Source organism: Lineus longissimus, chromosome 2, assembly GCF_910592395.1.
Source record: "Lineus longissimus chromosome 2, tnLinLong1.2, whole genome shotgun sequence".
In the NCBI taxonomy this organism is placed as follows: Eukaryota; Metazoa; Nemertea; class Pilidiophora; order Heteronemertea; family Lineidae; genus Lineus; species Lineus longissimus.
Genome location: NC_088309.1, coordinates 26,553,323 through 26,797,141, shown reverse-complemented (window position 1 = coordinate 26,797,141; position 243,819 = coordinate 26,553,323). Strand labels below are relative to the sequence as shown.

The 243,819-nt window shown below is 40.0% G+C and overlaps 6 protein-coding genes across 13 annotated transcripts; 3 read left to right on the top strand and 3 right to left on the bottom strand.

Moving 5' to 3' along the window:
• Positions 1–541: 541 nt before the first annotated feature.
• Positions 542–14,995, bottom strand: LOC135483288 (uncharacterized). Of its 2 annotated transcripts, XM_064764037.1 has the most exons (16): positions 14,848–14,995; positions 14,146–14,361; positions 13,689–13,802; positions 13,182–13,304; positions 12,699–12,731; positions 12,264–12,430; positions 11,049–11,957; positions 9,255–10,721; positions 7,453–8,743; positions 6,898–7,079; positions 6,521–6,686; positions 4,807–6,128; positions 2,824–4,329; positions 1,625–2,633; positions 1,281–1,349; positions 542–1,007 (listed from the first exon to the last, which is right to left on the bottom strand). In XM_064764037.1, the coding sequence occupies exons 2-16, from the start codon at positions 14,351–14,353 to the stop codon at positions 1,000–1,002; spliced, it is 8,574 nt and encodes a 2,857-aa protein (XP_064620107.1). In that variant the 5' UTR covers positions 14,354–14,361; positions 14,848–14,995; the 3' UTR covers positions 542–999. The 2 variants fall into 2 exon arrangements, with proteins under 2 accessions (XP_064620107.1, XP_064620108.1); XM_064764038.1 differs by lacking the exon at positions 12,699–12,731.
• Positions 14,996–16,064: 1,069 nt separating this feature from the next.
• LOC135483286 (medium-chain acyl-CoA ligase ACSF2, mitochondrial-like) lies at positions 16,065–20,347 on the top strand. The gene is made up of 2 exons (XM_064764034.1): positions 16,065–16,162; positions 16,410–20,347. Exon 2 carries the CDS (start codon positions 16,433–16,435, stop codon positions 18,146–18,148), a length of 1,716 nt encoding a protein of 571 aa, XP_064620104.1. The 5' UTR covers positions 16,065–16,162; positions 16,410–16,432; the 3' UTR covers positions 18,149–20,347.
• LOC135483287 (b(0,+)-type amino acid transporter 1-like) lies at positions 18,940–23,980 on the bottom strand. Of its 2 annotated transcripts, none has more exons than XM_064764036.1 (11): positions 23,930–23,980; positions 23,222–23,323; positions 22,635–22,895; positions 22,181–22,306; positions 21,681–21,780; positions 21,315–21,359; positions 20,980–21,103; positions 20,398–20,598; positions 20,031–20,183; positions 19,413–19,581; positions 18,940–19,078 (listed from the first exon to the last, which is right to left on the bottom strand). In XM_064764036.1, the coding sequence occupies exons 2-11, from the start codon at positions 23,244–23,246 to the stop codon at positions 19,023–19,025; spliced, it is 1,260 nt and encodes a 419-aa protein (XP_064620106.1). In that variant the 5' UTR covers positions 23,247–23,323; positions 23,930–23,980; the 3' UTR covers positions 18,940–19,022. The 2 variants fall into 2 exon arrangements, with proteins under 2 accessions (XP_064620106.1, XP_064620105.1); XM_064764035.1 differs by lacking the exon at positions 23,930–23,980 and adding an exon at positions 23,506–23,699.
• Positions 23,981–24,747: 767 nt separating this feature from the next.
• Positions 24,748–32,641, top strand: LOC135483872 (neuroligin-4, Y-linked-like). Of its 2 annotated transcripts, XM_064764923.1 has the most exons (10): positions 24,748–25,177; positions 28,408–28,523; positions 28,880–28,956; positions 29,146–29,256; positions 29,549–29,699; positions 30,041–30,417; positions 30,549–30,759; positions 31,171–31,340; positions 31,505–31,809; positions 32,263–32,641. In XM_064764923.1, exons 1-10 carry the CDS (start codon positions 25,161–25,163, stop codon positions 32,636–32,638), a joined length of 1,911 nt encoding a protein of 636 aa, XP_064620993.1. In that variant the 5' UTR covers positions 24,748–25,160; the 3' UTR covers positions 32,639–32,641. The 2 variants fall into 2 exon arrangements, with proteins under 2 accessions (XP_064620993.1, XP_064620994.1); XM_064764924.1 differs by lacking the exon at positions 28,408–28,523 and having other exon boundaries at positions 24,749–25,177.
• Positions 32,642–33,121: 480 nt separating this feature from the next.
• On the bottom strand, positions 33,122–36,302 carry LOC135483873 (uncharacterized). The gene is made up of 4 exons (XM_064764926.1): positions 36,155–36,302; positions 35,267–35,568; positions 34,479–34,646; positions 33,122–33,917 (listed from the first exon to the last, which is right to left on the bottom strand). Exons 1-4 carry the CDS (start codon positions 36,171–36,173, stop codon positions 33,753–33,755), a joined length of 654 nt encoding a protein of 217 aa, XP_064620996.1. The 5' UTR covers positions 36,174–36,302; the 3' UTR covers positions 33,122–33,752.
• A 1,460-nt stretch (positions 36,303–37,762) lies between these two features.
• On the top strand, positions 37,763–215,134 carry LOC135483285 (protein CEPU-1-like). 5 transcript variants are annotated; one of them, XM_064764033.1, is made up of 10 exons: positions 37,763–38,094; positions 184,163–184,269; positions 185,901–186,105; positions 198,087–198,239; positions 200,701–200,811; positions 204,586–204,714; positions 205,207–205,497; positions 207,470–207,631; positions 208,016–208,110; positions 209,095–215,134. In XM_064764033.1, the coding sequence occupies exons 1-10, from the start codon at positions 38,046–38,048 to the stop codon at positions 209,134–209,136; spliced, it is 1,344 nt and encodes a 447-aa protein (XP_064620103.1). In that variant the 5' UTR covers positions 37,763–38,045; the 3' UTR covers positions 209,137–215,134. The 5 variants fall into 5 exon arrangements, with proteins under 5 accessions (XP_064620103.1, XP_064620098.1, XP_064620102.1 ...); XM_064764028.1 differs by lacking the exon at positions 37,763–38,094 and adding an exon at positions 136,882–137,926; XM_064764032.1 differs by lacking the exons at positions 37,763–38,094; positions 200,701–200,811 and adding an exon at positions 136,882–137,926.
• Positions 215,135–243,819: the final 28,685 nt, after the last annotated feature.

Genomic DNA, 243,819 nt, shown 5'->3' with positions numbered 1-243,819 from the left:
AAGACCAAGGACCTTTCAATCTTGGGTCCTCTTCCTTAAACAAATGTCACCATTCTCCTGATCGAGACATTCAAGACCCAGGTCCTCTTAGATCATCGGTATCCTCTCCCTTCTACACACTACACCAGTCTCCCGAGACAAACCAGATCCAGCAAACCATTCTCCCAAGACAATGGATATTCAGGAAATAAATAATGGGAGTCAGTTGATAATATTCGACTTGACCTTGGGTACAGTCTCCATCAACAGACACATCGGAGCAAATCAGTCTTGAGGCAACTTTGAACATTGTGTCTCGAGCCTTCTCCTTTCATGACTGAATGTGTTGGGGTGTGTCTGAGGTCTTATCATTTCCTGACCGGATAGAACAGGGTTATAGGTATATCTTGAGCATTCTTGACCGGATGTACCTGGATGTGCCTGGAGTATTTCCCATCACGACCTGATATCCCAGAGTATGTCAGTGGCATTCGTCTTTATTACAGGTGATACCAAGACGTGTCTGGAGCATTCTTGTTAATCACAATGAAGAAGTCGTGTATTCGGTAAAAATATTTATTTCTATTATATGAAAGCTACAAAATATCTTTACAATATGACACTGTTTTTTCACTGACACTGTTTATGCCATATATACAAAATACACGTTGAACAAATACTCTAAAGAATAAATTAAAAATCTCACTAAGAATCTAATTAAAATCACTATAGATTGCTGGACGGAGTTTGAAGGGAAATAAAAAATGATTATTCATACACTAACAAGTCAATTCAACGTTGGTCTATTAACTGCTGAGATGATTGAAAAACCTTATTTTTTCTACTATCCCTTAGAAGTCTTTCAGAAAAAAGGCTAGAGGTTTTTAAGAATCTCGGAAAACTGGGAGAAAGGGGGAAGCCAAAAGACCCCTTAGTATACCATCGGTTCTACCAGTTGGAGGGAGACTGTATCGATACTAAGCGTGTAAAGCTGGACAAGGTATACTGCCGAATGCCACATTATGCATCTGAAACACAATAAAACGACCTTGAGTACAATAAGAAGTAGAAGAACCGCAGAATCGGAAGCAAGGCAACGCATACTGTACTGATCTGGCCTTTGGCTGTTTTCCCTAAAGGACACTATGATATGAGAAAACTGGTAGAGCTCGAAAGGTGTCTACGACCAGACGAGTAACTACGACTGGAATATGATTCACCATTAATAATCAACCAAGTCTCCCAATGACTTCAAATCGGACAGATAACCAGTTTATGAGCTTTCGGTGTATGTAACTTACGATATTTCGATCCCCTTTCACTTGCTGGTCGCGGCACAGATTCATATACATTACCATACAGGTCATCATCTGAAAAACGAAAAATATTAGAGTTTGAGACAAGTCTAAATGCTGATCATGAAGTTGAATGAAACACTTCGCAGTGCAGCCAATCGACTTTTGACAGCAATTTACTCAGCTGGAATTGATAAGAAATAGGCCTCTTCTTTATTGGTAATGAGAGGTATATTTTCTATGTAGCCATAGTTTGTTTATTTGTCACTCTGTTGAGGAGGCGACTAACAGCTAAAAGTGTATTTCACCGCTAACTGTTTAATATGTGGATGACCCTCTGATCATCTTACCTGGGTATTCCTTCATTTCCCTCTCCTCTTTCTTCTGCTGCTTTTTCTCCTTCTGGTACTTATTAAAGAAGTGTATCTTCCTGGCGTAGATGCAGATCAACATGAGCGAGGCGCAGATGATGTTGCCCACAACCACCGCTCCATCTCGGTACTTAAACTGTGTCTTGGTTGATACGATCGTCCATATTAACCAGCAGGCAGCACAGAAGAAACTGGCGACCAAGATCCATCGAGATTCCTTGCAGTTGTCCTCCGAGCGCCATGTCAGTGCTGAGAAGAAGAGAGTCATGGCTATCAGAAACATCGGATAGACCAAACTGAGAAGGAGCTCCTCATTGTAGAAATCACTTGGTGCGCAGCGCGGGTACGACTGGCCCAAGTAGGATACGTATTCCATATCTGGTGGACGAAGGATCAGCCACTCTGTCGCAATGATGATCTGTACGAAAGCTATGCCAGTTGCAATGCTGAATAATCCGAGGGGATGTGTGAAACGTTTATAAGGTGCTTGGAACCTGTCATCATATGTGTCTACCCTGACTGTATTCAGTGCCTTGGTTAGGAGAGCGGCAAAGCAGAACGAATAGGATATCCCAAGGGAAAATTTCCGTATGGCGCAGACTTGAGGGCAGGCGTGGAACAAGAAGGCGAAGTTGGTCGCGTAGACCAAGACACAGCCAAACAGCAGGAGGTAGCCGAGGACGGATGTGCCTCCACGCACTGGGTAGAAGAATAAGAAGTAGAAGAACATGATAAGAGCTATGGAAATGCCAAGACCACTCAGAGTTGCAGCAGCGACACCCCATGCTTTATGGTAGTTCTCGTTCTTTGCTGGTGGAGGGTACAATCTCTCTACGATGGTCGAGGTTCCAGTCCCACCTGTTAAACAGGCACATTTCACATCGCGAGGGCAGGTCGAAATAGGTATGGCGGTGTATGCTCCCCCTGTCTCTGAGTAACCTTGGTAGCTGGTCTTGGGCATCTCAAGTTCCTCCATCCAGAAGCCGACCTGAAAGGGACAATTTTTGTTACATTTGTTAGCCCCTTTTAAAGGAATGTACCAGCAATGTTTAAACTTGGTCATATTCCGTGATAAGGGAACATCACCAACCTATTTTTACACAGCTTTAATTACTGCAAATACAAAACGTACTTCAAACAGCACTCGGGCCTGTAGTGTAGAATATTGTGTAAAGTACCTTTTTGTAGATGTAGTCTGTCTTGGATCCTGGACGCCGGACGTAGTTGTAGATACTGTAGCCAAGGTCACCATAGCCTTGCTCTGTGAACTTGAATTGGAAGGAGTCATTCTTCAATTGTTCTGGTAGGACCCTCAACTGTGCTGCACGCAGTGATTCATAGATGATCCTATTACGCTCAGATCTCTTCACTCTCCATAAGCAGTCATCAATAGCTTCTCCCTTACACTCCTTGTTCCTGGCGCTGGACAGTCCCCATGCGACAACATAGGCTGATATGATGGTGTGTAAAATTGCGGGGTCCGGTTCTATCATGAAGTCTAATATACGTTCATTGTCTGTACACATTCGAGCATATTGAGTCTGCACCACAATACTGCTCTCGATCCTGCATTTGAACATGTGTTGAAGGTACTCTTGTAACCAGTCAATGGGGATGTTCTTTGTGTTCTTGATCGTGATCTCTTTCATCCACTTCACAAAGCCGGGCACCGGCTCTGATCGGATCTCCAACGTTATGGCTCCTCGGGCTACGTCCTCCAAGCCACGTGGAATGTTTGCATCAGTTGCCCAGGACTCGCTCCCCAACCATATGAACCGACCAATGAGGTTCAGGTCCTTGGTAGCTTGAAGGATCTTGCGTGTGTCTTTTACGTTTGTGAACAGAATGACAACCCGACCAAATCGCTTTCTGTCCAAGTCCCTGACGATCTCTTTCACCTGTTCCATGGAGGCACCTTTTGGGATAGTGTGTCTAGCACCAACACAGTAGGACTTGTTACCCCTATTGGATACTAGGTTAACCAAGGCTTCCATAGCACCGCGGCCATATTCGTCATCAGTGTTTACACCCATGAAATAGTTCCATCCAAACAGATTGAGGATTTCGTCCATAGCTCTTGCTTGTAAGGTATCTGGTGGTACTGTCCTCAGAAAGAAAGGATGCAAGTTCTTGTCACTCAAATCAACAGCAGTAGCAATGGGGCTAATGGCGGTTAGTCCAAGTGGGGTAAAAAACTCGTCTCCTATGATAGAATAGGCGGCACCGGTGGTCATGTAGGCAACACTTGTCCAAGGATACAGCATTTCGGTGTAGTTAGCGTAGTTACAAAGGCCATCACCATTCAAGTAGGTGAATAAGTCCTGTCGCAGCTGGGCGGGATTTTCACAGAAGTCAATGGCTAAACCACTGAGTTTCATTGTTGAATCTAACTCGTTTAAAGTGTTGTTGTTGATGAGTTCTATTGCGTAGAAGAAAGCTAACATTCTCTGGAAGCCGTAGACTATGTTCATCTTGCCACAGCCAAGGTAGTTGCTGCCGGAGTGATGCACATTATAGAAGGCGACGAGGTTAAGGTCACGATAGCTCCTTCGCTGCATGAATCTCGAGAGCTTCGGGACCAGATTAGGGCAGGCTTTGCATCTATTGTCAGAGCAGTTGGAAAACCAGTTGGGGTTGTAGGTGATGTCCAATTTAAGGAGGTTGGTGTCATTATAACTCCCAATCTGCAAAGAAATGAAAGATGACTTTAATAATACATGTATATCCTATGAAGATCGTGTAACCTGGTGCGAATACTGAAATAACGCCAGGCCTGGTGCGAATACTGAAATAACGCCAGGCTTAAGGAGAAAAGAAAAACATCTATACTTCACGTGTGACCTTAAAACGTTGCCATCAAACATGGCTGTTCGGAATCACTTTGTTGGAATAGTGGTAGTGCATTGATAAGACGATGAAATGGCACTAAGAAAGTGTTTATGAAATATATACACATAAATTTCAGGCTTTCAAATGAGCTTGGCATGATTTGCTTGTGGCTGTTATAGAGCATCCCCGTCCTAGCCCTCTTTCCTGAACCAGTTGAACGAATATTTAGAACGGCGAAATCGGGATGCTTCGGGAGGGTGTACTGCAGCTGTTAGGGCATCTGGTAAGTCTCAAATAGACTGACATACATAGATGTACATGTATTTACTTACATTTTTGTAGGTAAGATTGCCACCCACAGCCTCTTTCTCCAGGCGATATATGTGGTAACCCCGGACGCTCTCTCCATTGAGGACAAACTTGAATGGCTGCCCGGTCGCATCAATGAAGTTGACCAATTTCATAGCGTGCCTGATCCGCTGTCGCTTCTCTCCGGCCACGACATAATCCGGGCATGCGCCAACGTAATTCTCGCCACAGATCTCAGTCAGAGCATGGTGGATGCCAATGGCTGCCGAATAAACAGCATTCTCCATATAAAGAGCGAATGGATCCTGGGTGTAATTCCATAGCCGAGGTATTCCGAGTTGTGTGTTGGAACAAGTGCGGGCATAACTGGCGATGTTGTTAGGAATAGTACAGTCAAAGGCTGCCTCATACATCTCATTGAACCAGGGGTTGCGAAAATAGTTGTTTGGGTTTTTAGCATCTAGGTACGTGTCAAACTCGGGGATGTCTGCAGTCTCAACATTGAAGGTTACAGCGTTGAGGAGGATTGTCTCACTCACTCCTGTCGTCTGCCTAAGGAGATCACCCCAGGTGTCTGTTCCAATGAGGAAAAACTTGCGCTGCCTGCCGGTGCCCCTGTCGAGCGCTCTCAGGAAGCCATTGACATAATCATCGCGAAGGAGGACAAGTACAACGGAAGCCTCAGGATTCTTGAGAAGTGTCTGCACTACCTCATCCGCCAAGCTTTCAGTGAAGGTGCCATTCCCTTGAAACACAATATCGTTTGTAATGCAGATACCATTGACCTTGGCAAGGCGGATGAACTCCCTGGACATGTAGTTACCATAGGGATCGGGGCTGGATACAAGCTGGACATTCACAAGGTTCCATGTCTTGACGAAGCTGATCAAACCGCGGGCCTGCTTGTCATCTGCGGGGACCGTTCGTAGAAAGTTTGGGTACTTGTCTCTGTCACTCAAAGCATACCCAGTCGCTCCATAACTGATCTGCGGTATCCCAAGGATCTTAAGAACCTCAGCCATCTCAATGGACTCGGGAGTTGTCTGGCCACCAATCCACAGTTGCACTCGATCCGGTTCGACGACCTGGCCACCAGCGTCCTGTAATGTGATCACACCACTGTGAAAGTCCGCCACCAAGTTACCTGCCCTGACTGCACTCTTACAAGAATCCACTGTGATACCACCCAAGCTGACCCCAGGTAAGACATTTGCGAATATTCCCTGTTTCTTGTTGACTTGCTCAATGGCGAAGTTGAAGACCTCGACCAGTGGGGCGCCAAATTCCATATTGATTTGACCGCAGGAGAATGCCTCCTTGCCGGCCACGTGAACATCAACTACGTCTGAAAATGACAAAGGTATGCATTAAAAACATAGATATGATATCATATCCATGATCAGGTTCAGTCACGTAAATGTTTAGATATCATTGTCCAATGATGACTAGAAACAAAATAAAAAATGAAAAATGAAATTCATATTAATCACCGATTTTGCCTATTTCAATATAATTGGAAAATCCAAATCAAATTCAAATTTCAAAGAATAAACATGGCCTTGAAGACCCAGACATAACCACTTACTCATCAAAGCTTTAAAGCTGCCATTAAATTGTCGCTGATTTTGTACATGGCATACTAAAAACTTTGCCAACCTCTCAAACTTAGTAAACCTACAGTATAGTTCAGTCATGCGATAGAACATACCAATATATCAAGAATTTCGGACAACTTACTTGCAATCAGAATATCTCCATTTAGATAAGCAAACTTTTCCTTGTCGCGAGCCTGTTGGCCATAGGGGCATTCGATACAAGGGGCACATCTCGATGGCACACTGGTGTAGCTGGTGGATAGAGTTGGGTCACTTACAGTAAGAGCGTTGTTGCCCCACTTACCCACCTGAAACAGTTGAACAGTGTATTTCGGGATATGATATAGAAATAATGAAGTACAGTACTTATAATTCGTTCCTGTTAATGCCTTCTCCATATACGAGCCCTTCCTGTTGTTCATTAGAAAAACCGCTGGTACACAGCATACAGTCATTTTCACTAAAAGAGCGGGGCTGGTAGCAGTGACCTTATGTAACACGGGCATAGGATTTACGTACCTCTTTGTACGGGTTAGCACTATTAGTAGCGTCAACTTTCGCAACATCATAACCTGTGGTCCTGGCTCGGTTTGCGTTGAAGGTGAAGGTCCCACCGCCTGGAGACGTGAAGGAGACTCCTTGGAGGTTACGGAAGATCTTCAGGTTGATGTCATCATCTTGCACGAAAGTAGAACAAACACCTGGAAATAGGAAGTCCTATTGAAGTTAACACCTGCTTTTACATCTTCATTTTGTTTCTGATTCTGTTGCTTTGGGTAGTCATTCCGAAAGCTTAATAAAATCACAATATGATATCTAAATTACAAAGACTGAGGATCACGCGTGAATCTATCTCTTACTACATATTCAATGAAAAATTATAAATAAATGGATTACAATCGAAGGTGCAATTATTTCAAGCTGCTAATATTGGTCTTGTGTAGCATACAAACTGCTTATGGAATAAATACATGCAGAGTAGGGAGGTTGAAATTTTTAAAAATAGGCTTTCCAACTACATGTACTTGAAGTTGTTCCAACAGACAGAGACTTAATGTGGACAGCACGTCTTACCTGAATAGTTATTTCCACAGACCTGTTGTAAAGTTGTATGCAGTGCTGCAGTGAAGGCATAAACGCCGTCCATAGTGCTGACAACCCAGTTCTCTTGCTCATACTTGGCTGATGTCGTGAGGGATTGAGATGTGCTGGCACATTTAGTACTGTACAAGGACTTGTCCGTTAGGTAGCAGTCGAATATCATCTGGTAGTACTCATTAAACCACGGGTTTCTATTAGGCCTACTACCAGTGGTCACCCTAAGTGTCTGGACATATGTATCGAATCCAGGGACTTTAGGCGCTTGAACTTTCATAGTCATGGTGTTAGGAACGACTGATTCATAGCCTCTTACTACAGCTTTTAATTGCCCCCATGATTCGCTGGCAATGAAAGTGAGGTCGACTGTCTTGTTGAGCTTGGCCTGTCGAAGAGCTTCGAGAAGGTTCCGCACATAGGTATCCGCTTGGGCAAATACCACCACAGCTTTCGTAGATGAGTCGGCAAGCTTCTGTATGATCTGGTCATAGGTGCCGTCAGTGAAAAGTTCATAACAGGCAGAAACGCATATCTTTTCTGCCTTAGCAGCCGCTTTGAATGCTAAGATGGCGTCTTTAGCGTAAATGGTGGGAGAATGGACTGTCTGTACACATGACCACTTAACAGTTTTCACCAATCTTGCAATCGCCCTGACCTGTGTGTCGTCCATCGGGACTGTCCTGTAGAACATAGGGTAGAGAAGCGGGTCGTTGAGTCGGGTACTGGTGGAGCTCGGACTGATTTGCGCCATGCGAAGTCCCCGAACAATTTCTTGAACTTTTATTGACATCCCAGAACCATAGGTCAACAAGCCTCGAATCTTCTGACGATCTACCGTAATGCCATTCTTGCTGAGCAGCAGAGTACCAGAGTGTATGCTGGAGACAAGACTTGAGGCAAGGTACTCGCTGGAGCAGTCGTCAAGGCCGACGGCGCCGAGTGTAACATTCTGCAATTTGACCGGAGCCAACCCATTGTTGACTTGATCTACGGCAAAGGCCATAGTCTCGAGGTACTGGAATCCATTAAAAGGCTTCATCCCACCACAGCTATAGATGTTACTCCCGGAGTTGTGAATTGGGAAGAGGCCAGCTAGTAACACGTCACCAGGTATGTGTAGGAACTTTGTCTGGAACTTGGAGAGGCATGACTGGCAAGCGAGTCCGCTGCTGCACTCGGAAATTATGGGATTGTTGTTGTAGTAGTGGATCTTTGATTTGTCTGGCTTCTGCCCCCAGTCATTCTGTGCGACGACATACGAGGCAACCTGTAGAAAGTACAAAGAGCTGCTATGAATCAACTAAAAAATCCTATCGTTACCTGTGTCAATAACGATCTGAGAAGATATTGTTTCAAAGAAAAAGATCAAGAAGCATACATGTTGTATAGATGCTATGAACCAACTCAAAGCATTTGTCATACAAATGCAGAAATTTTACCAAATGACCAATACAACACAGACCAAAGCCGTTCACTCTCATCACCAATCCGTACAAGTTCCCTTCTAGTTGCTCTTCTAAAAGCAGCTGATAATCGGAATTAATACTGTAGTTAAAAAATGCGTACCATGAATGTTTTCTGATAGTCAATGATCAGGCCTTTGACTTGAATGCAGACCGTAGAACTGATCATTGATTTTAAAGCTTATTCGTCTCGTGAAGAACTTTCTAGATAAACACGTAGTTCGCACATAAACCACGGCCACATATCACAACTATATAAAACCATTGTCAGCGTGTAAAATAGCGCGCTGGGGACGAGGCAAATCTTCAACCTACCTTCTGATAACCTTTGCCAGTACCGTTTCCCCAGTAGCTGTGGACCTCGTATTCAGCGTTCCCTTCGCCGTCAATGAACTTGAAAGTCTTCTTATCAATATCTAGGAAATCAGCAGCTTTAATCTTGTCGAATAATAGCTGTTTCTTGTTGGCAGCATTCACGAACTCTTTACAAATACTGGTGTACGTCGACCCGCAGTAGAATTTCAAGGCCTCGTCCAGCCCCATCGCAATGGCGTACACAGCATTTATGGTGTAGTATGCAAACTGGGACTGGTAAAACATTGGTGAGTCTGGGATCGTCAAGGTCGTGTTACATGGCTTGGGGTAAACTGTTGTACTTTGGACATCGATATAGCAGTTAAAGGTGGCCTGGTACCACTCTCGGTAGAATGGATTCCTGCTGTTTGCATTAACCTTCAGTCCCCGGAGATACTTGTCAAACTCTGCGATAAAAGGACTCCTTAGTTTCATAGTGAGGGATCCGACTGCAACATTTTCAGCATCGACAATGGGAAGAGGTGATGTTCCCCAAAGTTCCCCTCCAAACAACAGGAATTCACCCCCAGCGTTCTGCACTTTAACAGCCTTCAGGAATCCGTTGATATCTGCAGTATCAGCAAAAACGATGACGACTTTGGCTTGTGGACGTTGTCGCAGACGCTCTAAGATTGCTAAGTAACTCCCGTGCGATGTGAACTCGTGACTGGCGGTTACACAGATCCCTGCAGGCTTCGCTTGTTTCAGAAACTCAGCGACAGCATTTTTTCCGTAGCTGGTTGGAGCTTGTATCGTCTGGACGTATTTCCATGACATTTCTTTTAGAAGCCTGATCATCGCCGTGACTTGTTTGTCATCAGAAGGAACAGTGCGTAGGAAATAAGGGTAAACACCTTTGTTGGAGAGTTCTGTTGACGTGGCAGCATATCCAACTTGCGTTATTCTGAGTGGTGTCAGTATCTCGGCAATAGATATCGTGGTGTCACTGGCACTGGAGGCAACGTATCCCTCGACCGAATTTGGGTGGATCTTCTGACTCGTCGCGGGGTTCCTGAGGTCCAATTGGTTGTTATGAAAGTTCGCCACCACACCCTTGGCTCTGGATACACTCGAGCAGTCATCAAAGCCAACCGCTCCAAGCGTTACTTTGTTCAGCCATTTGGGGTTGTCGATTTTCACTCTGTCGATTGCAAAGGCGAAAGCTTCCATGAGCTGGGCGTACTCTAAACGGACTTTTCCACAGTTGGAGTTGGTGGCATCTGTGTGAATGGAGAAGATGCCAGTGATATGTATGTTTCCTGGGATGTACAAGAACTGCGTGGCTCCCTTGATAGTGAGGCAGGTACCGCAGTCAGAAGAACACTTTGATGGAGGGATGGACTTCAGCTCGTTTTCTCTAATTACATCGTACATCTTGATGTACTTCTGATCCCACTTGGTAAACTTGCCTCCCTCGTATACGCCGACCTGAAACGGATTGTTGAGAAGGTATGAAATATTGTGAACTAATCGACAATACAAACCAGCAGAAGAGTTAGAACATGAATAGTTTGATAATGATTTTAAAGAAATATCGATAAACCAGCAGCTGAAAGAAGTCAATCGGTCAGTCTGATTTAATGCTTTAAACTGGACCAAAAGAGCAATGATACAAAATCTACTTTGTTGCTAAATTATTATTTTTAATTGGCTGCTATTTGAATGTTACTCCTTCATCCAGCTTTATTCGAATCGATTTCCCCTCTTATTACATACTTGCCGTACTGTGTTTGAAATGTAATGTGAAATACTTACCCTCTGCGAGGAGAATAAACCTGAGGGTCTCTTGTTGAAGTTCCACACGTCATAGCTGGGTAGCCCAATTTCTCCAGTGGTGGTAAAGAAGGTCTTCTTTGGTGCATAGTAGGGCTCCTCGAGATACGATGCCCAGGCATACAGGCGTTCCTCCGTGGCGTAGGTGATGTTGACCTTGAGGAGGTAATCCTTGAAGAATGTCTCACCACTCATGTCTAGAAGCGCTTGGCAGGCGCCACTCTTTGTGGTACACTTGTCTGCCCGCGCCATCCTCAGGGCCCTGGCATAGGTGTAAACAGCATCCAGGGCAGAAAGGACGTATTGGTTCTGGACGTATGACTTCCTTTTGTCGTCTTGGCTCATGAGGCGGCAGGCTGGGTAAGACCTATAAGGCTCATACGTGACTCCTGTCAATTTACACTTGTTCATACTCATATACCAGTCCTTGAAGAATGGATTATATGAAAGTGGGTTGTTCTCATCTATTCGCATCCAGTGATCTTGGAACTCTGGGGTACGTCTTGAAGATGGAGTGAGCCCGATGTAGCCTCTAGTGTAGTTGTTGAGAGAGCCGAAACCCCGGCTGTTACCAACTGTGTCTGAGAAAATCCACTGCAGCTTCCCCGCATCCATCACGGTCGGCGCCACTTTCATTAAATCAAATGCGACATGAGGAAGCCCAACGTAGATCACTCCGGTTACATTAACGCCAAGTAAAGTGCTGAACACTGCAGCCAGCTTTACTGGATCTTTCTCATCTTTACTGACAGAAACTGCAGCACGAATGCAGATGCCATTTTGACTAGCATGTCTCACCAGCTCTGCTTGGACTGATTTTCCATATGTCTCGTCAGTGTAAACTATGCCAATGTATGACCACTTAAGCTTTTTCAGCACCTCGATGAAGACCTGGAAAAGATTACCGGCACACTCATCAATTGGTTCCAATTACAAGAAATCCTGTATTATAGAGGATACTTTAGGCACACAGTTCACAGAACGTTCTTGTGAATGTTGTCGCGTGTTTTTTAAGATACTATTTTTTTAGCGGAGAACAAAATGACTGATTAAATAATCACTGTGTTTCGAAGATCATCAATTAATGCGTTTCTTTCTGCTTTCAGCGCCATATGTTTAGAAATAATTGTTCATCAGAGTTTAAGGACACAGATATTTAAGCCGATCTAAAAATATTGTATCCGCATGCAGGCGTACCTGGGTCTGCATCCTGTCCGGTGGAATGGTCCGCATAAAGTAAGGGTATTGGGTTTTGTCGCCAAGGTCAAGGAAACTGGAAGCGTAGGACACCATGGGCATCTTGTAAGCTGTCAGCCAATCAGCTACTGATCTACTGACGTAACTGTAGGACGACCCTAACACACCTGAAAGAGGACGAAATTACATTGATTAAATTGTGTATTGTAGCCCAGCTTCATTGTCACTGTCCTGTTAACACGGCAATGATTGTATTGTGTTGCACTGTCAACTCAGTAATAATTGTATTGTGTTAGCATTAACTGTATTGTTTTTTACTCTTAGCAAGGTACATTTATCGTGACTAGCTTTTGCATCAGAAAAGCATTATGTTTACTGTATTCCAATCGTGGATTGTATTGATCATTGCACTTATTATTGTGTGTACTGACGTACTAACGTGACTGAAGATCGACCCGGCCAACACCCCTGAAAGAGGAAACAGTTATTGGTGTTATAATCTGCATTACACTTACAATAAAGTAGGCTACTGTTAATTGTGTCCCTCACTTGTTACAAAGCATTGATTATGGTGCGGTTTGATTACTTGAAACAAAGCAAGCATTGTTTTTATTGTGGTTACAATGGACCTAAAGCATACATGAAGTTGTGGTTATATATAAATAAAGCATTCATATAACTGTGGTTAAAAAGCACTGTTTGTATTGTGCATTGCATCTGCAGGGCTGTATTTAATTACTTGGCCCAAGGAAGGGGACAATAGACTCTAGCGGTTCAAAACACTTTTTGTCACAAATATGTATGAAAACCCGTTTTTTTTAGAATTTAGCCCCGTTCAATACAGCCCTGCGAAGCATTGATTATATCGTGCGTTGTATCTTCCAGTGATCCAAAATGAATAAAACCAGAGTTAATTACCAAGGAGCATTTTGTCCTTGCTCTGGGTACAGAATCTGGCGTTGGAGTAGAAGTTTGGGAAGGAGTCCATGACACTTCGAGTTGCAACTTCAGTTCGACTGCAGGTGTCGTAGGCTCGCATACCTGTGATGAAACATGAGTATATTGTTTTATACCGTTAGTCAAAAGTGAAAATGTTCTTGTTCAGGCACACACTCGAAAAAGCAGGTACAGACAACCCGAAAAGCAAATAAAGAAACCATAAATGTAGATGTAACTCGTAGATTTTTTTACAATCTCTGTCACTTTGTCACTGACTTGCCAGTTGGTTACCGAGTGTTCTATCCTTTCAGATAGACTATGCGATGCACATTTGGCACTTTATGGCAAAAAGTATTGATACATGGGTTGTTCTTTTGCTGTTGGTATTTGATTGTCGATATATAAATCACAGGAAATACAGGTGCACATGTTTACATAGAGTGAAAGGTCTTGTCCTCTGTCGAGAAGATGCCCTATATCACCCACCTATCTGTATTCCCGGCACGTAGCTGTCAGTGATGGGGTTACTGTTCAATGAGCCATTATTCTGATTGAGTCGAGTCAAGGCCCACATTACCGCCTCATACGAAGGTAAGATAGCTGGAAAAAGGATTATTGAATTTTTGATTGACAATAAACGAAGAAAGCTTGGAACAGGTATCAAGCAAATTAACGTTAAGGATCACAACATGGGAGGGTTACAAAAGCGACAAACTCAACAGTTCTGAAAGTGAAGAAAAACACCATTATTTTCAATCGTGAAAGAATGACCTTGTAGGATTGTAACATCAACCTTTTGATGGCCAATGAGAAACATCCCACTTTTACTGGGCCTGAACTTCATCGAAGGCTCCGAGATCCCCGAATATATACAAATGTATATAGGTTATATACTAGTATCATTGCCGAAATTGTACTATAAGTAAGAATGTTGCACACTTACTTGGTGTAGGTTCCCCACAAGCTTCTCCATTCCGTCCTGGCTGACTCAGGTCGAAGATTCCCACCAGCATAGCCTGAGCATTAGGGAAGAGAGTGATACTGTTTCTCGTAGAAGGGCATGTATCCTCGGCAAGGGTGTCAGCGTAGCTCGTTGGCAAGGCTAGGAGCAGGGCAAGGGCCACGGCCATAACATACGGGATGCCCAACATATTTTGCTCTGTCGGGGAGATTACAAGATTAATTAGTTTGGTAAGAATCTGACGGAAAATGCTGTAAAAGATACAAGATTAAGATCTAAACAACTAATTAAATGTTAGCTTGGTCTGATACTGCCGTGAAAGGTTGGGATACTGATTATATTTAGGCTCAGGTACACGCATCCATTGGAGCAGTATCTTTTTTAATTAGACTTTCTTGATTGAAATCTTTCTTTCTGCAAATTTCACATCTCAAAGCTGCCATGGTAGCAAAGGGACATTACCCCATTTTCACCGACAGTTCTTTCCAGTGAAGAAACAGCTTTCTCACACTTGAAGTGTAAACCCAAAACTTGCAAAGAGAAACATGTTGACACGCACAATGCAGTAGATGTACTAAACACAGTGCAGAAGCTAGAAATGACATACTAAGTTTGTCAAAAGTAAAGTTTTTGGAAAAAGTTGTTGTCTGAAGGATTCGTTTTACAATAACATGAATGTCTTACCTCTTATTGTATGTCTGGAGAAGTGATGAACGCCTCCTTTCGAAAATATTCCCCAAATATCAAAAATAATTCATAAACTTCTTCATCCTGATTAAAGATTCTACTATGGCCAAGCCCGTACTGTTACTGGTAGGCCAAGAAATGCTTTGCCTTCACCATACATAATGTGTGCACCAAAGGCTTCTTATTATTGATATTTGTGTGTATGAAATATGTACAATTCAAAAGGCCGGTCATCCACACAAACTCATTCAAAACGAACTCGAAGGAAACCTGTTCTTCGGGTTTCGCTATATGACCCAGCGGGGAAGGCAGGGTGCCACACGTGGGCACAGACCGTGTCCATTGACCTCGTTCGTGAGTTTGGACGAAGGGCGGTTCGCAAGTTAGTTGTGACTGCTTTATATACTCAAAACCTAATAATATCAATGCACATGATTCTTGAGATAAGTCCTTGTTTTGAAATACCACGAATGACGGCAAAATCACGCCCCAATGAATCATGAATTGTTATAGTTCCAAGGCGCAAATGCGATGGTTCGAACTGGAGAAGGAACAAAGCTGGTGTGAGGTTGGTTCAGAGACGCAGGGTGATTCGCGGTTCGATCACGCCAATACATTAAGGCCCCCACAGACATACATGTACACTCTGATGATTAGCTCCGAATCGGAAGACTAAAGCATCTGCAAATCATGAGTTTTGACTCATAATATATAGTGCTTATCAATTTAGTTCTTTGGAAAATGCAATTATATGTTTCTTTGAATTTTTGAGTCCGAAACCTAAAACCTAATATAAAATGAAGAATATTGGTTGATAATTTGTTTCTCACGTATCTATTTATTTGGGGTCAGTAAACGATGTTGAATAAATGAACCTTAAACAGTCTTTGAGTTTTCACTTATCTAGTTCCTGATTATGAGACACAACGGATTTTCTGGTGCAAGGAATACGTCAAATTACTTGGTTTCCTCTGCCGAATGTGTAAAAATGCGTGAAAAAGGGTCATAGAAAGGGCAGGCTACGGACATGTAAAAAAAGTATGCCGATGATAAACAAAAAAAGATAAGAAAATAGATAGAGAATAAGATAAGTAGGCCTGTCATTTCTGACAAACTAATGTTATCAGACATGTGACATAGTAAATGTGTTATCTAATGATTTTCGACAGAGTTGTTCGAGTACATGTAATTACAATTAGGTGTATAGGCCACCTGAATATCGAGGACGGCGAACCTCCATACACGTACAGGCCTTCTTACTGACTTTATTTTTGAAGCATTTATAAAATCAGTCCGAAGTGTTAAATCAAAGGTAGGGAAATGTAAAAATGTTCATGCACCATTGGCCGATACCATTGCATTCAAATTATTTGTTCTTGGTGGGCCAATTTCTTGCTCAAGGAAGAAGTGGCGAAGTGCTTGTTATCCAACTTAACTGTACTGTCACGTGCAAGATTTGGACGCCAAGAACTGGGTTGATTTCTCAAATCTCAGTACAACTCTGCATGTCGTATATTGTCCCTACATTATCAAAACGTCACTGATGTCCATATTTTCAGATTTAAGACAAACAAGAGCTATTATGATGGCAGCTCAAAAGTTGAGAAGTTACCACTGCAGCAACTCTGGTGTCCCACCCCTGCAACACAGCTTACCGGAACTACTCGACATCCGTGGCGATGCCAATCCTGACAAAGAAGCCTACGTTGTCAGGGACATTGGTGTACCACGTCAGGCCATCACTTTCGGAGAGATGAAGTTAAGAACACAGCAGCTAGCAGCTGCTTTTATTGCGCACGGTCTAAAGAAGGGCGAGAGAGTGTCGTTGATGTGCCCAACTTCTATTGATTACGTTGTCTGTGAGTATGCCATTGCTCGCACCGGGGGAATTCTCGTCAGGTTGCAGAGTTCCTTCAAAACTGAGCAAGATTTGAAATATCTTCTCGGAAAGAGTGGTGCCAAGTGGATAATAGCACAACCTGGTCACAATGGGAAAAACTATGAATTGTTCACAACCATCTGCCCAGGGCTTCGCGATCACGATCCAAAGATGAAACTAGGAGTGGAAGGATTGCCCGACCTTGAAAAAATTTTCATATTGGGGGAAGAGCCATATGAAGGAACCATTCTGTTGAAGTCGATTACCAGTAGTCAAAAGTTCGACCTGAAGGAACTTTACCAAAGACAAACACTGTTAACAAATGATGATATACAGGGTCTGAACATGACAAGTGGAAGTACTGGATACCCTAAACTTGTAGCACAACCTTACGCTTATGGCATCAATGGCTGGAGGAATGCATCGATGATGAATGGCATTACTGACCGCGATATATACATCACAGATAGGCCTATGCCTTATTCCGGAGGCATGACTGGTCCAGCCTTTGGGATTGGGTACACCATGGTCTATGTTGTTACAAAGGCTTCAGTTGGCGCGGGATCAGAGGGATCAGAGTTCATGCTCCAGTGTGCAGAGGAAGAAAAGTGCACCGTCTTGCTGACGTTTCCGTACCTATTAACAGACTTAGTCCAATTGGCCCAAAAAGGCAAGTTCAACGCTGGAAAGGTTCGTGTTGGGATTTTCGGGGGGCAGAGTGTGAACAGTGCTCTGTTCACCCAGTGTCTCAATGTAATTCCGAACTTACTAAATATGTACGGAAGCTCAGAATCAAATATCCCGGTTGGAGCTCTTCTACAAGATTCAGTTGAGAAGAGGGCGTCGACAACAGGGATTGCAGTAGATGGAGAGGCGAAGATAGTCGACGAGGCCGGAGATATAGTCCCAGTCAACACAGATGGCGAACTGTGTGTCAGACTCAAAAGTCTGTTCGTGAAATATTGGGGTGATGATGAGCTTACTAAACAAGTCAAGACGGCTGATGGGTGGTTCCTGACAGCCGATAGAGCTGTAATGGACCATGAAGGTTACATCACCATCAAGGGCAGGAAGCAGGAAATCATTTCCAGGGCAACCGTGAAGATATACCCTCTGACCTTGGAGAATGTCATAATCAAGCATCCAAAAATCACTCTCGTCATCGTTGTTGGCGTGCCAGATGCGAGACTGTATGAAGAAATCTGCGCATGCGTAGTTCCCCATAAAGATAAGAAAATGACGGAAGCTGAATTGCGGGAGTATTGCGATGGAATATTTGGCGAATGCGAGGATGGGTTGAGTCTCGGTCCAAAGTATTTTGTTTTGCTCGACAGTCTACCATATGGTCCAACTGGGAAAGTAGACCGGAGAAAAGTGAGAAAAATTGCAATCGAGCAGTTGGGAATGGACACTATGTAAGCATGTCACAAAGTTTTGAGGAATATCATGACCAGCAGCCGGTCGGTCGTCTCTGCTGCTGCTGTACCGTTCCATGTGTTATTGTGTATGCATTCAAACAGCACTCTGTGTACATTCAGCCGTAGGGAACATTCCATTTATCACGATCATAACAGGTTCCTTTTCATTTTGGCAAATTTAGGTCATCGAGGTCAGGCCAAAATTCGGCAGATTGTTCTCGGTCATTACGTTGACGCCATCTTTTGCTTATAATAGATAATATAAGGTGTTCATAGAATAAACAGTCATGCCAGTGTTTCAAACAACCACGCCATCTCACGAATCCAGAAGCCTTCAAGAATAACGCTCGAGTAAGAGTCCAATGGATCTGCATATTTTATTCATCTTGATATTTTTCGGTACATACCACGATCGTCGGCTGAATAACGTACAGTTCATCAGATGACTAATGTAATTCTTTCCCATAAAAATCTTTTTGAAGCCCCTATATTTAACAGATTGTGAAAGGAGGTTGCCAAATATTTCCATCAGACGCTAGAGGTACGTTATGCAGCAGCAGGCTCTGTGATTATTATAATGCTACCGATCAACCGCGCCGGGAATTCGCCACGCCTCCGCCCTCATTACAGGGAGTCTTTGCCAAATGAAATGTCTTCCTAGAACGCCGCAACATTGGCCAAATATGTGCTACGCTCTTTCCCAGCACGGGCAAAGCAGTCGCTCCCCGAGCTTGGGCAAAGTGTTGAGTTCCAGTCTTTCAACGAAATTACTCTGTGTTGTTTCAAACGATCACGCCATCTCACGAATACATTTAAAAAATATCAGCGCTTCGTCTCAGAAAGTTCTCAAATCAGCATGTCTCCGTTTTCGGACATCACTCCATTGTCGGCACCACTAGGAATAGCTTTTGGATGAATCTAGTCAGCTTGTCTGAAAAAGTAAGATAACAGTGAATTTGGTGACTACCGACCAAGTAAAGTATCTTCTCATAACTGGACCAAGTCTAGGTGGGCCTTCTGCGTATTGACCTGTTATGTGAAAGAGGAGATGAGAACCGTGCAGAAGCAGCACTCTGGAATGACCTTCATAGAGTTAAAAATGCAAAAACCAATTCATGGACTGAACTCATGCCATGATAGAATATTGTACTTGAAATACTGAGGGAGTTCTACAGTATGGTTCATAGATGAATTAAACAATGAAATGCTCTATCAATTTTGGTGATACGAATAACCCTCAGGTACAAAGATTCCAAAAGTCTTACCTACGAATGGTAGCTTGATTTTGTAATAGACAAACGGAACATAGAAGACTATTCCCACGAGTACCATAAGTACGGCGTAAAGGGTCTCTATCCTCGGCTTGTCCACAACTGGGGCCACTATTAGGAAGAAGCACAACAAAATACTGGTGCCGAGAATAGGAGCCGGAGTCTGGAAAAAAACAACAAAATCACTATATTTTCCACAGGTTTTTGGCCGCGATCTCTTTATCATTAATGATTATATAGTTTATCGGGATGGATGCTGTGTCTCTCGAGCTTAATGACGAAAAAAATAAAGCAACATCGTTTTTATTGAAGGCTGTTTAGTGATAGCACTTGCTGTGCCTTTATCGTGTATCAATTTATGAAGGTACGTACTTGGTTGGTCCCTTTGATGAGTTATCAGGACTCATTTAAGCACTCGGTATTGAAGTACATTAATGAAACGAGTTGAAAGTACATTACATTGGAAGTATTTTTTAAATTTTTGTATGTAAGGAATAACATTATAATTATGTCGCCGAATATTTTACTGCAAGACATCTATAAAATATTGCTATAGGCGACAGTGAATAGGTGAATGCATATGGCACATACATTAAATCTGGATCAACTCACCTTAAAAACGTTATTTCTGTTATCATTAGCTGTCCTCCTCAAGATCACCAAACAACATATTGTCATGGCTCGAAAGACAATCTCACAAAATATCCTGTACCTCATAAGACTGTAGATGTCGGACACGCAGGTATAGATAAAACCAAGGGTCGCCTGAAATATATGCAACATAGGTGACTTAATGCATTTTTAAACAATGACACTCTTCACAGACAATCGTCAACTGAATTGAAGTAACGAAATTTCGATCACAGCTTTTTATTGGTTAAACTCGTGTTTTACTTTCGACAAATCGACTGACGAGTACGAGATTGTGAAGTTCATCTGGGCTGAGGTGATTCCCGATAAAAAAGCTAATAAATCTTACCTGAAAACACAATACCGGCATGGGTGTTGCCTTGGTCACATGCACCATTGACAGGGCCGACATCAGCTGACCTTCCCTGGCTCCGGCGAAGAAGATCCTGGAGTCAGTGAGGATTAGGCTTGTGAGCATCCCGAATACCGAGCAGGCTACCAGGACTGGGATTACATAGGAGGCGGGACCGATAACATGTTCTGCCCACGACTGGAAAGAAGAGTTTGACTTTGGTATGATTATCCTTCCTTCTAGAAGCTCAGCGATCAACCTTGTCCTCGAGCAACCTCACACTACGATGGTATCAGCTTCGCTCATCTGATAACTCTGTTGTCAGCAAGACTTTTGGCGACAAAACATGTACTTATATTACTCCCAAGGCCAGGCTGATAGAGGAATCACCGTTATCGGCCAAACGGAGCTAGGCAGATCGTTTGATTTATTTATGACACGCCATGTTTTATAATTTTTTTTCTTTTAATACCTGGTGCCAGTGTTTCTTCGCTGATCATGAATGTACAACCAAAATTCGTTAAAATCTTTCTTAAAAAACGTCATAACAAATGATTGATAGATATGTTGATAACCCACCATGACTACTGCTCCAGACTGCTGCATTGTATAAGGAGACATCACGGTGAAGTATGAACAGTTGGCCAGAATATATACCACAATGACTATACTTATCCCTGAAAATAAGCACAGGGGCACGTTCCTGAAACATACAAGGTAACATTGGTAGAAATCATAACGAGCGGATAATGTTGGTACCTTAATAGATGTGAGACTTAAACACATCTGGTTTAACTAGCCCAAAGCGCTTCACATCATGACCTTACCATGATTTTGTCATTTTAAAGGTAATTGTTAAATTGAGACCAATTTTCAAGACGGTTAAGCAATTGACTTTACTTCAAGATTCTTACCGTTTCGGATTGACCATTTCTTCCACAACTGTACACAAGTTATCCCTGAAAAAAAACGAACTTCAATTAATTTCACCATTCAACTACAGGGCAACAGAAAGCAGCTAATTTTCAGGAAAAGGCCACATGCTAGTTTTCAAATTACCAGATTTAACACAATGATCGACTTCACAGTTTACAGGCCAGTAACATGTTTTCAGCTCAAGCAGCCTGCTCGTGCAAGGCATCAACTATTCTATGTTGTTTGGCGAGATGGATCAGATGTTGTTTATGTCACTGACATTGCACAGAGTCTTCCAAGTCATCCGCTGAAATGCGAGTTTCCACTTGGAATTTTCAATACGGTCCGATCAAAAGTTATCTTACCATCCCTCGAAGCCGAAGAGGCCCATGTAACACGCGACAGCATAGCTACCAGGTGATGTGGCGCTGCCGTCAAAGCCAGTGCTCAGATGATGGGTGTGACCTTGAAGAAACCAAGAAATTCACTCAGGCATAGAAATTCAGTTTGAGTCGAAAAACAATCATATTTTCATAAACCTTTGATAAAATTTATAACGAAATTAATTTGCGCCTACTTTTTTAATTGACTATCCGTTGTCAGAATAAGGGAGTCACCATGCATGGCTGATCTCTCTGGGATGGAATTCCTGACTGACTTATCGTGGTCACGGTACTCAAATAAGAATACAGTTAGAGAAAGATACCCTAGCTACATCGACCAACAAACTGATTTGGTGATTACTATAATCAGCAGTGTCATACACTGCTGCTGTAATGAGGCCAAGGACGTGGAGTAAGCGTAGCAGCTGATATGAACCACCGAAACATCGGCCTAAACTATGATTCTCTCATGTTTTCAATACCTTGTGTCATCCGTACGATCCCGGCGATTACAATCATACCTATGGTAGCCATCTTTACGGTAGTAAATAGCACCAACACTCGTGATACAAGAGTGACACTGCTCATGTTGATCAATACAACTGAAACTGTACCGGAACTCAATTATTAGCAGGGGAGAATCACCTAATTGCACTCAAGATAAGAATGTAACTCTTCCTTCCAGTAGGCCTAGTTTAATGCAATCATTCTTTCTATTGGCGTAAAGCAACCGTTCTTTCCATTGGAAACCTACTGTCAGAAAGAGCCGCCCACTCTATCACATTATACATGCTTCCCCTGGGTGCCGAACACAAGCCGCCTGGGAAGACAGGCGCCGATTTTAACTTTGAAAATGGGCAAATCAATGCGTCTCTCTGAGTGCCAAGGTATCTATAATCCGCTAAAGATTGCTGAGAATAATATTGTGATACTTACGAATGCAGAATGCAGCAACTATTCGAATCACATAAAGAGGCGTGTCGCAATCCGGAAAAAATGGAAAAACGATATAACGCGCAAATGATAGGGCGGCTATGGCAACAGTTGCTGGGCCAGTCACCAACTTCATCCACAGGAACAAGAACGCTGGCAGCGGACCAAAGAACTTGTGGAAACCCTTAAGCCCCTGCAGTATGTAGGTGTAATCCCCACCCTGGCGCCTGATCAGGGTTCCAAGTTCGGCGTACGCAAATGACACTGAAATTGAGAATAGTGTGCAAAGTGAGGTTAAGAACAGAATGGTTAAAACCTCGCCATACAAACAGCAGACATTCAGTCAGTTATCACTGATGCACAGTTTCCCTTGAATCAAGTTCCTAACCAATAATCAGCCACTGTTAAAGGATTTATGGCTAGAGAGATATATACCTTATGTTACGATCGTTGTTAAAGGCCATTGAACTCACTTTCAATGATTCACGTACATTAGGCCGCACATACATGCACTTCTTTGGTAATTCCCAATTTATATTCGCAATTGTATCGTTCCGAAAAGGAGCAAACTTCAGCCACCAGACACTTACAAAATATTGATATGATGCCGCACATGAACCATACGAGGAGTGTTGCTCCCACTGATCCAACCTCCGCGGCTATTCCGCTAGGAGTGATGAAGATACCGGAACCTGAAAGCCGGAGGCAAAGTTGTGACATGTTCTTATAGATATAGATTTTTTACATTCACTCATGGTAGAGAAACGGTCAAAATATTGAAACTTTGACAGATATTGAAATGATGATGAAGTGCGCTACTTTTTAAACCACCATGCATATGAAAGTGGAAGAACGAATCACGCCTTTAACTCACCTATGATGGAGCCAATGACAAGCGACAAGCCAGTTGGTAACCCGAATTTCTTCTTCAACCGAACTTTATCCTTGCCATCGGTAGACACATCTGGCATGATTGCTTCGATTCCGATTTCTGCTAGCGTTTGAAGGCTGTAAAATTGCCTACCAAGCTATATTACGCGCGAATCACCAGTACATAAAAAAACTATATGATAATCGTATATTCTGATAGAAAATAATCCGCGATTTCCCAGACTTAAAAGGCCTACGATTCATAGTCCTGTCTCAAACAACTCTCTGTGACGAAAACAAGGTAACCAAATTGCATAGCTCTGAAATGATCACATCTTCGTCAGCGTAACTAGCAATAGTTGTTATGATCTAACTTTTAAGTCGAACGTTTTGGTTTCCTAAATTCATATCACAAAAGAAAATCGTACCTCAAAACCAATTCACTTATCAACCGGAAGCAATAAAAGCACGTATTGTTGTCTCTCTGTCCAGCTGCATAATGAGTGGCAGAAATGAGATAAACAATAACAACGGACCATGACCAACCGATATTAGACAGATGTAAGTGACATTCGAATGACAATAATTGCAAATAGCCAAGCATATCAGCAACCATGTTCATCTAAACAGGTTCTAACCATCTGTTAAAGTCTGAGAGCGCCGCGCAAACGAGCTATTTAAATCGCTACCTGCCAATATTATCGCTGCCATGTGCGACAAAAAGATATTCAATCTGCGGGCAAAACCGGTAATCGCTGGGTTTAATATTGACTTGCCGGTCGCTGCGACCTGCGATAACCACTGAAAACGAGTGATTACCGTAGCATGTGATTTCAAGCGCAGGTAGCAGCGATTTTAAGCTCTCGTTTTCGGGGCGTTATAGGACATCAGTTCTTTGTTTTCTGGCGAAAAATAATGTGGTGTTCATGCTTAGGATCTACTAGCAGTAGATTAGGTAAAACGATATTGAAAATCAAAAATCTTAAATATGAATGGATAAACACCTGCATTCCAGTTATCTGGCTTTAGCCCAAACAGCATTTCTAAAGGTCAATTCGTGACTTGGCATAGACCAACATGACTTTCTATCAGACTGTAAGGACAGGACCTTTCCTTGGGAGGGGTTAAACGCGGAATGTTCTAAATATGGTAATTAGGTCTAAACGTGCCACGCTGCTATTGTATAAATACTGCCTTACAATAGTATCTCTGAGATAAAACTCCCCAAAAATAAACTATTAGTATTTGTTTACAAATACAAACACGTCCATCTTAATCAAAAACTGCAGAGTTTAAATTTCAAGGATGTACTACGTCACAACTCAAACTTATCAATTCAAAAGCAATATATCGTGGAACGAGCAAGTTGCGCTGTTTTGTGTTCGTAATGGCCTCGTGTGAAACACTGTAAGAACTGTGCAAGATTCAAGTGTGACATTCACAAAACACCTCATAATTTGTATTGTCAATGTGACTGGATATCTATAAGAGCTTCAGGAAATCCATGCGATACTGGCTCATTGGGTTCGATCTCCTCTTTATTCTCGAAGCCAGCGTGTTAGAAACACCATAGGACGTACTCAATCCGTATATTGATTGATATGTGCTAATTGACGGTGATCAGGTCTCGAATTGGTGGATGAAAAGAAGGTTTGCAGGATGAATATATTGATAAGGTTGGTGATTTTTGTCTTTTCCTGAAACATACTATTTACTGCAGACGTTTGGATTGGGGATCCACAATTTTTATTTTTGATTGCGATGGACCTACGGCGGACATGCGATGAAGTTGCAATTGTTATTGTGGTTGGTTGACGAGTATATTTCGATGGCCGCTTGATGATTACCAGAAACATGACCAACAACACCTTATCATTGAAAACTAATCGCGATCGTTAGTTTCTCTGCTATGTGCATTGTATGTCATCGCCTGTAGAAGCTGTCCCATCCGACTTGCTGTCAATCAGGATTCAGCAAAACTGACCGTATATGATGCTTACTATAATAGCACGATATTGATAGTGCTATGTATCATCGGCCATCCATTCATCCCTGCCATTACGCGGTATCAGTGAGGGATAATGAGAAAGGGTCCAAATTACCCAAGGGAGGAGTATCGCCTTACTTGCCATCAAACGTATCCTATTTTGTACAGTCCAATTATATTCTTTGCAAACCTGATATCAACTACAGTAATGTGAGTTGAATATGCACTGAACATGCATTAACTCTAATCACCTGGTCATTGTCTTGTAATGCATTGGGATGGTGGACGAGCGCGTCCCAAGCATTCATTGCTATGAAGATAGAAGAACAGTCCAAGGCCAATCTTATTTAGGGTGGAAAGTGCACACTTCCAAGCCAACGGTGTAGCCGATACAAAAACGTACCAGAGTGGTATGACACACCCAGCATGGCAAAAGAATATGCTCAATGGACATTTCTTCCGGCATATCAATTGTTCAGGTTGCTTGGATGAGCAAATAACACGGGTGTATTGATGCCTTTTAGCTTCTCAAATCTGAACTCTAAACTTGATGACAGTGTGAAGCTTAGGCCTATCATTTGGTGTAATGAATGACGCCATGGCGTCAGTTTGTAAATGTGAATTAAAAACTTGGTCACATATTTCATCTGAAATCAACTTGTATAGTATACAATGCGTCATGTTATAATGTATACACATCCCCCAAGCAATATTAGAGTGAAACCGATTGCTAATCGATTTGACATGGCATTAGTCCTCGGTCACATGATAGTCTCAGTTAATTGACCTTGGAATTGAATTACTACTGATTGAGGTAAAAACATAATGGAATTATCAGAACTCTTTCAAACCATAAAATGTCCTGCAATTTAATACAGTGTGTCATTTAACTGACGGGTTAGAAAACTTTCGAAATCTTGGTTAGGAATCAACAAACTAACTGCAGAAGAAATGCAACCGAAAAAATTCACTGAGTAATCGCCATCGCTATACACGCACAATGCCCGGGAAGAAACTATTCATTTAACTGGTTGCAACGAATTACTCGGTTTAGATTAAGAGCTGATGAAAGCTTGATACTTATTTTTATAATACGTAACGTTTTGTACTACATATACGTCAAGTTTTTTTCGTCTCCCATCATAAAAGGATCAGCCAGATTTGGCATAAGATATACTCTTTACTACTAAACTCCTATCTCTATGAGAAGGCAGTTTGTACTCTGCATTAAAACTAGCTGGCGGCTAACCGACTGGCCCAATTCGGAAAATGGCACCAACGGCCCGAACCTTCGACGAGGCGGACCCTAAACCACTAGGCCATCGGGATCGGGATGTTTATTATTTCCGATCATTTTTGGCATTCTGTCACCAAAACATTCAAATCGTATTGTGCTTGAAATAGATCGGTATGCCAATTCACTTTCAACATCAAATATAAGATATGTAAAGAGGTGTTCCTGGTGCTCGACTTGATCCACAATCCCTTGAAGAGAGATACAGGCACAGAATAAACAAGGTGAAAGGCTGTGTCAAACGGGTTGTGGGAGTGTTAACTCAGGCCTCCACTTGTAGGGCAACATCAGTGATAGTATTTTCGGACCTCGACTCGTCACAATATTTGAAGCAGGAAGGACTTTACATCACCATCTAGTCCTGCAATAGATAAACTTTCGAGATTTACATATTTGATACTTGATCTAGAAAATATTCAGGGGATACAATATTAAGTTAGCGGACAATAGAGTTGTAGTGTCCTTAGTTCAAATCGAAGGGTTCTTAGTAGATATGTCCTCATTCCAAGACTTAGCGCAGTAATACTAACGTACTTTTATAATGGGCCTTTCGAAAGCAATTTAGAACTTGTTTCGTTGCAAAACGTGACACAAACGATATTTTTTTGATCAGCCGATACAATACTTCTCGGTTCCTGATGATACGATGACCTGGCTTCAGAATACGGTCCAGCTGATTTATTTTGAACTGAAAACAAGTATCATCACATATCGAGGTAAAAGGGGTCATAGCAAACGCAAATGAAAGAATTATCAAAAATGGCAAAGGATGTGTGCAATTTCGATCCGTCTCAAATCATTGACGTCATCAATAATATGCTGTCTCCTTAATCTTTTGATGAAGAATACCATAATGTTGTTCACCGGGCCAACATTGCAAATATCAACGTTTGGTCGTACAGCCAATAAAATTAACACAAATCTCAAATGAACCAATTCTATACTCTGAAGAATCAAGCACTGCCCGAGGGGTATGCTGTCTTGTTATGAACTCGTTTCTAACGGTGTCGTGCCAACACTGCTTTGTCAAGAGGAGCTTATCGAGTGGGCGGGCGATATATTAGTCTGTTCTTTAAAAAAAACCACAGCCCAAGACCATATTTCACTGATCCATTAAATCATCTTCGCACTAGTTCGCTGTTGGCATTTTATTTTCAACACATAAACAATTGAAAGGTTAAACATCGAATGCTATTACTGTGATATTTCAGTTTGAACACGAGTACCGTAATTGCAGCCAAACACTTTAAAGTGTTTGGTTTTTATCATGATGCTTAGCTTTGTGGGAACTAGCATAGTTGGAAATCGCCGTCGCATTCATTTAGATGACCACTGATCTAAATGTTGACTTGTGCGATATAATTATTCCATTCCAGGCATACATTGTAGTAGTATATGTACACCTCTGGATTTCACTTTTCTGTACTTCCATCAGTGACAATTTATGTACCAACTCTTGCTATAACTTAGTAAAAGAGAGCGGTCTTGTAATACATTGCGTACATTCGAGCACTGTAGTTCTCTGGAAGCGTACTTGGTGACTGAAAAAAAACCGATATACATGACGTACCCTACCGTTACCACCTGAAGCGCAAGCAGCAAAAACAAAATCCTTGTCTTTCCAGGGTATGCTACTTGCTTGCAGGCTTTTTCACCACCACCGCCTTGAAGGAAAGCATCACAGTTGCCACTGATCTTGGGGACGTACTCGGATGGCGCAAGACAATGGATTTTAACATTGGTAATTACATCTTCCACACAAAAGTGTTTTTTCACGGGGCCGTATTTGGGGGGGGGGGGGGGGGGGGGTCAGTAAGGGGGCAACTGCCCCAGACATCGCCGAAAATGTGTTTTTTTTGAAAATTCGGGCTCCCTTGGGACGAAAGTTGTGTGGACAGGTGTACCGGGATGTACAGACTCGAAGAAGAGTCCGTTGATCATATTCTTCGCCATGCAGGTTTGGATTATTCTCCCTGTCTGTGGAGCAGGGTATACTTGTGACGAGCTTGTCCACAGTCTCATTGAAAGGCAATTGACATGTCGGTAATCAAGTCAGCTAACCTGAACAATACTTTTCTATTTCTGACGCGATTTCAGACGTGCATACAACCACCGTCGACACATTCCTTGGAGTACCGTTTGCCCAACCGCCCACAGGAGAACGAAGATTCATGGTAAGAATAAGACGCATGCATTGGCGTGAAAATGACCTGTGGATCCTCTGGACATAATTTGAGATTGAAATATTGATTAAGTTTTGTTGGTCAATTTCAAGGCAACTAAATTTAGCATTATGGGATCTCTCTCAAGAAGTTCCTGAACAGCCTTCCTGACATTATATTCTAGTTACTTGTATATTTCAGGATCCGGACGAGGTTGAACCATGGGGCGGGACGCTAAATGCTACAAAATTTGGATCTACATGCAGGGCGTCGGAAGATTGCCTTTTCCTTAATATCTACACGCCATACAAGGTGAGAAAAAAATCAAATGAAGCTGGGTATGATAATCCTAAGGTAGGTATTCGTGGACCTTACAACGCTAATCTCGAGAGCCCTGGCAACATCTTCACTTAGATAGCCCCCCCCCCCCAGACTGGCCTCATTCGGTTTAGTCAACAGGGTAGACATGAAACATGAACTGGGTACGTCAGTTTCTTTGGCCCTGGTCCTTTTTCTCTTCCATTTATTCCAATGTTTCCTCATTTATTCTCAATCCTTGAAGAGCTCAATTAATTTTCTTCAAATATGAATTCCTTTTTCACAGAACACAGATCCAGAAGAACGAAGATACCCGGTAATGGTCTACATCCACGGTGGTTCATACTCGTTTGGATCGGGCAACTCCTACAATGGTTTCACATTGGCTCAGTTTGGAGTGGTCTTCGTGACTATAGCCTACAGGCTATATATACCTGGTACGGCCACCTGATTGAGTGAATTAACCGCTGATAGTCCACACCTTTATCATTATAGGAACCTCCGAGTGTCGTTAATTGCAGATAAGCAAATGATATCAAGTTCATGGAAGAATATGAATGTTATCATCCAATTTCTAATTGTTGTCAATCAGTCAGACTAATAGTTTGAGTTCGAACGATTCGGCAGTTCGAGCTGACCTACGAACAGAGCAAACAAAGTCTGATAAAATTTATCCTCGCATCCCCTGTAAAAATGCTATTCTTTCCTACACAGATACTAATTATTCTGTCGAAACTGAACAAAATCTCGAAGATTCATAGTTGTATCCTAATTTCAGGTTTCCTGTCATCGGGTACAGATGACCTCCCCGGCAACTACGGCATCTTAGACCAGATACAGGCGCTCAAATGGATAAAAAAGCGGATACAATTCTTCCGCGGGGACCCAGAGAACGTGTTGATATTTGGTAACAGCGCTGGTGGTGGAAGTGTTGGCGTCCACCTTCTATCTCCACTCTCAAAAGGACTTTTCCACCGCGCGGTTATACAAAGTGGTCCCGTCAACGCTCATTGGGGAATGTACGGCAAAAACGAAAGCCCAAAGAAATACTTCAGGGGCGTGACAGAGGCCATCGGGTGTAACTATGGAACAACCAAGGACATGGTGAACTGTCTCCGAGAACTGCCATACGACGTTCTAATGGGTCGTCAAATGGTAAGACATTTTAATATACCAATTCCTGTTATGCGTGAGGGAATATGTATGTGAAAAGGGTTCATGATACAAGGAAGTCTCCTCTATATAAACATGTTCATCTCTCTCACCACAATAACGCTTATTTTTAGAATATTGTGTTTAAATCGTTCGCAATGGCCGAGTCCGACAACAAACCTACAGTAGATGGCCGAGTGATTCCAAAACACTACGAAGATCTGATAAAGGAAGGGGCGGTCAATAGAGTGCCTGTAATGCTGGGGGTGACAAGTGAAGAAGGGGCAAAGATATTCTGGTATTTCCACAATAGAAGGTTTACCGAAGACTTCTACCCACAGGCAGGTAGGTGAACATAAAAGAGTAATTTATAAACGATAATCTGTAAGTCTGTAGGTCTGTTTGACCACCCAACAAAATCGATGACACCGTCCACGCCCACCTATTGCAGCTACATGTATGTAATAACAGTGAGATCTTACTTTTGGAAAACTATTTAAGTAAGCACGAGTTGTGATGGCAGAAGATAGATTCTAAAGTGTTCGCCACTTGACTGAAATGTGTTAAATTTTAAGCCCGCGAATAACTTGAAACGCATTTCTGAAGAGCACGTAGATAACTGTCGCTGGGGTTTTTGGACCCCCTTTAGGAATTTTACTGTATTTGAAAATGGGTGTAGGACACACTTAAAACGTTGTAATAAAGTATCATTTTTGAAGCAAAAATCTAAACTAAGTGTTCTAATAACCTTCCTAGATTTGGAGCTTGATGACGGTATCGACCGAAAATCCTTCCTGAAGATGATTGAACACGCCGTTTGGAAGCTGCTCGGCTTCCCGCGGGAGGCAGTCCCTATCGTGCAGTTTGAGTACACCAACTGGTCAGCGCCGAATGATCCATTCACGACGAGGTCACAAGTATTTAAGGCATGTATACTTTTTTGAAAAAGCATAGAAGAATGATACAGTCGTATACATCTAAATGATCACAGAAATAACGTTCACCCAAAATAACAATTTTAGTTATAATCGTATTGATATTTTGTCAGATCCTTTAGTGTCATGGTCAATTTCTGATATTAACCTTTCAGTTTTGCACCGACACGGATATGCTGGTCCCTACTCAGGTTCTGGCCACAGATCTGGCGGGACTGAACCTGGATGTCTACCAGTACGTCTTCGACCATAAGATCAAGAACATCAACATTACACTGGGGTATGTGGGACAGTGGATAAAGGACTACAGCTATCACGAGATAGAACTAGACCTTCTACTCGGTATTCCGTTTTCCCACTTACGGTATAGCTATTTCTATACGGACCCACACTTTACGGCAACCGACAAGAAGATTAGTTATCAGATTATGAAATATTGGACGAATTTTGCCAAATACGGGTAAGTTCCATCAGAAGACACCCTCACTTAAGTACCACACAAACGAACGATTTCAGCGATGTAATAGCCATCGCCCCGACCTAGGATTGATATGGAATTCAGCAAATCCAGTTTTTACAGGAAACGAGTGATATTTATATCGCACATAGCAGAAAAGATAATCGCATGGCGCGGCGAAAAAAACCGTTCGCTTGCGCGGGGCTTCAAAAATAGTGGCGTGCAACTTTGCCAGTTTGTTGTAGAGATGGGTGAGCTGGCTGTAGTGCTTAGCCCCGTACTTCATTGTTACAATGTTTGGATCCCAGAATTTCATTGTGCCGACATTAGGCCATTCAGAGGTGGAGAATCTAAAAGCTACTGAATTGGCTTTACTGCATAGTAAATTTTGACATCTCTCTATGACTACAAAACTCGGTCATAAGATTTTGTTTACCTATACATGTGTTGTTTCAGCAATCCGAACGAGAGAACCAACACAGCGAACGATGTAAAATGGGGGAAATTTACTTCGTCCAACGAAGGCTACCTCTACATAGGAAGCTCAGGAATAGAGAACCGATATCATTTAGAAGCAAGTAAAGTGGCATTGTGGAGAGAACTTCTTCCTACCTTCAAACAAAACCCCGAGGAGACGAAACAGAACTATAAGACCCTTTTCTTTGTGTTTGTTTCAACAACTGTAGCGTTTGTCGTACTTGTGGTGTTACTAGTGTTATACATGGTGCGGCCAAAGCTGGGAGCTTCAAAGCTTTCGCAATGTGGTAAGAAAGACAAGAAAGTTAAACAAGAAAATAACGCCAACAATGAATACCATCCTGTGCAAACGTGATGTGTGACGTAATTCGTACCTTGACTGACAAAACGTCACAGGTGGCATTCGCATTTTTTTCCCATTTTCAAACGTACATCTTTCCCACATTCATTCAAAATACCATATTCCCATCAGATGGTGTCCTGTTTTTAGAAATAATAAGTTGCAACAGAAAAATCATACTTCTCTAATCATTTGTAAGGACTATTTGAATGGTCTTTCGAATTCTGAATGTCATTTACGACCTTTTGCTCCTCAAGGGACAAATTTAACGAATATTCATTTCGGGCACTTCTTTAATGTTTTGTGTTCCTGTGCAAGGGTGGAGTCGAACCAGATACAGTTGGCGCAAACTCGCTACAGCATCTTAGCAAGTGAGAAGAGAACAAAGTCCCGGTTTGAGTTGAATCTGAACTTTATAAACTCACCAACAAATTTAAATGGAGTGCTTAATTATAACAATGTAGTAGCACATTATAAATAATTAAAAAGCAATACTAAAAAAACATTGATTAACACTGGATGGGAATGAGTTGGTACTCGAAATGTACAAATGCGTAGCTTTCTGAACACAAACTCAAGTACACAGACACTACTGAGAAAACGACTGTAATACGACAATGTGACAGTATCAAGAGAGTAAAAGAAGACAAAATACTATAACATCACAATAGAAAAAAATGACGTAGGTCGTCGGATAAGAGTTAGGCCTAATATTTGTAATCAATCCTTTAAGAAAGACCAGAAAATGGCAAACCTGTTGCTGCGGCATGGCGACAATATGTTCAATATATTGGAAATAACTTGGCAAAAACCCAGCAGCCGGGTTGGCATGCAGAAGTGCCGACCAGTGCCACCAAAAGGTCTAAAGGCAAGATGCATCATCATAATCTTGAATCAGGCCTTAACTCAGGTGCACCGAATGATATGTAAGCAACTAGAACTGTTGAATAAACCATTCTTATACATCCATAAAATGTTATTTTAAAAGTTCTTGAGTAAACAACCCCGTCTCTATCTTCTTCACTGACTGTCGTGTAGCCGAATTGCTCGCAACACAATAAGCTGCAGCCAGGTTGGCATGCAGATGCTACAGCCAACTTTCAACTTAAATTTAGAAGTGGACTATGGGCTAGTTATTTCGCAGATATAAACTTGCGATACAAATGCCGCAGTGCCTAGTCCAAGTCACACTAGGTAATTGGTGCATTAAATCGCACTGGTATGTGAGGTACTGATCACTGTGTAGCCAGGTTTCAGCAGTGCGTCTTGTGTAGGGGTAGTTTTTGATTGTTGTCTGCAAAGAAATAGTGTTAAATATTCATTACCTGTGTACGCCATCATGATACACTCCATCATGACGAAAATGTATCATCTTTAATTTTATCACAAGTAACGGCCACGACTTGAAGAATTTTCACCTTTGTTACTTTCTCTTCCCTTAGATATATTCACAACTTGGAAGCCATACGATGGCTGAACCTTGAGCTTCATATATGGCAAGGCAAAGCAACCCCCAAATGTTCAACTACTTACTAAGAAAAGTGTCGACATACACGACAGGCAAAAAGCGAAGCACAATGGTTGATATCGAGGCGGCAAATTATATTTTTTCTATATATTGGTACCGAGGGACACTGAAGTTCCATAGTGACACACAAGGATATGTTTGGTACAAGACTAATGAAGTTGACAGCAGTCGATTTCCAAAAAAGGTGTGTGAAGAAAATAGTTTCATATTATTTTCTTATGCTTCAAGCCATTCTTGTAGGGATGTGCCCATCTAAATGAGAATTAGCATGAATGGGAAAGAAAAAGAATGAAGTGATCACTTCATCGTCAGGTCCATTAACCTCACCTTATCTTTGTCAATAGAGAAACCGGTGTCCCGCAAATCTATAATGACCCTAGCCTTTGCCGTGGTCGAATTGGGGTTGCATCCAAAGCCATATCCATAGTTTATTTTCACATCTGTTGGAGAACTAGTTGTGGCATATGTCTTGTCAGTGTGATCAATCTTCAAAGTCTGAAAGAAAATACGTCATTTTAACTGGACGGCGCGCTAGATATATGTAGGCTCGTATCACTCTCCAAAGCAAGGGTCATATAGACCTAATTGTCACTATCATTGTCGCCATGTAATGAATGACGTCCGGGTCTAAAGTATATACATGTATCCGATTTTCGCAGTATTTGCAGGCTTGATTATCAGCCCCTTCCCTTAATCCGCGCAAGAATAGTCGCAGTATGCCGCTCACCCACAGGCCTACCTGTGGTACCGTGTCGTTGCGTTTCGTCTTAATTTCAAGCTTAGCTGAGTTCCAGGTACATGTATAAATCCGCCAGAATGATCAAAAACCGCCTTTGAGATTGTAGTCCTTGTGATCAATAGGGCCGAAAACATGGGACCTAACCAGATCTGATCACATTGCTCACCCGATCACGAATGACCAAGTCTCAGAAATAAGTAAAACGCCCTATGCAGCATGGTCCATATCCGGGCCTTGGCGCGTTTGTTGAGGTAAGGGACCAGACGAATTTTTTTATTATCCGCGCCGTCTGATGGACACTCAAGGATGGGTTATTCATGATAAAAATGATTCAGGAGATGGTGCATTGAATTTCAAGTTATTGCTTGATACTTACAATTGGACTGACCCTTATCTTCGAGAATGTAGTTACGCCGTGATTTTTCCGAAATTTTTCCAGTTGCTGCGGGGCATCCTTGGAGTCATACGCGAATGTATTTATTTTTGTCAAGTTTACGTAATCTCTGTAATATCCAGGCGTTTCGTCCTTATAACGGTGGCAGAAAAAATTGGCAGGCTTAACGGTTTGACGTGGAGTGCCAGGGTAGAGGTTATACTCCCCATCTGGCATGTCTGGCAGAGGAGCGTATCCGGTTGAGTTTCTCTGGTAAGCTTGTTCAGTGCAACATTGGGACTTTCCTGGAAGAAGAAACAAATATCTGAATACACACCGGTAAGAGTGGATCAGCCTCAGTCCTTCCCCTTATATGACTATATTGTCTTTACCTCGGGAGTCTAGTTAGGAAGAATTTGAGGAACTTTCTGAGAGAATAACTTGATTTCACTATCGATTTTTATCAGCCTTGTCCTCAAGGTTTTAGGCTCTGGAGCATAAAGTTCTACTTGGATTTATTTAAAGTTGTTGCTCGTTTTATTGAGCAGAGCTAACGAAATATAATTTTATGGTCCATTATCGTCGGTACAGAAAATTCTGTTTGATCCGGAAGCCGATTTCAATAAAAAAAGCAAACTTTATCCGAAATATAGTTAGCGCACTAGAGCCCAAGACGTTAAGGACATGACTGTCAATGACATGCCATAGTGAATCATGGTCTGCATTTTCAAAACAGGCCAGTTCTGAACATCATACAAATAATACCATCTCTAAACAGCAACGGCAGTGTCGACAATCTGCGGCACATATTCACAAGATCGTAGCATAGCCTTGCAATGGATGTGCAAGATAGTATTTGGTAGATTAGATAATAAAGAAATTTGCTGCTACCTTTATTAAGAACAAGCATGGTGAAATGTTCCCATCCTCGTGTCCTCTGCAAATATGTTTTCTTGAAAAGGCTAGACGATGCAATGCATGGGTCGAACACTGAGGCACTGAGTTCGCATTTCCCATCCTCGGCGAAGTGATTGAAGGATTTGCATTCCTTGTCCACCATGCATTCTACGCCGCACTGGAACAATCGAAGATAGAGCTTAGTCTTTTCATTTGGTAGATAAGGTCCAGGAATTCTTTCCTCCGAATGGAATGAAAGATGAAACTTTTGCGTTTTGAGGCCCGGCATGTTGTCAAAGGAGTTTACAGAAAGTAGAAAAAACATGGCAAGAAAATATAGACTAATTCTGCATTTTCCTGAAGTGGTTTCCATTTTTGGTGATAAAACACTCAGATTACAAACACTTAAACCCGATACGTTTTGATTTTGGAAATCCGTTATTAGTGATCATGTAATCGTTATTTGCCTGTTGAGACGGTGAAATATTGAAATGTATGACTAACTAAATTGTCTGACTTCAGATATGACGCCCTCGGTAGGAGAGTAGGTTTGCGTATGTCGTAACTGTCGAATTCCCGAATTGAAGGTAATTGTCGACTAACATACTAACAGTCGGTCAGTGAATAATTCATTAGCACGTTTGACATATGAGCCAATTGAAGATGCACAAGTATCGTTGAAATCTTGAGTGTATTTGTAACGTAACTTGAGTTGTGCGTCAGTGTGTGATTCTCCTTCAATGTACACTATGAATACGGCTTTTCAAGGCTAACACTGAAAGGACACCGAGGCAAATGTCAACGGGATCGTGTCGCATATACCTTAAAGGGTGCCATGGCATTACTGTCATCACCACTTGATGTAGTTACAAAGAACAGTGATGTCGAAAGCGTTGTCATTTGCTTCTTTGGTAATGGTCATTGTCAATCACCAAAGATTATGAACCTGTTGTCCTCAATTGTGGTGGGAGTGCAGCATTAACGAGCAAACGCGTTGCCATAGACTCTCAGACCCAACACGAGTCGAGGTATTGAAAAAGTCACTCATGCAACTGTAGAGTATACGAGTGCTTGAACAAGTACGCAGGCATGCAGGCGGAAGAAAGAATGCATTTGAAATCCTTAGACAAGATAGACTTTATCAAAGTGTAACGTTTTAGGTTGTTATTTCAGTGTTTCCATCCGAAAGACATCTGGAGAGACCATGATCTTTCAATAGGGGGACATAAAACGTGTCACTCTGCCTTTTAGCGTTCCCAAACCTTGAAGGGAAACACTCCGAAACACTGCACCGATACACTAGAAATCATTTCCCAATACTTAATTACCTTTCTGACTCCGCGCCTTGTAAGAGCAAAGATCAGGACTACACCTCCTGAAAGCCCTATCTCCCAACGCAGATTCTATGCAGGCACTTAAATGTCGAACTGAGAGAGAGAGCGGTGACCGCCTCCACTCCATCTGCCGCTACAGGATCAGGAATCGATCCATCTTTCGTGCTCTCAAACGTTGGCATATAACACCAGAGTACCAAGGCTGAACCGAACTCATCAGCACGAGGAAGGGCTCCGCCTATCGTTGTACAGTTTGAACTGAAGTTTCAATGAATTCGGCTCGCTGGTGATCAGTTGGTGATAACGTAGAGCGAAACCTGTGAATTATTAACGAGTTGCTGTGAGTTTTGCTTGGACTCACCACGTGCTCATAATGTTGTTGCACTCCTACAATATTTCTTTCAAGGATAGACTGTAACTTTCGTGATAAATTGAACGTCAGCGTGATATCAAAGGATAAGCATAGCAGTGATTTTCTGGGACCGTCATAATACCGGATAATTTAACTTTCTCAATTTGCTAGTATTTGTGCTGGACCAGTAGCGGACAACATGGCTTTATTATTTCTTGTGATTCTTTCCATCTTGGTCTTCCCTTCAGGTAAGTCATTTTCATTCACTTTAAATTAAGAAATGAAAAAAGATGCCAATGATGTCTGCTAAAGGAGGTCCCCAAACCAAAAACTATGGTCGCTGGGCAGGACAATCCGGTGAGATCGTCACGATTGTCCATCTCCAAAAGGCTACTACATTGTTTTGTTATTGTTATGGGATCAACGAAATTAGAAATCGTTTTATTTCAGTTTTTGAAGTATATGTATATTATTTATGATACATGTATGATGTTTTTTTATAATACTTAGTAATCGCCTTTAAGGCCTATGTGCTCATGAGCGTAGGATCAACTATAAAAAGAAGTCAACCTGAATTCTATAAAACAGCATGGTAACATTAAAAAGTGATGCATTTGTATAACGTCCAATGTTGCAACCTTGATGTCCCACACCGAAAATCGCTGGTAGGCAACAATGATTCGAAATTTTACCCCCAACAAACTTATCAGTATGAATATGAATTAAGGTGGTGAACCATTTTGATTCTTATGAGAAATATCAGGTTCCAGCTGTCTCATGCCAGCCAATGCAAAAATGAAGCATAATACAAAGGGAAAATTGTCTGTAAATAACGCATTATTATCTTATTACAATACACAGTATGTACATAAATCACACATGTCCTATGCATCTGGAAACAGGATGCAATCAAATGATTTAGAACCAGATGATGCTGAAATGGTAGCAATTTAGTAAAATTATTTCGGGTCGGGTGAAGGGTTCAGCATAATGTGATGGTATGCCGCTGGCTGGATGATCACGAGCACACTTTGGCCACAAGTAAAAGAGTTCTCTGCCCCGAGTATCTTGAGGGCGTGGTCATCATCGGCAAGGGGAAGTCAGCGTGGTGCAGAGGTAGAACTAGCTTGAGCTGGGCCATCCATCACCCCATCAAGAACGCTGACTATCTCGGTAAAATATTTGGCTTTTTCATCATTTCGTTTATCTTACAATGCTATTGTCCAATACCTTTTTTCTCTGTTACAACACGCCTTAAATCGTAACGTTTTAACTTTTCTTAAATGTTGGCATAGTTATAAGAATCATTGACCAATAAAACGGATGAATGTATTCGAAAAATAGGTAACCAGTTGTGTCTATGAGTTTGGCACAGCTGAAATATATTTATGCATACTAAAATGATGCTACAATGTACTCGACAAGTACATTTTCTATTCTTCCCTGAGCCCAAATTAAACATTCAAAGAGTTACATTAGTACCAGACCTTGTATTGCTTCCTTTGCAACAGGAGCACTATTATTGATGACGTAACAGTACTTGTAATACAACTATGGCGCCTAACCACCGAGTTCGTTTACCCATACGGAAACATTGACAAATGGTATTGTTCAACCTCCCGGCTACATTTGTCCGGCTATTTCGATTAGAATGGTTTAGGTAAACAATACCGTATCGCGGACGCAAACATTAGTATTTGGTCGATTTTTTCACGCATTTGTGTTATACGGATCTCCAATAACTGCATCGATATAAAGGCGGGCGGAGAACATGCAGTGTTGTTTTATACTGAAATCTCACCCCTTTTCACATGTAGTTGTGCTTGTGCAATGTCAATAGATTGAACGCCGACCGACGCTTGTAGATGTAACCGCCGGACAATAAATCAGTGAGGAGTGGGCGGGGGTAGGTGAGGTTCCCTTGGGCAGTTGTAAGATTAGGTCACATTTTCATCTGATGGTGAACTACCTATCTTAGCTAATCCCGTCGCCACTGTTGCAAACATGTTATGAAAGTTCGACAAGTCATGTTCACTGTCTGCCACGCAAATCAATTTCATAGTTCGTAACGGAGCAATCTATTTCCTTCGAAGGAGAATTTCAGCAACCCGATCAGGTGTCAGACCTTCCCCTTCTTTCAACAGGCTTAAAATGTCATAGCACTGAAATCACTGACGTATGATTGTTTTCATGAATCCCTATCACTAGTTTTTGCAAAATTCTTCCCGAAATACAATGTCAATGTTCATCAAAAATGTATTTCTCAAACATAACGATAACTTGCGTTTTCCAGTGATCTGTCATAAGATCATGTCCTAATGCTATCTGATCTGCTCGACACTACAAACGTACGTGTTACGTTGCAGCTAACTGAATAATGCATTGAAAGCCGTCACGAAGATGGATGATAGGTGGGCCTCGGCTCCCCAAGAGTAAATATTGTTTAAGTGATGGTCACAAGCCCGTGAAATAGAAGATAGCACATGCATCGGTCTGTACACGAAATGTTGCTTTAGTATTGAAGCCAATCGTTCGTAAAATATTCAAATAATCGACACGTAAAGTAAAGAATATTTTGTGTCTCGCTGATAGAAAAAAATGAAATATGAAATAAATGTTTCTAAGCTTTTGAAAAACCTTTAAATGTTTTCTGTCAACACCAATATGATGCACCTCGTAACATTCCTTCAACATATTTCATGTCCATTTATGTTAACTTATATCAGCCTCAAACGTAACTAATTTTCAATAGATAACGATTTCGCTAGATATGCAGTAAAGCGACGTTCTACTTATTTCGAAACTCGCACGTTCGTATGCTTTCTTTGAACGAAACCCAACTGCCTTTGAAATAAAATCATGATACAAAACACACAATATATAACCCTTCCGCGTATCTCTCTTTGAATCACAAACGATATGCTTTAATGATGACGATCACTAGCCATTTTGATCAAACCCTTATCGTGTTCGCCATCTTCATAAGGAAATAACAGTCTCTTTATTAGGCCAATCTTGTCCATACATTTTCTGAACTCTAAGGAAGCGAACGGATAACCATCAGGCTCATCAAAAGGCAGGAACACAGACTGCAGTTTCAGGAAGACTGTTAAAGATGAACTTATACACATCATTTGCATGTCTTAGTATGTTATTAAATGTATTTCTGGAATGTCTCCTTTCAACCCAGTATTGATAGCCAGAGGTAATGAAGGAAGTTCGATGTCAGGTGAGACGGAGACTAATTAGCAAAGCTAAGGTGAAGGGTTTACGAGGCTTGCATGCACGGTCGTCGAAGGCAAACCCATAAAGTGTTCTCCGTCACAGCCCCAGCGGTATGATAAAATACTCCAACAACCAACTCATCCCTTCAATCGTGCGAGATAGGTCACGCGTCTGATGGATCAACACTCAATGTCGACTTTTTAAGTTAAACAAGAGGCCACTTACTTAAGGGTCGGTAAGGGGTCGAAACATTGCCCATGAAGGTTTAATGGAGAAAAGGAGAACGAATCCACAGCGGTCCCGTATCTATCTCCCTCTTTTACCAATGGTCTTTTACAGTGCCGATGTCTTAACCCTTACTGGTTCTTGATTCAGTGGCCCGAAGTTAAACTATGTATAATGCATATCTACTGAGTGATACGGCCGTCAGTTAACTCGTATAATTTCCCTAAAGTTTGGTTTTTATTATGATTTAACGGATCATAGTCGACCAAAGATAATCACTCTTCATCGTAATGGATGACAAACGAAATGACTGACTCAGTAATTAGATTCATATCGTGGTATCAACAACAGAGATCATGAAACATTATCTTCGCTATGAATAGACAGACTACCATCGTGGCCACTATTCTTCAATATACACATATTGCGATATTCAGTGGGTGAATGCTTTAGGGAAGTTCTCCGTTCTGCCCCAGTCACTCGTAAGACTCACAGATGTACTGGTACTTTCTCAGAACCGTGTCATGCATCGTAATGCCGTGCATTCAATTTAATGAGCTTTTGAATATTCCTTTCATTCTTTCTTTGACATTTGATTCAAGCAGCTAAGAGAGAGCAAAAAGATATCAATCACTTTTTGAACCGATATTATCTTAACGCGATCCCTTTGAAAGTGAAAGCACACTATATGCCTCTTTTTAGTATTGCGTGCATTTGAATGCAAATGTACAATGCAGTATACATAACATGACACGCAACACACGATATTTGCATCTGGAGTCTGTGGTGTAAGGAAGGGAGCCCAAACGTGAGGGTCAAGATGCTTACAGAATAGAAAACAACCAAGAAAGGATTTTGCAACTCGAGAGCGATGACCGCGAGCGATGTACTTGATATGACTGGCCACTACAAGAAGCCCTCAGACAAGCCAAATTGTGTCGTCCAATAAGTGGACGCGAAGAAGACGAAACAGGATACCCTTTCCTTTGGTCGGATACTGCTCAGACACAATCGGTGAAACAAGTCGAAGATCAATTCTACTAACACCGGGGCACACAATCTTAGCGATAGCATGTAAAGTGCTGAACCTTATTGATTCCTTCCCCTTTCGACAACTGAGGTCCCTTTTTATTGATTTCGATTGTGGGGTAATCAAAATGTTGACTGTAACTATAATGCTTGCTTGGTGAAAACAAGGGGTGTATGGTTGACATTGCTGAGTGCTTTCTACTCGAGTTTTAATAATTAATACAAATGGATGTTTGGTCCAAAAGAAAATAATAATGACACAGTGATTTTTTAGATCATTTTTACAAAGAATGGCGCAGCTTCAGTATCATGGTGGAAAGTCAACGAACGATGCATGGCTGGGGCGTCGAAACATCTCCTACTAACCTCAGTCAGATTCAGATATAAGTATGGGCGCGGTACAGTCGCCTACCAAATTACTACCTCATGAAATCGTCGATATCATCTGGCCTGTAGTGATTGAACGTCTTTAGGCTGTTGCTGCTACTGCTACTGCACAGGGTCATTTTACGTATTTCTTCTACAACATCATCGATAATCGTCGATATCATCTGGCCTGTAGTGAATGAACGTCTTTAGGCTGTTACTGCTACTGCTACTGCACATGGTCATTTTACGTATTTCTTCTACAACATCATCTTGACCTCTAAATTTCAGATCCACTCCACCGACGGTATTCTGTTACACCAATGAGGGGAGGTAACGGACGGCATACGTCTGGTTGTTGAGATTGCTGCAACATAACCATAGTGCAGTATGACTGTGCGCCACTAACCATGTTTCATTAACTTAACGCAACAGACTTGACTATTAAACATCACCAAATGGAGTATACTATTTGACTTTCCTCTTGCTGATTGCTTGATCTTCCGTTACAGCCACATAACCGCCGTGTTCACGGATTGTTAAAAAAACTATGTGTTACATCGAAATATAGACCATTCCATGCCGTCTGCAAGCAAACCAAAACAGTTATGAATTAATTGTGTTGAATATGATGAATAATATTAGATTGGATGCATTATATAACGCTCGAATGAGTTATGTTGCAGCGATTTTTTTCCAGATTCCGGTTCATCAAATTGATGGTAGCAAAACAGGAAAGTGACAATGGCCGACGGAATCATTCCTTTTAAGCGTTCATTGTACTTGTCAGAAAGGCTATTTTGGGTCTGATTTCTCTTGCAGTCGTTCAGTTCTAAGACGCCGTCAAAATATAAACCGCTCCTCAACAATACAACAATGACAGTGTGGGAGAATCGAAATGTTTTATTCGGTGAGAAAAAGCGACCAAACATTCAATGTAACTACTTAAGCGATTCGAGTTGTATTTTTGTTTTCATACTGTTAAGTACCATATGCACTATCGAGGCCAGTTATCATGGTTGTTGTAACATTCGCGCATGTTAGTGGTAATGATAGAATCACTAAATTAGACCTCTATCTACGATGTTATGTTATCTGGCTCTCCAAATTGGCAGTAATTTCCCACATAGCTGGGGTAGGATTAATTTTAGAAGTGACAGGATCGACTTCAATAGTAATTTACGATGAAAAATAGTCGGGTGTATAATAGAAAAATTCTATCATCTTGTACCAGATCTGAACTCGGATGCTGGTCGGATATTCAATACCGTCAAGATTCACACGTTATCAGTGAAATCGTTCTGTAAAAATGTTTTTGTATACTCTCGTTTACAATTTTGATATGAGTTCGATACCATTTGATTCCCCTAATCAAATTCACCAACAAATGTCTGACATTGCAGGAAATGGCGAGAGATCCCATGGTTTTATTTCCATCGCCGCTGTATTCGGTCCCCGGCAACGGACGGACCAAGGTCCGTGCCCTGCCTACACCAATAATGGTGTGCATTCTCTCCTTGGTAATCTCTGTAGTTATTCCGCTAAAATATGTAACCAATTGGTGGACTTCCGTTGCCAGAATGCGTCATCTGTCATAATACGTACTTGTATGCCACGGCATCCATTTATGAGTGCCAACGTTGGCTCGAGCACCACTCTAACAAACAACGAGCAGAAAATAAGGCAAGAGGTAACATCGCGAGAAGAGTTCATGTGCCCACAATGATAAACCCTGGACAATAACGCAAGGGCCGTGCAGGTTCAACGGTTAGAATGCTGGACGTTCGACTCCCCGAGTTTCAACTACATTTTCCTCTCTTTTCTCTTCATTTTCTTGTTATTCATTAATTAATTTATAGTATTAGTATTATTATTATTAATATTATTATAATTATAATCATTATCATTATTATCTTGAAGGAAACCCCTGAACCAGAACAAACTCTATTATCATGATGAACAGGCGGTAAAATTGCGTCCACATCATTCCAACTTCGATTTCCTGCATTGTCCGGACAATGATATCAGTATCAACAGCATAGCCACTGTCAGATATTACACACAAATCGGATCTATGATTCACGCAGTCAAGTGTGACCTGTCCCGAATACCAATGAGTTAACACATGGTTAAGGTTGTCACGTAGCTAGACAAGCGAAGAGATAAATATGAATAGGAGATGGAACCCCGTCACCTACTTTGGCACACCGTGTGGGTTTAGGATGACCATGTATTTGGGTAGTATCAATCTGACAGAGTTTCGCACCAGCGATTTCATCATTACTCCACTGAGAATTCATTCGATCTCCGGGACGTGCCTGCACTGGGCATGCCTGGATGGTAGAAACTGGCTCAGTCAGACTTTTCTTTTGCTCACCAGTTGGTCCACAGGTAGGACAGTCATCATGTTTTCTCGTCTTTTGAGGTCTTCTGGAGTGCGTCAGCATTTCAGTGCTTTATACCCGCACGATGCTCAATCTGAAAATCGAACTCGGCAATCCTCTCGAGCCACCTTGCGACCAAGCCAGATGGTTCTTTGAACTTGAGCAGCCAAGTAAGGGCTGTGTTGTCAGTTCGGATTAGGAACTTCTTCCCAAGCAGGTAATATGAATTTCTCGCTGAAGACAACTAGAGCCAACAACTCGCGCCTAGTCACACAATAGTTCTTCTCACCATTTTGCAGGGTCTTGCTTCCATAAGCTATTGGGCGCTCTGTCCCTTCCGCTTGTTTCTGGGATAAGACTCCACCAAGCCCATAGTCACTGGCGTCTTTATCAAGCACAAACATGCCTGCTCCATCGGAGAAATCTGGATGAGCCAAGATGGGCGAACTCACTAACAAATGCTTCAGTTTGTTGAGTGCCATCTCTGAATCTTCGGTCCACTTGAAGATAGAATTCGTCTTCGTTAAGGCATGTAATGGAGCTGCAATTACTGAGAGGTTTGGGACGAATGACGATAGTAACAGGCCAATCCCAAGAATGACCATACTTCAGCAACAGATGTTGGCCGTGGCCACTCCTCCACCTTCCTGACCTTTTCTGGGTCTGTTGAAATTCATTCGTCGGAGACGACATGTCCCAAAAACTTCACGCTTTTCTGGAACAACTTGCACTTTGTTGGCTTTAACTTCAAGTTGGCCTTTTGAAGATGCTTGAACACCTCCTCCAACTGATCAATATGTTGCTGGAAAGTGGGAGTATGCATGATTATGTCGTCGTGATAGATCAAACAGTACTCAAGCCCACAATGTTCATTAACTTAGTGAATGTCGCTGGAGCGTCCGTGAGTCCAAACGGCATGGCTAGCCACTCATACTGTTTTATTCCGGTGACAAATGCGGTCTTAGGTCTATCCTTCTCCTCTACACCGACCTGCCAATAACCACTCGCACAATCATGTGCACTAAAACAATGCGACCCAGTCATCTTGGGGTGTATGGGGAATGGAGTATGGGGTGCTTCCCTTCGTTTTCGCGCGCCGCAACTTCGACAATTCCCAATCACCACTTAAAGCGGCAGTCACCTCCGACTTCTACGTGGCATGCGGTCACCACAAAAGTTTATGCCGGTTTCTATAAAGACTCTTGTCTTTTTTTGTAAAATGTATGTTCTCACTTCGAGTGTAAAAATGAGTATGTGATCAATATACAATGTAATCAACACCATACTCAGACAAAGCCAGTTTTATTACGGCCTCCAGCAAAGTACTTCTTTTGTTTCAAGAAGAAATGTTGGTTAAGTGCTAATGAAACCACAATCACATCATCGTACGTAGACAAGATTAGATTGCTTTAGATTGCAGCAAACTTACAGCAAACTCAGTCTATGAAGAAATGTCAGTAGTGCTAGGCAAATGATAACAAGGAGTGGTCTGGTGTTTTGAAGCATTTGCAACTACTTGTCAACATGTCGTCAAAACTCGAACACAATTGTCGGGCATGTCTTTGTCACAATAATTTGGTGAAAATCAGCCCCACGAAGCGGTGGCCGTCGTTTTACTAGTGGCCCGCCGTCGTCATAATCTGCTCTCACCACAACCCAAATCTGTTCACTGTTATGATGGCACTTGGGAAGTACATGTATCATTGCACAATCCATCGCTCATAACCATGTAGATTCTGATAGTGAGGAGGCTTATACTATGCTTAGTGTTCTTTTGTACATTTTTCAGTCTTCATAATTCTGTCAAGCACAGAGCATTTGCAAACGATAGCTTGATTGAAACTGCGACCTGTCGGGTATGGTGGGCGTAATATTCTTGCCTTGGTAAGGATCGTTACAGTCATGAAAAATATCACAGACACCATAGTAGAGCAGTCTTAGACAAGCGTAAAATCCAGAAAACAATTATGAATAGTTGAGATAAACAGACTCAATGAGACGCCGCGAGCAAGGTGCATAAACGTGCGAATTCCGAAAACATGACTTTCAGTAGAAGAATAAGCAAGATCGTTTCCGAAGCTTACGCCTCTCAAAAATGTTGTTCCTTCAAATACGGGGACAAGAGAACATGCCTCATGGTACATTGAACCCGATGGAGTGCTAGGCGAGGCACTCACTCGTTTTTTCCCCCTGTCACCTCTGCATGTGAGAACGATCATTGGAAAGGAAACCAGCAGTATATGAGTTCATGCAATAACAACAGCACTCTTTCACGCATTTCCTGACGACTTCCAGGTCACTTTTTTTATCAAGACCAATATTGATTTGACTTGTCATGTGCACTAAACTACGGGCATTCGAAGGTGTTCTTCACCATTCTTTATGCCCTCGTTAGTTGCTTAACGTTTCCTTTGCTGTAAACAAGCGACGGTTATGGCTCATGGAGACTTTTTAATGTGGAGGAGATGGTTTGAGTTGACACCAAGGGTGTCGTCAAAGGATTTTGTCAAGAGTACGCCATTAGTTTGTTATGCCCGAGACATTTGCAGGTCTTGGCGGCTTGGCCAAGCAGTCCAAATCTCTTGCTGTAGTCCGGAAGGGCGTGGGTCGAATTCCACAGTTGTTTCATGTTTCGTTTTATCTCACTTTTATCACCAGAAACCGCCGGGTCGGGTGCGTGACAGATATTGCATGATGGCTTTATAGTTGACCAAAGGAACCGTTTTTACTAGGTTTAGCAAATTGAATTCTTTCACAAACCTTACATTTGATTGCAAAGTTGCCAATATCGAAGTGAGTTAATCACATATTTAACAAGTTGCACAGGAAATTAAAAAATAAAGTAGCTGAATGAAACTTCGACGTACATTGAGAATTTTTATAATGATAATAGCGTATCAAATAAACTGGGCCTGCTTTAGAAATATCACGACTTAAATTACAACCAAGCCGCGCGTGTTTGCAGAGGGAACAGCTTTTTTTGCACCCAGTCAGAGATGTTGTTATCATTAAGAACAAATGGCGACTTTTTATATGGACCTCGTTATCACCACCCTCAATAAGCAACAGCCTGTATAAAATGCGACTGGGGTGGAACGACCGCTAGCTTGAAAGGAGATTGGTTTATTTACTACAGGCCTATTCATATCGTTGTGGCATGCTCTAGAAAACTTGAGGCACTTGTTAATTATCTCCTTGACAACTTAACATTTACCCTACCAAAATGACATTCAGATCAACGTCATACATAGAGAACATCAATGGCTGAGAAAAGCACCTGCAACCGATTTGTCAACGCAGAGATGTCCTTTATTGGTCAAGGGATAACTCACGTTGTGGTGTCTGAGGAGATATATTTTGCCATTTGGCAATTTACTGTGGCACTCAATTCCAACCCTCACTGTTCAGACTTTGCTACGCCCTCGGACTCCTAATCATCAGCAAATGCCGATACGGCGCAACAAATAGATCTTGAAGTTCAGAGTGCGGTACTCAGGACTTCCACCCAAGTCACTTGACAAATAACCCGACAATATCAACAAAGACAGAATATTAAAAGGGAACTATAGATAGGAGCTAGGGGGTCTTATTGGCTGTCTCCATGTGACAAATAAGCACAGTTAGGAAAATGGCTGTGAAGTACCTTTGTGTTTGGTATTCTTCATTCAACCAAAAATAGTACCCATGCGATAGTAGAGACAACTATAGTAACTTCGTGTAACGCAATTTGGCCCACCTATTTCCTGTTTATCATATTTTTAACGTATCACTTGCCATTTCATTCTAAACAAAACGAGTTGTTCGGATCAATTGAACATGGACTGACCTGCCTGTACCGGCATATAACAAACCTCTACTAGAGAACAAGTCCCAGGAATCAATTGCATAGATCCCAAAGGCAAACGTAATTGAAAACATGTCAAACTACTCGGTAGAACTATCGCACCAATGAGGAGCCGTCCCGTGGGTCCATGGCATCGATCTAATTACAAATTTGATTCGTCCAATATGGTGCAGATAGAAAAATCCACACGGTTGATTAAGTCAACCCTGGTAACGGTTTTCTTTCATCTCATTTGTAAACTGTAATCGCACGCACGCCGCCGTTTTGAAACAGTGACGCGCTGCTTTTTTATAATCATCATGTATGTTCTGCTTTTGGAAAGTCAATACTGGGAGTATTTTTGTTACCGGGAACGTTTGCTTATCCTTTGAACCCCGACCTGCGGAACGAATGTAAAGAGACGAGTTTGTCCAGGCTGGCACAAAGCCATTGTGCATCTACGATATCCCTTTTTGAAAAAAAGAGTTGCCTCTATATAGAGACTATGCAACAGCTCTGCCCCGCTACGTTCAATATCAGGACGGGCTTTCTGGAAAGTCCGCATGTTGTTTTCTTTAGAAATGAGTATGAGGACGTTTCTTACAAACATGATCATGATCATGGTCAATATCTCGAAAGGTTGACGACCTCGAGGAGGGGTTAAACACCAACCAAACCTCTGCATGTGATGTGTGTCTTTTGGTAGCTACAAGTAGCGAGCTGTCTTCGGGTAGTTGCCTTGGAGTGGACAGCGAATGAAATAACAAGTCATAAAACCAAGACCAATTGCGGTTTTTGTCCTTTGTAAAGAGACCGAACTGCTACCCTTATTGCCATCTGCTGCAACCTTATCGTGCTAACTGAACGTCGAAACCTTGTATGCCAATCAGGGGGCCATGTTTAGTTGCCGCCGGTTCAATCTCCAATGATGCGCAACATAGAGGAAGCAATGCCAATATTAAGCCGCCATTGGCTTGGAGAGTCAAAATCTTCAACGATGAAGGTCGTCAACAAGATTGCACAGTGAAATGCACAGTGGTGTTTATATACTTGTTGTTGGAGAATGACCGGGTCGATGAGTTCGAGTATCGGTGAGGTCTAATTATCGTCAGCGGAAATCACCCTTCCTTAATTCAGATGGTGCACGGAGACCAACAAAATGGTTGCTCAGGAAGAGGAACACACGACCTAAGTGTTGGGGAGGGAGTTTGACATGGGCCTGTCATCAGATGCAAGCATCTGGGTATTGTTACGGTGTGGTCATCAGCCTGGTCAATATTGCCAAGTCGAATGAGAAAAGAATAGTCGACTCAAATGTATGTCGTAAGTGTTCGCAATCTGTGAACAGTTCAACGAAGTCGAATGGTGCTTGCAGGCCACCTTTCAGAGCATCGTTCACCTTAGCCATATCAGTACAGCTGAACTTACAATGGAATCAAATCCAGAAGGACTCGGACCCTGGAATTTTTACCGTACTTGGCTCTTCGATGCATTGACAAACCTAAACAACGTACTGCAAACACCTTCACACAGTAACGATGCACGTGAACTAGTTCAGTGGACCTGCTTCTCATCTCTGGGGTGTTTCATGAGAGAGTGCGTGTCTGGGGAATTAAGTTCGTGCACTATCAGAAATTCGATTGTCATATTGTTTATCTTGTAAATATTCCATAATTGTTATTTGGTTTTGTTTAAACCTCCCGATACAGGTTGGTCACATTTAACCTACAGCTAATTGAAAAACGTGGTATTAGCTAGACAAGTTAGGTAGTGAGTTAGGCAAGAGCGACCAGTGACAGGAATGTAATAATGAGATGGATTTTGTCCTGCTGAGAGAACAGCGACAGAAATGGTGGTCAACTTAAAAGGGTTTGAGTACGGTATGGAACCCCCATGTACGTTCAGGTGTGTTTCGTGTCATATTGGTTTGGTTAAGGCAGACCCATTAACGAGAACCGCTAAACCGGTAGAAACAAAAAATTATGAGCCAATGACTTACTTGGGGGAAAACATCATACAGATGTTGGTTTCCAAAGTACATTTACATGCAGTTCAGTGCATGATTTGAACACTGCAGCGCGTCATAATCTTATATGAAAACAGCATCACCGAGGTCCCGACACTGTCACTCTACACGTGGCAATGTACACATAGCAATACATTATGACATAAACAAGCCATTCACACAGTTTATGTTTAAATTACATTTCCATCTTTGATCTTTAGCGGGAATGACAGCGTCTTTATGATTCTATTTGACAAATAAAGCGAAGTCGACGATAACCGGATTGAATGGCCTCTTTGATCTGTCCACGACTTTTTCTTCTTTGAATCCCGTTTAGATACGAACACTATATTCAAGTGATTTAAATATTTAAACTTGACAGGTAAAAAGCATTCTCGGCATTAGTCAATGTTTTTTTTGTGTGTATCAAGTTTATTTGTGTAATTCATCAAATAGATATATAGATTCCTATAAACCCCTTATACTCGACAAAACGACATTAGCAGGACGGATGATATCCGTCAAGAAATAGTGAGTGTATGACATGGACCGACATCAAACTTGTGCGACACCACCGCATACCACTTGAAAGTTGACAGCTACAAGGTCTTGATAACACGCAACCCTTCATTGATTATCGTATCTAGAATATGTGTGCATGTTTCTTAGCATTATTCCATCCCAACGATATTAGCACGGGTGGCCCCTGAAATTAGTGTCTTATTGCCAAAAATCAGCAAGTCAGCCGACCCGGTGTTAGGCGATCTTAGGCCGTGAGATGAATGTCTGGGTAGGAGTTACAGCAGGAAGGCGATGGCCCCATGATATCTTGTTATCTTCGTGAATATTGAAATATAAAATGTGAACGTAATTGACAAGTATCTACGACGGCGTTATAGATAACGCGGTGAGAGGTTCATTACACCCTCAGATACGTCCATGTTAAAATACGATCTAATTTTGTTGGTGGCTTTTACAGTGATAGATATAGAACGAATTCCGATTTATTATGAAATAGTTGGCCATACGCAAGGAGAAATCGATGGCTCAATGATTTGTGTCAGAAGATGATAACTCTTAAAGTAGTCGTTGTTGGAATTCATTTGAAAATAAATATGACAAGTCAATAGTTTAGTGATGAAAAATGGAAAATTATAGACAGTGTGTAGGGAGGATCACTCTGATTGTATCCAATACTACCATTTTAAGGGGTCGCAGACGCTTTTTATCCGAGTCCCAGACGTTACCAAGAGTAATCCGATCCTACAAGAAAAACACTTTGTAAAGAAAGTGCTCATATGCAATTAGCGTCTGCACGTGGCGTCTTGGTGACTTTGATCATTGACACTTGGCTCCGACGCCAGCGTGCCTTGAGTAAAAAAGACGGAGACTAAGGATAGAGGTATGTGTAGGTGATTGAAGATCAAGGCAACCCTGTTGTTTTTCCAGTTGAAGAGCAAAATTGGGGTCATAAAGTACCATTTTTCCATTTTGAGAAAATGAGCTAAAGGCAAATATCGCAAACGGAACATGCACTTGTACAACCAATGCTTTACACTGGCTTACTGGCCGTGTCAATGATGTCGTATTCACATCAGACCCGAAGGCTCCGTAAACACTGATCATTTAGAATTTTGCTAAATTTTCACAAAATGGCTCATGATTTCGTACCTTCTTGCACCAGCATCGTTTATGAATTTGGTAATATCTTTGGTTCCAAAACCAGGACACCATTAACGTATAAAACACATGTTATGCATTGTCACCCAGTTACCTGAAATGCATCCTTACATTGATTGGTCACCATGGTCACAAAAACACTGTCACATGAAAAATGAGTAAATTTCGATAACGGCGGAGTAACCTCGTATCTATATATAGCTGAAATTCGTATGTGTCAGTCACCCTGGGCGACAGACAAGATCTGCTGTATTTGAAGACTCCTTCACTGTGTCACATAACACTAGGAATACGGCAATATCCACCTGAGGGCTGAAAAGCGACTTTCTTCGTTTAATCAGAGGGCAGCGAAAGATTTGCCTGGTGTCCAATGGGAGAAGGAAGACCCCAGCAAACGCTCCCCAGAGGAGTTAATCTTCATTAACTTTCCAAACACTTGCCAAAGTTTTCTTAAGATTAAAACCGTGTTGAAAAACACTGCAGGATTGGATTCAAACATTTGATATTGAATCAGAACTATTGATCAGTTCATTGAACGTGTTTAGCATGCACGTCTCGACCTCGCTAACGGAGTCACGGTTAAATTGAAATCTACGGCAGTATTCGCCGCTTGTTGCGGCGCAAGTGGCTTTATGGCATCAACTCAATACAGGCAGATTACGTTACCAAGCATATTAAGTAGTTGAAGGATCAAGCATTTAAATGGTTCCGTGAGTGCAGCCATGGGTCTCACTAAGTGTTGGTGGGTTACTTAAGCTGACAACGTTGAAGGCTTATTGTTCTTCGATCAATGCAAACTTCTTAGAATAAAAGTTGGAATTTAAATTGATTTGACAGAATCGATATTTCGCATCTTTGCGGAATGCGCAAGTAAAACTTTGTGAAAAATTACCAGAATAAGATTTTTTTGCTCCTCCTCTACCGCGTGCACTCCCCGGATGACACATGAGCTTTGCGCAATAGCTGTCATGGTGAGCGCCCAGCATTTCATGAATCCTTTTCATCATGTCGGCGCCCGGCTGATGTCAAAATGTTTCAAAAGGATGCCAACGGCCTGAGAATTAAACATATGCCTTGCTCCGTGGCTGCTCATCATGTGAAGAACCGGGTCGGGTAATGAATCATTTTTTAATGAAATGAAGCATCTAGCTATACCCAGGGCTAGAGCACAGACGTTACAATCATGTTATTTTCATAAATGCTACACCAGAATGTTAGTTTACCGAGTTGGAAAAAATATCCAAGAATCCTTGTTTTTGCCGGAAATGAAACTTCAGCTGTGCTTCATTTATCACTTAAGAACAATGGACAGACAGAGTACTGGGTTTTGTAAGTCAATATCGAACTGACTCAATCGATTCAATTATTCAAAGACGATGATGCATCCGTGTATTTCCATCAACAGTTATCTTCATACAAACCATGCTAGACGGTATTAGGTAACACGTCCATTTCCTTCCACATAAAATCAAACATACCTCTGAATACAAAAAGCCCACTGTAATATGTATAAAATTACGTCGTTGCGTGCGAGTAAAGTATCAAAATTGAAAATTTTTGCTTAACGTGAAGTAGCGCCGTCTTGCTAAATTGGTTATTATTTGGCTATTACGGCTACAATCAGGGCGTAATCCATCTCAGGAGTGTTTAGAAGTCTCGCGTCAGGGAAGGAATGTGAGACTTGTTGCGCTATTATCAATGATAATGTTATCGTGATTGGAGTTGCACCTGGTCCCCCTCGTTACAGAAGTGTTGATGATTACGTTTATTGTCTACGAATTAGGACGTCGAATTACATTTTTCAATTACTTTTCGATCAGTTTTCCAAAATTTACTTATATTGCAATGGCATTTTTCAATATTTGTTTTTTTAGTTTTGAACTGAACGCTTTATAACATTTCTTGATAGTGAAAAGGGCATGTCACAGTCATTTTTTTTCAATCGCAGGGACTTTCAACCTGCTTTCTTTCACTCCCAATTTCGCTCAACACAGATGTGTTTGACATGAGATGAATGTGTACTTCAGGACAAGATCTGTTTTGAAATTTTATTTCCCTCACGAACGACAAAGGTCTTTGAGGTATTCCAGGGTGAAATAATCTAAGCGACACTTGCAAAGCTACTTTCATACCAAGTAGAAGAAGAATCGGAGATATAAATCGTTCAAACTGAACGTCGATAATGTATAATTCATTTTCCACCTTCACAATACTTCAAAATATAAGTTTAATCCTTTGAACATGTTGAATATTAAAGTGTGAGTGAAAGTTTGAGAAACTCCACTGACGCCGCAAGTCATGCTCCACCATGTAGGCGTTCGCTTAGCTAAGATGGAGAGTTTAAACTTCCCGATAAAAGCTGAATTCGGTTACAAAAGTAACTAAATGCCGCCCCAGGCTTATATCATCCCTCTTACACTGTCACAGTGCTATTATTTTATCAGGTATCTACTGCACACAATGCGATTACTCCCAAGATTCGAACAAACATGCGCGATATTTACCAACTTTCTTATGTACCCAAAGATGAAAAACACATTCAAAACTCTAGCAACCACTTTCCCGACTTCGTTACCATTAATTGTTGTGGGATCTAGATTTAATTTAACCAATCCACTTAGCAATGAACATAAAATCAATTAGCTTAAAGTTCGTCTGAAGAAAACTGGTCAGATGGCTAAATTGAACAGTTACAGTTTATTAACGCTAACCGAGTAGTTATGAGTGCAGTCTTTGACAAAGAATATTCACATATCAGTTTTCACATTACTCACACGAATTCCCGCACCTGATTAGACATACAATCACCACCTTGTCCCCAGTCCATAAAAATGAAATTTTTCTGGTCCTTGAAATGTGACATCACCCTTGGTCTCTGACCTCTGGCGATAACACTTTCCTCGGGCCAAAAAATTCCACATTGCCCGAGAATGCTATATTTGATAAATATCTATCCCTGACATGGAACGACAACATTGACGGAAATCTCAATAACCCCCAGAGCATTGTGCAGGTCTGGAAATCAGAAAATCTTCGAAGAAAACAGCATGAAATTCCGTTAGCTTATCGCCTATTGGGTGTTTATAATGCTCTGACCAAGTACTTAGACAGCACTGTTCAATATTACGGCGGCCACAGCTGGTTAGTTTCTGGCTGATGACTTATTGATGAGTCAGACAGGAGATCACCTTTCACGTCCGGTATCATGTCCTACCTTCGCAACCTGGACTCGTTTGAACCTCTATCGGCGTGGAATTTGCAAACCCTTTAACTCTAAACTTCTGCCATATCCTAAAGCTTATACTGGTTACTCTAAGTGACAATGTTTCGGAGTAGAATCCAAAGCAATTTGTATGGACGGTTAAACTTGAGGTGCTATACTTCATTAACACTTGTCCATTGTCCCACAACATGTGTTCTTCTCTTCTCTTTCGCCATGTGAGTGGTACAGTATACATTGAATGACATCTGTACAACTGCAGTAAAAACTTAATGATTTGTGTGTGAACATCTTTGTACTTTCCAGCTCCTCCTCTTCGACCTCTAATCGATAATAACTCGCTCTCGATGATGCAGCCCAAACCTTAAGTTTTAATCACTTCTTCGCTAATATCATTGGCTTCGTCATATTTGGCAAATCATTGTGTCTATGGAATGAAGACTTTATTCATATCAGCGAAGTCTTTATTCATATCAGCAATACAACGACCATTAACTGTTCACCGAGTCCACGTCTGCAACCAAAGCACGGGAGATCGCCACCTGATCTTTTCACTTCCGTCAGCCTTTTTGAAGGGAGCAACACCGGATCTCAAAGAGTGACAAATTGTTGATGATATACGCTTGATTAATCTGACCAGCAGACAACCTTTCTTCCAAGCCAACCGTTCAGATCACTAATGACCTCATAGGAGGTTATCAAATTAAAATTGTGGATCAATTTCTCGATCACCATATGCCCAGACGACCCGGGTCAAGCTGATCGACGCTTTCTTTTAGCATAAGCGACACGTCATGCGCCATTTTGCCAGTCTTAAAGCCAGCGTCGAGATACCCAATATTAATTAAGCTCCAAATATCATATCGTCCATAGATCCACTTCCGAATTACCATAAGTTAGCTGCAAAGGATAATTAAAGACGATGTATCCTACCATATGGGTTATTGGATACCAGAATTCCGCAAATTTCCAAATATGGCATTGGTCAAGATTCATCCGTGCTGTAACTTAATTTTGACGTATATACTAATATGGAATTATAATTAGGTCAATGCCCACCGCGTTTGGCACGAACTTCCTCAGAAAGACCGTCGTTGCTCTTGAACTTGAACTTAATTGTACGGTTGCTGTAACTGAATAAATCTATAAGGGGTTCCTTATTTTCCAATTCGGTGTCCAACAAGTTCCCTCGTTATTCATCTGAACGTTTATTAAAGGCCGTCTTGGGAATGAAGCAAGTGCCCGTAATCGCCAGGTGATCTAATTAGAGAGAAGAGATAACTACTTCGGGACATTTAACTGCCAAAGGGATGATGAACTGAGTAATATTTGTACCATTTCTACCTCTGAACGTAGAGCCAAACCTAATGACCGTTTCTGCTTGGCAAAACATCGAGCACAGTGGTGTGTTATTTGGTGATATCTTAATTTGTGCATTGGACGAGCAGAAGTATCAACACTTTTGGTATGGTGCACTCTTCAATATTCCTGCTTAATTGTGTTTACCTTCCTTCTTAATAGTGGTACACAAGGTTCTTTTGCGCTCATTAACCCGACTCAACTGCCAGCTCCACGACACTTCCTATCCAGCTCCTTGTTGCTGATTGATTCTAGATATCACTGCATGATTATCTCTTCCAAGACTTTGTCACTCTTTTATCTTATACCTGTTTGATCAACACTTCGATTTCTGTATTCAGGCAAAATCACTATTTCTGAGACAAGGTTTGGATCATTAGCCAGATACTGTATGCTACGAGGCACTTTGTTTTGACGCCGGGAGGTTCTCCAGTCCGTAAACCCTGCTATGAATTGACATTTACACCTAACGAATGCACTCTAGATTCTTGTCAGCAATGACCGTCTTTATACCCCCAATTGTTTTGAAATGTAAACTGAGATTCATGTTCTTATAGTACTTTATATAGTAGTAGGATCAAATCACTTTACATTAGTTCACTGCCCAGTCTAATCCAGGAACTTGCTGTATAAATCAAGGAGCGCAAGTACTGTGCTACACTTGGCCATTCCAGGCCTGTTGAAAGAATCCTGTGGCACATATCAAGCCTCGAACTCACGACATTCTGATTACAGGTCGGACGTTTTCCACGGTGTCAGCCCACTTCCTATACCCATCGTTTACGCTATCTCCTTCGGTCACATCATGAGGTTATTGTGGTGATCAGCATCAGATCAGTGGTCTACAAGTTGTCTTTCAAGACCATGGTATTTCAAGGTAAATCCTATGTCACTTAGTCATGCCTGACTGTATAGGGCTGACTGTATAGCTGTATCAACAGCCCAAGTGTGGCTAAGGGTCATAGCTGCCTCGTTATACTGTCAAGGGTTGAGTGAGTTGCGAGAATCATGCCAAAATCATGTGCTGGTTATGACTTTCCTGGTCTCCCACGTACTCTTCACCCTCTTAAGGTAGGAGGGATCAGACTGGACGACAACTCAAACACGAGGACCACATAAAACATTGGCTGGTCAGACAACTCTTGAGCAAGGATAGTTCAGGGTAAAACATGTTAGATTTAGCGAACACTCGTAGTATAGGATGCAAGCCAATGAGCGTGGGCGTATTTGCTATTCATTGATAGTTCTAAAACCATATGATCGCGGTCTTGAGAGCCAAAAACGATGCGGACAAAACATTTACGGATGAACTTTAAACCATCAGGCAAATGTGAACTCTCCACAGTGTGAAGATGACGCGCTACCAGTTTCCATGGCATCATCTCCGCACCCATGATTAGTAAAATTTCGAAGTAAAACGACATTACCACAATCAGCTGATCCTGTGTGCAACCTTGTCATCAATATCCTTACACTCAGATTAGAAAAAAAATTGTCGTGGATTACAACCGATGCCTCAAAGCTTTTTTAAGGCTTTGAGGTCTACGGCTTTGAGGTCTCGGTAATCATCAATCTCCTATGCAAGTTAAAACCAACACAGGCAGATCGATGCAAGGTTTGGATACAACAGTTTAATGTTTCTGCACTGGAGGTATGCAGTAATAGAGGCTTCTTTCGTCTCAATTCGAAGATCCTTTGCTCAACCCTGTCATCAGCACCCTTACACAGCGAGCGAGTAAAAGAATGTGCCAGAAATTATCGCCAATACCACAAAAGCTTTAACAAGATTGCTGCAACTTCCAATGCAGAATAAAATGTCTCTACATCGAAGGTATCAGTGATAGGACTTTCTTTCTGAAGAACATCCGGCGTGTAACTGTCTCTAATGGATTCCTTAGGTAAATAGGTTGCGGTCTAATGGCTGGTTAAGCCTATTCTTTTGTTCATCACTTCAAGCAGATTGGTGATGAAGTGCTTGTAGAAGAAAAACAACTGAATTTATGGAAGTGTTAGAGGAGTTTCTCTTTAATTTGAGTGGGCTGCAACGTATTTCGCTGGAAACATTGGAAGTATTTACGCAGTTTGGTATAAGTTACAGTGGTTCAATATGATTTGCGAGGGCAACATTATTGTGCCTTATTCATACCGAAGCAAATGTGCGATAAAGTTATATATCTTCGTCAGTCTGTAAAAGGATTTTCAATACGATGTGATGAAATCTCGAGTGAGGTTTATGATAAATTTCACGGGAAATATCCTGTTACCAACCTTAAACGCTGACAAACTCGACAGACACATTTCGTTGTCTGTGTTTTTTTCATGGCACGGATTACCAGGTAGGCAAGTCAGGCTCGTACACACCTCTGTAATGTTCAGAATCTTCTAGCCAGACCCAAACAATCAACTGTTACACCATAAACCATTCATGAACGTTCCTCTCAATGGATCAAATCATCACAGCTGTACGCGTGAGTGTTGAGGAGATGAAGAAGCCACAATGGAATTGGAACTTCATACAAAACAGAAACTAATGCTTAAAATTATCAAGATATTTTCTGTAGGTTTTCCATCTTTTTCAGGCAACTGTGATTTGCCGTCAATCTAAACTTATAAAGACCTGTTTCCAGGCATTTGTTATAGATTCCTCTTTCGGATCCTGCAAAGAGCTATTCCCTTATCAAGTCACCGACTTGACAGGTTCGTTTACTTTATTTCTCGCAAATTGACAGCATTCAAGTTTTGGTGTGTGAAGCTTCGATTAGTCTTTGACCTTAGACTGAGGTAGAGGCATTTTTGTTGAATTTACTGAAAACTCGAACTCTCGGAGGAATTGACAGGAGATTGCAATTCGATGACGCCAACACTTACATGTCTCCTGGTGAAATATACATTCTCAGACATGTCTGATGTGGCATGTATACCAGGAAGCTGTACTACCCTATAGAGGGTATAGGGCACAACCGAAAGATCCTTCAGTTCAATGAAATTCCTCTACTACTCTCACTTCCAAGCCGTCGTACTATCACACCCATAACACTTTAATCAGCAAGTTTCTCTCGATTGGGGCCATGACAAATTTAGTGCACTCTGTGACCCGATCAACATACGTGCTTCATCTGTCCAACTCGCCTACTAATCCGTTTCAAATAAATCAAAAACGATATGCGAATGGTCTCACCATCACCCGGTCAAGTGCAATCCAGACATCTTTTATTTGATACAAACTGCATAAATGCGCACATCAAACGTTCGCTTATTGTCATATGAGATAATTATTTGATACTCGTTCAGGATTATGATTTGCGAGAACTAATTTCTATTGGTTTATTTGATGCACATTTCTTTCCAATACGATAATTCTGATCTTCCATGGAGCAAATAATGTGCAGTTATGACCTTAAAGAATATGAGTATGATATGATATGACTAAATTAGACAAATGCGTGAACAAGTGCGTTGCAAGAAGAGTACAAAATCGTGTGAAATATCAAAATACCAAAAGACAGTTAAGGAGAAATATTACGTAGGCGTTATAATGGACTGATGGCTAGAAGTCTTGTGTTCTGTTTCTTCAACAAATGTACAACTCTCTTGAAAACTAGTATTCGTCTATGATAAAGTGTTATTCCTACATGACAACGTGCTATTTCAAGCGTATTGTTCTGCTTATGGCTGTGTGCGAATGCTGTTTCCTCTTAAAAGTATATTAAAGATATTCGTAGAAAAGAACAATTTATTTCAGAAAATTCTTGCACCTCCTTTGCTTCCAGCGCCAACACCACTAATGGTTTGAGAGAAAAAGATTCCCGATGCACAGCAAAGTAAATATCATTGCGTTACTGAACATGTTGTGCAGCTACCGAGTCATGCGAACGGCAAAGTCGGACAGGTAAACACTGACACTATAACCACACTACAAACAAAAGTCCCTTCTGATATTTCATCTTATAGGACCTAAGGCAGCATTCGGTGACTTTATTTTTTAAGATATACTAAAGGAGAAAAAGGCCTGAGTAAGAAAAGTTGCAAGCGGTTTGTTTGACATAATGTTGACTCTGTTGGTACTATTCTTGTAGATCTTATGAAGGTATTCCATAAATATTCGGAGGTGAGAGGTTTGAGGCAATACGACTGCATTAAAGATGACATCTTTTTATAACCAAACCCACGACGGGTACCTAATGTTTAGAAACATTTGCAGTGGGAAGGCAGCTTAGAACTGACAGAGGCAAAGTCATCATTTTAAAGTAAGGCGGACGCCTGATTTCATTGGCTACGTAAAGAGCGCTCTTCCGAAACGAAATACTTTGCAATATGAAAAAACCCAACAATCGGTAACTACGCGCCGTACTTTACATAATTTAAAATGTCAACATTCCTTAGTTTAAACGAATCTTGCAATAATTTGCTTGACAACCAAGAACTGTTGACAAAGTTCTTCATTTACCAATAAAACATGCTTGAAAGGTTAATCGTAGTGACTGTTCCCGTTTTAAAGAGTTTGCATCCTAAAGAATTACAATTGATTCACAGTGAAGTGCCACATAAATGCACACGCGGTAATCAGTGATGGCCACTTTTTGAATTTTACAACGTAAGATTAACGAGGGTGGAAAAATTAAATGAAATGGCCAGGGCCATTGTGCTCACCTCATGTGGAGGAAAGATGGATAAAGAGCATGGTATTGTGTCATGTAGTGTTAGGTTTGATGTAGGTCCAAGCAATTACAATTTCCCCAAAATGGCCAATTTACAATACATTCGACCTCTGTGACCTTGAAAAGTAGGTCAAATCAAAGAAGACCCGGGTGACACATTGAATGGTTGTTAGAATTAGATGTACCTATGATATAAAATTGGTGCCAATCGGGCAAGTCATTACTAGGAATAATGGCATTTTGAAGAATTTAGGATTTGGCCCCCTCCCTGGAGGCCAAACGGCAAATCAGATCGCACCAAACTTCGGTACCTGAGATCACCTGACCAAGGGGTACATGTGTACTTAATTTGTGATCAATAGTCATTGCAGTTAAGAAACGTGCCATAGTTACGGCCTGACGGCGAATTTACGCCATTTGACCTCTGTGACCTTGACAAGAAGGTCAAATTAAAAACTTGTGTGACATATACTGTATGGTGGTTAGATGTACCCATGATATCAAATTGGTGGCAATCGGGCAAGAAGTTAAGGAATAATCACATTTTTAAGGTTTTTGGATTTTGCCCCCTGGTGGTCAAGTGGTGAATCATATTGGACCAAACTTCGGTCCCTAAGATCACCTGACTAAGGGGTAAATGTGTACCAAATTTGGTATCAATAGCCATTGCAGTTTAGAAACGTGCCATCGTTACATCCTAACGGCCAATTTACACCATTTGACCTCTGTGACCTTGAAAAGGAGGTAAAATCGAAAACCCGGAGGATATATGATGCACCTTTGCTAGAAGTACCTACCATATTTTTTTCAAAATTTCCCGACTACTATTAAGGGAGATATTGCATATTTTCATTTTAACGTTTGGCCCCCTGGTGGCCAAACCATGAAACGAATCGGACCGAAACTTGGTCTCCAAGGTGTCATTACATAAGGGTACATGTGTACCAAGTTTCAACTCAATAGCTCTAACAGTTACGAAACGTGCCCTGCTAACGGACGACGGACGACGACGACGACGACGACGACGACGACGACGACGACGGACGACGGACGCCACGGTATGGGATAAGCTCACCTCTGCTAAGAGGTGAGCTAAAAAGAGTGAGCTGAACAGCATTTGGTTAATGACAACAGTGCGTTACAAGCTTATTAGAAGGAAACTGTCTTAGAAACTGAAATTTGCTATCATCACATTCTCATACCCAAGTGCCAACGTCTCTCCACATCTATCTGTAAAACGGCAACGCATTCTTCTCACGAATGACTATCTTTCATTGAATACACTTTCTAAAAGTTACATACACGTCGCCTCGATCCTAGATGGAGTGAGTATTCTTATCATCCGTCTGCTGTCCTCCCTCTGGTAAGGACGTGACGGCACAACCCGCAGTTGAGACAATAGCTACGTTTGATGGTAGCTTATTAGCAGCCCCGACACATCTGATCGAGAGAGAGATATCGGCCATTAATGCTGAGCAGCTCTAAGTGTTCTTCACTCAATTAGCTGTTTGGTTGTCTACTCTCCCAATTGAAATCGCTTATTATGGTCTTATCTTAGACTCAACAGACTGTTGAGAGTTAGAGGAGTCTTCAGGGGTTACTTCTTACCCAACTCACGTTTTATTGTGAATTACAACATTTTCAACCTATCGTGCAGTCTTTGCTGCTGATAATTTTATTCTCCAGGATTATGTCTATTCTTCTTCTAGAATACTGTAGTAGTATGAAAACTTTAATGATAATGCAAGTCCTCCCTGGAGTCATTTCATTCACATACCTCAATGTAAAAAGAGGCAGCTTAAGCCTCTCTCGCGCTTACTGTTTCATTCACCTGGGACCCTCTGACAGTTGAAACTGCCCTGTCGAATTTGAATTAGGTCTATCGTGTAATTCTTACATGACTGACCTTGAACATCATAGACGAATGAGAAACAGCTCTCTCCTCTTTTTCCTCTTGCGTCTATTTGGTACGTCATTCATGCCACTCATCGGTACCCGCTCGTCTGTGGGAACCTTGTTGAATTCCCTATCATAAAGCTTATGACATGTGTGAAGAATGCGTAAGCATTGGACACCTCGTTCTTAGTAGAACCAGACTCATTGGTAGAACCGACATCGTGCTGCATTGTGAAAGTACACACCTTTCAATCCGTAAGACTCACTGAAGGGTTGCGAGGGGAGCTTTGTCACGTCGATAATCTGTATGATAGTCTCTATGCTTCAGCATTGAATAAACTCAGTTGATAAACATCGCTTTCTTAGTCAAACAGATTAGTATCCTATCGTCCAAAAACCAAGTATCCGATGTTATTCCATATCTATCGTTGCTAACCATTACCTGAGGTGACACCAGAAGCGAGATGTCTAACTATGTTACAACTCTGGAACAAGGAACCATAAAATACATGCCTCAAACAAGAACTAAGGGGAGTATTGACGAAAAGCCCCCAAATGAGGCATAACAGTATCATATCGGTTTAGTTCGGACTTCCATTGGTCACTTGCAGGTGTGATAGAGATATTAGACTAATGGAGAAAACGCCTGAAGAAAAAACCTACTGCCAGATTGTGATCACATGCCCTCAAGACTCCTAGCATCCTAGCTAGATATCCTAAACCGCGACTGATAGACTCTCACTTTTAATATTACAATCTATTACACTGGCATGATGTGGACAAATTCGAATTCACAAGCTTACTGCTGTAGTTGCAATTTTCTGAAATCTTCTCAAAAAGAGGGGACTACCGTCGACTGTGTACGCCAGATCATGATTTGCAGAACAACAGTTCTAATCTCATTTGAGGGGAAATAAAACTAATAGGTTTCTGCCTGGGACATTATGTTTTAGACTCGTTTGAGAGGAAATAGCTCTGAGAGACAGTTCAGAGAGTCTACACCTCTGGGGAGACGTGGTTTTATAATGAACATGTTCTATTGTTATCAGCTGGGGAATAATTACACACAATGGAACAGAATGCAATGGATGGACCATCATTAAAAGAGACAATCATAGAAAAAAGCAGTTAGTGTTTCAAATTGCTCGTCGATTTTAATGGCCTGCATTGTTTTCACGACGGCTTAACCTTGTTTATATACGTTGTATATATTTTTAAATTTGTAAGCAAACAACATGAAGATTGAAATACTGGAACTATTGAAATTTCATATCTTAAACCTTTTTTTCCAAGTTAGCGAACTGTTATTTGAATATGAAGAATAAAGTCATCTGACGTTTCAAAAATGCTGATATCTCATTATCCATTATCCTCTATTGACTGGTTATTGCAAAACTGCATGATATTCCATCGCATCCTATGTTATCAACATTACAGCCTCGTCATTAAAGTTGTCCCTAAATCACTACGGAATGCTTTCAATATTCATTCTTCAAGTAGTAAATCAATTGTATTGACAGGCTGAGCCAAGATATGATGAAGGGAATTGTCGTTAGTTCACATTCTGATAGAGAAACCATGTCAATCATTTGACATGCAACGTAATGTGTGCATACTGTAATCTACATTTGTGCCAGTGCACTTAGTAAGTAGTAGGAGAGCTGCATTTCTTGAGACGATGGTGGCCAGCGTTTCCTAGGTATCAAAGATCCACCAAGCAGTAAACAAAACACATCACTTCAAATCATAAAAGGTATGTCGCTTACTGCAAAGCCACAAGGACAATACAGACTCTCAAGAGAGAACACAAAGACGGATGAAGAAAAACCCACATAACAAAAATCCTCGAATTAGTTTTAACAAAACTCCTAAAATAATCCATCTTCCCCGGCCTTCTTTTCACTTCTTCCGTTAAAAACTAATTGGTAACACAAGACCTGCTGTTGTCATCTCATCAGTCCACCAATGTGTCAATTACTGCAATGTTGCTTTTCATTGATTGATCGCCAGGCTTCAGTTACAATCAGGCAGGGAGAGCTATATCAAACTGGCACTAACTGGTCTGCCTGCAAGGCAGAGCATCATTTTTGGTATCAAGTATGTGTCTCACTCAACAGGACGTAGGACGGTGATCGAACCTCTTACAAGGCGGCAAACAGCGGCCACCGTAGAGAACCTCTAGAATGCAAAACCAAACCAAGAAATAGCCAGAAACAATTCTGCAAGACAACGCCTAATGACTCCCAATAGAATAGTAGAGTGTCAGACTATCTGATGGGCACAGGTTAAAGATCAATGTTGTAAATGCCCCAGGAATCTACCTCGGGTTTGTCTACCTAGATACATTTTACATGAAGGGTATATGATTCTGTGAATAAGCAACACATGTTTGACTTGTATTGTTCCCACAATCTTTCAGACCTTTATTGGACCATGTGCAATTCTAAGATCTTTTGTTTTAAAACGACATTGGATTCAGAAGTAAAGCAACATGATATGTACTATGTTCGAAATTAGAAATAACTGAGGATGTATTCCAGTTAAGTTATGTTTGTCAATTGTGTCGTTGGTGTAGGCCTTGGCCTTCTGAACAGCCATGAAAAAACGATATTCAGAGCAAAAGGAGGAATAATCCAACACGGTTATTGGAATTCATGAAGAAAGACAGGTGGTGAAGGCTGATCCGAGCCCTTTGGCCACACACCCTAGAAACCAAGGTTAGAGGCATTGTCAGACAATCGCGCACTAATACTTCATAACGGTTTCTGTAAAGTTGAGAGGAGGATTTGATGTAGCCACAACATGAACATTCACCACGCCCACTGAGTTTCATCAGGTTTTGAAACGGAGGAGTACAACTATACACTAAAGTGCCTGTCCCGAAATATTACAGCACACTGACTTCCCTGAAGCAAAGCTATAAAAATGGGGTCGAGGGTTTATAGTTTCGATTTCGAGCTGCATTGCTGTCATTCACATAGGATGACAGAGAAGAATAGAAGATATTCTGATCAAAGGTTACAAAAATCAATTGAACCTGCAATCACGCTTTATTGACAACACGGAGATGCGACTGGTCGCTATCGATTGATAAAATATTACAAAGGACTGCTGACAGGTCTTGATGGTAAGGATGAAAAAATGACAAAGAAGGTACGACAGCTGCCATATGCTAACAAATGTACAGTGACACACAGGTCAAAGGGAGAATGGATTTGGAGACGGGGTGACAGCATCTCTTAGATTTTCAAACACCAATCGTGCTCACTGGCAATCTTATCAGGTCAAATAAAGACAAAAATTGTTTCGGTGTTTTCTACTGACAGTTGGAGTTGCAGGCCTCACAGCTTTTGCAATACAGCTGAGAAATCAACGGATTTTTAAACTGATGCATGCAAGTATAATGAAATAATAAGCGACGATATCGAGAATAGTTGCGGCATTTTAATGAACGTGGTCACTAACGTACAAATAGAGAACATGTGGTACGCTCTCGTCGAATCGACAAAACTATTCCGACAAACTTTCAACGACGCTCTGTTTTTTAACCTGCCGATAAGTATGAACACCGCTCTCAAATAGTTGAAATCATGTAGCCTGGTGTGAAACAAGCCACCAGGCGCTGTAACAGTATAAGAATGAGGCTTTGTAGTGAAAACAAGGCAATACACAACATGCCAAATTTGACAATGTTTTTTTTCGTCAGATTTCATTCAATGCATCAGTAGCCAACTTTGATCCCAACTCCTTCTCGGCATTACACTTCACCTACTCCCAAAGGAATAAACTAAAAAACCCAAAACAACTGTCTCAGTTTCCTCCCAACGCAAATGTAAAAGATGTATTGGTGTAACTGAAGCATGGTAAAGAGCTGATTTAGGCGAAAACATCAATTTGGCAAAAAAAAGGACTTGGGCATTCATTTTATGAGGGTGATGCTAGTTGGAACCATTAATGGTCACTCAACTGCTGCAGTGCATGAAAGAGTAAATTGGTTCATTATCGAAAGGGGTTAGGTTTATTTTATCAATGTGATATCGATGAATAGAGCTTTGGAAGGATGTCGAAATGGTGTAAATATGTAAATTTCTGTTCAAAATGAAATTATTTTTAGTTGCCGTTTTTCTATGGCTAACTGGACATATCGATGAATTTTGATGGTTTAAAAGGGAGAATCAATGTGTTGACATGCAAACAAGACACCTCTTATCCAATGCTTATGATGAGAATGAACCAGCAAGAACATGTGACGGATCATCAACCGCTTACCAGAGAAACTGTATGATCAGAGTAAAGAGAAAGGAATTCATCAGCAGAATAATCCAGCAAGAATCTACTACAAATTGCTTAGTCCAACTGGCCTGAGTAAAGAGCAGCGTATTCATCACCGGGCCGGCGGATGTTGTCCACTTCCCCTATCCCTAGTGGAATTGGTTCCTTGAAGGGATAATTACATTAAAGCCTGCTGTAGAGGAGCTAATACAATCTAGCTGTAAATCATTTTATTGTTCATGTGGTGATGCCAGCCTGCAGGCTCGGTAGGGTTAGTTGAGATATGTTACACCCTGATTGGGTAGCAGCAGAAAGGTTAGGGAGAATTGTTTCGTTTCTCTACTAGAAAGTTTGAATACTGTTGAGACTGAAGTAAAGCCACCACATACAGCAAATATCGTGTTTGTGAATAAAAGTTGTGACTGAGTGGTGTAACATTAGGCGAAATAAAAAAAGTCTAGTAAATGCTCTTACTGGTAACTTTATGCATATTCACACCAGGCGATTCTGTACAAAACCGAAATAAAAACATTTCCTTGTTTTATTTACATCACTCACTGATGCAAAGGATTTTTATGAATAGATATGAATATGGAAAATACAACCTTTGGTAACAAAACCATATGTATTACGATGAAACATATGTCATGTGGTATTGTACTGTGAGCAACAACTGCCTTGCACATTCAAAAAAGAAAAACAACGTGGGAACGGCAAACAAGACAACGATAGCAAAAACATCTATATGTCAAGTTGATGTTTCCCACTGGTCTATTAGTATAAATCGACTTGGTATTCAAAGGAAATGAGTCCTTTTGACTCAGTTGCCTCACAGAATAAATGACCATGAAAAACTGGACAGTCCGTTGCAGGATGAGTGTTAATAAGATCTAAGTAAAGTAACAAAAACTGGAATCCAATCATCGCGATAGAAAAAAATAAACCAATGGAACAAAAGGCTACAGATAAAGAGGGCGAGTGGATGGTGAAAAAGTGTAAGATCTTATGATGTTTTATCCATGTAGGAGTCATTAGAGGCACGCATAGTGAACTTGGCGAAGGTTGTGCCTAGCGCTGCTAAGTCACTTGGGACTGTTCGGCGCAGTGGTCATCAGTGATCTAATTGAAACAATTGTTCTTGGCTGGCGAGGAGATGGAATGAGAATGGCGTTGGCGGTTTCATGTCTCACAAGCTCGACTTGTTGGTAAGGATCAAAGTATATGTACATTGGGCGAGCAATTGTTGTTGAGTCATTATGTGGGGGTACAAGGGGAGGACACATCAGCTGATAGTCATTATTGGATGTTCAAGGCTGCAAGGGGATTCCATTAATGATGATTCCCGGGAGACGATTTTGTTCAATACGAATGAATGGTTGCATAGAAACAAGCCATTTTCAGTGTACGTTCAGTTCTCCAGTAGTGCGAGAGAACAGTACCTGGAAAAGATGCGACGTTTTACATATTTACAGTGCCGATACATTTCGCATGACCTTCGATAACTACTTTAATTTAATGTCTAGCATTATTAGATTGGAAAACAACTATGCTTCTTGCATAAGTAAATAGGATTTCATAAAGGCTTTAAATTTTTCCAACGCTACATATTTTAACTCGATGAGAAACACAATAAAGAAAAAAATAAAATAATAAAAGTCGTGCTAGTATTTTACGGACTTAGCCATCATTACGAACGCTACTGAAGCGACTCTTAAAACTACGAATGATCTAAGTGTGGACGTATTTACAAATTCCTAGATCTAATTCCCATTTTCCATTCAACATAGCATCTTTAATGAGACTTTTATTAAATCTCCATCTTTACTGTCTTACATTCTCAGCTGTACTAATACTTTGCTATCATTTCATGCATTAAGGAGTATAAGACCAGCAGCCTCCAGTATAATTATCCCTAAACCAATCAGGACGGTTAACATAATATACAATTTCTTCATCAGCCCATCACTGTCAGAATGTTTCAATACTTCAATCACATTGAGCCTAGATGATTCAAGTATTTTGATTTTTTCGTCATGGGGTTTGATAACATGGCTGTATCACAATGGCTGCCAATATCGTCAACGTGATCACTTCTAACTAAGGCGATAATCGATAGGGAGCAGATTTGGACATTTAATCAATCTTTGACAGTGTGTTAGGTCCTAAGTATAACCTAATCGCCAATAACTGCAAGGGTCGATTAGATCTTGAAGCTATCGTTGATGACACGCAAAGACAATCATCCCTAGAAATATCTCGTTTTCAAATTTAACTTGAACTTCGTTGATTTTAGGTCTTTGCGGCTAATGATTTTACGTGATTTGGATACACAGCAGATGGGAGATTTGGATTAGACTATGAAAACTAGTTTCATTTTTGGTAGGGCCTTCCACGCTCCCGTTGAATGGTTCCAGTTAAAGTTTCTAGACCAACTATCACTGTCATGATCCAAGTTAAAATCAGAATACTTATGTATTTGACATTACTGCAAGTCTGATAACACAAAATACAACCCAATTTCATAAATTGCAGAAAAACGGCGACACTTGTTTGCGTAATTTTTAGAAAAATACAATACAATCGTCAGACACATAATTTTTGATACGTCTTCCAAAACAATTGCCAAAAAACCTATCCACGGTAAGTTGTTTTAACCACAGAAAGTGGTTCAACCAGATTGGATTGGACCATGATTGTAACCAATATATAATAGTCTCGTGTAACCTCAAACAAGAATTTTGATTGTGACCGTCTGCATTGTGAGCACCACGACAATATGTAGTTATCAAGGATCTGTAATAGAATGTCAGGGCCTTGTTATTAACCTGAATATATCAATTCATTCATGACATTTGGTGAATGATTTTCATTACTTGTTTATTTCATATTTACTGTGAGATTTACATCGTGATCCTTATTGAGAGGCCTTCAACTAGACATGGTCATGCAAGGCACCCAAATACATTTTATATCCACGATTTTACTCTCAAAAAGCAATAAGACATTTCTTTGTACTCAATCAAGCAGTAGCCTACTATTTGGAGAAAAAAAAGCAATGCAATATCATGCCAACTTTCCTCTAACACCAATCCTATCTTGACATTGAAGCTGCAAGCACTTTTTGTCAATTGCCCGTCATACGTAATTGCGATACTATAATATGGATAATAATTTGCTATAAAATATCTAGAGTTGGATTAACAGGATAAGAAACACTGTCAACACCAGACATTCAGAGATTTTTTATTTTGCAAATTTTGATATGTTTAATTTAAACTGACAGATTTTCATTACAGGGGATTAAAATGTAAAGTAGCAAAAACGACCACTGATGAAATGGTTCAAAATTTGATTGGTAGCAATTCGTATAAAGCACGTAATTACCAAGATGCATCGAAATTATGGAACGGAGCATAACATTCCATGGTCGTTGATCTTGACTAGTTTTTGTGCTTACTCATTTGTCCGTGTATAACGAACTATTTTCAAGAACTTGCCCCAATGCGACAACTTATCCATGATATCAACTGAGTGATTTCCCTACAATGTTATATGCGAAGGGCTGATACTCGCTCTGGCTGTCACCTATGGTTTCGCTGCTCTCACCATTTTAATGTGTGTCCATCGTGTTACCAAGATTACATGACGTACATACAACTCTTTGTGTAGTACATCTTTTTTGCTAAAAGATTAAAATAATTCTAAAACAGATCACGAGGAATCTAATAATAAAATTCCATTGCCATTAAGAAGAAACGTGAAAGTGATCAGTCACTGAATGTCTCATTAGTTGAAAAAATAAAAGTTATATATGGCACGTATGATGTTTCCTTAGAATCATTCATCAAAAAGTGATGATACATTACACAGGATCTATCTTTGAATTCAAACCAACATTCTGAATAATGACTTTAAATCACGAAACGGCTCAATGTAACTATGCAAATATTGACCTCTATCCTAAGAATGAAATGCCGCTCATATCTTCTACTACCACTGCTGCATGACTGCTGTAACATTTTCATTCAGTCAACACGCTCAAAATGATCATTAAAACAAACGTATCATGATACCAGTCTTAATAAATCATCAAGCACTGAGAATAGCATTGGGATGCATTTTACGATTTATTGCAGAAAATGATTTCATAATCCATAATAATTATTTCACACTTAGTGACATTTCGCAGCTTTACAGATATGATAGCATCTGTATGCTAACGGTACTTAACAAAGTTATGACCGTAATCAATGCATGGAGTAAAAAAACTCCATTTCATGCATTTTCATCAATCATCATTATTCGGTGCATAAGCCAATTCACACATTCGCCCTCCAGGCCGAACCGTATTTTACTTTGTTTCAACTCTGTAGCTCAAGTAACTTACGAATCTTCTCATATAACGAATGGAAAATGCGCATTCCTCATCCTTCTTTCGCCTTTTTATCATGCTCTCAGCCATTTCAAGCGGAACCAACATGAGACTGGTGATGAGTTAGAACTGGCAAATATAATTCAACAAATAATCGTGTACCACGTGTGATGTAAAAAGTTAACTACAACAGGTCTAGGTGAAGGTTACACTGCATGACTTCCACGTTGTCACTGTCAAATAATGCCCAGATGTTAAACTAATCTCCTAACGGGGAAGGTTCTTGGCCATATTTTCCCTCCAACTTTAACTAGATGATAAGAAACGTATATACAGCACGTGGACATATATATCCATTGATAAGTAACAACATGTTTAACAGCCAACGATGCACTATATGAGATATTTACATTATGGACTGGAGCAGACAGGGTAAAGTTCATTACGTTGAATAGTACTTCAAACAAACCTCTTAAACAATATATTTCTAAGACAACGCAGTTTGCAACCATTCCGTCATCGGTTTGTAATAACATAAACATTAACGTCAATAATATCTGGTATGTATGTCCCGTGTGGAGAGCAATCTAATTTGATGAAGTCATATTTGGCATAGAGTGGCATATTATTGATAGCCGATTCCTTTCATCGGAAGTCCTTCTAAGCGCAGATACAGTGTCGCATTGCTATTATTTTACAACCGTCACAAGCCTTTGTTCAAACCCCGTTATACGATATTGCAACCAACGGGTATGACTTTGGTAACAAGCGATATAGAGTAGTCCAGATGACTGAGTCAATCGTTATATTAGCTTGTTTCAAGTGACCAGTCAGTACTTTACAAGGCTATATTATTAGTCTTGTTCACTTTTAACAATGCCCTTCAGACTTGAAAAGGTTTCTGTGGCTTTCACAGGAATAAAAGACGAGGGAGACATAGCCAATAACTGGCAGAAAGAAAATGAAGTAAATAATAACTTTACAGTAAACTAAGTCCTGGTAGTCCTGTAGACTAAATCATGTAAAAAGCCGTCGTGATCATCTAGACAACTGGGCAGCTTTGTCAATGACCAAATCTCACCAGACTGACCGAAGTTCCCTCGAAACTGAAGACTACTCCCCCGGCTTTTAAGGCTAACATAAAAACGAGACGACAACCAAGGACCCCATTACCTTTCTACTTTCCTCCTGCGCTAGACACAGAGTATATATTTGTGTCGTATCAATCTCCACGATCATGCCGATGTCATATCAGTCAAAGTGAGTGTGTCAAATGGCTTAGATGAATGTAGGTACTCAATAAGATAACTTTCACATACTCATACTGGCAAATTACATCCGTGCAATCCCAAAGTACACAGAGTGATGTTTGCACCTTTCGTTGATTCTGCGGACAATATCCTCTTATGCTTGATGGCAGTATGAAGATATCATGATGGCAGGAAGTGATATAAAGGCTGGACTGGCATAAACTGAGTTCAGGGTCTTGCTCTTATCAAATTGCGGCTTCAGATCCTACTTGAGATATGATTTAGATTTAAGCGTTATTACGAGGGCAATCAACTGTTTTCCTGTCAAGTGTCTCTCTTTTAGATTCTTCCTCTGACAAAAAAATAGTCATCAGGGCTGTTGAATGGAAATGGGAAGACATCATGAGAATAGCTACACAATGATACCATTATGTACCAGCATTGCACACTGTGCATACATATAGACTAACATGACTAAGGCAACTATTTATTGGTGAAATCTAAGTACATGTATGCAATATCATAATCAAAGCGGTGATGCCAGGGTAAGCTTTGACATAATACCCACGTTGGTGAAACTGGTAAAGCATGTAAAGCCTTCCAGGATGGCGTCATTGAGACCAACAGTAAAGCAGCAACTAAACGCCGATGTCAGGTTGGTACAAACAGCGACGTATTCTGAAGACAAAGCTGTCCACTCGGCGATCAATTAGGGCAGCCAAGGTATTTTGCAATCGCTGATGACATCCGTGAATTGGACCGCTGGCAAGTTTCCTTAGGTGAAATTAACGCCGCACCTGTCAATTTCAGGAACTATCATTACAAACTCGCACTTTGGGAATCACGGAAGGGATGAGCAATAATAAACCGCCAATTTTCAATGTAAATATTTGATGAAACTTTCTTTTTTAACTAGGAAATGATTCGTTCAGCCATGTTTTTTTTCTTATGAAAATCAACCTTTAAGAATCAATCAAATCAAACTGATGCTCAACAATTCAGAAACTGAGCAACAAGCACAAATTATCCTATTGATATTCATTAGGAGGATCTTCTACTATGTGGATAAATGTCATCATGGTCATTGCAGCTGGGCTGAAAATTGCATCAGCCTGGCAGCAGCTTTATCACTGTTTTTATATTCGACATACATGAATATTACTTGAAGCGTTAATCACACATCTGCACAGACCTAAACCCTGTCATATTGAAGTATCATTATCACCAACATTTAGAGTACTGGGTTCTCCTTCGAGTATCCAAAAAGATGACTGAAGCTAGCTTTGAAATCAGGACTAGGCGAAGTGGATTATATTCAGGTCTGAGCTAACAAATAATTGCTTTGATTGCATCCACAAAACCACTCAGTACCACTCATAGAGTAAGAGTGTTATTATCTTCGTTAAATAAATCCATTACAAGTTCATGTACTTGAAATTAATTAACAGAGAGTTGATTATGCTGGGAGAGTTCTCAATAAAGCAAGGGGAAGTTGTCACGATTCTACTCCATAGCCACAAGTGCATTATTGAAGTTTATCGTTATCTTGCAAACTAATGCATTCCATTTCCATAGTCTAGCCTACAATTGCATACAAAATCATTTAATTATCCTGGAGGAGTTTCATTAATTTGCTCAGTCTTGTACTACAAGTTTCACCAGTATGTCCGTACTAGATAGATTTTATAATCAAAATCTCAATCTCCAAGATTCAATTAGGATAACGGCAAATGTGTGCTCTACACGTTGCCACATGTTTATCTTGTTTAGTATCATCCCAACTTTACCGGTAATCTTAATGCGATTTTGTGCAGCTTTGGCCAAACGTACCCATAACCTTGAAATGAATCGGACAACAGCATTTTTTTAAAGCATAACAGAATGCAAAATGCTCATGTAAATTGACATTTTTATCAATAAAGCCATAATTTTATGTCAATGAACATGAAATACATACCACCGAGCTTAAGTAGATTTGGTTCAAAACTAGAATTCCCCGTGCACTGGGACATACATGTAGTGTCCATTGCATAAAACATGTCTATCGACTGATCTGAAACAATTTACATATCAGCAGGAAAAAACCCTCTCCATCGTCTATTATCTGAAAGGATAACTATGGCAAAACGACTGAGGTGTAAAATAAAATGTTCTCGTGTAAAATGGTACCCGTCGTGAATTATTGAATGAGAGGGGAAATTAGCTTTGCGAAGGCAAAGAATACTGCGCTATAATAATCGTTATCGGCGCTGTACATTGCATTTTCTTAAAGATTGTGAATGCATCGTGCGATGGAATTTTTTTACTGAAGTCTTGTTTTACAGATAACTTACGAGGACAAGAGCACTAACCTAAGTACCAGAGCTAAAATTGGTGATGGGCGATATACAGGACCGGAATCACCAACCACGTTACAGTGCACTGAAATTACACTGGTTATGACTGCTCTTCAAATTCAGACTGTTACAACTAAATCTTTCATTCAACTATTTGTTCATTTTGGCTAGCATTGTGACATTTGAATCAGACCCAATGAAGTGCTATTAAAGATATCTGCTTGAATTCCGTAAATAATTGATACATAAGTTGAATAACTTGAAAATTGTACTCTGTCAAACTAACTGCGGAGACCTTAACAAAAGCTGAAACGACACAATTCATTTATCATAACCTGCTACCTGTATAAACAAAAGAAATATCTTTTGTTCGTCTGTCGATTTTTCAATCATGCGTGTTAGAATTTCTGCCATAATACTGGAGTCTACCCATGTGCAAAAGACCACTGTTAAATGGAAGAGGCCCAGGGGAAATTGCAATGTTCCCAAGCGAATTCTCAGAAGCGCCAGTGCCACTTTTCATTTATTGGAAAAATAATTTCAGTACTTCTTGATCATCGTGTGCATGACGAATGAAACGCAAGGAATACGTAATTCGTTTCTTTCTGCTTTGTTCTGAACCAGTTCTGAACTTCGCTGCGCTGGTGATTAGGTAGGTTGAGAACAGCAACTTATCATGGATCCTTAAACATAAACGGATAAAACTCTGTAGAAAGGGGTGCATTTTTGCTACATTTCGATCCGTTTACATATAAGGACCCGTGATAAGTCACTGATCTGAATCTCCCTGGTGGATACATGGTACTAATAGGCGGTGTGTGTGGTGGTGCGTGCGAGTGTTGATGGTGTAAACAGGACAGATTCGGATTCATCTCCATCAAACCGAGGACCGACCTCTAACCTAGGTCCTTGGTTTGAAAGTCCACCATTTGAATCAGGCACAGCCATGAGTTAATAATTGACAAAACATTAGATGACCTCATGACAGGAACGATACAAACACCTTCAAACACCTTCATCCGAGGAGGGGGTACCTGCCGAAGATGTGGGTATGAACAGATGGCTTTCTATAGTCACCACAATTCAGTAGCGCAGGTCTCTTTTTCCAAGCCCTCTCATAAGGACAACTCTAAACCATTTGGTTTGAAGATCCAAGTCTAAAATCTGCACGACTCCGATTCAGCACACCAATCCAATTGTACCAAATGCATTTCTAGAATAGCTTTTTCCCAGCCGAGAAAATACACTTCAGTCGAAAAATCACCTAATTAAGGACAACAATTCCAATATTCTACACTCTCGTGTCACAGAAACCTCTTGACCAGTTGAGTGTAATCTAGCTCATAGCCAAACCCTAAATGGGAAATATTGAATTGCGCGCTGAGCAACGGACGTCATTACCTCGCCAGAACGGTGCTTCTTCAACCAGTGTGTTTAAAGAATCAACGAATGCATCAAGGCCTACTAGATCTCCAGCTGAAGCTCACCGGGACCCAAGAAAATACGTCCTCACAGTGAGAAGAAACCCAACTCAGCACATAGCAGAACGTCCGTAAATCCAAAGGAATAATTTAACGATAAACAGAACCATTGACTGGTACGGGGATATTATCAAGATCAATATAACGATGAACTTACGCAGTTGTCATTCGGAGCACACTCTCTCAATGGATCCATGACAGATAAGCAGATCTTAGTCAACTGTTACACAGTATTCACGCAACCTACGGAGAAGGTAGTTTTTTATTACGTCAATACCAAGTTATACTAGCGAAGTCATGCTCGTTGGAAAAGCGGGCAGATGCATATCATACATGGTATGTCCATGATGTGCTGAGGTCATTTTGGCTATATCAATTGACCGAGGAAGTAAGAAACCTGATATGAGCTTCCAGAATAGCCATGGATAAACAGAGAAGCTGAAACATATGAGGTTGAAAGGTTTTTACTTCAAACTTGCATAACGCCGCGCGCTCTGCTACCATGTAACGACGTGCGCTCTGCTACCATGTAACGACGTGCGCTCTGCTACCATGTAACGCCGCATGTTCTGCGACCATGTAACGACGTGCACTCTGCTACCATGTAACGACCTGCGCTCTGCTACCATGTAACGACGTGCGCTCTGCTACCATGTAACGACGTGCACTCTGCTACCATGTAACGCCGCATGTTCTGCTACCATGTAATGAGGTGCGCTCTGCTACCATGTAAGGCCGCATGTTCTGCTACCATGTAATGAGGTGCGCTCTGCTACCATGTAACGCCGCATGTTCTGCTACCATGTAATGAGGTGCGCTCTGCTACCATGTAACGCCGCATGTTCTGCTACCATGTAATGAGGTGCACTCTGCTACCATGTAACGCCGCATGTTCTGCTACCATGTAACGACGTGCACTCTGCTACCATGTAACGCCGCATGTTCTGCTACCATGTAACGACGTGCACTCTGCTACCATGTAACGCCGCATGTTCTGCTACCATGTAATGAGGTGCGCTCTGCTACCATGTAACGATGTGCGCTCTGCTATCATGTAACGACGTACGCTCTGCTACCATGTAACGCCGCATGTTCTGCTACCATGTAACGACGTGCACTCTGCTTCCATGTAACGACGTGCGCTCTGCTACCATGTAACGACGTGCACTCTGCTACCATGTAACGACGTGCGCTCTGCTACCATGTAACGACGTGCGCTCTGCTACCATGTAACGCCGCATATTCTGCTACCATGTAATGAGGTGCGCTCTGCTACCATGTAACGACGTGCGCTCTGCTACCATGTAACGACGTGCGCTCTGCTACCATGTAACGCCGCATGTTCTGCTACCATGTAACGACGTGCATTCTGCTACCATGTAACGACGTGCGCTCTGCTACCATGTAACGACGTGCGCTCTGCTACCATGTAACGCCGCATATTCTGCTACCATGTAATGAGGTGCGCTCTGCTACCATGTAACGACGTGCGCTCTGCTACCATGTAACGACGTGCGCTCTGCTACCATGTAACGCCGCATGTTCTGCTACCATGTAACGACGTGCGCTCTGCTACCATGTAATGAGGTGCGCTCTGCTACCATGTAACGCCGCACGCTGGATACGGGATGTTGGTTCCAATAAAGTGCGATAAAACCATCAGCCGATACCAAGTTTAACGTTAGGTTTGCCACTCCAGAGGCTGTAAATCTTGACCTGGCAGTTTATAAGAATAGTGCCTACCGGTCGTCAACAGAGAGATCCGAAAGAACCAACTCAACAACTTAATATCGATTTCATACTTTTCATTAGGTAATTTACAACTATAGGATAAGATGAATAGAGTGAAGAGTTCCGAATTAGGCCTAGGAGAAGAAAAAAGAGGAGACGGGAGATGACCTTCCTTTGCCAAGGAGTCATACGCGGGGTGGACACACACATGACCACTCAGAAATGCTGCTGGGGAATTCGCAGGAATTCAGTTACCTTTAGAAATCGGCCACGTCCCATGGCATGCGACCATTGCATAGATTGGTCGAAGGGAAAACGTCGCAATTCCTAGTTTCGGTCCATAATGTTACATATCGGGAGTCAAACGTGTCATCCGACCATATGAACTGACCAATCAGCAAGTGCCAACGCATTAAGTTAAAAGCATTGAACATACACTCATGATAAACGCCTGTTGTTATTACCAGAATAATTATTGACTAACATTGATAGATATCAGCTTGGCCATTGCAATTAATTATCAAACCACCTGCCTGATCCCAAAATGTATGTTAAAAGGCCTAGCACTATTAAGTCCAAATAGATAAGTATACAGTGTTTCTGGACACTGTAACACTTGCTCAGCTTGAAATGCAATTGCCACTTCTTGAAAAGGTACAAAACCATCTTTTCTCTTGTCTGGATTACTTCACTATAACTAATGTCGTTTGCCTACAGTTGCTCTGATGATACTCTAATGGTGAAATATCTCTTCTACTCCAGACACATTGTATTTCCTGAGATATCAAACTGCATTATACAGTGTTAAGGAGAGATTACATTTTACTTACGCCACGTCGAGGGGAAATTAATGTCTTTTCATTCACTCGGGATTTCAAGATTCTTATTCTCAATTTTAAAAGCCATAAAATTAGTATTTGATGATGTTGTATATCAGACTATTTGGACTTCTGGGACAGATTAGGTATTTCGGAACCACGTTTTTGCTGAGAAATTCCATTCATTATCGCAATCTTGCCCATTTGTCGCCCGTTAGATATCTAGACTAACGTTGGTTTTGATGAGGGAGAGAGGGAACAAACCACCAGGGGTTTGGTTAAAGCGGTTCATAGAACCAAGGCTTGTATGAACAAAACACAGTATTGAAGAAAGACTTTGATATGTCAGTCCACGTGCCGTGATGTAGGTGGCAATTTTACAGAAGCCAGTATGATTTTGAATCGGTGATGTGCGGCTGATTGAGTTGAGGATTCGAGTTAGCATCTATAACACCATCAATCGAACATGATGTGCACCGTCCGCTAATAGTTGCCATAATGTGCCCCGTCTACTCCATGATGCAGAGGTGCAACCTCATGAATACGCATAGGGTAATTTGTGCTTATTGCTGCTGGTTCAGTGTCTTAACTGATCACCTCCTAGGTAATCTTGCACCTGCGCATCTTGCAGGCAAAATGAGCGATATTAATCATAAGAAGTTCTTAAAGCTAACTATCACGATATACCACGGGTGCTGGCATTCACTTTCGTTCAAGAACAGTCGACTGAAGTGTTTAAGGACCAGCTTATCGTTTCCCCCATATTTCCGACACATTTAATTTGCTGAATGACTATTAATATGGTTTCGTCATGATCTATTTGCATCTTACACTTAAAAACGTCCAGGAAGAAGAGAATTAATAAAATGCTTAACTATACTTCATGTTAAACTATAAGCGTCGTGATTCTTTGTTCTAGTGCTTTGAACAATAGACGTAGAATACCAACTACATTCCACAGCCAACAGCTTTGTTCTAATTAATGCAAGTTTGAAAATGAAATGAATTGTTTCATTAAGCTAAGTGGCAAGTCACAAACGACATTCTAGAAGGTACTCTGAAGAGACGTAATTCCAGGCGTTTGGTGGGTTGGCGAGAGAGTTTCAGAGTTCACTCCCGCGGGATCTTTCTGCGCGGTTCATCCTAAAAAATCACCGTCACATTTATGGTAACTTTTATATAAATTCTAACCTTCATGGATTGTGTTCGGGCACGTCCATGTAGCTAGATTTTGACTGGGCCCTTCTCGTAATAGGTCTATATGGTACGCCAACGAGTGCAACAAGCACGCCCTGTCATACAACATATAATCGTTTAGCACAGCTTTTCCGACTTGGAAGCTAGCTACGGTTAGAAAACATATTCAAACTTCATATTTTCACATCAATGCATCTGCTATACTGCTATGACAAGCATTGGAAAACCAATTTGTTGGTCATTAGTTATGATTGTGGGAGAAAGTGGCTTATTCTAGACTGGAGCAATCAAACGCAATAAATGTTGTCCAAATCGGTCAAGTTAACACAATCATTTGGAGACTGTTGTATAGTAGAGTGAGAGAAAATCACGTCATGTAAAGCGTCTTTGTTGATTTGATGTGGTTAACTGTAATAGAATGTGATGGACCCTGTGAGGACAACGTTGTGTGCTCGAATCTGCATGTATCAAATATAGGACTGGCTTCTGGCTACGGAGTGAAGACGGCTGAGCTTGATCTTTGGCCAGAATGACGTCACGTTAAGAAGTTGCTTTTTATTGGTTTTGAAGCACTTTGCGTTCACTGTATATTTAATATTTAAGTATAATTAAGGCTCCGATATCAATCCTCTATACTTTCACACATACATAAATACGAACATTCCTGCCCAAACTTTTAAGTCGAGATTCAAGTCATCGCATTCCCTGTCATCTGTCGACAGCTTATAAGGTGGCCACGACCGCACAAGCTCTCTCCAGCTGGCCCCTTTCGTTGGCTAGGTCCTCTATATGGCTAGGTGTCAGCAGTCGTTCTCTTATCCTTGCAGTGACTTGGCATAAGACAGGAACATGAGGAAGGATATCAGCCGGTGGCCTGGGCGTCCCCTCCGTTGGTTGGTACAGGGCGTATGATGCGGCTGGTTCATTTTCCGACATTCGCAGGAAATACGCAGAAAAAGAAACAATCAAAAACGTTACTCCGCCAGTATCTGCCCTCCAGTTAAAGTATACCTAATGTTAGACGGATCACTTTACCCCTCGACTGCCTGGTCAGCGTACTCTTAAGGCAAGACTGTCATGTGTTATACAATACGAGCTCACAGTACGGTATTAAATGTAAAAAACCGTCATAGTATTTGAGATGAAAGATGAGATTATTTGGCTGGAGAAAGAAGCTGGTCGGTATAATCAGATTACCAGTTGGCTCATTCGATTACTTCCGGACCCTTGGGATCCACCGGCCGTACGGCAATACCATTGTGTTGCCATCAGCTTGTCACCGATGAGGAATGACCAACCATTTGTTCAACTATCAACATGATCAAATATACGTTTTTATAACACGATCTGCAATATCAGTTGCGCTGACAAATGCACACAGATATAGCTTATGCTGCGGTTCTCCGGTATTTTCATGTTTGATTTTTCTGTGTTTTGGTCAAGAATATAATAAGTTGGGTAGAACATAGACACCAAAAAAACAAGGAAGGTGGCCATATGCATACGGCAAACTTGAATAAAGAAATTCTCATTGGCTCAGGAACTCTAATGACAGTGCATGATAAAACAGATCGCTACAAGATGTTAGACGTTTTCACTTAATGTAAGGTATCGTGGATCAGGGGCTGGATATGACATAGGGTCAAGAACGATAACGAAAGTAGGAAAAGTGAGCCGAGTGACAGTAAGTTTGGTAGATTGTTGCCTTGATCACAGTTGCTCGTCCTTGAATGGAATACTTTCACCTTTTTCTACTTGTACCAGTCTACTTACAACACCCATTCACATTAAATTAAGGTAACAAGTTACATAGTTACAACGACAACGATGGTCATAAATGGATCTAGTGAACAGCAGCCTGTAAGCTTCTGCTTTCGAACACATGGTTGTCAACCATGAGAAGCAGAAGCAGAAGCGAACTGAGATAACTGTGGCTCTTTCCTGATGATGGCATATGTTTGTTTAATGGAAGTACATGATAATGAATATTACATGAAGAGCAACGTAGAACAACAGAATAATTTGATATGGAGAGATATCAAACTCCCACTGGCATGACTGGGTTTGCTCGATGGAAACTTGGTCTGATAAACACATTCTGGTCAAATGCACGATAGTTTATGAGATGCATTCGACTATTCCTTGCCTACTAATCTGACTCCTCATTTTGAAACCGATTGAAATATGTTATGGACTATTATTACTAATTATTCAATTCAGCGACCAAATGAAGAAGTTTCGCCGGCAGAAAACCAATAAAGTCGGTCACTGGTGATCAGTGTTTTGTTTGCGTCTAGTCATCCTTCTGTCTGAATACTAATGCCGGTGGTGGTGGTGGACGGAGGTCATTTTTTATCTGTCGCTCTGTTTAGTTATCTATAGAAGCCAAGTTGATTAAATAATGGCCCATCAGAGATACTCTATGATCCAAATAAATAATTGGTCGGAACAAACCATATACGTCCAAGCGGTAGATTTATGCTCGTAAATAACTCATCCCCTGACAATGACCGGTGGAAAGTGCACAGTTCCTTCTCAATTATTCATAATGAAGTTACATGCCATCTGATTGCCCTGTAATGGTCATTTATGGTCTAACTAACCTTGGTGAATATCTCCATATGCACGCCAATTTGGTCCAATCAGTTTTATACCACAAAAAAGGTAATCAATCCGCCAAAGCTAGACGAACAGTCAAAAGTCCCAAAGATACTGAGATCATCTTGCACAAAGAAACCTACATGCCTGAGAGATTCCCTTTCTCATGGCAACATTGATGTCCAGAACCAGCCCTAAAATGAAGACGAAGGACAGCAAAACAGACAGCTTCAGAAGAGCACAGTTAATGCGCCTTTCTTGAGTGGTCAGGAAGAGACTGAAGTGTCTTGTATATGATGGCGACAAGCTTGATGAAGAATAACAGATGCGGAAGTTTCTGATGTGGATATAAGGCGAATGAACCAAGCCAAGTTACTTCACACAACGTTTCCTTTTTAGGAACCATAAATACCCACAAGTGAAAGAGAAACCAAGAATTGTTTGAATGCTTTAAACTTTCATCTTTCTTATTAGAAATTGGCTAATTATCATCCTGTAAATCCAAATCACTCTATCTAATTGCCAACCCATTACAATGAAGGATGTGCATCCAGCACAGAACATCCCGTCTAAAAATATCCCGCGAATCGCTCATCAAAGTCAGCCATCTTCTTTGAAACAGTCATTTAATTGCTGCGGGATTAGTCCTCTGGGAGGAAGAGTTCAGCTGGTCAGGTAGTAAAGTGGATTTTACCATTTGTTAGCGGGAGAGTGCTGTAGAAGTGGTGAGGCTTGCTGAGAGTACGTCTTGGTTGGCATTGACTTTTGGCCTGAGATTCTACTGGTGTCGTATAAACATTGTGTTTTATACATCTGGTCATGAAAAAAAACTAAGTAGAGAACATCGAGGTTGATCTGTGATTATTCTGAATTGAGATCAGGGCGGCAAGGGTAATGCCGTAAACAGGATATATTGTAATGTGCGATAAACGCCGCCTTGACTCGGAAACTTGAGCTTGGTGTCATTGAAGGATACTGGATGCTAGGCGTAGTGCCCAAGGATAACACAACACAAACTTTCCTACTTCCTTTGCGGCCTCACCAAACCACCAAGAGAAAACTGCTTTCATTACATTGATAGCTTATGCATAACTAGTGCATAAGAATAATTGCCCTTTGCCGTATAGTAATACCAGCTGTCATTTTGTGACACAAGTGACTACTATCTTGTGACTGAGGGCGCCGGATCCTTACTTCTCTTTGATCAAAGATGATCATCTGTCAGCAAAGATGGAAGATAATGGACCAGCATAACATCACACGCGATATGGGAGCCGCCGAACTTTTTAGACAATTAATAATACCATTGGCGATAACTCTTTTTACGAGGTAAGTACTTCGGTATAAATGATTTTTCATCACCACAATAGAACTGCTTTGTGAAAAAATGGTAAATTTCCGGAGTCGATATTTGCCCATCAGTTCGGATCAGCGTAGTTAGAGGGAGGGCACTCTAGCGTGTTTGGGTCTCATTTCAAACTAGATAGCCTGACACTGGTTAATGAAGTAATATGCAATGTTCTTTCAATTCGTTCATTCGTTTACATGCTTGTATCAGATCTCTGGTAGCATCAAAAAGGAAAAGGGCAGCTTCTTTTTTAGGGTTGATATCTACAAGATGACAGCACATATTGGACACTGGTTTGGTGTATATGCCTAAAGCAATTGCTATCAATAACGGGGGATTGTAAACTTTGTCAATCAGGATATTCTTACATTAACACTATCTTCTACTTTTTGCGATGCCCAGTTCAGTGAGTCTGATTTTTTTTTGTTATTCTGTGTTTCGTTTGGAGGTTGCAAAGGAGCCGTACAAAACAAGTTTCAGACGCATAGCGTAACGGTTAATAATTTGACCGGGACCGACGCGTATTGATCCGAGCATGAAGTATGAGGCTTGACTCCAGGAACCAGCTAATCTAACGGAGCTGAAGACAATATCCATTAGTCGGGGGAAGGAGTGAAATCTGGCACAAGTATCCATTACGAGCACTCGAGGTTCCTGACTGGCATAAGCCATGCTCCTTGACAGTGGGCCCAACTCAAAGACCATGATTTCTCTTTTAGATCACAGCACTTGTCATTGATTTCCGAGGATTACCCAAGCCGAGATGTACAGGCGAGAAAGAAACATGCTCGTATCTTAATATTAGGGCAAACGTGTCCTAATCTAATCTGTTATTACACTATTTATAGTAATCTGTGAAATATTTCTCAGAAAGGTGAGGAGTTTTCTTTGCTCACGAGATTCGACGCTTCCAACCATCTTTCAAAGGAAATTGTAAGGTCTAGAGTGTCTGCCGACCGCTTCATGAAATAAACAACCAACAGTCATAAAAATAAATCACACTATTTTTTCCCTGTATTAGCTCAATGAAGACTCCATTTGGGATCTACTTTCCATTAGGTACCGTCTACCATGTGGCCATATTTTGTTTGGCTACGGAATTACGGATGTTTGATGGGATGCTTAGCTCTCCTGTCTGGCCAAAATAATGCAAAGAGGGGCAAATCACGGCCATAAACCTCAGTTTATTGCAATTTAAGAAACACATGAGTTTTCACGTTTCAATCCTTTCAGATGTGAAATTTTCGATGGCGATACTCAGCAAACAAAAAAAGTAATCGCTGGGCCATACTGTGCTCTGCGAGTAACAGGTTTGGTGTATGTGGACTGAATCCTGTCGGCTTTGATTCAATCAATATATTTTGTAGCAGGAAATCATCCGTGGTAATCGGAAGGCAGCAGCTGCAACGCTAGGGTAGTCGGGGAATTCCTAACGCCAGGATTTCGGTGGGCTTTCAACTGAATAAGAGTCTTCCACTCAAAGCCTCTTCTCAGCTATCAAATCGTTGTCAGTAGCGTTAGTAGTTAGACATTCTGATCTTCGCCACCATCATCTTTACAAGTAGTGCCGGTCTACCAAGAGACAGTCGTATTGATATTGTCTATTAAGACAGATTTGATGAGCCAATGTTTTTGAAACTTGTTAAGTCATAAAACCACACGTATAAGCTAAATCCTTCGGGTAAGGGCTCATCCTGACCCCAACAAGACACTTGGAGTCACTGCGCCAGTGAAGTCAGAAACGGACAGAGCCCTAGGAATTGAATTGTTGAGGCCTACACTGAAACACGATAAATCTTCACTAACAATCCCAATATTTTCAGCGGAGTTTGGGAATATGATGACCCAAGGACCATTTAGGGCTTCAAGAGCTTATCGACCTCACTTTATTCTCCGATATCTTGTTCAAGACCAAAGGAAATGTAACCACTGGATACAATGGTTATCCGTTACAATCTAAGGATTACACAATTCCTTGGGCACCAAGGTAGAGGTTTTCTGGTAGAGGTTTATCTGTTTTGTCAACATATGTATCAATTGTTTAAGCCCAGTTATGCACAGTGGGAAAGGATGCAATTTGAAATTCTTACTTCATATATGGAGGAGACTCTAGATGAGTTAAATACACAACTTAGTTCTAAACGCAATAAGTGCAAAGGGTGAGGTAGGGGTGTGAGCTTGATATACATGTACAAGGTGGTATCCTTATAAAGAAGATTTAACCTGTCCGTTGGTATGATGGTACTTGATACACCTACAGATGGCATGACTGACCCTCTCTCTGACCACATAACGTCTGCAACTTGAACAGCGATATTACGACAATCGGACGCAAAGCGGTCGTATTTTTCTAGAGATCTCTTATTGAAGGTTAACGCCAAATATATGAACATTTACCAGAAAGCTTATTCGATGGAGTAATGCATGACATGTCATTGCGTTAGGACACGTACAAATTGGTGAACATTACAATTGATGATACCAGTTTGCAAAATCATCGATTACCACCAAAGCCCTGAAACTATCGATCAGAAAAGTTCTGATACTCGCCTCTATCACTGAGGGCGACCAGAGCGGCGAGAACACTGGCCTTAAGGAATAATGCACTGATAATGGCGAAACCCAATAGTTTGCCTGCTAAGGAGAAACACAATAAGGCTGCTATGCCAGAAATTTCCCAATAACAGCAGTCGGGTTTGATCAAGTGTATTGGAAGCTTGCTCATAAACTGTATCTGTTACCTTAATATGAAGAAACCCGACCCACTGGATGTCAAGAAATGCATACTTGGTAAACTTTGGCTTGACTTTTGTAATTGATCACCTTGTGATGATTCTCCTTGATGGCGCATTTGGAAAAAACATGATATTTGGTGAAGTTTTCGAAATCCATTGAACAGAAACTGAAAATATACGCATCGATCAACAAGGTTTTCGAGATATCAACTTGCGTGTGACCATCGAATCATACAAAATATATTTATGATTTTGTTAATGCCTAGGAATATGTTAGTAAGCGAAAGTGGACGAATACAGTCATGTCCACGCTTGTTCGTGAAATGTTCATGTTGAAAAAAAAATCCTGTGATGTCCTTTCCCAGCCACCGTATCCTGTACTGTATTAACTGATTTCTTTCACGTATATACTAATACCAAAATTTCTGATTGTGTTTTACAGGTAAGTCATATACCCTATCTACAGGTCCGATCCTTGCTTTCCAAATTGTAAGTAAACCTGGCTCCCATTGGCCCGTACACATAATCTATAAATGGCAGGGAGATAAAAACCAAAGCATTTGTTCATGATAGACACTTCTAGAATGCCATTTCCAAGAATGTTCTTTGTTAACACTTACTGACTGTTTGATCTGACGACGTTTCGATGTTTACGTCAACAAATCTTCTTTACAAGTAGTGTGGTTTGTTTAAAAAGTCCGCGCAATATCAGGAGCTGGCCAAGACATTATAGGGTAAACATCGAAGCGTCATCAAAACGTAAGTCAAACAGATGTGTAAAGAAAGAAAATATTTCTTTTAGTGACTATGTATATCCAACAAGATAAATAATCGTTTCGATAATCATTTCAAAAACTTTTCTTTGGGTAAATCCTCATCCAATGTGTCGAAATGGCGAGTTGTTCCTCCGCTTTCACATTAGCCCGAAGCATCTCACTCCATCTTCTTCTGCCTAGTCACCACAAAGGAATTATGATAAACGGAGCGGGTGCTCATATTTCACTCGTAACAAAGATGCTATGGTAACATATTCTTTTGAGTTTGCACGGTCTAGGAAGAAAATCAAAAGTGTTGCTTGCAGCTGAAGGAAAAAGTAAATGGAGGATAACACCGGCATTTTTTCGTTTTGCAGGATTCAGTTGGGATAAAAAATACATGACCTGGACCTTCCGTGGTGGGAATAGACAACTTCTTCCCATGTGCTTCATCTGAATTCACTGACTATTCCCTTAACACGAAGATAATCGGGTCCTTTTCATTTGCGAGAAATGGACTTGGCCATCTGTTGCAGCTGTGGCAGCCCTCATTACTTAAGCAATAAAGAATAAAGACAGAAGAGAAATCATTACCACTTCTCGCTTATTATACTGATAGTTGGCAAGATTCAGCTCACACTAAGCGTGGCTCAGCATGCTTGCATTTATCTGAGTAATTGTACGGAAATGAACGATACATTCTACCAGCAGCAGGTGAAATTGACTTTTAAATGAAGTTCACACTAGCTTGTCTGAAAAGCATGTGCATTTCGAAAGAAACGTATGCAGCTGAATGCAAACGTGACGGTGGCCAACCTTGGGTGAATCAGACATCCCCTCATCAGACATTTTGCCCCTTGATTGCAATAACCACGGAAAGTAACTTTCACCTTCCAAGTACGTTAAGCACTCCTCAACAAGCAAGGTTGAACAAGACCAACGTCTGATTTGAATATTGCCCAATTGCCTTTTGTAATAACGTCTCACTTTGTGCTTCTTAAGTGATTTATTAGCGGTAATTGAGAAATAACTGTGCCATGCTCGCTTTCTAATTCGCCACATTTCACTGATGTGAAGCAATGTTCTGTCAACCTAGGCAAATGAAAAACAAGGCATTAAACAGTCTACGGGACGACGGGCATTGCAGTTTTTGAAATGGATATCAACCATCTCTTGACTAGCTCTCGAAACAATCGGGGCATTTGAAAAGGAATTCTGAATATTTTATCCAAACTATCGGAAGAGGAACCAATACATCACAGCTGGAGCTGACAACCCTCTCCTTCCCATGTGACTGACCTTAGGCAATTTAAGAAGCAATAAGACACACTCGCTTAACACCGAATTTCCTCTGTAACGTATTGCGAATGTCTGGTCTCATCTGTAGAATTTTAGCCTCTATTTAAGATAAACAAGATTGTCTATCTGGAGATACCAGTGTGTACAGGACATTAAGTGCAACAAGAATGTAGCCGTCGATGGGTATGATGTTTTCTACAAGGCATTTGAATGGAAGAGACACAATACTGGCTGATTTTTATTGAGTTGAAAGACGAACGTCAAATGACAGGATGAAATTAATTTGAACGTCGATCTTGCTTTTGCGTCACTCTATTGCAGACCCGATTCTAGACGGCTGGTACTAAGTGTACAATGAATTCTACAGTACGGTACTACTGTAACAATACCATAATTCAATTAAGACTGCAGTAATAAAAAATTATTCTACCAATTTTTTTCCCACGAACTACTGTCAAATAGGTTTCCCATGCAATATGAGAGAAGCAAGCTGACATTAACGGACCAATATTTGATCATGAAGAAATGGCTAAGGAATGAAATTAGTTGACTGCTAATCAACACATGATTAAATTATTGTAATTACATGCCATATGTACGTCAGGGGATTCCTGGGCATCATTTAAACAATCTGGGGTCCAAGAATTGAACTTGCCAAGAAACTCTATCTGTTTTGCAGACTCCTGGGCTTTATCTCATTATCAGTAATTCAACTAGCTGCATACATATTATCCCTTGGCACATCAGAAGCCAAGTTGCACTAGTCGTACATGCTACTGCTGAAGGTTCAGAATTCACCACGAAACTAAAGAGCATCGTCAGTCAGTGGAATGAAACTAGAAACTTTTCCTAAAGTCAGTGGAATGCAACTAGAAACGATCTTTAATCCTGATGTGATGCATCTACAATGTTGCAAAACTTCGTGGATCACCATGTAAAAACAATAGCAACATTGAAGAACAAGTTTGTGGCTGTCATCGCTTTTGAGAAAATCTCTGTTGGATTGAACGTGATGCACATAATGTCGTTCACCTCGGAGTTCAGGATAACTGGCGTTTTAACAACATGCCATAGCTACAAAAACAAGATAAAAAATCATCTCGTTGTCCTGACACTGATCAGCAGGGGCCTAATGAAGGTCAACGCCCTGCAGAGGACAACATCTTTAGTTTCCTTTCATTTCATCAATAATCAGCGCCTATGATGGCGAAACACCTCAAGTCATCTGACATGGTACTGCGCCTTTCCCCCAAGGTATGTCAGGTGGGACACTAGTAAAACAGTAATCAGGACCTCCGGGTCATGTCCACACACTTTGATACCAGACCTAGCCTCGTTAGTCTCTCATTAAACATACTATAACCAGAAGCATAGGGGATTCGCTTCAACATATATGGCATTGATGTCTTTTTAATAGGATGATCATTAGTCGTATGATATGATCAGAACACACTCCGATAATATCAGTTATTTCTTGGGGAGTCTTTTGAGATGGGGTCCTTTGAGATATCTATTCATAGTGATGTAGACAAGAAAATGAGGAGATTGTGTTGGCTGTGCGATTTATGCCCTTTTAATGTGCTGTCATAATAATCAACAAGATTTTCCCATAGATCCAAGGTTCTGATAAACAGTGTATGTTCACGATGTACCTCTATAGACTATAACAGGAATTGCAAGAATACATTGGTAGCTAGTTTATCCAACTTATAGTTAACTTTCTAGCACTATCAAAAGGAGATGCTAAACTTCGATTGCCTGACATACAATCTAACCATTTTGATAAGAAAGAAAGAGTGAAATACACTACTGTGCATCTGTAGCGTTTATGGCAAGTCATTGGACCAGTCAGGTAAAACCAAGCAACATCATAATCCCATTAAACTTCCGGAGACAACATTTGTTCAAAATCCCAATATCTTAATCGTAATTCAAGGCATAGGCTTTAAATTATCTTTTGTCAATGGCTGTGGTTTTCTGTAGACTTTTTCATTCGCTTACACCCGGCAAGCCAACATGTTTCCAGCATGTAATAAATTTAAATTTTTTTAGTTGGTGTGAACCGAGACGTCCCTTGTTTGACATGTTTGAGGTCATGATCCCATCTTTTACTTGGTACACGTTCGATTATTCTGGTTGTTGTGCAGTCCATACGACATGTATGATTAGCATCGCTTATAGATCGATGTAATGGAGATATTGATATCGTCTGCTATCAGAAATGATGAACACGTTTTGCTATGATTGGTAACTGAGAGGGTGGCTCCAATCTTACAATCACTCTGAGAAGCAGGATGATCAGATAGTGCAAGACGTCAGGGGTAGTGATAGTCTTGGTTGATAACAACTTTTAAACACCATATTGTTTGCCAACGTCTTCATGTTGAAAGCGCACCTCAAGTAAGTTGCAATTGAACAAGTAGATGAATGTTTTCCTCCTACCTACAACTTCGCTGTAAGGTCACAAAACAAGATCATGCAACCAGGTTATACTCAAGGTCAAGATGCCCCAGATATTGTAACATCCAATATAAAATTGTCTGATATTTCGCCATTCTTTGTTGATATGAAGATTTTACTATCTTCTCGAAATGAAATGAAATGGTTGAAACCAAGTGCAGAACGTTGATATATACCGCCAACAGAAATACCCTATCAATCTTGGACAATATTCTAGTGAATTTCAATCAGGCATAATTTGTCCTTAAAATATTGTATAAATGATGATATACTTTAAAAAATTACTCCTGGGAACCGTTAACTTACGACATCATAGTATTGGCAATATATCAGGAGATAATTGAGCCCTCGTATATTAATGAGAAGCAAGAAATATATTTCCATCCGGATTATGATGTTGTAAATCTGGAGAAATGCTTTCGCAGGAGACAAATTGGTGCCAAAGAAAGATACTGTACCACTGAGTAGATTGTGCACCATATCGTTATCTTGGAGACAACGTGCGTTGACAAGTGACACCACATTAAAAAGAGGATGTAACACGATTACAAAAGCATGTTGAAACAAACTGGGCTACTTTATTTTTTTAATTTTTTTTTTTTTTTTTTACTGATTACTTTATTTATTCGTGTAAAATACATGTACAATATTTGATATAACATGACAAGACATTGGATTATGAACAAAATAAAACGTACATGCATTACACTGGTAACCATGTAGGTCGAGACCTATTATATGGCACCAGATAATATGGGTTGTGTCGTCGGGGTGCCGGCGACATGCGCACTAAGTGGGCCGACAGTTTGCACAACGGCAGAAAGTGACGAAAGTGCACATGTCGTCGACATCCAAACGATCCAACCTGTCAAAATAATAAACATTAAGGGACGATTTAAAATGCATTTTTTTCAAATTATGTAATTGGACCGGGAGGCTGTTCCACAGCTTCGGTGTCCTCACCCAGTATGAGGCACCGAACGTCTCCGAGTGGAATCTCGGCTGCGCCAGTCGTAAACCGTCGCCCCTTACAGCCGGGGTTATATAAAAACGTGCATTAAAATCCAGGACATTATAATAAGAATCGTGCATAAAAACTAGATCCTTGATTTCCCGACGGTACGACAGGGGCAGCAGAGACAACGCTCGCAGACGCTCCACATATGGCATATCAGGGCCTAAAATGTGACGAGTCACCCTCCGCTGGACACGCTCTAAAGTTTCAAGATCACGTCGCACATGTGTGTCGAATACTACCGTACCATATTCAAGGCGACTACGCACAAGTGATTTATACAACATGATATTCAAATTAACGTCTGCAGTACGCCCGCATACACGCCTGATCATACCCCACATTCTACTTGCACTGCTTGCAATACCATTGACATGAGATGACCATGACAGGTCCGAAGAAAAGACAATACCAAGATCCTTGAATTTATCAACCCGACACAATGCAAAACCATTGATATTGTAAAAGAAGTGTGTCGGATTTAACTTCCTAGTAACACTCATGACCATGCATTTGCTTGGGCTAAATGTCATGCCCCACCGTTTACTCCAAGCGTACAATTTATCAAGGTCGGTCTGAAGTAGCAGACAGTCGGTTACAGACTCTATCTCCCTACACATTTTGGAATCATCAGCAAAAAGATCCATGGCAGTACCGTCACTAACGACCTCAGCAATATCATTTACGTACAATAAGAATAAAAGACGGCCTAAAATTGACCCTTGCGGCACACCAGACAGTACATCTAAAAGTGATGACTCCGAGCCATTAATCACAACTCTCTGCTTCCTATTTGTAAGATACGACGTTAACCAACTCAGAAGACGTCCACAGATTCCAAAGGAACGAATCTTATGTAATAAGAGGCAATGGGGAATCGAAAGCTTTAGCAAAATCCAAATATATAACATCAGTTTGACCCCCACTATCTAAGACCTGGCCCAGTCTATGCTGGAACTGAACAAGCTGAGTGGCCGTTGACCGCCTGTTACAGAAGCCATGCTGGCCTTTATAGACTGACGGACTTAAGACTGGATAGATACTGTTATAAATGCAACGTTCCATTACTTTAGAAACCACAGATAGGAGAGACACGGGTCTATAATTTGAAATCAAATGCTTGTCTCCCTTCTTGTACACTGGCACAACGTTAGCGATTTTCCAATCGTTTGGTAAAACACCTGTCTGCATTGAAACGTTGAATAAAAATGCGAGTGAAGAACACAGTGTAGAGGCACACTCCCTCAGAACACGATTAGATACCCTGTCAGGCCCACAGGCCTTTGTCTTGTCCAGCCTGTTTAATACCGATTTCACCTCAACTGCTGTAAAGTTAACAGAATCAAGGTTATAATTATCATACATGGTAACATCAGGTTTTCTCAAGTCGTTGTGATGAGAAAAATTGGAATAAAAATAACCATTGAAGGCTTTTGCCTTGCGCAGAGGAGTCACAAAAGACTCATTGCCCAGCTTCGCTGTCTCTGGTACAGAGTTTGATTTGGTTTTTGCGTGATAGAAGTTCCAAAAACGTTTTGGGTTTCTACGCACTTCTGATCCAAGATTGTTTACATTCGCTTTGTATTTGTCACGGGTCAAATTTCTGAGTTCATTGCGCAGGCGCCGGTATTTCCTCCAACAAGAGTCACTGTTCCTGTTTTTTGCGCAGCGGCGGGCAGCATTCACTTTTGTTGACATGCGTCTCACTTCGCGGTCAATCCATGGCGGATAGCTTTTGTCACGAATAGTTTTCCGCGGAATAAAGCGGTCTAATCCAGTGTTATACACACCTAGCCACTCTGACCACAAATTGTCAATGCCGTCCTGGCCATTTTGCAAACAGAAATCAGAGTTGGGACCAAGCTCGTCACAAAGGAATGACCTTAGACCTGTGTAGTCCGCACGCGTAAAGTCATAAACAACGCGCGAAATTCCAACACGACGGGGCATTCTAGTACGGAAATTCGACACTACGGGAAAATGATCAGAATCGTACATTCCTGGCCATGTTTCCGTGTCACTGAATCGCTCTGGTTGATTTGTCAGGATTAAGTCGAGTATGTTTCCATGCTTATGAGTAGGGTTGAGGACGAGCTGTGTTAACGAGAAATCGTTCACGATATTACAAGGGTTAGGGTTAGTAGTTATGTAGCCAAGGGAGCTTCTAGACAACATTTAAACATCTGGGGCCCAAAATAGCTGTTTTTCTTCTGATTGAACCTATTGAAAATCTATCGACTTCACCATCGCGTACCTCTACTTTTATCACACCAGCACACACATATATTTAAGATGAAATTTTTGCTCCCCTTCGTCGACTGCCAATTCCCGTCTTAAGTGATCAAATTTGAATCAAATAAAAAGTCCCCGCATTAAGAATTCCCTAAATCTGATAGCACTATAAGTAGACATTAAACACTAATAAGCATATTTAATAGCTATTTAAGTAGTTCTTACTACTGCATGACTCTGTTGCAATAATTTTCTAATTGACCATCAATCACATCTAAGATGCGTAAGATGCAAAATCTGCCTAAAGCGAAATAACGAATTCACGGCTCAATTCTTAATGCAGGTAAATCATCGTTTTACTTTTATATGGAAATTGCTAGATCGGGCGTGTTATTTGAAATACTTGCATAGAAGGACAAAACGCAGTATCATAATGAGAGATTGGAAACGTGTAGATCTCGACGCTGGCCACAAGTTTAAACCAGTATCCCTCGTTTTGTGACACAAAGCTACTGGCATAATACTGGCAAAATACGCCGATATATTAATCAAGCATTCACTTCTATGTGGAATGAAACGTTGCATTGTCTGATATATCGATTAAAGAAAAAAGCTCTTAGCATTTCACTTAATATTTAAAAACACTTTTGTTTTCGCTAAACTGAAAATCCAATGCCTACTTTGAGTTAAATTGAAAGGCTTTAGGCGAAACCTGTTTTAACGTTGAGTCGATTTGAATTTTGAAAAGTATTCCTTGACTGAATGTTAAATTATCTGACCTTTTATGTGAGTTGTATGCCTTGCTAGCATTGTTAAAAACTGATAATTGATGATCTTTTTACGTATTAAGCGATTATTCATATGGTGAAAAAGTACGTGAGGTTTGCTCATCATTTTGCTAGTCGAGAGAGGCAAAAGGACCGAGAAACGCCAACGCATCCTACATAATCACAGCTCTTTACTCCCGAAGAAGGTAGAATGCAACAAGGTTGAGTCCAAGAAAACCTACAATCAGTATGTAAAAATTTGAAAAAGCTTATTTAGGATGTCGCCCTGATGGATTAAGTGTGAAAATTAACACAAAAGAGAAATCCGAATCTCAACTTCTTGCACCCAATAGTATTACAGCATGGGAATCTCATATCAAAGCGCCCGTCATAAATTCATCTCAAATAAAACTGAAATATGTTAAGGATATGAACATCCTGCAGGTCGACCTTATGCTAGTAATCTTTATTTATTTAGAAGAATACAATTTCAAAATCTTTTAGAAACTGACATACATTTCCTCTCACTTAAACCTTTAACGGTGACAATATGCACTAGACAGTCTGTGGTTAAGTTCTCTCGTTTAATGAAATAGAAAACGACCTGCATAAAGAAACCACAAGGCATCTTTACTTGACTGTCAACTTCACGAAAAAGCCAATCGCTGTATAAAGCCATTCCTTAATGGCCAATACAAACATAATTGCAGTGCCGCTCGAGTAATTGTCAGTAATTAATCTCTTGGTTAGCTAATCATTGTGATGGGAATCTAATTGTGTAGACAATCTTATCTCAATGGCTCCCCCTGTTAAACCATTTGTAACTAACCACTTCTGTCTCTGCTTCAACAATACAATGAACTGGTCAACAGAGAACATGCAGATCATGGAAACGTTTCAAGCTGTCGTTCCTTTGATGGTACATCCACGGCATTGCAATTGAACAACCACTTCATTACATTTTAACGAAACCATTTTAAATGAAATACAACGACAACATACGTGTATCATATAAACGGAATGAAATGATAAACAATGTCACCGTCAAAACGCCTTTAGACAGCCTTTGATACTACACCCATCATTACTACCCTAAACATCCATTGCTGGCCTTACAAGCAGCTCAATTGCAAGGCATAAACACTTCGGACTTGGTCTAATGGCCATAATGGTTGCAAGATTATAGCAGGCAGGGTGGTCGATCAGACTCATATTTACCCCGTCTTTACTTAATGGTGTGAATAGGTAAGGAGGGTCCAGTTTATGAACAGCGTTAGTGAATGCTGACAGCTAAGCTGATACCGTCTACCATCACTTTGAATTCAAACAGTTGCTTCGGTTGTTAGCTACGCTAATAGAGAGGTATTTAAAGTGCTGTTTTGTCTGATAACCTCTCACTTTACGCAGCGGATCGACATCTTCATGACATTATTCGGTTAGACTTGCGAAAGTTCTAGCTTTTCTAGAAATTCGGGCGCAAGGTCCTTTGAACTTGGGGATGATATTGATCTTGGCACCAATCTCCGATATTCTCATCCTAACTGAGCCTGCCATCACTAAAATCTGTTCTTATTGGAGCATCTGAATAACAACACCTGGCATCGAGCGTATGGGTTGACAATATTGGCGTTATTTGATTAATGTTCTCGAAAATAAGGACAGAATTGGAAAAAATATATTAAAAGAAATTGGCATATTTAAGAGTAATCCTAGCATTATTAAAATGTTAGGCAAACATTACCACACAACATCACAACAGTTGTATTCCGTTTCCACACGCATTTCCCTGGTCGGTAACAAGCAATTATACACAAAGCGAAAACCTATCCATACTGACTCTAGGCAGAGTAGGTTCTAGTTACAACTCTAAATGGATTAATTAGAGATGTCAAGAGCATTATATCCACTCCTCAGCATCACTCTACCGGCATTGGAAAATAATTGCAGACAAGTAGAAGTGCAGGTGACTCTTAAGCAGCCGTCAATACGATTTTTATTAACTTACTTGTTCTAGACGAGGCGCTTATTTTTTTTACCGTCTTACATTTTCTGAATAATTTGATTTTTATTAGATTTCATTGGTAAAGAAATACGCATGGATGTGTTCAGAATGGTATACGAGCAACTGGTATTGAAAATGATTGCATCATGTTGACTGGTAGACTAAAATGTCACATCATAATGCATCGCATTGAATTCAGACTACCGGCATCCTAGACTGGAAGGGTGGTTCTTATTTATTGCGGATACCCTTACATTTCATCCTGTTTACCGAATCGTAATGAAAGTCAGTTAAGTCACTCCTGGACCGAGAAATGATTTGTGTTAAATGGCGGATAAAGTTCTGCAGACTGGGTGACATTTTGACGTCGTTGCAGCAGTCTCACCGGCGTCTCTGCCTCACCGTACGTAAGCTTTGTCCCATCGAATCTAGTTTTGGCAGTCTCACACGACTCATGGTGTAGGAGCAAGTTAATCAAAGAGTGCTCTTAAGAGTTTTATACCCAGCTCCGCGGTGTGAAACTAGCTAAACCATGCAGGAGTTGTTATCAATCATGTGTACGCATCCCAAAGCTGCAGTTAACGCCACAAGATTGCACATTAAGTCACATTCCTTGCCCTGTTGACATCTTACGTATTAACTTTGTCAGACTAATGACTCTTGGTTTGATTAATGTCCACAGAACATTTTTTTAGTTTAAATGTCATTAACTTTAAAGCTCTTTTCGTTCTAAGATAGCAACGAACGAAAGGTAGGCATAAAGGTAAGATCTTTGGCGGATTTAAGTCGTTTACGCTCTGTTGTTCGCCCTTTCCGGTGCTCAGGACGGATATACTACATAGAACATAAAACAGTTTACTAGTAATATCCAACGTTGGTAAGAGTAACCTAACTGAAAGGCAGCTGTAGCTATTACATGCCTTCACAGATCTGGAAACTGGACGAAGTGCTTCCCAGAGTATTTTTGAAAGGGGACATAACATTCAAGCATAACCTCTTCACCACTGCTATACTAGTAGTTGGCAGTATGAATGTCGGGTTTTTGTGAAATAGGAGGGTTCACTCACATCACGACTGTACCTTCACTGGTTCAGCAACTTTCGCAGAGAGAGCAGCACCAGTGAACATCAGTTCATAGAATTGTGCTGTATAATCTGAAATTGCACGATCGATGAACAGATGGTCGAGTTCCAGCCTCCACGAGCAGATGGCAGTAGCAGGGCAGTTTAAAGACAATGACTAGATTACTTGTCGTTCGTTAATGGTGGATGAATCAGAAGGGAAAAGCTGATACATTTGGAAACTGGAGATACCACGTCACGGTTGCAAAGAAAGAAATTAACGAGTGAGGAAACTTTAATTTGATGAAGTTCATCAGTGAGTTAAATATAGCGGGTTGAGATAAGTGCTTCGGACTAAATCGTGCCCGGAAGCCCACATACAATCTTAAACTCTCACGTTGCACACATCAAACAATAAGGAAAGCGCCATATTGCAATTCCATGATGACCACCCTACTGATTTAGTGAACGCCTGATGCCATACAGTCTTGGCCTCAACAAAGAGCTTAATTGTAACGATCACATGTCGCTGCAAACTCATCTCAGAGTGGAAATCCCCCGACACGTCCATATCCTGATGTCTTTCCCTTGACACAATATTTAGAAACCTTGTGCTTACAAGCCTTCTCGGTTCATGACACAGCATATGATACCCTGCAGCCCTGCAAACCGACCACGTCCCTAATTGTACTCATTAGGGGATGAACAAGCAGTAAATTACCCCCTGAGAAATCTGCTATGGCCATGTGCTTCAATTGCATTTGAATATTGTAGCAATTATCAATTAGCTGTGATGTGCATTTAGCATGTTTAGGACAAGATAATAATTTTGCTGTTTCTGCTCATGAACGAGTTATACCAGAACTATGAGAACTCATATTATGTTTCGAATACGAAATTTTTAAAGTAGGAATTTTCAAAAGAATGTTCAAAAATACACCTCCAAATAATCAGGTTAAAATACTAGTTGGTTTCCAGAACACCACTGACCGTATGTTCCGTAACGAATAAATGAAAATATGCCTTTTTCGAACGGTACTTCACGTAATGTAACACGATCTTCACCCTAAGACAACGGAGACATCACCGCTGATTACAAACAACCACCAGAACAGTTACATAAAAAAACATGGTTAATGTTGTTCATCCTAACAAGAATATGGTCTTGGCGCATTCATTGAACTAGAAGACAACTACCCCTGGTGCATCCCATTGTGCTGTAATCCTATTCTCCAGTTTCCTCTGACTAAACAAAAACATTAGTTCTTGGCCATTTGATCGCTTCTGTTGGCGACAGTTTGACCAATAACCAATGTGGACTCTTCTGCCGCCAGCATTTAGAGGATTCCCTTTGATAACTGAAGGTCTTGGTGATTAGCTTTATTCCATAACACGGCCACGGGGTGAAACCTGATCTTCAGGTTCCCAGTTGCATTGAATATCAAGTATCAATAATTTGTCATCAGAACTGTGTTAATGTTATTCTTAGCAAGGTATACTGAAGACACAGGACAGTGACACTGTCTCTGATTAGGGCTCTAAGTCATTAGGTGATATCTACTATTGGCATTATGCATACGTACTTGATATATTCTTATTAGTAATTAGTAATCAGTTAACCCCCTTAGTAATAATAGTAAGTGAACTTGGGTGATGCAATTATTTAGATTTTGATTTCACCCTCAAAGACGTTTCAGTGTTAGCCGACTATGCCTATCAAAAGAGGCCTGGCTAGAGAGAAGCTGAAAGCTTAGACGGTCAAAGTACCGAACGGTGGCAGAGGTTTGCTGCTACTCTTCTATGAAAGATAAGGCCAAATTTAGCACTTTAAGGATATCAGATATATCTTTTGTACTTTTAAAGCCGAAGGGCAACGAGACACACTTAAAGGGGTTCAATATGACCCTGGGGTGAGCGATTGTGTTTTCTCACTTTAGTTGTCTGCAATTAATGATGCGGTTCTTGAAACGTGACTCCTCAATCGTCATTGACAACGAGAAATTAGAAATTAGAAAATGGTGACCTTTTGACACCCTGCACTTTGAACTAACGTGGCTATTCTTGCCTGTCAGATTCTAATCAGTCTGATTAGCTTACATTTCCTGGGTAATTAGGAGAGCAGTGGTTAATGGTGTCGAGGCGGGAATGGGTTTAAATTGACGAGTTCCGTCCCTTCATACAAAGACAATAGAAACCCCAAGACATAAGAGCCTGCCAACTATGATTATGATATATTGCACGTGTCACTTAAGGCAAGGCTTTATAAAACCCTTGTTTCTTATCTTCCCATTAATCATGGACAAGTTGCTATAACTGCATCCATCATCCTCGGTCAGTCTAATTGTGATCATGGAAGAGACTTCTGACGCACACTTTGTATTCCATATATTTTCCAACGATTCTTCACACGATGACCATGTGAATTACCAGCATGGCGTATTGGAAACTGAACCAACGACACACCCAACATAAGCTGACAACCAATATGATGACTAACGCCATGTCATCAACTCCAAGTCTTCATGTCCTGACTTATGACACGATCAGACAACACTTCTCAACGAATTGACTAACCATGTCACTACATGTTCCACGGGCCGGGAACAATTTGAATTCTGTTGGTGATCCCGTAGTGGTCCTCTGGCACACCCAGGGCGATCTAACTTGGTAATCAGCAAACTAACCTAATGCGGGATGTCGTCCTGGTGTCATGTTCCACTGACACACCCATGTTTAGTTCCATTATGTCGTAATGCAAATCAATACGCTGTTCACCTATGATGTCAGCGTCCGTGCATCAATGAATAATGTTGACAAGTTTATATCAATATCATTGTAATTGGAATGATAACTGGTGTATTCAGAAACGTTGAGCGTTTTTCTTTCTTACACCAGGGGATGGTAAACAGGATCCCGGGCTATCTAAAGCAAGTAAAGCCTCAATAATACCCGACTATTTACAATAAGTAATGGTTTGTGACGCTTATCTATCATCAGATTGAAGTCTATGTCATGACTGATATCGCGTATGTCATAACTGATGCCGCTCATGTCATGACTGATGTCGCTCATGTCATGACTGAAGTGGCTCATGTAATACTGATGCTGCTTTTGCTAGGACTCGTATAGCTTATGACATGACTGCGTGTGTTCTCTGTCACGAGAGGTTCGTGAAAAAAGGCCATTACTAGAAAAGACGCTGGCTTATATCGTCAACGATGTACCTATCCTTTTGACTGCTCGAATGTGCTCGGTTTGCTTCAAAAAGTGAACACTCAACTTGAGCCAATCTTGATGAATTGATCCTTGCCTGTCAAGTTAAGTATTTTTTCACCTCAGATGGATTTAAAGAGTGATCTTGTGTAGTGGCCAATCATCCATGGACGTCTATGGGACACGGTCCATCAGCCATGTCAAAAGGGATCAGTGCTCGATGACGAGACTGAAATATGTGATGAAACGTTCTTCTCTTGGGATAATGGTGCTCTGGTGAAAAATGGTGCATGCTTCTTTTTTAAATATATAAAGTAGCAGTGAAAAAATACTGCAGACTGTCGAGGTGGATTGGGGCTTTTAAGTAGCAATTAAGCTTTGCTTTGATCACGATTTTTTAAGGCTTACGGTGTACATGTAGTTTGTAGAACAACTATAACATGCTTCTGTTGATACAAGAACATACTGCCAACGACATGGGGCGTTCTTCCTCATTGTTCACTAAGGGCACTTCTTTAAAAAGACTGTCGTACAAGGGCAAGCTTTCCATAATATTTTCAGTGAATTATATTCTACCTTGTATCTAAAGTGCGAACGCCTTGCTGGACAGTCGTCCATGGTTGCTCTGAGGTAGTTTGAACATCAACATAAGCCATTACTAGAAACCGGTACTAAACCTCAAAGTAGCAAATGAAAGTTCAACCATCTCATTCATATTCAGCCAACTTCAAGCTGTTAATCAAACTTTACGACCTGCGAAAGCCCAAAGGATTTCTCCACATATGACGTCTTGCATTTTAAACTGGTTCTGCAGAAGGAATGTGCCACATTTAAACAATTGATGGCAAAGGCCAGAATTTCAGATGATCAGAGTGAAAATAGTGGATTAACGTGTTAGGGTACGAACACATTGGGACCTCCAGGGTGATGATTGATTTCGGGAAGTGCATACGTAATGTTATTGAAATCGAGTGGCACCGCGTCAGAATGCAAATTCCTGACATCTAATTGAAATTTATAAAACGTAACATTTGTAAGCTCCTCCTAGGTGGGTGGTTGTGGGTCAGCTAATGTTTCTGCCTTGATTATTTATGGTCTTCGTGCAGCTCCATCGCAATAATAATAATTAGAAGCGCAAACCACAATTGGATAATAACCGAACATAAACAGATAAAGACAGAGTATACCCAGTATTTTGAAAATCACAACCAATAATATATCGTGTGTCGACCACTGAATATTAAGGTCGAGTCAAAATCGCTATGGTTAAAATCAGACTCTCATTTATATTCAATATTGCAAAGAACTGAATGCCTCCGAGCAATGCAAAATTACCCTACCTTAAAACGTGAGATTTAAACAACCTCGTCAATAACTTTTGACATATGTATTTCTGTGAAATTCTATAATGACCAATTAACTGTCATTTTGAGGCAATAAAATCCCATTTTCACACTGCCCTTTAATTTTCACAAATCTTGGTTTTCAGGGACGTGCGTGTTTTGGATTATCGGATACTTGTAAAACAATATAATAGTTACTTGCAATGACTTTCAACACGCAATGTGTAATTTTCTGTAACCACACCCAGACGGGTCTGTCATTATGATTAATGTAAAACAATATGAAATGTACAAGCATGGGTTCAAAGATGGGAAGAAGCTAATTGAAGTATAACTCCACTGCAGGCACAACATCACCTGAGAGTGACTCGTCATCATTTAGCCAACTGATGTTTCTGGGTGAGCTCGCTATTCACACGAAAAGCCAATCGATATAATTATTAAAAAGGTAAGCTAATTATCCCCAAACCGCTCTTGTAGGGCTCAGTTTGGTACTCGGCTCAATAGCGGAAAGGAACATTTGTTTAACCTTTGGGATTCGATGTAGGTTACTCGCTGGGATGACGGATGCAACATTTCAGTGTTGTTGGCAGTCAGGCATATGCGCAGTCGATTCTGCGGCTGTGAAGGGCGAAACCTCCCAAATTAGCAAAAATTTGCTAAACAGGGATCCTTGCGCAACGGGAAAGATTACATCACAGACAAAAATACCTTGTTCATTTAGGCGAGCCCGAGCCACCACCAACACATTCATACTAGGACAGAGTTAAAAAACCAAACACGCCGGAACTACAGTGTACTGCCAGCATGTTTGCCCTTGACAGTACGTGGTAGCACCACATTGATCGGTGGTCTGCTCGCCTACTACCAAGAGTTCTGAGGATTTCGAAGTGGTGTCGCCACTGGTTCTTACACTCCCTTTTACAACCAGTGGTTCTGCCTGTGAATATATATCGCCTATAATAACTCGCCAATGTACATTCAAACACATGTTCTCGCCGACATTGATAATGAATGGCATATCAACACACGGTACATTTTCACGAAATTTGCAAATCGACGATTGTTTGTTCAGTCCTGTTATCGGAACTACGGCTTTTATTTCAAAATAAATGCATTATTGCTAATCTACCCATTAGAGTGGCTGTTAAAAACGATCGAATATGCATAATTTAAAAGACGATGCTAAAGTGCATTGTTCCAGATCTAACGTATCAAAGTGGTCCAATACAGGATCATGTTATGCACCGACCGCCATCATGTTTCATAATAAAGTGAGGTTGTAGGTAAAGTACTTCAAATTCAAAAGTTGCGGTTCAATTTGTTTTGGTTTCAGGATAATTAAGGCTACTTTTACCTATTCCAATTTCATGCTACTTGTATCTCATTGCAACAAAACTGCCAAAAGAGAGAAAGCACGTATCATTGAGGTAGAATTTTCAGAGCTCTAAAATAAAAATTAGAGTCAACATTTTTAAAGACAGTAGTCTCGAATCTTCGGCACTATCAACCTTTTAGTAAAACTTAGAAATAAAAAAAACACCTCTTCCGATTATAATGGAAACGTTTTAACGTTTCTTAGTTTTCCTGACGATGCTAATCGCAAGGAAAGCATCATGATCAAACTACTTATAACTCTCTTGTTGTTTTTCCTGTTGTTTGATGTAGACCAATGGCGCCTGCCTCTGCCGCGGCATAATGCGTTTGTGGTAAATCTTTTAAAATAGTACGTTGTGCAGTTTTAGTAGCCATTATCTATGGCTTTCTAATGGTGCAGCCAGCGGGTAGGTTGGCGACTAACAGCGATTTGGCATGGAAACTACCATCTATGATACAATATAAGATAAGTCACCAGCACTTCTGTCTCAATCAACATCTGATTCCTTTCTGCTCGCTACAATGCGCAAGTTGTCATCGAGAAAGAAAATGAATGTTTGTTTTGCAGAATTTCGAACTAAGTAACCAAATCTGTTTAACTCACGTTTTTTAATTACAAAGTTATATCGCATCAAGCAAAAGAAAACCCGCTTCTTTGGCTGTTGTTATTTCCATATTGCTTTGTAGCGGGTTTGCAACAAATGTTTTAAATCTTCACAGTTGTTTTTGGCCAGTTATTTGTCAGTTAGGTTAGTATGAAATTTTCAGAAATGAAAGATGATTTCCTAGTAATAGCCTTCAGCAGTGGTTGATTTTCCATTGCACCTATTTCTTGATTAAGAAAGCAACTTCCCGAAAGGTTTTGGGTAATGGCAAATGTTTTGCGTTTCAGTTCGTGAGATTTTGCCGGAGGAACTGGGATTTTTAAATTATATTTTCTTCACAATAGGCCAATGCCATGTATTGAAATGCTGATGCTACCTGCATATCCATATAAAGAAGCCTTTTAAATGACCAACTTCTGGCCCAAGACCTCGACTTAGATAGTAGCGGTGAGCGGATCAAGTCAATCCTGGTGAGATGAAAATTGCAAAAGCTATGGAAAATTGAATGTAATTTTCCGCATATTCCCTGGGTTAGGTCTGACTCAGCTCTCGGGATGACCAATAAATGTCAAAATGGTCAGCAGCATGTCGTTCAATTATCGCTCAAACGAAATGACCAGAACGGACAAGCCCTGATGTAATTTTGAGAAATCCGACACAGCGGCGATAGTGACGGGTATCACTTGGTATGCCGGTTTATTGATGGGTGTTTTGGGACTTTTCATGTTCCCACCTGGTCGCTCCATCATTATTTATGCACGCTGCTTAGAACCAGGTTTCTCTTTTTTGGTTAATCTCCCTGGAGTTACTCACCTTCTTCCCGAGATTGTTTTCGCAAATAATTTTCCCTAAATAAAATACTTGACACGGAATAACACATTCGGACGAGCCTCCTTACCATATACGTTTTGTATAGTGTTCTGATGGTAAGGGCAGAAATAAAAGCTGTCAGAGTGCGTGGTCATCATTAACAGGGCACGCAAAAACGTTCTCTATCAACTTTAGATGACTGGCGTTGATATATATACTATACTTCCCGTAGGAGTACTTAAGCTGAGAAGTGGTGTTGCAGGGCTTTCTTTGGCAGGGGTATATTTTCATTACGATTCGTTCTCTCCAACACATTCTTCCACAGCGAGGGCCTCCTTCAAATTCGATGATGTACCACATACACCGAGCAGAAAAAGGGTCGATGCCTCCTGGTCTATCGACAGATATCTAGATTCACTCATTGTCCATCCGTCATGAATGTAGTATCGATATCGGCTCCAATCCAATACTTAGCTAGAGCTCCGGGACATGATACTTTACTTATGACTTACTGATTTGATTTCCTTGCCAAGAACCACCTGGTCTACTGTTGCGGCGGCGGAGTCAGGCGATGAGAACTTTCTTAGTGGCTGCGCTAGCTACATAATCTGATGACATATTCAAAGTTGGGTGCAACCGCTGCCTTTTGTAGTTCTGTAAGCTTAGGCCACTGAAGGAGAGTAATTCATATATTTCGATTGATGTGGCGCATCACTGTTCGAAATAGATAGTACCTAACCCGGATAGTACTTCTGGTGGCCTAAAGTAGTTGATTATTTTTCGGTTATCAACGCAAATACTCAGTATCGAATTAGTTATTTTAACCTAGACAGGGAACTGACTCGTTGAGCAGTAGATCGTAAATTTCAGCTCCCTTCCAAACCCCGAACGCATCACTGACAAGACAGACCATTTTAGGTCTGATCCGCTATAAATCTTAGCGGGTGTACATGTATATATGCTATAGACGCACTAGTACTGGAGTTGCGTGTTTTGCCAAGATTCTGTCGCAAAAATATTGCCCATCTATCATAACGGCCCGCCCTAACGCAACCAACCTACACTATCTCTTCCATTGTGACATCCTCGGGGAAGATTAAAAACTAATATCTAGCCCGTGAAATCATCCTCTTGTGGCCACCAATAATTTCGGTCTGATGGTCCCTATATTAGATTATAACCTCTACAGGAGAGAATACCGGTAAAGCTTAGTCATTTTGCTGTCACTAGATCTCGCTAAATCACCACTTCAATGGATGTTGGCTTAAACTGTATTGACAATGATATCTCCAGTTACTCTGAATGTCATCAGGATCGACTGTATTGCCTACATGTTTATGTAACCTTCGGTTGATCTTTGTGACACTAATCAATAATTTGCCTTGGGCTCTTAATACTATTATCACAATTTACCCTCAGTAAATGAGTGAGTTTTTTCTTCGCTGTTTTGTTGGGCTCTGACCTGATCCTATAAAGTGGTTAACACAGAGCGCATTGCTTTTTATTAGTATACAAGAGGGTGAAGATGCAGGGCTTGCGGTAGGAATACGAAAAAGAAGGAAAAGCTTTGATTAATGAAACAGTACAAACGGTAGTTTTGTTTAAGACACACGTCTTTTTCGTGCCATTACACAGGAATTGTCGATGCGTTAGGCATCAGCTAGTCGGTTTCATTGATGTAAGCAATAAAGAACGGTGTTTATCCACCATCCTGTGAACCTTAAGTCACAGGCTCATTCGGAGTAAAAATTTGCCATACAGCAAGTGTCTCTGAGCAGGCGAGCATTGGACAAAAGAAACCGTGAAAAAAATGATTTGCAAATCCGGAGCTGAGAGTAAGAGGACGTCGGGAAAGACATTGCTGGCTTTTCTCTTTAGCATGTTTTATTTATCTTTCTCTGCCGGCCCCGTTTATCTTTGTACTGAACTTCTTATTCCGTTCCCTATAGCAGTAGATTAGAAAAGGCCTCCGACTCGGATCCTGGTGTATTTACTTGCAAATGGTGAAGCATAAAAATATATCCGAAACAGATTGCGTGGACCAAACATCTGCACGGGGATTTCTATGGAGTGCATTGCCAAAGGCGGAGAGCGTGTCTTTGATGCCTCTACCAATATTTTTTATCATGAGATTCAGGATCTGTGACCGTATCAAAGTGAATATGACTGTGAGCAGATGATTCTGGTATTCGAAAATGAATATTGTTGGGATGTACATACAAGCAACAACTTCATTCACAACAGCTGCTGCAGATCACATTTTGTTATTCTTTTGGACATAAAAAGCTTGACGGGATGAGTTCAGACACTCTGGCCCTCTGGTCAACGTTATTTTTTTGGCTCTCTACTTGCCTTTCCCGATACCTATCAATACATGTGCTTCCTGGCGACACGGTGGGGCAGGTGGTCCATTCCTGCTCCATCTCTCGCAGACATCCATTAGCCTTTCAACATCAACTACCGTACTGTTCCAGACTAAGATAAAAAGTCTAGCGAGAAACGAGGGGATCCGTCTCAATAACTATCATTAGTGGTCGAGCACTTATTCTACTTAGCAGTCCTCCATGGCCATTTCCTCCTCAGATCTACATTAAAGCATTAAGTGACTAATCCTCATTCCTCTTGACCTGGGATGTTTACAAGTTACACCGTTACCGGAAGAATATGATCGACAGGTCGACCCCAAGTATTTAGGGGGAACGAGATGTTGGTAAAGGAATTTGCACTTTAAACGGTATATCTTTCATCAATGTGGTCCACTTGATAAGCTTTGATGCCGGTCCCCGAAAACTATTAACCAATTTTAATGTCTTTTAACTCTTTTCATTACACAACTTCCAATTAAGCTAAAGAGGTATTCCTACAAATTACGAACATTTCCTTATAAAACACCGCTGTGAATCGGAAATCTGGTGCAACAAACATCATTAATTCAGCATAAAAGGAACCAATGCAGCCTCATCGACATCAAAGACAGCTCTCATAATCGAACGGAAAACGCCATAACAATTTAGCACAAATGCAATTTGCTTCTTTCAATCTCCGCTAAGCAAATCATCCGTTCTTTCCAATCTTTGCCCGAAAAAGTCCACCCTTCAGCAAAGGTGACACCTTTCTAAACGAAAAGAGTAAAAGTGGTAAACATGGCCAGTAGCATTAGCGATTGCCAATCTAGCTTGTAAAAAAGATCAAGCTTCTCTGTAGCCTCCGGAAAGAGTTGTCACCATTACTAAGCCTACAAAAGATTGGCCAGTGGACATCAATAAAGCGAGATGCAACGGTGGAAGCGGTGATGTGATTACTATATATCTATGAAACAATGATTAAGGGTGGATTCAAGTGTGGGAGGTAATTACTATTGACGGGAAAGGACTGGAGGGGCAAAGCTTTGCGCTAGATTTTGACATATTTGCTCGGAAGGAAATTAGTTGGGAATCACAGAGATTCTGGATGAGACATGAGATTTGGAGCAGCCTGGTTGGCATTACATTAACCCTGCTAACATGATCGAGCATAGAGATTATGATCAAGAATGCGGCCCGGTATAAACAAAGGCCAACGTGGGAAATAGCGCTTAATGAAGTGGATTGAGCATCCTTTCCAAAAAATCAAATATAACTGATGAACGACGAAGGAAATGAAGTGTTACCAGATTCAAAGTACACAATAAAGAATGACTTTAAAGGTACATTTGAGTGACTTATCCAATCCCAAGGCCAAAACTTAGGAAAAGTATATTCTGGAATAAAAGGATTTTGCGCCTAAAAGCAACCCTCTTCAAACAAAGTCTGTGTACGCTAACTGAGAAGAAACTTGCCCGGATAAGCTTGAAGATTGAGTTCCTTTCATAAATACGTTCTTGAAGTGGACATTTTAGTTGACCTTCAAAGTACCCTCACTTTTCAATCACATGTCATATGTACATGGCAAGGGATGAAATATTCAGGGCACTGCTGAACTGTATTCGACCCCAAATGCATTAGACCTACAACGTCAAGTCCCTTTGGGTTTATCTTTAAAAGCTTCATATTGGAAAATAAGTGTGATCGAGTTCACCACGAACTTTACAATTCAAGGATCATTACAAACCTATCGACAAAACTGGCGTCAGACAAGGGGAAATGACTAAAACGGAATCTCCAAAACAACGAAATAAATATCAAGTTGATACTTTCCGTAATGATGAGTTCATACCCCTCAATCATATACATGTATCTGATAATATCAAGAATGAATAGGACTAGTCTTTATTACTTCTTGACTTTGTTGTTTTTGGAGCATAGTCCATTCTTGGTAACGTAGATGGCAGCAGAGAATGACATGACCAACCGATAAACGGTCAATAGTATCACTTTTGTTGATCACCGCTTGTGGAACAGCAAGTTTAAGGTGTCCAGCTGCAATATCAAGCTGTAGTCCTCGGCCTGTATTACCTACAGATTCATACAGAAATAATGCAGCCATTGGCTTGATTTCTTCTTTTGCACCCAAAAAGTGTTGTCACATCGAGCATAAGCACATAAGCTCACATGTAGTTTCCACAGGTGATTGAAGTCATTTTAACATTCCCTCCCATTGTTATAGCATCAAAACGCACTGTGCCAATTCAGCAATAACATTGTATGGCAATTGGCAATTTCATGACAAAGAAACAGACACTTATGACAAATGCATGTCCGCCTAATGATCTAATTGAAATATAATTAGGAAACGGAGAACACCTTAAGTGTCTTTCAGCAGTGAATACACCGATACTAATCACCATAACGGGTGAGACTGGCACATATGTTTTCTCATATTGGTCGTTAATCTGACTTGGTTTTTGTGCTTGGTTGGCTGCAGGGGATTAGTGCCACTGTAAGATGATTGCGATCTCGTTTGTTTCAATAGAATGTGGGGTTAGGCAGTCGTAAACATACTTCTCGTTGACGGACATGTATTTGTACTGCCATTCATATCTTTCTGACTATTTCACCATAACGATAATGGACTTTCATTAACCACAGCGGGGTTCCAAGAATGAGATAACGCTGTACACGACAACCAACCTGAACATGAGCCGATGTACTATATGTCAATTTCGATTAATTTTTTTTCGCCTCGCAGTGAACGAAATCCAAATGGCTTACATGCTAGAATTCCAAATGGCTTACAACTTAAATTTATTCTACAAAATAGCTCCTTTCAATATCTGATCGTGGCCTTGCCAATTTTTATTATGATCACGAATAAGCCAATATGAACGATATTCCATGATTTTATACTTCCATTTGGCCCAAATTGGTCTTCTTTACCAGACGCCAGAAATAAGTTAAATTTTTGCCGACATGCATTACACCAAGCGGCTCTATAATTGGCATTGGAAGAGCATGAGGTAACTTGATAACAACAGGGGAATCTAGTCTTACCACGACAATGGTCCTTTGTCATGCATTGTTCAACTTAGGCCCAATGGTCGGGTTAGCTATTTTCATGTTATTAGCAAGGAGCAAGGTACTGTTCCCGAAATGACCTAACATGAGGCTAGCCTGAGTCGATAATGATAAACCGGTAGGATGTGGCACATTATAGCTCATTAAATGCTTGTACTCAAGATATGGGTACATTTGTCAAAATTTTTCAATACCTCTTGAAGTAGAAATCGTGCTCAGATACTAGACACAATGGGACGAGGACAATGTGGCACTAATCATAGTACTATTAGAGAGATCCGACATTTATTGGTGGTAAAAGGGTAACATATTACGTTGGTTTGTGTCACTTAACAGTCATTTGTGAGGTAAGCGTCGCAGGTGAAGGCGACTGCTCTCTTGAATGTTGGTTAATCACAATCCAATTACGTGAAGGTGGTGAAACTCGTCTTTGTGTTCGCCACACCAAATTATTTTTCAAGGACAGGGTGAACGTGTAAAAAAAGAGAGACAAATCCTGTTTTCTACGTTAAGGCAACACCGTAGCTTTACTTTAAAAGTCTGGAAAAGTCATACGAGACGAATATAAGTTGTACATCTATAAACAGAGTGGAACTAATGGGTCGTCATAATGAGCCTTAAATATTTCATGGAAAGCACTGTTGCCTTCAACCACTTAGAAGGAGCTTTGAATGTTTTATGAAAGTGTGTGGAAACCATGAAGAAGACGCACAATGAAGTGGCTGCCATGGTGGAAATGGCGATAAAGCTAGAGACATATTACGCTACTCGTAAGCAATAATACATCTGGCTGGTCAGTTTGGTGTCAAATCAATCAAATATGGCACACGTTTTGGCAATTTAAATGATTTGTCGGGAAAAGAAACTATCGCACTGATCCATTTTCTTTCGTTTCAAAAATTAAAAGGTAGGAACTTGGGTTCGATACCACGATGTTGCCCGATTACCGATAAGAAATCCTATACCAATGTACACTGGAAATCATATTAAAAAAATTTCTCCTGAGACATTACAAGTCATGATGATTTGTATAACCGGTGGTTATTCATGGTCACTCTAAAAGAGTCTTCCCCAACCTTCTAGGAACTACGGCGTCGATTGCAGGAAGCTTAGCATCACTAGGCAGCTGACACATCCAATATTGCTAATCCTACTGTAGCAGGATTAATTGTGTGTTACAAATGATTCATTGGCCATTTGATCCAGTTGGCGCAATTGCCTCCCGGGTCCTATGATCTACTCCTGGGACACAAATACAGCTGCTGGAGGTGCGGGATTCCTTTGAAATATATCCAGCATTTCCTTACAAAAAAACATCCTGATTCACCGTCACTTGATAATGTGTCCAGAATCATCATCAAACACGGAGAAAAAGTAGGCAGCGATACATCTATGTGGTCCATGTTAGGAGATTGGCAAGTATCACTCAACTGGCATCCGACTGGGCAAAATAAAAAGAGGAAAATGCATCAGAAGATCGGGGAAAGAGATGTACATGTATGCTGTCATAGGTTATTTGTGTCAGCCGTTTTGCTTTGTAGTAAGTAAAGTAGCAGTTATAAAAGATCCACGCAGCCAAAACTAGGACAAGACTCATGAGAAGAAACGATATGGTACAGAACATGACAAGCAAGTACAGAAGGGCGAACATGGCGAAACTCATCATGTGAGCGTTACGAAGGGTTTTTCAACATTAAATTCAGCAATCACAAATTTATGAATGCTTCAACTGAAGGTATTGTCATCTCCTGTTGAAGCAGGCATACTCATTTTGCTGTCAATTATATTGACTCGTTACGATATATATCATTTTACGTGCAATTAAGTGAGATTAAAAGCGATGCCATTTTCATCAAGATTAATTTCACCTTTGCGATAAACGTCCTTGGTATGCAAACATGTAGCAACATTAAACGCAGTGCACAGTTTTATGACAAAACGCTTCAGCATATCAATAAAGAGTGAAAACTGGTCAACGCATCAAACATTTCGAGCGTGGCCTTGTGTCAATATGATTAGTCGTGAATTATTCAATTAATGACACATAACATGGCTATAAAGGACTCGATTGATTCCAATCGTGACTGATGAGAGCAATAAATCACTCAGCGGTGTATGTATCGACGCATTAACATGATAAATCAAACTTCGATAAATGGCTATCATTTCAATGCTCGGAAGAGAGACAGGTTCATTTCAGCATTTGTGCAAATTGCATATTGCTGTATTGGACATGGCAACAGACTTTCGACTCAAACGAAATATGCATGTTTGGATCGTTGGGCTGTCGTATTGTCAGAACTTAATTGAATTATTAAACAACTTTTTTTTAACCAAACCCAGATATCAATGTTACCATTCTTTTATTCTGCAGCATCGCATTGTAGGCAAGACATGGACTTGTAAATGTAATCATATGATGGAATGCGCCAAACACGATCAAGGATATAAGCCGGCCAGCACTTATCACCACTATAGTCACCATTGTGATCAACAGTGGCTGTACTGTATGCAATTAGATTATAAGTCTTGTACCATGGTTACTTTCATATGAACTTTTTGTATAACAAGAAATTCTGACTCATTCGTGGTTTCTGATAGGAAGATGCATATCGTGACAGCCACTCTAAGATGAATATATTAAGCCAATATACCTTCCACAAGGTTTGAGGTGCCAGAACCATCGGCCCATTAGAAGGCTGTCAGGTTCTCGTCTCCCCACTTACTATTCAAGGGAACAAGAGATTAAAAATGTATGTGAGCCATTAATGAACCGATGCGGACATGCAGCAGTCGTCTTTTTGACTAATCTTCCGTGTGCACTTACTCTACCACATGACTGCCTTACATCGTTACGTTATTCATACCAATCACGGGGTATCTCAAGCATGCATCTTCCATTTAGTAAAAAATATGACGAAAGGATATCTGGACGTCAGCATGGGAATGGTGCTTTGAATGATAGAGGGAAAGATATGCCAATACTATCGTAATGGTAATCTGTTACTCCAATGAAAGGTGGTCCCTGGCGACTAATTTGCATTCTGTTATACTGATGGACGTTAATGTAATCAAATTGTATAGTTTTAAAAGTTATCCACCATTATCGTGTATCATGGAAGCATTGTTAGACTTTCTGCAATGGCATTTCCAAAAGCGACAATCAGATCACCTATAAAACAATGATGGCAATGATAGAGGAATAAATGCTAGTGTGTTATCAATCACGTGGCCAAATATCATGCATGCACCGCATCTGTATGTTTGCTTCTGCATTGTCAGAGCACCATACATTGTCGAGTGGGATCGACGGTCATTAAGCAAATCCTTAAAAAACATTAGGTATTCCTTAAATATATGCGTTCTATTCCCACAATAGTAAACATCTCAAAAATGTGAAACTCTGTGCTATCATTTTTGCAGCACCGGGTTCCAAAACGTATTACATCAGCCTTAGCATTGTGTTCAAACACAAACTATCATTGATTCTAAAGCTTTTTCTACTCCTGCGGTAGCAATGCAGCATACGATATTCTTTTTCTCTAAATTAGATGGATTACACTGAGTGTAATTGTGCTCTCAGTGCACGATATTGCCTTGGTATCATGAAAGTCTTATTAACGTGGATAGTGCTTGCCTAATGTCATTTCTCATGTCATTATTAGCAAAGCTAATCTCTTGTTCTCAACACAGTGTCAAGAATTTGCTTAGTTCAGGCATCAAGGTCCACATGAATGGATTGATACCGCTGAAAAATTGAAGTGGAGGCATAAAAAAAACCCATTTTTTTGTTTCATAATTTTCGAGCAGCATTCCTTACTTTGAAGTAAAGTGGATTTAGAGTTGAACAAAGCGAATGTCGAATCAAGCTGTCCACATTCAATACCAGCGAATTCACGAAGGATTTCATATTCGAAATTCTGATCGTTGCTTAACCGCACCAGTCCGCAACCTGAGATGTGCCATATAACAACATATTGGAGGTAGGAGGGACAAGGCCTTCTTGTGCCAAGTGCAAAGTATCAATGCAGGGAATGGTGAGAAAATCTGCGCCATGCTACAGCATAGCATGAGAGAAAAGAAGCAGTTTCCACATCAACCAGGTTCAGAAGATAAGCCAACTGCAATAAAAAAGTTTCTGTCTAAACCCTGGTATTTCTCTGCAAACTCTTTTGTTGATGCCAAACAACGTGATATAAATGGTCACCGGAGATACATTTTATCAAACGGATCCAATGATCAAAGGCCCGAATGGACAGTATTTTCAAGAAAACCAACACAATAAGCTGTGCATTTGATAATGATGGTTGACTCAGATCCGGCTCTGTAGCTCATTCATTTTTTTTGTAATACCACCATTGTTGGCTTTGCACTTTCTTTTCCTGCATTCTAGCTATATTTTCATCACTTTCGTATATAACGACCAACATCTAGACTTGATTTGCTGGCCAAATATTTTGAACCCAGTTTTTGGAGGATAGTCACGAAGAGAAGCTTCAACATATTTGTGGACATTATTTGTTGTTGCATGCTTGATGATACATACTGTGGTAAGAGGAAGGGACTGACACAACAGCAAATGTGCATTTACAGGAACATAGCTTGGATGCGAGTTATGATAACAGTGGCCTTCGATTATCTATTGCGCATCGTGCTGCTCTGAATCAACAAGAGTCTTTGTCTGGATATATTGCACCCATGCGATATGCTATGCCGCCCAATAGTAAAAGTCGCCGCACACACCAATAAACAATCCATGCTAAGGCTGCAGAACTCCCCAGGGTGATCTTTGAGCACATTGCATACACCAGCAATCGGCTCATTTCCTATTCACACACCCCATCATTACACGTCATCTATGAGATGCCAGCAGAACCGCTGGGCTAACGAGGACCACAACTTTTGCAATTACTCGATAGCCTTGCTGCACTAATAACCTTGGGGCCATTATTCCGAGACCCTCATAACCTTGCTCTTCAATTGTGTGGATAAATGTCTTAGTCACCAAGTGCAACTACACTCTTTGACGGCGAATGTATGATACCTTGAAACATTGGCTGAACAAACAACTTGTCTCCTGGAATAATGACTGGTCAGGGGATTGGTAAGCAGGGTGAACAAAGACAGCAACGCACCCTAACCGTCAAGGTTCAGCTATTTCTCGAACTCCCTTTTTGCACTTTGCACTTGGTTGATGCTGAGTGATGACAGCGTTGCCTCACATGTCATAGATGTGTATTCCATTTTGCCTCTGCCAATTGAAAGAAGAATTATTTAGCAGTCACTGCTAAACGCCCACGTTTTCTATTGAAAATATGTTTAAACCAGAAAACTTATTTCGCCGACCAAAGACTGGGGGGGGGGGGGGATACAGAGATTTAAAAAGATGTAACAAAACTAAACGAACCGAAACAGCCGCCTCTTCTGTGGTAGAGACCACCACGTAACCACTAAAGTGAATTTATTGCTAAACCAGAGAGTACTGCATAACGATACTTCACACCAATAAACACTTTTGCAAACCTTGACATTAAGGAAAGGAAGAACCCTTTTAAAGATAATTCCATGGCTTAAAATCGCCTTGGGAACGAAACCTGTATGCAACCAGAATAACAATAAACTGAACAATAGACTTGAACAGATGCACTCAACAACAGGCCAGAATTCACCAAAACTAGACATACGACACTGTGAAATGTTCAGGTGTGCTCAGAATAGCCGGCTTTAGCATTTTTTGGTTGGATTCCAAAAAGTAGACAGCAGTACTCAGTTACCGTGTGGCAGCTACAGTTAGTAGTTTATTCAGAACGTAGTAAGGAATAACTGGCATGGCTTTTCTGTATCAATGGCATCAGTACCAAAAAGTTTGATTTGACATAACGATTTATGACGCCAAATCTGCCGATAGATATGTCGAAACTTGGTTCTACATGTTGTCAAAATTGCAGACTTTACAAGTATATATATCCCTTGCACTCTCGCTGCACCAATCTGTAATGTCTTAATTAATCACTGTGCCTGAGTCAAGTTCAGATTAGAGAGCAGGCCCACGATGTATGAGATAACTACCACCATAATTACCACCAGCTGGTGATAACTACAGACCAGCCAAGGGTAATTTTTTGCTCCACCATTAGAGACGATAGTCGTATCGCTTTGAAGTGTTATCAAGGCACGATTAAAACATTTCCCTTGAGAGGGTTTCGCACATGTCAATCAAGAAGACACGACAGACGCATTGAAATCTTCATGCTTTCGTCGATTTCAGAATGAAAATGTGGAAAGAGTCAGGGCAGTACAGCATGGTATTTCCCACAAAATTTACAATAGGTTTTAGCTTGACTCGAAATTTACATAGAATTTTCATTTTATATCCGTGATGGCAAACGATGCTTTGGGGTATAGTAGGATATTTTTCTGATTAATATTTAAGAATATTCATTGAAACCACCCTGGCTAAGCGCTCGAGAATAATATCGCCACTGGTGACAGGCCTTGATAGAGCAGTTTATTCTGTATCAAATTGCACTTTTCTATACCCCTAATGATTGATGGCTTAATGTTTGTTATAGAACAACTAATACACATGAAGTTAAAATGTGCATGAATTTGTGATATCGTCAAATAATAAAAAACACTCTTGGGTGTTATTACAATTGCACTACCACTACCATTTCAAATGGATTTATGACGTAGTTGGATATTCCCTAATGATAGAGGTATAACAATATTGTTAAGAATTGTTTACAAGTATGGAGTCTGGTTCGTGAGCCTCTCAGGTTTAATTCAACACACGCAATAGCAATGCCTCATAGCAAAACCAAACACGCTTTGTAATTGACTCGTGTCATGGTTGCGACCCTATATCCCAACCAAAGCCTCCTTTATCCATCAAAGGCCGGGGAATCTGAGAATAAATTCACCAGAACAACTGGTTCATTCGTTTCATTCAAATTCGAACACCAAATATATGGGGGGTATCTTTTTTCAATCGTGCAAATAATAGATTCTTTGTACCTCTGTGTCATTCCGATACCAACATACTACATTTTGAGATCTGTCCATGGCAAGGAAAACTATGGTGCTCGGGTCTCATTTTTCAGTTCTGACACAAAAATAATAAAAAAAACCCACAAATACAGACACAGAAAACAGAAGTGTTGGCTTATTCTTTTTTACTTCTTGTAAAAATAACAGCAAGTTCTCCGAAGTTTTCTAACTTCCAACATGACAAATCCGACATCATTTCCGTACTAAAAACGGGCGCGAATATGTCGCTACCCTTGATACTACTAAGACAACACGTATTTACATCATATATTCTTGCACATTCTTTGGCTGCCCGACCTTCCCATTGCCATGAGCGATATGAAAGCAACATCATGCCAATGGTATTAAACGTATCCATTATTCATTGTCTAGAGACAAGAGCCATTGCTAACATGTCGCATAGATCAAGGTGAAAGTGCAAAACAGTATACAAGATGACTAGCAGTGTTTATATTTCATACATTCTCGAGATTGTTGTTATCATCATCAATATTTTATCCAGCTTAGGATGACTCTTGGGGATCGCCAGGAAGATAGAATAGAGCGGCTATGTAAGGACGTTATTTATGGACGAGCGTTCAGAAGTAGGAGGACCGGGATTGCTGCAGCTGCTAACCTATAGCATTGCGATTCAATGCTTCCAATCTAGCAAGGATCAAGGAACGGGTGTACATTAGCATGGGACGACCGTTTTAGTTGCCAATTGTACATTTCAACCCAAAAACATTGATTTTGATGTGCAGTAATGTCGTAAAACGAAGTGTAAACAATTTCGTCTCCCCGCCATCTTGAATTCCAGTGTATTGCACGACCATAATACCTTTTTTGAGGTCACGTCATGTGGCAAGTAAACAAGACTAATCAATTTGTGACCCAATACATCGGACTTCACACCTTTATGAATAGTCACTCCTCGTAATTCAAAGCTTTTGATACAGTCTGAATATCAGAGGTGATGTTCATTAATACAAGCTAATCCATTATATCAGAAAAAAAACGTGCTTTTGAATTGTGATCAAAGCATCATTTTGGTTGTAGATTTGCCTTTAAGCTATCATTACAATATCAAAGCCATTCTAGTGGGATGCTAATGATAACATGTAACAGAAATTGCCTCGGAAACTAATGAAATTCATAACCCAAGATAAATTACAATTCAAGCGAAAAGATTGAGTGGCAGGAATATAATTTCTCATATCAACGAATTTTCATTGAGTGAAGATTTGTTTGGCCAAGTAATGTTTTTAAAGAAAAACGATGAAGTGATATGTTGTACGACATTGCCTTCGGTTGCTGTAACCAGTAGTGCTAACCTTGCCACTTTAGGAAGCACTGCAGCTTGGTACTGCTTTTAGTTGCAAGAAATTGTAGCTCTAATCTTGTCAATTCTGGAGAGTACTGCGGCCAGGTACTTCTTTCTGTTATGAGAAGCAGTAGTGCTACTCTTCATTTTAAAGAGAGTAACTGCAGCTGGCGATAAAGACAATCGATGGCTCAGCACTACTGACACTTGATGGTAATTGATCGAAATGTTGGAAGAAAACTGGCTAATGTGGGACTGGTCAGGTGCATGGCATGTGATACATATAGAAATCTATACTTGCTAGAGGTATCATTTCAGATGAATCCGTCTACTGTTAAGACACCAGTTGCTTCGAAGACAATGGCACGAACATGTGTTGAAGAGTTTTATATGCACTCAGATTAAGTCGACATAGTGAAATTTATTTTAGTTCCCGGGGAAATGCAATACTGCATGTAACATGTAAGAATACACAAATGAACGACAACGTAGCCAGTGATCAGTGATCTTCAACATGTTATTTTTTTCTCCTGAATGGCTCCGAGTCAAATATCACCATTCCTGAATGTCAGCGTTTTAATTCGATCCCAAGGCATAAATAGTGTGAAACAAATACCACCACATTCAATTCCGAACTTGTTAAAATAAAAATACATCTAAATGAGAACCAGCTTTAAGTGGTTTGAACTCTCACCTTTCTAAAACGCCATGGTAACCTTTATCGAAGTCTACAATACTGCAAAGAGTAAACTGATGCGTTAAATTGTTTTTGACTGATAATACATGTTGTCGACGTATTTCCCACAATATACTCTAAAGTGTCATGCAGGTTCGATGAGAATCAGTTATTCTTTGTGTTGCACCAGTTTAAATGGTTCAAGGGTTCGAGTGTTCTCAGCAGGTGCACTACACAAGTAGGTAAAGAAGCAAACAAGTTTGTTTTGTACCCATAAATAAATGGAGACAACATGCTAATTCGCCGAGTCGTGTGGCTGCGTACTGGAATGACAATTCCTTTTCCCCTTCCCTGTAGAAGTCATGGATGCATCAAATGCATTTCAATAAATGTAATGATAATATCTCAATACTAGTACTTTTTAACGACAAAGCTACTCTCAGGACTTAATCACCAGAATTATCTGTATAGTAATGTGAAAAATGGCAGCCAATAAAATAACTACTAGTCTTGTGACTAATCACCTCAGTAGATTCCTCCAATGGTTTTGTCCTCAAGCAACGATGGGATATGTAGGAAAAGTAGTCCTTGGGGATACTACAATTGACAATTACGATTTGAGAGCCTCGGGGAAGAATGTAGACGGTATTGTCAGTTGGTCATGATAGTCAATGGATTCAATGATGCACTAGATTGAGAAGTTGAGTGGCCAATAAACCTACAAGTTAGTGCAAGGGACTAACCTTGAACGAGAATGAAAAAGTATCAATAATGAGAAAAGTCTCCAGCGCTGAACCGAACCTCTTTAAACGTCCAGGCATATTCAAGATATAAGCCTGCTTCTCAATGATGAATTGGTGACTGACACGGACGCGATGCTGGGTTGACTGCTCTCATACTTAGCACCTTATAGATTTCGTTCCTCACTGCTGCTAAACCTATGTGCTGAACTTTGTGTGACTCCCAGAAAATTATTAAAATCCAAACTTTCATCGCAATCCTCCGAGTTGTTCTTCTGATAAGCTCTTAGTAATGCATTACCATCTAACATCCCGGAGTCAATTAAACTGGTGCTGTTGCTTTCCCAGTCACTGTCAGCATGGATTAGAGCTCATCACAGCAAAAGTACGAGTTGGGGTGAAAGGTCACTGATGATTCATAACCAATAGGGTAGAGTGTCTACGATGTGGCATACCATCCCTGCATGATAGCTTAAACGTTGCTGTTGACATCATACGAAAATTTCTAAGAAATATTCTGAAGGCTTCTGGATTAACTTGCCTGAGCATATGATCGATATAGGACTGGTACCGTCCGTCCTTATAGCAAATGGGTGGTTAGCGATATCTATCATGCCCAGTCGTTGATTCAAGCATACTTCGTTAGTGATAACGATCTCATGTAATTCGTCTATGGATTAGACAGTTAAGTGCACAGAACAATGGGAGACTGATGCTAATCATTACTGAACATACAAGACCTATGCTAAAAGCCCGAGGTATAGTTATAGTTGTCTTTGGTTGATCATAGCTTCGACGTTACTGATACTTTGTATGTGTTTGATGGTCAACATTGAATGTCCCAAGAAATATTCATCCCTCTCATCTTTGAATTTCTAGAGTGAAGGTTAATGTTGCTTACCACACGATTAGCTTCACGACTCGAAATGTAACCTCATTTAGATGTTTAGTAAGGGATATTTGCCGGAAACGATAATTTGGTAAACCACTACACCCTGTAGAATTCGACATTCTCAAAAATCGAATGTACATAAGTCTAAAATCAATGCCCTTACGCCATAAACTATCGACTATACTCCCTTTGGTGTGGTATTATCGAATTCTCTCCCTTTCATTAGAAGTTCTGAGCTCAGGGCTGAATTGGACAATTGCCTCCTGGCAGGATAGACCTGATGAATACTGTTATTGCTCATCAAAGGTTTCAATCATTGCTATGAAATTGATCTCAAGTGATTCACTTTTGTGGGAAACTCCTACTTGACTCAGATTGCCGGAATCACTATCTAGTTTGGAAACAAGTGCTTTTAAAAGGGACAACAAGTTTCAAAAATCTGGAAGTCATTTGTTAATTTAAGGAAGCTTTTTCTTAGTTGAGTCAAATCAATGAGATGTGAATCATGGTATTTTATATCTTTTTGATCCATAGGATTGGTCCAGGATGAGACTGGATATGACTAGTACACAACAGTACCATGAGATCGTACGTTGTGTCTTAAAATATTACAACAGCATTTAAAGATGATACAGATTGATGTCTTGCTTCACGCAATCAAATTAGAGTATTATGTGTTCCGTTATCCTTCACTGATGAAACACCCACATGTTTGTTAAAGCTTCGCATTCAGTTCCACCACTAAGAGCGTCTTTAAATCATTGTATTTTTGTGAAGTGTATGACAGCCTTTACATTTGAAAAGGGCAATCAGAGAAGGCACCCAAATGCCTTGATATCCTTTGTGATATAAGTAACGTCTTAACAAAAGACAGGAATTGGTCCAATAGAGGAATTCCACTGCTACTAAACAATTCATCAGCTCAATGGAGCCATCTCACCAATCTGGCAGTGAGATTTGTACCATCACCCGTCACTGCAAACATATACGACATAGTATTATATAAGGCCTATACGTTCTTTCATTATTACTTAAAACGGTTTAAGAAAAGTAGCGCAGAAATTCACCCACACTCTGTTCAAAAAACACTAACTAGACATGCTCCAAAAGGCAAACATTTTGTGGCGTAAAAATGGAAACTTTTTTAGCTTCACCAGATGATATCCCAATTGTTAACCTATAGTCATGAATCATATATTGTCCGCTCGTAGATTGCCATCTCTTCCCTAATCCAATGCGAGTTGATGTTTACAATCATTGCATCCCAATTCTATACAAAACCCACTGAAATTTCGTAGAAACCAACCAACACCCAAAGGGCTTTTGTTGTTCACGTCTGTTGATCAATAAAAGAACGGACCTCTAATCTTATGATGACATCTCTCGGCATGGAAACAGTTGGTATCGAAACACACAACAGGCAAACTATGAATATTACATCCTTCACGGGCAGAAGATGAACATCAGTTCGATTATTGCGCCCCACACAGCTTGACCTTTCTCACCGCCTGGCTGGAGATCAGCCTGGAAGTCAACGATCAACAACCTACTTTCTATAATAGTTCCTCTGGAGGAGGAGGCAACGTCTCACAAGAACGAAATATATCAGTAAGACATCTAATAGCTGCAAAGGGATAACAAGGTTCACTTCCCATTTTTCCACTCGACGTTTACTTTGTTACCAAAAGTAGCCATACAGTATTTCTTTATGTGAAATGTTAATATTGCACCATATTATATCCAGGATATCTAGTCGGCTGATACACAACATATTATCAAAGGCGCTTTAATAAAGGGATTCTATTCTTAACCACCATCGGTTCATTCTGAAGTTTTTTTGTCATCTTGTCCCCACCGCTTCTTTAGCGTAATAACACGACTAATGCATCTGCTGTGAAGCCAACAGCTCTCTTTGCGTCAATACGAAGAAATCAAAGATCCATCTTTCCCAAAACATCTTTAAGTGATTTCCAGAGTAGCGATAGCCGATTCTTCCAGGCACATGTTGATTCGGAGCTAACATATGCCCCGCCATGTACTACTCTAGAGTAGACATTGTTCTGTCTGTCGTCTGCTGATGAGCCTGGTCTGTCCCTGGCCAAATGTATCCAGAAAAGCTCCATCGGTGATGCATTGACAAAGATACTAATGCTTCAAGTGATTATAAGATCAAGGGGCGTGTTTTTCGTCAGGAGCTATATACAACGAAGAAAGTTGATTTGGTCTTGCTGGCCCCTCAGGCAGTGACATAACTACCACAACAATGGTCTTGACACCATGTATAGAATATACGCTCCAAGATATCTATCTTCTCTTGGATATGATATAAATCTATACGTTCACATTTTTTTTGAGATTTCAAAGTGCATAATGTGTAATGTGTTTACAAATACAAATGCTTGCAAAAGAGTCTGGTAAGGCAACGCAGCTGATCATCTCTACACATTTAACAGCTCTCATCCAGACCAGTGTCTTTGAATATGAGTCGCTTCGATCTGAATTCGGGCACAGTAGGTAGCTGGAGACAAAGTCTAGACGTGTGCCATGGGAACTGATCGGATTCTATCTCAAATAAAGATCTTGTTGGTCATTGACTCAGTCAACAGGTAGCTCCATCAACGTTGATGATCTTAACCCATCCTACTCAATAAAAATACCAATATGGAACCAATACCGAGATTCTGTTGCATGTGATCTTAGCTAATGCACATGTACATGACTGCAGAGGTGATGACATCAGAGTGTGAAGGCACCAAAGAAAGCGGAACGAATTATTTGCTTGGCTATAGCAAGTTGGAAGCGGTGGCCCGAAATCTGAGAGTGTGGTACTGCCTGAAGGCTGTAAACGATCCTAACCTATTATTTTTTACTCTCAACATTCGTATATTTTTCTTGTGAAGATAACAGAGAGAAGGGATGGGTTATTTCTTGGGAGAAAAAAAATGAAAAGGAGGAAGAAGAATACTATATCCAGAAATAGACGGTTAGTGCAAGGTTAGAAAAAGTTACTGTTTTTTTTTAGAAGAAATGCTTGTTATTAGATATGCGGAAAATGGGGATGTCATTTTATCACCTAATGCTTTTCTCCTCTTTGTCTTTTCAGGTAAGTGACGTCAAACTCAAGCGTCAGGTAGACTTAACGTTTGTTAACGATTATGAACTAGTTTATACTGACTGTTTTGTCCTGATCTCATGATAGACGTGGGAGACAGCATTCACAATGGCGCTATAACCCATATTTCTGGGTTATCAAGGGTATACTTCGTATTAGATTAATGTGTTATTGAAAAAACGAGAGAATAAGCCGTGATGTGACAGTGGGCATCATGCATAAGAAACTGTTTTCTAGCGTCCCCCAAACAATAGAGGGAAGCAGTTAGAAAAGTGCTAGATTTTAAAAGTCTGTCGGCCTACAGAATTAAAAATCCTCCACTAATGTTGCTAACTAGGCCAAATTCGCCTTGTCTTTAATGCATTCTCCTTCTTTCCCAAGAGTGTGATTACTTATATCAGAGTTGCTGTCAGGAATGCCGTCATCAGGGATATCACAGCGGTGAACACCATCAACATGTACCAGTAACGCTGATCACAAATCTGACAGGCCATCAAGGCACCAATCCCCCAACCGATCAGTGTAGAGATCTCCGACACATCGCCAAGATAATGTTCAGTTGCCTGTTCGTTACAGATAAAAAAAACTCTGGAGTCTCATTTTTTTGCAATTTCTTTTGTGGAGGCAATTATAACTGCATATCTCGTTCGTTCTTAATTTAAGTTTGGAGACTTCTTGATGCCATATCTTTATCATAGATCGACTAATTTCATAATCTTATTTCTGTAGATTAATCAAAATTCACTTTAGTTTGTCTGAAGTGGTAATCAATGCTTCTATTTTCGATTTACATTATGTTTTTCACCATTCGCTGCTCTAAGTGAGTGATGATAAAAAATATATGGACCGTCATGTCGACTGCAACATTCTACTATTTCTTGAATCTAAACTGCAAATAGCCCGATGGTATATCATATGTTGTCGTGCAGTTCGGACTAAAGAAATGATATTGCTATTTTGACAATCGTCACATTCTTTGCTTCAGTTCCATTAGGGATGTTATCAAAAATATGGTTACATATGCTTGAACTGCAACAACAAATATATCTATTATGTTCAACACAATTCAAAAGAATCTCCTGGTCGACAAAGAGAACTACAGCAATATGAGTCATTTGTATAGAAATGACCTAAGGAAAATGCATGTTTGGGGTAAAAAAAACTAGTGCGATTCTGTCTGTTCCAAAATAGGGTCTACACAAACCTGACAAAAATCTCAGGGAAACAGCATCCACAATGCACATCACCTGGAGGTATGCTAGATAATGCACAATGGCTAGAATGACGATAAAAAATACTGCTGTTAAAATCACCGTTTGCTTGTTGCCTTCTACGGTATATTTTTTTAATGCCATCACAAAATAACCCTTGGGATGGCTTTGTTAATGCCATGACATTTTCTTGAAGCTACAATTGTTGATAACCGACCTGAGTGGTGATCAACGTTTTAAAACACATTGCATTACATTACAAATTCTTTAAGAAATAAAAGCTTTTGATGAGTCTCTGTCGTTAAAGGGATGTTTTAGTTCGTTTATGCACGCCTTCCAGCAATTACAAAATGAAATAGTCCAGGGACCATCTACTCACCTCGGGTAATGTTAATGCATGTCATTTACAGTGGATATGGGGAGAACAGCTTTGGTGATTGTAGTCAATTTTGCGATCTTAGAGGAAGTGGTGTGTGGTAGTGCAGCTTTCTTTCCTGGGGCAGTTTATATCAATATTCTGTCACAAAACTGAGCTAAAAATGGTTTCCAAGATGGCCGCTTGCCAAATTAAAAGAAAAAAAGAGCTTTGCTTGGTCCATCTGATTGAAAAAAAATCAGGGCTGCCCGCGCAGCAAATATTGGCCTCCTTAATCTCATCCCTCTTATCCTTGGTTAGTCACAGAGTGCCGATGCAAGCAAATAATCGAATGGTTATTGCAAACTCCAATTTCTTACAGGTTTGAGCAGAAAAAAACAAGTGAAAAAAATATTTGGACTTAGAAATTTTTTGATCTTTCAGAGCCAGTTCAAAGTTCAGAAAAATTTTTAAAGCCAAAAAGGGTTTGGGGAATGTTGCTTCATTTTGAGTAGAAGTGAAACAATATTTGGATCTGTTTTTGAAAGGGATACAGAAGACGACGACGACGACGACGGACGACGGACTCTGCGGTGAGCCAAAAATGAAGTTTTTATCATTTGTATGTGTCGATTGTTATAAGAATATGCGATATACCCAATCCACTCACAGCCTGTCGCACTGGCACCAGCCTTGCTACGTATTGAAACCTTAAAATAACCTAGATGTGACCTTGTAGTTACTCTAACATGTGACTCACCCCCCTATCAAGGCCCCACCAAACATAACTAATTCAAGCCATTGTGTGTCTTCATTTATGAATATATTTTGAGATCTCGACCATGTCTTATCCGTATTTGCTCTGAATGCATCCGCCATGGTCCTGTTTGTTTAGCTCCGACAACGTAAACATTGGGTGATAGAGGAATCTGCTTAGATTCGAAGCCATCTCAATCGTCAATGTCAGGGTGATGGATATTGATCATAACAAACAAAGAAACACGAACGATGATTTATACATTTGTTTGGGGTTCCCTTCAACAGTGAGATTTGTTGTTGAGAGAAAAACCTTGGCCTTTGTATCGCGAAAAATATGTCAAGCCAACAGAAAGCAAGCACCATTTCTTCATTCATGATCTCTTCCACTTATATCCCCTAAACATCACAATCCTCAGCATAGCTGCTTTCACCCTGTCTTTTATCTGTGATAACCAAGATTAAATGGAACACACGGTATTTTGGCAACATTTATTATTCAAAAGTTAATCTCTACTGTTCAATAGATCTGAAGAAGTATCGATAAAATGCAGTTAAAGAAAGCATTTGCAATTTTCCAATATCATCACTTTGTTTTTGGGTATTCTTCTTCAATGAAGATTTTGTGGATATCGGGGAGATTTTATATCAAATGAGGACAATTATTTTATAATGGTTCTCACACGTGTCAACACCTACGGGTGACACGTAGAATAGCTAGAGCGAATTTACAATATTCTTGTGACAGGTGCTCCGGAACAGAGTTTGTAACAATACCTGGAGCTAAACGGGTTCTTTGCAGAAGCTCAAGGTATTGTGAGAAGCTATGAAAAACTTTACTTCTACCGCTATCTCGAAAGTTAAACAACGCCCCACACACTGTATCGCGTATGATCGGCAATATTTGCGAGAGAAGTTATCAAGATAACGTCAGCTGGAGTAATAAAGCCTTGGTAATTCATCATGTTAGTAGTGTCTATTGGTGTCTATCATATCCACTTTTCGATATTTAAGACACACATTCACTCTCATACACAGGTGAAAACGTGTATTTAAGAATTTTTAGTTCAAGTTTATTTTAACTTAAGAGAAAAATTCTAGAAATCGTATTTTAGCTAAAGAGTATTTTAATCTTAGGAAGACAATTCTGCTGTGTCATCCCCTATCCAGCCAAAGGACGTAGTATTTCGAATTTGTTGAAATATGCAGAAGATTCCTTCGTATCTGAGTCAGTCCTATTCGAAGAAGATGTGTTCAGATAACATGGCAGTCATCCTCGGGGATTCCTTAACGACACGCTTCCATAAAATATGCATCACGTTTTGACACAGCTTGCGCTGTAAATTTCATTAAGAAAATGATTATAGCACTTTAGAGTTTGTGAGAAGGAAATGTAAGTTTGTGGAACCAGCCTGAGTATAAGGATAGATAGGTAGAATGCTATATTACGTCTATTTTCGAAGACTGGTGATTTCGTTCTTCTAGTTTTTTAATCGAAAGCAATACACCAATAAGGGTATTTGCGATGATGTTCTCTGAAAATTCTTTTATTCCCCATATTTGTTAATGGAGGGTAGAAGGAGAACTTCATCAGATCTCAGATCTCAAAAGTTCGTCTTTGTCTTTGTCTTGTTCAATGGATTTGATTTAGTTTTATGGCTACAATGCAAATCAGGCATATGTCTCTGATCAACCTGGTTGTTGTCTCTTGTTCCTCTCTTAATTGTTAGATCTTTGTTGATATTGGTGCACCGTTTGACCTTGTGGCTCGTCTCTCGTAGCCCCAGCATTGGCGGTTCTGGAGGATATGCTCTGATGCGTTGCCCTTTGGCACGATTCGGATTTGGCCTCTTGAGTTGGGCAGTGACCTGCAAGAATCCTCCTTGGATGAACGTAACAACATAAGATATTTTTAGTCTGCACAATGTTTACTTTAAATGTACTTGGATTGAAAAATAATAGGTATACCATGGCTGTGGGAACTTCAGTTTTCTGACCTTCCAACCAGTCAAATCGAAGTTTATCCATCATGCTTTGTAGAAGTAATAATGTGGTACCCCAGTCAAATATTCTCTATATGTCTAGTGACACCAGCATGAGATTAGGATGTCCTAATTGAACACTTCATCTCATGGAGGAAGTGTGCATCGCATAGGAATGGCCTACTTATCACATCAACTTTGGTAGATCATGACTGCTCAAACAGGCTCCTCTTCTTAGAAGTTTTTCTCATCAACGCTTTAACACACAATTCTTTTCACACAACAAGACACGGATGGAATTCTTTTTAGAGAACAGGTGATGTACTGGACTGGTATGAAAGTGATTAAGGACTCTTGAGCAAAAGTCTGGGAAACAAACGATACTTCGATAAGACTTAAATCGATGAAATTGCTTTACCACGATACAATTTTTTATAAACCTCCCTTAGCGGACACCTCCCTACTAAGGACAACCTCTCTATTAAGGACACTAGTTTTGGTCCCAAATTAGTCGTTTCCATTCAATTTGACCTCTCTAATTAGGACACCTCTATATTAAAGACAGCAACTGTCAGTCCCGAGGGTGTACTTAATAGAGAGGTTCTACTGTATACTCTTATTACATTAGAAGTACCATTAAGTGTTTTTGTTTTAGTGATAAAACCGATATTACGGAAGTTGGCTTTCTGAGGGTCCTCGAAGGTAAATATGAAAGGTTGATTTGCGTTTGCAATTCTTATCCAGCTGATCTTGCACGTGATTTGCCACGCAAATATGACAGAGCCAAACAAATACTCTAACATCCTGATGAAAATTAAGAAGAATCAAAAGCCCGGGGCCAATGAAACACAACAGAACAGAATGTTTGAATAACCATTGCAAGCATTTACTTTAGTGACAAACAGCCGCAGAATCATAGAATTCCGATATGGAACATAGGCTCTGTGGGCATTTTTATACATGTCAAGTCTTTTGCTACGGAAGTTTTAGTTACCGTGGAAACAATTGTATCAACAAAGCGTCATAATCTGCGTGTGAAAAAGTTGTTTGAAAGATACTATGAGCACTGGGTTATTCAAATATACTGACAAAGCGAGTTTTTTTTGTGACGTGATTTAGGCACATGGGAGTTATGAGTTAAAGTTAATATACACATGTTATAAGAAAATGATTTAAAATGAAATATGAAAAATGAAAGAAGATTTCACGACGAAAAAGGATTATACCTCTATATTGATAACTCTAGTAATTTGTTTGAAAAAACAATTTTTTTCTTTCGAATTTTTACTTATAAAAAGATATTATCTAAAAGTGTACATGTACACTCAGCAATTTACAAAGGTCAATTCCATAACTCTTATATCGCACGTATTACATTACTTCAACCATACATTTCAGAATATGCAATGCATTCGATCACTGCATGTTTGAAACACGACCCAACATCAGTCGACTCATCCAAATTATCCTGTTACAGAGCCATGTCGATCGATTTTGACTAATTTCGTTTTCAAATCATCTTATCTGTTGCGCTGATCAAATTTCAGTGTTTGTTCCATTATTTCTACTGAAACATTGTAGCAAAAATCAACTGGTAAAAACTGGCTCACTTTGGGATTCGTCTTTAATGAAAGCGACTTTCTTAAGAAATGAAGATTTACTATCTGCATTTTCGCAGTTTAATATAATTATGCCATGTTGTTTGATTGCTTTCCCAAGAGAAATGATATAAAAATCGCAAGATGCGTTCAGTCCTTGGAATAGATAGGAGCCAGGAAGGTCATATTGAATTATGCAAAATGGCCAAATGGCGTCTCTACTATCTTACAGTTAGCGTACTATAGCACTATTCACGTGTGTACATGAGGACACTATCACACAAACCAGAGCAAGGTCACAACTGTATCTATTGGTCGCCTGAAGACCACCAATCGGACTCTCCTGCTCAGGGGCTTTTTCTGGTGAAACTAAAATCGCCAAACACATTGTTATCAATGTTATAGTGACAAAAAGAAATCAGACCAAGAACACCCTCGGATATGGACATCCGAATGCTACACATTATGTATGTTACTGAGAAGGTTGTGATGCTACAGGTTGTTTTGCATGGGGTGATCATCCGCCATGAGGGAAACTTTTGTTGTTTCTTTGAACAAGTAACAAATGGAAAATCTTTCTGAACAAAAACAGCTGCTTTGATGCCAACATGTGCTGGGAATGCACTAAATGTGGAATAATCAAGTTCCATCATCGCAATAGCCTAAGGACAGTCAGTTTTCCGACTTCAAAAGATGAAAAAAGTTATTCTGCAGACGAACAATAAGACCCTTCTTTTCCATATCATTATTGTTTTGCTAGCGGCCATGTAGATGTCTGTCATACATGGACACGATGTTTAGAATCATTGCTAATAAAACCGTGATGGTATATGTAATCATTACACGTCAAACCTACTGGTAGCAATACCGCTAATTTCACTACGTTTCGGCTCACTTTTGTGAAAAACATTTAAAACGAGAGTATATATTGCATGGGCAAAGGCTTCCTTTGGAAGGAATCGTCAAAATCTAATGTCCATTGGACTAGTTATTTGAAATATACAGGTCTCTGTTCATACATGTCGACAATCGGACAATGGCAGCTACTGGCCTCTTGACCAGCTCATGAACCAGTGGTCATGCCGCGAGCGCTAATTATTGGATAAAACGTAAGGATTCTCTTGGGGCATGATAGAGGGCAGGTCATGTTACTCAGATTTCCAGCTGTAGGCTCATTAATGATAATAAGACAAAAGAATGGATTACTTGCACTGATGAACAATGATTGACCAGTCCAGCAATCTCAGATTACTCTTTGTTTTCTTACGTGTCTGAACAGGAACTCAAGAACCGCGGCGCCATTTGGCGATCTTAGATATAACATTTAATTTGGTGTAATAGATTGGCAATTGTTATGTTTGATCTCACCATTTAAGGTTTTATAAAATTTGATGATCCGTAAAATGTAAATGTGAACTTTTCCGAAGCTAACTGATGATATATCTGTTGATGATGATAACAAGCTCAGTTTTGACAGTACTGAATGTCAGAGAAAGTTCTCACCATTTCGAAATAATACCGGAAAACAACGTCATCCATATCAGCAAAGAGTGCCACGAAACATTGATTCGCCAAAAAAACAAGCCATGCCTTTTGTTTAGCAGTGAAAGGGTATTGGTCTGTTATCAGAAAATCATGGGAAGTATAACTCAAAGTACTTTGCCTCTTCATGCATGAGCAGCACTAAATGACTGCTCATTTGTCTAATTTACGGCTATTTAAAATCTGTACTTTTATCTGACTGTGAATCCCACGATTGGGTACAGATACAAATTAAAAAGGTACAGTCTACACACTGCCTTCCCAAAGAAAAACAACGGTTGACTCCACTTGTCAAATGCCCAGGAGTGATACGGTAGCCCTCGATTCCAGATTTTAGCTTATCAATCTTCGCGAAAGCTATTTTTCGTGTTCGTACTGGACTATATCCTAACAACAATTCTCAACATTCATTAAAAAAAAACGTTTGTTGTAATCGTAAGCAACTTCCTCCCCTGAACAGATATTTTTAGATCGAAGCCAAAGTCAACATTCGTTCTTCACACTAAACCCTATCACATATCTCAAAAAGAAGCGAGAGGAACATGGAAACAATTGGCAAACACACCGCGTGTTTATCCTTTGTGGAATTAGAAGTCCGTTTTATCCTTTGAAAGAAGATTCAAGGTTAGCTTCATCAGCTTTAAAAACTGGTCGGTGAGTGGTCAAAACAGGTCAACTTGTTAGGAAATGGGAACTACTGCCTATATTTCTTCCAATTGCCTATTCAAAATACATGTATATACTACACATAGAGCATTTGCTGCAATTGCCCTTTTCTTCTTCTGACATGCCGACTGCATAAACTATCAATGCTACTTAGAGAGCAGCAAGCATGAGTTATGCCACTTTATCCTGATACCTCCCGCCCATGCTGCCATGCGGGAAGTATGGTCGGTCACTTCATAGGGATCTCTAATCAAACATTAACAGCACGATGCTCATTCATAAAGGCTGATGATGCATTGGTCATTAAGTCACACCAGTGATGTACTGGCAAATGTATCGATACATCAATTTTGTACATGCTTGCAATAGGGCAAGATGTTGCCAGCAACCACATGGTGAAATTTGGATGTCATGACTCGTGGTACTTGAGATAGCAATTGAACTCACGATGCTAAACGCACAATATCCTTGTAGGTACCGTGCGACACGTTTCCTTAGCACTTGGCATTTAACTCTTAACGAAATAAAGCTCCCCAAAGAGACTGTCTCGTGTAACTAAGGGAAGGAAGTGAAGTGTACATCCCCTTACCAGACCATACTCTGGCCGCCTTGAGATAAGTAATGAGATTTCAGAAACTAAAACCTCGTTGCATTATGAGAGTATTTGGAAGTGAATCAGAAAGGCTACACCGCAAACCTTACCTCCACATGTAAAGCAATCTAACCTTACCGTGGGGACGTCATACTATTCTGATATAATTTTTTGTCGGAAGGGGTCTTCACTTGCCCTACGGCAAAGATATTTTAAGTTCTTAATTAGCTTAAAACCTTACGGCTGAGTAATGATAATGAATTCTTGAATAACCATCAACAAGGTGTTTCTCTTTCATTGCATGGATCTAACAACTGAGGCCAAATGGTTTCTCTTCCCATACATTAATTGTTGATTAAATATGGAAATCATCACTGAATGTATGTGATACTGTCTCTCCCAGTTCGATATGTGTCCCCCTGTCTCTGCACCGGCCTAATGTTGCAAGCATATGCTCAATTAGAGTCATATTCCTGCGGTAATTGCATTGTGTCAACCTCGGATTAGGCGTCGCTTCCTCCTTTATCACAGACAGGTAATTAATGTCGGAACAGACCGCAGATCTGGCTACTTACAGAATCTTTTGGCTCAAAGGTAAAGCTCGAAATAATTACCTCTATTTTCTGTGGTGGCAGTCAGTCTTTTCTGGTCAGAATTTATACCACACTGAGTATTAACCAGTGTTAACTTCTAAGTGGTAGCTTGTTGCATTATTTGTTATCATTTCTGGTGAAAAGCAATTTGGAGATGCAATTGCAATTGGTGATTTCTGGTTGCCGTATGAATGGCCCAGGCTTTTTCCCAACTATTGCACTTAGCGTGGAGTACAAGGCTTGCATATGCCACTGCGGTCCCCACTCTGACGACCCTGATGACTCGCACACTTGCTTCATTCAGGTCACATACATGCTATTTTTCTTTTCATGTATCAGTTTTCACGAGAATGTTCGTTTGAATCAGGCTTTAAAACAAGACATGACAGGACGGAATGAAAATTTCCACGAGTTGCATGTAAAGCGTGCAGCCACAAATGACAGCGTGAACAAACAGTAATGTGTTGGTTGGATCCCGCCAACAGCAACAGTAGACTGACCCAGCATGCCAAGTCCAAAACTTAAAAATCTAGAAATACCTCATTTGGTTATCCATAAGCTATAATCGGACCACATGACATGCCCTATGACCAGCGTTTGATATTTTCCTCCGTTCTGATCATGACATAGTTTGCATCAACGCGATATCAAATTCAAATAATAACCTATGCCATATGCCTCGAGTGCGATTTTGATAATGGTTGCAGTTTGAACCGTGCCTAGCAATAAACCAACTTCATCTTCAACGTTAATCGATAGAGCTAATTAATATTGCTTCTAGTGAATGTCATGAACATCAGTTCCACATTGGTATCATATGAGTGTTTGAAATACTCGTTTATAACCACTATGTACAGCTGACTAATCATTTGTTTCGAATAATCTGTTTCTGACCAGGGCAATTGTTTTCTTGTTCCAATATGAAGTGTTGCATTTATTGGCTTTGATTACCTGTTTCAATATGATCAAACTATCGATGTAGATGATTCGATCGGGACGACTGATTTCCAAATTCAACATTTTCCAGATTCCTGTTGTTTCATGGCTGACACCTGATTACCGATCGGTTGTCAAACACGTACGTGGGGTAGTCAACGACACTTGAAAATCATGTAAGTCATAAGTTGCAGGGTATTCAGTCTTTGTTTCAAGAAAAAGCTCAAACTCCAAACACAGATAAGTCCAACTAGTCAGAAGATTTCGTAGATTGTAGGCGGACCATCCGATAGTTGAGAAGCAACCTGGTATCCGGTACCAGTTAGCCTTAGCCTCTTGAGAGAGCATCTCGTGGGTAACCATGCTAAAATAGGAAATACCGTCAGGAGGTGCGTACAAGCTTAAGAAGCAAGCAGATGCGAAAGATAGATGACAACTAGAACTATCCTTTGACATCCATACCTCATGGATTGAAATAATCACGTTGACTATACAGTCACGTTAGCAATGCTAGCTTGTGATCGACTTTGAAATGATCTATACCCATCGCTACACACGCTACAACCTGGTATCCAATGTGACCATTAATCAGCTACAGCACTCGCTTTCGTTCTCGACGAGCATGCTCGACAAGTCAGTGCACAATCATACTGCATGTCGCCACGTGGATAACGGTGTCATCCCTTTGAACGTTTCGGAGCGCATGCTGTATTTGTGACTACAATCAGGACTTAAATGAAGAAGCTTGTTTAAGCATTACATAGGAACACAGAGAAGGATTAAACTGATGCTCTTGTGTAAGCTTCATAATACTGCTGCTGATTCTAACTAAACATTAGTTACAGAGACAAGTGCTTTCGTGTTTGAGCAAAAGGAGCAACTTGGGTGGATTTGGATTTGTCATCTCGGGTCCTTGGAGTGACAAAGGTTGGACCAAGCTTAACATTTCGAGGAAAAAACTAAGGTAATACAACGTCCAATTATTTCACGCTAGACATTTGCGTACGAAATCGTCGACACCAAAATGTTCAATCCCACATGTACAACCATCCAAAACATTCTGATCTGATACTCCTAAGCAGGAAAATCTACTATCAGTAAGGGAAATTGATAAAAACTGACATTGGGTCGAAATCCCAGGACCAAAATCAACATTGTTGGCATTTAGCAAACTCCACACATTTCATCAATATTCGGAAGGAAAACTGCGCGAATGAACCATTGATCGGGAATTACAACCACAGAGGACTATTCGTACGATTCCTCACTGCAGGCAGAATAGCAGATAAAAACCTCACTGTCTCCCGAACGGTATCCAGCAGCCACGAAAACACTGCGATCAGCCATGCTGAGACGGAGCTATAAAAAGCTTTGGGGTTCCCCCGATCATTTCGCCATGGAATAGCGCTCCGTTGGTAGTGACTTCGAATGTTGGACATAATATATCCGTGTCGTAGTATTTCAGTGTTAGAACCGTATTTAGGTTTCCGTTAAGATGGGACTTGGTGAAACAGTGGATGGAATAAGAATGTGTAGCGTAATGGAATTATTGTTGGTTCTATTACTGACTGCTGGATATTCTCAAGGAAGCCACCATTTCAGAAAGAACGGTCTGTCATCACACGACGGTGTGTCAACCATAGAGAAATTTGACAAATTTGAAGGATATTCAGAAACAGGGATTTCTGAGGATGAAAGTGAGTTTCATTTAAAAAATAGCTTTCATCTTATTATCAATAGGTGTTGTTTTATTGCGTTGGTCCATTCCTGTTTTCACAGCACGATCGCCTAAAAGATCCCTAACAGGGGTAATTTTGAAGTAAATTTCCCAAGTTCAGTTTCAAACATCATTGAAACTTCCCTTACATTGATTGTGTTGAAAGCCTGATAATGCACCGTGAAGTTGAGGTAAAGTTGGCCCGGAGGGTAGAGAAAGCCGTCGAACAGTAATCGAGCCTCATAGAATCTGGAAAAATGATTCCTACTAGATGACAAACTATACCCCACATGCCAACTTCACCACATTTTATGGCATATCAGTTTCGTTCTATCACAAAGCTACTCTATTCACTGCTACATTAGGCATCTATGAAATAGCTAAGTTTTCAAATTACCAGGTGGATCTGATGTCCACTTGAGAGTCACAGTCGATGTGATATTTTTTTTGGCTTGCACACTTCCATCGGTGTTGAAAAAACGGCTTTTAATACAGCGTTCATAGTTATTATTAGCTTGGAAGCTTAATGATGCCTTAGAAAAATGGCATGAGACTTCGAATTTGACATTAAGGAGCCTTACAGAAAAGGGGGGGGGGGTAAGATCAGTGTTGGTTTTCATGGAATGCGATAATGAAATGGTAGAAAGGTTTTCATCATCATTGCCTGTACCAATGTGTTTCCTGGATTCGGGTGAGGTGGTCTTACAATAAAACACTCTATGAGGGTTAACTATATTACAAGTTAAATATTAATCGATTTTAAATCTTTTACAATCAATACCATGGGATGGTTACTAAAGCAACTTGTTTCAGAGGGTATCAAACAATGCTTCGCATGTACCACAGAGAGAGAGCAGAAAAGAACGTTTCAATGCCCGGAAATACATATTGATAAGATCAATGTGAATCCTGTCGGATACGAAATGGTTCAAACAGCTATCATATGTTAGGTGCAGGTGTGGTGCTTGATTGGCATAGAATCTTGGAGTAAGTAACATAAGACGAGGATGTGTGTCACTATTATTGATCAGAGTTCTTGATTGATTGAATGACAGTGCATGCGACATTAGGGACTTTCAAGACAATCGCACTTATCAGAAGTTGGCATGGCCCTTTTTGGATGTTTACCCGTACTTCTTGTACACACACGGCAGGGCGGTAAGAGAAACCTATCAACATATGATAGTGAGATAGTATGCTATGGTTCGACTGCAACTAATATCATGCCACAGAGGTGTTAAGTAACCACAATACTTGTTGGACTCTAATCAGGAAATGTTATCACTGACGGACATGTCTTCTTCTTCTTCTTCTCACATTGAGAATGTTAGGACATAAAATACCCCAACTGCCTCTACTTGCTTAAATCATTCATGAAATTATGGCTGTCTTTAGTGCTTGTCCATATTTGATGTCATTATCCAACTGTTTTGCCTGCGGGGAGCCTTGCTTTAGGACTCTATTGGTCTGATTAACCAGCAACACTATAAATTAATTATACTCCAAGAAAATCGCTTGAGATAAATGGCATAGAAGTAGCTCCTTGAGAAAGAAAGGAATTAGTTGTGCAGCATGATTTTTCTGTTTAAGGAAGAAACCCTCAAGACATTCTTTCAGCACGGGAAAAACGCTTAGCCAATTTGAATTGGTAAGCAGTGGATTGATGTTTACAACATGTATCTCAAATGTGAGGAAATATGTTGACAAACATATCGTGTTCTTTGATTTAGATGGTCATCTTGCAATGATTTTAGTCACATTCTCTCTTCGTTTTGAATGGCAGATCTCCTGATATTCTGAACTGGTCAGTGAAACTCTAATTTGTGTTATCAATCTTTCCAAATTCATTGGACTTTTAAAACGGACCTTTATTTAGTTCATATAGCAAATCACCCAATACGTAGCATGTTTACGGTATCGTCTGTCGTATGTTTTGGAGACTGATAGTAATACATATATGATTTATATTCTGAATACCTTGAAAACTTAAATGGTCTTTGCACGAAGAGGTCATGCAACGGTGATTAGCTACCGCCAACGCGGTTCGATATTTCGAAAATTATGGCCTGTACTGTTATGGTTCTTATCGATTAAAACATGATACATCACGCTCATCAATAGAAGCTCTGTAAACAATGTTGCCTTTTACATATTATTTGTTGCAGCGCACACAAACATGACAAAGCGTGGACTCCCATTTTATTGGAAAATGCACACGGATGGTACATTGAAGTTACCTCACGACTTTTGGGTGTAACGTGGTCATTCTCGGGGTTTTGAAGTCTTGGTGTTTTTGAACAATATGAGTTGGAGGCGCCTTCCTAATATCAGTCATATCATTGTCATATTTATAAAAAGTATAATTAGAATAAAAGTGACTACATACGATCCACATTTCATGTCCATCTTTGTGTAGCATGTACTGTATGTACTAACGAAATCGTATTTAAGTGAAAACCTAAAAATGTCAGCGGAATTGTATGTTTATGATTGTAACTGTAATAGCCTTCATCAATGAAAAGAATGTAACAAATCAATCCCTGATATTGTATTTGTCAAGTGTATATCATTTTGTGCTACATGAAGTTATTCTATGCTTTCCGTAGGGGTACTGCCATCGCTTCCCTGAAATAACTCAAACTAGTGTACTTAACTTGTCTGGTTGATAACGATGTCTTTCTAAGATGATTGTTTCAATTAACGAATTTCTGTGAAAAACGAACTTAACGAAAATCACAATAATATTCGAGTTGAGATGCACCTGGATTTGTTAATGGAATTTTTGTCAAAAATTGTAAGGATAAGGTATTTTGCAATGATTTTACTATTTGTTTGCCTCTTCGTCCCGCTTCGTCTGCTTTTTGTTTCAATCCCTTCACATCATTTTAATGACCAGACTCTAATCACCTGACTCTAATTCCGTTAAGTGAACCCGGCAAATATCTGATATTGCTTTGCTTTGTTTACTACCGTTCAGTGGAATTTCGAGTTGACAGTTTCAAAAGCACAACACTTGATTGATTTTTTATCAAACTCCTAAGCTGTCACCATGGTGACTTTTATGCCAGCTAAACTGATTTTGTCTAAACACGTAGGGCATCATATTTGGCTGTTGTGATCATTTCAAAATATGCGATAAACGACGACCAGTGAAAGAGACTGTTGACTTGAGCGCAGTTCTTTGGATATTGGTGGGCCATAATCATCATTTTGCGGCTGATGAAATCGCCGAGGGTCAAAGGAACTTAAAGAAGTACGTTTGACCCAATTGGAGCCCAGGAAAGTTATGACAAACCGCCTGGGTTTAAATATGTGACCCATAAATGGAATAAACAGCTAATTCAATTGGTTTTAAAAATATCATCTAAGCGGTTTTTTATTAGACTAATTAGTCTAGCCTGAGGTGAGGATTGAACACGACAGCAAACCAACATTACAATTTTCCTTGTCAATTTCCACACCCACCATTACACAGCTGCGCCAGGAATTTCAAATATTCCTGTCACATGAGATTAATATCAAAAAGGTTGTATTACTGTGGGAAAACATGTTATTACTGCGCGAACTGGCTAATCCATGTGAACAACTACACCTGGGGCACTGCCATCTTAGTATGCGACTTGCCGTGTTTTAAAACCGCATCACTTTGACAATTTGAATGGGATTTGAAGACTTTGCGGTTAGCTTCGAAATGGTATGACCGCCGAATCTTACAGCTGTTGAGGAGCAGACGGCAAATTTAAAAACTTTAAACAGACTAGTGTATTTTCCTTAAGGCACATTCAATAACGGTCAAACCAAAAAAGATGTCAACGTTCAGACTGACAGTGGGTTTTTATCATCACATGAAGACAAGTCTAAGTGGACTGCTTTAAGGACTTGAAATGCTACATCTGTTAAGCAGTATATGAACAATATCTTTTAATGATAAATTTTCCTCACATGACATTCCTTCTACTACCAAGCAATTCAATACTTTAACATTATCACCACTGTGGATATATACCAATACTGAAAGGACTTAATTGATACTTTAGCCTTACTGATTTCTTGAGCGACAAAATAAGAAAATATGTCAGATTACGTCAATTCCCCAACCCTTCCCACTGGATGGATATATCGTACTGCTGTTTCGCCATAAAGAAGGGAAACACCATGCGATTGTTTGCAAAATGATAGACGTTTCACTAGACTTCTTATCTCTGTATCGTTTATTCTGGTATCTTTCATACTCTTGTCCACCCGACGTTTACTTCGTCCCCTTAATTTCCTGATTAAGTCGATCCCTCACAATGTATCGACCCCACAAATAATCGGTCACACAAATGACATGACAGACGATAATATGCCAGTTAATTGTCATTCAGATCTGTCAAAACCAGTATTAAACTTCTCAAATCATTGCATACGAATAATAGTACGCTTAATGCGATATCTTAACTAGCCTGCTATGTCAAACTGGTGGAAGTCGCAGATAAGAAGTTATCTCATGACTGGTAGGGTTTCAAAGTGACTATGCAGAAAACACGCAGACTCCAGATCTGAAGTGGTGGTGCAATCATTTAAAATCATGACTTCAAATGGTAGATTTTCCAGGCCACTTCGCTGAAACATCGAATCAGTACATTAAAATATCACCCAGGGCGGCTCACCTGAAATGTCTTGTTTAACGTTCTTTGCACAAACACATTCTTCACCGAGTTCAAATTGAAAGTTAGTCAACATATGCAAACAAAAAAGATGATTGATGTAAATGTTGACCACACTGAAGCCAAGGGTCAGGAACATTTTTGGAAGTAACCACCGAAAAGCGATCCTTTTAGACCGGACATGGTCCCAGAAGTGGGTATGTCGAACTGGTAGCACTTAAAAAACTGCTCACGTCATCGAAATCAAAAATTCGACCCGTTTCTAATTTATCAAGTTGTTTTTTTTTAAATCGAAAATACCACATGGAACGCTGTAGTGCTGATTAAAGATGAAGATGGTACTGCTAATGGATAAGTCTAATTCCCTGTCAACCCAATCTGCATCTCATTGTCATGCATTTTGGTTCATTTGCATCCAGAAGACAATGATGACTGCCCCTAGTGAGAAGATGGGCGCGATAACTTGAGTCATCTGATCATGCCATCGGCCCAGTGACATGTCCCTCCATGTGGGAACCCCCGATGCCGCATTAATGTCCTTTATGTCATGTGCAATTTGAGATTTGAGCGTGAACGCTCCAGTTAAAGCTATTGTTATGGGAATTTGAGAATGCGACTAGAATGCAAAAACATGCTGATCTCTTGATAGTAATATGATCTTCTGTGCGCGATGAGTAACATTTCTATTTGCAAAAAGTGACACGTTCGGTGATGGTAATCAGCCGGAAGAAACAATCGTTCGCGAGATTAAAACATTTTGATAACTGGGATATAAAAGGAATTGAGACATGCGTTCGGTTGTAGAGCACTTAAGCGGAATATTGGCATTATATTTGTATTGATATTGTGCATTTTTGGTTTGGGAGATGGATATTATGGTTTGGAGTGGGATCTATTGAAATTCAAGAATAATCTCTTTGTGTTCGATTTGAAACCGAACCATTTCTAAGTTATGAAAGGGCCATGAATACATGGATTTTGTTCGGGATGGGTTTTTTACATTTAAAAGACCTTTTTCGAACCAAATTGATTTCAATATCATGAGCCATTCTTGCCGGATACTTGACCAACTGGACGTCAATATCCAAATACCATCTCTGTACCATGAATCCCAACGACATCGGTTGCACTATAGGCGAAGATACTGCTAGTGTCTAGTCGCGGTAACACTCCCTTGAGAAAAGGGTTGACGTGCGTCATTAGTTTATACTTGTCTTTAGTCGCTACATGTATGTCCAACTCGTATCAATTATCACGACATTTCATAACTGGTCCGTCTGTTCTTGGGCCACGTTCTGACATAGTCTCGTTAAACTCTCATGTGACAAAGATAAGCGGGCGGAGTCGCCATGTTCCGAACTGATGACATTTGATGCATTAATAAGACTTGAGATTTCTTATTGGAAAATTGCTTTTTAAACCAATTAAGCTGCTACGACGAATTCAAAATGATAAGATTAATCGGGTCAATATGTGATATTCTCATATCAAAACACGTCATTGATCATTTAGAATTAGGATATTGATGCAATCCCGGAACACCAATGAGAAATGACTGTACGATGCTTTTAAGTGGGAGGGGCATGCCGCAATGCCCTGCAATTTTAAGACCATGTAATGTTGATAAAATGGCACCAGTGAGGCAATAGAAGTCTGACACCGGAATTCCTGCATAAAGGATATCATCACGCAGTTGACTTGAATATCTATGCTTCCCAACTGAGCAAGTGCCAAAAATAAAACGGATCTTAATACAATTTAAGAGTTAATACATCATGAACATTCTCCTTTGTTCCCCTTTGCCAAATAACCGGTCCACCCTCATCGAATGATCAAAGAGTTAATTTGCCTCTTTGTTTGTCTTCTTCCTATATCCCTCTTTGTTCCGGGCTATCTCTCTCATTTGTTTCCTTGGTAGGGCTAGCCCTCCAGATGATTGAATTAGCTAGCTATTTGGACTAGAAGTTAGTAATCGAGCTAATCGAATTACTTAGAGTTTTGTCTTTTTGTCATGTTAGCCATCGGTATATAAATCTGACAGTCTGGGCTATATGGCAGTTAGAAGGTCAAAGGAACGGGATACAATTAGATTGAAATGATCATTGATTAGAAGTACATTCGAACTACACCAAATTGTTAGCTGGTCTTTTGAAGAAGAATTCTCTTTAGACCGATCATTTTGCTTTGTTTAAACATTATCAAGGTACCCGGTAGTTGATACACACCATTGCATCTTCCAGTTTCGGAAAAGAATGAAATGTAGCTTTCAACCTCTTTCAAAACGACACCAAGGATAATCGTTTGTGTTAGCGGGATTCTGAAAGCTCATACCTGGGTCTCTGTCCCAAACAACAACATTGGTATGTGAATTAAGCATTACATGTGGCTTCGTGATCCAAATCCCGATAGCCACCAATACCGACCGTCGATCTAATCCTTCATCTCGTTAGGATGCTGATATGATCCTGTTACGACCATGATAACTTGCTATGTGACCCGGTCTGTGTGATGCTTCAATATGGAAGAGGAATAAGAGACATAAGTCCGATATTCATAAAACCTACATGCACTTATTGCTTGACCGATATAATGCACCGTTGATGATTGGGTATCAACAGCGTTTGATATTGCAATATTACAACATTCGCTGGCTGCCATGTCCGGTAGCCGCAGAATGCATCTGTATAGCATAACATGTCGCCAGCGGTAAGTGATCTTTGAGAATAGACCTTGACCTGCTTCGGATGCAAACACCTAGCAGGGCATCGTTATCGCTACTGCGTTGCAAGGAGAACGATTTTCTTGTGTTCGATAAGGAACATTTCTTTTCTTCTTTACAAATCAGTATTTGAGCACTGATAGAACTCAGCCGTAGTATGCCATTTTATATTGATTGGGAGATAAAGAAGGGGTCGGCCACTTGCCGATCAATAAACTCCACCAGGTCTTTGACGCGGTAAGTCCTATATGATTATCAAACTATTACTGGATATTAGAGAGAAAACTTCCAATTATGATAAACTACGGAGAGACTACTTTCCTTGCACATGGCAAGCCGTAATTGCATACCATATTTGTACAAAGCTGTCCCTGCATGTGACACACATCCATTCCGCTACATGCAGTGACAACGATTAAATGTGGAACAAATCACTTTGATTATTGATGAGCCCCCAGGGAAAAGATCAAATGTTTGATACATCCCCTTACACAGATCACGAGATAATCCCCGCCGCATCGTGTCCCCATCAGTCATGATAAGGCGGATATCAATGTAATTGCAATTAAGATGAATGGCTACACCTTGATAGTGATTTCAATTTACGACGGGGAAAACAGAGCCGGTTAGTCTGTATCATGGTATTATACAGGGTTAGGCTCATGAAATTCATATTTGTGTATTTGGCCGTATCGATATCTATCCCAAGCTACAACACTGAAATTGACTTAGAAGGTAAGTTCAAAGCTGCGAGGTGATTTTCCACTCCGTGTGAATATTCAAAGGTTCGTAAGTCATTTACCTGTCATGAACTCTCAGTCAGTGACTATTTAACAGCAACTGGTGTAGGAATTGGCAAACACATTAATGAGAAGGCAAGACACTCTCTGCCATATTTCCATACTGTCATCGAAACCAGCAGCATAATATTGAATTGCAACTTGAATTAAAAGGCTTCTTTCTAATAAGCCTTTCTCGAGTTCTCTGGTTTAATTAGCTGCTACAGATTAAGTTTCAACCTTAAACCTGGCATCAGCTAAGAAACAGTTTAGTCATGCAATTAGCTCTCAAGACTGCTAGTATCTCTTAAGAGTTTGAGCGAAACTTTAATTGCTATTTTTCTGTCCTGCCAACTATGTCATGACACTGACAGTTAACCTTTAATGAACGAATGGATCCATTGTATTTAAATCCAAGTTGTGGCGATTGCCAAATCAGGTTGATTGAATTTGATTAAGTAATGGAGTGTGATTGCGTTAAATTCGATTAATCAGACCTGAAAAGACTGTCTAAACTCAACGCCAGACAGATTCAAAAGAAGTCACTCTGTCAATGGATTCCCAAGTGATGTTATGTATGTCATCATCTCTTTACCCACATCTTTGACATTTGCAATTTGATTCTTTGTGGAGAGCAAACATCCGTTAATCCGTTAATCCTTTAATCCTTTAATCACCCACTCATCAATACTCAAAGCATTACGATTTCCTTTTTATTTCAAAAATATTGATACAAGTACGTACCAAAGGTCATAATTTCATATTTGATATGATTGCTTTGAAACCTGAAACTGATGTGGCAAACGCAGACACCGGTAAAAAAATACCGATAAGGTTCTTAGTTAAGATCCTCAGGTTCGTGTACAAGTACTCATAACATGACTCTTGAAAGAATGTAATTTAAGATTTTAAGAATCTTACAAGAATCTTGGGAGGATTTTACATGTACACGAAGTGAGCAAGATCTTAACTTAGATCTTAACAATACCAATCTCATCGCGATATTTGACTTTTGAGTGCATTAACCAATTCAACTTGCAAAATGACAACTGGCTGCCTAAAATGGTCGACTTTTTTCTCGATTTGATATAAAAATGTGTACCTCAAGGTCCATTATTCACCATCTGGTTGGTCAAGTTTTATTGTGGAAAACGATGTTTAACCCTAACCAATCAAACTTGCAATACCTCATCACTAACAGTGACTACTGAATGTCCGACCTGTGAACTTTTGACCTGAATCCCACTGGTCTCTTCCTCAACAGAGGTAAGAAAGGACAAACTAATTGGTGTTTGCCACATTTATTGCCGAGGCCAGGAATATCAATGGACAAACACTGTCTGATCCCTAGATGATCCAATCCTCTGATAGTTCAGGTGTAAACATTTCCTGATTGATGACGAATGGAACTCTTTCGATCATTGTTGGGGCTGGTCAGAGTAGTTACAGTGGTGCCTTTCTCTATGGCTGGTGCTGGAACCTGTCAAAGCAGTTATTCCGTTGAAATGGTTACTGTTGGGGCAAGGCATGGCAGTAATGGCGAGTTCCTTTTCTTTATGATTAACGGCAGTTAATTTGCCATTCATCAATATAGCAGAATGTATCTCCTGTCGCCGTATCTTGGTTGCTGCACAAGTATGCGGAGAATACAAAATCTTAGTATGACGGAAAATAATGTCCAATGCTTACAACGAATATAACATCATTCGATACCAGGCCTGAACAAAAGTACAAATGACAGGTGACATGATATATTGCTAACCTGTCACAACATACATCATTGACGTCCGGTCATTTAGCAGCAGCATCTTATATACATACTCCAGGGGCCAATGCATTGGAACCTGTGCCCCATAGATAATTGTTATGTACTGCAGGGATAAGCATTGATATATTTTCGGCTCCCATGGAATATCATATAAGGCAAAGGCCATAGCCGTGTGTTTTCCAAAGACAACAGTGGCATCAGCTCAAATTCCATCTCCCTCTCTGAGCCTTGAGCTATACCCATTATAGATAAGTATACTCTCCTCATAAGCTTCAATAATGCTTGCATGTCTGGAGCTAACCACTCCCGAGAGACATTCACCAAAGCCGCATCTTCTCTTACATGTCTAAATCAAAGCTGTCCCAACAAATGGACATGGGTAAGCCCAACATCATACTCATCACAATCCATATATTGGAGGAATTCTCAGTTTGCTTAGGGGTGTGCTGGGTTACACAATGGGATTGTTAATTGATGACTAGTTAGGCTACAATGGCGGATGTGGATTGGACCACATGTTCCTTCCCAAGCTTAATCAATGTCCTCTTAATCAGTGATGTCTATCTGCGCAATTTGTGCCACACTCAACTGTATGCAGCATTGCCAGCAAGGTTCGAAATCGCAAGATACCAGTATGTCACTTGTTTTAATTTATAATAATTTGAACTAATTATGGATTACATGTTATGACAGAAAAGAAGCTGAATTAATACCGCTTTCAAAGTTCTAACCTCCTCCCGATCATTTCGACGCGTCCCACGTAAAATCAATGACGACTTCTAGAACTCATCCGAGAATGAGAAAACAAGGTGGTGCGTTCTCATGATCGGGTAACACGGGAATGACAATAGCTTGCCTCACTGCATCGGTTATGTAACGATCATCTCATTATACGGTCCGGTTGCCATAATACCATGAACACAACTTATTTGCCCATTAACAGTTGAGCGCGTCATCGAAAGCTTTTCGTCATTCTCATCACCGATCCTTCTTGTCTCTAAACCTTAACAAATCATTAACTCAACCATTCAGTCATAGCAAAGATGCCTCAGATCATGTTGATGAGATATCTTGAAATAGATATGAAATAAAGTGCAAGTGAAACTAGCACTTATACTGTGTGTGATTCCGCTTTCTTTATAAGATCTCACGACTCTATTTGTTGTGAGTGTGGTTCAAGTGGCTTAGGTTGCCTTCATATTCATAGTGAGAGTGTTTTGTGATATTTACACATGCATTTGAAATGTATTACGTGATGCATGGGCAGTCATAGCTCACAATGCGATAGGTGGATTCATTAGATATACGTACACAACAGCATGACAATTCCTTTTGACGATGGCGATTGATAAAATATTGTCATTTTTTCTTTCCTTAACAGTGACCATTTTCCCTCCATATCAATTTCCACAGCAGAGCACAGACATTAACTTGCACTCTCGCATAAGTAAATCTTCTGTTAAGGCTAGGCGAATGGCAGAAATAGTATTATAAAGTATGTGTTTCTCGCATGATGAAAAGACAGACGATATTCAGCATGAATAGTTTGAGCACATTAAAATATTACAGGGTTTGGTGACATTTAAGCACAGGAATGGAAATAGACGATTTCAAAGGATATTTTCATTACATGTCTAGGGATTGCTCGCCATAAACCATTAAAGTACAAAAATGATGGTAAGCCCTTTGGGAACTTGACACATCTCAGACATATGTTTATTTTTGTTACTACAATGCTTTGCATGCTTTCAGTCACAATAATACCATGTTCAGGTAGTTGTGATCTGTCAAATAGCAAAAATGGTGTATCTGTCCATTGACGCATCCAGACACGTGGCTGGTAACACTTAGACAGACGGTTGATTCGCCTAAGTTTTGAAGAAGCGAAGAGTTATGATCTAGAAATGAAAAAGGAAGTCTATAGTTACTGATATGTTGTTTTCTCATGTCGCGCGTACTTTAGCAAGCCTAGGTAACATGAGAGCACAGTTTAAAAACCTTGACATAGAAATAGTTCGCATGATTACATGAACTGACAGTGTGAGAGATTTTGATATCAGGTAGCCAGTAGGATGAAACAAAAACTAGCCGATCTTTATACGTACATTGCTACGATTTTCAGGGACTCAACCTCATTATGAACGATGTTCAATTCCTCGGCCACGCCTGGATTCATGCTGATCATGAGAGCCGATTTTAGTTCAGCAATATGAGATAGACTCCAAGTCCTTCTCCCTGCCAAGAACACAGCAAACAGCTATATAAACGCAATTCACAAATATCACTTGAAACATACCAAGCGATCACAAATCATGGCGCCCGTGACAGACGAAGGTCATTTAAGGAATATCCCGAGGCTACAGCATTTGTAGTGCTGAGCTTCAAAACGAGAGGATGGTCGCCAACACATCTCAGTGTTTGTTGATTGCTATGTTTAAAACAGCAACGAATTCAATCCACAGATAATTCACGTGGTTGCAACTCTCTCTATTGCACTGCCATTATACTATGAGAAACCGAAGCCTTTTACGTGGAACACCATCCTGTATCCACAAACTGTCGTCTGTATAAACCATCAACTCCCAAATGGTTTACACAATGGAGAACAGCTTCGTGAGGTTTTTATAAAGTTCGTGAGAAATGCCCAGTGTCATCCTTATCAATACACCTCGGGACTTTGCAGTCATACGCACATACGAAGTGCAACTTCTCAAGAGGTACGGTTTTATATTCGATAAAGATGGAGACTTCGCCATCACCCTGGATACAGGCTTTACACAATGACCTATTGTTTTTGCATCTGAGAATATAAACAATTGGGCCTCTTGTGACACTGGTTGGCGATATATTGATCACAATAAGGAAACAATGAGTTTGGTATTGAAGAAAAGTGAGATGCATCAGACGAGTAGCGGTTTAACAAACGGTGTTGAGGGAATGATAGTGGGTACCTTCGCATGCACTGATAGAAAATTAGTGGTCAGTTTCGTACATCACCCGTGGAATCGGACATCCATTGAGCTGAGAACATCAACTGTTGGAGTCGTCTATCACGTCATGATATTATTCACCTTGCACATCCTGCTCTGCTAGCAGCAACAGTACCCACAGAGCATTAAATTAGATCCAAGACAAGTTGTCAGAATTCCAATTCTTATTGGCAAAACCATGACATCACTGTTCAGGTTACATGGGAACGAAAGTCAGTCTCTCAGCTGGAAGTATTTACCGAGTATAGAATTGTGTGCGTCCTAACACTCCTACTGGTGTAGAGGCACTGATGCTGACATTCAAGGAGTTGAAACCATCTTCAGCCTCTGTCCCTCAAAGCAATGGACTAAATAATTAGACATGACTTATCTGCAGGGTTTTTCCACTGCATTATAACTTCTGATCGAATGTCAAGGGGGAGAATGTAACGTTTTAAGTGCTTGTTTGAAATGATGCTGGTGAATTTAATGACATGCCTTAAGCTAATTTGGTTCGTTTTGTTCTGCAGTAAAACATGACTGGTCGGTGTTGTTTAGATATATTCTACGAAGAACGTAATTTCGGAGAGAGTCAGGAAGATGAGGAAATCTATAGGGTCGTCCTTTACCTCCAAATGGAATATTTTATATTTTACTTTTTACGTGTAAAACAGAAAAAACATAATCATGTCTATGCTTCCTGGTGACAGTTCATGAGTTGACGCGTTTTGCATTGAAGTAGAGCAAATTTTCTGAAATTCTGGATTTTCACATTTAGGCTCATCTCTAAATACCCAAGATCTAGGTGGCGATTACAAATTTAACATTTTGCTTAATACAGACCGAGCAGAAAGTCATATCTGTCTAGTACTAGTTTTTCTCTTTTGTTTCGATTTACCTAAAGTACCTATGGAAAATATTCGACCCAACTTGAAGTCTCATTGACGATATCTGCTTTATGAATGAACAACTTTCTGGCGGATGGCAAAATCCAATTGATATTTAACTGATCAACACTTAGGGTCCGTATTCAAATAGATTGTCGATAAAGTGGGTGAAAATGGCGACCAGCTGAGCTCGGTAAGGAAGAAATTGGAAATGACTTGCTTGTTGATATGCAAACATCGCGGCTAATGTTACGTTAGGACGTTAAGACGTTAACCCAATACGTGACGTTATCAATCGCCATAAGCCTTCCCGAGGTACGTGCACTTGCAGCTATGCGAAATGTAACGACCAGCTTAATGACAAACTGGTTGCGAATGAGTGCTGCAAAGCGGGGCCACTGGAAACGTGAAAGCTATGTCGACATTCAAAGTCAATTTTGTGATAGATCATTATGATTTACCTTAGGCGAACGAAGTTGGCGCCAGTGACTCGAAATGAATACTCATAGAGCACCAGTACTATCATGGAATGGGTTAAAGCAATCACGGACGTTTAAATTTGTGGTTCTCAAAACGGCTATAACTCCAATAATACAAGAGGTAACAAGTGCCCTTGGCTCCTGTTGCAATCAAGCTGGAGGAGACGTTAGTCGTAATCTCAGCCACCGAACAATCCTTATGGTGAATAAATGCCGTAATAGGCGGAACAACGCATGAGCTAATGGGAATTCTAATCGAAAAAGTATCTAAACCGTGGAATCCAATGTAACTAGCCTTTACGTGACTGCGTCGTATATGTACCTTAGTCATACTGGGCAGGTCATATAGAGTCAAATGATCAATTAATACAATGACGGATTCTGTTAAATATACCGTAGGCAAGTCATGCTAAGATGGCTACGACTGAGAATCACTGCAAAAGAAACAGATGTGACACTTGCGCTGAATTTGAGTTCGGGCAGGGCAATTTGTATGCACTACCTTTTCACCGACACCAATATGTCTTGTCACTACTGTTGATAGTAGTTCTGTTACTGATTATTAAGCACATGTATAGGCTACATCGAGTATGGCAAGATTCGAACATCCTAAATAAGAAAATATTCATACTACAGCTTAGACTTCGACGTAGTTTAAAAAGCAACATGATAGATTAATCATGATGGGAAAAAACCTGTTCCGGAGTTCTAACGTTATTGGAAAATAAGGTGTAAATTGAGAAGGGTGTGTTCATTATCCCATGGTATTTACATACTGTGGCCACCTTACACAATTATGGAAAATCCATAACAGGCACGCTGGTACAGTAGCGATGGTTCGGAAATGATTAATTCCCGAATATTTCACAAAATGAAATGTCAAGTTTAAATATCCTCGTGAAACAAGCCAGCCATGTATAAATCCGTCAAGATTAATGCGAAGTTGGATACATAGTGTCGAAAAAGACTGAGCTTTGCAAACAGGTAACAGAAAATGATAATACACTATATATTTGTTATTTCGACTTTTCCTTTAGTACACAGTAAAGCAGTTTAAGGCTATTTCAGTTATTTTAGAACAATCCATTTGAACGCCATTTGAAAATACCAATAATAGTTCCTGAATTTCCTGATAAAAGTACTATTGTATCCCTCCAGTATTCGATACTTTGTATCTGATAAATATTTCATAGTGTATCATGAATACTCTTTAATGTAGGCCTACTTGCTACGGGGGGGGGGGGGGGGAGTACACCCAAAGCCTATCAAATTCAACCTCGGGCAAAATGGGAGCAACTGCAGCAGTTCAATCATTATTTCTAATCATCGTAGATCCTATCACTCATTAGTTTCATGATTTTAGATCGTTTCCTCGCCTAAGGGTTGAACATGTAAAACCACAGTATTGAGCTCCGGCAACCTGTAACAATGCAAATATGAATGATTTCACTTGATTTGTCTAGTAGGTCTCCAAGGTCCAAGTATATCGTCTTCTTGGGTGTAATTCTCAATGTTTCGTTAACCTGCTGAAGTAACCACCACTAAGAACACCTGGTTGTTCCATTCACATCTAATACCTTGTGAAGCTCCCCACATAGCGAACTGGTCAATTCTCCGTTAACAGTCCTGATTCTCAAAGCTCAGCAGATTCCGTCTAACAGGTCGAGGAACAATCAGCCAAAGCTATCACAAACTAAGACCATATCGAAATTTCTCGGAAACCATTCGTTACCCGAATCGACCGATGTCGCTATGCAAAAAAATATGCTGTTCGTGTCCAGAATCTGACTACTTTAGTTCGTCAAGAAACACTACTCCTTTGTCAATGGCCTAAAATCAACGCAACCCGTGACAGGCTATATCGATCATGGAGGAAAACATAGAGGTTTCGTATCTCAACATTACCGCTCTATTATCACAAATCAACAAACCCCATGAGTATCACTCCCAATGACTGCAGTGCCACGTACAATACGAATCAAAGACGCTGCAAATCAATGCAACCATACTCCAGTATTGCTAACATCGATCTTGACTTCCTCTCGGTTTAGATTACACATTTTTCCGCCGTGTCACTCACCTAATAACGATTTCTTTTTATCGGCGATAGTTTCATAGAACAAGTCAAATAAAGCTGGTTAAACTGATTTCCGTTTGGCTGTATTCCATTCTGTTGCAGAATAAAGCATCTGATGACAAACAAATAACTAGCGCACGATTGAAGGGTATTAGCTGACTTGAAAGATACTTTGCCTTATACCAATGACACTGATAATATTTGTTTTTTATACACAGCGTAATGTGAGAAAAATGATTCAGTTTGCTTTGATGGTGACCAATGATGCTGCTTTTTTATTTGTTGATTTTTATTCAATAAATGACTACGTACTCATTCGTTTATTCGTTTATTCAATTATTCGTAAGTTCAGGCATGAAAAATGGTTCTATCAATCGTATTCCGAAGACAGCGCTAAACCCGTCTATCTTCAAAGTTTATAATATTTTTTTGACTCGTCCGTTATATCTTGATGAGCTCCGACACCAGTTGCTTAACTCATTACCTTGAATAAATATCAATAATGAGTTATCGATTTATACTTCTTAACACTAGTTATAACGAGCAGCACAGACATCTGCGTGTCACCTGCGTCAACAGGCGACACCTAATAATCAAAACAATAGATTTTTTGACGAGGAATAACTAGTTAACTGCCAAGGTGATATTGGCAATAGCCTGCCAATTTTATGAATTAATATATTCTCATCCTGAGCCTTCTTGCAGGCAAGATTATTTTAGGCAAAACCAATCAAATATTAAGGATCATAGTATTTTGAAGTCGCTATCCAAACATCTCAACATAGGTTATGTGTCTATCAGTGTATCAATATCACGTATGGTAAGCACTGCATGTGACAATCATCTAAGTGTGACGGTATCACATATGTGTTTTACCGGTATAAAAGACATAACCGATAAACGGGAACTTGATGTTAAGACATTGCCAACATCGTTGGCGTTGCTCTTCATCAAGTATGGGGTCAACTGCAACAGGGTATAGCTATAACCCCCGGCCGTCTTCTTCGCACTGCAGCAAATCCCTACTGTATTTTATGTGCTCAGTAAATTAGTCCATTAGGCAGGCAATGTATAATGTAATGCAATGACTGCGGGCAATACCAGTTATCAGGCAGGGCTGATGACAATTGCAATCAGAGATTGGTGTGGCGATCAACCTTCTGATTACTGGTCATTACTACTGCACGGCATGAGAGGCTAACTTGATTGTTCTCGTCTGAAGTCTCCCTTCCAAGGCAGAGGTCAGGTCTAATTCACCGTCTGATCAATATCCTGGTGTTTAATTATGGAAGTGCTGGCTGGGCCAAAGCGCAGCTCGGTAACGTCGGTGATCTTATATCAAGGTAGTAGACACTCAGTAATGCATGCGAAGACTGGAGCCAAAATTGCGTAAAGCTGTTTTATAATGGCCGACATCAACAAGCAAATACCGGAGTTGACATGCGATCTCGGCACTCCGACAATACAAATCCTCAAGGTCGAATCACTCTGGTCGGTGCTTCGTCTTAAAGGGTTAATTGATAACCTTAACTTACAAATCAATCCATTATCGTTTAATTAAAACGTTTTGACTGAGAGCTGTGGCAACTCTCTGATGTGCTTTACTTTGCATGCAACAATGAATATTAGATTATTTAGCTTCACACGCATTAAGCCTAGTATTAAAGACATTGCGTGCAACTCTCGCAACTCTTCAGAAGCCAATGAGCTGTTGATGTGGTTCAAAGTGTAAGTGTAATGCACAAGGTTAGAAAGGTTTTCATTCTTTATACTCAGTATGGTGAATAATTTCGCACTGAAGTTAAGTGAAGTTGAATGTCGGTACTAATATGAAAGCACTGTAATCTCATGGTCGATTTCCGCTAAAGCAGAATTGCAAGCGTGGCTAACCAATATCGTGCTTTAATGTGAGCCACAAATAAAAAATGACAGGGTCGAAAGATATTTTCCTTAATGATTGGTGCCAAACAGCATAAGCTACATTGACAGCCAGTGGGCTTTCGAAAGATACAAGAGAAATATTCTACAACATCTCATGCTTCAGCAGAAAATTTCTGCTGCGGCAATTTCCGCCCCCAAGAGAACGCGAGAGCGTGAGCCGCGATTTCCTGAGGTGGCCAGCGTCTCTCATTTGTATCGTGTAAAACCGCTCAGTGCAGGACTGGTCAGTCATCCTGCATCAATCCTTTCAAACCATTCCCCCAGGATGGTAAAGTAATGCATGATGCATGGAGAACGAAACGTGATGCGGCAAAATACCCCATTTGTTTTTCTCGGCAGCGTGGAATGGTTGGCGAAATGGGCGAACGAACAAACTATTGGTTAATTCCATTTTTTCTTCCTCAGCATTTTTATTTAGCTTTACAGAGAATGTGGAGTGTTGGTCTGAGCATTATTTCGCTCCGCAATTGAACTAAACACTCTGACCACAGGCGAGATAATAATATAGTAATGGATTTACGGGTTCGAATAGGAACAATTTGCACACCACTAACGGCATAGACAATTTTACTTTTTAAACATATACTCCTCGAAAATACTTTTAACTCATTCGATTTGTCTATTGGATATTGTCTACAATTTACATACATATTTTATGAATATTACTTATCGTTCTATTGTTTCTGGCACTTCCCATCAGCTGCTTCTAGCTCCATAACTGCGAGCTACCGATAAACCTATACCGATATGGTACAAAAGGTACTGCCAAGAGGCATTTTCGGGGCAATGTTTGTCGAGTTATCGCCTTTGTTTGAAAGTAATCACGGTTTTGATACACCAATCCCAGGGCTTGGCTATATCTATATATACACACTAGATTGCCTGTCCCTGAAATCAAAAAGGAAGCAGAGTTGGGTGGTGAACCATAAGTGGTCTGTGCATAAACGGCGTCCAGACTGAATGATGGATATGTGAGATGACATCATGTCTAATGCATGTCACAATATTGCCACTTAGTATAAGATACTTGCCATAAGCCTTTGCTAAGTATTACGCCTGATGCATATTGAAATCTTGGATTTGTGTCCATTCTTCGTAATGTGACTTAATACAAAGACAAATACAATGTGTTTAGAGTGCACTGTTAACCCCTTTTGCAACGTGTAGTTACATCTCATCTGTTATAACCAGGTCATATCGAAATTCGACTTCACCTAAAAGAACCTCGGTCGCACGATGAGGTAAATTTTGTCACCAAAATGCTGGACTTAGAGACTAGATATCATCAATGGCTCAGCAATGGCCAACTTTACAGCTCAGCAAGTATACCGCGTTTCAGCATGCAGATGACGGAAACATCCAGCTATGCCGTATGAATCATAGGCTCCACTACATGGGCAACACATATTGACTTCTGCCGTAGGAGTTGACCATAAAGTGTCTACTTGCTCACTTGTAGCACTCAGGAATTCCAGCGGGAATTCATGTGATCTTGTGTCTGTTGCCAAGTGCAAATGGCGTTACAGTGATGTACTTGTCCTTGTCTGGCTATAAACCACCAAATTTGCGTGACTCTTTATTTTTGCGATTTGCAAAGGTTTATGAAAAAACTGTTTTCTTGATTTTTTTGGTGGATTAGTTTTTCCAATCAAAAAAAATATATTTCGCGACTTTTTATTTTTATGAATTTAGGTTATTCGTGAAATCTACGAAAATAAAACTCCTTCTAAAAATTGACGACTTACGGTATCCTGCATCTGACAAAGTCATATTGATCATTATAACTGATCAAAGTCACGATATCGGTTTTCATTTAGTAAGTGTTAGTGGCAGTTTGAACGAGCTCAAGTAAGTGGAAAATCTACATTTCGAGAAGACGGAAAAACATTATATCAATTTGGTGTGGCTCAGTTATTTCGCTGACCATTTTTGGTATTTTGGTTACACTTTGATTCAAAGGACATGCAAATAACGATAAACTATCTTCAAATGGTAGAGAGCCTTTTCGCAATAAACTAACTAAGCATAGCTGTTTCCCCTATCAGCATTTTCCCTCGCCCGTTTGATCAATATACTAATGATATATAATGATATAGTGTATCTCATGGTCTCTCAGGTAATCCTGGTTAGGATAATGAAATGAGTGACACTAGCGATGGGGCCATTATATCACGGCTATAAACTGCTTTATACTAAACAAGGGACAACCATATCATCTAGATTATATAACTGAAGATGGATCTAGCGTGATTGCCCGGCCCTATGCGCTGTCGGGTTAAAAGATTCAGTCAAAACGAAATAAAATGTTTGAAAACTTTAAAATCAAATGTCGCAGTGAGTTCAGCGCTACATGAATTTTGCCTGAAGCTAGTGATGTTATATACACTGAATTCATCCAAAATATCCACTTCGATTGACAGGCTTAACCCGCTTAATACGTAATCAAGCATCTCCCCGCTAAATGTCAGCCTATGCTTTTTTGTTTAATCCCCGCCTCGTACGTTTTAATAGGGTTGAAGGTAGTAATGCTTTAGCTCTCACCAACAATATTTTTGTCCCAAATGACTTAACGTCAGTGATGTGTTTTTCTCATTATACCTCCATGCAAGTGCAATGAGTTGGAAACTGGATACGACTTTTCTTGAAATCTTGTAGTTGGGACTTATACCTATCCCATTGCCCTGATATCTCCAATGAGTTTAACAGTCATACGAATTCAACAACAGCATGGAGTATTGTAACACTTCAGGTCCATGCCAAGATTGATGAGAGGATTTTTCACCTTTATGTAAATACCTACATGGAGGTCATTCAATGTCATCAATCCCACCGTAATGCTTTGCACATAATGAATATTTCATGCAAAATTGTTGATATAGTGCACTAATTGTCAACTGGGTGATTTGCTTTGAATAATTCATTCCAATTTAAACTTTGACAATAAATTTTGTTCAGGTCAGCATAAGATGTGTACAGGTGATGGATGTGTTTTACAGGTATATATTCATGTGGAATTACCAGTATATGGACTTGGCCTATACGGTATGTTATCCTTGGTCTTGGTGATTCAAACCCTTAAACTACGCACTAAATCAATAATTCATGTTTGAAAGAAACCTTATCTCACATAATGTCATCAAACTAGATTCCAATGACTGATTTTAAAAAACGAAACCCAATATTGGTGTTACCTGTAAGTCAATACAAACCACATCGGAGCTAGTTTATCTTTACTTGGAGAGGAAGAAAGAATGATAGCGTTCATTGTTTTCGATAATGGCAAATCGATAACGTCCTTTCAGATCATCATAACATATCTAAGTCTCAAGTTACCAAGCTATCAGACACGTGTGGGTGCATCTCTTTTGTCGATAACCGAAACTTGAAATACGACAAAAAATTATCGGCGTCATCGATCTGGGAAAACCATATCAAACCGGATTCGTAGTTCTATATAGTTGTGACCAAGAATAACAAAATAACGTAACATGTATTCGACACAACACCTTCTCACACCTAGTAACGGTCAAGAACGTTTTAATTTTAACACAATATTCAAATTTTCTTCTGAAGAAATTAATTTTTCTACTTCCGAGGCAAGGTAGGCAAAATTTAGTCATGAGTGCCCTTGATAGTCAGCATCCACGTCGGTGGGTGACAAGCATGACAAACTTCTTGCACATATTTTTTTTTTAAATTGTTGATAAGAATAAGACAATACAATATTTTGTGAAAAGTGTTGAATAATCATTTTGTACCTAACAAAGTTATCGATCCCCACGCAGTCTGAAATAAGCCGCGATCCATGAAGTAACTGCAGTGTAGCACCAGGTGGTTTCACTATAAGTCAACAAATACCTCAACTCATCACATAACATAATTCAAGACTACATATTTCTACACTAAAAAGACCCGACTGACATAACTGTCATCTATCGACCTCGAAGGTAATGTAATAAAAACCGCATCACTCGGAAAAGTGTTACTCCAATTATCCTGAAGTGTACATTTTTTTCATCGATTATTGAGCAATGCAGAGATTAGCGACACCTCAAGCTTACGCCGATCTTGTCAAGGTGTCATACTAACAAGATCAATCAACAAGTGACACGGATTTACATTAACACTTCGAGACAGTCACTAGTTGATTGCAGTGTCTCAGCTTGGCTGGTGATGTTTCCTGTTTGTTTACGTGTTGATTACAGCGACCAAGGTGGCCTGCTTTCTTTCTATAACCAAGCGGTCATACTAGTGGGTAGACGATTGCAATAAAGAGTTGATGGCGTGTTACCCAGTCTGTTTTCCTCCCAGAGAAAAGCAAATGATACGAAATTGATGGGGCACTCCCAACTCGTATCAACGGGGACGCTCCTGCCCCTCCAGCTATCCCTTTGCCTGCCCAATGCGTGTTCATCAATCACATCACTGCTCAGTCAAGCGGCACACTCCCCTCATTTATCGTGCATTGATCGTGTTATCACAAGGCTTTGACAGACACGTTTACCTCTGCTTGGAGGTGTTCAACCTTGACAGTCGTGACAGTAGCCTGTGGTGGTAACCAGGCGTGGTGGTTGACAGAGATGTTCTACTGTAGCAGTGAATGAAACACGAGATTCTTTGTGGCTGTTTGTCTCTTGCGGTGAAGACAGACAGATATACCTCTGCTTTGGGGTTTTAAACCTTGCCAGTTCATGTGATGATCAAAAGGCGTGGTAGTAAACAGGGATGTTATACTTCAGGTTTTCTGCATCAGCTTTGAACATAAGTCATTAACCCTTCATTTTCAGGACGTTTTTTTTCGGCCACCCGATATTACAATGGTTTCAAACTGCACTACAATTGAAGGGAGGCTCCTGGAAAGACAAGTTTGGAAACGGGAGGATGGAAAGCATTACCGTAGTCGGAAACAAAGAGAGTTATCGGATACAACCCAAAATAAATCTTCTTGCCATTTACCATTAACATTATTAATAAACACAAGCACTCTTCATTCTTTTGATAACTGTTACAGTCTGGGTAGACCTACCATAGTTTTAAAATCCGATAACGGAAGTTGCAAACAAAGTTTGTCAGAAACACCTGTGCTTCTCTGTCTGTGCTGTCAAGCTTCTCATTCTTGCGTGTTTATTGCGGCGGAAATTTTGGCTATAGAACAATATCATCAGAACTCAGGCAACACAACGAACCAACGTTTGTTACGTTTCTGTATAGTAGTCGTTGTAAAAGTGAGTTCGGATCGTGGTGGATAATGACTTCTAATCTAGAAGCAAGGTCACCCACTTACCTCAGCACGACCTAAAGCCGTGTCACGATCATAGTCATGCAATATGCCGATTAACTGGCGTTGTGTTAGTCTAAGAGCAAGTTTGATACAGTGACGCTGAAGGTATAGTGGAAGCTCAAACGCGCAGCCAATGCAAAGCGTCAATATCAGTCGTGACCGACAAACCCTAAGAGCATCACAGCCCTATCACGCGGCATCTCCACACTTCTCACAGGGGACAAATTCCTCATTTGTATTCATGACCAGTGGTTGCGAACTTTCCCATCCAAGTATAACACGGCAGAGAGTGGACATGCATTATTTCCTCTCCCACTAGGCTATTTCAAATTATCGCCTCGTCTCTTAGGGGTGGTGAAGCATCCATGTAAGCAAAAGGCCATGTCAGGGGCTATCCAAGGTAACGAGACGGTGATTAAAAAAATAGTATTCCTGGTGATGAGTTAAGGCTTTTTATCTGAAGTAATCTTGTCCTATCACACTTGAAAAAAACACATCAGACCGCCGTTTGATATGCCGTGCTTGGGGCGGGGAAAAAAACAAACACTATCTGATTCGGACCTGCTCTCATTATTCTGCGACGTCCAAACAGTCGTAGGGCTGTAAAGTCATGTGCAAGGACACTTCTTTTAACAAATGGCACCACAGTAAAACGAGACAAAAACGATTCTCTTACCCCATTTACTGCGGTGAAGCTGTCCTCAGTAGACACAACTGTCTCCGTAGAGTGACGTTCCTTTTTTCACAATAATGGTCATGAGCATATTTCTAGGTTATTAAGCTGCCATGCATGTACCAACAACCTGTTAAGCTCCCGGGACATAGCTTCGGCATATTCATTATACTTTGGATTCAAACATGATGGATTTTATTTCTTCTCGGTCCCATTACAATATAGCCCTATCCAGCAGACTTGACAACCAACAGCATTTCCAACATCCTTTATGTGTGGTACAGAACCTGTACCTGTACTATGTGTGGTACAGTACCGTCGAGATGTTGTGAAAAGATTTTCTGTTCATCATTCATATCAGCACAGTAGTACAAAGCTTACATGAAAGCAAGTCTGAGAAACGTGATCTATGTCCGTTAACGAAATATTCAAACGACCCTCATGGTACATGAGCTACATAAAATGTTCCTGACGTAGTTGGTGTACTGAGGTTATAAAAATGAGATAACATTATGGCTTGTGTACATTACTAACCGCATCATATCTATCCCCTTGAGGTGCAGCTCTCAGACTAATGCTTTTGAGCCTCGTGGTTAAAACATACATGATGCGCACACAAGCTTTAGCTGATGCTTTGCAAGTGTAACAAAATGAATGGGCTGAGCTCTCCTAAAATGAATTGGACTGACTTGTTTATGACAGTGAGCCTCAGCTCCACGTCTCCAAAAAAGAATATCATGCTTCTACTGTTAGCTTGTCCTAATCCCGAGTCCCTATAGCTTACCGTACGTTTCAGCTGTAAATTATGAAGCTAAATGGTTGATATGTTTAAATCAGTACTATGTAGCTTACTGATAACTATATGGTACACTTTACCAGCGAAAAACGCAGGAACACTGACAATAACATTACAGTCTTAATAGATCTGCATGAACGCACAAAAACTATGTGTTACTGTCAGTAGGTGATTTGCAGCAATGATGAATAATGATACATTTTGAATTCTACAGACATCAGCCAAGAATACAGTATGTGCCATTGATCTACATCGAAATACATGTACGTTGATGTTAGTAACGGTTCTATTGGATCCCGTCAACTCTGTCAGAAAAATGATGCCCCCTCCAAGAATGTGTCCTATTTGATTTGCTAATGGCAACGTTATACAAGTGACAATATGTGAGGAAGACGCACTAAGTAACGGCTGTCTCCTCTGGGAGAATGTAATCTGCGAACGGGGGTCGTCTGGGTCAATACTTGTGCAGTTGAGTTCATCATGATAACGTAGAGGTATTACCTTTCCCCAAAAAGTGCATTAGAGTCAGAATATACTAGAATTGGAAACAGCTTGGCTCCCAAAGTCTCGCTCGTAGTCCTATACCTTGGAAATCCTGGATGAAATAAATGATCTTCAACTTATGGGCGATTATCAAATCATTCGTATCATTCTCATCAACTGAAGTGCAACATACAATCTGAAATGACGGTTTTGTCGTTCAAGAAAGTTGAGCGTTACACAAGCATGAAGGATTCACTATCACGACAACGTTCTCCTTCCCATGATTTAAGTGAACTTCTCCAACAAGTTTTCGATTTTCCCATAAAATTTCCTGACAACCAACATGATTTCAGCGGGAGACATATGAAACCACCGTTGGGCAATGCCATGAAAAATCCATAAGGAATGTTGGCAATTGGATGATAAGGGTTTCTCGTTACAAGTGTTTTTCAGCTCTGCCTTGGTCAACATGGCCACTGCATTCTCAAGTGAGCTAAGAAAGATTCTCGATACTGTGCAACGATACTCCGTTGACATTCACAGCATCAAGGCATCAAGTGGGTTTTCGAGACCGAGAAAGGTGGTAAATCGAATAACAATAGCCCAGAGGAATACAGGAGGAAAATAAAACATCATATAAGTCTTAAAATAACAATTTGCCAACAAAAAAGTAGAATATATACGATAAAAGCTAATAATTCGCGTTATCAAATCTAGTAAAACTGCATGTCATTGGAAAACAGTTCCCTAAAGATTTACAATGTAAATGTCAACTGAAAAAGACTGGAAACTGGATGGAAATGGTAACTCGTCTTGTATCTATGTGCTTATTCTGGTGAGCCAGAAGGGCGATATTTAAAGTTTAAATCGTATAAGAATAGACTATAGGCACAAAAAAGCCTGATGGATTCCATCAGATGAGCCATTCTTATAATATTTATTCACTTGATCGAACAGATATCAAGGCAATAAACAAATAATTCAATGTTAAAATCAATATTGTTTTGAATAAGATGCATTAACCTGCAATCAGTCAGATGTAAATATACTACGCAACTAAAAAACAGTTGGTCAATCATGTCGCCAAGTCAACTTGGAGCTCACAGGAGAGGAATATTAAATACAGCGTAGGCTAACATACTCCCCCCCCCCCACCATCCTCGCCAATAGGCATTCTCTAAAAAAAGATCCAACAAAAGCTGCAATTTTTGGCGGAGACTACCAATCTACCAATTCAAGTGAAAACTGAAGTACAGTCTGCCATGATGAGGTGATTCACACTCTACTTGACAAGCCCTTTATCAACATGTCAACAACCTTTCAAAAATCTCTTTGAAATTGAGACGGATTGTCTTTTAAAATACCGATGACTGAAGTGCGGCATTTAATGTAGTACATTTGTCACTTCCTCGAGCAAGCCTGACGCAGTCAGTTGAATTGACACCCAGAGGATGTGATGTGTTAAGAAACTCATGAAAGTGTCACAGGAGAATGGTATGATTAACCCAATCGTACTGGTCAGGAAATTTATCTGAAGAGGTTATCACCGTGTTCTTCTCTGGTGGACGTTCCAGAAAAACCTGAAATTTACCAAATCAAACTTATATACAACATATCGCATATCTTTTTCACTTATTATCGTCATCTAATCTAAAGTAGGTTGGAACCATGCTGTAACAAAAACTGGCACTCGGGTAGCTGAAGTTGTGGACTAATCTCACTTGACATGCCGATAGAAGAACGAATATTTCATCTTTCCATTGTACAGTACTGACAATGTGATGTCTTCCACAATCATAACAGTGACATGTCTTCCACAGTCGTTAGACAAGAGTTATAAAGCCTAAATTCTAGTCATGTTTCTTCAGGCAAAATATATTTCCTAATGGGAAGTGGTTCTAGTGCTTTGCCAGTATATCATTCCTGTGCGATCAGCCAACATTAATCGGTCCTAACATTTCTACTTGACACCTTTAAGTGAGTACCGCCATAAGAATGGGATCAGTACACTTCCCATAGTTTATAGCCGCCATTAATGAGAGAATTGGGAGAGAACTGACGATAACTTGTCAACGGGGGAAAATACATCATTAGAGTTGTTGTTGATGTGGTTAGGGCTGTCTGTGGCGGAGGTTGTTTATACTATTCCTCAGATGATGTGGTCATCAGCGGTATCTAAACAGCCATTATAAAATTGGTAGGGTGTTTTAGTGGGATGGTGCCAAAGGCAGCGCAAAATGCACAAGATTGAAGTGTATTTACAACATGGAGCAATCCCACTACATGCAGTTCACAAACCTACTTCAAAGATGTTGCGACCTTTTGGTTGAACTTGATGCTGATCTCCAAAGAACTGGATCCTATTGGTAAAGGGTGTGTCCCATAGCGATGGCAAACCACACCATTGATATTGGAAAAGCACGAAGAAACATTACACATTCCCCCTGTCACACGGTGCAACAGTTACCTGCTTCATTGCGGTTCATGATAATGATCGAATGGCAGTTTCTATACATTTCATTTTGCCTGGGGCTGAAGGTAGACCTCTATTTTCATGATTTCTTATGATGTACCAGCACGTCGTAAACAATGTATGGTTTGACTATAATCTTTACCCATGACCTTCGTCGCTGTTACTCAATCAAAACGTTAATCACGACATAATAGTGTCAGCGCCTCAGGCAGGCCATACCTGTGATTATAGAGGAGAGGTTCAAGGGAAATGCCTTGAAGTATTGAGCATACGATGCTTGAAAAGCAACACATGTATTATATTTGCCTTCGTACTTTCCCATGTCAGTGGACATGCAGACATGTTAGAGATAGTCAAACTACATACATCTGTATAAGTAAACAAGGAATAAAGGAATAGCATTTCCCACTGAGCCCTCATACAAGCGAAAGCAATTTGCAGGCTGTTATTAAATTGTTAAGCTACTTCAGATGGCATTCATCTTTAGTCACCTCGACAATCATTGCGTAAAATGGCAAATTACGCCAAGAAGTGACAGTTGTTACTGCGATCACGGGTCTGCATTTATCGCGTCAGTTTCCCCTGAAAATGATAAGAATACCTTCACCGTCAAGTGCTTCCGCTGCACTGATAGATTCACTTAACAGGAGCACGTTTTTCTGGCCATGACTCAAGCGGACTCCTTAAGACCGCATTTTTTCCCGAAGCATTATACATGATTGTGCTCCTGTTAAGGAACGTCCTCAAATCTTCACATGCATTATCACTCAATTTTTCAATAAGGCAAATTAGTGGTCTTCTCACTTGAGAGACATGGATCCGAAGACAAGTACGGCGCATTACCGGACATTCACTGATGTAATTAGGTGAATCACTGCCTTATCAGGGTCTTACTGCATCATTAGTGAATCCCTTCAAGTGTACGTACAGGTCGAGAACACCTCCAGTGCGGTGTCATAGCGTAGAGTGCGTTGTCATCCTTGTATGTAATCATCTGGAAATAACCCTTCTGATAAACTAACGTGATACCACTATTGTTTGGTCTTTGTCGGCACTTTCGGGGCTTCGATTCATGTTATTTGATCGATTTAGGACAAATGAGACAATAAAGCGCTTATTCGGGATAGATATATCTAGGTGAAACTCGTCTATTGGGGTGGGGGTGGTGTTTGGACACAAGAAACCGTAACTTAACTTCTTTGTGTTGTTCCATTGGGAAAAGTATACTTTTCTCTCTGAAATAATGAGATTATATATTTTTCGTTTCTTGCAAGAAGTCAGCTAAACTATTTTCTCTAACTTATACCTTATCTCAGGTTTAGCGATTGCATCCATATGTGGACAAGCACAGTTTCCTTATGAGTGAACAGTCGCTTTGACCCAGCCAAGATGATAAGGAGCCAATCAGACATAAAGTGTTGCTGAATCACTAATCCAGTTGGCATATTGGCATCTCGACATGATCCACTCATCTCTCGGAATTATGACTTCTACAGTGGCTACGCCACTGGCAGAAGACCAAAGATGACGAGCTCATACATCAGGTTAGCAACATACTACGCCCCGTGGAAATAAGAATGCTTGAAAGATTCACATTTACCAAGTGATGTCAGCTTTTGTCTTACACGGTCAAGGTCATGGTTGCAGAATACGACATAAGATACGATTCACCATCTATTTCTTTAACCACGTCACAAATAAAAAAAATCCACTATACAATAGTTTTGCCGTTATTCCACCTCATTGTGCAGTTGAAGAACAATCGGAAATCAGACTAACTTCATATTATCCATTGACTCAGATAATCATAGTTTTTTCTTCTTCTAGACCAGTCGAAGATTCACTATGAACAGAAATGGTGATTCATCTTGGCGACTGAATCTGGTAGTAAGCTTATTTAACGAAACACACATACCATGTATTTAGATCAAATGTACACGAAATGCATCAGTAAAAACGAAGCTGAAAATTGAATTACCCAACATGTAGCGATCTTTTGATCAGATAAAAAAACTAAAATAAAAACTATGATACTAATGAAATACATGCTCGACGAAGAACTCGATGACTTTAAGCTGCATCATCGATGTATTGTCGATCAAGGTTTATTTCGTATAACGCCTTCGTGAGTAAAATAGTTTCCTCAGCCATTCCATGCTGTTTGCATTAATGGTAAAGCTTAATGTGTTGTGAAATTTGCATTAGTTTATTACGGAAATATAAGACAGCACGTCAAGGCGTGATGGGTCTGTTATCTGGCATGCAACTTAATTTAAACATTGCATTCTAGGAGCTTCATCAATTTGAAATTACTTTGAAGAGCTCTAAGTAGTAGCATGCAATGTCGTTTGTTCTTTTTAATCTTACAACTAATGCGCTATTGAGGCAAAGTTCGATTTGTAATGTTGTTAATTACAACAGGCGGGGCTTAAAAGGCATTTGGAGATGACACCTCCGTACGATGGATGTTAAGATGGCCTCGTTTAAGCTTTCAGTTAACTTCCATATTGGAAAACAAATGGCCCCAAGTCTAATAGTGTCTCAGTATGACACGGGGGGGCAAGTTTTGAAATATTTAAAAAAATGAACATATGCCTAGTTTGAACTTCATTCGGCCGAAATAAGCACCTAAATTTAGACAAAGCGCAGCTAGTAGAATGCACTCATATGTCGTAAAAGGGGAACATCCCTTGGTTTGATTTACATTACTAAGACAAATTGCGTTTTGCTGGGGACAGTGAATGGAAAATGACCCTGATGATACACAACATGGTTGATTTTCCAACCCCAATGATGCATTATTGTCTTATTTTATCCAGGCGTTCCCCACATGATCAACGGCACAACGAATGAGTCATTCCCCATAGCGCCATAACGCTGTCCAAACTATTACGATTTGTGTTCATTCATTCGGCATTAATCACTGTCATAACGTACTTGATGGAGTGAGTTTAGGAAAAACCTTCCTCCTATGTTACAGCAATGGCAGAGTCATTACAGTGAATGAAATATGCAATAGAGGAGAAATATTGCATTCTTGCCAGACTATTTACTGTATTTTGAGGTATCGCAGTCTTGATTCTTTGTAATAGCACTGGTGTACTTTAGTATTTGAGGTTGGCGTCACATTACACTCTTGTCACTGTCCATCTGTTAAATAAGGACTCCACATGTACGACGGAATGGGTGTTGCAATTTATAATCAGTACGATATGCAATATCTCTTTACTGATGATGACCCTAGGTTGGATGTACATGAATGGTATTGTGGATTCCGCAGAAGCAGTCATTTATCGTATCTGATGGGAGACACCAATTCTCAAACTCCGGTTTTAATCATTAATCATTGTTCATGTACTGGATTAAATCACGACAGCGATGCAACTAGAAAGTCACATCTGATGCATCAACAAGCACAAGGCAAATAGGCACACTTGAGGTTTGTTTACCAAGCATAGCACTACTTTTACAGTGTTACTCTGATGACTACACAAGCAAGGATATCGCCCGATCGGCAGTAATTATCCCGGACTCAATATTAAAGCAACAAGAGCTTAAATTCTCCTTTGGTGCAAGACCCTCGAGCGAATGAAGCAGAGACAGATACAAGACCTAAAGTATCTTTAGCCGGGATCAATCGTGCTTTCTTATCAAAAGCCTTAGACAAGCGTTCATGTTCAGGCAGTAAACTCCTTCAGCCTACCTGCCCAGTTCAGCTGAGTGTTCACTGGTGTGCATGTATCACCGCACTAGATGTTGCGAAAATGTAAATGTAAATGTAAATTCAATTCAATTCATTTCATGTAACACTTTTCCTTTTAGCTTTTTCCGGATTAATAACAAAACACTTAGATTTGATCCGTCTTAGAAAGATATCATACTCGTCTGTGACCACTGTAAGATAAAGATTTACTTAAAACTTCAAAATGTAATCGAACTTCATTGATTTCAATGCTTCTGTAAACGCAACGTAAATATGCTACTCGTAAGCCCGATCAGTCAATCCCCATACATCCTACCAGAAACCGCGTTAATCCTTGATGCGTATATTGCTTACCATAGCAAGGAACTGTCCTAATCCAGAGGAAATTGGCACGGAAATGAAATTTCACTGGCGCCATTGTTGTCTTCATATACTGTCTGGCCTAATCCTTTTCGATCATTTTTTACACGACGCCTGTATGAAAGATTTTGGTGGCTACAGATTGGCAATACTCTCCAGCGGCGGGGATGTCAGAATAGCATGATAGGCGCAAACATATGACAATGGTTATGAACAATATCATAAAAAGGTTGAAAAACTGATGAAATGTTTTGACATTTGCTGAAAGCCTGCTGGTCCATTTTTCTATGGATCGTGGAAGACAAATAAGCCTATCTGCAGGGTTTGAAAATGAGAAGATTGAAGAAAACCTGAAGACTTCACCTACGGAAACAAAGCATGTAATGATGTGAATGTGGTTGTGACACTGCATTTCTATAGGATATCAAATAGGCCATAAAAGAGACTGTACAACAACCACGACTGAACGTTCCCACCAAATAGCCATTCTAACATGCCACATCACGTTGCATACTATGAAAATTCCAATAACAACATGTTGATAATCAATCTTGGTTGGCCAATCTGTTGAATCAACGGATTGAACTGTCAGCCTGATTCCAGAATGATCTGATAACAACCAGTTGATGCGTGAATGAGACAGAAAACTGTCTCTGTCACTCCGCAATTCTTTACTTGTGTGGAGTAGGCACCACAGGGAAAAAAACCAACTAATTTCATCATGACGAAAATGTAAATTGGAAATAGGGTTTTTTAGCAATCATCTGGCTGCGTCTTTTTTGCGTGTTGCGGATTGATACTGAAACTGGAACACAAGCTCAACGACCTACTATTAAACATACTATATCGGATAAAAATTTGCTTTTAAGCAGGAATAATGCCACAAGCGAACAGCCAATGGATCAGCAGTCTTACATATTCATACTAGGGCTGGGACACTACGCACAGCAATGTCGATTTGACCATCAATTGGTCCGTCTTCTCATAAACCAGCGAAATTACCCACATGCGAAACATCCGCATAAAGAAGCAATCAAACGAATCAGATGCTAAACTATAAACGTCTTGATTATACCAATCCAGGACGACGATTCAAACAATCATGGTGACAAACGATACTACTGACATGCCTGGGATTCCCAGACCCAACAAGTAAATAAAGTCGAGAATCAGAATGGTGTGCACTTTATCTCTCAACCCATCAATTATCAGATTAAGTGAAAAATCAACTTCGTTATTTACAGAGAGTTGCCGAAGTAGCAGAGATAATGGGTTGCCAACAAAATGTCTGAGCTACAGAGCAAATGATATCATGAAAAGAATGGGAAGGTTGACATTAAAAGTCCTCAACAGGGAAGAGCAACCTGTGAAAATGAAACTTGCGAAAAACTCACGGTCACCTTGGAAAAGTGCATCTTGAACAAGTGTACCCCAAAAAAACCATTAAACTGTTTTCCTCAAGAACCTTAGTATATACCGATGCTCAACTGCTGCTAAGAAACAAAAACATATCTTTAAGCAAGAATATACTTATGATCATACACTTACGTATAGGTTTGCTTCAAGATATGATTTTCCCTAGATAAGCCCGGAGCCAATATTCAGTAGCAGGAAGCTTTATTTAGGACAGGTCAGTGTCAAGGGGACTGGAATTCCTCTTTTTGTCTTCTAGCACCCGAGTCAAATCAATAATTGAAAAAGGGGAGATAAAACAGACATTTGGATTAAGATCGTTTTTAACATTATTTCGACTGCACTTTAGAGCAGAGAACCTTACTACTTAGAGCAAGACATATATGTCTTGCTCTAAGTAGTAAGAGGAAGCCGATACATCAAAAACAGAAACTAATCATCTTAACTACCATCAAGTGCAGGATGTCTAATTCTGTTGCCAATTGGTTTAAAAAAACTTAGCGCAACATATGTGCTGGCAAGGAATCGTAAAACTGGAACAGTTTTCTATTCAGCTCAAGTCTACGGACATTTCGTCTTGACCATCGGCTAGGCCACACAATTTGTTAAAACCACCGATTGCATAGATTCCAATCTAGTATCAGAAAAACTCCCACCACAACTACTCTTTCTCTTTTGTTAGTATTCAGATGGCGACTGACATAAATCTAAAGTAGCAGGGAATCAATGAATGAGTATATTATCCAGTACAATCGTAGCCAATACAGAAGAAAGTGGATTGGATCCTGGTATCAAGCAGTAATGACTTTTCGCTACCTAGTCATGATCCTGGTTGCTTGGGGGATTGGGGGATTAGGTGCGATCGCAACAGGGCAAATAGCCCAAGTCAATTGCCTGGAGATGAAAGATCGCTATATGACATTGTCTTGGTGGCTGCCGTAGCGAAAATGGAGGAGGTTGTTGTTGTGGTGGTGGTGGTGGTGGTGGGGATCATCTTGTTACGTTTTTGACACTAACGAGATATTCAAGTTATGTCACCAGTCACCAATTATGTTACCAGTCTTTATCAGATGCAGATCTCTTAAGTGTTTCACCTTTCAGATCAATGACTGATCACTCGCCTCGGACCAGCGTAAGGTGACAAGCCCGTTGTGAAATTGAATTTAAATTGGCTAATGATAATCCATTACTTTTATCAAGACAACACTATCACGGCTCTTTATTTTCTGCAATGGAATCTGACAGTTTCAATTTTCATATGATCAGATAAGGCAAAATGAAATGGCACGCTAAACGAAAGTTTAATCACTGTGAAACTTTAAGGGGATACTGTTACAATATTTAGGGTAAACAATTAACCATGCTACTTTATACTTAGACCCGGCATACAGTGGGATGCGTCGTTCCAGATGCCTTAGGTTGTGTCTAATATTATAAGGTTATATAAAGTAAAATCGAAAAAGCCGAAGGCGTACATTTTTTGGAGAGTTCAATCCATTCTTTTCTCTACTACATTATAACTAACAGCAAATAGATCATTGTCTCTTACATTCATGGGGGTTGTATATGTTAACGGGAAGCATTTGAAAGCATTGCTTTGACTTGCAAGAAAGGGGATGCTCACACACTGGTCAATACCTGAGTCATACTTTCATCCTTCATCCGAACGTCTTGCAACATTCGCTAAGTCGTTTTATTCTTCAATCAAGTCATATTATGTTGCACGAAGGATGCCTGGTCAGATAGATCATGCCATACAGATAGAGTGTCAATCTGACCATTGTGTCAGGGTGACTTATCTGGTAAAAGGTTTTGCTGAAACCATGCAGTATCGGGTTGTTCAATACAGCGATCGTCAAACCCGCTGAAAAAGGATCTGCACGGTGAAATCAGAGGTCGTCATTTCCGTGATATGCAAACCATAGAATTATGGTATGGAACTGACCTTTTTGCAGTTGGCATGACTAATAATGTTTCTGGGGCGAAATATTATTTCCGCAGTGATTCTACTTCAATGGTCAGGTGGATACACGAGCTTGATGCTGGATGACGAGAGGTCACTCGCGCAACCAATGATCAACCAATTTTCTCTTCGAATTCATAAGTGAATTCGAAGTGGAAAACAACTGTTCAAAAAGGTTGTCATCCACACAATCAAGAAATAAATTACACAGCCTTTAATATGTCTCCAAGCTAAAACTGTGTGTCCTAGCCTTGTATTCAAGGCAGCTGCTGGTGGAAGACGGGAAGTTGATCTGCACTTCCTTTCCCAATAAGCCAAGCCACTAGCTGGTGCATATGGTATCCCAGTTAGGTTATTTAGCAGTGACTTTTTACTAATTGACGGATTAAACATACGGACGACGGTCACCTGCCTCCATCGCAAACTGATATATCAAATCTTAGATTCGAAGACAGACAAGCCAAATGGATCGACTGGCATAGATCAACTGAAATCGGCAATATACTCAAAATAAAAGCAACTGATTCTTTCAATCAATATCTTCTTTTAAATACTGCTGAAATAGGGAGCATGAAAATTTAATCAATGTCGAAATTGCCGTATTGACGTATCGATCGAGTTTTCTGATTCAGGGGATTTTCCAAGGAACAAACTGAGCAACTAAAAAATCTATCAAAAAGGACTAGCGTTTTATACTCTAGTACGGTGCAAATGTGTCAACCTATCACAAATGTGTCATCCTAAGATGATGTTTGACAGAAATATGCATCTCTGTAACACAAAATAACAGGGCAGGCATACAGAAAGTATCAAATTTCGCTCCATCTTCCTCAATGCCGCGTTTTTGATTAAACCTTTTACGCGATACTCAAATGTAATTAATGTCGGATTAAAACAAAAACATCGAGTGGGATGCGTGATCACCCTGCAAACGAGCGAAAAAGCCTTGAAGGTTTTGAAATAAGCAGGAAATAATACATAAAAATGACACTTATATTCACTGAGGAATTAAGGAGCTCTCACGAGAACTGCGCGAGCTCGACTGCATTTTTTATAAACAAATGGTGTTTATTTCTGAAATCGCTATTTTCTCCTTGGAAATAAACCATGGATCTCGATTGCGCATTTTGCGACGACGTCTAAATAATTTACCGGGGAATTCAATCGATTTTTGTTCATGTTCATGCTCGATCTACAAGAGCACATCATGTCATTGCCTGGGCAAACATTAAAAACCTTGACTGCTGAAGGAAAAAGTCTCTTAAATGGGTAGTTCTCTGCATGGAAGGATTAATCTATCAGTTACCTGAAAGGCACTTCAGCTTAAGTAAAATGGCTTTTAAGGAAAATACACTTACAAGCTGAAAGCGCCGACCGGTTTTTAATGAAAATTACCTTAACTCGATTCAAAGAAACAAATCTAATGGATCAACCAATAGAGAAAATATGTTTTGGAAAAAGATATTTCAACTACACTTTCAGTCTTTCGATTACTCTCAAATCATGATAATAACTTCATGGACATCATACTAAGCAGATGATGAAGTTCTTCGATCTGCTGACGCTTTCATTGAGACTGCATATTGCATGTACGACTAATTACCATAGACGGATAGAGATGAGCTGCATGACACAATTTGTTTCAACGTGATGCAACGAACGCAGAAGATCCTACTAAAGTCATTCGACATTTGAATCTTTGACCGAAACTGGATAATCAAAATTTCAAATCAATACTTGTTTGACAGGCGATGTTGGCAACGCCCATATCAGAACGATCTCTCAGTAAATTATATGAAAAGGTATTCTTCATAATTTCCTCACTGCACCTCTTACACGTACAGTTTATTTCATTCTACCAAAGATTGGAACAGGTTTATCCAATTTACATGCTTGTCATTTTACCAACTTTGCTGCAAATGATTGACCGACACTTGACCGATACTTATGACTTTAAAACAATCTAGTATGTAGTATATTACATAATTTGACATGCAATTTCGGCAACACCCATATCACGAGCTCTTGAACAATCTTCTTGCTTATAATAACACGTTATATGATATGTCACCTGTTCCCTTCTACCAAAGACTGGCACACCTATTATTAAAGACAACCAGACAATAATAACAGGGTCAGCCTTCACTGCTCATCATAATCCGTCTGATATAAATACTATCGAAGTGTGCACACCAGTCTTGAACATGTTGAACGCATTAATTAAAATCCGAAATCCGAATGAAACGATTTTTTGTTTGTTTCATGTATCTTGTGACTGTGTCAGCTGATTACATCATGAATCTATTCGCGATAGCACAACAATGCAAAATATCGGCTCGCACTTGACACTTGTGGAGTAAAAATAGAGTATTGAGATCGCGCAAGTTCTGTAACTTGGGGCTGGTCATTAGCTTGAATTCAAAAGAATATTGTCGGCAAATAACTTCGGCAAATAAATCGCTTCCGAACTTTTTAAAGCCATTTGAGGTTAAGGTAGTTCTTATCCTTATCAACTCTCTGAATGCCCTAGCGCGCATGAAACGACAACCAAAAGCATCCCTTTGTTCGGTCGGTGGGAAAATCGAAGAAATCCATCAATTCCAGCAGGAATAATCAAACGCCGCCAGATGATCGCTGATACCGCTCTCTTCAAGTACTAGACTCCGGTCACTTGACAACACTGTTCTCTATTGATCCGTGAAAATCGCATTTGACATTTAGACTAATCTTGCTTTTCTGATGGACAGAATGTTATCGAGGCTATCCTCCAAGTGTTCACTTGGTATTCAGTTGAGAAATGAACACCCATTCAACAGACGATGAAAGTTTCCGCCCGATGGCATCAGAATCGAGTCAATTATATCTAGTGCGTAGCTGGTCTGACATGTGTTGCTTGCTGCAGCTGATGAATAGGAGAGTTATTTAGATATATGGGTACGACTGTGATTGGTCAATAGAGACTGGTTAGCATCATGTTGGTACATCCGCACAGATAGGTGTAAAAGCAGCGAATGTCCCCCATTCAAAAGGTGCCACCCCTTTTTGTTGGTGCATGGCTTGGACTCAAAGTGCTCAGCTCGAGACCTTCCGTGTACCATATAATTTTAACACCGTTATTCCCAACCTGGGGTTTCTTCATACCGTTTAAGGTACCATCCAGTCAATATCAGAAGGTAACGGTCTATCATCTAATATTGGCCACTGGCCCTTACTAACGACACATTATGTACCATCTAGCCCTCGTAGCATGTGGCCAAATGACATTTTTCCCCCGAGTACCATGGTCCCCGCCCTCATTAGGCGGCAATTATGTCTGTAGTACTCTGACCCAGGGATGTAGAGGTTCTGTCTGCATCATTATAGACCAAGGCTGAGCTAGAACAATACTCTACAGCCAAGATTAGCTGATATTGGACATGAATTGGCAATACTGTAACCGACGAGTGGTTTCTGGTTGCAAATGGCTCGAAGGAATGACCTTTACTAATAAGACGCTTGGCCATGGCCCTGCTTTTCTTCGCTATCATTTACAATTTGGCGGGAATGAGCTCCGCGACCAGCTGCGATCATTGGTCATCAATACTGCTTTGTACTGAATACAATTTACCAGAAAAGACCTTGAGAACGAAACTTGAACTAAGCGCCATATGCCAAGAGCGCTTGTCTCTTCTTCATTGGTTGAAATATAAGTTGTAAATTCTATCAAAAAACGATGCGGATTATACATGTACATGTAATACATGAAGTTCATCATGCAGGAATTAGTTAAGCTTAAGCAGACCAATTTTCAGTCACGACTCATAGCTTGTAAGGCTGTGCAATGAGTAGTGTTAGTGGTGTTCAGGAGATAAGTTTGGAAGTGAAGCCCCTACACCGTAGTACACCATTTGTTGCAGTCTGTGGTATCCTCGGAGCGGACACCGCCACAACACTTCTGAGTTATCACAAGATAGAATCTTCATCCTCCTCGGACATCACAGATACATCAGATAATCCCAGATAACACCTTGGTGGCTAACTGGAGCCATCCGATCAATATTTGGGTTAACTCTGGAGGATTTAGACCTCATCACTTTTATCAATATTGTGGTCGGCTCAACATATGCATACTAAATTCAACCCTATCTACTCCCCTAGGGTAGACATGTTTACAAGTAATTAACCTCAGTCGAATTGAAGACCTGTCTGTTTACCCACTCGGGTTGCTGGTTATTCAGGCCTCATATCAAAGTCGTTATCTAATTGCATACTGACTCCCGTCATTGGTGAGGTAAAGTCCAAGAGTGACCTGCAGCAAGATGATTTTGTCACTATCCAATGAGACTCTATTTCAAAGCAAACGCAAACGGTGCTGTCAGAATGTTGCCAACCAGGCCATAGAAGTCCAATCATACAAATTTGGCCCCTCAACGCAATTCTCATAACATAAGCAGCAAGTCTTCATCATCGACGAATCGACGATTTATCCTTTCATAATCTTAGTGATTGCTGCTCTCAGTCAGTCACCAGCTCTAACATGTTCCTTGCGTGCCTCCAAGAGCCATTCTTCAATTGGCATTGGATCACGGTTATAACCTTACCACCATCTCAGACACAATTTTCTGAAGGGTCGTTCACACTACTGTACATTACTGATTTATACATAACAGCACTTGTCAAGGAACCTGAGAGCTATAGATCTAATAGGAGGTAGTCAGACCAGCCAAAGGTATTTCAAGCATTCTTAGCATGTCTTGAGATGCATTGTGTCATGTATATGGTGCCGTAAGACCGCCAACTAAACAAAGATACTGTAGTCAGGATCGACGTCATATTAGATCCTGGCACTAAAAGCGCTACGTCCACGACTACTGACCACTGGTAACAATAAAACTATCGTGTTGCGATCTTCAGTAGAACAGCAGCCTGGATGCTCGGCTGTATTAGTGCTAATCCTGAACGCTTAAGATCAGTCAAGTCACAAAAACTCGATTCGTTCAATCTAGCTGCAGACTATGAAGTTGCGTTATTGTTATGGTCACGTTTTTGTCCTGACAGGCACTTGCAGAGTTGTGCCATTACAAAAACTGGCCGATCTATACACAGTGAATCATTAAGTTTGCCTGAAGTGCCTTTTGGGCTAGCTACCTGACCTGTCCTAAGAGGTCAACCCCACATCTCGATCAATCGAAGAAGTGACCCTTTCCAATCATGTTCCAGTCTTATCAAGCCTTGTCGTAAAAGGGCAGTGAAGAATTGGTCCAATGCAGGAGCGACTGCTTGAGCACGTATTACAGGTATGATAATGGCGAGCAAGTGGTTGTTAGTGCTATTGATCCCCGACACACACACGATCAATGCTAATTGTTCAATAGTGGATCAGTTACAGTCACAAGGAACCGAGTCCAGCTGAGAGTCCGTTCTGGAGTTGTTGGTACCAACCGCAGCGAATGTGAGGTGCATCATCATATGTGCACAATTTCGTTTGGTATGTGAGATGTAACTATTCCATGAACAAGAAAACAGACCTACTGCCAACGGAGTCAGCCGTCTGCAATACTGTACATGGACGGATCATAGTTTAATTGAGTCTGTCAATTCGCCGCGATTGCGGTACCGTATATATACCATAAATCATAGAATGATGGTAAAACGATAATCCGGACTCGGGCACAGCATCTGATATTTCATTTTTATCTCCCTATAAGATGACAAATTGCGACGAGACTTGTCGGGAGGAAAAGAGCACTGATTCCGCCTCATTATGCAGCAGTGATAAGGTACAAACATGGGAACGCCAACTAGGCAAAGCTCTTCTCCGGGCGAGGACTTGAGAGGTGATGTGATCTAGCAGACAAGCAATGCTACACCTTTCCATAATGCGATGTGACGCTCACAATCGTAGTGTCCTTCGTTAACAGTCAGCAAGCAGCTAGTCTTTTCTATCACCAAATGTGCGGCTAATTGCATCATGACGATGAAGCATTTATAGATGGGGCGTAGGCATAAATAATTCACCGACAGGAAGAGAGTCGTTCTGTGGACATCAGCTGACTGATAGTAGGAGTCACATGACTGAGATGGATATAGGACCGGAGCTTTAGTTGCTCAATGGATTATATTGCGGCGAGTTAATTTCTAGCTTGACTCAATTTTATTGCATTCTAGACAATACGTGGTATCAAACAAAACACCTCGACGACAACTTGTAAATGCTTCAAGCTTTACATGTAACATTTGTATCCAATGTGTCGCCACACAGATTATCCAACAACCCTTACCAGCCTCTTGGAGTTCTGCGGTTTATTCAATAGGCTGACAACAAACTCATCAGCAGTTTGGGTTTGCTAGAGTTCCCCAGGAGACAGCTTGAGTTGGGAGTGAGGCAAGGCGATGTGGCATACATGACAAACGCCACAAATCTATCGCACGGAATTTCCCGGGAGTAATCACAACCGATGATGGACTTAATGTCCGTAGGTGCGCTGGCTTTGGCAGAGTTGATGAATTTCGAGTAACCTTTCTGTTCATGCTGTGGGAGTCCCAGCTCGTCATGTAGTATACCGTAGATATTTCTGAATACTTGTAGTTTGTAACTGTGTGGGACGCAATACATGTAATATCGTTGAAATAACTCCACACGAATATACGCCAGCATGGCCGGAAACGCTTAGGTATGATATTATCGTCAACAGAAATGAAACTTTGACGCTGCTTTCTCTAAAAAAAAAACCATATTTCAGACTGATTAGTCTCAAAACCAACCATCCATATGGGAAAGTTTCTGTCCGTACGGGCGTACAATCGAATGGGCGTAGCGCAGTCATCTTTGTTACTTCAATATAGACATGGTGCAACTAAGACGCACATCACACAACTCTTTTAGACAATAACTTAATCCATAAAACACCAAAATACAAAAACACCTTGTTTCCCAGAGGATATGACACACAGCCTGTAATTCATCAGAACATGCATCAGTAACCGTGTTGGATTTTTTTCTCTAGTTATCTGATATAACCGCCTGCTTCACAATAGCCAGATGGCCTGGGCGGATTGACGAAAAAAAATTATGTCTCCAATAAGGGTATGCATAGCGCATGCAGATTATAATATTATCAGCACGCACACTACGAACATTCTCGGACAAAATTGGTGATGTATATATCTTGAGGTTAGAGTAATTTATTTCTAAGCCATACAAATGTATTTCATTTAGATCCACGTCCACAGCGGCTGGTATTCTTATCCAGCCTATGTAACACCGGGTTTCGTGTTTTTTTGGTGCCAAATAAATTATCACTAACTTTTTTCCTTTAATTTCGATCTATCTATATCACAACCAATGCAGATGAGTGATTAGCTATAACTTGATTTTGAAATATTATTCCGCTTATCAGAATGACGTTGTTAAAGTCAACTGAACAATTGAGAAACTCAAAATCATAGAACATTTGGGCCCTGGAACCTAAAGAATATGGACCAATGCTTATAAAGTCGTTTGTAGTTTGCCTTTGTCATATTTAGGTACATTCACAGCTCGATTCACGACACCTTTTTATCGTATATCTGATTTATGCCCCATCCCCAGTACATGCTGATACCATATTGATATTAACATGCACATCAAAGTCAAGTCTAACCAGTCATCCAACCAGTCAATGAAATATATGATTTCAATGAAAGGTCAATCCATCACACTTTTTATATGATATTGTCAAAACGTCAAAATGGCTTAAAAGATGTTGGTCAACCATACATAATGGATCATGGTGGCCTTTTAGCACGCAAAAGGCGATTTCTTCCGAAGAAAGCAAATCTGTCTCACTTGATTCTACGTATGCTTTCAGTCATGATTGACCCCGTGGTATGTCATCAGTCTTCCAAATTCTCCATTCACACTAGACTGATTGTCATTTGGCCTGCTGTGAGCCAATATTACACATTTGGATCCCTTGCAGGGCTCACGCTCATTGAATTACATTTTTCTTCCATCAATTAGACGCTGTGTTTTCGTGCACTCTGTGTTTTGTTACTAGTATATGCGGATAACAGGTCTTTGGGTTGCAAAAGACATTTACAAAGACACCAAAATGTCATTACTGTCGCAACTTGTCAATATGATTTTCAAAGGATGTCTTCCAGTTTTCACCAAATAATGTTCAGATACATATAGTGGAAAAGAAGGCGAAGTTCGTTTTTGTTGTTGTTTTTTTTCAATATAACGAAATGATATGCTTTGACGATAGAGGCACATTTTCCTCTAATACACTAACCACAAGATATTCAGATGAACCTAACCGAAAGAAATATCAGACAACAAATTGTTTATACACATGACTGGTAATAACCGTGAGGGATTTGTTGACACTTTCCCCACAGAAAATTATTGAAGAAAAGAACCGTCGTCTCAAGTTGGTGGAATCGCTTGGGCATTGGACCACTATAAACTTATAATAACGACCTGCCTTTGATCACGGCGTCAGAGTAACAAGTTATGGCAGGTACATTCTGATACGAAAATGGTGATCACTGGAGCATGGTCACAAAATTATTTGGATTCTCTTCTGTGGACAGTTGATTACTCCACTACTTTGAAATAGGGTGGAGTTCAGACAGATATAATAACCTTGCCCATCAAACGTTTCTGGAGATCATTTGACCATTACACTGGCTTTTTGCAAGAGTAACAGTGGCCCTACAAACAAAACCGCTGTTTTATATGGACACTACCATCATTAAGGAACGAGACATAACGGTCTATACGACGACAAAGAACTTACTACTTAATGGAAAAGCACATAATTTTTAGTAACGATGTCAGTATGTATGAGAGTGTAATCCACAACCAAGTGATTTATTGGGCAAAGGCTAGAGTTCTACAATAATTATTCTAAGCGCTTCTCCGTGCTTCTGACTTCTAATTAATTGGATATATTGGCTCAAGAATTTTTTTCATCATGTGCTCTGGGAAATCAGCATGGGTTTCGGTACATCACAGTGTCCACCGTCATTTGATTTGCCGGCTTGACATAGGCTACATGTTAGCACATTTTTCTAGGAGACATTTCAGGTTTGCACTGCAGGCACTAGTCGTGCAAGGCAGGAATGTCTTGTAATCAATATTGATGAGAGATCGTACAGATATACGAATTGAGCTTGTAGACAGAAAGGACTGGTTGATTGATATGTTCTTGGTTTGTGAGGGTAATGTTCAACTGTGGAAGAGCAACACCTGATTTATTGATATAATACAGATGTACGCGGGCATTTCATCACCATTCTTCCTGAACTTTGTACTAATTTTGAAAATATCAAAATTGAATAAGATGTTTCAACATGCTACAGAACCTTGTCATGAATATCAATTTGGGTGATGTTAATCTTTCTCAACTATGATGCCAGAAATAGTCTCTATCAGGGAATCGCAGGTATCACTTTCCCAACTGTAGAAAATTGTTTCACTGATAACAAACATAACCGATACAAATTTCTTTCTTCTGTTTACGAAAATAACTGTGAAATGAGCGTGAGACTTCTCCAGTAACGTAGATTACCATCATCAATCAATTCTTAACGCATATTGTGATACTGAAAGAGCATGAAATGTGGTCACCTGTACTATTTTTGCCTTGAGGCAGTCATCTATATTGTTTATGATGGTAATTATGCGGTGTAAGAGGATAGGCCTCAACGTTAGAAGGGTGTGGCGCATCCACTATTTTATTTGTGTCCGCATAAAGAAATGTCCAATATTGCCTCTATACCTTCACAGTAGCAGTACTACGCTAAAATTACATTCGGCGTGATACATTTCCTTAAGATGTTCATCACTTTGACATCCTGCTTGGTTTTGTCATATTTACGCAGCCCAATACCTCAATTTCTTAAAGAACTATACAATAATGTTTGCCGTATGTTTGTTTGTCTGCCGCCCATACCCGATGAACCAGGAAAATATATATTTTGTACTGCTCGTACTGCTCGTAGCTTGCCTTATGATTATGTAATACTGCCGAGTGCCTTCAGCATTTGTTTCTTTCTCTAATAAACTGACGCAGCAAAGGTGATATGTTATCAGTTTTTCTAACATCGCAAAGATCACGTCTAATCAAATGGATCCATTTCTATAATATCATACCCGGTTCGCTCAGTTTTTGTTGCGAAATCTGTGTAACGATTGTCTTCAGCCCAAAGTGAGAGTTCGCATCTTTTTACCGTGCCGGAATTCATACACGATCTTAAAAACTATCACGCATCAGTTTACGCATTTCTGATGAAATGATTATCGATAAAAAATCCGATATGAATTTCGCGATAAGGTTTTCATTCAGTATTAGTATTGTGAAGATTTTACTTTAATGGCATGCTTCAAAAACCATAATATCAAAGCTTTTTTTAACTAATGCATATTTAGTTTCGAAATATGCATTGTTGTTAGGTGATTAAAGCCTACAACATTCTGTAACCCATGACAACGCACATGCAGATATTCATTTTGACATCGCGGCAAGTCTAAGAATTGTGTGATGGGAAACAGGTCGTTTTTAGGCATTACTGCCATATCTTTATCCATATACGTTAGTACCAGTCTTCATTAACTTTCTATCTCTTCCGTTTATGTAGCCTTCGGTGGGGACAAAAAGAACTACAAGACAACCGAGGTTCCAAAAATAGAAGGACATTTTATTCAAATTACATTGGTTCTGTGATGCGATGTATGCTAAACTCATTTTCCACTTGCATCAAAAGACATGTAAAGATATATCTAAGGCCCAGTTCTCTTTTCTCTCCTTTAATCATTTTGCCTAATTGTCTTTTCAGTGGAGCCCTTGGAGCCAACGTTTGATGTTCCGATAGTGAATATATCTGTAGTCGCCTCACAAACAGCCCTTCTTCCCTGCTCCATAGACCACTTGGGCAACTATGTGGTAAGTACTGCTGTTATTTTGGTCCTTTGATCAACACGACCTTTTCTACCGACCACACTTTTGATCCCCGCAAAAGAACGTTCACTGCCCTCACCAAGACATCTGCAAATGTAGAAGGTGTCCCAAAAGCCAGATTGACACAAACATTAGCCTAAGTAGGCAATGCCATTGAAAATGGTGTGGTTCGGTTATCCGGAATGCTCCACCCAACTCATACAACTCATATAACCATCCTACCACTGAATAAGAACCTGATCCGAATCAGAAACGACCATTGTGTACAACAGTCTCCTGTATTCCGTTGGTCCTAGCGTATCACACTTAGTGTTATTTTGGTATTGGTCTGTTCCGAACACTGCAAGCCTGGACATCTTAAGAGCGTTAGTAGCATTAAGAGACACCGATCACGTATCGATGGCGCAATGATCTCATACTGGCCACTACATTAGCACTACTGGTCGTCCAATGAATGGTCATTAGCGCACGCCACAAGTGATATCACCATTAGATATGCTCATCTGGCACCATACAAAACATCATACATTCTGATATGAATACCCTAGACATCTACATGACGTCCCAAAACACAAGACACCACCGTCGCAGTTCAAAGGGGTGCCACTGAAAGAGATTACAGGCCTACCACCATAGGACTGCACTCCTGGTACCGTTGGAGTGCTTTTATGCAGTGATGTGTGTGATAACCAACATTCCATTTGCATTTGTAAGAAGGTGACATTTGAGATAAAGAACAAGGATAAGAAGGCCAAGTATTTCCTGTGATGTTCTGCATCAATTGAAAGAACAAACAATAATCTCCCCAGGCTTCTACTTTACCCTTACTCATAGCATTATATTCGGCGTCTAATACCAGCTATGGCATTGGAATATGAAAATATTCTCCACTGCTTCTTTAATCTATCCCTGCACAGGTTATTCGTCATTCTGCACATCCCTTTCTTTCCAAAAGACGTCTATCAGAGAGGAGATGGACAACACACAAGAAAATTCTCCAAGACAAGCTATGAAACAATCCACGCTAGCCTGCCAAGCAGCATCATAAAATGTCTGACCGTCACCGATTCTTTTATGACGTTATTTAATAGTTTAACAAGACTAACGAAGATGGAAAATGGGGTGGATTTTGGGTGGGGCTGGAACTAAAATTCCAGTTGTATATAGTAGTGACTGGTATAGCATGTTAGTCAAGGATGCCCCGTATCACCTCACACCAACCACGTCTCCCATAGATCTCGTTTTTTCCCGCCATTATCATTTTAAAACAAACAAAGATGGAAAATGGGGTGGATTTCGGGCGAAATCCGAAAAAAAATTTCAGGAAATATCTCGATCGAGGGACTTATTATCTTGAGCGATTTAGATAAATAACTCGGGCGATCGAGATAACATCCCGGGTGATCGAGTTATTTATCTCGAGCGATCAAGATGATAAGTCCATCGACCAAGATATTTCCTGAAAAAATCTTTTTCATGTTGAAAAAAAAATCATGTGATGTCCTTTCCCAGAAAATCATTTATTGCAGGTATTACCTCTCCGAACTGTTTACTTGTCCCCCTTGCAGATTAAGAACCTAATCTCAGTAAAAGCATACTTTTGTAATATTCCGCAGGTTATATGGACAGACAAAAGCATGCAGACACTGGCAATGGGTGAAAAGCGTATTGTAGAAGACCAAAGAATCAGTGTTTTTAGACCATTCCTAAAGGAATGGAATCTGCAAATAAGAGATATCACATATGAGGACAGAGGAGAATACAGGTGTACCATTAATACATCCCCAGTAAAGAGCAAAATTGTGATTCTCAGGGTAAAAGGTAGGTCGAAGTTATCCTCTTCAGATTTCTTCCATATCTCATAATCAGCATTTTAGACTGACTTTCCGCTGGGAAAAAAGGAAAAAGCTTCTCTTCTAAATACACCGGTAAGACAAAAGAACCCCGCGTTTTCATTTGACTAATATGATGTCACAATGGTAAATCGAAGCTGACCGTTACAAAATTATCTATTATCAATACTGAACTGAAAAGATCTGCATCAGCGACATCCTACGCAGTCATGGAAAACAAGGCAAATTGTATCAGTTAATGATGTTATGAGCACTATTGGTGCATTCTTCTGCGTCGAATTGTACACAGAATCATGTACGAAGCACATCATGCTTAGTTTCGCATATATTGTCCCCTAAGTTAGATACTATGTTTCGGCTCATTATCTTGTTGTTGTAATCATGACAAAGGCTGGGCTGAGACCTACTCATCTCATGGCATTATCACCAACACAAAGTAGTGACTACCATAGAATGGAACGACCAGATTCAGACACAAATACACAACACAAAATGACGAACTGAACCACCATTGGTAACAGACGATAACGGCCGCATTGGGAGCACACGATGTCCTATCAGTTCAGGCTCGGACTCCCAAGTGTATCAAGGAAGTGAAATTCTCCATAAATAGACGATTATTTGGGTTCCTTTGGGATAGGGCAAACGATTGATCATGAATACCGTGATTGTAAAAGTGTTGCAGACAAGGCTAGTCTGGTGATGCAGCTATCTATAAATCATTTAATTTTTAGAATTTCGTATGATATAGTGAAGTCCGTCTTATAAACTCAAGCTTTTGTTCTTAGTCCTATAACAAACCGGCTCATTTCCTCAACCGTCCCTTAGCTCGATATGGTAGTGACGGGCTGTCTGTACTTTCCAATAAAAGCATAACATTTTGACCTGCCTGTGGTGTGGCTATCAAAATTTATGAGTTATGTCAAGTGTGAACATTGCCAATCCATTGCCATTTCCTAATAGAGCTGTTAGTTTTAATGCGCAGGTATATTGACTCTGCTATCGTTTTTGGCAATGCAAACAGACTAAAAAGTGATGGGGGTAATCAAGATAGTCATTTAGGGTTGCTGGAACTGCCAAAACTTTTCTAATCAGTGATACGCGATATTAGTGTGTAGTGCTCTTGTGTACTTGTGTACTTGGACGACGGTGGTAAACGCACGTGACAAACACCACTGATTCTCTTGCGATGGCATTTCATCATTTGACTGGTGCGTGTAGTTTGCTAGTGAAAGCAATCGTGGCCTCCAAAGGCGCTAGCCTGGCTAATCAGCAATCTCAGGACTTACTCTTTGCCAAGAACAGCAGTACCTGCTGCGGACGACAATGGCCGTATATTGATCATTGACACCAAAGCTTTGCAACTAATCAAAGAGAGGCTGCGAAGCATAGAAGCAGAGACGCAGCAAGGTGTAGCCATACTTATAGAGGTCAACGCTTTTTACAAACGTCTGACTCAAAGTCTCCAGGTATGCGACACCAGAAATGAGATTAGACAGTGAACAAGTGACATTAATGACGAGAACCGAGATAAATCGGGAAGTAATTGCACGCCTTTGGTGGCGATTTGAACCTGACCGGCGTCAGGCGAGGTTGATCAGAAATTGTGGCGCAATCTTGTCATTAAGGGAATACCTGCGCTTTACGGTGTATCGCACAAATATCGCGTTTGGCATCAGTTCTTGTACAGTTGGTTGTTCTCGAGTGTTGAGGGAAAATTTTATAGTTTTAGATTAGAACCCCTAAAGTGAACGTATCATCTGATTTTGACCGGTAAGTGTTTCCTTTCAATCGGGCAGTTCTTGTCAGCGCCAATCTTTCAATTTCATCAGGTCCAGCGAGAACGGTTTGGGCTTTCTTGATATTTTCAATAGTGCACTTTTAAATATGTCTAATTACAAGACGATCTCAAGATCAAGCCTGAGAGACAGCATTTGCTCTAAGGAATCGGAAAAAAATTTCAGAAATCCACCAAATAGTTGTGGGAACAAGTAAAGATGTATTGTGTGTACTGAAGATTCCCCTGCCAACAAGCAAAGCCCGAGAGTTTGTTGCTTAACATTCTTTTGCTGGCAACACTAACAACCATTGAGGTCCATTAGTGACTAAAATACGCCATTGATTCTTTATAAGGACATAACAGATTCACTGTTAGATGACTCATTTCCCAGTGCATTTCGGGCTGGATTTATTAGAACGTCTTCTCAAAGGAATAGCAGACAACACGATTTGACACACACCACCAGTATGGTGTGTACATATCTATGGCGAGAACTGAAACGGACAGGTTTCAAACCACCCTGAGACAGGTGCAACCCTCTCATTGAAAACACTTAGGGGAAATGGTTACACAGATGCTTCCTTGGCCATCCCCAATATTGATCCTGAGCAACGTTAAGGATATGAAGATGTTTGGCACATTTAAGGTTGCAGTCAATTTTGGAAGCCTAGGTATTACCACCACATAATAACTGGTAAAGAAAATGTACAAATAACATTGGGCAGTTATTGCTAGTTATGCTACGAACAGTAACAGGCTAAATATATCATTGCTGTTTCACCTGTCTGTTGCATCAGCATTGGAAGATAGGAAAACGGTTGTGATGGCTAAGCATGAAATGATGGCAGTGGTTATTTTTTTGAGCTAGCATAACAACGACGCAAAGTGGGCTATTGCGATGCACTGCGACTAACATTGAAATCGACAGGATATCGTGTTTGCCTAAGGGTGCCAGACAACCAAATTGTCCTCATCTCTCCTATGCTAGAACTAGATAACGACTTGTCTGATCTGACCTCGACCCAACCCTGAGGGTGGTCATATCTTGAGCTAGTATACACTAGGGACATTTCGGTAGCGTGCCTTCATCAGTCAATGGACATCGATCGCCAAATGGTGTGCACGACAGGGCGTGAATTGACCAGTTATGTGTAGAAAAGATGCTGACGCTAGTCATGAACTTCATCTTGCAGCAGTTGTGAGCAACTTAATCAATATACTCTTCTATTTGTACAATCCGTATCGTTTTGCAAGGTTATTTTACCCAACCCAACCTCCAGTCTAGTGGACTTGTCAAAGGAAGATTTGCAGAATCCCGAAATGCGGCATTACCTGTTAAATTGAATGGTGCTCTTTTTTAGTTTGCGTATATTTTTCCTTGAACTAGTTATCAAATCGTTTTTTCAACGTCCCTTTAACATACCCATGATGCTTGGTTGTGGCCAGTGCTACTGTGCGCTAAATTACATTCGCAATGGACCGGGGCTAATGGCCATCTATGTGCTGGCCTGTAATGCCAAGTCAATACCAATACCCGGGCGCTAATCAGGATAGCGTTAGATGGTTCGGCGAAAACGCCCAGTGTAAGCAACTGTTCCGAATGTATCGACAGGAAGTCAAGTCACGAACGAATGTAACACTATGTTTTCCAAACGTCTGAATGCTAATCAACCGGAATGGGTATTTTAAAAATCTACACTGCCGGAAAAATTGATTCTGATGAATATCCTTAGGGGATGTATAATGCAGTTGTGGAAAGCTTGGTGGACTTGCTGAGTATAGTGCGTTGAAATCTAGAGACGTATACTCACATTTGTGTTAATATCTGCACTCTTGAGGGTCGTCTAATGACATTAATGCATTTCGTTGTGAATACTGGATGTACCAGCGAGCCTAGATTGTGACAAGTGGTTTACATTGAGACACTTGAGACCAATTTGGAGGAAATCTACTTCAATAGATGCTTGAGAACATGAAAGCAGGGTAGTCAGACTCAATTTATTTACCCAGAGATGTTTTAGGGAGATTTCCTTCGAAATTAAAACCATTAGCAGATGAGATAGATTTGTATGTGTGTATCCCTTACAAAAATGACTTGTTCCAAACTTGATTGTATCATCACTTATATATTGATAGCGCACGAAGCATACGTTTAGTTGACGAATATGTTTGAGGCAGTCCAATTTCCCGTCCCATTTCAACTGAGTATTTAACAGAGTGCGGCTCATGCAGGGTAAAAATCGTGATGATGACACGCCGCAAACGTTGCTTCCTTGTAAAGCTCTTTTTAGGGAAGGAAAAAAAGCTCACAATAATGAAAAAGGCATTAGATTAAAGACATGTGCGCAATGATGCATCACATCAGTGTCAGTGTCTCAGGAAACAGTCTTTGTGATCATCTTCAATTCATTATTGAAATTGTGAAGGAAAGCGTCCGTTATTATAGGGTTAATGAAAAGGCTCATCTTTAATACATCAGTTGAGAAATGGCCAGCGTTTTTGCTCCAGGGTAAATCAGCATATCTAGTTATTCATATTAAATTATAGATAGCATATAACGCACTGTGTTGGAATTAGTGTTACAGGTATCTTCGTCCTTTGATGCCACTCACATGACCATGCTATTATCGATGGCATTGTTGATACATAAGTTTCCTTTCCCGACAACAGGTCAGAAGTGCTAAAGTAGGCCCGATCTGTCCTCGATATTATGCAAATCGACCTTTTAGATATGAACAGAGGTACTTGTGAGCTGACATTACCTTAATTAATTATCATAGTTACGAAGTTATAATAAATGAATGAAATTCTTTTACGAAATTCCTCAGCAGCACCAGTTTTCTATTCTAGAAATCATTACTAAATGATTCCACACCTGCTTGTTGCTGGCTATGCTTCTCCTCCGGCGATTAAATTCTCCTGTAGCCAATTCAATTGGAATGAAGAATGAGCCCCTGTCACTATATAATGTAAAGCATAATAGCTCTGGCTTCAGGGAAGATATACCCAATTACGGTAATGGATATTCCACCAAATCAAAATGCCTTAAACCTCTGCAGAAGACAATTCTACACATATTGAAATAAACCAGAGTCAGCATGCTAGGAATTAGAGCCACGGCTTTCTCGATCGCTGTGGACCTATCCATCTTGTGTTTTGATCGCCCTGAGACACTTGTCTTCATCTTGAAGCGATCAGGAAATAGATCTGATAGTTGCGGTGCCATTGCTGAAGCTTAGCTAATTACTAGTACTGAAGCCGCCGTGGAGAGGTAGGTTTTGGTAGGTTACTGGCAGGCAAAATCAAGTAAGGAAAAGGAATTACTCTTTCAATTGTCTTCATATGTTTTTAAGCTTGATTTCTTTACCTCACGGTCACTTAGCCCACAAATGTTTGCAAAGAAGAACAGAACAAATGATGCAAACCGCATGCTAAGCGGGCTTTTGAAATGCTGGAAAGGATGTTTAAATACGATTTGGCTTCTTGTCGTGAATTGCCTTGACATTAAACTCCTGCAGTATGCAAGCAATTGGTGCATTAATAAAATGACTACCACAGAGTGTCAAGACATTTGAATCCCTGATGTTAGGTCTCCATCGAGAAGAGTCCTCAACTTCGCAGAGACCAGCCATTTTTATATGCAAGCCATGTAAACTTCTTTCTTTCAAACTTCTTCACGTTTTGTCAATGAAATAATTCATCTGGTCCAATGTGCAATGGATCAAGCATCTTTCGATGTAATTATTTGATCCGTCAGAATTTCCCCATTCTAATCCCAAAGCTCCATTCCACCACTATGAATGGAGTCCAATATGACTTATGTGCCAACGCTCCATCCGATTGAAAGACGGGCGTCAAAAAGCATTAATGCTTAAAATTAGCTGGCATTAAACAAGTGGGAATTTGATGATTGAACACATAAAATGACCATGTTTCATGTTTTGCATGTTGATACTTCACTTTTGTAATGATTTCAATGCTTCGCAAATGTGCATGTTTACCCCTAATTTATCATCTTGACAACTCTACATTGGATGAAAAGAAGTTTTAGAAGATTCTCCACTCGTTGGGTTATGGTTACGCTACTAATGTGTTACCGCATATATGCTAGCTACAACTAGCGACAATGCCAAGGCTGCGGGAAGGAAGCAACGTCTCCCAGAAGGTGTGATCAACCTTTTGTGGAAATGTTCTACTCCTTCTAAGGAAAACGTTCTCAACAACGAACTTAAGAATAATATGCAACGTTTCGATGGATTTTTCTTCTTTTAAATGACAATTACAAATGTTAGTAAGGGGAAAAGCAGACAGAATAAATGTGCCGATCCAAATGGTTAACCATTAAACCCTATGGCCACAATAAGTCATTTAACTTTATGCTCGATTACTGACTAACAGTTAATTCACCAAAGAAAGTGTTTGTTCAGGATCGCCTTTCCCAAAGGACGTAATCAAGCTACATTGAAGTTGAGATTTCACCGATATGAACACGATGTTGACACATAGCGCTCTCAGTGTTTACCCGTTCTGACTGAATGAAGCAGCGTAATTGGTTTTAGAATGAGTATGTTAATTACAAACTATTGATTCCTTGCTCAGACATGCACGGGTCAGAGTACATGTTAGGTTGACTTAGGTACTCATGACAAAAGTCAGTTTCAAATAACTGTCCGAAATTATACAAATATGGGGGGGGGGGGGGTGTGCTATAAATGCACACGGGTCATGACTGTCGTTTCCATGGGACTGCAGTTTCATTTTCGCCACGACAATAATGATGATAAAAAGCCATCCGGCCAAGATCATATGAAATTCAGCAGATGCCTCGTCAATTTGTAACGATTAAACAGCTGTCTAAGATACTTCCAGTTGAACTACTCCGTCTCCCCCTGCTTCCAGAACAAACGAAAACCAATGTATTCAGCCACAAAGCTATTCAACCATGCTAAAACTTTCGTCTGAGAATGGTTTATACAGCCTACGAATGCTTTTTCAGCTTTCCGCTTCGACTGCTATACATCAAATGCTAACTGCTTGGTTCCTCTGAAAATCTATACGAACGATTCAGTTTCCCAAACCTTTGAATTTCACTTAATTTCATCAATTTTTTTATAATAACTGAGGTGAACAGCTTAGAAAATAGATACAATAGCGTATGCTTGACACCGAGTCTTAAAACTCGTCTCTTCAGCTCCAGGTATGATTCATTGAACTTGGAACGAATTTTCAATGTTTGTTTTTGGACCATCAACGGCCGACAACTTGCCGCCACAGGACTGGTGGACTCCGGTGTGGTAAAATACAATCAGCATTTTCAAGAATCTGAAAGACGAGATTGGGATTACTATGTTTCCTACAATTGACATACTTAGGGCCAGTGTAAGCTTTCTGTAGTAGTCAGCTCCGAAGATTTACGACACATGGAGAAATAGCAGTACGGTACCGTATATTTGATTGGGTTATAAATCAAATATAAATTAAATTAGTTTCCCCTCACATTCTATACAACAATTGCATTACGATGCAAATAAATCAAACTTTCACCACCGCCACAAGCCATTTCCCCCTGCTCCCTTTCTTAAATGATAAATCGTCAAAGCCAGCGCCTCTTGGCATATTGTTGTAAATCAGAGCACATGGTCGCAGACAATTCAGTCAAGGAACCAGGTAGGAAATAACGGAGTAACCAGCATGGGATAATAAAATAAAATTTAATTTCCGCCTGGCATTTTAACACACGAATAGTCATATGATAGATTACATCTAGCATCTGGGTCGATGAACTAAAGGATATCTGGATGGAATTGTATATCCGTGGGACCATATTCATTTCACTGTTCATGGTGTGAGGCTTATGGAAGAGCGGGAACCACAGTGACTGTCTATTTAACTTTTAGACGTAATTTAACATCTATCGTGAAATATGGCGCTGACTGGTTCAAGGTTACATCTGCTTTCTTGACATAGCTTGTACTAAATCTTTAGCTTCTTATTCCTACCCCCGAGGTAAATATAAAGCATTACCAGTTAACACGCCAGTACCCTGATACTCTGATACTCTTATACTCTGGAAATCTTTGACACACAAGTTTCTTACTAACTTTCCAGCTGACCTGGTGTTGAATCTCACTAAGTCACAGCGATCACAACAGAAAGCGTGATCACTCACGGTTGTCCATCTCCTGTTTCTTTGATCCACATGATATCTTACCAATTTGTTAAGACAGCGAGAGCATGTCAGCCAACCTGTTGTTTGTCCACTGACATTTAGTTACAGGGGAAGTGATGATCGTACTGTTACAAACAGATATGTCTGATCTTTGGAGCCAAGGTGTAGTGCTACGGTTTGGGCGTGGTATTGTGTACGTCAAGGGCTAAAAAGTCGCCAGAGCATTCTTTTCCTGGTTATCTATGCAGGTGTCGTGCCCATGATCTCTAGCTTTAAGCAACGGTCAATTGGTAATTGCTCCAAATATAACGGATCGACCAAAGCAAGGCGTGAGGTCATAGTGATATCAGCACGAATCTAAGATATTGTTCTAAAGTCGGGAATATGCTTCTCCCAGGTTAAATGTGCCTACGACAAACGTGGTCCATGTATATAACCAACAAAACACTGAATGGGGGATAAGGCTTTCTCTACTTCAGGACTGTAAGAATGTTCAGACGCGTACTGGGTTTTGCAAATGTCCCCATGACCCATGTCACTCCAGTTCTCATTTATTCCGGTGTGCCTCATTATAAGCATCACGCTGTGTGACTGATATCTTGCATTGTATATGTCTGCCAGTCAGATAGGAAGCCAAGTGGCAGAATGTCATATCCGCTTCTGTGACTGACATGACACGCATCCTGGAGTAAGACTGGAGTAAGATATTTAGCCTGTCGTATCAACATGTTCAATACATATAGGATTTGAAGGAATGTCTTCCAATATAAAAGCTCTAATTGATCAGAAAGAGGTTCATGATTCCGATTCCGCCAGGAAAGAACGGAAAAGGGATGATAATACCAGGCAGGTAGCTAGCTGTTTTCTTGGAGGGGCGGGGGGGGGGGGGGCTTCGTGGAGGAAAGCAAAACAGTTATTTTGCCTCTACTGATTTTTAAAAGGCACCATCGAGTATGTTTATCTCTGGTATTTTACACTCAGTCATGTGTGGTCCTAACAGGTTACTGCTAATATGCTTACTGCATATTCCTCGGGACGAATAAGGAACTTATCCCCTCTGCATTTGTCACATATCCGCCCAAATCCAGGTGACTGTCAAATGCAGCCAATATCCATATCGAAACACCGGCCGTGCTGTCACCCTGAGTTGGAGAGGATTTGTGGTGCAATTTATCAGGATAGCTACATTAATGTACAATCAATTCTGTCTTTGTCTTGTCTCAATATTTTCCTTATCGTTAGGAGCACTTTGCCAATTTCGATGGCATTCACAATAATCAGGGTAAATCCACTTGAAATATAGTACATTGCTGTCAGGTCGTATTAATGGCTTTATTGTTGAATGCAATTGACAGGAAAACTGTACGTATTAGACCGGCTCATGCTATTAGTCCGATATGATGAGAACAGCTGTTGATCGAACTACCCTAGCATTCTTGATTTGACAACAAGGACCTACAGCGAGCTATTAGGATTCTTTAGAAGGGCTCCAAGATAAAATTGTTGTGACAATAAGGACCACTGTCATCAAAACGAGGTAGACGTATTTTCCGTTACAATCATTAACACCGTATGACCTAAGCTTTTGAATATGCATTAATCGTCGTCCACAGCTTCTCTATGGCATCTTCACTTATCTTTAAAAGAATGTCTTTCACACTCTCAAACTATACTACCAGTATATCAAGAACGATAACATTCTGAAGTGTACATCCAAGCGTTCATCCTTCTAAGATAATAAAGTTAAAAGCCGACGACATTATGCTAAGCCAACAAACATTATTTTAGTTCATTCCATTTTGCCCACGGGAACCACAAGCTTACTGATATCACACACAGTCCTTAAGGTTAAAAGTATTCAAGTGAACTACTCCTGAATTTCAAAATGTCACAACATAAATGATACGCGTTAATCATATTTCTAAAGGTTTATCCCAAGTGACAACAAACGGCGAAATGAATCAAAGGAAAAGCTTAAACTCCGCAAAAAACCCCTCTTTTTTACTGATGAAATGTTCAAAATGATGTGTTTTGATATGCATGTTATATCCTCTTGATTTATATTATTAAACGTGATGATATATAAATATTGCATCCCTCTTCAATTTCTACTACGGTTGCTTAACCAAAAGGAGGACAACGGCGCACTTTACTATTATGCGCCGCAATGTCTGATTGTAGCTTCGTTTCTTTTAGACCTGGAATGTCGTTGTGAAATGATATCAACGTTGACATTTTTTATTGTCATGCCAATAATTTTTTATAGCAAGGAAGGACAAAAGTCGTTGGTTGCGGAACTTACCACACACGACAATGGCCGTTCACCGCAAGTAACACATGTTACAAGTAGCTCGCGAGGTGATGGATGTCTTTATTGATTTCAACGAAGGAAATTCTATTGCAAATATTCTGTAAAGATTACGGCTCTAACATAACATTTCCATTAGAGAATTGGAAAATTTATTGACTGGTTTGAGAAATTGCAACAATTTCCGTCTAATTACTGATTAATGACAATGTTTGGTTGTAAGTGTTAGCCATCTTTGCCACTTCTGGCGGCATTTCCAGCCATATATGATCCATCGATTGAATGGATTTTTAATCAAAATAATCCAGGCTTTGTGCATTGTAGTGTGTTCACTGTGCACGTTTTCCATTCTCATAATAACCATCAAAACCATTGCAATATTATACACAAAACAGCAGCGGTTTCTGCGTGAGATGATAAATTGATGACATGTCAACCCTGCATGGACTGACAAGAGGCAATATATGTTTGAAATTATCATGGTTCTGCTTGGTACGTCCCCGATAAACGTCAACTTGTTCAGTTGGGTTAGATTCAGAAGATTTCGGTGCAATTGCAATAAAACCAGTGTGATACACACCAGCCTTGGTTGAAACTCATTTATTCCGGACAAAACAAGCTATGATAGTGATACGTATTAGATTCAAATTATCACCCCCTGGCATTGCTGATTGAAGAATTTCTGATAAGGATATCCCTCTTATGAGGAAGGATATCAGCTTCGTTTGCACAGCGCAACACCCTCTGCGGTAAGAAAGTTTTGGTACAAAAAGGGTACGTGACAAAGTCGGCTTTATTTTGATAATGCCATCCACATATTTCTAAAATACCCCCAAGTCAATCTTAAAGTGAGCAAAATAATTGAATTCGAAGTAATGGAAAACGTTGATATCCTTCATAATTGTCTCGATTCCTTCATGTTGTTCACAAGTGTCGTATTTTGAAACCTAAGCTGTGTTCAATCAGCAGTAAGCAGCTGCAGGTAGATGTAACACAGAGCTAGAAAGGATAATGAGGTACTTCAATTGGATCCATAACAGGAGATGCAACATTAAAGTTTTTTCTGCCACTTCAAGAACTGTTCACAACGTGCGTGTAATTATTACAAGCCTCGGGTGGCATGATGTAAGCTTGAAAAGAAAATATTGCTTCATCAAATATCCGTGCATTTCCTTAACAGTTATTTCTTATACAGCATTTTGCCAACTTACAAGATGTAACGGAAAGACTATATTGTTGCTAGAACCTTAAAACTCAATAGTTCCCGGAGGTGGTACATTCGACGCGCTTTTTGCTTGAAGGGAAGTTTCATTACTAGCTTCCATACCAAGAATCAAGTCCGGAACAGCTCCAAATGTGAAAACGCCTGTTTCTTTCTTATGATTGATGGTCGTCGTGGACTTTAAGTGTACCACCAACTGTCTTCTCAACTAACGCTCTCGACTTAACGTATAATGTCCGTCTTCAATGAGACAGATAACAAGGACAATGATGATCGCAATGCATCAATACCCTGGCCGGAAACCGAGATGAGACTCTTCATACGATTCCCAAATCTTACAAGAGTCATGTAACGAACGTACATGCTAATGTCGAAAAACTGAATCAGATCTTAACTAACAATCTTAGAACAAACTTATCCATATTTTGGATCTGGGAATGTATCAAAACGTTTCCTCTTTTCATTTTCAGTTGCACCGCAGATCCTTGACGATCTGTCCAGTGATGACGTTACAGTTCGGGAAGGCGACACGGTACAACTCGTTTGTAATGCTACAGGTATTCCCCAACCCTCAATCACATGGTACAGATTACCAAGTAAAGAGAGGGCAGGGGAGAAAGAACGTAAGTCATATTATGCTGATTCCAGAGGGTTCATGTTGTTTGTCTTGTCAGCTGTGTGTGTAATGTGTGATGGATGTGTGTGTGATAAGTTAACAACATACAGCCTGCTTTCAGAGATAATCAAAACACTCAGCATCTTATAGTATTTTCATATCCCAAATTATTTTGGAAACGATATCCGAACCAAATGAAGTTGCTCTTTCGTGGAGCCAGGTTCTCGCAACCTCAACTGGGCGAACCTTAAGGTTGTATTGGACCGTATTATTAACGGAACGTGTTACAGATTGAGTCCATTAGTTACATCGAGACCATTCAAACTGCTCTACAATTCACGACTATGACATTCAAATATCAAAGGCATCTATTTTTTTCCTCTATTCATCAACACATTTGATATATTTACATGGAAGTACATATAACAGCAAGAATGGCATTATGTTTAGTGATGGAAAACCGTCATAATAATCTGTAGAAAACAGTTATATTAGCTATTATATCAAACGAATAACCAAACCGTTGCAGAAACGTTCTTCGATTGCTTTTTCTCAAAGCAGGCTGTATGTATGCAATGATCAATATTCCAGCACACAAATACCCAAATACTGTAGACTTTACCTCAACTAACTTGATCCTCTATTCTTCACCTCAACACCTAAATGCACCTAGAACTTACCACGCCAATATCCCTATCCACCAGTAGCAAACCTTACTGACAATGACTGATCGCACTGCCAGACAGCTACTCTGAAGTAAGAGGGTTAGTGAAAGGCATTCTCTTCTCGAAATTGGAAACTATTTTTCTGGTGACTTTATGTATCTACGCATATCATTATTCAAATAAACAATATCGAAAACTTGTCCAATTGTCAGAGAAGAAGGTGTCAACCTTGCCTGAATGAGAGTTAACCAGAACCAAATTGGATATCAACTGCATTTACATTGTCAATCTATTCTCTGGGTAGATATTGCGATATTTCAGCACCAGAAGTATAGCCTTTCTATTGGTTTTTCGACCATATGGCTTACCATCATTTTGAAATAGCATGTGCTTACCATATTTTTGTTTCGTGAAACTTGATCGCCAAAAAGAACATCGCCCCAGCAATGCCTTCAGTCCTTGCCATTTGTACACATTAGACTATCATTGAGTTAAATGTATAAACATATTACTTATCAATTAATTACAGAGTGAGTCAGTTGTCCTGTCTGAGTTCTTGTTCTGTTCACATTTTCATAGACTGAATTATCTCTTCATTTGTGCTTGTTTTGTTTGAAAAGGGTGTGGAAAGGAAAGGAAAAATGCGAGTGAAATTGATGTGAATATAATTCTGACATAATTTACAATTTTACCACAACTTGTTTACATATATCCATATCAACTGAGATTCATGTAAAACAGCGCGAAGATAGTCAGTGTTCCTTTTCTTCATTTCCAACATGAAAAACATCAAACAGGGTGTTATTTTCAATCAGATAATTTCCTCTGGTTAACACTTATGTGAAGGGCTTTTCTTTTACTGACATTTCAATACCTTAATTTGAATTTCCTGGCCGACTAAAAGTCCCAAGTGTCTATCTTCTTTAATGGAAATATCAAAATCATGGGAAATTTCAAACGAGAACAGTATATTACGAACAGAAACCTTTGGAGGCGAACATTAGAAAATGAGATGCGCCAGTTAAGTTTTATTTTGACTCACTATTGAACAAGCATTTAAATCAGTCGCTTTTCATTATCATTATTATATCACAAGTGCTAAAAATAAAAGCAACCTGAGTAAATATCAAGCAAATAGGATATACTGATTTGCTAAGTTCAAACAGGTGTTTTGCAGAATTTCAGTTGTAAACCAACCAACCAATGCACACAACCCAACCATACACAGTAACAACATGCACAACCAAAGCACAAACCTTCCATACCCATTTTCCGCTGTCATTTATATTGCATACCCTTCAAACGCCGATGGTTTATATATTGCTGGTAACTTGACCAACAACTCCAAAATCACTCAAATATCAAGGGCGTCTATTTTTAACGTTCACGAGAGGTTCTGGCTTATAGCTTCATGAAACCAACTTTTTGATGTTGAAAATAATGGACTTTTGCCTATCATTGCAACTGACTGAACATTTGTCGTGCATGACTCGAGCTGGTCTTGAACCCACATTTATTATATCTATGTTGAAGTAGCTTAAAATACGTTGATAAATACCGAAAGTAATGGGTGCTGACGCTCTGATATTTCAACATATCCATGTCATTGCGGCAATATTAGAAATGACTCAGCAAACGATTAAGATGATTTATAAAGGGTAACAAAATGCTCGCCCAAACAAGTCAACAAGAGCCGTTCTTCAAGAAAACTTTGAAAATAGCGCCTTGTATTTGGATGTATTTTGAAAGGCGGGGCCCCGCCACCATCAGTTTTTGACGGGTTGTATTGCTACCCTGTTCCAGAATGGGGTCATTCTCAGCCTGCATGCCACGCCACTAAAGGAATCACTGGCAAGTCAGTAAGGTGGAATCCTAAGAAAGACCGTAAATATAGAGGCAATAAGGAAAAACAGAGTAAGTATCAGGCTATTACCCACTGGAACGCAAGATTTTGAAGCGGACCTGATATTCACAGGCTCTGGAGATCACGAACAGGAATCCACTCCATCCGTCGCCTGCGAATATCACTTCGTCTTTTTGCGTCTTGCGTTTTGGTGTGCATCGGCCAGGCAAAAGGAATGCTAAACGGAGTCTTTCCAAGAAAGTGACAAACAAGAGACCTCAGAAAATAAAAAAAACATATAAAAAATTAAAATGTATTTTTCTTCACAGGAGAACGAATCTCTTGGTGGAGCTATGACAAAGAGAGGGTGGCTGTCTTGCACCCAACGTGGGACTGTGGGCAAGGAGGAAGTATGTAACTAAAGATAAGCATGGCATTTAAAGTCTCCATTATGATATGGTTCTCGGTCAAACTATATAACATTAGAATCTATTACTGAAATAATACAGCACCAATGACACTTGATGCCGGGAAGTGCCCCGGCACAGTGGAACAGCCTGTGACTTGCTCAATTGTAGAGCGGTACTGGTATGTGCGGTCAAATGTGTCGCTTTATATATGTTTCTGGATTAGTTTGGGGAATGAATAAACTTTAAGACAGTACATTGCACACAGTTTAAAATCGCTTTATAAGAAAGTAGATTTGTACATATCAATTTGTCGTATTTGTCACCAAAATGCAACTTCTCAATATTCGAAAACCTGATAATAATGCCAAAGATAATGCAGTGGCATCAGATTAATACAATAGGCAAACAGAGGTCATCGTACAGAACAGCGAATAAAAATAACAGTCATTAATTGAAATATTGTAATTTCAAATGAACCACCATGAGCAATAAGATCACTTTTAAAAAGAGCGACCGTTTCATATCACACACTATCCTGCACAGTGGTTACGGGAAGTAGATAGCATGCAAAATGCATCAATGCTTTCAAGGGAGATTGTTAGCAAGTGCCTTTGAAAAAACGGTGAAGGTATGTCAGCATGTCATTATGGGTGAGGTTTTCCATTGTGTTTGCCTGATCTAGCTAGCATGATTCAGAGTGGCCTGGCATGAAATGAAACAAAACAAGCAATATACGATGATTCTCTATGAAATATGTTAAGATTGCAAATCGTCATCTCGTAAAATGATTGCCCAAGTCATATCTTCTACTTTTGAAAAAAATTGAAAAAACTTGTTTCTTAACTATTTCAAATCTATTTTGCAGCTGACTTAGAATAACATGTTTAAACATGACAATATACATGCAATTTATGATATGTCTTGCTGGTGTTACACAACGGGTCGAGATTACTTAGGCAGTTTGACAAATACTTAAATGCGACTTAGGCAGTTTTATATCTGACTTAGGCAATTTGATTTAAGAAAGCCATGACTTAGGCATATCAAATAGTCCAGCATGTGGGTTTTACATCCACTTCAAAGCTATTGTAGTTTCTTTCACTATGTTTTATTATAAGTCTATTTCCTAGGTCGGGGTATCCTGATTTTAATACGATGCCCTAATTATTGGTGCATTCGAATCCTAGCTATGTCAATGTTCTAGCATTATCGTCCTTCTGAAGTGCTGAACGTTGTTGTAAGTTGTGGTCGTAATATGGTTGCACACAATTATATTAGATTCGTTTGTATAATGTTACCCTGTTCGTCTCAGACATAAGCTAACATGTTTCAATCGTTAGATAACAATGCTACTTCAATTTTCAAGTACAAGTTTTCTCCTAATTGCCTACTTCTTCTCATCAAATTCCACTACCATAAATAAACTCCTTTGGTCTACATGTAACTTTAAAGCACTATACATGTTTTATTCATATTCATGTATACGCATGTAAAATTAACGAGGTCGATCAACAGACACTGAATCTGAAGCAAACTTTTGTATCTTTAAACGTATGTGCACATTATCTTGGAAAGGCTCCACCATGTTACAGTTTTTTACTCTCTGATCCTTGGTAACGCTGCCTCGAATTGATTGATTGTATGACGAGTTAGCGTTCTTGTACCAGCGACTGAATAACATGCTAGACATTTTGAGTATCACACTATGACAGGTTAATTAATGTACGTACCGAATTCACAGAGTACACCTGAATCAATTTGTGAAAAAAACTGATTTAAACGCCACTACGCTCAAATGTATCCAAGAAAGCCTACTTTCTAGTGGCAAAAAAACCCACAAAAAGCCAGAGCCTACTTTGAACTGAGACAAATTATTGCTAATGCGTTCAAGTATTTAACATTTTATGGAAGGGCATGAAATACATGCCCTAGTAGCATTGCGATCGATATATCATCAATAAATGATGTCGCCAAACGTTTTAAGTTGGAATCTAGTCACTAACTTTGTGGAGTAGGCCCTGGAGTTATATATTGAACTATACTGTTATATATTGAAAACCATTGAATGATTACCACGACTTACTTCAAATATGTTTTTTGATACATTAGTCCACCATGTTATTCATAATCAGGTACTTTGGTTTGTCGATGTCGTTTTGAAAAAATTGTGAGTCGTTCTGTTATCCCCTTCGGAACTGTAAGTGTATTCTTTTGTAAAACGATAGGGTTCATTTTGGAGTTGAGTTGTGACTATTCTGCATGAAGCCTGTTGAATGGTATCCTGCCCCTCTCCCACTATCTCCAATCTATATTCCCTTCCCTTCCTCCTCCCAGCATGGCGATGTTTTCAGTTTGATGCGACTTGCAATTTCAGGTTTCGTGAGACGCATGGTGAAATTTGTGTCAAAAAAGATGGAAACTGAGACCACGATTAAAACGACCCTTATGTTCAATGATAGCACGTACAACTTATAGAATATTCATCATATTTTCGTCTCAACCTAATTAAAAACGAAGACCAATACCATGCATCTTTTAATCGTTCAAAATGTTTAATAAGTAGGACTACATAGAACCCAGGCATTGTGAAACTCAACGGATCGTTCATTTATTACCTTGCTGATGGGTGATACAACTGGCTAATGCCCACCATCCGCACACCTATGCCTGTCTCGCCCTCTGGTATTGGCACCACATCGGTTGCTTACCACATCGTATCCAGCAGTAATTATCTTCAGCAAATATTTTATAACCGTTTGCCCCAAGATATCATCTTCATTATCAATATCCCCCACCCTCGGTTGCACTAGCATGCCGTTTTTATCCCTCCTCGATCATTTATGAAAGGAACAAACGACAACATCATGAATGCAGTTGAACTCCTTTGAACTTTGAAAGTATTATGCACTCTTTCTTACTGCAATGTCTCGTGAGCCTGCATGGGCTTCCAAACCTATCAATGGGTGTATTTTGAAAAACGGTTTTGGCTGTTCCAAACTTACCCTTCTTAAAACTATACCCAAAAGCGTCGCGTATGAAAAGTCACCAGGAACAATAACGATGATGAATAATAAATTGACACTCATGGCTTTCATATAAACATTAAATTAACAATCTAAGATAGCACAGTTCATCACACCGAAACGTGAATTGCGGCCTAGTAAAAAATTTCTCCTGTTGTAAGCTATAATACATACTGACATGCAAGGTTAGCATTTACAAAAACATTGATATGAGCTGTTTCTTTTCATCTGACAGGTAAGGCATTTCCAATACAATATCCTACATTCTACCCAGTTTCCAATTGATCTGTTATCAATCGAAATGTCCAGTACTGTTTGTTGGAGGTTTGTTTGATATAATACAAATTAAAGCTTTTTTGACACCGACTATCACAAAACGATATCTCATAGACTTTGACTGTGTCCATTTCAGAGATTGGCTTGAGCGGTGAAATGATCATAATCCACAATGTCTCACGATATTGTGATGATTACTATGAATGTACTGCAAGTAACGGCGTGCAGCCGGACGTGGACAGGAGGATGAAAGTATCTGTACATTGTAAGTAGCTATTCAACACAAATGAGTATCATTTCAAAGACTACCCGCACTACTGGTAGGCTAATTTCTCCATTTTGCATTTGGTTCTGACTACTATTTACGAGTGTACCTTAAAGTGTGTCTGCAGGACCAGACTACGGGCAACATCTGAATTCAAGCTTGGTGTGAATTAGTCATTTCCATGTATAAGTCATTAGATACAGAGCACATCTTCTCCAAACTCCCTCATTGAATTTAAATTGAATTTGCCAGTGACACTATAGAAGACCACATCTGAAAACTGTGTAATTAGATTAGAATGAGACGGTTCCCTTGATAGTTACTCGTTGAATAACCATGAAACTTGTTGATTCATGTTTATTTTAGTTAATCGAATTGTCTGCCTGTTGCAGAAGAAAAGTTGATGAATTTATCCTTTTTAACTGATGTGCATGATGTGAAGTGTAACTCATTGCTAACAGAAACATCACATCGTTTTACCTTCTATTACAGTTCCACCAGAGGTTCGCCTGACTACGAAAAAACTAGGACAGGTGAAAGGAAAGGCAACCATACTCGAATGCAAAATCACGGCCTTTCCTCACGCAAGAAGCTTTTGGAGCAAGGATGGTAAAGAAATAACGGGTACATCGAATAAATACACCATAGAAGCCTTTGAGGAAGGAACAAGAACAATATCGCTCAGCCTAACAATAGAAGACCTCAAGAAGGATGACTTTGGAAAGTATACGTGTATAGCATCGAATGGGTTGGGAAGTGATGAAGGAACTATGCTATTACATGGTAAGTAAGGAAAAGAGTAAAAGCAGAAATTGGCAAAATGGGATCAAAAATAAATAAAGACTTTATGAATTCCTTTTGTAATGTTGGTTGTCTGCTGCCAACTGCTTGATCGTTGTGCAAGTGTAATTTAAGACATAACACAATCATCTCCATTCCAATGTTCCGATCAGCCTCTGCTAAATGGGCAGTTACGCAGCACAACCGAGTAATTAAGCGAGACGATGAACCATAATGATGTTGTTTTCGATACGATGAGCAGATCAGTTGCGACAATGTGTAGACAAGTAAAACATATTCATCATGAAACGTATGACCCACCTTTGCGATTTACAGCCGATACTGCTGTACCCAGTACATAGAAGGCTTAAACATAGCTGTCATATTCGTGCGCAATATCCAAGACAATCCTAGATTATCATCACTCAAATGATGAAAGGAAACGAACCAAACATGTTGACTAAACCAATTGTGGAATGGTTGTTTGACAAATCTTTCTGTTGATGTCGCAAAGCTGTCCCTCCTTTACAATAGAAATCAATATTGGAACCATACGAGATTAATAAATATTGAAACCGTTTGAATTGCATTTGTCATACTCGCTATGAACCCATTCTCTTCCTCCTCTGTATGTATTTGCTGTCACTGTGACCAAAACTGTAAATATCTTGTTGAAACTGATGTCGAATGGGCTGGAAACTCTATCCGGTACACCTTGCATCAGTCAGTGTTTAAGAGTACAAGCTTACGTGTAGCAGTTGCTTAGCCACTTTTGCACTAAACCATTTGCATACTGCTTTGTTCTCTGAAACCCCATAAGAAAGCCCTGGCCTCTTCACCTTTTTATGACTACAGATTAAGTGCCTATAGATTCTGGTCATGAAGGTGCTTCGACAGCCGAAACATTGCAGCAGAGAGATAAGGCACAAGATGAATAGGGGGGTCATTGGTTATCCGTGGTGCAAAGACAGAATGGTTCATCTAGAATACTGATCAGTCCACTTAATTGATGGACAAAGACTGGACGCAGACAAATGGTAGCTTACAGACACTAGGATCATCACAAGTATACTGATATTATTGACCACACGGTTATTGTTGGGAACATATTTGGCCGAAGTAGTACAAATGTGAATACAAAGTACACAAGCACAATACAGTATTCAGATGATAATGACGGCAAAACTAAAACATAAACACGTCTATGTCACAACAATGTAGCAATGTCTGCACCTCAGACCATAGTGGTGGTGTATCTTGAAATATCTATCGCTTTGTTGTGGATCATTTCGAATGACCAATTATTAAAAGGTGGAACTTACTTTTGTTGAGATGTGTGCATAGCCTTTTGTCAGTTAAACTGTGCAGTGTGGATTATGAGTCTACTAGATAAGATAGTTTGTTAAGGATACTTTTAGATCTATCATCACTGATGTTAAATGACACTTACGTTTTGATTGCCTAGTTACCGGATAGAATCAATGAGATGGTGGTAAAATTAGCCCCGTGATTCTCGGAAAGCAAATATTAACATCTGATGAACAGCACACTCGAAGTATGTGACATTGTTAGGACACAAATAAAAGACATAATGTCCTCAAGGCAATAACTTTTTGTACTTTTCTCAGAACATCTCTATGGCAACGTAATCATCTAGTGACGAATCTCAACAGTAATTTTCCTTCAATGCAAATTGACTTCAGTTCAGAAAGCCTTTAGCTCTCCTATCGATTTAGCTAAGCTTGCAATAATGCACCGTTCTCTTTGCGGTAGATTAAGGCAAAACAATGTATCCAAAGATGCACCTTCTTTTTCAGGGTATATCCAGCCAACCAAATACTGATAAAGCCCACTTGACGTAGGAAATAGGCCAGCCACATCAAATAATTCTACAAATACAGACTAATGAATTATAAATAGTTTTACTGCAGCCAAAGCCTCCATGAACTCATGCGAGTTTCATAATTTATTGCAGAATCTATTCCACCAAAACCCATAAAGCCGGAGGTAAAAACAACCGAGCCGTCAAGAAGCTGGGTTACAAAGACATACAATGAAGTAGACAACCAACAGTTTGGTACAGACAAGTTCAATCCCAATATTATAGCCAAAACTCCAGGCCCGCCATATAATCAAGGTAAGCATGGTAAGCAAAAAAGTTTGATAATTTGTTTTGAATTCTTTATGTAGTAGGTTTTGTTTTCCAGTTTCGTCTTCAAAAAGATATTTCGGAGTTTTAAATTCAGATCTCTTCCCAAGGAATTAAAATAAAGTGTTTGCACGTACGGTTTTTTCTTTATTTTTTACACGTTTTCTTTTTTCTGTTATTGATTACAATCATTATGTCTGAAGTTTTACTCTTAAGTGTTGTTGTATTTATTTGGTTTTGCTAAAATCATGTGCTTTTGTTTTGAAATACAAAGCTTCCACTGGTTTGAAAAAATACCATATCTTGTTCTTTTTGTAAAACATACGACTTCAATTTAAAGCTGTATAAACTATATGTCATGTTTTGCGATAGAATCGGAGGAGAATGAAATCGACAATAGGGTGAATCCACTTCATTCGGTGGACCAGGAGCAGTGGTGCCATCTCATTACCCGCCTGGCAGCTACAGTACGTACCCATGGCATGTCAAAGGTGAAGCAGGGCATAGCCTGGCAAGGGACAATAAATTGGACCGCTGACTAAAAGTGATAATGTGGTGAATGCAAAGTGATTTCCAAACAACGCCTTATATCATACATTTATTGCATGAAACAGCATGTTATGGGAATGGAATGAGTTGGCTTGGCTGTGTGTTTACAAAATTCAAGCTAAAATGATAATGAAGAGTATATACATACATTACTTGGACACACTTATGATACAGACACCACTCTATGATAGTAAAAAGAGAGTATGCATTCTTCGCTTTTTCATTTAAGTTTGTCATTGTCGCTCTTTACGTCTATCTGTCACAGTTTAATGCTGCATGAGGATATCGTATGAATCGTCAGGGCACTTTTGCATGTTGTCGTTTTCAAGAATTCTAAAGTTTTCTAGATACTTAAGCATGGAGGCAGAGCTGTCGAGCTTGCAGGAACTAAGATAAAGCTTAAAAGAAAAAACTGGAATGAGAAACTCTGTATTATAAACATCATTTTCTCCATTAATACATACAACAGTGATCTGTCTGTTCTTTGTAATGCCAAATGGTCCTATATTTCCTGCTTTCCCTCTGAACATACTGTCTATCACCATTCTGTCATCAAATCGGAACACGTTCAGCCACCCTTCCGCATGGCACAATGGAATACTTCCTACTCGTTTCTTTGTAAAAATCTGAGGGCAACAGTTCAAATCGTAGGTGGATAGCAACGAGACATTGTCGCCAAAGTGCAACGAGACATAGTCGCCAAAGTGCGACTCACATCCTCTACGGATCTTTTACTAAATGTCACTTTGTCTTAGCCTTAACAAGGGCTGTACGTTGAAACCGATATCCGCAAGGAAGGCTGTGCTATTAAACGGTGCAACTTAATTGCTGCAATATTCTTAACATATCACGAGACAAAGTATTTTTAATCAGAACTTAATGCTTTTTCATTAATCTTCCAGTGCCAGCCGGATCGAGAAGTCGAGCAAACAGTGCAAGATTAACGCTAAGCAGTGTGCTGGTTCTTCTAGTGACTCTTCTCTCAATGCCTTTCATCATTTCTTGGCAATTATAACCTCAATATAGACATCTGCAACACTAGTGTTGGTACGGAGAGTGATTGGAACAGCTCTTTTATTCCTACGTATGCCATTACATTCAGCGTTCAGGGACATGCCAGGACGGAGATTCCATGTCACTACTGAGACTTTACTGCTCTGCCAAAAAGCTGAAAGCTCCTTTTTAACATGAATACATGGTCAACATGTCGCATTGACACTAAAAATACTTCCGTATTGTCATCATCAACATAAAAAATGGGTTCCCGGTGGGCATGATGGGGTTCCCTTGCTACTCTGATCGACTCCGCCTCACTCTTAAGAACAGATGGCATGTTGTTGGATTCGTTTAGCCTCAATAGTATCTCTAAAGAAAACTGCTAAAAGGAACCTACGAATCAGCCCGATTTTCAAAGTCCGCCGACGCAGTTACAAGTCTTTAAGTTTGAGACGTGCTTAGCATTGGGTATTGGTTACCAGGGTGCTTCCGACGAGCATAACATGTACGTACACTAGCGTATTTTGCTAATCTATAAGGACGGTATATTTGAACTTTACAAATATCGACGTTACTACCAACAAACCCAAATTGAGGAATCGTCTTGTATGTATATTTTTGTCTTTTCCTAAAGTTATCGCAGCAGGTACTTCTTCACAAAAAAGACAAAACATGTTCGTAAAACTCAACAAAGAGGATATAAACTAAGCAGAACTAAACGATTGTTGATGACACAATCAGAAGCTTAGACCAATGTATTTGTCATCGGAGTTTAGCCGATGCTGTTTCGAATTATGTTTGCTGCAAAGGCACTTCTTGTTTTACATGTAATAACAAACACGGCGTGTAATATATAACTGCCGTAGTCCCATTTGCCTTTCCATTTCAGTCATTTACGGCGAATGCATTTTGCTTTGATTATGTTAGCCGCTAATGTGATTTTCACTGCACCATTGAAATATGCATACAATCAGTTAATAACATCGGAAAGCATTGTACACTTTTAGAGAGAGCGAATTTAACATCCGTTGAGCATCAAGCGAGGTAATACATGTAGTGTCAATTAGAGGCAAACAGGTCGTTCCTGCCATTACTTTACCTTTTTTAGCTGAAGCAGACACTTTTCAACCTTTACTTCAATGAACATGTATTACTGCCTATCTCAATTTGAGATGGCCATTAATCCATTAAGACAACTACTCCAAAACGAGGAACCCATTTTTCTGGCACTTTAAATCGAGGTATGCAAACCAGCATCTTAAGCCAAGATGCTGACCACTCAGATAAAGCTTTTTAAAACATATTCTATGATATCATAATACATGTATATCATTGTTTTGCACACCATTCTGGCGAGGTATGAAGAGCAGTATTGGTTTCCCAATATACCTGTATATATATTTTTCAAATGTGTATCATAGTTCTTAGTGTGTTCATGCATGTCTTTAAGCAAAACGCAAGGAAAAACTAAGCCTTTTTGTTTTTGGTGAACAATTGACAAAGCCGTGTTTCAAAAAGTTATTTATTGTTTTCCCGGAAGGCAACCTCAGGGAGTACCGCGGTAATTGGTGCAAGGAGGGAGATAACGATTATTGGTTATTTAGCCAAACAACGAGATACGAACCAAGAAATACTGGATCACTGCACTCACGGTATCTACTTAGTTGCAAATGGTTTTTAGATGTATTTCTGAGTTGCCTGGATGACGGGAAATCATGTTCTCTAAATGTTTCTACGTTACAATCTGCTACTCCGATTCACACAACACAGATGAACACATGTTATAAGCGCAACAAAAACAACCGCATTATTTTCATTGGAAAAAGCTTGAAACACAAGGTGTTTAGATCGCACAACTGCAGATACAACGTGGCCCATCCTTTTTCGCGTGCTCCACAAGGTCAATGTAAACCCTGCACCCCTCCACTCCGCAAATCACAGATCACCATTTATTTAATTTCTCAGGAGCGTAATTATTGTTACATTGATTGTAAGTAAAAGCACACACTTGAGTGTTGCAACTTACGTCAGATATCAACACTTATTTAGGATCTGACTTTGACCTAACGTACATTGTAAATTTGTTCTCAATGTTACATGAACGTACCAGGACTTCCCGATATTGGTGTATTTTTAAGGATGGCTACTCAAAATAGTGCACGCATTGATCCCAAATGAGTTGTGAAACAGCGCCAACATTTCTTCTGTCTTTATAAAAATCTAATTTGAACGTTAATTTTGAACAGAAATCACACATGTTCGCCTTATCAAATGTCTTCAGTGTTTCCTTGTGATAAAATGTTATCAATATAATGCATTAATGTGTTACCTCAATACACCCATTATAGCGGGTTTCTAAGTAATTTGAACTGTCTAGGTTATTGAGACCAGTGACCGTCAGACTCTGCCCCCTTTGGTAGGTAGAAAGGAGACGTACAATTTGACGTTGTGAATGATCATTTTAGATCGACCAAAAGCGGCATATGAGTCTGAACATTTGGGTGAAAAACGGAATATCTTTTGTTCGTAAGGATTCACAGCCGGACTATTGACAATTTAAGCGTTTGTTATTTCTTCATTACGATACCATTATAACGAATATGACAATGTATGTTTGTAAATAAATGTACTCTATGTACTTATATTACACGGTGTTGGGATGGGCGGCGTCTACGGACACAAGGGGCCTTCTTTGTCCGGCATTTGTGTGACTTTTATAAAAAACATATAATATTGTAAATAAATTGTGAATATGATCGTCAGGTATACTGAACGTCGCTTTTTGAGAATGCAAATTGCGATATGATGGTGTGAAAGCATGAATAATACGCCATCGTTTAGCATGTACAATTTCGTTATTTTTTTTGTTTTGGTGTACGGTGTATCTGTGGCATTGTCAGTTCTCATTACCATTAACCAGGTAGAAACTTCAGTTGCTGAGAATCGCAACCAAACAGGCAGTTTTTATTATGGTTAGAAAAACATTGAAGCTGTGTATGCGCGTAATTTTTCAAAGAACTTCGGAGAACGTTTTGCAAATATGTATTAGAAGGTGATTACAATCTAGACCTACACGTATAAAAATGCAGAAAAAAAGGTGCAGCATTTTAACAAATTCTATATCCGTGAGTGAATACACTTGAACCTTTTAATTTTGAATGTATATGACAGCATACATGTACATGTACAGTTCATTCTATGTGTTCTGTTTATGTTGAACATTGTTGAAAATGTATATTTTGAACCTGCTTCTGTAAGAATATCAGATTAAACAGTTAGTAAAATATTTGAAGAGTTGATGGGTGTATTTATTTGATAATGTTTCTTGGACTGAAGTAATGATAACAAAATGAAAGCCATTTAATCAGGCTGTGAGTATTTGTTGCAACAAATCGCACCACATACACGAAAAGGTGAAATTATTCAGTAGCTCTGTCAGATACGGGTATCATATGGCTAAAAAGAGATTGAACTCGCACGATAAAGGGCTTGGCATACATACTGTAGAAATATGCAGTATGTACCTTCTGTACTTTTATATATTTTAAGTAGTCTTCTTTAAACCATGACAAATCCGTTCTACAGCCGTTTCGGTTATTTCAGTACTTAGGGTCCTTAGATTCCGGTCTGAAATCGGTGAAACTAGAGTATACACCTGTTTGGTGCAGGACTTGCATTGTGATTCCGATGTATGAACTTTGCTAATTAAACATCTCATCCATTGAAATGTTGCAATTGACAAACCAGTTCTATTACTAACCTGAACATGTTCTTAGTTTTCCAATTTCAAAATTGCAAATAAATTGTGGTGACGCGTTGAAGCCGGTTGAGGCGCGTCTACGTTTAAACATGTAACATAGGCATTTTGTACAGGCGCACCAAAACCGGCTTAAACGCACTAGACACGTTTTGATAAAATCTAAAATGTGTTGATGAACTACAAAAAAATATCGAACAAACGTGTTGTTAAGACTTCATTTATAGATGTTACATTTAATGTTTTCTAGAATGATTCTTGCTTCCATACTCTACAAATAGGTATTCCGAGATGGGGCTTAAATTGATAAGCATATGTTCATTGGAAAATGGTATTTTCAGAAGCAACACTGCAAGTTAAAGAAATTTAAACATGGACTCTGCAATATTATGAGGTCTATGGTTCTCTAAAAATTATAGAAATTTGCCGATATTCGGTAGTGAGCAAAACATAGACCTTACAAGGATCTTACCGCCGGCATTTGTTATACTCAGTTTGATATAGTGATAATGCCCCCGGTAAAGCTACTTGTGTCTAGTCAAATCGTAGTTATCAAGGTCCATTCGGAGACGATCGAGACACTCAACACAGTGTATACCATGTATACAGTATTTCAAGGGAGCGACGGAATGTGTATATATTGCAAAGTTATCTATGAAATGAACACCCAGCGTATATTTGCTATGACCATATTACAGAAACACTATTATGCATGATTTCTTTCGACCAGAAAACTAGATATACCGTGCTGGTTATGAAAACTGGGTTGTCAGAGAAGTTACATTGCTTGATGCTGTGTTGGATAATGCAAGCATGAACTGAAAATGCAATATGAAACGCGGGGCAGACACACTGATTCCCAGTGTTTTGCAGCAATTCATACTGCAGTTTCTGCAAAGGGATGTCAGAGGATAGGGCCAGTCATCTTTTGGTTGTAACGTCTCGTGTTGATGCTACCATTACTATCGAATATTGAACAGCTTAATGATACTAACAATTGTCTTTGTGTAGTGATATGTCATTTTTCGTTTAGACTAGGAGCATTGTGTAGGTGCTGTACAACATTATTTGTAAAAACCATACATTTTATACAATCTAAACCAATATAGTGAAGCAAAATGTACTCATTGTCACATGTAATTATGCACTTCATTGTCAACATGGCATCTAGTGTTAGCTTTGGTTTAAGTAAATGTAATTCTCATAAAAGGAAAGCAGGTAGGGTTCATCTGAGCAATCAATTTTAGATGATTCAAGGCCAGGTTTATACAGAGGTACATAGTATACGATCACGCCGGAGAACAAAGGTGTCATGGTCATGAACCCTTTGTGAAGCCTTTGTTCACGGGTATATCCGCGTACAATGAAGCTCTTGTAAGCCTGGCATTAACCCTTCAAATTGGTAAATGAGATCATCAGGCTAATTCAAAAGATAACAATAACAACATTTCCTCTTATTACGACTGAAAGAGAAGAGTAGTTAGCGCTTGTGTAAACTTGACGTTCTCTTACACTCTCTTTTAGTTTGAACAATACGTTACTTTTCGATGATCAATCGTATCAACTTGATTTAAGCTTTCATAGCTCACACGGCAACTTGGTTAGATTTAATGTCATAAGAAGACTAAAAAACAATTATCAACCAATTATACGTCAATGTACTTCTTACAGTCTCTTAACAGAATGGTGAAAGGGTCATAATGACAATGAATGTCACCTGTCATTGCAACTTATTGTGGTACCTTCAATGAGAAGGTGATCGCACCACGAGATGCCATACTTATTGCCGCTCATGATAGGTCTCCAAGTTGGTACTTTGCAATGACACTTGTTCCAACGAAGGTGTTATCTATTTACGTTTTATAGAGCTACACGTATATATATTTTGGCACCATGGGATAATATATAATATTTGACGCAGTCCATAAGTATAAGCTTTATTGCAAAATGAATGTGGATTGTGGTAGATTCTGCGCGCGGAACTTCAGTTGATTATGTCATGAAATGGGTTGAGATTGTTGAAAAGAAGTTACAAGAACACAGAGATTTTAAGCTGAATTTCATGACAAGTTCGGCCAAGTTCAAGGGTTTTTAAACTGTTACAGTCGCCTTGCATGTATGTGTAATTTTGTGTCACACGATGTTTTGATCAACAACAAATATATATGATTCATCTTCGTTTATACAAACACGACTTGACTATTTCTTCTTGCCAATTGCTATCAGTTCACAGCCACACACACTCTAAGAACTAAAGTTTCTTAGCTTTTCCAAAAACTTCCATGTTTTATATGGGGGCGCACCAAACCTATAGCAGTTTTTTAGTGAAAAGGAAACCCGTTATAAGAGGGGTTTTAATGTTTGAAAGCACTCTACAGGGTGCATAACTATGTTGCCAAAAAAACATTGAAATGTCTTTCAAAAGTTCAAAACCATTTATTATTATCTATTTATTTCTAAGACTGTAGCTCACATACAGGAAGCTGAACTTTGTTTCTATCAGGTTAATTTTTCTTCAAAGATGATAACGAATGTCATATTTCTTGCCACAACGTGCGAATACTCCATAATAACAAAACTAATTTACCATAGAGCATGAAAAGACGAGGACATCAACTTCTTTCTTTGTGATGAGAGAGTTGATTCATTATCTGTCAACTACACTTGGGAGTGTCTCCCACTGAAATGAAAGGCCACTTAAGACACTTATTTCCCCGAGACCAAATTGCAATACTCGATCACTGAAAGTGAGATAGACCCGAATCACTGAGGACTTGGCCGGGGGACACGGCGCCAAGTCTGTTTCATGAATCATCAAGCACGGATGCAGATAATTATGGCATAGTTATTTTCCCATTTGAATTTTCGAGCAGATATCGAGTATTGCATTTAAAAATATACGGATATTTGAACCCCTGCAGATAGAAGCTCAAGAAAGTCTGGGGAACAAATCATTCTGTTGAAAGATCGTATTCTTATGTATTTGGGCTCTAAAGCGAAACAAAATTTACTTTCACTCTGAACACGTGTAAGGACAGAGGAGAGGTTGGAAGTCGACATTCGAAAAAAATCCCCTTCTAATTGCATTGGATGTTATGGTCAGGCTTAGCATCATCTCCATGTAAACAAATTAATGCTTATGGAAAGATATATCTTCCAGGCCCCCTGGTTTTTGATTTGATACCCGGTAATTCTTGATACCCTACCAGGCAACTGTGCAGCGGCAAGACTAACAAAGTGCGAAACGAAAGCCATTGCATCAGCCAGTGCTATTACTCCTCTGGCGTCAACAACCGAAGAACCAACCAGATAATTTCGGCCGGAACAGTGGCGTAAAACAATGGCTTCTAGTTCGCTTGCTGAAAGCAGGTTTGGAAATAGTGCCTAACATCAAGAATCTGGGTGATCACCCTCACTTACAAATCCCGAAGGAATTTACTGAAGAATGTACCAAATGCCTAGTGTGACTCAATCAGAATGCCTCATTACTTTGCCTTCATAACCAGCTGCTGCAGAGCAAGGTATCATGCAAAACATGACAATAGATCAACTAACTCATAAATCATCCAAGCATTTCTCATTAGTTGGTTAGAAAAAGTAATTTACTCTTCAATTTAACAAATCGTTAGTTAACTGGAGGCGTATTACCTAACCTTGACACACCCAATTTACTTGAGTGATGGATCGGTTTGGATTCGAGCTTTGGCATTAAAGAATCAATTTCAGCATGAAGTTGTGAATCCAGTGAAGACTCTGTAAGATGAAAAACAGGATCTTTGAGATGGTTTCAGTCTTGTTTCTGATATTTGTCGCCAGATGTCACAGAGAAGACCTGAATCATTAACCCTTCGGGACTGGTGCATACTCCTTTGCCAATTTATACGTAAATGGACCCTGTTTGTTTACAAGTAAACAGAGATACATGCACAGTTCAGTAACAACTATTTAAAACATACGGCTAAAACACACGAACGGTTAGATATTGTTGTACCAAAGATGAAGCATTTAAAATCATCCAATACAAACTAAAATCTCGGATTGTCATGTTTCCTGATATTTTGTTTCTGCTATGATTGCATGACCTTTTCATACAGCATGATCAACATTCCTCGAGACATGCCTAATTGTGCTAAGAAATTGCAAGATGCGTTGCAAAAGTTAAGCAAAACATGAACCTTTCGGCGTAAATATTTCATCAGATTGAAGAAAGGATAGGTGTAAATTACAGAACTTTGTCAATAACTATTCAGCCTTCGTGACGAGTGCCAATTATATGGGAGGCAAGTCGTCAACTCTGGTGGATTTGCTACAGTAACTGGAGCCACGAGAAACGCTAATTGGGAGGTTGGAAATATTCAATAGTTAACCCCTGCCGATGCAATAAGGCATAGGGCAGGACTATTTCCACAACTCTAGCCGTATACCTTATGGCATCGCCAGAGACAAGCCGAACTTTGAACCAAAAATCGATAGTTAAAAACGTTTGCAATCTTTTTCTATGCTGAAATCGTTCCCTATTGTTACAATCTGAAAACATTTCAGTAAACAAATAGTTTTCGGTATTGTAATTGTAGATGTAGGCTAAGCCAGCATGCGATGTAATCTGCACCAGACAACCACTGGCCCTCTGCTGATTTTAGCAAGAACTTCCACTTGTCAACAAAACCTTAATTATTCAAAATGGTGTGGCCAAAACTAAAAGCGGGTCAATCACTTCATTGCTTCAAACGTAAAGGTTCTCGAAACCAATGACAGAGACACACGTTAAAATGGGAGCAAATAACTGTGTGTTAATTGATTGGTTCTGAAAGCACGGCATGTACCAAGAGGATTACCAGATAGCCAGGTGTTTTTTTAAACAAATTACTACATCGAGTAATCCTTGCTACACGATGTATTGTAAGTTGGGAGTACTGTCAAATAGATAAATGAAAAAAGTGAATTTTTTACATTGTTCTATTGACATCGTTAATTCACTATCGAATTTTCTTTTCGACAATTGAAATTTCAGTGCGAAGTATCTGCTTTTCATAATAATGTACAATGTCAACCAAATGTAAAACATTTGTCGGATTCCAATGATGAATGGTGGATATTGATATAAACTTCAAAGCAATGTATAATGCCTCTTCCTCGGATTTTTCATTGCTACAGTGTTCAAATAAGTGCCATGGAAAATCGTTTTGATTCAACTTTTCAATGAAGATCTGAATCTGATATCATTTATTGATAAATTTATCAAAATAGAAAGTGCACTTATTGTGTTATTTTACAAGAAAAAAGTAAACCGTGCATTAACAAAAAAAGTATATGCGTTTGACGATGGAATGCGTGTCGCAGGTGAATATGGTTGATTCGCATGGTTGTTACGCGGTTGTCAAATCGATTGTTGCAGTAACCCTGTAGTATTATCTCATTTAGCTCCAATTATTTTCACATAACTTGAAATCCCACATTGTTATTTTTCATGCACACAATGCTGTTTGTGGATCCTTTATAATCCGAGCAATATAAAAGGGAAAAAGCTAAGACAACGTTGACTGGAACAGCCACTAAGCTTCTATGACATCAAAATGTCCCCTGGGGTTAGGGTCGAGATCGATCAAACACAGTTCAGCAATTTCATGACGTTTTACCTCATTAAAAAAAGTGTGGTATGACAACAATACCCATTGGAGTCGTTTCGAGGCCAGGTCGACCAATATCGGAATTATATCGAACTGATCATGTGTATAGTATGTGATATCTGTCAGAGGTCCCGTATTGGGAAACAGAATAAGATACTATTTTCTATGTATAATACTCATGGTGAAGTAGGAAGCAAAGTGAATCAATGTTTATGTGCGCATAGGCGGCCCACCACCTCCAATCTACATCTTGACCCTCAATGTATTGACATTGCTCAGCTTACAGACAACGCACGTCAATATGGGCGGAAGCGACGGAGGCAATACCGCTGGAAGTTCAGTATGCCAATCTAACGACGGATGCAGAAAAGAAATTTTGAATAAAGTTCAGCCCAACTTCTTCTTCTTTTTCAAACTAACAAGCAACTTGATATTTTGACATGTGAGCTGGAACACGAACATAAGTTTAACTTTTGCAGACTTGGCATGTTTATGTGTGAGACTTGCAAACTTGCAGCAAAATCCAACAACACCAAAATTCCTAAGACAACAATTTCAAAGTAGCGTTGGATGGCCTCTACTCATATCAGTTATAATCTGAAGCGGATTTTGTGATGATAAGCTCAAATATTCCAATGGATCGTTCCGGTTTGATACGAGTCTTACGACGAGTATTATGTTTATTCTCAAAGGTGTGTGAACCTACAGGTGGTTGTGCTGATGGCAACAACTCCTGATTGAGGGTGCTTATTGCTTCTTTCGTGTCAGCGTTTGAATAAAGAAAGCACTAATTGTGTCAGGTTTGAACGCTATCTTATTACATAGCGATATGCATGCAAAGGAATTGGAGATATGGTTAATCAGAATTTTTTGCAGGTGCAGCGGAAGATCTTAAGGCACAATAAAGCGTCGATTAGATTGATATCTACTTTAGTTTTGCAATAAGTTTAAGCAGAGAAAAATTGAGCCTTATAAGTGGTTATTTCATTCTCCACAATATGCAAAGGTTTTGATGTTAACTTGTCTAGTTTATTCTACCGATCCAACCAGTTTTGATTTAAAGAGGTTATAATTTAGGATATGATTTGTAATATTTCATTAACTTGAGTACCTAACTAACAACCCGGCTTCAAAAATTATTCAGGAAAGCCAGTGCCTCAAGCGTGCTACAGTTAATTGGCTAAACATGCCATTAGTATCATGGGCCTTTGGGCCACATACACTCAATAATATACTTACTATCGATTCCATCCATCCCAAGGGTGTTAATGTCCATCACAATATTGCCTAATAGATTTTTAATCAACGACGTGGCAAACGCTGCATACTAATATTGTCATCTAGGCAATGGCTACTCAATGGATATTGACTGGTGCACTTGTTGTCAAGTCATTATTGCGGAAATGTTTTAGGACGCTTGGGAAAACTTGACTAATTTGAATCATTAAATCATCAAGGCAAGCTGTATGTTTAAAGTTTTGAATTTTGTCGTATCACTGAATTCCTATATTTTAGTCCAAAGGGATTCTGTTCACTGCCAATGTGAGTAAACAGAGGAACCCCTTACAAGGACAAATGCATTTCTCTGTCAAATTTATCAATGAGTCATTTTAAAACTAGACAGCTAATGAACTCCCAATATGCCAAGAACTGACGCCGAACAGTAATTGAAATTGGATGAAACTTCAAGGTCGCGGATTGTCCCGTACGATAATGGCATTTGCATTATTGATGGGCTGCGACACCGACAGGGTAGTTGATAAACTTCCTTGAGTTAGTTTTTTTCCCTAGTAAACTAAACAATGGCGCTACATGCAGACGAGAAGAGTACTTTTTGTCGATAAACTGTCAACACACCGGAACCGTTTTACCGTTTTACTCTCGCGGGATAAGAACAGGAACCAACGGATTTGCATAGAGGAAACCAGTCCACCAAACGGAAGGTGAAGCAATACACAGCAGGCGCCAAACCTAGGCTTAAGCAGAGGAACAGAGTTATGATATTTGACTCTGTTTCATGATTTGAACAGTAACTGTGGGTACAAGAACACCACACTTACAAAATATTCGAAACCGTTCAACAAACAGGCATGGGCTAAGATGTCCAATGGCTATCATAGTACGTCTCTGACAGTAATCTTCTGTATGATATGACAAAATATTGAACTCCATACTATCGCAATAATCAAAGCTTTTTCTGCAAATCATCCTTACCAGTACATGTAGCAAACCAGCAATAAAGGGGCAAAGTATTTGCGTAATAGTAGGAGTGCAAAGGGAACAGGGAATTGCCGATGATTGGTTGCAGATTTTATCACAAACTAAATTTGTGATGTTTCTGATCTGAGTGATCACAAATGGTCACCGAACCTGCACGTATCCATTCCTGCTGAGCAAATTGAAAAAAATGTTCCCTTTTACCTGGAGAGAAGAGCAATATCCTAATGTCCTGCTATGGCCATCAGCCATGGTACCATAAAAACACAATCACACCGATGGACATTTCCCAGCCGAGTAAAAGGGGTCGTGCCCAATGTGGCCCAAGGGATACCTCGGTGAAGAATCTGGCTGATAAAGAAATGGATATCATAACGAAGCGACCGCGCAGTAATTTGATAATGGTGTCCATTGGCAGTTGATTCATTTTTCACAATTATACAGAATTACAATTAATGGCCTCTGCGGTATGCCTTTTTTTCTTAACCATTGGGTTTTCATTAATTTTTTTGTCTTTTATGCGTATTTCCTGGTTAGATTTCAACCTTGAACCCCTCCGGGTCCTGCGTATCTATGGACAGGATGACAAAAGTTTATCAGTTGACTCAAACAACAAAACCGAAACAAGTCTTCTCAATATCTTCGGTTTATGCAGGAACCAGGAGATATGACAGCCTTTATAACTGTTTATCTATTGTATTCGAGAGACATTAGTATCGCAAAGTTTCACCCCATACTTTATGGAACAAATTATTTGCATTCTTCGTGTTACTTGCCACTGTCTCGCAAGAAGCCACTAGAGAAAGCTGGTAACACAATCGCAGCAATACTCAGTAGGCTATTGGTTACAAAGACGTTCAAGGCTTTTGCACGGTATTTGGTATTTGTTTACGTAGGAGAATCCTGGTTTTTATTGATGAATATGAGCATCAGGCTGAATAAATACGAGGGAAGTAGTGGCATATTGGAATTCTTTAAGGCAACAATGACCAACTCTACTCGGATGATGAGATGTAGCCTCTGGGATTTTGAGTTGACCATTTAACATTGTTTGATACATTCTGCGTCTTCTGCCTTAAAACTGAGTGCAGAAAACTAAAATGCAAACCACTCTTGAAATACCCACAGGGCGATGATACAAAATAATTTGTTTATTCCATGCTCTCCCCTCTTTCGAGTGAATTTCCAATTAACATTCGTGATTGTTGCTGTCACAAAACGAAACTGTCTGTTTTGGGTAACTTTGAAGATGATGCTGATATCGAAATTTGTATAACACCAGCTAACACCAGTAATCAATTGACCTCCTTTAATCAGAGCATCTGACTTTTCAAAACCCTGTAAAAAGAAAAAAAGCCCATAAAGACTATAAAATGTACATAAACTTTGTCTGACGTGAAATTCTTGAAAGACAAAAACAGTTGATTGAATATTTGGAATGGCATGTCAATCTGGTTCTCTGGCCTTCTATCAACGGATCCAATATACACCGTATTTCACTCTACCTTTGTTGTATCATCCTACATATTGTATATCATGCATTCTTTGAAAAATGACACACTTATTGATACGCTTAGATTGGAATGAAATTGGCTGAGTGATAAAAGAAACAGCCTAAAAGGATGGTCAATGTTCCTTGATTTTTTTATGTCCCAACTGATTGTATCAATCTATTCTCCGATCCATTGAACACACTAAGTGCTGATGCTACACGTTTCAATCTGAACTTCCCCAGGTTGCAATATAACTGCAATAGATAATGCATTGATTTGTTGGTCAAGTTTTTGGCACTGTTTCTCAAAGAGCACAACTTTCTGACGTTTTGCTTGCATCAAATACCTGGAGACTTCTATCGCTATTTGGATTTTCCGAAAGGTGTCTTTTTTTCAAGCCGATTTCCGGAGATATACTTTCTAAAGGATGCTTTGTTCACTTAGCATTACACGTCCCAGTCTAAGATATCTCGGTGCACAATTACCGAGTTAAACAATTAGACATCAAAAGACGTGAAGTGGATTGACAAGTGCTCAGTATTTTTCGTGCTGACTCAGCAGAGACTTGTCAAAGGTAGTTTATAATAATCTGCCTTAGGGAAGCAATCCCGACGATAAACATTTCCTCTGGATTTCTTTTTGACGTTATTCTATTTTATCAACTTGTAAGTAGGTTTGATTTAGGGTGCTTTGTGATGTGAACCTAGAAGGGGTTAAAGAAACACATGCTGTGACAGAGTTTAATGTTAAATGATGGTGGTTTCTGAAATAGATCGAAGCAACAGGCCTTAAAATTTCATGATAATTTTGTATTTGCTAAATATTTCCTGTATGTGACCACACCCAAAAGATTTACCTCTGGTAGTCGCTTCCATTGCTATTTGTAAAGGAATGCGCTTGCTTCCCCCTTTTGAAGTTACTAGAAGTCCACTCTATTCTCCTACTCTCCTTTGACAAGCACGCTGTGAGAAGAACATGAGACGTGACCAAGAAGCCGCTAGGAACATCAAACCACTTGAACATGCTACGCGACATCGAAGATAAATATCCGAGATCACTTTGACTGGTTCACTTCAATTTATTTTCAGCACGAAAATAAGGTGAACATGGCATAGGTTACGGATGCCCAAAGTATGCATTCTTTTCGATTTTTCAAAACTTAAGTTGTAAATTTTACCTTGCTGCTGCAGTTCTTGATTTAGTATTCTTTGATATTGCAAGTGTTTTTATAACATAACGTGTAGGTTCTTGAACTAGACTAATAGGTGAAACATTTCTGAAAATTTTCTTTTACATGTGTACTAGGTATTTGGCGGTATCTCCCAACCCAAGGACGAGGATTCTCGTTTTCGGTCAAATCAATATCCTTTCCCTGGCGGTGCCTTTCTCTCTCGTGATACCACTACCCTAACCTTGTCAGTGTTGTTGATCTAGCCTGAATGGATGGGCGGCTTACCTGACATTCTACATATAGGATAATTGAATTCAAGATTTCAGTTTGATTGATGGGATCCTCGGTTCATATCCATGAATGCCATTGTTTTTTCTATTGCTGGTTAAGATGAATGATTTGCCGATGGCATGGAGGAATTTATCTTTATTGCATTAGGCGTTAACTCCTTCACACTGACATTCAAATTCGTTTTGTTTTGCAGTTCCTTACCCTTCGCCCCTATGAAAACAAAGACCACCAACTCTCCTCAACAGATTTGTCACTGGAGGACTTTGGTTACAGTGTAGTTTAAAGTCACTCTGTTAAAGGACTAAACCAAACAATGTTCTGACCTTCAACCTTTCACTGTTAAATGTAGTAGATTTTACGGCTTGTTTCATGCATATGTTACTCAGCACGGCTGAAGCTCTATCAATCTGCAAGGCGTGACATCTTTGCCACCTAGTTCGTTAAATATAGCTTTTCCCTAGCCAGTCACGAGATATAGTATTTTGATGTTCACTATGGTCCCTCGGTCACCTTTCATTCCTCCCTCCCCCAAGATGAAATGCAAAAGAAGCCAACGAGTCACCGTAGCATGTACTTACAGAAAGATCAAACGCGTGAACACGACCATTCCTTTACCCGCCGTAGCAGCATGCACCATCACTCAAACTACGCCCCCAGGCTAAGTAATTCTGGCACAGTGATCTTCCACTGCTACGCACATTTCATCTGATGCTCTTTAATGATGGATACCTAGTCTTTAACTGCAATGGTGGTGCCTTAAGGCAACAAGGTGGTTGCTGCGTGAAATGGAATATGATGCAGAAAACTGCACAAAGGCAAAAAAGACTGTAGATTCAGGTGTTAGTTACAGTAATGGTAAATTGCCTGAAAAACTTGATTTAAGCTTAAAGCAATCCAAATGTTTTTTTATTTCATCCTATGAGAAAATTTGAATTACCAGATACTTTAAAGTCTCTGGTATTCAGATGACATCTTACTCAGAACAAACCAGAGATGGGTATAGGCCCTAGATACTATCTTAAGGACAATGGGGATATTTTCATATGCCTTCATTCAGGCCCCTTAAATAACCGTTCAGCAAATTATCATACTTGAGGTGCTGGCCACATACATAGATGTTGCAGTTATTACAACTTCTAGCTGCAGGTTTTGTTACTGCTTGATAGACCCACTTCCGTCAAGTATTGTAAGGAGAACTACAACAATGGGTACTAGATAAATTTGCTTTTGTTTTTCTAAATCACTACTCGGTATAGTCCATGTCAAAAGCAGATATTTGTAGAAAATTCAGCATAACTCTCAGAATGTCATCAAAAATCCCAATTTCACCTAAAGCGGGTTCTATTAAATGAAAAAATTAATCTCATATCGTAAAAAGTTATGATGGGAAAACAGCTATGGGGCAGGGTTTGGCACACACAAGATGAAGAGATAATAAGGTAAACGATGCCCATAACATATAATTTTATTCAGAAACTAGAGAAGAGAAACTTCTATTAACCACAGTTCAGGAAATGGACGTATTAAACCTTAAAGCGGTCACACGATCTGTTGGCAAATGAAAAGCTGGCAAAGTTGGATAAATGGACCACTGTTTTTGGTGATGCCTCAAGTCGTTAGTTCGATATTTTGGTATTAAGCCACTGGTTCATTCTAGAAAGTGTCACCACGAGATAGCCTGTGGTGAAGCTAAGCGGGGTATTGACCCACCCTCTACCATTTTTCTTGTAGACCAGTGTGAAGTTGTACCAACTACGTCACGTATCACTTATATTAGCAAAACTTAAACCTTAAGCCCTAAACTGACAACAACATTTTCCCTTGACAGAGAATGATACAGAACCTTTATCGAGTAAAAAAACAAATCTTCTATTAACCATGCTAGATGAGTTACAAAACAAATTATTGCTGAAATATTAGACTAACATCACAATAGTGACATCAGATACTATGTACGAAGCGATGATTACCAATTGAACAAACAAAAGGGTACTGAAAATTCTATAGATATGTGTCACACCCAAATGTAATGATTGTGGTCATATAGATCAAACACCCCGGTATGTGCGGTTAAAAGAATGCATTTTTGTGCAGAAATATAGATTTATTCAAGTTATACATTAGTAATCATAATAATATCCTTGTGATGAAATGCATATGCCAGCAGAAACAACTTTTTTTAAATCCATATGATATAGCCATTATGCATTACAGAACTTGACAAATATAGATACATGGCAATTTGGTAAGGGTACGTGAGACAAGGCTAGCATTAGGTGAAGAAAAATTGTAATGATGTTTTGGTCAGAGTTAACCTTTAAAACAAGGCATTTGTGTTAATAATATTACATGGAGTGGTTCAACGATGTATATTAATCGAGAGCAAATAAGCCTATAATCAATACCGATACCTAAAAGTTAATTATAATGATAGTGCCTTGGTATTGGTTTCAAATTATGCAAAATCAATCTGATTTGTTGAGGAGGTTACGCAAAATGTCACGAGAGGGGTAAAACTTGTTGATGTAAATTGTTTTGAATAGAAATGTGGACAGCTGATGACAGCTTTGATACAGACTCTTCAGAAGAACCAGGCCAAATAACAGAACAGCTTAAATCGACACTCAGTGGTAGTTCTGGTAATGTCAAAGGGTATCATAAAACATCCCACACACTTGCAAGCAGCAGTTACCTCGACCATGACCTTTTCACCCCCATTGTTCGAAAGCATCGAAAAGGGATCAAAACAAAGAGTTGAACCCTTTCATCAAACGTTACAGCAATAAGTTTATCTTTGAGAAGGTAGGTCTTAAGGGAAGTGGAATCACTTGAGTTAGGTTGGCCCTGTAATGGTGCATTATCCTAAGCTGCGTCTTCCCTGGTGCTTATGCTGTCCTGTAGACCAGTACAAAAATCTACGGATCTATCAAACACTTTATGAACAATGTGTGTAATGGTGCTGGCTGAGTTAGTAACTGCCACCACCTACCTTTGAAGTAAGTAACATGAAGTCAGCGACCAATAACCAATAGCCAAACCTACACACATTAGCAGAACCCCTTCGGAAATGGAATACTGGTATAAACCCAACAAACAAGGAACACCCAATCTTGAGAGCTGAGACAACATTGAACACGAGCTAAAGAGGAAACATCAGCCGAAACTCGCAAATATGAAACCAGCAACATGAGAAACTGCTTGCGCTAGAGTCAAAATATATCAGGTTTTAGGTCTGGGAAATTTGAGTCATCGAGTCAAAATAGTTTCTTTGGATGACCTTGTTATGTACTCTCAAATACATTGCAAGAGAATAATCTTGCAAAAAAAAGGTTAAGGCTGATGAAACGACCTCTAGAATCTTTAGCTCAACCCAGTCTTAGTTACCCTATTAGCATTCTGTGCAGCATTGCTAAGGGTCGGTAAGGAAGGCGACATAGACGGTTTTGCCATGGTGATCAAACAAACGAGGCATTCTTGGCCACTCGATATCTTGCCAATGGCCAACAAACAAAGGCAAAGTAAGTAAGCCGCAAACGAAAAGAGAATTCTGATGTTTAGATTAAGGTGATGGAGAACAATGATGACATTAGGCACTTCAATGTCGACTAATGACAAGACATGGCTTGACTTAGAAAGTCGCTCTACCGCAATGAAGCAACGAACAATCATATACATTGCAGTTGGCATGAAAAATATTGTCAACAAAAGAGCATTTGATATGAGAACGAGATACACCTTTAGGGGTCCATTATTTCACGAGCTTGCAAACTTATTATTTCGCTGGTTTGCTTAATACTGGGGACAATGAGGACACGATCTTTCCTCGTTTTGTTACAAAACATGACAGAACAAGGTTTAACTTTTCATATGTTGCAAGATTGATGTTGTTGATGTGGTAATCGCAATGCGAGTATTGCTAACATGCAACATATCTTAACTTCCCTAAGGGTGACAAGAAATTGGCAAGCATAATTTAACAATGGTAGCCCAAGACAATGTACCGAAGTCTTAACAATGTCCTGTATCCAAATAAGAGTGAAAGAAACAATCATGAAAGTAAGTTCGACAGCCCTTCCACGAGCGAGATTTTCACATCGATACAGACAGGAACCGTCGTGAGAGCCTTTCATTACAAGGGGTCGTCTTCGCCCAGGGGAAAATCTGGTAACTAGCACCATTTGTGAAAAAATTCTGGAGCACTATCACCACGGAGTTAAGTTAAGAGCTTGCCGAAAGCTCCTGATGAGGAAGTTGAAGTGGCCACTCTTGTCTTAGTCATATATCTCCCGCTTACTGATGGTTGACAAAGTCAGCACAATGCGGAACTGGTAAGCTTACATCCTTTCACTTAACTGGGCTCTTATCTTGTTTTCGGGCAATTTCGAAAGCAATAGTTTGATAAGAACAACGAGAGAAATTTCCAATATGGAAGATTTCAAAAGCCAAACAAGAACTCCAGAGTTAGACAAATGTTTGACAGCTAAACCCATTCCGATCATTTGACAACCTCAACCAATTTGTTACGAAAAACATGTTTATTTTATGATGCATGAGTTCAAAAGACTCAATAGAAATCGCAAAAACATCTATCAATACCCTTGCTAATTTCTCACATGAAACAGAACACTATTTCAGATTCAGCTTGTTCGAACGTGCCGTACAGTACATACATAGAGAAGCACACGCATGCGTACAGTTATGAAATATTCTTGGGATGGTACCAACGAAGTGACATACAGACAATGAATGGGGATAACTTGAAGTGATTTTCCTCTTCAGTTAGATAGTGCGCAAAGATGTCATTTGTTGAATGACTGATGTATTAGCCCAGACAGAGAAGAAAACTCATGCATACTAATCTAATATCATCTTCAATCAATTCAATTTGATTTGATTTGATTTCATATTATTAATAAATGATCGGGCTCGGTGATGCTGTTAAGCCAGGCAGAAAGTACATCAGTCGATTGGTGTCTGGTTGAAGTACGAGTAGAGCAGTTGTTGAGCCATGAAGTGAGCGCGAATAATAAATCGAATTATAATTAAATTTTAAATAAATTATTATCTTTAGTCAATTCAATTAATTTAATTGCTAAATTGTATAGATTGTGGTGCATGCCATAGAGCATGGATAACATCCTGGTACATTTACAGTTCAAAATGTTGCAGTTCGAATAACATTAACTCAAGTTCCTTACAGAAATAGGTAACTGTACGTGCAATAATGACAGGGCAGATTTCTTACTTTTTGGACCCAATACAATTTTCCGGTCAGAAGTGCACAAAATGATTCCTCGCAGCAGCCCATTTAAATCGAAAGGAGTTGAAGAGTGTAAAGTCTTTTTTCTTGGATATTTTTATGTGAAGCTTAGCCAGTTTGATCGGTTTATATGGGTTTTACAGGTTTTCAGGAACACAACGCAATTTTTTTTTAATTTGACTGTTTTCCACTGTAAATTTTTTTTTTCATATTCATTTGATATGCATCGTTTTTGTTAGAATTAAAAAGAAAGACTCTACATACATACAAAGAAAGAATATTCCATAGCACATTTAAAAAAAAATCGTCAAAACCATTTTTATATTGGTTTAACACCTACTCAAAAGGTGTTGTCGATTGTTTCTATCTACATCGATTGCATGGCTATATTTTATAAACCTGACAACCTGGCACTAAAAGGTATTGAGCGTTCAAAAGAATGAAAATATCATTATACTCCTTTTTCTCTGTCTGATCATCCTAGGGCATGAATAACCAAATTATTGCCTAGTTTTCAACAAGTAATAAAAATTAACCAAAAGAATCCATACATAAAAGCTCTCTTAATTATTTTGAAATTTGTGATTTTTCTATCCACACAGTGTGCATTATAAAGATAGGGGTAACACTAACAGCAGATAAAGCGTGGTTGAGGTCCATGGAGACTGACAACTCGTGGTTTAATGTTCAAATGTAGCACAAGAAACTCCAGGGTACCGTCACATCTCTTAAGTTTCGATTGACATGAACTCATCAAAACAATCAATCATTTGAAAATCCTCATCATACATGTACTACAGGCCAGAGAAAAGAACGAAGCCCTGGCTTTGAAAATTCAAGTAGCCAATAGGCTTTTTCATTTTCAAGTTGATTAAACTCTCTCACTATCAATCGTATAAGCCATTTACCCAGAGTGCCTGTAGGCGATCTGTCGGTCATTCGATTTCTCTGATAGTAGGTTGAAAGTAAACTTATTATTCACGGGAAAGCCCACCCATGAATCTGTTCAAAACCGCTGGAGATGTCTTTAAAATGAATGCTTGGGGCAGGTTATTAGAATAACTGCCACAGGGGCTAAGCAAACAAATCAAGGAATGTACCAAAATTAATAACAGAAATAAGGTATCTGCAGAATAACAATTGTAGATAACCGGTTTCTTTTTTTGCAGATATCTTGGGCAATTCATGCCATGCCCTCATTGGGGCGTCATAGCTCTGCCTGGAAATGGTTGCTGTTTAACTAGTATCATTAAAAATCTAAATGAAACTCCTGTAGTTATATTTACAATTCACATGATATGTCGACTGTTGTGATTCTGGGTTTTAACAAATATCTTATATCAAAATGGCATAATCAAGGCGGGATAGCGTTATTAAGAGGTCCTTAAAAACGACGCTCTTTGCGTAAAAGCCTGGATGTCTGCAAACTGTGGAACCTGAATGTTGCTTATGTGTTTGCGAATAAAAGAACACAACTCTGTTTTTGAATTGAACAACCGCTAGACTCGAATCCCCAAGCTGTCGCAACGGCCGTGAAGAAATCCCTATAAGTTTTATGAGAAATCCCTATAAAGTTTTATGAGACTGGGCACAGATGCGGCACCATCATCTTCATCATCACCAACTCATCACTAAAACATAGAGATGACAAACTTTCCAACAAACCACCCTGGGGACATGCAATCGATTCCTTAGTTTGTGGACATTCTTGACAGGCCGTGATATCATAACCAAGTTTGCTTTGTCCGCCAAACAAATATCGGCAGAATCCGCAATTAAGTGATGGTGGTAGCCTGCTCTGTCAACCACATGGGACGCTCTAACGGAAAGCATTTCCATCCTATAATAGCCCCTCTTCTATCTAGCGAGAATAATTATATACATCGTCGAACACTACCTATGGAAATGCACCATACATATATTCTTTGTCACTCTCAAGGTGAAATTGCTGGCTTGAACTCTACATCAAAAATGCTAGGATTCCGTGCATTTTGGGTTTGTGCACAGTGACATACAGACTGCCACAAGATGTTCATGGGAAGATGGACAACACCATGCGACTTCAAGGATGGCCCATTTTATAGCCAGGCTCTGAACCTTGTGTGAAATAGAGCGCATTTTTATTTCACACAAGGTTCAGATCGCCCTGCTGAATACTTTGAGAATTTTTGCTGTGTGGTTGCCACTTTGATGGAGGGCCTATGCAAGCAATAAATCATAGTTCTTTCGCCGCCAACTGTCTCACTGGGGTGTTGCAGGTGCGGCCATCAAGCCTCAAGTTGCCTAGCATCGCGACTTCTAATTCGCGAATCAAAACTATTTTTCCAAATTAACAACATGTATCTCCAAGAAGTGTCATTGGAACCTGATATTGCTATGGCAGAGGCCATTCCGTGATGGACATACTAAATGCAGATTATAAAAGCAGATCAGAGAGTTAATATTTGTCCGGCCTTTATACTTTATAGCTTCGGGGTTTACCAATTATGCCCTAGGTGACCAGCCTCCATGACTTATCCACTTTGTCCATCTGGTGAAGGACTTGGCTGACATGTCGGTAAATATGCTTATGACATGGATAAAACGAGGGTCTTCATGTCTGATGTGCCATTTGATTACGTGCATGGTGAAGTCATGGATTTAAGAAAAGAAATCACAGCAGCCTTGCGTCTTGAACTTGACTACGGTAACCAAGGCAATACCCTTAAAGCTAGAGACTTATCAGGATCGAACGTCAGTGAATGTTTTGTTTATTGTTTGAATACAGTTAGTGCTTGATGACCGCAATGTTTTCCAGCTCACGGTTAGACATACTGCAGCCATTTTCAAAACTGTGCGTCGGCTCACCTGGTCATATTGAAGGATATCGTATTTTGTTGTTCCTTTCAGATAAAAGTGTACATTGTAGCCATCAAGAAATAAAAAGCCTGGCGAGCGGTATTGTCTTCCCTTAAAATGTGTACATTGCTGTCGGACCTGCGTAAAGTTTCAACAACTTAACGTCTCTTCAAAGGCTATACAATGTGAAGCGTACACAGCGGTAAAGGAATTTGACAAGTGTTAAATGAAATCCATTGTCTTATACTAATGATGATTGCCAAATCCCTGGCCATCTCAGCTAAGCCATTTGATGTACCTGTAATGGACCTTCATAAGGTTATACACCTGTTTAGCACATTATCTCCTCCAAGAGGCAATTAAAGGACGTGCGTTCAGCAGAACCATCGTAGGTATCAGGTGGCTTCGCTAATGGCAGTTCGACCAGTTACAGATACCAACTGTGGTGGAATTAGAGACTGCGATTTGGGCTAGACATGCTTGCTTCAGTATCAAAAGGTGAATGACAGTTCCAGGGTAAGACCAGGTGCCAGTAAAATTAACCTGAATTTGATGCACGGTTACCATACGATTCGGAAATGACAATTCTCTACATTGCTGCAAACATGCTGGCTTAAAATGTTCACCGGATCATTTAAAGTAGCCCCTTTCGAGTTTTTGGTATTGAATTGATACAAACCGATCATGCATAATCATGCATAGCTGTCAGGAACACATTTATACCAGGTTATTTGTAACCGTACACATTAATAATTTCAAACGTTTCCATTATGATAGTGAATGTATAAAAAAAAGTCTGAACATGCTCAAACACAACGAACTTCATTCCCCTCCTGAGATACTAGTGTCTGGAACTGTGACCCCACATGCAATTCCTTCATTATGAACCCAGCGCAACACTGCATTCACAATGATGACAAATGAGACTTATATCAAATTTAAGAGTATGTAACAAGTCGTCGCCCACAGTGTATGGTAATGGGCTTACTCATGTTAGATTCGCCTCGAGAGATCCAGTTGGCATCTGTTACTCGCCTTGGCAAGGAACCTATGTAGTAGAGTCACACAATTCAAATACGTGATATGGTCAAATAATTTCACCGTGTACGAGAGTATTGCTAATTATGTCAATTTACCTGGTTACATGACCTCTTCCCGTCGCAACCCACCATCACATCCCACCCCTCCACCCTCCACACACCCTACCATCCCACCAAATCAACGCATCATGGATCTGTCCTTAAGGAAAGTAGCCGAAAATAACACAAGCTATGTTTTCCCCTGCATTTTTACATTCTCAATTCAGCACTTACCCAATTGCCATTCAAGCAATAACACCAAACAATTCCTTGTGTAGACCATCGTCCTATCATCCGTGACATTTGTTCTTATTTTACAAAATTTCCTTTAAAATTCAATTAAAGCAATGTTTCAGATTTATGACGCCTGAGGGAATCCAATGAAGACAAGAAATGCAGATTCAGATCTAACATTCTCATTGTAATTTCATTGAAAACTGACAGCGAAGCCAATGATTTAATGACAAGTCATTTAATCACACGAAGATGCTATTTCCTTTTTGTTGTATACACTTCAGGTGTTTTATTTTTCTGAACAGGGACAACAGCAGCCACCCAGTCCTGATCAAATTGTAACTATCCGCCAATAGGTGTCTCTTCTATCTGGAAGTACAACATATCGGTCGTATTTTTGCTTATTCGAGAAATGAGTGCCGTTTGTCAACCAGACCATGTTCTGATGACCAATGACCCCCCCCCCCCCCATCTCCGGAACACGACACCCTATAAGATGCTGCGAGAGACGCAACAATTACATTACAGCAACTATTCGACCAAGTGGAAAATTATCTTGTTTTACCTTATCATGTTTGTCCTTTTTTGCAATATCTTTATCAATCACGGCAAAGTCAGAGGAGTATTGGTCCATGAAATCTTGTTTCTAGTTTTGTAATTACCGTCGGATTCCAATGATGGAACAGACACTGATTTCGGGGTGAGGAAACACATGTGATATTGATGCAGAACATTAGTCCTGATCAGTGTGTCCCATTTTGCATTTCAAATGAATTGGCATGTCATTATTAAGAAAACTAAATTGCCGTATCTCTGTCAGTTTCGAAGTGTTTTGTCCACGATTGATAGAAGTCCCTGAAGGACACTAATTTTCAAATCTTTCCCGAAAGGCAGTGAGCGCCGACTAATTCAAGCAGAAAATAAGCATGGGCGCTGACAACCACATTGCTAAGATAACATTACTTTTTCACCACGGTTCAAAACATTCTCCATAAACCGTTCATTTTGGCCCAGGATCTCTGTTCCACTACTTGCCTTTTTAAAGTTATGACTCACCATGAGTATACGCTCTGGTAAATCCCATATGATAACCCCAATGTTTTTAAACCCGTTTCAAGAACCTCTTAACTCTCCTAGGGCCAATCCATAAAAATTCAACTGGAAAATAAACTTGGGCGGTTCAGCTAATCAACGTAACAGAGTTAGATCACAAGCTGTAATATTTTGTTTTTGTGGCCCCCTCAAAGATGAGTCATTATGGTTCATGTCCCCTTTGGATGTGGTGGCGACCACAATGTTTTACCCTTGGTTTCATGCCACCCTCCCATTCTCTTAGGGCCAACCATACAACCTCCTGAGTCAGTAGTTCGTAAGCAAACAGCAGAGACAAGTGAAGCCAAGTGAAAACCTGCCTCCGAGATATCAGACATGTCACATTGTCAGATAAAGAAAAGAGAAGATACTGTAAGGAGAATACAAATTATCGAGGTGGTTTGAGTTATTTCATATTTGGTTACAATTTAATTTTTGTCCCGTTTCAGATACTTCAATTAATTCGCCACTTTCCAAGTGTACAAATGAATATCAGTTAAGAGGGCGTAACGAAATCAGATAAACCTTCCGTAAATGACAAATGAGGAAAAGAGGAAGCTGAATAAAAACAAGAAATGAAGTTAAGAAATAAATAATCGGTGGAACGTTATCAAAATGCTATATTTCATAAAGGTTAAAACAGACGATTTCTCCAGATCATGATTTAGAACTCTTGATCAAAAGCACAGATCCACTATGCACTATAAGAATGTTTAATTTCTCACATTTCCTTACCTTTATCTTAATTCATTTTGATTAGTTTTCGTGCAGCATTAATCCTCGCTTTATTAACCTCATTTGTCATCCTCGACATCAGCATTATCCTCTGACATGACAGACATTTTTATCATGCGAGTTTTTGCTGTGACTTTTCATCCTTCTTCATCCTTTATCGACACCATTTTCACATGAAAAATTAAAGAAATGTAATGCCGATGCTAATGTTTTATACCTCCTCATCCTTCACCAGGGATGGGCTCAAAGTCTCCTGAATAGACATCTCGTGAAGCAAATACGCCATTTATTTTGCAATCATTCAGCTTTTGCTGAATGAAAAAGGTTGTGTACCCTTGGATGAGTTATTGTGTCATAAGCCAGCGATAGATGGTGCTATGCAAGCATTGAAAGGTTTGAAATATTAGACAGGGAATGACTGATTACGTCTCTTAGTTCATGTCAGTGTGAAAAAGAATATTGGCCTTGACAAAAATCCCATGAGATTTTAGTAAATGAATAACTAAAATGTTTTCCTGCAAAATCATTTATTGTCTAGACGTTCAATCGAATGTCCTTGAAATCTAAGACGGAACAGTCGTCTTAAAAGACTTTGCTTTGTAGGGGAAGAACTCCCTGATTTAGGGACATGACAGTATAATTCTATTCAGATATAGCTGTATGTGATAAATAGTAGCATTTATCAAGCTCGTTATTCTGACTGTTATTCAACACGAGAGATCTAAGGTAGATTGGGCTTAGAGGATTTCTTCCGCAAAACATTAATGAGATGATCCGTGAACAATACTTTCTGGAACGATAGGGTTGGCTTCTTTGAGAGAATCGCGTCATAATAGCGAGGGCACATTCGACAGTACCTAACTGTTGGTACACGACTGCAGTTTAAGCTAATTAATCAATTAATCAAACTATGATTTGTCATCACCACATTGCGTCTTTCCGTCCTTCCGTCTAAATTCTGATTTTCACAAACTTCCTTGTGAAACATCCGAAGACACTAAACAACATGCAAAGACAGACAATTTCCCGCTGAACGCCAAACAGGATTTCAATAAGATAGGTGCAGGGGGAAATTACAACATAAAAAGGAAGGAAATTCTATTCATATAGAGCTACAGGAAATTAACATCTAATTTAACTTCAGGTTTGCGAATCTTCAAACAAATGTCTGGTATCTCATTAAACTGCTCACATATTACCCTGGGGTGAGGGAAACCATTATTCATATCTGATGGGATTGGATGAGTTCTACTCGAGATTTTATTACAGTTTGAACGTAAAAAGGAAGATGGTCATCTCAGCACAGAATGCCACTACATTTCTATTTAATTGGATTTTAGTGTACTCTGGGTGACTTTATGAGTGGGGATATCTGAACAACCTTTGGCGTTGTGTTGAAAAAGGTCACCCGAGAGAACAATATTCACTTCTAAGGGACTTCAAAACTAAGTGATGTTTTTTTGGTTTTTTTGTAAATTGGTATTAAACCTTTTACAAGAATGATAAATTCAAAATGACCATGTACTTTTTTCCCTCCTTAAAGTCTTATATCTAAAAGTCATCTACGCCTAAGATACGAACTAAGCTTTCTATGCATCTATTTCAGAGATCATATCACCGTCATCTGGGGTAGCTGCTATGAGTTATAGCCAATAGAAAGGAAGTAGTGGCAATAGGTAGTCACATACACTGCATTACAGCAGTTCTATTAGTTCGGAAACTAATTCGGAAAAAAACAGCTCTTAATCTGACAGGCTACTTTGAGAGTTCCACTTGTGTATACGGTGGCAGGGTGTTTAGAAATTTCAGCCAAATAACCGTGTGTCATTCCTTGCAGCGGGTTGATTAAAATGGAGTGCAATCAGTTAATTCCAATGAAACTTCATTCTCTTCACCCTTCACCAGCAGTAGCAACTGCTTTAGAGAGCAAATAAATTCTAGACTTAATCAGTGAAATTTATTTCATGACAGACCGGGCCGAATTGAAAATCGGAAAATTTAATTTGGAGAATGAGTCAAGCTTGCCAAGGAATTAACAATAAACTGGCATTAAACGTCATCACCTGTCAATGAAACATTCGTTAAACAACTAGGAAAGATTTATTCGACATTAGTCGGCAGTGTAGCCAGTAAAGTACAGCGTATTACTGACCTTTCATTAAAATTTTTTTTTACTTTTGGTAACAATACCGAGATATTGTAGAACAGTGGCCCCGAATGAGGCCTCGATCTCCACGCGCTGATTCGAACCATCGTCTTACAAGGTTCTTCTCTACATAGTTTATTGATTGGATAACTACCGAACAGAATTTGGAAATAAGTTCAGTGATAGCTCAAATTGTGTTTTCAATCACCGCAGTGCTCTGCCGAAAGATGAGTCATACTGAAACCACAGTATTCCTGTGCCACCACGGGATTCACAGACCTCTGCCAGCGCGAAGCAATACGTCATGTCCGCGTCAATATGTTTTGTGCGATAAGGAGCCATATGAAAACATAAATTCCCCTGTGGCCAGATGAATGATAATAATGCACATAGTTTAACAGCTGGTCACACTGCTGCAGCTTTCGCATTTGAAAATTGTATCATCAAGTAAACCAATTTGTTCGGCTTTTGCTCGGAAATATGTATTTTTAGAAGTGAAAATTCTGGCCAAAGATACTGCTAGGATAAAAAACAATGAATTATTAAGAAAAAAAAATCATACAGTAGTGTTAAGCCGATTTATCAACTCCATGGAACAATCTTTAATGCAGATAATTGAATGACAGAAAACATAAAACTGCATGATAATCATGAAATAATTTTTTTATGACACCTCGTAAAAATAATGGATTGAGATTCATCCGGAATGGTGATTGGTTCCGCATCTTTTGTCGACGCTTGCAGCATTTCTGGTCACCTGATCGGATCATAGGCAAAAATATAAAAATATAGGCATTTTTATATCCTCCATTACGAGCAAAGAAATAGCCCATAAAAAATTCACAGATCTGATTTTCCCTGATCCTTTCTAAAGGTCGCCAACAACATGGACCAGCCACCACTTTCACAATTGTTGTTACCCATTAATTATACGGTAGCATTTTACATGATGTTGAAACTATAATCTGTCTCAATCCAAAAACATCATGCTACAAAGTAGTAGTGTTGGTATTTGCTATCATCGCGATGAGAGTATCCAACACCACCGAGACCTCAAAATTGAGCCCCCTCTTTGAACAGACTAAGGACAGAATCTCCCAGTCCGGCAAGGGTGAAGCAATTAATTAATTCTGGCCGCAACAAAGCATTTGGTACTGACAAGCAATCAGTGAGTAAAAGTCTGATATCCTGACCTTCTCATTACGACAACTACCATAAAAACGCTTCAGCATTAATACTTTGGTGAGATTTATAGTAGCCAACTTGCCTGGGGGATGAATTAAGCCATCGAGACTGATCTCTCGCACCTGCTACGGACATTACTTACCATTAATGCCAGTCATTGTCATCAGGTTTAAGAACAAAGAATGCGAAGAACTTCAAAATAAACCAACATGGGTACCTAGATCGACTTCCTCGCCCTGATTTATCCCCACCATATTTGCATGTACCTGACTAACTGTACTCGGTTTGTTTTGTCTGCGCTGATTGGCCTTGCCTCACCCGTTGATACACAAGGACAAAATGATTCTCTGGATTTCTCATGAAGCTGTAGTTGGCTACTTATTTCCCATTGCTTATTCCCGATGCTACCTATTTCTGATTCTAAATTACTTCGCTTCTCGGATGGTTATGGTTGAGGTTAGCACAGCTCTTTATTCCTATTCGTCTTCAACAATGGTTAACTGACTATAGCCCTTACAATTGAGAATTCACTCAAGAATCGGAGAGTAAGAAGTATGAAATAAGTGGTTAACTACAGGCTCGTGGATACACCCTTGACTAGGGCATAATAGTTTCAGCATTTATCACTAGTCGGCGGCTATTCCGTTTACTTCTTTGGATGTTAACTTGTCAGACTTGAAAGGAGTGAGTTTGCCTCTGAAGACAAGAAAGAAAGACTTTAAAAAGAAGTACAGTAACGAGAGCATGACACTGTCTCTTCGCGTTGAATTGATTTAATCAAAGCTCTTTGTACTTAGACAATAACTTTCGGATCAAAAGCAAAACGTCTTTCCAAATAGAATACTCTACCTCTATTTTAAACAAGCTGGTGCAAATCTTGCTTTGCCTACCTATTCACTTATTTATCAGGTGTCTCAGTCATAGCATAGCGCATCCAATTCTTGCCTCTTTTTAAAGATTCAGTTGCTTAAAACAATATCCCTGGTGTGTTGAGTCACATCATTCAAGATTATGGTCTGTGAACTCAGCCTTGATTAACAATTCATGAACGTTGCATACCAAACAGAGGTTCTTAGTCGTTAATGCAGCGGTAGAGTACTTAAACTTGGTAAATTTTTATTATGTGATCGATTCTAGTGCATGATAGCATCTGAGAAATCTGCCAAAGAAAGGCGACGGTATGAATAAGAAATTTCTAATGTTTATTACTGAATAGGAAACTCTTCAAGTATTTTGCAGTATTTTGAGAATCCTGTATGGAATGAGGAAATCATGAAAGCCCTGAACATGGTTTGTCTGACGATTACGATACGTACATTGGTTCATGACAAAGGGTACTCCATGAAAAAAGACGTATCATTCCTGTAAGAAATGGCAGTGTGAAGATATGGATCGATAAGGTACCGGTAGCACTCCTTTGCTATAAAAAGCATGAAGCATGTATAGATATTGTGTTGAATCATGCAAGCCTGACACACCTACCAAATGTGTTCGATTCTATAGTCATTTCTCTGTTCTAGAGTTTTTCATTAAAGTAGAAGATGGTTTGCCCGAAACAATTTCCTCGAGCACCGACCATCAAGCTCTAATCCATGGCTATGGGTAAGACCATGAGTAAGGCCACGTTGTGGACTTTCTCTATCACCAAAGATAACAAGACATGATATGGGACCTCCCCTAGCGGACACCTCTACATTAATGTCAGCATTTGTCAGTCCCAATGGTGACCTTTATAGAGAGGTTCTACTGCATATTTGTGTGAAGTCGCGAAATGTAAAACAGATACCCTAACCTTAGTGCCCTAACTTGGCAAAGTGATTGGCACCTTTCACCTGACTTGGTCGTTTCATGCCTAAGCAATTCCGACCACTGTACCATTCACGATATCACGACACCAATCTTGATATCACGAAACTCTCTTTTTTCTTCTCCAAATGCAGGTGCTTGGATCTGATAATGCGTCTTGTATGTTTTCTTCGAGTGTCATCATGTCTTAGGTTCGTGTGCGTAATGGATTAAGAAGTGTCACCAATCACTGTCAAGGTGACGCACTACTTCATCTATTTCACTACGTTTGTGCTTGACCAGAGTCTCAGTCCAGGCAAACATTGCGAGCCATTTACGAAGAGTGATGAGTGACACGGCTATTGTATTGTAAGGTAAAAGGGGCCAGTGACACTTCAAACGACTGAAAACGCGAAATGCCATGTTACAGTGCCATATTGAACGATTTCCATCCTTGGTTAAACTACTTTTCCCATATTTTTAAAGCAGGTTTATGAATGAATTTATGATTTCCTTATGACACTTCAAAGGATGCGAGCAATTTAGTGGGGTGAGTATAATCATTCTTGCCTTAAGGGTACATTCATGTCAAGTGTTTTTATAAAGATTGCTTTTGAAAGCAGCTAGAATCCGACCGATAAAACAAATGTAATCTCTCATCAAAAGACGCTCATCCCGTCCTCCTGTCTATGAGATAATCTATAAACTCCAGTTGGTCAGCGACTTTGTCTTGTGAGATTAGCACAACACATCGCCATACACTAGCGTGTAATCTTCTGGGGATGACACAAAATGACACAAGGACATCAAAGGCAAAAGCTGACCAAAGAATCCATGATTATGTTTAACAAGAGGCCCAAGGGCCTGGCGCTCAGCTGAGTTGTTGCTGCGTTGTTCGTATATATTACATTACTCGTCAAACTCTACTAAACTAAGGACTCAAAGCCTAAGGATAATAGCTTCTGGATGTGTAACAGTGAATTGCGGTAGACTGGCGCAATCTACTTCAAGCAAGCTCCACCCTTGCAATGTGTGCGCAAACAGATAACCTAACCTATATTGGACCATCAATTCTACACACAGCAACATGATTCATCCTCAGCTGTTACCATGATGATGATGATGATGATCCTTTTCGCAAATTGGTCGTCTTCTGTCTTTCTTCCATACTTCAGTGCCACCGGATGTAGTCTGCCCTTGTGGAGGGATCCTTTCAGCACCGGGACACAAGAATCCATGGAGAGACTAGCCCAATCACCCGCTTTTGGCTGGGTAGAAATGGGTAAATCTCGCAGACTGGACCTTAAACTCTACTGCCGACGTGTGAGGCCGGTCTGACAGATGAGTAAGTGGGGTCCACCTAATGCAGAAGGCACCAGTTTCCCTAACTAAAAGGGTAACATTATTGCCTAAAGGCCTGTGTACACTAGTAAAATATTAGCAACATTTTTACATTTCCAGTTGCAACAAATGTTGCAAAAATGTTGCGTAGTGTGTACAGAGCAAAACGCGTCTTACAACATGTTGTAAAATTGTTGCAAATTAAATGCAATGCAATTCTTTGTTGCATGTTGTAAAAATGTTGCAAACTCTTCAGCCAATCAGAAATAGGATTTGCGTCATGTGATCTACCGGAGTTCATGTGACTTGAACAAGAAGCAGGTATAGCAACTCTCAAGTGAGTGTCTTGCTTCGTAGGGTGATGAAACCTTTTCTAGAAGTTTTTGTATGACGGCTTGTCAGTCAGCCGCAACTCCTTTAGGCTGCGTATCCATAGGCTGTTCCGTGCCCTGCACAACATTCCCTTTTTACCGCCTGGCGCGCCACACGGACAATGAACCTTCGTTGGTGTTATTGATCGTTCCCATAGGTTATGCCGTGTCACATTGCGGGCATATATGCACTGTGGATTGGGAATATAGGCCCATATTGGGATTGAACATGTCCATTCTTTTGCGAGGGAACAACACGGAAGCAATGTCTGAGGCGAAATTAATTCAAGAGGTTCATCAACGGGAACTACTCTGGGACCCCGAAACTGATGATTATCATAACAAGCACGAACCTGTAATTTGTTGCTTAAAAGTCAGGTTTTATATACATGTACATGTCAATTTGATGTTGCAAGTGAAAATACAAGTTACTTGTATTTTCATTTTCAATATTCATAAGAAATTGTCTTCTGAAATAATGACAGCGTGCGGATAAACGCGATTGACTGCTGCGAAATGAGGACTACAAAGGCCTACATGACCAAAAAGGAATATCCAATGGAGACGCAGGGCATAAGCCGCACTTACACCACCTGAAAATGGACCACCAATCTTGGTTCGGGAACCAATGCCGCACCATCGAAAATCCACCAAGCGCTTACACCAGCGCTGCAGCTAGTTATAAAATCCGGCTACAGATGGCGCGCAAACAATAAGCAGAACGCAGAAAGCCTTGGCAGAAAGCGCCATTTTGAAAGCGCCGCCTGGAGCCGAACCATCTAACTAGCTAATTGCCGATCCATTTGCGCGTACACCACGACAAAGCCGAGCTTTTAACAAGCCGGGCGATTTGGACCATCAAGCTTGGTGGGACAAATTCGCTCGGCAATTTGTATCGGCAATGGATTGCCGAACCAATTTGTCGCGGCAATGTGGTGGTGTAAGTGCAATTGGTCCACCAATATATCGTGGTGTAAGCGCAGCTATAGTGCCAGGTCACAAGGCTGTTACGCCATAACGCCACACTACACAAGGGCATACCCTATGGATACGCGGCCTTAACAGGCAGTGGTATGCCCCATCATCCACCCTCATTTTGATCCAGGGCCTGGTCCATATTCTCTTTGGTTTTTTCGCCGCCTCTTCCGTCTCTCAACAATGACAGCTAAAATTGCTGCAGAAGCACTCAAAACACATCTTCTCTCCTTGGAATCATCCATTTTCCCTCCAAAATACATATTTCCCTTTGTTCCCACTAAAAAGTTTGCAACAATTTACCAACATGTTGTAAAAATGTTGCTAATTTGTTGCTAGTGAACACAGGGCCTTGAAGGGCTTGTTGCAAAATTGTTGTAAAAATGTTGGTAAAATGTTGGTAAAATGTTGGTAAAATGTTGGTAAAATGTTGCTAATATTTTACTTGTGTACACCCTGCTTAAGTCAAGTGAAACTCTTAACAAACCTTAGCAGAATGCCACCATTGAAATGTTGATAATAATGATAGCAAGTAAAAACTTTAAACAGATAGACTTGATTTTTTTAACCAACTGCCACATGTGGTTTTCTTTATTTAGTAAATTTTGAGGTAAGTATTACAGAATGAAATACTTGAATACTAGAATTGCCTGGCTCTTCTGATGATTGCACTGGTGAACACCGAAGTCGATGGGATGTGCAAAGTCATAGCTCGATCCTCTCTCTTGGTCATCTTTGAGATGTGGTCACCAAATATGTTCAAATGCAGCTGCAGATCATTCCTGTCCTGCAAAACATGATGAGGAGATAACATTTTAATTTTGATAGAATAGGTAAGCTAGCCAAGTTTTATATCAAAATACAAGGCCAACAACAACTGATAAGGCGCTAGGGCCGAATGATCAAGGAAGTTCATTAATATGATTGGGAATACATTGTGATAAGAGTGATGAATCGGCCCCGTTTGAAGCATTGTGCTATGTACAGTGTGCAAGTGTCAGTGTGTATCAGCTATCGCATTTATTGTTTGTTGA

What these genes read in the sequence shown, in the direction of transcription:
- LOC135483872 (XM_064764923.1), top strand. An exon ending in AGACTTCTACCCACAGGCAG is followed by an intron (nt 30,760 to 31,170) that starts GTAGGTGAACAT and finishes TAACCTTCCTAG; the next exon opens with ATTTGGAGCTTGATGACGGT. An exon ending in CGAGGTCACAAGTATTTAAG is followed by an intron (nt 31,341 to 31,504) that starts GCATGTATACTT and finishes TTAACCTTTCAG; the next exon opens with TTTTGCACCGACACGGATAT.
- LOC135483288 (XM_064764037.1), bottom strand. Translation starts at nt 14,353, where the DNA reads ATGTTGGGCATCCCGTATGTTATGGCCGTGGCCCTTGCCCTGCTCCTA. An exon ending in CTGGCAAAGGTTATCAGAAG is followed by an intron (nt 8,744 to 9,254) that starts GTAGGTTGAAGA and finishes TACTTTCTACAG; the next exon opens with GTTGCCTCGTATGTCGTCGC. An exon ending in GCAATCTTACCTACAAAAAT is followed by an intron (nt 4,330 to 4,806) that starts GTAAGTAAATAC and finishes ATTTCTTTGCAG; the next exon opens with ATTGGGAGTTATAATGACAC.
- LOC135483287 (XM_064764035.1), bottom strand. Translation starts at nt 23,602, where the DNA reads ATGCCAGATGTGTCTACCGATGGCAAGGATAAAGTTCGGTTGAAGAAG. An exon ending in CGGCATCATATCAATATTTT is followed by an intron (nt 22,896 to 23,221) that starts GTAAGTGTCTGG and finishes TCTCAATTTCAG; the next exon opens with TGTCATTTGCGTACGCCGAA. An exon ending in TGCCGGTATTGTGTTTTCAG is followed by an intron (nt 20,184 to 20,397) that starts GTAAGATTTATT and finishes CATATATTTCAG; the next exon opens with GCGACCCTTGGTTTTATCTA.
- LOC135483286 (XM_064764034.1), top strand. Translation starts at nt 16,433, where the DNA reads ATGATGGCAGCTCAAAAGTTGAGAAGTTACCACTGCAGCAACTCTGGT.
- LOC135483285 (XM_064764028.1), top strand. Translation starts at nt 137,725, where the DNA reads ATGGGACTTGGTGAAACAGTGGATGGAATAAGAATGTGTAGCGTAATG. An exon ending in AGGGATTTCTGAGGATGAAA is followed by an intron (nt 137,927 to 184,162) that starts GTGAGTTTCATT and finishes TTGTCTTTTCAG; the next exon opens with TGGAGCCCTTGGAGCCAACG. An exon ending in TTACCCGCCTGGCAGCTACA is followed by an intron (nt 208,111 to 209,094) that starts GTACGTACCCAT and finishes TTAATCTTCCAG; the next exon opens with TGCCAGCCGGATCGAGAAGT.
- LOC135483873 (XM_064764926.1), bottom strand. An exon ending in AGATAAGGGTCAGTCCAATT is followed by an intron (nt 34,647 to 35,266) that starts GTAAGTATCAAG and finishes ATTTTCTTTCAG; the next exon opens with ACTTTGAAGATTGATCACAC. An exon ending in TCTCTATTGACAAAGATAAG is followed by an intron (nt 33,918 to 34,478) that starts GTGAGGTTAATG and finishes ATTTCTTTGCAG; the next exon opens with ACAACAATCAAAAACTACCC.